This window comes from Cyprinus carpio, chromosome B10, assembly GCF_018340385.1.
Source record: "Cyprinus carpio isolate SPL01 chromosome B10, ASM1834038v1, whole genome shotgun sequence".
NCBI classification, from domain to species: Eukaryota; Metazoa; Chordata; class Actinopteri; order Cypriniformes; family Cyprinidae; genus Cyprinus; species Cyprinus carpio.
The window spans coordinates 2,733,900-2,940,009 of record NC_056606.1 but is presented as its reverse complement, the minus strand read 5'-3'; the positions used below and the strand labels follow the sequence as shown (position 1 = coordinate 2,940,009).

General features: G+C 36.9%; 11 protein-coding genes across 20 annotated transcripts; 5 read left to right on the top strand and 6 right to left on the bottom strand.

The window, feature by feature from the left end:
• Positions 1–1,568: 1,568 nt before the first annotated feature.
• On the top strand, positions 1,569–24,651 carry tpm2 (tropomyosin 2 (beta)). Of its 7 annotated transcripts, none has more exons than XM_042732103.1 (9): positions 1,569–1,837; positions 3,640–3,776; positions 10,641–10,774; positions 11,096–11,213; positions 11,823–11,886; positions 16,055–16,137; positions 16,716–16,778; positions 19,350–19,419; positions 19,979–20,169. In XM_042732103.1, the coding sequence occupies exons 1-9, from the start codon at positions 1,726–1,728 to the stop codon at positions 20,059–20,061; spliced, it is 864 nt and encodes a 287-aa protein (XP_042588037.1). In that variant the 5' UTR covers positions 1,569–1,725; the 3' UTR covers positions 20,062–20,169. The 7 variants fall into 7 exon arrangements, with proteins under 7 accessions (XP_042588037.1, XP_042588038.1, XP_042588039.1 ...); XM_042732104.1 differs by lacking the exon at positions 16,055–16,137 and adding an exon at positions 15,386–15,465 and having other exon boundaries at positions 11,823–11,889; XM_042732105.1 differs by lacking the exon at positions 19,979–20,169 and adding an exon at positions 24,252–24,651 and having other exon boundaries at positions 1,571–1,837; positions 11,823–11,887; positions 16,056–16,137.
• A 3,253-nt stretch (positions 24,652–27,904) lies between these two features.
• Positions 27,905–36,377, top strand: zgc:114200 (Gamma-secretase subunit Aph-1b-like). Its single transcript, XM_042732101.1, has 7 exons — positions 27,905–28,392; positions 28,651–28,821; positions 29,611–29,684; positions 29,779–29,897; positions 32,965–33,096; positions 34,000–34,123; positions 35,892–36,377. The coding sequence occupies exons 1-7, from the start codon at positions 28,280–28,282 to the stop codon at positions 35,918–35,920; spliced, it is 762 nt and encodes a 253-aa protein (XP_042588035.1). The 5' UTR covers positions 27,905–28,279; the 3' UTR covers positions 35,921–36,377.
• Positions 36,378–40,247: 3,870 nt separating this feature from the next.
• ca9 (carbonic anhydrase IX) lies at positions 40,248–48,372 on the bottom strand. Its single transcript, XM_042732100.1, has 11 exons — positions 48,249–48,372; positions 45,567–45,599; positions 43,862–44,032; positions 42,642–42,784; positions 42,374–42,466; positions 42,177–42,243; positions 41,929–42,086; positions 41,722–41,848; positions 40,783–40,836; positions 40,495–40,606; positions 40,248–40,351 (listed from the first exon to the last, which is right to left on the bottom strand). The coding sequence occupies exons 1-11, from the start codon at positions 48,355–48,357 to the stop codon at positions 40,264–40,266; spliced, it is 1,155 nt and encodes a 384-aa protein (XP_042588034.1). The 5' UTR covers positions 48,358–48,372; the 3' UTR covers positions 40,248–40,263.
• Positions 48,373–55,418: 7,046 nt separating this feature from the next.
• Positions 55,419–61,622, bottom strand: dcp2 (decapping mRNA 2). The gene is made up of 10 exons (XM_042731970.1): positions 61,262–61,622; positions 60,240–60,391; positions 59,198–59,325; positions 58,997–59,095; positions 58,757–58,909; positions 58,553–58,665; positions 58,368–58,463; positions 56,346–56,469; positions 55,999–56,135; positions 55,419–55,575 (listed from the first exon to the last, which is right to left on the bottom strand). Exons 1-10 carry the CDS (start codon positions 61,312–61,314, stop codon positions 55,419–55,421), a joined length of 1,212 nt encoding a protein of 403 aa, XP_042587904.1. The 5' UTR covers positions 61,315–61,622.
• Positions 61,623–61,859: 237 nt separating this feature from the next.
• reep5 (receptor accessory protein 5) lies at positions 61,860–65,743 on the top strand. Its single transcript, XM_042732099.1, has 5 exons — positions 61,860–62,104; positions 62,283–62,373; positions 64,835–64,973; positions 65,342–65,510; positions 65,665–65,743. Exons 1-5 carry the CDS (start codon positions 61,984–61,986, stop codon positions 65,712–65,714), a joined length of 570 nt encoding a protein of 189 aa, XP_042588033.1. The 5' UTR covers positions 61,860–61,983; the 3' UTR covers positions 65,715–65,743.
• A 1,891-nt stretch (positions 65,744–67,634) lies between these two features.
• Positions 67,635–90,657, bottom strand: chd1 (chromodomain helicase DNA binding protein 1). Its single transcript, XM_042732098.1, is given in 36 exon segments — positions 67,635–68,200; positions 69,412–69,692; positions 70,216–70,315; positions 70,403–70,581; positions 71,721–71,840; positions 71,955–72,221; positions 73,860–74,003; positions 74,211–74,300; positions 74,449–74,599; positions 74,812–74,950; positions 75,369–75,502; positions 75,588–75,629; positions 75,861–76,021; positions 76,200–76,376; positions 76,503–76,594; positions 77,484–77,584; positions 77,687–77,835; positions 78,544–78,693; positions 79,621–79,692; positions 79,783–79,935; positions 80,686–80,845; positions 81,086–81,274; positions 81,554–81,744; positions 83,204–83,293; positions 83,382–83,598; positions 83,718–83,842; positions 83,928–84,106; positions 84,187–84,287; positions 84,369–84,594; positions 84,804–85,069; positions 85,565–85,705; positions 85,795–85,847; positions 85,961–86,065; positions 87,666–87,846; positions 88,798–88,923; positions 90,348–90,657. Coding segments are annotated over 35 exon segments (5,268 nt in total). The 5' UTR covers positions 88,851–88,923; positions 90,348–90,657; the 3' UTR covers positions 67,635–67,911.
• An 8,177-nt stretch (positions 90,658–98,834) lies between these two features.
• macir (macrophage immunometabolism regulator) lies at positions 98,835–106,284 on the bottom strand. 4 transcript variants are annotated; one of them, XM_042732095.1, is made up of 4 exons: positions 106,144–106,179; positions 105,595–105,672; positions 102,949–102,982; positions 98,835–99,861 (listed from the first exon to the last, which is right to left on the bottom strand). In XM_042732095.1, exon 4 carries the CDS (start codon positions 99,852–99,854, stop codon positions 99,222–99,224), a length of 633 nt encoding a protein of 210 aa, XP_042588029.1. In that variant the 5' UTR covers positions 99,855–99,861; positions 102,949–102,982; positions 105,595–105,672; positions 106,144–106,179; the 3' UTR covers positions 98,835–99,221. The 4 variants fall into 4 exon arrangements, with proteins under 4 accessions (XP_042588029.1, XP_042588031.1, XP_042588028.1 ...); XM_042732097.1 differs by lacking the exon at positions 105,595–105,672 and having other exon boundaries at positions 98,835–99,857; positions 106,144–106,284; XM_042732094.1 differs by lacking the exon at positions 105,595–105,672 and having other exon boundaries at positions 106,144–106,281.
• A 10,012-nt stretch (positions 106,285–116,296) lies between these two features.
• On the bottom strand, positions 116,297–155,533 carry ppip5k2 (diphosphoinositol pentakisphosphate kinase 2). The gene is made up of 32 exons (XM_042731969.1): positions 155,203–155,533; positions 153,438–153,494; positions 152,080–152,386; positions 150,676–150,871; positions 150,267–150,357; positions 146,544–146,629; positions 145,696–145,850; positions 144,993–145,094; positions 143,482–143,643; positions 143,216–143,363; positions 142,858–142,945; positions 141,726–141,812; positions 141,500–141,575; positions 138,242–138,260; positions 136,816–136,903; positions 136,583–136,711; positions 134,843–134,945; positions 134,500–134,641; positions 133,861–134,084; positions 133,591–133,718; positions 133,220–133,334; positions 132,999–133,106; positions 132,272–132,388; positions 131,661–131,831; positions 129,138–129,311; positions 126,641–126,713; positions 125,073–125,192; positions 121,197–121,259; positions 120,390–120,410; positions 118,239–118,382; positions 118,026–118,139; positions 116,297–117,239 (listed from the first exon to the last, which is right to left on the bottom strand). Exons 3-32 carry the CDS (start codon positions 152,239–152,241, stop codon positions 116,986–116,988), a joined length of 3,660 nt encoding a protein of 1,219 aa, XP_042587903.1. The 5' UTR covers positions 152,242–152,386; positions 153,438–153,494; positions 155,203–155,533; the 3' UTR covers positions 116,297–116,985.
• Positions 155,534–168,964: 13,431 nt separating this feature from the next.
• On the top strand, positions 168,965–178,200 carry ddx4 (DEAD (Asp-Glu-Ala-Asp) box polypeptide 4). Its single transcript, XM_042731968.1, is given in 26 exon segments — positions 168,965–168,968; positions 169,962–170,017; positions 170,686–170,718; positions 170,720–170,747; positions 171,373–171,397; positions 171,481–171,512; positions 171,515–171,555; positions 171,800–171,839; positions 171,929–171,956; positions 172,055–172,101; positions 172,313–172,357; positions 172,460–172,495; positions 172,589–172,633; positions 172,730–172,862; positions 173,380–173,551; positions 174,962–174,988; positions 174,990–175,088; positions 175,090–175,134; positions 175,702–175,749; positions 175,933–176,005; positions 176,008–176,070; positions 176,073–176,100; positions 176,591–176,656; positions 176,689–176,863; positions 177,225–177,332; positions 177,841–178,200. Coding segments are annotated over 26 exon segments (1,581 nt in total). The 3' UTR covers positions 177,925–178,200.
• A 6,072-nt stretch (positions 178,201–184,272) lies between these two features.
• slc38a9 (solute carrier family 38 member 9) lies at positions 184,273–195,567 on the top strand. The gene is made up of 15 exons (XM_042732093.1): positions 184,273–184,358; positions 186,639–186,752; positions 187,208–187,337; positions 188,529–188,647; positions 188,939–189,002; positions 189,082–189,175; positions 189,621–189,791; positions 189,904–189,960; positions 190,900–191,097; positions 191,199–191,306; positions 191,679–191,785; positions 192,704–192,817; positions 192,917–193,065; positions 194,010–194,099; positions 194,335–195,567. Exons 2-15 carry the CDS (start codon positions 186,670–186,672, stop codon positions 194,498–194,500), a joined length of 1,650 nt encoding a protein of 549 aa, XP_042588027.1. The 5' UTR covers positions 184,273–184,358; positions 186,639–186,669; the 3' UTR covers positions 194,501–195,567.
• Positions 195,568–195,854: 287 nt separating this feature from the next.
• Positions 195,855–205,185, bottom strand: sh2d4a (SH2 domain containing 4A). Its single transcript, XM_042731965.1, has 9 exons — positions 205,112–205,185; positions 204,543–204,736; positions 203,746–203,905; positions 202,282–202,396; positions 202,035–202,185; positions 200,269–200,458; positions 198,551–198,681; positions 198,165–198,382; positions 195,855–196,214 (listed from the first exon to the last, which is right to left on the bottom strand). The coding sequence occupies exons 1-9, from the start codon at positions 205,183–205,185 to the stop codon at positions 196,119–196,121; spliced, it is 1,329 nt and encodes a 442-aa protein (XP_042587899.1). The 3' UTR covers positions 195,855–196,118.
• Between the last annotated feature and the right edge of the window lie 925 nt (positions 205,186–206,110).

The window sequence follows — 206,110 nt, the reverse complement described above, 5'->3', positions numbered from 1 at the left end:
ATTTTGGGGCCCATTCTATTTTCTTTATACATGCTTCTGTTTGGTTCTATCTGTCAGAAATATAATATTGGATGTAATTGTTATGTAGACGATGCACAATTGCACCTTCCATTGAAAACAGATGATGGATATGAGTTAAATGATCTGATGGACTGCCTGTATGAGATTAAATTATGGATGGCACAGAATTTACAATTAAAGAATTTACAATTAAATGAGGCAAAAACAGAATGCCTAATAATTGGTTCTATTAGGCCATCTATGCACGTTAAACTGGGTCCTGTTGCTTCAAGTAAGAAACCTGGGAGTGGTCTTTGACTCTGAGCTTAAAATGAATACGCAGGCAAACTTGGTGGTTAAGGCTGGTTACTTTCAATTAAGAAATATTTCAAAAATAAAACTATTCCTAACGCTTGCTGATTTGAAACAGGATATACAGGATTTTCTGTCATGTCAAATCAAATTCTGTACCTAAGGAATAACCTGCCCCTGGAGATCAGATGCTGTACCACACTGGGTTATTTAAATCTCATTTAAAAGGGCAGCTACTTTGGTGGATGCCCAAGCATTTGGTTGAGCTTTTTGAATATTTTGGTTGCCTTGAGTTTTAAATGTTAAATGTTGTTTTTTGTCTTCTTGTTTTTCTAAATGTTGTTTTAATTGGAAAGCCCTTTGTCCAACCTAATTTGTTTTTAAATATGCTACACAAATAAACAAACAAACAAACAAATGTAAAGCTAATTGTCATCAGGATAAAAATGAAAGCCTTGTTTCATGATAATGTTACCTAAGGGGAGCATGTACAATGAATACAAGAGGACCTAAGACTGAGCCTTGTGGTACCCCATACACTTAACTTGTTTAATGTTTGACAGTTCCTCATTTACACACAAAAAGGTACTGATCTGAGAATCTAAACATGCCTTCACACAAATGCCAACGTAATCCTCTAGTGTTTTTGACATAAGTCAAAGTTTTTAGATGGTTCTACAACTAATCAAAACAAAGTTGTGCCTTCTTTACAAGCGGTTTAATAACTGCAAGCTTGAAAGTACTTGACCAAGCAGTATTTCTCATTTGCCTTGACACTTAAAACCATTTTTTGTTCTTTCAAAAACTGAAAACACAAGTATTTTATGCCATGTGTTTGAAAAGAAAGTACTAGCATTCAAAAACCATCACAATGTCAATATAACTCACCGCTGAGCACAGTAGGCAAATTATATGACTGAAATCAGTGGGAAGAGGAAATCATTGTCCAGCCAATGAAAGTGGTTTTTGAGAACATTACCTTTAAGTCTCAAGTCATACAGCATATCGTAGAGATGCTGCTCATAAAAATCATGATCAAATTTATGTTAGAGAAACTCTATAGACAGAGTGTCTAATGTAGTTAATGTACATCAGTAGTTTTTCCAGGGCATTTGAATAATCCTGACCTCAGATCTTTTTAAGTATAACTGGAGAATGAGGATTCAGAGCCTCCCAAACATGGACAAAATCACAGGGTCAAATGCAGAGCCCATTCAGCAGGACGAATCAGAGCAGGGGGACGTCACTCTCCCAGAGACTTTAGAGAAGTTTCCAAAAAAGACCAGAGTTCCTCTGGAGAGGATTCCAGCCGCCTCTCTGCTGTGCACTCAGCTTTGTCCGTCTCTGCCTCCACTCTCTGAACAAGCTCTCCTCTTTCTCCTCGGCTGCTAGCAGAAACCCAAGAAATCAACCATGGAGGCCATCAAGAAGAAAATGCAGATGCTGAAGCTAGACAAGGAGAATGCCATAGATCGCGCAGAACAGGCAGAGATAGACAAGAAAGGTGCAGAGGACAAATGCAAACAGCAGACTAGACAAATTTAACTTAAATCCATCAACGATTATCATACAATCCCATTTTGTCTTAATAAACCATCCATTAAACTGATAAAATCCATCTGTGTCTAATTTAACACTGTTAAACTGGGAGAAGTGGACTAGAAAAAATATGAGGAAAATTGCCTAAGCAGTGATACGTAAACCTTTTTTGTTTTTTCCCTCAGTACTAAGAAATTGTATCATTTGACCTTTCATGTACATGTAGTGTATATGAATCATCAGTAATCATCTGGTCAGTGTCATCAACTCCAAAAAAGATGATTAATCCCAGTTTATGGTCCAGCATCTCTGATGAGATGAACTATTTTTAGCCTTGTTCCTTAAGACCCATCAATCAGGACTAACTGAAAGACCAATGCCAAATATAGTGCTGGAAATATGTTAATATATTTAAGTAGGTATACTTGATCACAGCCATTTCATTAAGAGGCCCAGGTTGATAGGAACGTTTTCCACTATTTGATTAAATGTGACACAAATAACAGCATGAACGGGCCAGTCCTTTAGATTTATTTATTGACCGAGATGAATGAATTGTTCCTGTAGATCTTTCATTGCCACTGTTTTTTTTTTTTTTACAGAATCTGTTATCCTCAATAATTTAAAGGAAATGTCAGTTAGAAGTTCTCTATAACTATTTCACTAAAAGCCCATTTAATGAAGTCTTCTTCATCAAGGACACTGTCGTTCTTTATGATAGAAGCACAGCTGGCTTTCCCAGGAGAGTCCGAGCACATGTAATAGAATAGAGTTGACGAATATTATATCTATTTGATTTTGAATCGGTGACCTCAGAATTTCTCATTTTTTAGAATTGGATTGGTTCCTCTTACCAAGTTTATATGCTCCTGAAACTGACTGACCAACTCCATCTATTCTTGTCCCAAGGCCTTTGTTATTGTACCCCTGTTGGTCACCACACATGCTGTCCTTGATCTTTTTTTGTCCCGCTCCACCTTCAAAGAATTGTTCAACATAATAGGATCAAGGCTTTGTACCATCTGGAGCCACCGGGCTGCGTCCCACGCCAAAGCTGCGATGCTTCTCAAAACTGTCCCGGTCTGTCAAACAGAATAAAGGAAAGGCATCCGTCATGGGTGCATAGCTTTGACACCATTCACTTGTTCTGTCATCCACCGTAGCTATTTTACACTTCTCAATTTATGAGCTGACCAAAGTGCAACCTGCCTATAAAGCTGGGCTCTATTTTTGAAGCCAGTTTTATCTGCTCCGTGTTTCCATATGCAGAAACCAACTGTCCCGCTGGCTCACAATAAATAGAGGCTGGTTTATGACACTAAGCCATGTGTGATGTTATGGTTAATGGGTGGTGGTTTACTTGACTCTTGTTAAAAGGGTGGGTGGGGGTGACCAGCAGCTGCTGCAACCCTCCACTTTAACATAACTTTGCCTTTTATAATCGTCTCCTCATGCCCTCCCCAAACAGCCCACCTAAATGTGACACTCAGTTCTGAGCCGGGATTTACAGATCATCATTTTTCATTGGTGTAGGAATGAACTTAAGATGGGGGACACGATACTTGATAAGTAATGATCTTCCAAAATGTGAAAAAACAAAAGTTTCTAAAAAAATCTACTCTGAATTTGTCCTTCAGTCGGTCTTTCAGTAGTAGTGTTCAAATCAAGCATCAAGAACCTGGTCAAATTAATGCTTTTGAATAAAACTAGTCAAAACCCTTTCCTATATATCTTTTATCGTATTATCTGACTGTATTGTCAGTGCTTAATGTGTGTGTTTGTGTGTGTAGCTGGAAGAGGAGCTCTTGGGCCTGCAGAAGAAGCTGAAGGGTGTGGAGGACGAGCTGGACAAATACTCCGAATCACTGAAGGACGCTCAGGAGAAACTCGAGCAGGCCGAGAAGAAGGCCGCTCTCATTCACTCTGTTTGATATGCTATAAGATTCACTCGCATCTCTCATCACACCTTACACTGATATGTTATTTTATTTTATTTTTTTGAAAGACAAATTAATACTAAATCAACAAAACATAAATTTAAAAAAAATGAAATAACAAATTAACAATTAAGCAATAAATCATCAAAAGATCAAAATTCAAAAAAACAATATATATATTTCAAATATATATATTCTCTTTTCAACATTGATAATAATCAGAAATGTTTATTGAGCAGTGAATCAGCATATAAAATAATAATCAGAAATGTTTCTTTATAATTAAAAGCAAAATAAAAATCAGCTTTGATATAAAAATAATTTCTTTTACAATATATGTGACACACACAAGACACACAGTAAAAAAAAACAGTAAAAATTCAGCTTTGATCATATTTCAGAAATAAATGACATAAATTACAATTTATTACAAATAGAAAGCAGTTACTTTCAATTGTAAAAATCTTTCACAATATTAAATATAGGTCTGTATTGTTTATTTGTCTGTTTACCCCCCCCCCTGACGCCTCATTTGTAATCTCAAAAAAACATATTTGTAAAACAATACAAAACCAATTTAAAATAAAAAATATATTTAAATAAATCTCAAAAATCCAAAAAAGGCACATATTTCACAAACCTCACACCGTAGTTAAAATAAAAAATATATTTAGAACACATACATTCACACACATTAAAATGAGGTCTATTTTAGGACCATCACTACCAGATCAGATATATATGTTAATAATAATAGCACATACATGCACACACATGTTTCGCATTAGAATTGATAATTGGGATTGAGGAATGTGTTCAAACATAACATCTAGAAATGACAGGTCTAAAAGGTCCGAAATGTTCAGGAGCTGGAATGATCTGCGGTCAGTATGATATGTGAAGTGCTGATCCTGTCCACAGCTGCTCTGTTGCTCGGGTGCCAAACCCACCCACAGTATCAGATTCTGTAAACACTTCATAAACACTGTCAGCACCTCGCAGCGTCCCGCCACTTCATCAAAGACCCTGCGTTATCTGCTTGATTCTGTCTGTTTCATCCAGTACCTGTCATGTTCCCTAGGTTTAACATGACCAAATACCAATACACACCAACAATGACAAAAAAACAAAAACTAAATACCCAATACTCTTCACCAAATACAAAAAAAAAAACACAAAAAAACAAATCTACAATACAATATAAGTGCAAAAGATATAAATGGTACTTCCACGGACTTTCTGGGCATGGTACCAAAGAAATATTATTTTTTGGACATGTACCATGGTAGTGCCATGGTATATTACTTTATAACAGTATTATCAATACTTTTTCATAAATGTATTGAGAGCAATACTGTAAGGTCTGCAGTGTTAAATATTAGTATTTGTGCAATTCAGATCTGATAAATAGTCTATGGATGGTTCAAACAGCTCACAAATGTTAGACGACCCTTGAAAATACACCAGTTACATATTTATCAAATATATTCATTAAATATATATTTAATAATGTCATATCATTAATTAAAATGTACACTACTAATTATTATAGAAGTATTTTTCTAGCTTGTTTAAAAGTGTACATAAGTGTGTTTGACTTCGAAAGGCCTGCTTTTTAATTTGCACTTGTCCAATCCATGTTTCAAAGCAGCTTTACAGAAGATCAGTTCAACCCAGTGATGAGACTGGCAATACAAAACCTCCATAAGATCATGTATTTGGGAAGAGGAGGAGAAACCTCAAGCCCGTACTCCTCTAGCATTGCAATAAATGTACATATGTTAATTATCAACTAGTTACATGTGAAAAACAATTCAGCCACAGTGGAAATGTTTTAATCAGGAAACTTCTGTAGTTGCTTTGCTTCCAGCTCGTACTCTGAAATACCAGGCTCTTTGACTGTGTGCCTGTGTACTGTGTTTAAACCGTTAATACGTGGCCAAAAAAGGAAAAACATCAGAGGAATGCAGTCCTTTGTTTACAGTGCAGTGATGTCATGATGTCCAGAGCTTCTGCTCAGAGTTTCATTGAATGGACTGGTGTAGGGACAGTAATGTAACTAAGGACAAGCGTCTGAAACATCCTGTTTTATGATTGTAATTTGTTTGAAATTCATTTGACTGGACAGACACAATGATGTAGAAAGTTTGCAAGCAATAACACTCATCTCCAAGATCATTTGGGTACATATGATCTTGACAGATAGGTGACCAAGAATATAATAGGCTGTAAGTACAATTAAATCAGTATATTTATAAGCCATGAATGACGTTATAATTTTTTTTTTAACAAAACCTCATAAAAACCTTTGACATTATGTCATTGTATCTCCTGTATCTAAACGGGCCAGAAATACAGATTTGCAAACAATCAGTAAATAAAAATAATCTTTTTTGACAATCAGGGTGTTGTAAAAATTCAGTGGTTAAAGTCACAAAGGGTTTTTAAAGGATATTTATTAGGTATAATTGAAAGGGTATTTATTAAGGCACTTATTACCATAAGTGCGTCCCATCAGGTAATGAAAAGTTCGACACACACTTGTGGTCATCACACTCACTTGGACATTTGGGCCAAATACAGGAAATACATCATATTAGTAGTCAAATGCAAGTGCAAAGACCGCAAGTGCAAATGCAAGGTTATGAAAGTTACCCCCCAAGAAGATATTAAAATCTATATTAAATCTTCATCTACCTCCTGGAACAAAAAGGCAACTAAAACTTTGAATATATGCTCACTTTTTGGTGTTTTTTGTGTAATTTTTATTTGATAATTCATTTTTAAGGAATAGTATGTTTATTGTTACGTGACCTGCGTATTTATTGTATTTTTTATTTTTTATCATTTATTTATTTTTAATGTCTATCCTTTAACCCCTACACCCTATCCCTTACAAATTTTAATTGGTATGTAGCCTAATGTTTGGCGATCCTTGAACCCCTGGCTCTTTTTCTTGGCATACGTTTTCTAAGCAAGTGTTTAGTAAAAAAAAAGCAACATTTGAGTGAAGCCGCTGCTTCTGTGCTGCTCGGAGTACAGCGGATCACCTGACAGGTGCGCTGCGCCATCTGTTGCACCGGCGCACATCAGCTTTAGCTCGGCCCACGGATGTGTGCTTCGCCCGCGGTGCGAACAGAGCGCTCGCCGGCTATCCACGCTACACTTTTCCGAGGAATCCTACTTCTTTAGACGAAGAAACTAGTATGTTTAACCTGACCGGTGTCTGATAAAGGCAAGATCACTGGTGTATAGCGATATCGCTGCTGCCCTGCCGTGTCGCGTTTATCATTATTAGTACCGGACTCGGGATCCAGAGGGAATGGCTTCGGTAACATCCATAGAAGCGGTGAAGAGGAAGATCCACACACAGAGCCAGCAGACCTACTACAGAGAGAACCGAGCAGAAGCGCTGCAGAGGGAGGTGGACCTGGAGCGGCAGGCCAGGGAGAGAGTGAGTGACCCCAGAAACATTCATATTGTGGTGGATTTGAGGCTCGTATTCAGCCTGGATGCGGATTCTGGCCTGAACAACTCTGTTACAGTGATGTTTTATCTCTTTATGTATCGTACACTGTTCACTTCTTGTTAACTTTAGACATCATATTCACTGCAATACCAATGTCCCTTTATTCCAAAGCAACCAGGCAGTCAGTTGTTTGTAGAAAATGGGCCTACTGCAGGCCTTGTGTAATGTCATGGATGACTACAGTATCTTTAAGTCTCTGGGGTATATTAGTAGCAATAGCTAACAATACATTGTATGGGTCAAAATTATCCATTTTTATTTATGCCAAAAAAATCATTAGGATATTACATAAAGATAATGTTCCATGAAGATAATTTGTAAATTTCCTACCCTAAATACATCAAAACTTAATTTTTGATTAGTAATATGCATTGCTAAGAACTTCTTTTGGACAACTTTAAATGTGATTTTCTCAATATTTAGATTTTTTTGCACCCTCAGATTCCAGATTTCCAAATAGTTGTATCTCAGACAAATATTGTCTGATCCTAACAAACCATACATCAATGGGAATATTATTTATTCAGCTTTCATTTGTATGAATCAAAAAAATTATCTCTTATGACTGGTTTTTTGGTCCAGGGTCACAAATGTAAGTCTGATGTTTCTCATGGTTGGCATCTGTAGAAGTTTTGTAGTGACAAAAATCACAATAAAACCATGTTTTGCTCACTCGTAGTAAAACGTGCTTTTCGTCACTAATCACCCGTGTTTTCGCTCACTCGTGCTAAATGCACGTATGACAGTCAGCAGAAGTGAGAAAAAAGTGTTTATAACATTTTAAACATGGATATTTTTCTAACAGTTCGTTACAGGAGGCCTTTATTCACCCCCCGGATCCGTGTGAGGCACGTTTTGTTATGAATGTGCTCTACTACATTTGAACAAAAACACCAACCTACTACAAATAATACTCTTGGACTGTTGAACAAAAACACCCACCTACTCCAATTATAAAGCTTGGAAGAGCAAGGACAATTTTTAATATAACTCCGATTGGATTCACATAAAATTAGGATGCCTTGAGTGCCATTAAAACGACTAAAAATTCACATAATTTACATTTTTAACTAAAGAACAAAAACAAATAAAAAAATTAAAATAACTAATCCAAATACAAAGAAAACATAAAAACCAAATACAAAAAAAAGTATAATAAGGTGAAACAGTGCAGAATGAAACAATACTCAGGTTTGATCTACTACATGTGGAGCACAGAGCTCCTGACCTGTCAGATGAACTTGAGCTAATGCGCTGGACCTGAGAAGAGGATTAGGGTTTATATTGAGGGCGGGTGATGTTGACGACTTAAAGCATCTCTCACTTCAAATCAAGCTCTTTCTGTGACATGGACCTGTGAATATGTGATCAATTATCCATGTGATCATGCGATTTTACTCCACCTGAATGCAGACACCATCAGCCCACGGGCCCAGACTAAGTTAATCGTTTTGTGTCCTTGTCCTACTGTAGATGTGATGGTAGTTTACATGAAGATAAACTTAAGTTTAGAGAAAAGTCTCATGTGTTGTCCAACCCCTCAAGTCTATTTGAACTGCTGCCTTTCATTAACAGTGCACTACAGGAGTTTTTTTTTTCTTTTTTCATTAAAAATGAACAAACTCTTTCCTTGCTGTCAGGTCAGATTTCATGTGAAATGTCAGTTTTACATCGAGGCAGTGAGTGACAGAAGTGTGTTCAATGGATTGTACAACAACTTAACATTGTTCAGCTGACAAAACATCTTTCTGAAAAAAACCCCCTTTCATTAGACCAAAGAGTTGTGAAAATGACATGATACTCCCACATCATACATGCAACAGGAATGTTCAAATGACTTGTGTATGCAATTTTATCAAAAAAGTGAGGATAACATTACTTAAACACTACCCAAATAATACAGCTAAATTACTAATAAAAAGAGTATAAAAATACTGAATTGCTTAGAAAGTGAGGATAACATTACTCTGCAAAAATTACAGCTATAGTTACACAAAGTAATGTTGAGGTTTGGAACATTTACAATTACTGAAGCCAAGTTTAATAATAGTTTTCAGCATGGGACTTTATCTGATCTGAGCAATCACAAAAAGGTCATTCATGTGATTTACTTAAAATGACTTTTTCTGTAGGTCAGAACGAAAGTGGCAGATATATTACTTGTTCAGATGTTTTTCACAAAAATATTTGTATGTTTAAAGTCATTTATGTCCAGCACTTTATTTAAATGTGATATTTCTAATGAAGTCTTTAATTCTGCTCACACACTTTAAAAATAAAAAAAGAATCTTCTTAAAAATCATAAAAAATAGGCCACCTTTGGCTTCTTAAACATCTTATATGAGGTTTCAGTGGTTTTAGCTATTTTTATATTTTATCCTTGATTTTAACCTTGCAATGAAAATAGCTCTAGAAGCTAGCATGCCTTTAACCCACAAACAAATTAGGCCACCTTTGTACTGAGCAGTGTCGTTTTACTAGATTATGAAGAAGAACTTCTGTTGTAAAGATGTTATTAATATAACGACATTAGAATTGCCATTTTTTGAATAATGTCTAATAGCTACAGGCATGTTGTTCATGTTCATTCATGTTCATTGTGTGCTGTGTTTGGTGACATGATTAAATGTTCCCACATTTAAAGGGTTAACATAGTAGTAATAGCATTGCTAGCATGTAGTTAGCTATTAAAGCATTGCACAAACGGTTGATAGTGAGCTCAACACTCTTTACGCAGTGAACTTTGCATTTTTAAAGTTTAACTTTAAAGCCAGCAATGCATTCTGAGAGAACATGTGTCCGATGTGAACTTCTGCTGCTGCTTCATGCCAGTGACTTCATGAACTAATAAAATGTATAGCTTAAATGGAAATTAAGTTGCTTATAAAAACACAAAAATAAAAAAATTTTTTTTTTAACAACACCACAAAAGATTTCTTCTAATAATTCTTATGAAGAATAATGTTTTTTATGTTTTAGAAAATTCCTATTGCTTCTGCTGCCCTACTGTTGTATGTACTGTGTTTTACACCTGTTGTAATGGTAAATAAATAAATTGGTAAATACAATAAAAGTCTACCTTTTTTGTTGTTCTTCAAAATACCTACTTTTGAGGAAGCATAACAATATGAAGAAAGAAAATTTGTGGTTTGAGTCAAAAGTCCTTTATCTTGATGTTGTAGATTTTTGCACTTAATTGGATATTTAATCTCAAAGATTTTCCCATTGCATGTTGCTATCACATTATCTAACATGTTCAAGTTCCAGATGACATTTGTCCTCCATGGCATGGTGTGCATTGACTGATTCTCCTGTGATGGCAGGCCGAGGCCGAGGTGGCGTCCCTGAACAGACGTATCCAGCTGGTAGAAGAGGAGTTGGATCGTGCCCAGGAGAGACTCGCCACCGCGCTACAGAAGCTGGAGGAGGCCGAGAAAGCCGCGGATGAGAGCGAGAGGTGACCGCGGCTTCTTTAACACTTACACAACACACCTGGGCTTTGTTCACGGGGCAGTTATTTTTTTTATTTGACACACATTCCTTTAGTTTTTTGTTATCAGAAAAAAAAACATGAAATATGTTTTTTCATACCTGTTCAAAGCCAGAATTTTAGGTAGTTTCAAATAGTTTTTTGTCATTCGAAAGACAAACTTTCCACACTGTAAAGGATCAGCCATCCGTCCAGAGTAAATACCTCAAACCTGTTGTGTTTAGACTTGAGTTGCTCTGTTCATGGCACTTCTGAATGTAATACTAACCATGTGGTTTCTCCATACAGAGGAATGAAGGTGATAGAGAACAGAGCAACAAAAGATGAGGAGAAGATGGAGATCCAGGAGATGCAGCTGAAGGAGGCCAAACACATCGCTGAGGAGGCTGACCGCAAATATGAGGAGGTGTGCATGTCGGCCATCCTCACATTATTAAATGACTGGAGGCTTCTTATAAGTAGATGCTTTTCACAGTATATTGAATTATGGCCATGCATAAAAGTTCCAAAATTTCACAATGGTGGTCGGGATTCAGACAAAAGAAAAATCAAATCAAGACCAAAAAACACTCGGGATTCAGACAAAAGAAAAAGCCAAGCAAGCCCATAAACCTGCTGAAAATAACAAAGAAATAATTTATTCATGGTTTCTTATATTTCATGTTTATTCATTTAAAATATATATTTATAAATAGCATTTATACATGGCATTGGCTTATGGCCATTTCTTGCGAGTTTGATGGATAGTATCATAGACACCCTGCATGTATATTCCAAGTGTCATATCCAGCTGCAATTTCTGTCAGTGTGTCTGATTGATATTTAAGGATATGTAAGCACTGAAGTTTTTTTTAGTGTGGAAGATGTGTCACTATACATAAACCTGAATTTTCCTGCATTATTGTTTATTAGGGATTAACTTCCTCCTTCATAACTTGGCTTTACAGCTCTGTGATATTTGTTATTTGACAGTAATTGTAAAATTGGGTCTATTTGTGTGCTTGTTGGACTGCAGGTGGCTCGTAAACTGGTGATTCTTGAGAGTGAGCTTGAGCGCTCTGAGGAGCGAGCTGAATTAACTTAATCGAAATAACATAAAAAAAAAAAACAAAAACATCATTAAACTTGTGCTTAAACAAAACATTATGTCGTCATTAATCATAAATAAATAATAACATCAGTAACCTTGTGTGCTAACAGGGATTCTGTTGTCATTGATATCTGATACTGATACTTTAATTTCAGTAATAAGGAAGCATATTCCTGGATGTTAAAAGTGTAGGCTAGCACTAATATCATGAAAACATGAATGAGCTTAATCAAATTCCTTGCCAAAAGTGTGTTGAATATATTAATTTACTCAGAAGCAATGCATGAAAAACTTATTCACAATGGCAACAAAATTGAATAACTCATTCAAGAAAAACATCAGTAAAATAAACATATCTGTTACCTAAAACAAATTACAAAACTATATTCAGAAAACTTATTTCCAGGATTCTGTTTGCTGCAAATGCTTTTTATTTTAAATCTGCAGTCCGTAACTTTTTTTTTAGTTAAAAATTATCCGAAATCAATGTTTAAGCAAATACATAACCAGCCAGTGTTCAAAACTATCGCCTTACTTTAGCCCAATTCACAACAGTTAGCTTATAATAATGTTTTCTAATTTAAGTGGTACGGGAAGGTTTTTGCTGGAAATTCGAGCATGCTGTGATTATGTCACGTCTGTAAACATAAAGAAGTTCTCCCGGCTAGTAGACTATCGTATGTGAGGATCCTCCAGGTGGAGGATCGTTTATAGCCTTTAAAAAAAAAAAGAAATTAAAGTGACGTGACACAGCCAAGTATGGTGACCCATACTCAGAATTCGTGCTCTGCATTTATGGAGCAGATTAGTCTCAAATATAATTCACAGCAAAAAAACACGATTCACACATGCGTATGACAATTTCACACATGAATGAAACCGATTCACGTACACACAAAAAAAATTCACGTGCGTGAAAAAAATAGATTTCACAAAATTAGCAATTCTACATGCGCAAAATAAAGGCATATATGCATAAAAATACATTTCACAAATGCAAAACAATTCATATTATTCATGGTGCATCACAAAATTTTGAATGTTTAAAATGTACGAGTGTCTGCATGTACAAATCATCATTTATACTCGCATTGAATCCACTCGGATTTGTGTGTTTGATGTTTTTTGAGACTTTCCTGGCATGCTCTCTTCCCACGTGGGTCTGTCGTACTCTTTAGCCAATCAGATGCGAGCTTACCATATCAACCAATCATATCATAAGCCACCGAGAGTGCATTCAAGGAGCACGATTCTGCGCACCTTTTTGCGCAATATGGATTAATTTAGAACGGAAATTAAGCTTTACATCAGTAATCCCATAGACAGTTTGAAAGAAATGGACACAGCGACCCAATTGGAACTCATTTGAGACAAGTGAAGCCCATTTTTAGCGATTTTTAGCTGCACTTCCGTTTCTGACACTGCGCAAACTGGTCAAACAAAGGAAGCTTCTGCCATCTGAGGGAGCGAGCTGAAATCATCTGAACATGTGCAAAACTACATCCTTGAATGCAGTCTCAGTGGCTTATGATATGATTGGCTTTAATGGTAAGCTCGCATCTGATTGGCTAACTTGTGTGCGACAGACCCATTCGTGGGAAGAAGCTGATACTGCCAGGAAAGTCTCAAAAACACACACACACATTCCGAGTGGATTCGTAGTAAACTGACGATTTGTACATTCAGACACTCGTACATTTTAAACATTCAAAGTTTTCCTTGTGCACAGTTTGTATATCTTACGATTGTTTTGCATTTGTGAAATGTATTTTATGAATGCGATATATAATTTTATTTTGCGCATGTGAATTGCTTTTTTGTGAATATTTTTTTTTTTTTTTCAACGCACGTGAAACTTTTTTTGTGTGTATTTGTGAATTCTGTTTCAATGCATGTGAAATTGTCTACGCATGTGTGAATCGTTACTTATTTTTTGAGTGAATTATATTAGAGACTAATCTGCTTCCATATGCATTTAACCCATCCAAAGTGCACACTACGCAGCAGTGAACACACACCCGGACAGTGGGGCGCCCGTGGTTCAATTTGGGGGTTCAGTGCCTCTCTCAAGGACACCTCAAGTGCAGTGTGGTATTACGTCCCGTCCGAGACTCGAACCCACAACCTTAGGGTTAGGAGTCAAACTTTCAAAAAACAAATCCGAATAAAACTAAATTACTTTTTTCACAGCATCTGGAATAATTAGGCTAAATGTATCATTTTGATGGCGAATTGTAATCCAGAAAGTATTATGTGTTTATGAAACACATGTGAATGAAATTAAATTATATTCCAGTGTTAAATGTGCTTCTGATGACAGATGGCCTATGTGAGATTACACAAGATTTGTATTTTAAAGACAACCAGTTCGAAGGGTGAATAATTTGCTTTTTGGGTTAAAAGAATTTCTTAATATGAAATTCAAAAGGTATGACAATTAGAGATTAGACTGTACAGAAATTGAAATCTACACGCTAATACACACTATGCTCATAGTCACGCACAAAGTATAACGATTATAATAATTTGTGCGATTTGATGTGATATGTGATAGTTTACCCAAAAATGAAAATCAAAACTAAGACGAATCCAGTCAGATTTATACTAAAAATAGTAAAATGAAAATTAGGCCATAAATTACTCTCCCTCAAGGCATCCTAGGTGTATATGACTTTCTTCTCTTAGACGAATCCAGTCAGATTTATACTAAAAATAGTCTATTAAAACAAAAAAACATAAAAGAAACAAAAAAAAAGAAATAAAATAAAAAGCGCCCATCCATTAAAAACAAAAACACATTGATTCACTACAGGAGGCCTTTGTTCACCCCCCGGAGCTGTGTGAGACACTTTATTTTAATGGATGGGCGCTTTTTATTTCACTTCTTTTGGACTGAAGCACTGCAATACCCGTTGAGTGCCATTAAACAGCTTCGTCTGAAAGTAGAAAGTCATATACACTTAGGATGCCTTGAGGGTGAGTAATTTAAAAAATCACCATTGGTAGCGCAGTTTGTTGTGATGCTTTTTTCCTCAGTTGGTCAGAACAAACGTGGCAGACTTGTTACTTGTTCAAATGACATTATCTGGTGAAAATTCTTATTTGGGTCATATATTCCAAGACATAGGCCAGGATCTGTGATTGCGAAGTACAGTAAATATCCACACTGGTGCGGTGACTGACTGCTACAAACACATACTACTCAAAACATTAGATTCATCCATGCTGGAGCCGCGCCGGAGCCAATCAAGGAAGATCATTCTGCAAACAGCTGTAATTGCAGGTTTTTAAACAGAGATGCGAACAAAGAGGCAAAACTTATGGACTGCAGCTTTAATAAAATAACAGAAGAGTTCTCAGGATTATATAACAACACCAAGGTTTCTGATTGTCCATTCTCCTTGTGTTCAAAATGCATGATCCTTTGCTTCTTATCCTGTGACTCCCCATTACCTCCCCCTTCCCCCACTGGCCCGTCTTGGACTAACCCAGTCGAGTCAGGCAGCTGGAGGAGGAACTTAAACTCATGGACCAGAATTTTAAATCCATGATGGCCGGAGAGGAAGAGGTACTGCTGAGAGACTGATGTAGCTCGTTAACGCCGGCTTCTCTTAAACTGTCCTCACTTTCGGAGATCTGTGTCCTCCTGTGCTGCTCTTCTCGGCTCTCTAACTCATCATATAAAAAAAAAAAATGCAAAAGAAAAAGAGACCTCAACTAGAACCTTGGGGAATACCACACTTTAATTACTGCTGTTGTGTAACAAGCACCTTGAAAAATATTTTGTTTTAATTATTTTATTTATTATTATTTTTAAAACTATTATTATTGTTTAGTTTATTTGTATTTTTTTATTATTATTAATTATTAGTTTATTATTAAGGTAGCCAGTCCTCAGTTGCCGTTATATTCTGCATTGCTTTTCTTAAGAAATTTTGTGTAAGAAACTTTTGTGAATAACATGTAAAGGCATTTAAAGTGCTTGATGTGCTTGGAACTTTGAATGGCTCTAATATTCAGCCAAAATTAAAGGGAATGACCTCATTGTTCAATTCAAGTTGGGGTCTCTTTTGCTAAAAACCGCTGCCTTTTCTGTCTTCTCAAAGTGCTGTCTCTCTCCTTTCCTTTGCCCTTTCTTTTCCCACATCTCTTGCTGTGGTACAGCAAATCTGGTGACCTAGAGGAAGAATTGAAAAATGTCACCAACAATTTGAAGTCCCTGGAGGCACAGTCTGATAAGGTAGGCAGAGCCTTAGTGTTTGTTGCAGAGAAAAGTCCAAATGCCCTGCTATTAATTTTCAAGTCAGACTTCCCATGTTCACTCTAACGGGGCTAATCTGTATTTGTGGTTGTAATTTTGTACTTGTACAACAAATGATTATATAACATTTGTCATTTATCCAAATTTAAAGCCAAACTTAAAAATGAGATTCCCCTTGTTAAAGCAATATTTTATACAAGGTGAGAACAAACAAAAAAGTTAACTTTTCCAATTAAAAAATAAAAAAACTCACACACACCAACAACCTCCACTGACATCCCGCCATCTCTCTTTTGCCAATGCTTTTCAGTGTTCTTTTTCATTTTTTTTTTTTAAATACATTTTCATATGTATTTTAGTATACTGCAGTGAGTATTTAAGAACATTTAAGAACTGTAAAGAGTTCTTAAATATTGAATGGTATGTAAATAAAACCTTTGTTTTATCTTCAAAGGCATAATTATTGCACAGATTGTGAAAAATGCTCTTGCCTTTCAGTTTATCTTCACACAATGATAACTGCAGCATCAATGATTTATTTTTTGTTTGTTCCCCAGTACTCCACAAAGGAAGACAAATATGAAGAGGAAATCAGAGTACTCACTGACAAACTCAAAGAGGTGAGTTTATGAAAATTCAGCACAACTGCTCCTCTCTATCAGCTATAAACTCTCATTTAAATTTGACACCATATTATTATACACTGTTATGGGAGCCTCAGTAGCTTTGTTAAACAACCTTGAACATAGAAACTGCAGTAAACTGTGGTAAATAACGTGGTTAACTATAAAACATGACTGTGCATAAATACAAGCCTTTCAGTCCACACAGCACGAATCCTTACAGAAATAAACAATGCAGTTACTAACACTTTTTTTTGTTAGCGAACATGGACAAACACGGTTTTCTTATCATGAGTTTCAGTGTCACATGTTCAGTTACAGACTGAAGTCTTATCATTTGTGTAACCAGAACTGATTTGGTAGGTTATTGATTGCTAGAGATTTTATTTATGGATACAGTTTTATGACTGGGGTTGTTAGCCTGGTTGTTGAGTGAACACGACAGTTCAGTTTTGAGAGTATTGTCACTGATTATGTTTAATTAAATACTAAAAAAGACCATATATTTATGTACAGGTGCATCTCAATAAATTAGTATGTCGTGGAAAAGTTCATTTATTTCAGTAATTCAACTCAAATTGTGAAACTCGTGTATTAAATAAATTAAATTCACACAGACTGAAGTAGTTTAAGTCTTTGGTTCTTTTAATTGTGATGATTTTGGCTCACATTTAACAAAAACCTACCAATTCACTATCTCAACAAATTAGAATATGGTGACATGCCAATCAGCTAATCAACTCAAAACACCTGAAAAGGTTTCCTCAGTCTTCAAAATGGTCTCTCAGTTTGGTTCACTAGGCTACACAATCATGGGGCAGCTGCTGATCTGACAGTTGTCCAGAAGACAATCATTGACACCCTTCACAAGGAGGGTAAGCCACAAACATTCATTGCCAAAGAAGCTGGCTGTTCACAGAGTGCTGTATCCAAGCATGTTAACAGAAAGTTGAGTGGAAGGAAAAAGTGTGGAAGAAAAAGATGCACAACCAACCGAGAGAACCGCAGCCTTATGAGGATTGTGAAGCAAAATCCATTCAAGAATTTGAGTGAACTTCACAAGGAGTGGACTGAGACTGGGGTCAAGGCATCAAGAGCCACCACACACAGACGTGTCGAGGGATTTGGCTACAGTTGTCGTATTCCCCTTGTTAAGCCACTTCTGAAGCACAGACGACGTCAGAGGTGTCTTACCTGGGCTAAGAAGAAGAAGAACTGGACTGTTTGCCCAGTGGTCCAAAGTCCTCTTTTCAGATGAGAGCAAGTTTTGTATTTCATTTGGAAACCAAGGTCCTAGAGTCTGGAGGAAGGGTGGAGAAGCTCATAGCACAAGCTGCTTGAAGTCCAGTGTTAAGCTTCCACAGTCTGTGATGATTTGGGGTGCAATGTCATCTGCTGGTCTTGGTCCATTGTGTTTTTTCTAAAAACCAAAGTCACTCCACCCGTTTAGCAAGAAATTTTGGAGCACTTCATGCTTCCTTCTGCTGACCAACTTTTTGAAGATGCTGATTTCATTTTCCAGCAGGATTTGGCACCTGCCCACACTGCCAAAAGAACCAAAAGTTGGATAAATGACCATGTTGTTGTTGTGCTTGACTGGCCAGCAAACTCACCAGACCTGAACCCCAGAGAGAATCTATGAGGTATTGTCAAGAGGAAAATGAAAAACAAGAGACCAAAAAATGCAGATGAGCTGAAGGCCACTGTCAAAGAAACCTGGGCTTCCATACCACCTCAGCAGTGCCACAGACTGATCACCTCCATGCCACGCCGAATTGAGGCAGTAATTAAAGCAAAAGGAACCCCTACCAAGTATTGAGTACATGTACAGTAAATGAACATACTTTCCAGAAGGCCAACAATTCACTAAAAATGATTTTTTTTTATTGGTCTTATGAAGTATTCTAATTTGCTGAGATGAACAATTGGTGAATTGGTGGGTTTTTTTTGTTAAATGTGAGCCAAAATCATCCCAATTAAAATAACCAAAGACTTAAACTACCAGTCTGTGTGCACTGAATTTATTTAATACACAAGTTTCACAATTTGAGTTGAATTACTGAAATGAACTTTTCCACGACATTCTAATTTACTGAGATGCACCTGTATGTGTATGCATGTGTATATATATATATATATATATATATATAAATTGCTCGCCTATAAGCCGACACTGGGTCACTAATATGGTTAATCCATCTGTGCAATGTTGAACTTTTTTATCTCAGAGATAGAAAAAAAAGATCTTTATCTCTGGCAAAAGATAGGATGCCTTTGCAGGTTTAGTTTCACTTGATTGTAGGTTCACAGTCACTTCATCCAGCGCTCTTTATGTTCTCTGTGTTCTCAAGTTTCCCTTTATTGTTTCATTGAGCGAGAATCCCCTTCAAACAATTCAGTGTGTAAAAACTGTAACAAAACAATTCAGGCCATTTTACCAACCATTTGATCAGCTCATTGATTATCATTACGCATGTGACTAAGTACAATAGCACTATTGTTCATGTAATATTTCTGAAGTATTCGTTTTGAGAAAATGAATGAAAATATGTTGTTTCTTTTCTCTAGGCTGAAACGCGTGCTGAGTTTGCTGAGAGGTCTGTGGCGAAGCTTGAGAAGACCATTGATGATTTAGAAGGTACATCTTCAAGACTTGTTCTGCTGCCTGTAAAGATTGACTCTACTAATGTCAAAATAACTAGAATTGACTTGTGTGTGTTAGCAGTTTTGTTGCCACACTCGTTCTAATTATAACCTCTCTCCCATGTTTTGTAAACCAAAATGGTTCATAGAAAAATGTTTCGCATGACCAGATGAGCCAGATCTCATATACTAACGTTGCTTGAAGTGTCGTAGGCGTTGTGTGCACTTCCAACAGATCGATCTAGTGTCCATTGATGGACTGAAACTGCATGTCATCTGTTTTTGGCTAGGTGACTCAGACACCTTAGATGTTGAGGGAATAAGTAGACGACACGTGAGAGCATGTATCCTGGGTTTCATTTCATAGCAACTCTTTGAGTGAGCTTGAAATTTATGCTTGAGCCAAGGTTTTCTAACCAAGATTGCTTGTTGTTCAGACATTGCAGTGAAACAACTGTGATAGCTGAAATTGGTTCTCCATCTCACAGTATTATTTTGTCTTTTTCTGCTGCTTGTTTCGTTCTGTCTGTGTTCTCCTCTGGGATGATGTACAGATGAGGTGTACGCTCAGAAACTGAAGGGTAAAGCCCTCAGCGAGGAGCTGGATCTGGCTCTGAACGACATGACTACCCTCTAAGAGCTCTCTCGCTCTCATCCTCATCCTCCTTCTCTTCTGTGTTCTGTCTGTTTTTCTTCACGTGACTGTTGTTCAGTCTGATTTGACGGCTGCAGCTCCAGTTTTGTGTCGTGTCTTTCTCTCCTGTCTTTGTGATCTGTAGAGGAAGTGTTGTTCTCATGACTGTCCATTCGGAGGTGCTTCATCATATTAACCACAATAACTCTCACACTCCCACTACAGCATCTGTGCCATAATAAATCTAAGAAACTCCACCCTACCCTTCTTCCTTAATAAATTAAATAATATATTCATTTATTTTCTTTATTTCTATATTTATTTTACATCATCACAGATTTGTCATTTATTTTATGTGTGAAAAGTGGATAATTCAGATTGTGACAACCGAATATGCAGTGAATTCAATCGTTGTGCAGCCTAGTGCACATAAGCACACAAGAACAGACCCTGCAAACAGCAGCCAGAGCTGCATAGCTACCAAAGACTACCATTGTTTCACGGACGTAGCGTGTGTGTGTGTGTGTGTATAATATACATACACTATATTGCCAAAAGTATTGGGACACACCCTTCTAATGAACAGGTTTGAATACTTTTTGTAATTTCCATGAGTACAAATCTTAATGTTTAAGCGTATAATGATATTCTAGGGAATTGTGTGCTTCTAATTTTATAGCTACAGTTTGGACAGGACACTTTTCTATTCTGACAAAACAACAAAAATAAATAATAGACAAAGTCAAAAAAGAAATGATTGATTGAGTCAAAGAAAAAGAACGTCAGACATATAATGAAAACACTGATCCAAAAACTAATAAACAACAACAACAAACACCAACAAATATTAAAAAACACAACAGTCATTTTAGACTCTTCCAAAACCGTTGCAACAGAGATGGAAATACAGTTTTTAAATACATTATTTGTTTCCATGCATACCATATATATATATGTATGTATATGTGTATATACAGTACAGGTCAAAAGTTTGGAAACATTACTATTTTTAATGTTTTTGAAAGAAGTTTCTTCTGCTCATCAAGCCTGCATTTATTTGATCAAAAATACAGAAACAAAATGTAATATTGTGATATATTATTACAATTTAAAATAATTTTTACATTTATTATACTTTAAATTATCATTTATTTCTGTGATGCAAAGCTGAATTTTTAGGATCATTATCACATGATCCTTTAGAAATCATTCTAATATGATGATTCATTATCAAAGTTGGAAACAGTTCTGCTGCTTAATATTTTTTCAGAACAAGTGATACTTTTTTAGGATACTTTGATGAATAAAAAAGTAAAAAAAAAAAAAAAAAGCTATGTTTTTAAAATATAAATATTTTGTAATAACAATATACACTACTGGTCAGTAATTTGGGGTCAGTAATTTTTTTTTCTTTATTTTTTTTAAAAATAAAATCAATACTTTTATTCAGCAAGGATGTGTTAAATTGATAAAAAGTCATAGTAAAGAAAATATATTATTAGAATATATATTATTAGAATTTTTTTTTTTTTTTTGAATAAATACAGTTCTTTTTAACCTTTTATTCATCAAATATATTAGACAGCAGAACTGTTTCCAACACTCATAATAAATCAGAATATTAGAATGATTTCTAAATGATCATGTGATAGACTGGATGTTACATGTGACACTGAAGGCTGGAGTAATGATGCTGAAAATTCAGCTTTGCATCACAGGAATAAATTATTTTTTTTAAGTATATTCAAATAGAAAACTATTATTTTAAGTTGTAATAATATTTCACAATATTACTGTTTTTTCTGTATTTTTGATCAAATAAATGCAGGCTTGATGAGCAGACGAAACTTCTTTCAAAAACATTAAAAATAGTAATGTTTCCAAACTTTTCACACATACTGTGTATATATATGAAACTTTTTTTACTAAAAACAACGTACTATTAAAAATATACAATGAACACAACACTCTTATCAATTTTTTACTGAGAACAACGGACTATGAACAAGTGTTTCTGAAGTGTGCACTCTTATCCACCTTATTCTTCAATGCAGAAGTAAGCCGTTTTCTGTGAAAATGTGAGATTTCCGGTTCATCAGCCGCTGTAGGGAAATAACGAGAAGAATAACAATGTGCAGTAAATGGTCAAACTGTTTGCACTGCAGACCAGTGTGTTCCTAATTAAGATAATACATTAAATGAATCTGGTAAGACACACCAATTTGCAATATCAAGCAGCTGAAAGAGCTGCTTTGCAGAGCTAAAAATAGTTGGACGTAGATGAGACCGGATGCCAGACGGGAAAAATAAGGTGGATCTCAGGCAGTGCAGCCATTGATCAAAGCCTAATGAGATACACATTCATCTCTGCAGTTTTTCATATTAATTACAATGAATTCTAAAGTCAGAAAATACTGTCAATTTCCATTGAAAGCTTGATCAACGGATCTCCTTCAGCATAGTTGACGTTCATTTTCTAGCATTGCTCTGATGGTGACAAACCTCAAGACTTAAAGGCCGCAATAGAGCTACTGTCAAATGCTGGTGCCACTAAACTTAAACTGACTTGCAAATTAGCTTTCTGTGATTTCAGCTACCGTTTCAAACCTAGAAAACTGAAATGATAAACTAAAATCATAAAGTAATGCAAGATGTCACTGTTTTCGTAAAAATACTTAACTGACTGCTTGTTATATATATTTTCAAATTGTGTATAATCCAGAAATCAGGTTAAACTAACCCAAGTAAGTTAACTCTGAGTAAGATGTTAACTTTCAAAAACCAAGGTGACTTTGTGGGTACTGTATGTTAGTAACTATTTTAAACTTCTGTATTTTTATCCAAATGTTGGTATATTGCATAAAAATTCTGGATGATAGCATCAAGATGTGCACAACATTTTTGAAATGCATATAAATAAACTTGCTTGAGGTTTTTTTGTTGTTGAATGTTCATAAATTATATATATATATATATATATATATACACACACACACATATATATATATATATATATATATATATACACACACACACACACACACACACACACACACACACACACACATATATATGTGTGTGTGTGTGTATATATATATATATATATGTGTATGTTTACAGAATAAATCCCTAGATGAGCTCAAAGTCGTGTAATAACTGCTGTATCTATTTTGCATTATTGCGCCAGCAGAAACTATTTTGTTGTGCTATTTTAACATTCCTGTTTTTTTGTCACAAATGTGTAACTTTGACACAGCCTGGTCAGAGTTGCTTGTGTTATTGACAGCTCCTTTAAAATGCTCTGGCTTTATTAAATATTGAATGCTTCCATATTACACAAACCGCAGATGGTTCAAAAACATGGCTTCTTGTTGATAGCTGGTTTGACAGAAGAACAAAACCTTGACAAACTCATATAAAAGGTGCTGATGAATATGGAAACATTGAGCTGCAAAGATACTCTTATCCAAGGTTGTTTAGCTTGATATGTGCGAAGAGGTGTGTTTTAACTCCAGGGACAGTTATATTAATATTACAGGATTAGATACAGACATACAGTGGAGACAAATATATACATACATACATAAATACAAATCTACAGAGGCTGCATCAGTGGCCTAGGAAGAACAATCCATTGTTCTTATGCTAATTTATTTTCTATATGTGACCCTGGAGCACAAAAGCAGTTTTAAGTCTCTGGGGTATATTTGTAGCAATAGCCAAAAATACATAGTATGGGTCAAAATTATAGATTTTTCTTTTATGGCAAAAACCATTAGGATATTAAGTAAAGATCATGTTCCATGAAGATATTTAGTTAATTTCCTATCATAAATATACCAAAACTTAATTTTTGTTTAGTAATATGCATTGCTAAGAACTTCACTTGGACAACTTAAAAGGTGATTTTCTTAATATTTAGATTTTTTATTTTTTTTTTGCATCCTCAGATTCCAGATTTTCATAATAGCCAAATATTGTCCTATCATAACAAACCATACATCTACAGAAAGCTTTTTTATTCAGCTGGATTCTTAGAGAATGATAACAATCATTCCCAATATTTTTATGTTTTTTTTTTTAATATTATGATTGTCAAGATTTGTAAACCAACCCATTCTAAAAGAAACTCAACATACAAGTTGTAAATTAAGGCTGTCTCACCAAATCACTTTTTGTTCTCACATCACCAGAGAAACTGGCCCAGGCCAAAGAGGAGAATCTGAACATGCACCAAGTGCTTGACCAGACCCTTCAGGAGCTCAACAATTTATAAAGATGGAGTCTCACAGCACACTAAGCTCTCCAGCCGTGCCTGACGCAGCTCTTTGCTTTGATAAGTCAATGTCTTAAAGTCACACACTTGCCATTTTCTTTCCAAACAACCCGATGCAAACAATGTCTTACAACAACAGCGAAGCCAGCAGTACATTAACACATGATCAACCTGGATTTGTAGTATTTGTAAGAAATGTTTACTACAAATATAGCTTTTTGACCTCGTCTGAAAAAAATCCTGTAATTCTTAACTTTGGACTTAAACCATCTACTAACAATTTAAAAGCAAGATTTTGTACAAGGGTTACTATTTTTTTTAAAAGCATTTTCATTGATTTGTACTAAAATGCACAGCTGTGATTGTAACTAATATGTCTCATATCACCTGCAAAATTGTAAAATGACTGTTTCCGTATGCAGTGCTGCAAACTTCTGGCCTTTGAATGAAATGCACTGCTTGAAATGCAACATGCGGACCTCGTGTCCTGCTCCCAAAGGAAGAGGGTCCAAAATGAATTTGTGCTGATAACCCTTGCTTTAAAATGTTGTGAAATGGCAACAGTAGAAAACACTAAAACTTCTGGGATAATTATATAAATTTGGGCCTGTAAGACATGGCTTATGTTTTTGACTATAATAACTACTACAGATGTTTGCAAACTTTTCTTGTCTATTTGACAGATCTGACCAAATCTGTGAAGAATAACAGTCACGTACTCAAGGTGATGATGATGATAATAATTATGGTGTTGGATGAGATTGCTGAATCTGTTATTATTTCTGTGTGAAAGAATGCAATAGATTCCATTAATTGGGGAAAATATTTTTACATTTGTTTCAAACTTTGTCTAACTCCCTCTAATGCAAATCACTATGTAGTAAATCCTAGAAAAACACTGCATTTAGTCGGTATATAAAAGTGATAACATTTGGATCATTCTTGCACACATTTTTTAAAATAATTCCTTCTAATTTTATGCATCACCTGTTAATGTATCCTATGCAATTGTTTAATCTTTTACCTGCCAACTGTTAAAATATTGAAAACAGAATTTTGCCTTTTGACTTTTTATTGAAAAATCATCTTCTGGATAAGTCTGACAATAACCGTTAAGAGTGGAGACAGATTAAAAGACTAAAAGACTGAATTTGAACAGTATATGTATTTGTCCCCTGCCACAGTAAATGTTTATGCTTTAGTGAGAAAAATAAGCAGACACTTTGTGCTTCTGCTGGTTTATTTATTAGTTATTATGGTGTAAGAAAACCCTTAAAATGTGATAATGGGGTATGGAGAATTAACAAAAGACTGCAACATAAAATACATGAAACAATACAGTAATCTGGCCTCAATACTGCCTGAATGCATGAATTCTAATTATCCAGGTGACTTGTATTGCATTCAGTGTCTAGATTTGATCAGTCCTGTCAGTCAAAGCCTCTTTAGCACCACTCCAGACAACCTCACTAAACAAAACATACTCAACAGAATATTTCTAATAGTTTGTTGCTCTGACCAGCAGAGCGGCTCTGGACTAGTTTGTCACAGTAGCTTTCATCACATGATGTATGGTTGAGGTTTTTGCTTACCTTTATTGTAGCACCTCCTATTGGCCATTTAAGGTGGGTCTTTGTGCCTTATTAGCAAGCAAGTCTCGTAGAAAAACATTTTATGTTTAGATTTTATTTTTTAGAAAATACCAACACAGTGAACAAAGCCCATACTAAATACAAAACCCCTTTATGTAGTGTATCCCACAGTCATGTCAGAAAATTCAAGACGTCCATAAGAAAGAGTGGAAGTGCAGTGTTATTAAAACTCAATTAACTGCATCAATTTACAGCATGCACAGTAAATTAATACTATGTCTATCTCCGTGGAACAGTCCATGAGTTTTGAATGTAGTTCAATTAAATGCATTTGACACAATTCATGGGGCCTTCACACTCTTTATTAAAAAATAAATAAAAAGGTACACTAGTGATCTGTTTTCCTGACTCACTTATTTCAGTCTGACTTCTCCCTGTACCAGACATTTCTGTTTGTTACATTAAATGATAATTGACATTTTACATTTATATAAAAGAGATGTCTTTTACTACATTATTGTGGTATGTTTTGGAAGCAATAAGCGAAAAAATAAAAATGAACAAACTGACCTTTATGACATATAATGTGCCTTGATTCTGTAATCGTACTGTCACTATAATCATACTGGAACACTGTTGTGTTGGTGGCCTGATAGTGGAAGAAATAAACCATGAAAACAAAGTTAACTAGCAAGAATTTACACTAGATTGACACGTTCATTTTTATTGTAGCCTACTAAACAAGATATTAGGTCTACATTTACAATTACATTTATTTTCTCATATTTTTACGTTTGCATGTGCAACAGTTTAATGAAGAGGTTTTGACTTTCTGCTCTAATCGCTGGTGGCAGACTGTCCCATCATCAGTGCATCACTTTGGGACCGTATCATAGCAGTGTTACCAAATAAACTCAATAATTGTAACAGGCATTGTTTGTTTACACGACCAGACAGGAACTACAGCACTCAATCATGCTGCATTATGTCAGAGAATGTCTAATATGGCGAGAAGTTTCACTCTCACTACACTTCCGGCTTCTGAACTGGCTGCAGTTCCACTCTGATTCCATATGAGGGCGCTCACAGGACGAGTGCAGAATGAATGGAGGTCAATGGCGGTATACCCCTCAAAATCCACTTTTCTCAGGATATAATTTTTTGTCTAGTAATTTGAATGTTGTATTCGAAAGGAGATGCAAAGAAATTACACATTGGTGGGTGTTAGATTTTTTAGAGTCACTTATTTGCTTTAAAAGGTCTTTTAAAATGTCAATGACGTCATACGTTATACGTTCATTAGCAGAATGCTAGCGTGTTATGGGCAACAACAACTCAACCTGTAAGAAATCGAAAGGACATAAGTACTCGTTCATTCAACTTTCGACCTATAACCCATGTTGAACTTGCGAAACCTACAATCAGATCTGAGATTTCTCAACGGCAATCAGGTGAAAGGGACAAATTTAGCCGTCTAGCCCCATAGACTCCCATTCATTTTGCACTCATGGCGATCGCCCCCAGTGGAACCCTGGTGGAACTGCAACCAAAATTCGGTACAATAGGACTTAATAGGGAGTGGGAAGGTTCTCCGTAGACGGGCTCCGATTGCAACTGTTTTTTAAAACAATTATTTTTTTTATTAAATTCAAAAATAGTACATACAGCAGGAAACCAACATCTTCTGTACATCAATAAAGTATATGGACAAAATACAAATAAGCCAGGGAGGTCAAGGGGTTATCAAAAACAAAGTATAATGAAAACAAAGGCAAAGAAGGAAAAAAATTAAATAAATATCTTGTAAAGCTTACAGAGGTCATATGATCTAACAGCTTTTTTGTGTGTACACTCAGATAGCTCTGATTGCAACTGTATTTTCTTTAGCTTCCTGTTCAGTGGCGCCAGTCTGCTGTCACAGCGCCACGCAGCGGCGGAAGTGCGCAGACACGCACGTCAACCCGGAAGCGCAAGCCGAGCTTTACACCAAACAAAAGCCCTCGGAAGTATCGCGTGTGTATTTTTATTCGGAAAGAGAAACCGAAGATCAAGTTTGAAAATGTCACCAAACAAAGCGCTCACTGAAGAACGATATAAACCACGCGAATATACTCGAATTGATTAGCTTTGGTGGCTCGATTCTGTATTTGTCTGTGTATGAGAAGAATCCTGTGATTTCTGTGTATTGTGCGGCTGCGGATGAGAACATCAGGTTTAAACGATCTCTGTTTTATGGAGAATTAGGTACATCCGCGTCTGTTTTTCTACTAGCATTGTTCGCGTGTACTTCCACAACAGGTCTCTGCTGCTCATTATCTGACCGGACAGTCACACAGAAAGCTGGTCATCCAGAATGACTCTGGCAGTGTTTTTTGGCTGTGCTTTCATAGCTTTCGGTCCTTCTTTCGCCCTGTTTGTTTTCACCATCGCCAGAGAGCCTTTAAGAGTCATCATTCTGATCGCAGGGTGAGTCACGTGACCAAGCCTCACTCACAGCCTCATAATGTTTTCATATTTTACATTAATTACCAAAGTACTGTAGTACTACCCACTATACTTTTTTGTAAGAGACAGTCTTTATATGTTTACAGAATATTTTAATAGTTTAAAATAAGCCATGACATTTCTGTTTGAGTGTTCGTGAATGAAGCTGTTGCTCCAGGTGTTTAGCAGCCCTTGAGATGCGCTGGAAGCTGAGGATGTGAGTGCATGTGTGTGTTTCAGGGCGTTTTTCTGGCTGCTGTCTCTGCTCCTGTCCTCTCTGGTGTGGTTCATCGCTATAAAGGCCAGTAACTCGCAGGATCCCAGCCTTCAGAGGGGGCTGCTGATTTTTGGGGTTTTCTTCTCGGTCTTGCTCCAGGAAGTGTTTCGCTTTGCCTACTACAGACTGCTCAGGTGAGACTCTTTACGGGCCGCCATACATGATGATGAATCCAGCACCACAGATCTTCAGTCTGGTTTCCATTAGAGAACTGTTTATATATGCAAATGAGGCAGTATCTAATTAAATGTGCACTTATTTGCATACTTCTCCAGAACAGAAATCTGAAGTTTGGATACAGTCAAGTTGTATTTTTTTTTAAAAACTTAGAAACGATCAGAAAATACTGTCAACAGTTTAAAAATATATATTTTTTACCATGTTTTTAGGAATGAACTGTTATATGTAACACATGAAGGATATTTTAACAAGTCCCTCTGTGAAAACTTGCAGAATATTAACAGGTTTGGTGTATGTAAGATCTGTGGTGTAGGTTTCTGCCTCTGTGTAAGGGGGAAAAAACTAATTTTGAGAAAACAGGCTTTAAAGATATGTATTGTAATTGAAATCTACTGATGCAAATGACTTAAATAAAAACTTAAATGTGTATTTAGTATGTTTTCTTTTCACTAGTCATGTTCTGGAGTCAAAGTCGACAAAAAAAAATCTGAAAATTGACCATTGCATTAAAAAGAGTATTTTTCTGTACTGTCTTACCTTAAGTTAAGAAAGTGACAGAATAGATGGCATGATTTTGTAATTCATTCATAATGATGGCTTCCTCCAGGTCATGCTGTTAAAGGCTCCATGTCTTTTAGTTGTGAAGTGCAAACTCGAGCAGTTTTCTCTGCTGTGTGTTGATTCTGAGGAAACTTGGTTCTCTGAAACGTGATTCATTCTTAACTCTTGTGTTGATTGATCAGGAAGGCCAACGAGGGTCTGGCAGCCATTAGTGACGATGACAGCTCAGCTATTTCTGTGCGACAGATGGCTTACGGTAAACTGTGCTCAGCTGCTGTTTTGTCTCATGTATCACTAGTGGTGCGTTCTCAATGATCAACATCCTGTATCACTATCTGTGCTGTGTGCAGTGGCTGGGCTGGGCTTTGGGATCATGAGTGGAGCGTTCTCGATGATCAACGTCCTGTCTGACTCTCTGGGTCCCGGGACGGTGGGCATCTTTGGAGACTCGCAGTATTACTTCATTACACAAGACTATCTCCAACAAATCAAAACATTCCATGAATAATCAACTGTTTCCAACAGCTTTCAGATGTGCTGTTTGTATGTCAACATATGACAAAGCACTTGGCAGACGACACAAACCAGTCCTGCTGCTGGGGAAAGATGCATATTTTATTTAATAATCACTGGAACAAAATTGATTACAATAAATTCACTAACAAAAAAAAAAAAACTATGAAAAACACAACAAAAACACAAAAATACTATTCCATATTTTAATCTATAAACAGTTATGAAATATGGAAGCTGGCGTTGAAAAACAAGAGTAAACAAGAGTAAAGGTCATGTTGTTAGGTGCTACTTTTACAGGAAACACCTGTATATTACATCATCAAGAGGACATCTCTTCTTATGCTTCGTTTTTGATTCTCTCATTTTTTAAATATTAACAATTATAATGCTCATGTAAGAACCTGATTTAACATTTCTCAGTGATACTAAAGAACATCATTCTTGGCAGACATCCCTAACTCTCTGATTGTTTTTGTTTTAATTTTGGTCTGTTTTATCCCTTTATTGTTTTTCTTTATTTTTAATATTCTTATATATTACTGCACTGCTATATAGTTTTTTACTGTTTATAATAACAGGCTTCCCACGATTATGAAAAGCCCAGGACTATCAGGACATTTTGAAGTTAATTTAATCAGACCAGAAAAAACCATAAAATAAATGAATAAATAAAAAAAAAAATAAAAAAAGCTGACTAGAAATTGCTCTTTGAGAGTGCAATCCTTTTGGGGAAAAAATAAATGAATAAATAAATATAATAATGTAAAAGTCCTTTAGTGCAAAAATTCATGAAAATTAATTAGCCAGAAGGTTAAAACCTCTTTTATTATTTATTAAAGGGATACAGATGATCTTCAGAAATTGTCATCATTTACTCTCTTTCATGTCATTCCAAACCTGTATGAATTTTTTTTCATAAAAGAAGATACAAGAAAGAAATGTATACAGTAGTGGAAACACATCTTTCTTCATGGCAGTGTTATTAACTAGGATGACTTAAAAAAAAATTTAAACTAATTTAAAGTGTGATTTCTGGACCTGGTGAAATCTTATAACTCCATGGATATCATAATGAATGTACAGTTTTCTATGTATGTGACCCTGGACCACAAATCCAGTCATAAGGGTCAATTTTTCAAAATTGAGATCTATACATCATCTGAAAGCTGAATGTATGGTTTGTTAGGATCAGACAATATTTGTCTGAGATACAACTATTTGAAAATCTGGAATCTGAGGGAGCAAAAAAAATCTAAATATTGAGAAAATCACCTTTAAAGTTGTTCAGATGAAGTTCTTAGCAATGCATATTACTAATCAAAAATGAAGTTTTGATACATTTATGTTAGGAAATTTACAAAATAATCTTCATGGAACATGATCTTTACTTAATATCCTAATGATTTTAAGAAAGCTTGATCATTTTGACCCATACAATTTTTTTTTTTTTTGTTATTGCTACAAATACTTGTGCTACTTATGACTGCTTTTGTGGTGCAGGGTCACATTTGCCAAGATCTAAAATATTTTGTCAAGTCAGCTAGGGATGTGACGAGATCCGATGTGTCTCGTGAGAAGGTGATGATATCCTCATGCAGACCTTTCAGATATATTTGTATTTCACTGGCCCTTTCACCGGTGGTGTGTAATGTAAGATATTATGTTCACATCAGGCAAGTGGCCGCATGATAAGCCGGAAAATTATGCAGTGAATACCCAATCAATAAAACAAAACATAACACACAAACTAAGAACGTAACGTAACTCAAAAATCAAAAATTAAATAAATAAAAAAAAAATAGACCAAAACATTTAAATAAAAACATGCAAAAGTCGATAAATGAATATGAATCCTGTTCATTCTGCCTGTCTCTGTTAATGAATAGCGCAGACGTTAGGTTTACACACACACACACACACACACACACACACAGTGCACACACTGTTTAATGACACACACACACCCCACGCGCAGTTTACACACACACACACACACACTGACACACGCGAAGAAGCGTACAGAGCCTACATACTACTACTACTACTACTACTAAAATGAAATGAACAAAATTATTTTAAAGGATTAATCATACAACATTTATTCCATGTTTTAATTGTAAATCCCGTTGTTTGCCAAAAAACAAAGTTTGCTTAAATTTTAATAATTAAATTATAAATGATGAAATTAATGTTTTATGCCTTCATTTGATAACCAGAAAAATGTAAATACACAACACAGAATTTCTGAGGAAAAAAAAAAATCATAAGGCTACTTTAAGAAAAAATAAAATGAATAAATGTAGTTGTTTTATGCATTCAAATAGTTAGACATGCTTAAACACATAATTTGGTAACAATAAAAAATATAAATAATATGGTGAGAAAAAAAATAAAACATTTCATAGGGCCCTAAACATGTAATTTTTGTTAAACTTTTAATAAATTGATGTGAAAATGTATATACTATTAAAAAGGAGTTGAGAAAAAATTAATGGAAAAAATATTTTTTTTTATTAAAGTGGAAATCAGTTTACTAAATAAACTTGACTGACTGCTACTTTAAATGGATATTATGTGTTGTTTATTTATTTTTATGTATACTATATAATTTAGTGCAATTACTTGCCTGTCAGTTGACATTTTAGCAAAACCCAAAACACTTTTAAAATGTTTACATATATATACCTAAAATAAATACCTTACATAAATTTATTAAAATAGATATTTAATTTCATAAAGTACAATTTGATTTTGACTTTATTTACATGTTGTGTTTTCAGTTGAATAAAAGACAATTTCTCCCTATATATTTCATGATTGAGGATTTCTTTAAAAAAGTCTAAAAGTGTCGTCTCGTTCTCGTGAACCCAGTCTCGTCTCGTGGGATAAGTGTCTCGTCACATCCCTGAAGTCCACGTATATTTGGATTCCTCGTCAGAGTGTATGTGGGGTCTGGCTGTAATGTTGTGGAGTGCTAAAGCCTGAGCAGCAGTGATGTTGAGGGTTGTGTGTTGATGTCTGCAGCGCTGATGACGCTGGCGCTGACGCTGCTGCACACGTTTTGGGGCGTGGTGTTCTTCGAGGGCTGTGAGAAGAGCCGCTGGTGGGTCATCGCTGCAGTCGTCTCTCTACACTTGTTAGTCGCTGGCCTGGTGAGCTTTACATGGACACACACTTCCACTGTACACATCCATCCTTCACATGAACTGACCTTACAAGTCCAAGTCATTTCAGGTTAATTTTATAAATCCACTTCATATACATAGCAAAGAAAGTATATGAGATTTTACTTGACTTTTTATGCTTTAATACCATATGCTTTAAAATGAATACTTTCTGTTCTCCTTTAGATTAACATTGAACAGCCTCTAGGCATGCTTTTTTTTGTTGCTTCTTGATTTTCTCCTGTTTTAGCAAGATTTATTTTTCCTCATGCTGAACTCCATGATGTGTGTCCAGTTCTGGCAGAACTATCTCTGAACTGCTGTGCAGATCTTTCATCACTACACATAAAACTACTTTTCTGAAGTTTGAGATCCGTGAGGTTTTAAAAAAAATAAGTGAATACTTGTATTCAGCAAGGATGCGTTCAATTGATCAAAAGTGGCAGTAAAGAATCTTACATTGTTGCAAAAAATTATATCTCACATAAATTCTGTTCTTTTGAACTTTATTTTTATCAACAAAAAAAAAAATCCAGAGAAAAGGTTTCACGGTTTCCACAACAATAGGAAGAATGAACAACTATTTTCAGCATTAATAATCATATTAATCAGAAGAACACTGGCACTGAAGACTGGAGTAATGATGCTAAAAATTCACATTACCAGAGCATGACGTCACTGTTTCAGGTTTCATACGCACAGCTCGGGTTATTTGTGTCTGTGAACTTTCCCCAGGAAATGTTTTTTATAGCTCAGCAGACTTTGGCCCTGTTTTTATCTTACATTACCATGCATCTCAGATATTAAATGTGTCCTGTCTAAATCCAGTTGGGATGGTAGTTTTACTCTGCTACTAGTCTAAAGGACATTTTCTGTCTTCCCTTGTGTCAGTCGCTGCTGAATCCTCTGTATGAAGGCAGTCTGCCTCCTGTGTACGTCATTACTCTGCCGACGGGCGTCTGGGCCTTCTTCTCATCTGGAGGATCACTACACAGCCTCAGTGCTCTCTGCACACGTAAGACATGACATTCACACGCTTGACATGATCTTCCTTCAGCTGCCAGATTTCAGTGATGCCTGATATTTACCAGTGTTTCTGAGCCGCATCGATTATCACTCAGCCCTGGATTACAATCAGCATACAAGAACCACAAAGATATACAATAGACCAAGCCATATAATACAATAAAATCAACATCACTCCACATTATACAACATCACTCTCATTATAGTACACTGTGTCACATATCAGCAGGCATCATGAAAACAGTGCCCATGTTTCCACAACAAAGTATTTTTACTCTGCTAATATATATAAGCACATTTGTCAAGTATCGCAAATGTTTACTCCACTGCATCCCAAAGTATAATAATTGTACATTTTAGAAAACTTGTTTTTCATGATTTAGTGAAGAAAGGCTTTAACTTCATTAATTGTTTCCTCTGAAGCTGGATTTACAAAAATGTTCATAAGAAGTTCGTAAGAATGTTCCCATGTACAGTTCTTTAAAAAAAAAAAAAATAAAACATTTTTTTTATGGTGTGATACAATTTGTACAGATTAAAAAACATTACAAAAAACATTATGCATGTATTTTTTTTAAAATATATAATATAATTATAAATATATAATATAAGGTTTATGGTTAAGTTTTGAACAAAGCATTATCTAACTATGTGACTGTTATGTAACTTGACATATGAGCTTATTAAACAATAATAATTCTATTAATTACAGTGATATTGAATGAAGAACTCACTATTTGTATAGAGTCTTTTAATGTGTTAACTACAGTTTATAAACTATGAATTAACTATAAACTAATAGTTTACAAATTACTTTATTAGTGTATACTTATTAAAAAGTATTACTTTGCAATAGTCCTATTTGTTAACATTAGTTAATGCATTAGTTAACATGAAGTAGGAATGAGCAATATATTTTAAAGCATTTATTAATTTTTGGTAATGTTAGTAAAATATAATTGCATTAACTTTATTTTTTAATTTTTTAAATGTATAAGTAAATTATGAAATACCCATAGACTAGTATTAATTAAATACTGTATACATGTTGATTATTGCTAGTATATTTTTACTAATGTAGTTAGCTCATGTTAACAAATGAAACCTTATTGTAAAGGTTTTGGGAATCCAAAATATTCTTAACTTTATTCTCAAAGCTACTCTAGATGTAGTTTAGTGTAGTTATGTGACTTTGGAGCCCCTACAATGAAGTGAGTGAATTCAGTGGCGTAATTACAGTGGATGGCTGTACACGTGTTTAAGAGAGAAACACAAGTCTTTCACCGTGTTAGAAGTCAGTGTACCATCAGAATGAATCTGAAACTGATATTTCAAGGTAAAAAACTCAACATAGTTTCTTTAGGCCAGCAGTTCAGGAGAGTTTTCTTAATAATGTTTCGTAAACGCAGCCTCTGTCATTTTCTGAAGACAAACTCGTAACACTTTATTTTTATAATTATCGAGTCTCGAACCATCAGGACCATAACCTAGGTCCACCAGAACAATAAACCGAACCCCCAACCGCTCCCCGGGCGCCGCAGCATGTGGCTGCCCACTGCTCCGGGTGTGTGTAAAAAAAACTGCTCCGGGTGTACCAGTTCTGACGGTGTTTGTGTGTTCTCCTGTTGGGATATTCCCAAAGATCAATCCACTGAAAAGCAACCCAATGCCAGATCCTCTATACTCTTCCGTATGTCTGATCGCATCAAAACTCAGTAGAACTCCCAGCAAGTGTCTGCTCTTGGTTGTTTCTGCAGGCAGGAAAGCTGAAGGGGAATCTTCATAAGACGGTTTTTGTCATACCTAGTGAGATGCAGGACAACAGAGCGACCGAGTCTGCAGCGGCGGTTTGTGAAAGAGCACATTGACCAGCTCAAACCCTGAGGGGATCCAGACACGCCCCCTCCAGCATCAGCGATCTCAACGGGGCCAACGGCCATGAGGCTGTCACAGAAACACTGTAAATAGCTTGATCTGAATGCAAATCAATAAGACAGATCTCTAATATTATTTTGTTTTAAAAGCATCATTGTCCAGCTCTTCTTGTGAATGTTTGTGGTTTTGTCTTTTATTTGCTGATGTCCTGTATGTTCTGAATGAAGCCGCTTTAAGGGGACGGGCGATCAAACAGAGCACCGGTCTACCCTCTTTTCCTCATGTTATCATTATTATTACATGCATACACGTGTAAAGTCCAGAGCATTTCCATTTACTGCCATTAAAACCCTAAAGAGTTTTCATAATAGCTTTGTACATTTTGAAACACATTACATGTCTTGTGAAAGGAAAATTCTTCACTTTTTCAAACAGAACTAATGTCTTAACCATTTCTGTGTAATTATGCAGGACAGATCAAAACTATAAAACAATAATAAAAAAACAAATTAAAATAAACATTAAATAAAATTATTAAAAAAGAATCCAGAAAAAACTCTATTTTCAATATATTTCTGACAATTGAATGCAACCTTTACATATCTAACAGAATCTTCTGTTCATGTTAATATGTGAGCCTGGAGCACAAAAGCAGTCTTAAGTCTCTGGGGTATATTTGTAGCAACAGCCAACGATACATTGTATGGGTCAAAATTATACATTTTTAGTTTATGCCAAAAATCATTAGGATATTAAGTAAAGATCATGTTCCATGAAGATATTTTGTACATTTTCTACCGTAAATATATCAAAACTTAATTTTTTATTAGTAATATGCATTGCTAAGAACTTCATTTGGACAACTTTAAAGATGATTTTCTCAATATTTAGATTTTTTTGCACCCTCAGATTCCAGATTTTCAAATAGTTGTATCTCGGCCAAATATTGTCCGATCCTAACAAACAAACAAAAATACATCAATGGAAATTTGATTTATTCTGTTTTCAGATGATGTAGAAATGGACCCTTATGACTGGTTTTGTGGTTCCGGGTCACACATGTGCTTCAGAACTGGTGCTGTTGTAGTTATCTGACACTTACTCTATGCTGCTGTATGTAGATCCACACTTGTCTTCTCATCAGTGAGTTACACTAACACAGCTTTAATTCCTAACCCAGCACACTAACATCACTGCATTTACTTACACATTACCCGTTTTCCAGTCTGTTAGCCTTAAAGCGCATCCAGCACACGCTCATTACGGTACATCACAGACCACGGTGAAGTTGTGAGTTGTTTCTGGTCTACATTTGTCATCCAGTGTTAAACCTGTGCAGATGGAGCTCTCCTCATGTTCTGTATATTTGACACAATTTCTCGGTGCTTTGATGAATTTCAATTACAAAAGGACTTCTTGTAATTATGTAACATTTTAATGCTGCTTTATAAAGTTTCTAAGAATATGACGTGCCAAACAGGGAATCAGATTACTGTTCATATGGAAAATTGATTTGACAAAAAGATTAAAAATAAACCCTGTTAATCATTTCATGGATTTTTCGTGGCGTTATTTGGGGGGAAGCAAAATATTTACAAATATTTAGAAGATATGGTACTTATTTATGTGAATCATAAATCTAGATTTGAATCCATAAGTTAATGTTTTCATATGGTTGGGATGTTTGGGAAGCATTGCACAATAATGTCCAATTTATGAACATTATTGCAGATTAAAGGGATAGTTCACCCAAAAATCTACAATCATTAAATCAACAACCAACCTTCACCAAACCTTCCAAACCTGTCTGAGTTTCTTCTATTGAATGTAAAAAACAAATAGTTTGAAGAATGTGGGCAAGTTGCTGGTTCCCACTGACTTTCATAATATGAGAAAAACTCTTTGGTTAGCAACATTCTCCAAAATATCTACTTATGTGTAAAGCAGAAGAAAGAAACTCAGTTTAAGTGTTAAAGGTGCAATTCTCACCATTAACTATGGCTTTTACCTTAATTAACTCCTAATTTGCTGCTTATTAATAGTTAGTAAGGTAGTTAAGTTTAGGTATTGGGTATTATTAGAGATGTAGAATATGCTCATGCAGAATATGTGCTTTATAAGCACTAATAAACAGACAATTTGTTAACAAAAGGCATGCTACTAAACAACGAGTTAATAGTGAGAATTGGTCCCTATACTAAAGTGTTACCAGAATACAGGTTTAGAACAACATGAGCATGCGTAAATGATGGCAGAATTGTCATTTGCAGGAGAACTATCCCTTTAATGTTAATTTTTAAACATTTTTTGGTAATTGAGATTAACCAAATAAATGCTATAAAATCACTGTTTCTGCAATTAGCTATTGCATTCACTCGTGTTAATCTACAAAGTGTTAGTTGTGGCTTTTAGGCTCTTAAAGTCATGTGACCTCTGCCCTTTAGTGAATATCTCACTGAAATGTGAGAACTGACCCCCTGACCTGCCAAATGCATTGGATTGCATGCTTCACAGTCAGTCTTCAACAAAATTGTGTAGAAATACACACCTCTACATGACCTGTCATGACTTATATATAACACAAGTTAACTCATGGATTTTCCAAATTCAAAGTTTAATCGTCTCAAACATTGCTGGTGCTGACAGGAATCCTCGTGTGAATGTTTAGTGTTCAGGACCGTGTTTGATACATGCAGTAAAGAACAGTCTCTTCTGAGAGACAAGGACTGAAATCAACACGGCTTCACAGAGTCATTATACACTTACAATTCTGAAATTGTATGTCAAGACTAAAATATAGTTTCTGAAGTCTGACTGGAGAGAGAGAGGCAGTGGTCACTATCTGGGTAATATATAAATGAATGGCTGTGGTTTGACAGTCTATCTGTAAGTGAACTCGGTTCTGCTCAGATACTGTCAGAGAACCATTATAGACATCTTGTAGGTGGATGAATAATATGTTATGATTAATTTCCTCAATACAATGAAAAAAAAAACAGCAAAATGGAGAAAAAGAATAATTTTTTGACACATTTATGTACAAAACACTCCAGACACATACACACCAGGGCAAAAATAATAATAATAATATTTGGGCCAAACCAAAACTGACTAAATTTTACTGGCCTTTTAATGGTCTTAACCATTTGAATCAGAAATCACTGGTCAGGAACTTAGCAAGAACTGCACACATAATGTAGATAAAGTACCTTAGGATGTAACTTAGCCTGCCCCTTTTGGTTTCTTTAACCCTCAGGTGTTGTTTGTTTTGTCATTTTAGACAGAAAAAAAATGTTTGGAAAATTTAACAAATCGCTACTTCATCAGAATGGTATGAAACTTAGTGAACTTCATGGCAGTTGCTATGTGACCAATCTACCAATCAGCCACAATGCAGGTATGTATGTCCAGCTAGGTTCTTCTACAATTACCCCATCAACTCCGGTCAGTAATCTTGGTGTAATCTTTGATGACCAGCTGACATTCAAAGACCACATTGCAAAAACTGCTTGATCTTGCAGGTTTGCATTGCACAACGTCAGAAAGATCCTTCATAACGGAGCATGCTCCACAACTTCTTATCCAGGCCCTTGTCATTTCTAGACTGGACTATTACAATGTTCTTCTGGGCTGGACTTCCATCAAGCACAATCAAACCTCTACAAATGATTCAGAATGCAGCGGCACGACTGCTCTTCAATGAGCCCAAAAGAGCCCATGTTACACCTCTCTTTATTGAAGTGAAGTGACATGTGACCAAGTATGGTGACCCATACTCAGAATTAGTGCTCTGCGTTTAACCCATCCAAAGTGCACACACACACCATGAACACACACCTGGAGCAGTGGGCAGCCATTTTGCATTCATCATTATATTTCTCACCAGATCTCTGGTGCATCACGACACAGCTCATGTTTTATCACAATTCAACAATCCACAAAACTCTGCTCCCCTCTAAATCAAACATCCAATATTCTGACAAAAACCTTATTCTGTCTTTGATGTTTTTCTGAGACGGCAGTGGGATTTTTAAGTAGTGCATTGGCTTACATTTAGCTCATTTCCTGACCAATAATTTGTGGTTAAGACGATTAAAAGCTTAGTGTTTAGTCATTTTGGGCTTGGCCTTTTTTTCCCAGGTATGTAATGACATATTACATTACTGTGTGCAGCCATTTCTACTAATTTGCAAACAATTTATTTCAAAGTCTCACTCAATCAAGACAAGACAAGTTTCTGAATTAAAATGTGGTTTATGATACAGTAACAGAGGTTGGGTCTATGTCTTTTTCAACGGCGGCTGGTTTATAAATAACATTTGGCTTGGAATCTTTTTTAAACCTGTAGAGAAAAAGAGACAAAAGAGAAACATGTTTAGTCTTTTTTACTGTGTGACTGCTTTCTAAAAAGCAGGGAGTATTAAAAGTTTACAAATACTGACTTAAGTCAAAGTAGTGATGAATCAGAGATGGATATGAACGTACTTTGAGTACTTTTTCTGCTGTCGATATGTGTACGTGGAAAAGACCAGCAATGTGACGGCAAACAGAACCCCAAAGATAACCGCCAGAATGTGTCCTGTGAGAAAAAAACAACCTTTAAACGTGTTTATATTGTGTTCATATTACTGTCACTCACAGAGAGCTTCAGTAAGGACGGAAAATAAAACCATATTAGCACTATGACACAGACAACATCAACACAAGACGAATTCCTCTGAAATAAACTGTTTATATCCTGCTGTAAATGTACAGTAAATGATACATTCTTACCGTTAGATTCCATTATATTGTTATCTCGTGTTTCAGATGGAGCTTTACTGGCTACTGTGAAACACAACACAAAATAAACATACACTCACACATATTGACTGTACAGTACAGATTGTTTCAACAGGAAATAAACAAGTAACAACAAATTAACTTTCTGCTGGAAAACTGTCATTATTCTGCTCAAGTTAATTCAGCGTCTGCGTTTCAAAGTTTGTGTCATTATCTGAATCCGAGTGTGTCAGTGCAGTTAAACTGAATATTAACTTGAAGTAATTGGCATTGTTTTAAATACAAAATATTAAACCAAGTCACATTTAGATGTTCGTTGGGCTCAAAAAATAAAACGGTAGCTATGTAGCCACTTTATATCAAATGTCTTTAACTACTTACATTTATTGTATATTAATTATAATTACTGACGATTTTCAAAGTACTTGCATGTAATTTCAGAATAATTACACAACTCGTACGCCAAACTTCTAAAAACATAAACAGATTAAGCAAGGCGGATATAAAGTTTCTATGTGTTGTAATATGTTTGTGTGTTTCTCAGGGCATATTAATTATCCTGCCAGGCTGTTATTGAAAATAAGAACCTGTTCTTAATTGACTTGCCTGGTTAAATAAAGGTTAAATTACTGCACCTTTATAATAATAAAAGTATAAAGATACAGGGAAATATTTTTTTCCCAAACCTGAGTTATACAAACCAAAAAAATGGGTCCCTCAATACAGAATTATAGACTGTATGTCAATTATGTACAAAATTAACTTTGAATCAGAGTTTAGAAACAAAAAATCAATGTGCATCATATGCCTAATTTGATCATGTAACCTTTTTGTGTTTGTAGTAAAAAGATATTCAGACACAAACACATCATAAACTGCAACACAATCAGGTATAAAAGAGCTAAAAGGCCTAATATAGACTGTACATACTTCTTGTAGTGGATTCTGTGTGGAAAGATGCCAGCACTTTTCTCCCATGCAGAAGTTGTGGAGCTCTGAAGTTTTTGGACAAAAGCTTGTTGTGTTCAGTTTTCAGTGTGTCCTCCAAGGCTGCCAGCTAATAAAAGAAAAACAAGACTGATTTAGATGAGCGAGTGCTATAGATGACATGATGCTCTCTTGAGAGAATAGTCTGACCTGTCTTCTTGAGACTCTGATGGAGTCATTAAACAAAGTCCAGCTGACCGTCTGAAAGCACGGTGGGGTCGTCAGGGACCCGTTGTACCTATAAAACCTGTCCAAGCTGTCCGGCAGTAGATGGCGCACATTAAAACCAGGAATCTCAGTGTCTGACTCTGAAAATAAGACCATCAGATCAGGCTGGATTATAATCATCAGTGCTTTATGCTTGACGTTTTCTTTGTGGACGGTTATTAGTTACTTACCCTCTATGCTGATGTCTGTTAACGCAGACAGAATCTTCTCATAGTTGTCATTGTCATGAAGGCCAATCTGTTGAGGAAAAAGTCAAAAGGAAATACTAACAAATGTATTTGCAAAGACTTTATTGGGAGTGATCAAACCATATTCTTTTACTTGGAAAACTTTACTGCAGCCAGAAGGTTGTAGCTGAAAGACTTACACCTATGAATCCTCCTAACACTGCCAGTCCATCAGCTTTACTAGCAGCCTCAACCAGATCTGCATATTTGGAGTTATAATGAACCACGTGGATCTGAGAAATGAGGAAATTGTGGTAGCATGTGTTTAATGCAATATCTCACACATTATGCAATTTTTATAACCATTCATGTTCCAGAAAGACTGGGCCAACAGCATGATCTCTAAATGGTTGGCTGTATTTAGAGAGACCATTAAACCGTGTGTTTCTTCATCTCAGCTCATCTCACCTCAGCAGGGAAATGAACATGATCTATGGTGTGCTCTGAGCCAGGGACCTCTTTAGTTCCCCAGTGGAAGTGAAGCTGGGCTGCGACATAAACGTGATCGAATCCACTCATGATACGCATGCTGCTCGGCAGACTCAGCTGTACTGAAGGAAGAACAGAAACAACATGCATTTCAGACAGCTTCTCGTTTCTGAACGACCCATTCCTTAAAATAGAGTAAGGTCATTTAATTAAGTAATTTAAGTCAGCAACAAAAACAAATGCTAAATAAAGTCCATAAACTGTATCTGTATTTTAAGCATTGTTTAAAGCCGCTCTTTAAAACGGTTAATTTTTGTTTTCGTTTTATCGGTTAAAGTACAAAACTTGCTTTCTGCACGCATGAATTATTATTCTTTTTTTTGACAATCATTTACTCAATAAATCTGATGAAATACACTGATTCCAACAAGAATGAAACATGATTAAGTCACTGAATCTCTGACTCAGCTGATTCTTTTAAAAACCACATTCATTAAGAAATAAAAACCATTGCTATTGCTCAAAGATACAATGATTGATTCGGTTTGACTTCATTTTTAACAATTTTTTATGGTGAAGCAAAAATACACAAAATAGCTGGCAATATTTTGTCTAAAATCTTGCTTGTTGAAAAGCAACAGCATGAAAGAAGGCCATACTTTAGTTTGCGGACCAGCTCTCACTATTAACTATCATAGACCTTTGCCTCAAAAACTAATTTGCTGCTTATTAATTGTTAGTAAGGTATAGTTGTTAAGTTTAGGTATGGGTTGGATTAAGGGATCTAAAATATGGCATTAATGTGCTTCATAAGTACTATAAACTGCCAGTCTGCTAGTAATATGCATGCTAATAAACAACTAGTTAATAGTAAGAACTGGTCCTTAAATTAAAGGGTTACTTACAGTATATTGTACTTACACTATAATATGCTGTTTCATTATCTTAATGTTTGTTCCTTGGGAGATATCTAACAAAAAAGGAGATCTGTGCCAACTAACAATAGTCTCCCCTTAAATCATCAAAATACACAAAACTGGAATCGTCCTTGTTTTTTTATTTCACAAATATGTAATAACACTGTCACAAGTCACTGACAGTATATACTGACAGTGGAACTGTTCTGGTGTGAACAGTTCAGTATAAGTAATGTGATTGTGTGTAGGTCTTGTGTTTGGTGTGAAAGGGCCTCGACTCACATGTGTGTCCGTTGTTGATGAGGGTGAGAGCGTGAGAGCCGGTGAGATCATAACCCTCCAGTTTAATGGGAGGGAGTCTGGGCTCATAGAAAACCTTATGAGTGTCTATGTTGATTGGAGACTGAGATTTTCCACTACAGTGTTCAAACACAGATAACCACGTGTCCTGATCTGATCAAGACAAAGAAATCATTAACATGCAACAGCCGTAACAATGTCATCTAATTTAAAAGTTAACTGATGACATTTTTATGCAACAAGTTTTATTTGTATAGTGCCTTTCCAAGGCCATTTTTCAGAGCCTGATAACAATGCATTGTAATAAACATAAAAAAGCACTAGTAACAGATACAGTAGAAACACACAATAACAGTACATGATTAATCATTCACTAATACATGCTAGTTCATGTACCTCAAAGTGTTAATTAATACATTAACCTCACAGTTGTTGTTTTTCACACATGAATTTATATGATTTCTGTCATATAGTTCTTGATTAGTACCTCATCGTTAGTTATTATTTAACCAATGTTTAATTAAGGTATTAATAGATTATTTTATTTGCCGTTATTATAAAATGTTACCGATAAAGCTTCAGGACACTGTTGCATTGCATGAATTGCTAAGAATATTGGCAACTTTTACTTAGTTTTATTCTGAATGACCATTTAGTTACTGGTGTTTTTGAGCAAGTGACCGTCTGTAATGTTTATAGTGAGCAGCAAACTACTATCGCAAAGAACTTGCAAGTTCCACACCTCGCTTAAAATACTCCCAATACAAATAAGAGATTGAAAAGCTTTGAGACTTTGAGTCTTTTGGGTGTTCATGATGGAAACACAGAATGTCAAAGGACACAAGGCTTACATCTTAAGAACTGATACTGATGGCATAGACGCAATAAAGCAGTAAACTCACACAGAGTAAAAAATGTGCAAACTAAACTAATCTTTCTGAAAAATAAATAAATAAATAAATAAAATCTTTAGGAGGTTTTTGTATATTGGTTTCAATTGTATTTGTTTTAGAATATGTGTGAGATGATGTGTATCTATAGTTTATTAAAGTCTTTTCATTTTATTTATACATTTAATGTCTGATTACATTTAAGACTTTAAGCTTTTGTTTTTTGTCCTTTAGCAGTCCTTTAGCAAAGTGACTTTTTGTATGAGTGATTGTATCATGACTGAATCATTTACTCAAGAAATTTTATCAGATACAGTTTCACACGGGAACTTAAATGTCACTGTTTATGAGTAAGTCTCTGAATCACTAAAAACACAGAGTTTTACACTGGTGTATTGTCCCATGTTTCACCTTCTAGATCAGTGTGTTATAACACACGCTGTTTCAATGTTCAGATTTTTTATCTACTGATCATTTATTTGTATTAAGCACATGTTAATGTCACTTACTACTAGTAGCATAGTTCCACGTTTACCTGATTTGAATGTAAATTTGATTTTAATCTGTGGATCTGATCATTATTATTGTTATTATTATTAAAAGAACAAAGAATTTACTCTGTTTTCTAATCTAATGAAATAAGTGCTACAATTCATATAAATGATGTTTCCCTTCACTCACAGTATTATATCGCAGTCTTACTAGGTGATGAAAGTAACTAAGACATGATCCACTAATAATAAGTGTAATGTAAAACTCAGTCATAGTGGGTGGTTACAGTATATGTATATATTTACCGTGGTAACCCCAGTGGTGCTGATGAGAAGAACCTGTAAGAAATGGAAAGACATTGTTTCAGGGAAGTATATTGAGAAAATTGCCTTTAAAGTTGTCCAAATTAAGTCCCTAAGTTGTGATATATTTATGTTAGGAAATTTACAAAATATCTTCATGGAACATGATCTTTACTTAATATGCTAATGATTTTTTTGCATAAAAGAAAAATGGATAATTTTGACCCATACAGTGTATTGTTGGCTGTTGCTACAAATATACATGTGCTACTTATGACAGCTTTTGTGCTTCAGGGTCACATTTGATCAACTGAAATTCTGGTAACTTTTTGTAAAATAAGACTCCAAGCAGGATCCTACTAAGTCTAACCAACTACAAATAAATCATGAAGACTATGAAGCAGAAACTTTGCTGCTTGGATCTCTAGTGAGGTGAACTTTAACAAACTTTTTAGTGTGTATATAATGCCATAATAATAATAATAATATCTGAGATTACTGTAATATACAAACATGCTGCTATAATGTTCTGTTACAGTTATGGGACAGATACATTTCGAGCAAAGCAGGCACAGGTAGATGAACAAACTGTGAGAACAGGTTTGGTCATTGTGAGTGAATGAGCTGGATTGAGAAGACAGTATCTTTTCCTTTTTCACACACATCAGCACACTCACACAATCCCTCCTTCATCCAGCTCTGTGAATGAGAGCATTATGTGCTTCACTGCTCACTTACACCAGCGCTAATGCTAAACTCAACCTGCTATGCTTAAAACAGAACAAAGCTCAAACCACTGCCAGAAAAGGCCATACGGCTGAGATTTCCAAATCAGACCAAATACAGAGGTGTCAGCACTGTAAAAAAAAAAAAATTAAAAGTTGCAAGAAAAGCATTTGATTATTGCAGGACATTTTCCAAGAAAATACATTTTCAGTCTTTCTACTTCAGAATTTGCTATTTCTTTGTAATTTATTATGAAATTTATTACAGATTTCTGAGTAAAAATTGTTTCAACACCACTTTCTTTTCAGTTCTTGAGGTCACTCCTGGCCACATTTAACTGTTTGAGGTCATAATATGATTCATTATGAAAGGCTGTTCATCAGATCATGATACATTTAGTTTATAATTCAAGTGTTATTGCAACATGCAGAAGTCGTGAAAACAACAGTGAGAAATAAGAGCTAATCCATGATTTAAATGTCGAGGACAATAACTGCCTGACTCCATGCATGATGCTAATATTCATAACTACTGTACATCACTCTCACATTGCATGATGTTTCTAGTTTCCCATAACTTGCTGTTATTAATTTTAAAACCTTTTGTCAGACACTGACTAGATCTATATAACTCTAGTTGTTGTTTTTAAACTGTAACATATCACTTTTTGTTTGTATTTGTGATTTTTCATTTATTATATTATATTTAAAGTTCATTATTTTCATGTGGCAAATCTATTCCTTAACAATCTTCCTCATTATAAAATATACCCAAACATAAACACATTCCTGACTTGCTCCTGAAACAGGAGGAGATTTCATTCATGTGACTGGACATTCTTACACATACAGAGATTATCCAGCAGGTCAGAACAGTGAGCCAGTCAAATCACAGCCTATCAGCCTTATTTGACACTTTTTGCAGTATTACATAGGATAAAAATACACAAAAAATACACAAAAACACAAAAATATCTAGCTTATTTTTTATTTCTGTACTTGGTGAGGTTTTCATCAGAATCAGGATGTGTGTGTGTGTGTGTGTGTGTGTGTGTGTCTTCCAGGAATATTTGATCAACGTGTGACATCATGTGAGCTGGAGATGCTGGTACACTGTGAGCGGCACGTAGACCAAATGCTCACCAACCTCAGAAAACCACAAACAGCTCATGGGTATCGCCGTCCAGGAATATTTGATCAACGTGTCACATTGACTCACAGCAAGAAAAAACGTTACTCTCCTGGAGGTCGTCTCTTCATTTCTGTAAATCCTGTCTCTGTTTTTAGAGGAATTTCATTTTCTGCACTATTCAAGTGATCCTGAATGAAGGACTTTCCTCTTTTCTATTTCTTTTTATTTTCATTCACTCATTATCAATAATATCTTGTTTTATGGGTTTCTTTACAATAAGCCAATCAAACATTAACTACAGCAACATACCAAAGTAAATACACGCCTTGATCATCGGCGGGTTTAAAGATCTCCAGATACAAATGACATCAAATCTTGTAAAGAAGTGTTTTGCATCATATAACAGATTATATGCTAATGCTGCTGTTGAGCCGATAATTGCTCATGTAGATTATATGGATATCATCATATAAATGGAATGCACCTGTTGTGTTAAAATCAGAGAGCAGTACATAGAGATGAAAGCCAGTAACCACCCAGAGTCAAGTCTTAACTCTGCTGAAACAGATCTTAATCGCACTCTCATCATTTACAGTTTTTTTTTTTTTTTTTTTTTGTCTGTGTTGAATCTGTCTATGAATATTTGACAAACCTTTTCATTATTTAAATATAAAAGTTGATTCCATGCATGTTTTAGCACTTCCAAATTTACATTTACTTCCTTAACATTTGAATAAAGACTGGAGAACAAGCAAGCTTGCGCTTAGATCAGCAGAGTTTTACACACAGTTACACTGATGGATGCTCTGATTTTACCCATCTGCTCACCTTTACTCTGTTGGGCATCCCTCTCACTGCTCTCATCTTCCTCAGCGGAGGATGAAGATGCTACGACTAGCACATGAAGATGAAGGATGAGTAACATATCCAGCAGCATGCTTACCTCCTCAGTTCTAAAGTTTTCCACAGGTAACTTGGTGTTGTTTCTCATTCACACACAGAATCTCAGCCTCTGCTTTAGTGACTCAAGGGCCCGCCGACTGGGGCCAAGCTTAACAGAACAAACCAATCACAATGCTCAAGCTGCTCAAGGTACCAGGACATCTCTCTCTCTCTCTCTCTCTCTCTCTCTCTCTGTCTCACTCTCTTTTAGAGTTAGAGTGTAACCAAATCTCTCATTCTCTCATAAACTACATGCCTCCCTTCTTCCTTGATCAAAGTTCAGTGAGAATAAGCTACAAACTCAGTAGCTAATTCTGTTAAAGCAAACACTGTAAAAAAATAAAAAATAAATAAAAGTTGAGAAAACTTAAAAGTTTAAGGCAACCAACTTCAGGAGATTTTTGACTTTTCTCAACTTTTTGTTGCATAAACTGAAACAAGATAAAATTTGAGTGTCTGAGTGCACAAACTACAAAAAAGAAAAATCTAACAACCTAAACAAATATAAATATAAAAACGTAACATCCGAATGTAATATATATATATTTTTTTTACAATTTCTACAATTAGTAATGTGCTTTTCTCAATGCTATTTTTTTTCAAACTCTTTACACATTTGTCTTACAACATGCAGATAGCGCCAAGTTTGTTTATTTGTTTGTCAAAGAAACCAGAATTCCTTCGCAAAACAAGAATTATATGTCTTTTTGCATAGAAAAAGTCCAGCATACAAAAACAATAAAATAAATTATATATATATATATATAATTTAAATGTCAATAAATAAGCATTTTTGCAATAACCAAATTAAATAAACAGTATCTGAATATTTATCAAGCTATTTCACTGGTTTTCATCTGGTGTAAAACCAGTGTCATAAAATGGATGATCTGTTGTGGCGACCTCTAATGGGAGTAGACAAAAGAAGAAAAAGGAAGAGAAAGAGAACATTTCACTGAATTTCATTTGCCCAAAGGAGTGCTTTAAAACCTTTTTCTTGTCACTTCAATGGACCTCTAATTTTAATCCATGTTAACGTTACTGAGTTTGTAAAGTAAGACAATTAAAGAAAAGATAGAAAGCATTTAGAATTATCCACCAGTGTTATATCATAGACAGATCTTCTGAAAATCATAATCACTAATGAGTTTGTGTTGTAATTGTAAAAGTTGAGTGGGTTTGGCTGTAAGCACAGTATATGGATGTCTAAAATTAAATGTTTTTATTGAAGAATGACATTTCTTTAGCAGTATCTGTAAGGATATAAATCCAGTTTACTGGTGACCAAGCTGTCATTCACAGGGAGGTTCTTATCAGTCATCAGTTCAACGATTTTCAACCTGTTAAAAGATCTAGTGGCCCCCAAAAGAGCCATATTCAACAGTTTGGTGAACAAAAAGGAGTGACTTCAAAAATGCCCCGTCATCACTCACACCCAGATCAGCTCTCAGAGTCTCTGCTAACGAGCCAATGATATCAATCAGGTGTGTTTGATTAGGACTAAGATTGGGAAACTGCAATCCAAAAGCAAATAAGGGAGTCCAAATTTGTCATGACTGCAAACAGTAATGCATCAGCATCTCTTACTCAAGCTCTTATGGTGGTGCAACATACACTTTCAATGAACCAAACCCAACTTGAATAAAGCTCAAACAACAATCAGAGGTTATGCTAGTACTATTTATCTAGCTCCCGAGAATTAATATAACAATGTACAACTCGAATAAATCTGAGACAGTAACCAGAGAAGTAACTAGTACTATGAAGTATGCCTGAACCATGCTAGTAGTCCAATAGTATTTTTCTAGCCCCCCATAGTTAATGCAACTGAATAAAAACTTAACTAAAGTCAAGCGGTTAGTCAGAAATCTGAACTCTCATCTGATGTGCCCCATGAGATTTAGTATGTATTTAACCCAGTATGCAGAATTGCGGTCACATACTGTACACCTTCACCTGCACAAATGTAACAATTAATTATCAGCCAGGGAAATATGTATCATGCCAGTTACAAAGATAGCAAATCAATACAAGACACCATCTTCTCAAAGATGAATCTAAGAGTAAGATGCATACCTGACCTTAGAAAAAATAACATAGTATGAAGTGTGTGGACACATTTCATACTATGGGCTCATTCTGACTACAGAAAAAGCCCTGATCTTCTTGTGAGATTTCCTTACTCAGACCAAGACAAGCATCCCCCAAAATGGAGACAGGAACTAACAATTGGAATTTGCACTGATAGGGTTAACACCTTTTGGGACAGAAGGTAATTTGCACGATAGACAGTGGGAAATGACACCCCTCTACAGCAATCAACTTATCTCCAAACTCTTCGGATTTGTATTACCTTTTTCTAATCTTGATGGCTGTCTGTCCTATTGTTGAGATAATGAGACCTTTTTTACCAGAAACACAAAGACCTTTCAAACAAGAACAGTTGCATTGTTATAAACTCTGATTTAAAAAAAAAGTGGTTTCAGTGATCTCTGTAGAGTCGTGTATTTAGATGGAAATGAGGGGAGAGAGAGAGGGGGAGCGAGTAAAGGAAGTGGATGTGGCGAATCATACATAAAGTGTGAAACTTTTGTCTCTCTCAGTTGGGTGTGTTGTCTTGAATGAGGATGTTAGGCTTTTGTCAGAGTTTAGATGTTGATCCCTTATAAGAGTTCTGTGTCTTTTCACACTGTAGCCCTCCTCTGGTCCAGACAAACAGCATCAGCCTAACTGAGAACTCACTGCCAGCTATTATTGGGAAAAACAGTCAAGTAAGTCCATCATGGGATGTCAAGTCAAGTCACCTTTATTTATATAGTGCTTTTAACAATACAGATTGTGCCAAAGCACTTTAAAGTATTAAATAGGAAAATGGTGTGTCAATAATGCAAAAGATCAATAGTAAACACTCAATTTTCATCTAAAGGCAGTTCATCATTGAATTCAGTGATGTCATCATCCAGCTCAGTTCAGTTTAAATAGTACCTGTGCAATCAAGTCTACGATAATGCTGTAAATGAAGTGTCCCCAACTAAGCAAGCCAGAGGCAATAGCCGCAAGGAACCAAAACTCCATCGGTGACAGAATGGAGAAAAAAACCTTTGGAGAAGCCAGGCTCAGTCGTTGGGCCAGTTCTCCTCTGACCAGACGAAAACCAGCAGTTCAATTCCAGGCTGCAGCAAAGTCAGATTGTGCAGAGGACTCAACTGGTTTCCTGTGGTCTTGTCCCGGTGGCTGTCTAGGAGACAAGGTCTTTACTGGGATGTCGGATAGGATAGGATGTCCCTATAGTGAATGTCTAATAAACAGTCTAATATTGTAACCTCAGGTGTCAGGATGAATAGTGAACAGACCAGAGTCCAAAAGGTTAAACACATATTCAGAACCTTAGCACAAACTCTGGGCAGAACACAACACAGACAGGACAAAAGAAAGATATATCACTTCACACATAGGTGGCATCACAGCAAACAGAAGCGTAAAAAGTATTCAAACCAACAGAGAACAGATGCCACAAATGAGGCGTGATCAGGCTAATACTCCTGAGAGATGAACCCCATCAGCCAGGGCTGCGTTTCCCAAAAGCATCGTAAGCTTAAGTACATTGTAGACCCACTAAAACCAAACAACTAAGGCTTGGCTGGGAAACGCAGCCCAGCACCTGTCAAAATCCAAAACGAAAACACAAGGGAATAAGAGCCAGAAGAAATAGCACTGGGGTCATGACAGGATTTTAAGCAGGGTCCACTACAAGTGGAGGTCGATCCAGATCAGGGATGGGTTACTCCAGTCCAGAATCACACTGTTGTTGGGGTGTCTACTCCTGCTCCTGGAGGGCCACCGTCCTGCAGAGTTTAGCTCCAACCCCAGTTAAACACACCTGAACCAGATCATCAAGACATTTAGGATCACTTCCAGGCAGAGCTCTACAGGACACTGGCCCTCCAGGAGCAGGCACCCCTGCACTTTTGTGACGTGACATACAGCCATGTATGGTGACCCATACTCAGAATTGGTGCTCTGCATTTAACCCATCCAAAGTGCACACATTGCCAGCCCGAGACTTGGACCCACAACCTTAGGGTTAGGCGTGAAACTCTCTAACCATTAGGCCATGACTTCCCCGTAGACACTCAACACTACCTTGTATCAGGTAAATGCTGGGATCAGCTCCACGATCCCTGCAACCATACATTGGACAAGTAGGTAGAGCAGGGGTTCCCCAACCACATCCCTGGAGCCCAAACACGTCTGATTTAGCTCATTAGTACAGACTCCAGGACCTGAAATGGGTGTCAAACAACACTCTTAAAAATAAAGGTCCTTAAAAGGTTCTTCAAGTGATGCCATAGAAGAACCATTTTTGGTTCCACAAAGAACCATTCAGTCAAAGAAGCATCTCTTTCTTACCTTCTTATAATCCGAAGAACCTTTTTTCACCACAAAAAACCTTTTGTGAAACAGAAAGTTTCTTCAGATGTTAAAGGTTCTTTTTGGAAACGTTTAGACAAAAAAAGAGTGACAGGAGAGATGCAAAATGTGCAGTGTTGGATGGAGTTAGAGAATGAATGAGTCATCATTCACTGCATGGACATTTCTGAGAACTCAACTGCAGATGCTCAATTACCACACTTTAACCCATAATGCTCATGTTTAACAGAAACACATTCCATAAGTTCTGAAAAGAACTGTCCTTAAAGTCTAAAAACCTAGTCTTTACAGGACCCATTACTTGTCACTTGCCTTCAAGTGCAATATATGAACCAAAAAAAAAATCTCTCCAGAAAAAAATAAACTATTACAAAGCACGGCCTGCCTTGTAATCCTCATATAAAACAACTACAGATAGAAATTTCAATGATTAAATCCTACAAAATCATTTACAAATAACAGGAACAAGGACTCCATATAACAAACAAAAGCACTGTCCAATGAGATGGAATGTGTTACAATCCACACAATCATTAGCCTGAATGATTTGAAACTTCATTTATTTTATGTTTAAAGTGTTTAAGTATCTTGTCAGTAACATTATGTCGGAACATTCCAAGACAAACTTCAGCCGTGAATTAACAAAACACAAACTAACCAAAGTATATAACCACAATCCCTCCAAAATCACACCACATCACATAATCCAAATAGTTATAAGCGGAGCTGCAGTTCTCCAGTAGTGTTCAACACCACATGATCTAATGATCACACACTTATGAAAGTGTATTTTATGATGTGGCGCACTAAAATTACAGTACAGTAAAAATTTCATTCAGCAACTCTTTGGACAATTTGAAATGTTAATGATTCGTTGTTCATTCTTTCACAGCTGCTGTCCTTCCATCCTTTCTCCAAAAGAGACTAAAACTACCCAAAATCTTTCCATAAAAAAAAGAATGAAGTCATAAAATCTAGCACACCCAACGATTCAAAATGATACAGAGCGTAGTCAGAGTCTCGTGCAGAGTCAGTGATCCGATAGGACAGGCAGCAGAATCCTTGGCTTCTTTTAAGGTAAAATTGACCTTACTTCAGTGGACAGAGAAAGACTTTAATTGTGCTTACATTAATGCTGCTAAATCTGCTAGACATGGAAAAAGTTCTCATCCAATGTTTCTGTTAGGAAAAGTTCAGTTTATCCTGCACACTTTTCATTTAGAGCTTTTCCCTTTTCTCCAATGACATCTGCTGGTCACAAGTTTGCTGGTTCTTCTGCTTACTTCACAACATTAAAACAACTGACAGATGAGTTGAATAATAATTATACTGATACAATGGCATCTGTCAAGGGGTGGGATACATTAGGCAGCAAGTGGAAAAATAGCAGGGAAAATGAGTAAGCAGAAGATCTGAATGACTTTGACAAGGGCTAAATGGGGATGACTAGATCAAAACAGCAAGTCCTGTGCGGTGCTCCCAGTATGCAGTGGCTACCAAAAAAGGCCTAAGGTCAACCGGAATCAGGGTTATGGGCACCAATTTTTGATTATATCAGCAAAGACTTATAAAAATGACAAGTAACATTGTCAAAGTGATACTTGGTTCACTTCTCGCGGAAAGAGAATGCATATTTTATTTATGTGGAAAGGCAAAATAGACTATCACTCTTTAAGAAAGTGTCTTTATTTACCAAAAAAATGAGAAAGAAAAAATGACAATACAAACCTAATATAATTAAGCAAATAAGCAAATCATAATTCATAATCAAAATTCAACATACAAAAGATACAATTCACATAAAACATAAAAAATATAAATAAACCATATTAACCATGTGGAGGTTGTGGAAAACCTGGGCAGCAGTTGAAGCATGATAAAAATATCAACAACGAATATGAACAATGAACAGAAAACAGCTTGACAAAACAACTGAAGACATCATTTGAGGGAAACGTGGATGAAATGTCATTTATCAAACTGCAAATCCAACACATCAATGTCAAACTGAGCAGACATTTGGTGACTGAGGACTTGATAAAGTATATAGTGCTTCCATGGGTTTTGCTGCTTTTGGACGAGTAACGTCCACCCTATCTGTACAATACCAGTCACGGGACGCTCTGAAAGCATGCTTTTTGAGCAGCTTCTTATAAAACGGCAAACAACGAACATGGAGCCATATAAATTCAACATACAGCCGAACTGATTAATCTTCTAACATCTGAACTCACAATGAAATAAAGAGCAGAATACACACTTCAGGGGCTCCGAACCAAACTACTGTTAAGTGTGTTTCAGACAAACCAGTTAGTTTCTTAACGAGCAAGTTGACCAAGAAACACCTCTCTTTAGTGACAAAATGATGCACTCATGATTGGGCACAAGTTTTAGCATAAATATAAAGTCTAAAAAGAACTCAAGCTAACAGCACTCCAGATCCAGATGAATAGGAACTGACATTCGTCTTTTGAAAAAAGGAATTTTTTTGATTTGTCTGTAATCTTGGTCCAACACACAATGCATCTCGACTAACAGGTTTACAGTGCAGAAGATGCACTTGTAGATCTTCAGGAAATTTGCTGTGTCAGATCTTTTAAAAAACAGATTCAGTACAGCAGATCTTCAGGACTCAAAGCAGGATTTCATGATGGCCTCTCTGTCAAATCTGAAGCTGAGAAAAGACCGCGAGGAGAGGACGTATTCCCCGTAACACAAGTCTGCCTGTCCGTTACAGCCATTCACGTCACCAGCTGCATCTGCACAAACAATTGTAGAAAAACTGAAAAACACTGTCCACAGCTGTTGAAATTCATGCATGAAATTATTTGAAGAATAAACATAAGGTGTGATCAAAGGCAAAAAGATTGATTTATGGTCAACACAGCAAAACAATGTGTCCAACTTAAACCTGTTGTGAAATCTGCGTAGAAAAATCCTGATCACAAAAGTAAGCACACCCTTTCTCTCATGCTTTAAGTGTTCAAACATGAATAAATTCTATTTACATACTGGATATTTGTGAGGATTTTGCTTTTGATCAAAATACAATGCATTTAATTTAAGCTATAATCACAAAGCCCCATTTCTAATCCCTAATGCATCATTTCTTAAAAAGCTTATTTACCTGTGTCAAAAGTTATCCTGCAGTCTTCTGGGCTGGAGTTTCTTCTCGTCTTTCTACAAAGTAAATAGTTATACATACACAACATTTTCATTTATTAATGTAATGTATAGTAAATAATGTGTGTAGCAGCTTACCTGCTGCTGACTGACACCATTAGCTAGTTTTTTCAGGTTTGGAGACTCCTGATGTTTCTTGCCGTTGCCTTTCACATGATTCTGCAATGAAATAAAGCAACCAATCACTGAATCAGCACTCATCAGACTGATCACTCTGTCTGTGGATCTGAATTCAGTCCTCACATACTGACATGTGGATTTCTGTACAAGCTTTCTTTTTTCTGCACTATGGAAGATTTTGGGTCATACTGCTTACACCTAACCGTAACAGCATTTTTACACAGAATATTTTGTGATGTGAACACCTACCTTGGGTTTAAGCACGTCTACTAACTCACTCTGGGTGGTTTGTCCAAAGGGTTTCTGTGGTTTTTGCTTTGACCAGCTTTCGGGAGATGCTTCCACCAACATCTGAGACCTTCTGGGCTTAGAGCTGAGCAGAGGAACAACAAAAATTAGTGCACGTCATAATTTCAAGTCACCTGACTGCTCGTTCAGTGGCATACAGTAATAAACACTGCATAACTCCACAGAAAATCATATACTTGAGGTGTTCTAGAAACAAACACTGTGCTGGGGTCCTCCAGACTATGGTTTGGTGCCGACGGGCCGTGAAACACAATGACAACGGCAGTTTATGGTGATAAACTTTTGGTAAAATAACCTCTAATATTTGAAAATGCACTTCATTTAAGCTCTTTCTGCTCTGTGTCCACTGCATCTCTCCACCAGTAAACACAAAGCAGCAAATACAATAACAAGACATTTGTCTACACTTAGCAATATTAATCAGCATGTTAAAAGAAAAAAATTAAAAACAAACAAACAAAAAAAAAAAAAAAAAAAAAAAAAAAAAAAAAAAAAAATAATATATATATATATACATAAATATACACACACACAGTACAGACGCAAAAGTTTGGAAACATTACTATTTTTAATGTTTTTGAAAGAAGTTTCTTCTGCTCATCAAGCCTGCATTTATTTGATCAAAAATACAGAACAAAAAATAATATTGTGATATATTATTACAATTTAAACTAATTGTTTTAAGTTTATTATACTTTAAATTATCATTTATTTCTGTGATGCAAAGCTGAATTTTTAGGATCATTATCACATGATCCTTTAGAAATCATTCTAATATGATGATTCATTATCAAAGTTGGAAACAGTTCTGCTGCTTAATATTTTTTCAGAACATGTGATACTTTTTTAGGATACTTTGATGAATAAAAAGTAAAAAAAAAAAAAGAAGCAGCTATGTTTTTAAAATATAAATATTTTGTAATAACAATATACACTACTGGTCAGTAATTTGGGGTCAGTTTTTTTTTAAATAAAATCAATCCTTTTATTCAGCAAGGATGTGTTAAATTGATAAAAAAGTGATAGTAAAGAAAATATATTATTAGAATATATATTATTAGAACAATTATTTTTTTTTTTGAATAAATGCAGTTCTTTTTAACCTTTTATTCATCAAATATATTAGACAGCAGAACTGTTTCCAACACTCATAATAAATCAGAATATTAGAATGATTTCTAAATGATCATGTGATAGACTGGATGTTACATGTGACACTGAAGGCTGGAGTAATGATGCTGAAAATTCAGCTTTGCATCACAGGAATAAATTATTTTTTTTTAAAGTATATTCAAATAGAAAACTATTATTTTAAGTTGTTATAATATTTCACAATATTACTGTTTTTTTCTGTATTTTTGATCAAATAAATGCATGCTTGCTGAGCAGAAGAAACTTTAAAAACATTAAAAATAGTAATGTTTCCAAACTTTTGGTCTGTACTGTGTATATATATATAAACGTCCCAGACTTCAAACAGTTTATTTTCTCTGTCACATGGCCTTCTGCCACACGTAGGTATCTAAATGTAAAAAATGATAGCTGGATAAAACATCTGATCTTACCTTTTAATAATAAAAAAAATAATGATTATTTTTTAATTATTATTATTATTTGAAGTGTTCATGTAATATTTCATTGTTTCATAGTCAATTTAATACATAAATCAGTGGGCTTTCTGTACAGCTATCACTTAATGAGAATTAAGTTCAGCCTTCAGATGTGAATGTGAAGTAACTATAATTAGCCTACTGGCTCTTATCTGACCACTGCAACCCTCTTTATGGGATGCACAACCACTCAGATATTAAATTCAGTCGTTCTTGGACAGACTAGCCATCCTGGTCCATCCCTACTACAGTGTTTGAGCACCATAATTCTACTGCACTCTTAGTGCTGCAAAACATAACGTCTTGTTGAAAATGCGATGGTGAATGCTTTCCATAGCGAGAATGATCGCACCGGAATGGTTTGCATGGTGTGCTGCCATTGGACGCAAAATCCTCATCGCTGCTCGTTGACTCTCCTTTGTGTTTGGCGATCCACTCTCTGAGCTCCCTGCAGATGAGCACATCTGTTATACTCCAAACAAACAACGAAAACATGAACATGGATCACTTCAAATCATCATTCATGAGAAGATCTACCTTATAAATGGAATAGCCATAAAAAACTTGTTAGGAGCCAGTCCAAGCTTGGATTTCGGGGTCATATCGTTCCTGTGGCAAGGCAGTTTATCCACTGGGAACCATTCTATGTTCTATCAGGAAACAAAAGAGCAGAGAAGCACAATCAGAGCTTTATACAATCAAATACATGTGCTTCTATATAGCATTAAAATGCATACATACCCTTATCTCTTTTCTGGTCTTGGGGTTGAACTTGGTGTCTTTAGGAACTCCTGGTATGATGTACAATCGAACCAACTGATCTAAAATTCTCTGATCAATGTATGTTTTTTGGCAGATACGATCTCTGATGTCAAAGCCTGTCTCCTCCAAAACCTGCAGAGAAATCAAGCAACATTAACAGGGGTTTTCATTAATAAACCAGACCAACACTTATACTTTAAAGCTGAGAAAGCGGCATACTTCTCTCACAGCGCAGTCATGGAAAGCCTCATCTTCATTGACTTTCCCTTTAGGAAAACCCCAGCCAGACTTGGCCAGATAACCCTGGACCATCAACACCTTCAGGAAAAAAATAAAGAATGAATACATGAAGGTTTCTGCACCCCTTTTTTAAAAATGCAGAACATAGTTTATGATGCTTCCAAGCAGCTGTACACTTACATTGTCCAGTGTTTCATCAAGAATAATGGCACCAAATGTAGGCACACCCATCTTATACTCTTTCCACTGCTCTAAAACCTTCTGAACATCCTCTCCATGGGGCAGCAGGAATGGACAGTGATTAAAAAGTGATCATTATGTTAAGGAAGAAAGAGAAAGAAACCACAAAAACAGTGCTTTTTAACCAGTTCCTGGGCATCCCAAATTGTCCCTCCTTAACATTTTTGTATCGATTTCAATCGTTGACGAAAACGTCAATAGATTTTTGTCATTCAAAACTTTTTTTTTTCTCTCTCATTTTGGTCTGGGAAAAAATGTTGTTAAAGAAAACTATAACCCTAACCTATTGAACACTGCTGACAATTATCCAGAGTTAATTTTGTTTGATAGCTATGTTACTGCAGTATCCATGAGATTTTAAAATGCTCAGGGTTGCCAGGTTTCCATCAATCCAAACTGAGGTTCAATCCTGCGCATTTCGGAAACATTATACTTTGCACAATCTGAGAATAAAGATCATGCACTCATGCAGCAAAGTTCTCCCTTAAATCTTTAGTTTGTGCACCACTTTCAATGACAGTTGCATTACATAAACAATTAAGGTGGTGACACACACTTCAAGAATTTGTTTTTCTGAATTGTGCAGTACTTTAGCTCAACTCATGCTGCTTTTTAAATGAGCTAAAAGTGTGTTTTGGGGTATGTGCATCTCCAGTGCAATATTCTGCTAAAAAAAACAACAACAGTTCAGTCACAAGGCAACTTGTGCTATTTGGTGCACACTAAATTTTTCAGTGACATAATAATAAATCACCACCATTGATAATTGTTCTAACTTTGTAGATCAAGAAGGAATCAGCTGAAATATCCAATCAGAAAAACTGTGCATTTAGTCTGTGCATGAGTAATGGGGATTTTCTCTTTCTGCAGTGCTTTGTGGGAAAGGTTTTCTAAGGCTACTGAACACACGACATACTCGGCACTCTCTCTCAGAAAGTATGCTTTCACATAAGAGTAATAGAAACAGATCTCTTTAGGATATCAGCCTTGGCAAAGTCCCTTATCCCACACTGAGGTAGTCCTGGTGAATTCTGCATGCAGAAGTCCAGGTAAAACCAATGCGCAAGCTCAATCTGGAAGCAAACTCTGATGGCATTGTCCCTCTCCTCGCTGGGGATGTGAAGAATGAAGCGACTACAAGACAGCACAGAAAATACTGAAAACATGAAGCCAACATCATAAGTCAAAAGCACATTGAAGAATGATTTATAATAAACACAATCAACAAAACTTAATACTAGCATTGAGCTTTGTGACACAATTCCTAGCATTTTAAATAATGTGGCACACTAGTTTTCTGAAGAACTCAATCATCTAATAGATCTAAGAATAAGGCAAGCTTAAATAATAATAATAATAATAATAATAGTTATAAGCACTCTTATTTTCTACCTTCCACTAGTTAGGGATCAGCTAGATACAAAAAAAACCTGATAAACAACAACAAAAATAATAATAATAATAATAATAATTAAATAAAAACACGGAAATCACATCCGGATTTGTAGGCGCGTGAATGTTGTTACCGGAAATGCGTGAGCGATACCAAATAAAACACGGAAGTAGTTCTACTACAAGTAGTCAATTGACCATTTAGGACAAAACATTACAACATATGAACAACAATTACTACTATCATCATTATCAGCATCAGACGGTTGACTTTGGGGAACGTTATTAAGCACTTTTGGGTTCTAAATAACGCCTTTGGCACGCGTCCAAACCCGCAGCTGAAACGCGCATGTGATACACAAATTTCCTCAGACGCGCCAAAGATGTTCAAAACTGCAGCTGCCTCGGAAGGCGCCCACTTTAACGTTACTTCGAAGGCTGCATGTTAGCAGCTTCATAGGTTTTGTAACGCAGCCCTACGGAGTCCGTTAAACTGCCGTTTATCAAAGACAGCTGCGAGTTATTCGACCTCGCAGACTGATATAAATGCACATTACACTCATAGGTGCTTTTAGATAGACAGTCAGTTGTAAATGTATTCTCTCGGTTTACCTGCAAAGGTCATCCAGCAGCCCGTTAGGAATCTCCCCTCTTTTTGTCTCCATGTTAAGGGTAAAAACATCCCGAACAAACAAGACTTGTGCGTTAAAAACAGCGCAAAGCTACTACATACGCGTGCTTCGCATCTATAACATGTGACAAAAGTACATGGTTCTGTACCATTCAAACGCTTAACAATAAAAGATCAAGCAGTGATGCGAATATATGTCGACGACGCTGATGCTAGCAGGCTAACGAGCTAAAAATAATGCGCCGCACGAAAAACTTCCCAGTGGGCGGGGCCAGAAGCGTCAGCCAATGAGAGAGCGTGTATATCCGCTCCAAGAGCTCTTGACCAATCACATCGCTTTCTACATAACGGACGTGACCAAGAGACCAATCACAGTGAAGTTCACAGAGCGATTTTAAGAGATTAGCAAGTTTGTCTGATTGATTGTACTACGCGATCATACATAAATGTGTTTAAACTGTGAAAAATTATCACGTGCCAATATGCATATTTCAGCGCCAACCTCATTTAACTTTACATTTAAAAAGCAAATAAATAAATCTCTCGCGGGTGTCTGTTTTACTCCGTTACGAAGGGTGTGGTCGAGGAAGTGGCTCCGTGACGTCATCGCCTCAGCGTGTCAGCGTGCACCGAGCTGATGAGAGCTGCTGTTCATCGGTTTTATTTCACATCGCAATAACTCCATCACCAATCCAGACAAATCATGGCGCAAGGGCTGAAAGACCGCTTCGAGAGGTTCCTTAGTGAGAAAAACCTGATGACGGACGTGCTGGCGAAGATCGAGGCGAGGACCGGGGTGAAAAGGTCCTACATCGCGTGCGGTGAGTGTTGATGGAAGGAGCTCTTATAACCAGGAACACATGTGTGCTGTAATGTGGGACCTTTAATGCCGTTTAAGCAAGAATACGCTTCTCATATCAAAAAACCATATAATGCCTCCAGGGCCAAAACTTACATCTCTTCCCTGACAGACCATACATTTATCCTATACTCCCCCACCCTTCACCTTAACCTCATCATTCTATCTGGTGATCGGATACGGCGCTTCTCTGCTCTGTAACCTCATCGGATTCGTCTATCCTGCGTACATATCGTGAGTTGGAGCTGTGATCGATCTTTCTTTTTCATTTTGGCAACACGCGGCAGATTATTGCGTCATCGCAGCAGGAAGTGCACGCTGTAAAATCAATTCAATTCTTTCGAAACGTTTTTTGTTGTTGTTGTAACGTTAGTTGTTGTTCATATGGTTATTGTTAGTGTTTTATTTCGAATATCTTATTGCAGTTGTAATGTGTCATTTTGTACTATTTAACAACAATTATCATGAGTAAGTAATATTTCCTTAAAGGGACACTCCACCCCAGAATGAAATTTTTGTCGTTAATCACTTACCCCCATGTCGTAACAAACCTGTAAACGCTCAGTTCATCTTCAGAACACAATTTAAGATATTTTGGATGAAAACCTGGAGGCTTGAGACTGTCCCATAGACTGCCAGGTAAAAAAAAAATAATAATAATAAGTGTCAAGGTCAAGGAAAGGTATGAAAGTCGTCGTCAGAATACTCCATCTGCCATCAGACGTGCAATCTGGGTTATATGAAGCGACAGAAAAAAACAAAAAAAAAGAATAAAACAAAAAATTAACAACTTTATTCAATCATCCCTTTCTCACATTACCACTACGTATCCCCCATTATCACTGCTGTGTATGCTCTTCTGTGTCATCTGCACCACAAGGATGCGCTGTTTCTACATGTATTTAGTTTTGATTTTAAATAAAACAGTGCATCTTTGTGGCGCAGAGATATGTGATGTCCTGCAATTGATTAATTGACAATCATTAAGTTTATTCAATACAACGTTAATGCTGATCGATCAACCAACGGTCAGTCATTAACATCCCTCATGTGATTGCATTCAATCTTCTATGTATTGATTCATTTAAAACAAAACACCACAACTATTCTGAACTCTTTATTAAAGATAAAATGAACAGTGGAATTGCAAAATTGATAACTTCTGTCATATAAGACCAAAAATCAGACTCATAATCTCTTGTTCTGAATATTATCATCGTTCAAGCTTTATCAAGTGAATAGAAACTACTCTGCTGAGGAGCCTCGGTGACTTTATATAATGAACAGACTCTCCAAGCTTTTCTTCTCAGAAACATTGGTCAGCACACATCAGACATGGTCAGAAGGAAGCTGAAATGCGTTTGCTTGACACGCAGGAATCAGGGTTATATGATGGAACCATCTATGATTATAAATCCCCAGTCATCAGGTGAAACGCGGGGCAGTTCAGGGTTAAAGATGGCAAACGGCAGCAGCCCAGACATCACACACTGAATTAACCCCACAGAGCCTGCTCTGTCGTATGTGATGCATGCATTTCTCCCTCTAAATGATCAACACTAAAAAACCTGTTTAACTGGACAAACGTTCACATAAATCTAGCCCTACATTTAGAGTGAAGTGAAGTGAAGTGACGTGACATTCAGCCAAGTATGGTGACCCATACTCAGAATTCGTGCTCTGCATTTAACCCATCCGAAGTGCACACACACAGAGCAGTGAACACACACACACACACTGTGAACACACACCCGGAGCAGTGGGCAGCCATTTTATGCTGCGGCGCCCGGGGGGAGCAGTTGGGGGGTTCGATGCCTTGCTCAAGGGCACCTAAGTCATGGTATTGAAGGTGGAGAGAGAACTGTACATGCACTCCCCCCACCCACAATTCCTGCCGGCCCGAGACTCTAACTCACAACCATAAAGTAAATGTAAGGATAACTCTCATAATATTACTAACATTTCAAGATACTTGTCGTCTTGTTGTCCAATCTTGACTTGATTGTTATAAAGTAAATGTAAGGATAACTCTCATAATATTACTAACATTTCAAGATGAGCATTTACTGAACCGAAGCAACTTTCTGTCAATCCTTTTTTTTTTTTTTTTAGAAAAATCATGTTAAATTGTATCAAATATGATTGAGGGACGTTTATTTGTCTAATTGTTCATCTCTCAATCCTCATAGTATTGCATTGAATATGTTTTGCCCCCACAATAAAATTTATAACAACTGACATTTATATAATTTAGTGTAAATAGTCTATTATACTGTTAAAAAATTTCCATTGATTTGCATTAAAAACTGTCAGCATTTCATCTTCCCTTTTGGCCATCTAAATGACTACATCTGCACCAAACTGCATATTTTGCTCATTTTGGACCTTGCTGTGTTCTTTCTAAGCTCCATATTTCTCACTATGTCATACTATATGGGCCATAAAAGCCATATATGATGTATCAGATGTGATACAAAACACACAAATATTACATTTCGTCTGTTTTTTTATTTCTGATTTCATATGTCAGACTTTATAGGGTTAAAATATCAGTTTCCCTGGTCTTCTCCCAAGACAAGCAGTTATAAAAATGTCAAAAAAACTGACAAAAGCTCAATATACCAAAATTAGTCAGTCTGAAATTGCACACAGCGTGTAGAAATAACATCAAATCAGAACAATCATGTGTTTGCAGAATCAAAGCCATTGAGAGCGCAACCAAAGAGGACGACACCAAATGGCTGACCTACTGGGTGGTTTACGGCGTGTTCAGCATCGCCGAGTTCTTCGCTGACATTTTCCTCTCCTGGTTCCCCTTCTACTTCCTGGGAAAGGTACTGTACAGTATAGAACAACATGTTAGAAAGATGAGCATGTTTATTAACCTATTGGAATTGGTTGTGCCTCTTTAGATTGAGATATATGGGATAGATGTACATTTTGTGAAAATATGCATTCAAAAGTTATAGCCATTTAAAGGAGGCGTCTTCTGAAACAGATATTTTTTGCCAGTGGTCACCACACTGAATTACAGTTCAGTCTGATTTTGATCACTTTGACTCAGTGATATTATGCGACTCACTACATGATCGTTTAGGATTGAGCACTGAACCACAGTGTTGTAATGTAAAATATTGTCATTGATGCTTAGTGTTTGAGTTTGTAATACGGGGTAGACTGTAATGTTTTTTTTCCTTGCTAGTGTGCTTTCTTGGTTTGGTGCATGGCTCCCACTCAATCAAACGGCTCTGTTCTGATCTACACAAGAATCATCCTGCCCTTCTTCCTAAAGAATGAAGCCAAGATCGACAATGTGATGAAAGACATCACGGATAAAGCGTCAGAGGCGGCAGACAAGTTTAAAGATGAAGGTGAAAACCAGATGCAGTTCGTTTTTTGATCGGAGCAATAACACACACACACAAAAATTTACACTCATAGAAGTCTTAAAAATCAATTAAGAACCATTTTAAATCAACAAACTATCGAACTGCAGCCAAGAAAGCCACTTATTTTGTCTTGCAGCCAAGAAAGCCACTGCCAACCTTATATTTGAGGAGAAAAAGAGCCACTAAAATCCGAAGCTATTTCAACTGCCTCATCACCACCACTATCACCCTAACAAAAATAAACTTTACATTCCCATTCTCCCAAAATTAAAGGAAGTGGGCCGTTATTGTTACTCCCTTTGCCCTTTGCCTGTGCCTGTCTTTGAACCTGTGGCAACCATGTTAGAATCCATCAGACAGCCAAGGTACAATAGTTGTGTTTACGCGGTAAGACATAATCATGTTACAAGATATCCAGTGTATCCAGCACACCCTGCAATGCTTCAGCCTCAGTGAACTTCCTTATCTTTCCTATAGACATCATTAGCCTTGCCTTGTATTATGAGGTCATAAAATAGTTTACCTTGCAACTTGAAGTACTTTAACATATGCATTCTAAGATCTATTTATGTGTGGTAAGATTTTTGTTTGTAGAGATGTCTCTTCTGATAACATCAGTGAAACTGTAAGCATACGAATCATGCATTTGACATCAAATATTAAACGATTGGAAGACACGGGCTTGACGGTCTCATCACTTCCCTCAGTCTGTTACAATTGGGCTAAAATTGCGAAAAAAGCAATCATCACCACCTATACCAAACCACCCAACTCATGCAACCACACGAGTCAGCTTGTGCAAGAGGTAACCACACGAGTCAGCCTGCCCAATACTCTATACACACAAGACAGAAGAAATGCAATGGGAGTCTAAAAACAGTTTTTTGTTTGTGGAGCATAAGAACATGCAGATGGAAACGTTCAGTTGTAGTTCACGTGCATCACACGGCAGGCTCGAAGTAGAGGAATATACTTTAAATGGTAAATGATGCAATGCATCTGTTTGGCTGTGTTTCCTGGCAGTATATTCAAATAAGCAACAACTAACAGTTTGCAAAGTTTACCCAAAAAGTTTGCATTCATTGGCAGAGACAAACAGCAACCCACCTCAGCGTCAAATGCTTCTGAATTGTAAATCTATTTTGAAAATGATTGCATGAAAAGCACACTAAGTTACATTAAATCCAGATTACAGGTGAAAACAGTGATTCGAGTTTAATGACTTTATAAACAATTATATAAAACAATTACTTTAAAAATCCATGCATTTTCAGTGTAAATTTGGATTTGAAATATAGAAGGAGATATATATACACATCAGTATGTCCTGTAACAGCATTCTGACTCACTCAGAAAAACACTCGGGCTGCATAGAAAATATTACATTATTGCCAACATTTATAGAAAACAAGAGGAACGATTATCATGGAAATGTTCTAAGGAGAGCTCATAAGTGCCTCTAGGCTACGATCGACCCTTTCATGTTTTTTTGTTACAGAGTTATTTTTTGACATGATGCTGTTATAAAGCGAGGCCAGTTCACTTACAAATAGAGAGAAACCAAAGAGATCAACAAACCAAACGATCCTACAGAACGAATACACCTGGAATATTTACCCCATTTCATTATTCAAAACTACTGAGATTAAGAAACGTCAAAACAACCAAGGAAAAGAGAAAATAGCCTGAGTTGATGGGGAAATAGTTAAAAAAATACCAGCCTGAGAAAAGCCCATTTGATTTACTTTATACAATAATTTACAGTAGTACAATGTGAAAAAGTGACATTATCTGATGCGCACTAAAAAATAGTCCAGATTACTTTACAGCCAAGACAGATTTAAATAATTCAAGCATGATGGAAAGAAAAATTACAGATAAAAATTGGCAAAATGGTCACAAAACACTGTAAACGAGGTACTTTGGAAGGTGAACCCCAGTCCTTCAGAACAGAAAGCCCTCAGGTCCTCTAGCGGATAAAGACCACACGCGTTTGTAGCATCCTTTCACTCAACACTTCTTAAATAAGCTGCGTCGCGATCATTTACGGCTGTATGTCCGGATCCAGTGTCGCACGTGACAGTGAAACATGGATTCATCCATTTCAAAGTAAAAAAAAACAGAACAAAATAAACAGAAAAACAAAAAGGAAAGTAGTCAATTTATAAAAATAATAATTAAAAAAAATTACTCTGCAGCACCTACGAAAGAATGCAGCTAACTCTTAAATACAAAAATATGTGATCTGTGTTTCCTCGAAGGTGAGTAGGAAAGGGTGGCACTCCCCGGAGCCCCAGTGCAGCGGCCAACAGTCCCCTAAGGCATTTCCTGTGTGTTGTGTGTCTATGGCTAATCAGAAGCGAGCGGAGCCGAGTGGAGAGTGTTATGTCTTGCGGCCGCTCCAGACCTGTTCGGGTGTGCTTCTGTGGTCAGACGAGTACTCGAAGGGCGAGCGGTGGCCCAGCGGAGAGCGCGGCCGGTGCTCCATCTGCCAGTCTGCATGGTAGCGGTAGTCCCGGGACGATTTGGGATGCGTGTAGTCGGAGGCGGAGCGGTGCTCAGAGTGGAGGCGGTGTTCGGCGTGAGTCCTGTCCTTGGAGTTGCTTTCTGATCGGTGCTCTCTGCTGGAGCGGTGCTCGTCCAGCTTCCTGTGCTTGCTGTCGCTGTAGTATCTGCAAATCAGCCAATCAGACACACCATCACAAATCATGATGACCTTTAACTCCTCAAACAAACAACCTGATATTCAAGAATTGTGAAAACTTGTGGCTGTCAAAACAGCTGAAAAACAAAATTCTAATTTTGTGCTTAAATATTATCAATATTTGAATTATATTCAGATTTAAAAGGCATAATTTCAGTTAAGGGGAAAAAAGCTTCATTTAATGGCTTATCTCCTGGGGGAAAAAATACTAGGGCGCGGCTCGAGCAAAATATTTACTAATGCACTTTTATTCAAAGCAAATAAAAGGTAACTATATTTGAAAAAAGTCCATAATGTTTTTTGGGTAATGTTTTATAAACCATATATAATTCATTAAGTTCCTTAAACAACATTCAGAAATAAAACAGCATCACTGTATATAGCTTGTATAGTTTAAGCATTTTACAACAGGACCAAAAACCAATCACAGAGTACTTTTTCATTTTTAAAACATGAGAATTAGCAGCGGGATGCAGAAAAACTGCCACTGCAAGTCTCGAGCCTATGTTTTTTAAAAACTTTTAACTTACATTAAATTTCACATGGCTTTCTAATACAAATAATGAGTGTAAATAGGTGATAGATGTCCCTCTAGAAAATATGCCAAATAAATAACGTAGAACGTTGTGTGTGAATATGTAGTTTCGAACATCTCCACATTGATGTTCTCTTTTAATGACACAATTTTATAAAGTAAAAATGTAACAGCGCTGCATCCAGTGTAAATTCAACTGGATAAAAAAAAAAAAATCACCTTAAAAATGCAACGACACTTACATCATCATCGCATCTCGTGCATCGATTGGCTGCCTGACGCACACATAACATTCGAATGCAAGGCTTTTGGATTTTTATTTTACATTTTGAAAAATGTTGACAGCCCTATTAAGAACATCAAATAACACTCGAGTAATGTGGTCAAGTTTTAATAATTTTTCCTTGTTTATAGCAAAGATTTAACTAAAACAAGGGAACGAATTAGCACAACATGGTCACAATTTACCTAAAATGAGGAAACAAATTAGTTTGTGGCCATGATATCCTGTTTTTTCCCTGCATGTCATGTGCTTCATGCAAATCACCCCATTCAAAAAAATGACGCAAAGCTGCATTTGTACCAGGCACTGTGTATGTGAACGCAGCTACTGTGAAACATCTTCAGAGTAAACAGAAAAGCACCTGCTGTCCTGTCGCTCTCCTCTCTCTCTGTACTGCTCTCTCTCTCGCTCTCGGTGGTCTTTGCCGTTGCTGAAGGAGGAGTAGGGTCTCTTCCTGGGATCGGAGCTCTTTCTGTATGAGTCTCCAGCATGCCGATCTTTGCTGTGCTCATGGTAGCGAGATGAGTGATGTCTGTCCGATCTCTACCTGCCTCTACTCCTTTAACCCCTCAACAACTCCAATAACAACACAACACATTCAAAAACAAAAGAACACAAATTTACACACAACAAGAAATTCGGCTGCAGCAGCAACAGATCTTTTCTTCGTATTTGACGTAAAACATTTTTGATAGTAATATGCATTGCTAAGAACTTCCTTTGGACAACTTCTCAACATTTTGATGTTTTTGCACCCTCAGATTTCAGATTTTCAAATAGTTGTATCTCAGCCAAATATTGTCCTGTCCTAACAATACATCACTCGAAAGCTTATTTATCCATCTTTAATATTAAAAAAAAATAGAAAAAAAACACTAAAGAATACTTACCTGCACCACCAACACATTTAAAAACATGTGCAATATGCATGAATGTTTATCATCAATTGACACAAAACAAGAGAGCAGACATACCTGCATGTTTAAAGCTAAGATAAAGACATAAATAATATTATTACAGCAATGGACACAAATAAACAAAAAACACACAAAAAAAACTAAAAAACTGAGAATATAAATACACAAATAATGACAGCAATTTAAACTATATAAACACACAAACGTAACTAACAAAACACAGAATCTTCTGAAAACAGTGTCCATACCTGAGCATTTTCTTGTCTTTTCTTGATGGCGTGTTTATACAGTTTATGCAGTTTCCTTGCATCAAATTCAGTGAATTTCGAAACAAATATCCACAGATTTCTGGAATTTGGAAATAAACAAGTTTAAACTCAATATTAACCTTCATTTATATCTTGTGGTTCTAGGTTTGTGTTGAAATGGCCGTACTTCCTCCACTGTTTGATCAGTTCGGGGTTGGTGTATTCTCTCAGACACTCGGTGATGTGATCTCCTATTTTGATCAGGCATTGACGCGTGTGCTCCAGCTGCTCGCGCTCAGACAGACCCTTCTCCGGACGATCCAGCTGCTTGAGTGCTGCCTTCACCGGCCGCATGCGCTCCTTACACTGACAAACACACGACACAGACGCTATCAGCTCACACCAATGTCTATTATAAAATGAGTAGGGATCTAACGATTAACGGTTGGAAATCCAGTAAATATGTGAGGATTCAATCCGGTTGAGATGCTAAACAAATCATGATTCATTTAGGGGTAGGAGTTTATATGAATGTGTGTCTGACGGGAACTTACTGTCTTTAGAAAAGTGTAGATAGTATTTTTTCTGTTCATCTTGTCTCTGTATAAAGCATATTAAAGTTCATAAGTGCAGCGCTGCTTTGTTTACAGCGGTAACCAAGGAAACACTTTAAGCGCCACCTGCTGGCAGAGACTGAATCTGCGTCTCGTTCAGCTCGTCTGCTGTTTCTGTTTCATTCAGATTTTTTTTTTTTTTTATGGTTTTACAAAACCGAAGTCAAATCATTCTGTTTTTGCTTCAAATTTCTAAATTCTAACCTACTTTAAATTAAAAACTGCTCATGTTGCATGTATGTCTTTGTTTGGATCATGATTAAAATGCAGTGGTTACCTCTCATTTTAAATGGAAAGAGCACAGACAAAGCCTTATTTTGTTTATATGAAGAGATTTATTTTATTTGTGTTATTTATTTGATTTGAGGCTTGTTTTAAAATTTCGATTTAGTTTTGTTATATTCATTTAAATATTTAAATTTAGTCATTTAGCAGATTCTTTTATCCAAAGCGACTTACAAATGAGGACAACGGAAGCAATCAAAACCAACAAAAGTGCAATAATATAGTGCAGCTGAGTGAATCGTTACATCCCTAAAAATGAGACATCAGCTCTGTATGAAACCAAGTCATCTGCATACTTGGCAAAAAAAAAACTGAGCAGTCTGCATTCTTATTAACCACTTTAAGTACCCAGGAAGAACAGCGGTTACTAAATTACTTTAGTTAATTATTGTTTGCGAAAAGTTTGGATTAGAAGCAAATACAACCAAATACTTCAGAATCCAACCCATCAGCTTCCAGTGGTATTCAGCAAAGAGGAAGTCCACAGGGTTACCATCTCACCAGAGCCACTCACTTAGTGACGCCTTCCAGAAAGTGTAAATAAGGCTTCAGCCTGAGAATTGTCCATCTAAAATAAAACCATTCAGTGAGACGCCACAAACTCACCACGCTGAAGGTTTTCTGGTCCAGTTCTTCAGACTCGTCAGACAGGGGAAGTGCATCTCCTCCGGAGGGCGTGTGCACAGGGGTATCAGCTTTCTTCACCTCTGCTTTCACCTCCACAGCCTGAGAATGCAGTCAATGGCTTTTGAATAACAACTCATGCAAATGTTGTATATTTGTATACGAAGACAAAAAAAAGACACTGGGATGTAAGAGTGTGATTATGAGCAATGTGACCTTCTCTGCAGGAGTCTCTTCTTCAGGCTCTGACTTAATCTCCTTCTCTTTTGGTTCCCGCTCTTTGCTGTCCCGACCCTCCTCTTTCTTCTCCTTCTTAATCTCTTTTTTGACCACTTTCTCCATTATGTCCTCCTCTTCTGGCTCTTTATCCTCAGGCTCGTCCTCATCAGACTCTTCGTCCTCATCCTCATCCTCCTCCTCCTCCTTTACCGGCCGCTCTGACACACGTGCTCTTCTGTTGGGCGGCTTGACTGGAGGAGTTTCCTGTAAGAACACAAAAGACACTTTAACACAGGAGATGGGTGGGACTTATACTTTCACCAAGGTTGTCAAATTGTAAAAGACAACGTGTATTTTTTTCATATAAACAAGGAGGAATGGAGCTTGGAAAATGTCATTGGAAAAGTTGCTTCAGAGTTGGAGAAAGCCATTAAAATTCATTGTGGACAGCAGGTCCAGGGGCATTTACTCAAGTAAATCTAGTCAATTTGGATTGTCTTTACATCTCCAGAATAAGTAGTATACAGTTAAATCTGCTAGAGAGACTGTAGGAAAAAGGCAAGAAGCATCATTTGAGATCTAAGCATCATTTACAATGTCCTACCACTGTTTCAAGTCAAGTTACCTTATTTGTATAGTGCTTTGTACAATACTGATTGTGTCAAAGCCGCTTTACAGTGTCAAAAAAGGAAAATAGTCAGTCAAACCAATTTTGTTCTTATAACTTCATGAAATGGCTTATGTTCAGGATGGTATCAGACATCGATTACAGCTGGTATTAAGATCAGTCTCAGGCGATGCGGTCAAAAATACATCCACTCAAGCCTAAGTGCACATCTTACAGCAAAAGTCAGCAGCAGATTTACGGTTAGTGTCCTGTCTTGGGAAACCATGCTGTAAAGGCTTTACTGCCCCTCTCGACAATGTTCCTTGTGAAATTGGGTTCTCAGCATTAACTAGCATGAAGAACAAATACAGACAGAATGATAAAAAAAAAAAAAAAAAAAAAAAAAAAACTATAAAAATCAACAAAGAGACTAGAGTCTATGTGGGTGAGGAGCACACAAAGACGGATGTTGAATGCCTGGCATGGGAGGCTTTATGCCAATGTAAAATACATGGGAACCACAGTTTTAAAGCATGGTTTTGACATGACAGCCTATCAAAAAGCTTTCAATAACCTTCGGATAGAAAGGTTTGAACAGTGTCAAGTTTGATGACAATACAATGAATGCTCGAGGACAGTGGTTCAACCTTTTTCACTCCAAGGCATTCACTCTAACCCACTCTCCAAAACAATATCTAAATACAGAAGATATTTGTGGTACTTCTGCTGCAATGACAAAGTTGATTATTTTTGAATGTTTACAGAATTATAATTATATATATAAACAAATCAAAACTATTAAATTCTGTAGTTTCAGATTCAAGAATTGAATTTTCTTCAAGGTTCAGTAATGCATTTATATAAACGTTCAACTTTTTTTGTGATCACGGGATAAGGTTTTCAAAATTATTTTACTCACAAATTGTATATTCCTTATAGCAATTTATGAGTTTTAAGATTTGATTAATGTCCATGGTCCAGAATTCTCATTTTTTAAAATTCTTAATATTCCTAATTAAAAATGACAAAGTTGTTGAGGGAGTGAATCAAGGAACATGTCAGTTTTTATCTTAATAGCTTGTAAGCTTTAGCTGGTTTTAGCTTAAAAAGGCTTGTTTTGACACATAATAATACTTAAGCCATCTCATAGCTCACTTGACAGTGTGCTGAAGCCTCCATGGTTGAGAATCACTGCTCTAGGAGTTTGACATAATAGGCTTTTCAAAAAGTTGTTAGCATAAAGATAACAGCAACGGCCTCGGCCTCTACCCTCACATGGTTATAGCAACACAAACCTTTTCCTCTTCCTCTTTCTCATCCTCTTCTTCAGAGCTCTTATCTGATGGCGGTGCAGAGGACAGACTGTTCGTCACTTCGTCCACCTTCGGCTTTACAGCTTTATTCTTCTTGCCCCGTGGTTTTCTCTTGCGTGAATTTGCCTGATTTTGAGCCGAAGGAACATCAGTGATTGTATTGTATGATCAACATGATGTATGATCACAGAACAGCAATTGAAATTGTATGAACTGTTCACGGACAACGTTACTGTTATAAGTTACACCGTTTGTTGCTTAAGTCTGCTTCTAGTGAACCAAGTGATGTTTTGCAGTAATTAGTGATGACTGTGTTTAAACTGCGTGACTCACTGTGCCGGCCTGTTTCTGTGCTTCCTTCTTGGCGAGGTCTTTGCTCAGTAATTTGATGAGGTAGTCGGCTCGTGTCTGCAACTGTTTGGCCTGTATCACACATAAACAATAAACAAAAAAGAACATCAAAAAGTAATATAACAATTTATCATTTAAATGCCATACATAACCACTAAAGACCAGAAGAGTGTAATGGCATATTAATCAAACAGCACTGTTTCTCCAAGCGTTTCTGCACCTTATGTGTGAGGTTGAGGTCTGGGTCCATCTTGATCATCTCCCAGCTGCCATAACCGTACTCATAAATCCCAATAAGCAGGCTGGAGTCGTCCTCTTTACCCCACTCAATGTCAAAATGAGCTGCCTTTGAGTGGCATGGGATTATATACCTATAAATATTAAAAATAAATAAATAAAAAGATTGAATTAAGCCATTTTTCTGCCCTCACAAACAGTATAAAATAATAAAATGCAGGTTAAAAACGTAATGCTGCTGCAGCAAAGCCAATCAAAAGACACTCAAGACAAACACTAACGGAAGAAAACTGTGTCGAAATCAGACTACAGCTGCATGGACTGCACTGAACTCATGTTAATGTACCTCTTCCTCTCCTCAGGGTCAGCGGGAATGGCCTTGTGTAATGGTGCCAGCTCCTCCTCATGAGAGATCACCAGCTTAGCATTGACCTGAACCCCTGAGATCCTGAAGGTGGGTCCTTTCACCTTCCCTCGCCTGCCTCCTGATATGAACCAGCACAGAACAAAATCAAATCAGGCTTCAAAATGTATTTCTTGAAAAGAGCGAGGGGGATTTCCAATCCCAAATGCTTCATATCAGGACAAATTTACTCACTTTGATCGGAGTGAAAAAATTTTCTATTGTCTTGCTCACACAATTTAATGACATCCAAAATGTTACAACTGCACCCATGCAATTAAATGTGCTTTTCATTTAGGTGAGGTAAACTCATCACAGGTGGAAAAGGATGACAAATATAACCTAGAGGCATGGATTGCTTAAGTCATGACTGCAGGATTATGCGAAATGAGTGAAATGCACAAAACGCACAATAATCCAGCCACAAATGCATGCCCTGCAGGCCACAGTTTACACAGACTCCTCAGTAATCAGTCAGTGTGGATTTGTGCTGCTCTTGCCTGAGGTTCGTTCGGGTCCACAGGGGTTCTCCCTTAGTGTTTTCAAACAGCCGTTGTGTACGGTCTCAGCCAGCCGCCGCAGATCATGCTCTGATTTATCCACCAGCTCAGCATCTCGAGCGATAGCATCAAGCCTGTCATACACAGACACTCACATCAACAAGAGAGGCCAACGTGCAACCGTTACCAAATATAAAGCTATGAAAAACAGCTACCTACCGTTCTAAAGGGCCACCAAACTTTTTATAACTTTTGATAAACCTATGTGAAAAAAAAGTTATATAGTAAACAGAAATCATAAAAAAAAAAAAAAAAAAAATTCACATTAAAGCATAATATTGAATTATTGGATTAACACATAAGAATATACATTTGGTGTGAAGGGAAAAACAATTAATACATTTCACAGTGAATTCTCACCAGATTATCCAGTAATTAAATACATAATGCCTTTATCACTGATTTTCTCTCCTAGTGTTGAATTTGCTTTACCTGCGTATTTCAGCATCAGTGAAACCCTTAATGTTCTCTCTTGGAATAGTTCGAGGTCTTCCTCGTTTCTTGGGCCTCTTTCTATCAGAGACAGAATCGCTGTCTGAACCAGAGTACCGTCTGTTCCGGCTACGCCTGCCCTCATTTCCATTAAAGTTGGACTGTCATCACAAATTAAAAAAGGACATGAAAACAGTACAAAGAACTAGGGGTGTATGTTAGTTTTTTATATACCAGCATACCATCCATCAACCCTTTTCATTTTATATAATGAATAAGTTGATGATGTAACCCAAGCATTTGATTACTGGCACTGTTAACACTGTATGACTGGCTAACCTGTTTAGCACACTTCCTCATGCGGGGCAGTAAATAGATCTCTGCTAGCTCTTTTTGTCGCTCCTCCTCCTCGAGTCTCCTCCGCTGCTCCTCTGGGATAATGTCATCCCAGTTCTTATTGTCCCTCTCGGTGTCCATGTCAATCTCCTCCTCCTCCATCATGGAGAAATTTGCCACCTGCGAGACAGATCAAACACTCTTTAAACCATCCAACACACGTGGAACCTCATCACTCAATATAAGTTCCAAAACACATACCTAAAATTATGACAGAAGCCCCACTCCAACTTTTAAAGTGTATACCTTAAATTGTGAGAGGAGCTCCTCTCCTACAGTCGACGGTCCAGGGTCGTTCTCTCTGGTCTCTGCTCTCTTCAGGATTTCATCGATGTCCACCCATACGCTGATGACCATGTTTGTGTTAAAATCTTATCAATTATATATATATATATATATATATAATATATATATATATATATATATATATATATATATATATACACACACACACACATTTAAATACCACACAATACAGTTGTTTTTGCTTTAGTAAGGTTTATGTTAACAGTCAGTGATAAAATAAGAAACTATACGACAAAAAAAAAAAAAAACCTACAATACAACAAAGAAATGAATGACATAAACCTACATCAAAAACTTCAAGTACTAGAATTAAGAAATTAAGAAAATTGAATGTTATTTACAAAAAAAAGCACTGGGTAAATTAAATACAGATTTATTCCTATTAAAGTTACAGAAGTGATTCAGTCAAGGGCAGCGAGAGATATTCTATCTTTTGTTGAATGATAAACATTTCTGACACAGACAGCACCAGGTTTATTAGCCTGCTGTCCCTTCAAGACCAAATGCACGGATCTAATATACTGATACACACTCGTTTTCTTTTTCAACTGTTTACTTTCACTTAAGACAACCGACTACAGGGACACTCGCGAAGAGGACATTGACAAGCAAGTGTGTATTTGACCATTTAAGCCAAATAAGGCGCCAGTTGAGAGCTCAGTTCATTACTCTCACGCTGCGTGAGAAGTGGCTTTAAGTGCACCCTCAAACTTTCTCCCAGTGCGCTCATATACCAACATTTTCACTGCTTATTGTGCTCCAATGGCTTAAATTCACTTGCTTTTAATCCGCAGTGCTTAAAAACACATTCAAATGACAAGTTTCATGACGCCACAACATAAAAACATCACATGATCATAACCGCGATAGAGGCGATAGTCCAAATCCAGTATATGGCCCACCCCTAGAGTTTAATCCCACAGACCTGAGGTTCCTGTTCCTCTCCTTCTGGCTCTTTGAAAAGTTCTTCAGCACCAAATTTCAGGATGGCCGACAGTTCCTCTTTGTTGAATGGAGTAGAGCTGCAGACGAATCAAACAATAACACATAATTATATAGATGAATGTTGCACTGAATGTTCTTGAATAAAACCCTGTATTTATAAGTTATATTGGCAGCTGTACCTGGAAGGAGCAGCACCCGTGTGAAGGACTGTCTTTCCAGTGGTGTCCATCCTCTGAATCACTAGGTGGTCCAACACCATTTTCTTTTTGGCTCTCTCAATAATCTCTTCCTCAACCGAGCCCTTTGTCACCAGACGGTATATATTCACCTGAAAGACAAGATTACATAACAAACATCAAAAGTAGTGGCCTAGACTAAATTCCAAAGAATAAATGTGTAGATTAATTTGAGCAAATGAACACAAGTCGTGATGTACCGAATACTGCTGCCGTTTAGGAGCACTATTCATTTATATTCACCTTTAAGCTTTTAAAAACTTGCCTATACAATACAGTCTCCAGGTTTATGGTGTTCCAGAAAACTTTTTTTTTTTGAACAATTCAAGAAAAAAAAAAATGAATCACTGTCTGGCCAACTGAGGTTTAAACATGGAGATAAAGGTTAGGATTGTGATTTTTCAGTAGTGTTATTATCATTATTAATTAGTAGCACTACTATTATTATACACCCAGAAGCGGTCAGACGTGACGTTAGACCAGATTACAATGAAACGTAACAAATGTCACAATTTTAACAAAATAAGAGAATGCACTGCAATATGACAAACATTTAAAAACCGATACTGCTGCTGTCCAAGACCACATTTTAGTCGTGTTGAACGAACACCAAAGGCCCTGTTTACCTACGGTGATTACAGCACAGCCTGTCACATATCCCTTTCCATTTTATGTGCAGTCTTAATCAATATTAATGCAATGAAGCCAGCATACATTACATAACTAATATATCAGGTAAATATTTTTAGAAAGTTTTGGTTTCATTGCATGTAATGTCAGGAGATAACGTGGAGGCTGACCTGTTTTTTCTGCCCAATCCTGTGCGCTCTGGCCTGGGCCTGCAGATCATTCTGAGGGTTCCAGTCAGAGTCAAAAATGACCACTGTATCCGCAGAGGCCAGGTTAATGCCCAGACCACCTGCTCGCGTGGACAACAGGAAGCAGAAATCCTACAAAGAGACAATGGCGAACATCCACAAATACATACCAGCATATCTGTTTGTGTTAGTTTATCAAAATAATATTCTTTACATTTTTATTTGACAGACTGTGAACCTAAAGCCTAATGTATAATTTTAATAAATTAGAATTTTGAAAGGAATTCAATCAGAACAAATCATGACCCGATTTTAGACTTTACAATGCATCAATGATAATGTAATCAATGCTGCAATAAATATTTAAAATGATAATTAACATTCAGTGGTTCCACACATACCTCGGAGCCCTCTGCATTGAAATGATCTAAAGCCTGCTTCCTCATCTCACCCTTTATGGAACCATCCAGTCTCTATAAACACAAATACTTCTGTAAGTCACACCTGAGCCACAAACAACGGATGTAACTCCAGATCCCTGCAGTGAGAGAGTCCTGTCATCACCTGGAATAAGAACTGCCGGTACTTCAGCCAGCATCCGAACCATCGGAGGCATGACCTGTTTTTTTCTGCCCAATCCTGAGCGCTCTGACTGCCTGGGCTCCTGCAGGTCATTCTGAGGGTTCCAGTCAGAGTCAAAAATAACCACTGTATCTGCAGAGGCCAGGTTAATGCCCAGACCACCTGCTCGCGTGGACAACAGGAAGCAGAAATCCTGCAAGAGACAACAGCAAACGTCCATTAATACTATTATACCAGCATATCTGTTTTAATCTATAAACTTTCATCAAAATAATATTCTTTACATTTTTATTTGACAGACTGTTGAACCTAAAGCCTAATGTATAGATTTTAAGCCTAAATTAGAATTTTGAAAGGAATTCAACACAATGATAATGCAATCAACACCATAAACAATACAAAAAACCAAAAAAAACATAAACAACACACAAACAAATAATCAAAATGAAAATAAACAATCAAACGCCCCACACATACCTCGGAGCCCTCTGCATTGAAATGATCTAACGCCTGCTTCCTCATCTCACCCTTTATGGACCCATCCAGTCTCTATAAACACAAACACTTCGACAGTGCATTTAACTCCAGTGAAGACAGATGCAACTCCAGATCCCTGCAGTGAGAGAGTCCTGTCATCACCTGGAATAAGAACTGCCGGTACTTCAGGTACTCAGCCAGGATGTCCAGCATCCGAACCATCTGGGAGAAGATGAGCACACGGTGCCCTCGTTCCTTCAGCCGAACCAGCAGTTTATCCAGAAGAATCAGCTTCCCACTGCTGCGAATAAGGTGCTGCAGACAATAGAACACAACACTCACCAAGTATTCAAAACACAACAACCTGTTTATATTAACTACAATAATATCCACCACAAAAATCTCCTCAAAAAACCACATTTAACTATGAAGCCCCTAAAGCAGAAGTTCAGCCTTTTTGCAACACGAGATTCAATATTCTGCCACATAGGTATTTTCCTACATAACTAACAAAGAATCAAATAATCATAAATTACTATTTTAAAATATTATATTAATACAAATAAAAAACAAACAACATAAAAACTTTCATACTACCCCACAACGAAACATTGAAATTTTCCAAAAAAATCCCAAAAGAATGCACACAAAAAACAAACAAAAACATATTTTAATTTGCACAGGAAAAACAAACAGCAACTGGTAACCGGAGAGCATGCTGTTTTCTTTTACATAGAAGTTTCTCACATAAGCAAAAAAAAAAACTTTAGTGATTTATAAGCAACTAATGTTAAACAAAATTCAGATATTGTGCTCTACAAGGTGTGAGACAAAGCATCTAGCAATAAATCACGTTTTCCATGTAAATTATATTTTATCCAAACCATTTGTGACCTTTAAAGAAATACTTTTTTGACGTGACATTGAAAAAATAAATATTTATAATATTTTATATATATAACTCTTAAAACCTTAGCTATAAAAAACACCACTAAAACCTCCTTAAATTTGTAGCTATTACAATTTTGACTAATTAGTGCTTTCCATCTGGAGGTGAGAACACACCTGTAGGCCTTCTTGTCTGTTGTAGAACTCCTCCTCAGGGGATTTAATGAGGTAGCAGTGGTTACAGCATTTCTTCAGCTCCATCATGACCATGACTAAACATTACCTCCTCAATATACACCCAAAAAAAAAAAAATTAAATAAACAAAAAAATATCCACCTAAACAAAAAAAAAAATTGGACTTAAATGGGAATCAAATAGCATTTAATTGTAAAATTGGACTTAAATGGGAATTATATAGCTGGATTTTTCTTCAGGACAAATCATGTTAGAATACAGAATGACAAGATTAATCACATGAATAAAGTAAAATGGGATCCATTTAGATTCCATGCTGATGTTTATGCAGTCTCTCTCTACTGTACAGTACTCATCACTTTACTCTAAATGCTGTCTTACTTGTAGTATTGTTTCTGAACGGCGCTCATCTCCACCCTGAGGATCTGCTCCACCTTGGCAGGCAGAGATTTCTCCACATCCTTCTTCACTCTGCGCAGCAGGAAGGGCTCCAGCTCCTTATGAAGGCTGGTATAGCCAGAGTCTCTGCCTTTGCCATGCTCCTCTTCAAACAGCTCCCACGAGTGAAATCTACCAACATGCCAGCTTATATCAGCCCTTCGTTCAGTGACTTCTGACTATTACTTTGTAATACACCGATACAAGAATGAACTAAACACAAAACTCCATCAAAATCAACCAAAACCCCACAAAAAAAACACACAAAACGCAAAAAGAACTAAAAAAAGTCCCAACTGAAAAAAGCTCACTTGCATATAGTAGCACTGCACCGAAAAACTCTGTGGCTATACATTGAACTGAAGAAAGAAAAAAAAAACAAGTGGACTGATTCGACAAGAGTACACCTACTTTATAGGCATTATAAAATGCAGCAGAGACCAGAGCTCTTTGAGTGAGTTCTGGAGGGGTGTGCCTGTGATCAGGAGCCTGTGGTTGGACTTGAACTCGATCATAGTCTTGTAGAGGAGCGAGTCGTCGTTCTTCAGCCGATGGGCCTCGTCTACACCAATGAACGCCCAGCTCACATTTCCTAAAAATGACTGCAAGAGAAAATATAACAATGAGCTCTCTGCTCTGCTAAAACACACATTCCTTCCATTCAAAATACACATTTACATCATATTCAATAAAAAACACCTTTTATGCAGAATTCACTTTAACATGTTGTTTGATCATAAATGTGTGTTAGCAGTGTGTGCACAACCACCCTATAATGATAAAAATCCACCTGCTCTTTTTTTTTTAATCACCATAAATCATAAGCAGTGTCTCAGAACAAGCTAAAATGATGTCACATTTTACAATCCCCGCCCACGACTGTTGACAGACACTGTTGTATTAGCATAGACCCCACCCTGAGTGATCCACACACAGTACACTCGTGTTTATCTGCACGCTAGAGCACTTAAAAGCAGCATTTAAGTAAGACATATCACATCAATACATCTAAATAAGTCAATAACACTAATTTATTTTCTCATTAATAACATTGTATACATCATAAAAACATATTAAGACACTCATAAAATACACAGATCTAAAGGGCCTTTCGCACCTAATACAGAAATGTTTCGCAACGGCCCGTACTGCTGTTGCTTAAACTATTTCCCAGTATCTAAAGATTCGCACCAAGGCCTTTCGATGGCTTTTTGTTCGCCGTTCAGAACTAAAGACTCATCTGCCAGGGATGCAAGCTGTTTTTTTGTGCGTCTGGGACAAGCAGACATTTTATATGCGCGAACTAAGAATTCCATAGTACATAGTACCAGTTGTTCTGATTAAACGCCCAAAAGTAGGTACCAGTTGTTCTGATTAGACGCTGCTTTGGAGTAGGAGCTAATTTGGTTCTCGAAAAAGGCAGTCCGGTACTAAAATCACACCCAGTTCCTGCAGTGTGAAAACGCCAGAAAGTGGGAAGTTCCACAATTAGCTCTGGTACTATAAAAAAGGTTCCTGCGGTGTGAAAGGCCCTTAATATAAACATGTGATTTCATTACAGCTGTTTACCTTCACACACAGACTGTTTATGAAAATTATGTTTTTAACAAACTTGTGTATTTGACAGTTTAAGAGCAATAAGACATGAAAGAGAACTTAGTTTAGTGCCCACATGCCGTGTGACAGCTGCTTTCTGTGTGCCCAAAAAGACTTGTATCAAAAGTTTAAACTAATATGGCGTTTGAGGCATGATTTCAGCGCAGTAATCAAAACTAAACTGATGTTTTTAGCAGTTTTTGAGGTAGGAGCTCTAAAGGTACAGCCCTTATCTGAAAAGGGGGCGGGGAGCAGCACCTTTCCATTTAAATAAAAAAGAAAAAAAACAGCATGTTTCTGCTTCCACTCAAAATAGGCATTTTCAAAATGAAACAATAACTGATCTGTGGGGTATTTTTTCACTGAAACTTCAGACACATTCTGGGGACACCTGAGACTTATCTCATCTTATAAAAAGGGACATAACAGGTGCCCTTTAAATTTGGCTTTCGGCTCAAGCTGTACCTTATCCTTCAGCAGAATTTCATATGTAGTAAGCAGAACGTTGAACTTCAGTCGTTTGGTCTGCGGATGCATCCATTCATGTGTCCGGATCTGAACAACATACAGATTGGCATTACACTTCGCCCCAAAACCAGCACATTCACACTCATCCTTTTTAAAATTCTTACAAAATTCATACCATGTTTCTGCTTCTGATGTCTCCCAGGTACACCACAACATTTATCTGAGGAGCCCAGAGCTGGATCTCCCTCTGCCAGGACGTGAGTGTAGACAGAGGCACCACCAGAAGGAACGGCCCGTAAAGCTGGTGCTCATGGAACAAGTAATTGAGGAAGCTGATAGTCTGGATGGTTTTGCCCAGACCCATCTCATCTGCCAGGATGCAACTGTTTCCTCTGGGAAAGCAGAGGAGTACGAGTGATGAAGAATCTGATGAAATCATTCACAACTGTGGCAATCTATCCATCAATGAAACCAAGGTGATGTCTATTAGGAAGAAACCAAACGGACATACTTGCACCAAGAATGAGCCATCCAGTTCAGACCCTCCAACTGATAGTCCCGCAGCTCCAACCCATCTGCGCCAATGTAGTGAGGCTGCTTCTTCATGGGCACAAACCGTGGCCTCTGTTTTAAAACCTACAGGAAATCAAACATTTAACTGGATGTACAGTGATTGGGGTTTCATTTACTAGCTCAGATGTCCGGCGTTGAGTGCCGTTACCTTGCACTCTCTGGAGGGAATGGTTTTGCACTGATTCCGACTCATGTATTCATCAATGCACTTCTGAAACTTTCTGGCAATGAGAGCACCGTCTTCCCAGCTGCACTCGAAGTATGACAGCCCCTGCCATTTACAAAGATAATCTGGATAACCTGCGGCGGACTTCTGATTTGAATGTCCTGCAAGATTAAGACAACAGACAAGGTAAATAAACAACAACGGATTGAAACAAAGACAATGGGAGGCAGCGTCCTCTTACCGATGATTCTCTCCACAAGCTGATATTGTGAATGCAAGTCATCCATGAGCTCCTGCTGACAGTTCAAGTACTCCACATCCTCAGGCGAGGCAGCTTTGAGCCTATGGGTGGCACCGTAAGAACAATTCAGCATCTAAAGCCACGTTAGCTATAAGAAATTGAGTTTCTTTAATGATTCATACCATTTCTTTTTCTCCTGCTCTTTTTTCTTGAAGTTGTCCAGTTTCTTCATGCCCTTCGCGTTCTGTTGTTTGAGCGTCTCCTCTGTCTCCCAGGTGTTGTGAATGTGGGACCAGTTCTTCCATTTCATCAAGTACTGCACCTCTCCTGGCTGTCTGCTGGGGTCAAAGTTGGCGTTGGGGTCTCCATCTGCCTCTACTGCATACACCGTGGTTACGGCCCCCGTTGCTGTTAAAGAACATGACAACACTTTAACATACATCTCTAAACTTTTCTCCCAAGCTGAATGTGTTTTCACATGTCGCTCTGCCTCAAGAGAAACAGACTGAACCTGCCAATTAAAGCCCACTGAAATCAATCACGACACACACACTTAACACAGACATCAAAACTGAACAGTTATCAAATACAAAACGTATTTCATTGTTTGTGCTCACCTCCTTTCCGGCCTATCCTCATTTCCATAACTCTCTCCAGCGTCTCAAACTCGTCCTCCTCCGGCAGTGGGACGTCCTCTCCACACACCTCCACCAGGTCATCTGAATCAGTCTTCAGTTCCTCATCTTCTTTGTAGCTCACATTGACTGTGGCCTGCCGCCGAGGTCCCGCTAGAGCTTTTTTATAATCATCCTCATCATCTGAGGAGGAGCGGGAGGGCTTCTTCTTAGGAGCTTTGTTATTTTTCCCATTCCTGGCATTGGCCCTGAGAGATGAGATGAGCAAAGATTCATTCAGCAACAGAAAACTAGATATGAACAAGTTCAATTTAAGACCTTTTTAATACCACCTTGTATGAAATTTAAGACTTAAACCTGTAATAGAAATACACATTATATATTTAATATTGAATGTGTTTATTGTAAAAAGAAAACAAAATACCATGGCTGTCAAAAATGCTATTTATTATTACGAGATAGATATGAAATTTACAATATTCCACACAAAATACCCCCAAAAAGTACCGCATTACCAAGATTTTTGGTGGTGTAAACAATTTACTCTGAAGCAATATTTTCATCAGTGTTCTATTAGCTTTTGCATACCTTTACAAAGGCCTATTGTTAACCTTTTTAAATCTATGTATCATCTTTCATGTCAAATTACTACACTTTATCAATAAATGCAATATACACTATAGGGCTGTTTCAAATCAGATGAAATAATGTAAGGTAAATCAAGATTAATGTGAAAACCGTACTTGTTTGAAGGTTTTCTGCTCTTGACTTTGTGACTGGGCTCATAGTCTGACACGGACTCGTCACTGTTCTCTTGCTCCTCTGCTGAAGAGTCAGACGAGCCACTTCCTGAACCAGAGCCCGAGTCAGAGTCTGAACCAGACCTACACACAGAAAGCCAGAGTCAATCAGTGTTAACCACATGTAGAGCGAGAGTGTAATCTCATGTGATGCACCAGTGCAGACCGCTCACCCTTTAGTCCTGCTCTTTGACTCATCATCCGACTCATCACTACTGGAAGAGTCCTGCAGGTAAGAATACAACACACACTTATAAACAGAGGGACTTGGACAAACTTGCAAATCTGTGATTTTTATGGAGTTTATTTTCACAGTGCTGCAGTAAGAGCATGCAGTACCTCGTCTGAGCCAGTGTTTGAGGAGCTCTGCTGCTGTTGAAGCTGTTGTTTCCTGAGCATGGCTGTCCTTTGCACTGTCAGGATACTGGGATTGGACTTCCAAAACTACAACAAGGAGTTATAACAACAGGGATGTTTTCAAACACTTACAAACAAAGGCTCTGTTCCAAAAACCTGTGAAGTTCCTACTCAGTGTTTCCCATTAATTAGCTAGAATCTGTCCCGCCACGGTTTCATAAAGCAAACATCTTCAAACAAACTAAAATTGAAAGCACAACATGGTTTAGTGCCCTTATCAAACTGCAAAAGGTGGTGATTTATATAAACGGATACAAAAAGCGAAGTGCATAATATTTGCCTGCAAGGTAACTGCGACCTACAGTACAGGTCAATTACTATTATCAATGTGTTTCAAAAGTTTCTTCTGCTCATCAAGCCTGCATTTATGTGATCAAAATACAGAAAAAAAACTCGTCATATGCGAATTATTACAACTTAAAATAATAGGTTTTCTATTTGCTAATGTATTCCTGCGATTCAAAGCTGAATTTTCAGCATCATTACTCTTTCTTTAGTGTCACATGTAACATCTCTATCCACATTATCATTTAGAAATCATCTAATATTCTGATTGTATTATGAGTGTGAAACAGTTCTGCTGTCTAATATATTTCACTGAATAAAAGGTTAAAAACAGAACTGCATTTATTCAAAATAAAAAAAATAAAAAATCTAATAATATATATTCTAATAATATATTTTCTTTACTATCACTTTTTATCAATTTAACACACATCCTTGCTGAAAAGGTATTGTTTTATTTAAAAAAGAAGAAAAAAAAAACTAACTGACCCCAAATTACTGACCAGTAGTGTATATTGTTATTACAAAATATTTATATTTTAAAAACATAGCTTCTTTTTTTTTTTTTTTTTTTTTTTTTTACTTTTTATTCATCAAAGTATTAAAAAAGTCTCACATTGTTCTGATTTGTTTTCCAACTTTGATAATGAATCATCATATTAGAATGATTTTCTAAAGGATCATGTGATAATGATCCTTAAATTCAGCTTTGCATCACATAAATGATAATTTAAAGTATGTCTTTAAAAAAATTATTTTAAATTGTAATTATTCACAATATTACATTTTTTTTCTGTTTTGATCAGAAATGAGGCTTGATGAGCAGAATTATGTAAATGTAATGTTTCATGCAAATTGCCATATCAGGTGCTTTGACAGAAATGTAGCTATAACTTATTTCATGCAAATTGCCATATCAGGTGCTTTGACAGAAATGTAGCTATAACTTATCTAAAAATGACTATTTCGTTGTGCATGAAGGCTCATCACAACAGCAAGTGAACCTCACTGAATGAGTGCCAGTATAAGCTTCTTACTGAAATTGCTTTACATTTCTACATGCAACAGGATAACATTCAATTGTGTATAAACAAACTTATTTAAAAAAAAGGTAACGAAATGTCATTAACATGCGTTCCTGTAAAGCATTAAACCTCTTACCAGTTAACATTTGATGTGTGCCTTTGATTTCCTTTAATTTAATCTTTCACTTTCTTTAAACTTTCACCTTTTTATGTGTGTAATGACGAAGTCAATTTTAATTTCATGTGGACTTTACAGCACAAAAGTAGCACTACCCCTTGCATCTCACAACTTCACACAAAAGCTTCATGAGGCTTACCGCTGCTCCATCGATTTTACTGTCTTGATCATTCTTTTCCTTGGATTTCTCCGAGTCCGAGTGGCTTCCAGAATCCGAGCCGCTTCCTGAGTCACTGCTCCCTGATTGGCTACTGCTAGAACTGCTGCTGCTTGAACTCGAGCCCGAGCCCGATCCTGACCCAGACTCATCATCTGAATTACTGAGACACAAAAACACATACGACGACTCAATTCCTCATCATTTGCACATTTAAATGCTGATCATTTTGAGCAGGATACTATTTGATAGCATTTTTTGTAATTAAACAATACAATTATCCAAATAAGTGAATGTGGTGTTTTTGATGGCAATGCATGCTTATCCAGCAAAATAACACCGGTTAGACTATCGTAGATTACTGATGAATTTGTGAGACTAGTAAACTAAACAGTACTGCAGCTAGCTAGCATGTTTAAGAAAAACTAATCAGTTAAATATTGTTTTCCATGACACTTTTCAACATTTACATTTTGCTATACATGTATGCAAAGTCTACGCTCAACTATTAGCATGTTAATTTCACTTTAAAATAATTAAATATTAATAAATGTAATAAAAAAGCAGTAATCTAAATCATTACACGTCTTGTATGCTTCTTCCCACTTTCACACACTGTGCATGTAAGAAGACGAGCAAAGTAAGATGTTATTCATGCTTCATTATTCACTGATCATTTAAGTCTATAGCACTTTCCAGTCATACTACATGTTTAGCACTACAATGACCTGGATTAGGCAAAACACCACTGAAATCATGGACGACTGGAGAAACAGACTCAGAAAGAATGGAGGAAGGTGTAAGTTACAACGTGTCGCTGACAACTAAAGTAACCGTTAGTCTGGCATACAAATCAACTCCTCTCGAGCCAAAAAGCACATGTAAAGGTTTATTAATGTACGTAACAGCTTGAGCAAGTACAAGGTTAGGATTCAGTGCTCTGATGTAAAGAGCCTGCTGTCAAACACTGTCAACACCAGATGCTGGCGCTACATCAAAAGTAAATGGAATCTGATTATAATCTATGCAAATGTCTTCACTGCCACAATTTTCATTTTCAGACAAATTACTACTTTACAATTTGTTCACATCAAAACTAATGTATTTTGATTACCTGGACTCTCCGCTGCTGTTGCTGACACTTTCATCCTCACTGCGTCCATCCATCGCAAACAAATATTAAAGATTAGTCCCTGAAGAGATCCTTGCGGTCTGTGTGCTCCACTTCAGAGCAGCTCACCTATAAAAAAAACAAAAAGGTGAAGTTGTGATTAGAACAGAAACTCAGACAAATGGAATGTTTTTATCAAGGTGACTTATCTTATGTTTTCCAGTAAACATCACGGATTTCTTTCTAAGAGACTACAGCGTAAGTCTGAGGAACTGAAATGAACAAGACACTGCTGCTGATACAATTTAACAGCTGGTTTGCAGAAATGTTACACTAATAGTATTTATACAGAAAGGTCTGTATTTTTCTGCCATTGTAAACACAGCAGCACGTGTTCAGTGTAGAATTTTTTTTAAACTGTTATCATTTGTTTACGTACATAATGTATATTATTAGTTTATTCTTCAATATTGTGGTCTTGATGTGGCACTATATCAGCAAATGCTTCTTAGAAAGGATTACTTCTCTACTTCCCCTCTTCAAAACACTACACCATGTCAGAAAAGGCTAAATTTACTTCAGCTGCAAACCACATGTTTTGTCTACGCGTAAAATATACAGATGAATCGTACAGAACTCTTACGTAAAGCGAAATATTTAGCACCGTTTAATGAATGAAAACGATCTATGTGATGTTGACCGCGGGGGCCTCTAGGGATCAGGCCTAAAAAGCCGCGGACTCTCCTGAGCTGTGCGGCGGCCTGAAGCAGCGCCATGCTCGGGTACAGGCGCGGAATACCGTCGGTGTGTTTACAAATACCCGTTGTCACTGAGTTTACGTTTCACATCATAAAACCACAATTCGAGACTACGTTTTGTTCGTTCACCCCACTAGCAGTGCTGGACTGGTTCTACATTTCAAATCGTTCATCAGTCTCTTTCTGTTGTAGCAGGACAGGCTAACTTAGCTTAGCATGCTACAGCTAAGAGAGAAGCGTGTGCTAGCTGTTTGGCTACCGGTCGCTAACACAGTCACGCTACTGGAGTCCACTAAGACATAATCTAGATCACATTAATAATATAGTAACATCTAAACCATATTTCGATAGAATCTCCCCAGTATAACTTGTTGGTTATTTGTTTAGCCAGTTAGCTCGCATGCTAAGCTAAATGAGCAGCCTCACTCAATTTGAGTTTAATTTTGATGGGACATTCTGCTTTGACTTCAACTGGCTCGTCTTAAGCACATTAAACTAACAGTTGTAACAATGAACTTGTGGGTTTGGTGTTATGATCGGAGGTTTCGGCTGAATTTCGGCTGTTTTCAGTGTAACGCTGTCTGATCTTCACGCTGTTGTTGACTCCCGCACTGCGCTCCTGTAGCTCCGCTCAGTTTGTTTTCACTAGCCCTTAAAACTGGCAAATACACAGAGCATCTCGAACCGTGTACAGACATCTACTGATGAATACCCAGCCAGGTTCGGTTTCTCGGCCAGGTCCTTCTCGTCGTACACACTCGCTGGCCGTACTGAAGGTGTTTTCTCTGTTATTACCTGCCTGCCCTGCGATGCTTGGGCTCGATCTGGTGCCGCTGTCGCTCGGGAACTCCACAAAAACACTCTTAAGACTTTATCTGAGAGATGGGTTTCTGAGCTTTCCCCTCCACGGTCAAGAGTGCCTTGGGTTTAAACGCTATGCAGTTTTCCGTATTCCATGTGCCGGGAAACAGGTGGGATAGCAGGCATATTTCAGCTGTAAATCCTTCACCAGCCGGCCTCCGCCATGACACTCTCGAGCACAGAGAGAGAGAAACCCCGGGCCGTGACGTCAGCGCTCTCCCGCGCACCGCCGCAGTCCTCAGTAGTCTGATGAAGAGCGCAGGATTGCCAACTAACAGTTTTGTAGCTAAATTTAGCAACTTTTCAGACTACCGTAGCAACGTTTTCTTCCAAAAAGTACCTAGCTACAAATTTAGATATTTCAAAATTTAACAACTCTTCATAAATCAACAACTCAAAAAATAAAAAATCAAATAAATAAAAAACATAATTACACAATTACACAAGAAGAGGAAACCAAAGTGATGATAGCTTACATGAATTAAGTTAATTCTGTTTGCAATTCAACAATATAATAAAAAAAAAAACAAAAAAATTTCACATATAATAACATCTACCTGTGATTGTTAGCTTGTACCTGTGATTGTTGATCAGTACACTGTAAGAAAAATATCTAGAAAAATAGTAAATTCACTATCTAATATCATTATCCCATATCCATTATATGTTGTAACCCTGTAACTCGAAAACACAAAATATAATGAGTAATTTAAAATGCAGGTAAAAACCTGTGAATTCTTTTCTTAGAGTGTAGCATACTAACTACTAATACACTGCTTAAAACTGTACTGGTTCAGAATGTGTAGTTTTACCAGTTTACTAGCTAATAAACAACAACAAAAAAATCATTCAAAAATGTGTAAGTGTTCAATAATTCAGTGTTGTATATTAAAATAGTTATTTTAATATTATTTTATGCATTTATATTATTTGATGAACAAATCTAAATTAACATATAGAAATATATACTTTTTGCTGAGATTTGATGTAGTGACAATTTTGCATCATCCATAAATTGTTTTTTCTAAACAAATGTATTATTTAAAGCAAACAAATCTATGAAGCAACGAGCCCAACTGATGACAACAAAGGAGTACGATTTGTCCCGCACTTAATTTCTTACCAGACGTGATGTGAAGAACTCTTTCTCTGTATGTATTTGTTGATGTGATAGTTTGTTTATTTTGTAATTGTAGTGTTAATATATTTGATTACTCTAAATACACTGCAAAAAATGATAATCCAAACAACCCTATATATATAATCAATATTTAAAAAAACATTAACCAGGATGTGTTGTTTTCTGAAAATATTATCCAAATTTTAATAGTTTTTGCTTAAAACAAGCAAAAATATCCACCAGTGGGGTAAGAAAATAATCTTGTTTAGCCTTTGAATTAAGATTATTTTTCTAACCCCACTGGTGGATATTTTTGCTTGTTTTAAGCAAAAACTATTAAAATTTGGATAATATTTTCAGAAAACAAGACAAAATATCTAAAGTCGTTTAACTTGTCAAGTAAATGCATCCTAATTCAAGAATTTTTAGATATTTATACTAGAAAACAAGACATTAATACTAACAAAGAAAATCTTTTTTTTCAGTGTGTAAGTTACATTTTCCTGTTTAGCAATAAAACAATTTTTACGTAACAGTTTCTCTGTATTTGCGCCTCTAAGATTTCCTAAGTCTGTTGGTTATGAAATGGATAGATTATAATTCAATAAAATATTTTGTAATGTTTTGCTACTGTTAACCCTTTAAATAGTGAAAAATGATCAACAGTTTAACATCACTATAGGTCATTTGCTGAAAAACACTGTCATCTGTGGGTTTGGGAAGTAAAAAAGTATGAATTATTACAGTTTAAATCTACATAATGCTCAACACAAACATACATGTTTTACAGTTATTTTGTGTTATTTACTTGTAATTGTGGTGTGCTACACTGATAGGGTTTTCTGAATATAGCCTAATCATTATGATGAACTGTGATTGTTCATGTGGCTTTCTGTTATGGTTTACATTACATTTTAAGGAAGTTCAAGTAGATTTCTGTTAACATTGCGTCACTTGATGAAATATGCATTTATAAGTTGTAAAATATACATTTGACAGGATGAAATAGGGCATTGTTTTAATAATTTACTTTCACAGTAATATTTCATATCGGTGTACAAACATCAAACATTACCATTTTTGAGCATAATTTTGAGCATTGAGATCCAAACTGTCCAGGTTATATATTATTATGCTTTTTAAGTTAAAAATAAATAAACAATATAATGATCTTAAACAAAAAAAAAATTTCAATATTCTATTCATATAATAAACTAACAAAGCAATCAAAAAGTAAGAATGATTATTTAATGTTTGATAAAAGATTATTGATTATATTTTTTTGTGTATGTTTGTTCATTAAATTGTGCTTTTGCTTTCAGTTCATCGAGTTTAAAATTTGCAGTAAAATTGCTTATTATAGTCTTGCTGAAATTGCAAGGCTAATGCAGAGTTTAAAAATGAGAGTAGAGCCGTATGCATCCTGTCATGCTTGTCAAACTTCAACATGTCAAAGTTTTATTTCTCACATTCTACACATTAATAATTTATTAATTATTTTTTGGTGGTGCATAACTTACAACAGGATTAATAGTGAAAGCTGCATCATAAATAAGTGGAAATAAATGCAATTTCTCTTTAAGAAACTTACAGTAAATGTGTGTCTTTGTAGTAGAAACACTCTGAATACAACTTTAGACGAGTAATTAATAATCTGCTGATCTCAGATCAGTGCCGGTTGATTGACATTAACCACCAGATTACTGGACATCTGTGTGTGTATGTATTTAAGAATATGTACACGTATATATAGATGATTTAGCGAGTTAAAATGATAAAACGCAAAACATGCATAAATGCATGATATATGTATGTAGTACTGTGTATGTAGCATACAGTGGTATTTACATCGGTATTTAGAAGACATGCTCTTTTTATTATTTGTGAACATCTTTGTATTCATTTTAGTTTAACATGCATTTATACAGCATATTTCATACACAATGGTAATTCAAAGTGCTTCACAAAAAAAATTAAACAACCATAAAATAATCAAAACAGAGAAGCATTAAAGATAAACTGAACAATAAACATAAAAAAAAATCAGAAGAATGCATGAATAAGACAATGCAGTGCATCAGTCAGACGATGCATGCTCATTCAGTAAATCATGTAAATAAAGTTCAGTTGAGGTATCTTGGTGTGATACTGGACTCAGACCTTTCAGTAGTCATGTCAAAAGAATCATCATATTGGAAGGAAAACAGTATTTTGCAGAAGCCAAGTTTCTCTAACTCCTCTTACCCTTGCAGTATTGATAAAGATCATACAGGTTTGTTAAAGATGTTAAGTATATAACTTAAAGATGATAGGTTAAAGTTATTGTTTTGACATGTCACATGACTACTAAAACTAAGGTCTGTCTCCAAATCACAACGAGATTCCTGACCTTTTGGACCCTTAGAGAGGGGCTGAAGGCACACCTTATGGAAACCGTGCTTTTCAGTAATGCCATAGTGTAGGATTGCAGAAAATGTTTTTTTTTTAATTGAACATTGATGGAGCAATACATTTTGTGGGGAAAAAATCATTAAAGTGGTTTGTTTTCTTTACAAATATTGTAAATATATGAGATTGAGATGGTATCCAGCATGGGACAAAAGGCACCGATACAAATACTTCAGCTAAAGTTAAATGTTTTTAATAATATCTTAGTTGCAACAAGTCCTCCACAATGTTTACTATACTTTTAATAATAATTTTAATAAAATATTTTTTTATTTAATAAATATATACTGTCATTAAAATACGTTCATTTTAAAATACAGAAATGAAATTATTTAAAAAGTAAAAATTCTGAAAGCTTGATAATATAGCTTTAACAATAAACATGGTATATGATACGATCTCTAATTATCTTATAATATCTCTCTAATCTTTTCTCTAAGATTGTCACCCAAGTTACTGAATTATATTAATCATCTGCATCTTACCATTATGTCATCAAGTGGAAAATTCTCATTATTCATTATCATGTCAGTTATGGTCCTTTAGCCCAGCAGCAGAGCGCATACTTTCAGATATTCTTCCCTTATTTAAAAACGGCTGATTTAGTTCAACAAAAGTGAAAGTCATTAACAAGACTTTTGTCTCATAATTTCAGCGATTCGATATAGGATCATTAATAATTAAGCCAATAATATTTGGATAAATTAGCCTTAATACAGCTTGCATTTACCCTGCTCCAGAGAGCATGTTTTTCAATCAAAAATAATTATTGAGGAGGAAAAGATGTCAGTTTACATTTTAATTGTGTTTTAGCATTTTATTTTTTATTCTACTTGGAGGGCATTTACACATGGTTTTAATATGATCAGATAACATAAGCCCATATTTCAGATCCTCAGTGCATTAACATAACACTGTTTCTCTGATGAATCTCAACTCTCTTATATTTATGCATTTGACAGAAGATTTTATCCGAAGTGACTAAGATTGCATTTAAGGTTCATTCATTCAAAGCAAGAAATACACAATGCAAAGAACAGTGTTTTATTAATATCAAATGAAACTCAAACTCTGACAAAAACTAAAGTTTGACATTGCAGAGGATACAAGAATATTTTAAGCATTATAAATGTTGAGAACAGAAGATAACAGAACAATACTACATGTGCAAACTAAGACATGCCCTCTGAATAACTCGTGTACGTCTTACTGAAGGCACTGCAGCCAGTAGCGGTTTCTAATGCAGTTTTATTCATTAAGAGATTAAAATGAGGTTGTATCCTTCTAGTCAGAAGTGTATTTCTAAATTATAACTACAATAAATAAAAACACATAAAACAAAAGATTTTACACTTGTTGGCTCTGAAATATCACAGATTTTAATTAATACCCTTATTGGCTCTGAAATATTACAGAATGAGTATATTTCTTGGTGAGAATTTTGCTATTTCACAACAAAATAATTCAAACAAAAAATAAAATAAATAAAACTATATGCTTAAAAATCTGTTAATAGCATAGATAGCCCAAAACACGAGAAGTAGCGACTCCTTACAGCTTTTTTCCCCAAACGCTTTCAAACCAGCTCACTTTTTGGTAGTTTGGACTCGACTGGGTCAGAAACAAAGTGACTTCTGATGAAATGATTGCTGCCCAAAACAAGTGCAAATACAAGACTGGGAATCAGGATCCGTGGTGTTTTTAGTAAGCTGAATCCTTGACGCTTGAGAACTGATTGTTTAACTTATATGCAACAGGCCTATTATTTTTCAATACAGTAAATAGGCTTGATCTCATTCACTTTAGTTTAAGCATCATATTCATTGCTGTGAAGATAAATAATAAATTACACTGTTCCAGTAGTCACTAATTCAGTTTTTTTAACAGTGGTCCAATGGACTTCTAGCACATAAATGTGAACACTATAGTTAGGAAATCAAACGACAACAGAACTATTCATTGAATTAAATTAAAAATCCAATATGTAAAAAGAAAACTTTGGAAATACTGTAATAAAACATCACCAACACATCACAATTAATAAATATATTAAATGAATGAACCTAAGGTGCTTTTTAGAGCATACTCCTAAATATTATTTTAATGTTTTAATCATCTAACCATCTGTGGTAAGATGATTGAAACATTAAAATAATATGGCAGTCCAACAAGATTAGATTAGAAAGAAAAGAATGAAGTCGGTTATAGTAAGGGTGCATTATTCAAAATTACAGGAGGAAGATACAGAAGGAAAAAAGATAATGCACGAGAGGTTCAACTAAACGATCAGAAAAAGGAGTTTTGAAAAGCATGAAATAATCTGATAAGAGAAACAACTGCAACACTAACAAAGATCCTAAAGAAACATGATGCCGACAGTAATATTCAAAGGTTCAGAACTAACATCTTCCATGATGATAAACATATACAAATTTCAGAAAGCAAATGGATATAAAAACACTGTCGTCAAAACAAAGAGAAATAAAATCCCATAAACTGTTATTAGTGCTTATCGTGTAAAACCATGAAAGATTGTCTGCTGTTCAAAAACGATTAATCAAGTTCCCCTGGACTTTGGTTTTAATAGCAGTGTTATCATCTATATGCGCTGTGAAGGGGAATGGAAAAAGTAAATGTCACAAGCTTCATTACCATACACATTTCTTCCAAAAATAACACAGCATTCAGTGTCATTTAAAAGGATCCGGTGAGTCTCCAGTAAAACATTGATTAGAGAAATGAAAAGGCCATTAATGGTTTCTCTATGCTAATGTTAGTTTGGGTGCTCCAGAGATAAGCCTCTTTTGCACAAAGCCTATCAGAGTCTGTTTTAAACAACATCCGGATTGTGTAACAGTCGAGATCCTCACCTAACAAAAAAAGCTAAAATAATAACAAAAACACAAGATCATAATCTAATGTAAAACAAAAAAATAAAACAAAAAAAAACATCACAAAACATTTCCAAAAGTCCAATTTGCACACAACACACTCACACTCACGAATATCAGTAGGAACTCAGCAACTAAGCCACACCATTTATTGCTAACCCTGAAAAACTACACTATGCATGAATCCCCTGTACCAATACACTTTTACAATGATTTGTAGTTTGGATAAAGGAATAGTGATCATGCCGTTATTCACTCACCCTCAGGTTTATACAAACTGAAAAGAAGAATTCTGAATGTTTCTTAATGCGGTTCATTTTCATACAAAGTCAGTTAGGGTTAGGGCTGCATGATTTCAGGAGAAAAACCTAAATGAAAAAACTAATATTCTTTAAGTCTTTAATTAATCACTCACAAACAAATAATCATCAATCAATCATTTACTAATATTCTTTAAGTCTTTAATTCTTCACTTTCAAATGATGATGCATCAAGCTTTTATTTCGGCAGAAAACTGGAGTTGATGGATGAAAACACTGGACCACGAGCTGCTTGCGTGTAAATGAACATAGTGACGCGCTTCACTCTGAAGCACGCAGTGCATACATTTATTTAATCAAATGGCAGCCTTTACGATTTCACACTCAGACTAAGCCATATTAATTTTTTGTTTTATTTCAAATAATCATGCAGCCCTACCATTTAAGCAGTCTATACTATAACTCTTGCTTGCTATAATCCAAGTCTTCCAAAGTATCTTGCTAGATTTGTGCGACAGACTGAAATCAAAGTCATTTATTCACGGGACACAAATTTAATCAAGATATCAATAACAAATTTATTAAAGACACCCAGAAAAGTTATTTTTGTGGCTGACTTTACTGCATTTGTAGGAGTTTCACTTTCAGACGCAACATTTCTGGGAGGAGAGTGTTTAAATGAACAGATTGCAGTAGTAAATTCACTGGTATTTGTGTCTTGAGCCATTCTGCTCTTAACATGGGTGTGATAGTTGCTGAATTGAGCTTCTCTTGGCGGATTGCATTGCTCATTATGAAAGTGATCTGTGTCTGTGCACTCTGTCAGTAGATCAACCGCAGAACCTTCCACTCCCATCAGCACTTTTACGAGATGACTCTCATGCTAATTCGCCCTGTTTAGTAAATCTAGAATATGGCACACAAGCCATAGGTGGTCACCATTTCCTGTCGTTGTATGAAAAGAGCTGCATAAATTTTCTCCAAATATTCTCAAAAAATCAGGAACAACACGAGGGTGAGTACAGAATGACAGAATTTGTCTTTTTCAATGAACTACTCCTTTAGTTTCTCCTAACTGGGCCTCATGGTGCTCTATCACTCCTCTGGTTAACAAACGAGATTAGTGGTCTATGGATTCCTTGAGCCCAAACTATACTTTGCATTTGAATGCATACAGGTATAGTCTAAGGCAGAGCTTTTTCAAAGTATGCTCCATTTGATAGTATATCATCTTGCACTATTTATCTCCAGAAGTTATGAGCGCTAAAAATATCTTTGTACTTTTTAATCTAAAGATCCGTCTGTTGTTGTTGCAGTCTCCACTATTTTGTTGTTGTCCTGTGTCTAGTTTAGTTTTTAACTGTGAAACAACAGCCCGGGCCAGTGCTGCCACCTTGTGGAACAACTGATTAGTGCAAAACCTAGTCAATGCGCATGTGCGACTTGCACGTGCAAGGGTACGTGGGTACTATTCTGGTGACAAAATCTGCATCACGCACACTGAACGTGGACTGTATGCTAAAAACTGAAGTATACTTTGGGCTTTAGTTAGGGTGACCATACGTGCCATTTTTCCTGGACACGTCCGGGCTAGGATTTCAATATTGCCTAAAATATTTAAGTATTGGCTTTGTTTGCAAGTGCTTGACCGACCGATTTATGAAATAAAACAAACAAAAAAAAAATATATAGAAAAAAAAACAAACAGCTCCTTATGCTTTCGAAATGCTCTCGAGGTACGGTGATGTCAAACAATGATCGGTTTGAGCAGTGCCGCTCTAAGTCGAACACACTTAATAATTATGTGTATTTGCATTGCTTTGAACGTTGTTTGAAGATCCCACCTTCTCACACGCCATGATTGGTCCATTATGTACAATGCCTGCATGTTATTGGTCAAACTACTTTTCGATCATTACCTTCAGCAAGTATGAAAACAGAAAAACAAAGCCAAAACAAATCCTGGCCAAAACAAATGGCACGTATGGTCACCCAACTTTAGTAGTGAACTGCCTATAATCAGAGTGGTAAAAATCAAGGCCCTACATCACAGCCGGACAACTGTGGGCAGGTGGGCGTTTCTGAGAACTCATGTCTTGTTGCGGGTGAACACGCGCTCACCCCTCAAATTGAGATGCTGTAGCTGGTACTGCAGCACTTCAGTGTCCGCCGGCTCCCTGAGGCTCATCTTGTCCAGGTTGAGGTAGTCCAGGGACTTGGAGTACACCCGCTTGCCCTTCAGCAGGCAGAGGGGCAGGGGCCCGTGTAAGGCCTTGCTGGGCTCCCCGCTCACCATCGATTTCAAGCAGCCGTCGCCCGAGCTGGGCATGCGCCGCCTCCGGCGTCCGTTGATGGCTGGGATGTCATACGGTTGGTAGTAACGGCTTTTGGCTTTGTAAATCCGCGAGGCTCGGTGCAGGCTTAAATCCACAGGCTTTTTGATGGGGCTGGGCAAGGCCTCTGTGTTGCTGTTGTCAGGGCTAGACCACTTCTGGGCTAATTTAAGAAGCTCCTCACCGGTGGTGAAGCCCACTAGATAGTTGGAGTTCATGTGGAGGATCTGGTATCCTGAGACAGTACTTTTAATGGGGGAGCAGGGAGTGCTGGAGCACCGGGGCTTATCGCCTTCTGGCTTCAGGGTGGCTTTGACCTCAGCAGCAGGCAGAACAGATATGGGTGCCCTGGACACTCCACTGGCATCCATTTCCATCTTTAATGACATGACCTGGCTGAAACACACAGGGAGTTATGTGGGGAATAAATAGCATATATTATGCTACAAATAACACAAAATTTTATAGCCTATATTTCATCATTTACTTTTTTAATGCACATTCCTTGTCAAATCTGCTTTTCAGAATACAGATTGTTTTAAAGCAGCTTTACCAAAGGTTATGCTGTTATGTCTATAATGTCTTTGGACTTTACCATAGAGCAAGGCTCATATCATCATGGCTGGATAATATGACGATTTAAATCAATGCAAAAGATCCTCCAGGTTTTAGATCTAGCTATACTGTATTTATAGCATTGTCTAGCACATATTTGACCCTGGACCAGTAGCATGGGTGTATTTGTAGCAATAGCTAAATTTGATAGATTATAGATATTTCTTTTATGCCAAAAATCATTAGGAGATTAAGTAAAGATCATGTTCCATGAAGATATTTTGTAAATTTCCTACCGTAAATATATCACAAATTATTTTTTAATATGCATTGCTAAGAACCACATAAGAACAAATCTAAAGAAGATTTCATCAAAATCTACATTTTTTTTTTGCACCCTCAAATTCCAGATTTTCAAATAGTTGTATCTCGGCCAAATATTGTCCTCCTAACAAAACATACACCAATGCAAAACTTATTAATTCAGATATTATATATTTATTCAATTATTTATTTAAAAATGTACGCATATGACTTGATTTAAATACTAGATACACATATACAAACAATATTAAGACTCAAAGCAATTAAGTGATTGAAATATTGGATAGGTTTGTTCAAACAAGAGTAAGCAATTCTCAAATATTGTTAATGAAAATATGATCAGACATCACAGCTGACAAGTCTGATGCCTGGACACACGCTTAATCATCACAGTAAAACTCTTAAATTTGAGGATGGAAAAACAGGAATCACCTAATATGTTAGCTAGGATTCTGCCTAATATGATTATTAAATAAATATGAGCATTGCAAGTAAATACATGTTGCTCTTGCACCAGTGAACACTGCACATTTATTCCATTAAGTTGTTTAAGATCGACTGTTTGTAAATTATTATGACAATGTTTACTTTATAGTTTTTATATTACAATATGTTGTATGTTTTATCTCCTATCTTTATCTTCTTCTTGGTTTTTAACAGAGGCTGGCAACCAACATAATAGGTGCTTTTCTGCCACCTACTGCTCTGGAGTGTGGAACAGAGTTTAAAATCTATTCATCAGCCCTGTTTCCCTAATAAAATCAAAAAAGCTTTACTATTTATCTCACTAGACCATTTTATTACAGCCTTAATATTCAATTAGTGTTCTCCATCTTTCCTCATTTCTTCTATCTTCTGAATGAGAAGCAGGCGATAGTAAAGCACAGACATTTCAAAATAAGAGCCCCACTGCATTTCAGGCCTGTTAATAACTAAAAGCCACACATCATGCATAAAGTTTATTTTTTATTCATATATTGGTTAATGGTTATTATTGGTATTTCAGTTACACAATAAATATTATCTGGCATTTAATTCAATGTAAACTCTTGTGCAGTGTTGGGTGTAACACATTACTGTAATAAAATTACTTATCCACTGAAAAAGTAAAGTGAGGGATTACTGCTCATTTTTAGGTAATTTAATTACAGATACTTCTAAAGTACTTGCGTTACATACTGTAAATAATTTCAGCAGTTCTTAAATCAATACTGAATTTGAAATCTAAATTTATCATCTTAAGGTAAAATTGAATATTGCGTCTTTAACCTTCTGCCCACCGGCGTGTTCACTTGCAGTATTTTCTGATAGAGAACATAACCTAATATACTCAGATACAGATAAGGCTAAAATCAATCAAATCTAAAAAGGGTTTACTTTGATGTGTGTACACTGACAATAACAACAACACATTGTGCTTTTGGAAAAGAAAAAAAAAAAAAAAAAAAAAAAAAAACAGGGTGCGCTTTCTGCCAACTCCTACCCCAAAAACTTCTCTCAACTAAATCAAAAATAAACGAAAAATAAAAAAATAAAGACTTGAGAAAAATAAAACCTTACTAACTCTGAGCTAATAACTAACACAAACACAAAATCGCAAACACCTTTCTCACCTAGATTCCGATAGAATTATTTTGCTTGAGGGACTAACCCTTCATCTACTTTTTAACGTCTTTGGAAAAAGACCTGCTATGAGTAATAAGCCGGAATTTACCTCAGAAGAGCAGCGCAATCTGACAACTTTATCAAAGACTATAGACTACCCTTAAAGTGACTTTGGCTTCATTCAGCAGAGGATATAATTTCTGTAATTTATTATTTTTACATAAACTTTTACATAAACGGATTTCACTAGTTGCGCTTTTCATAAACAGTTAATATTTTTGGCATAAACTTGCCAAACTGAAATGTGTGCAAGGGAGTGCAATATGTTGAAATATGATATGCATTCAGATTTATATAGGCTTTTTATTCTACTATAGCCTATAGCTTTTTACTAAGCTACATATAATGTCAAACAAAACAAGGATTTAAATTTTTTTCTATTGCTATTGTATAATAAAAATATGATTTATAATATGATATAGTCATATAAAGTAATGGGAATCTTTACACTGCATCATGATGAATGTTTCATAAATATTTAGTGTTTTACTGATCTACTATCAGATGTCGATGTTAATGTGCTAAGCAATAAGTATTTAGTTTTCAAAATATCAATGTTGTTTATGTACTGTATGGTAATACAAGCATATGTGCATGATTAATTTAATGCTTACAGCTTGATAAATGTTTAACATTCTTGAGCTTTTTTATTATTCAGATATTCTGCAGATTAATTCTATTTTTTGCATTTTTTAGTTAAAATTTTTAAGTATTACATTTGTTTTAAAACTAAAACGCTAAACTATTCCACGTTCGACTCAAATTGAAAGAATAAAGAGTTTAATTTCTACTGTCTCTAATTTAAGGTTTATTTGAACTAAAATTAACAATTTAAATAATTAAGTTACTTATTGAGTAACTAAATTACTTTTCAGACAGAGTAATTAGAAAAGTAATTTAAATACAATATTGATGATGTACTTTTTGAAAGCAACTTACCTAACACTGCTCTTGTGTCTTCTGTCTGGGCCGCCTGTCACAGGAAGGAAAGAATAAGAATATTATTTAACGCATATAGTTCAACGTTTAGATTTTACTAGTATCACCACAATATACTGGCCTGTAAATAAGTACAAAATTATTAAATATAGTTTGAAGCAGATATATTAAAAAACCTACTGTACATTTTGTATTCTAATAAAGAAAATGAAATCATTTGGCTTGTGAACGTTTCCTTTCCTTGCATCCCTTTATTAAAGAAAAACACATTATTTGATAAATGTTCACTGTGCCCCTATATATTTTAATGCAGTCCTAAATCAAATTTATGAGCATATGTGCTTCTCCTTGGTAAGAAAGTAAGGCGTCAAGCCCTGTAGAGCAAACTGAGTTAAAACTAACATTTGCATAAGTCTATGTGACAGCACTTTGAAGCCGTAAAGTTTGAAGACTGTCACTGGCAGGTGCTGAGCAACAAATTACACAAACTATAAATCGAATGGAGCTGGGAAGTTGCCAAATAATGTTTTAGATAAAACTGCACAGTTAAGGCAGATGTTATTTAATCATTTCCGAGGTAACTTTCTCAATTAGAAACAGTTGCACCTATAGAACATGCACAGATATGAAGTCTATAGACGGCAGAGAAAGGCTTATAGGAGGCTCAGCTCAACTTCAAGGAGAATGGATCTTAAATACAAAACACTGAAAGACGATTCCAAATGCTGACTCATTTTGACAGATAAAATAAGAAAAAAAGAAAACCGTTCAGGAGGTATGAAATGGAACTCAAATCTGGCATTTGCATTACACTCTGACTCCAAAAGCTGTGAAAGCCTCGAAAGGTGTCGGGCCTCAGCCGCTGGGAAGCGACGATGGAGCATTTCGACTGGCGAGGATGATGATGTGCCAGTGATGTGGGAAAAGATATCTAACAAGATTCTGGCCACCATTAAGATCCGACAAATATAAGGGGCCTTTCAGTCTCTGCGGACATCGATGCATGAGGCTGCAGGAAGGACAAATCTGTTTATTTCACACATTATCAAGTTATTTTATTTTTTACAATTGTTTAATTTTCATTATCTAATTATTTTAGTAAATATTATGCAAATTTAACATATCTATTGTTATGCTTGTGCTCTTTATTATCTTTAAATCTAATAGTGTGATATCATAGGAAAGAACAATGGCACATTTAATGAGCAAATATAAAGTAGAATCAAAATCTGAATTTATTCTTTATACCCTTAATACACATCACTTTATTCTAAATACAGAATTATGCTTTAAAGTATGTAGATACAACTTTTTTATTTGTCTTGTATTGCTGAATAAATAATAATAACAATAATAAACTATTATTTTTCGTACTGCATTTTAAGCACACTACCTGAATAATATTGCTTTTATTAATATTAAAATTTTCATCAAGTGGGCTTATAAGGAACAACTCCATTGATCCATATATTGTTCTTGATAGTGCTGTCAGATGCTTAACTGAATAAAAATAACAGTTTTTGTTTGCATAATATATGTGTTCTGTGTCTATATTTATATAATTTATATTATAAATATATTTAATATATAACCAACATATTTTTCTTAAATATATACATGCACGTGTGTGTATTTATATATACATAATAAATATACACAGCGCACACACATATATTATATAAACAAAAACTTATTTTGGATGTGATAAAGCTCGATTAATTATTTGACAGCACATGTTCCTGATATATTCCACTAATCTGTTTAGATATAAGAAATCATTAAGATTTGGGTGTGCTTAATAATGTAACGTCCTTTTTTCACTTGACATGAATGAATAAACGAACGAACATATTTAAGATCATTATTTTACACAGTTATTAATCATCAGTATATTAACACATGAATCACACAATCATTTACACATTTGAAAAGACGATGGCAACACTGAGTAGTACGCTAGTTAAGTGCTATAATTACATGATTTTATTGCCAAGATCAGTATTAGAATAAAACAAAAACCATCTGTCTTCTCTAAGACTGTTTGGAGTGCCAGTTTGTACAAATATATCTGTAATTATGGATGCATGGATGGATGGAAGGATGGATGGAAGGACAGACAGACAGACAGACAGACAGACAGACAGACAGACAGATAGATAGATAGATAGATAGATAGATAGATGATGGATGGATGGATGGATGGATGGATGGGGGATGGACGGATAGACAGATAGATAGACAGACAGACAGACAGACAGATAGACGGACGGACGGACGGATGGATGGATAGATAGATAGATACATAGATAGACTGATCGATAGATGGACAGATAGATAGATAGATAGATAGATGGACGATGGATGGATGGATGGATAGATAGATAGATAGAGATGGATGGATGGATAGATAGATAGATGATGGGTGGATGGATGGATGGATGGATGGATAGACAGACAGACAGACAGACAGACAGATAGATAGATAGGTTGCTGGATGGATAGATAGATAGATAGATAGATAGATAGATAGATAGATAGATAGATAGATAGATAGACAGACAGATAGATTGCTGGATGGATGGATAGATGGGATAGATAGATAGATAGATAGATAGACAGACAGATAGATTGCTGGATGTAACCCACCACTGTTCTTATGGAAATGTGTTTGATGCCAGACAAGGATATGAAGGATAAACCTCGAGAAACCAGGCCAGTGCTTTACTGTAAAAGAACCAAAGATCACTGTAGCATTTCAGCAGAAATCTGATGCGCCATTTAACGCTTTGGACATTGCGAATGATGTAAAATCATAATTAATAATGATGATAAACGATGATGTTGAGGGTTTAGTGAGAGCTATGCGAGGAATCTGCCAGTTTTATCCTGATGATGATGATGATGCTCGACATATATAATATTAGGGACTGCAATACTGTGCTGAGAACCAGATGCACCACACAGACGCGTTCAGGAACAGCTTCGTCGTCAAATACGCCTGATCGGAAATATACAGTAAAACAGACATGCGTCCTCCAAACACTGTCTTTATTCTGGGCTGTGACACTGCCACCATTTCGCGATTTACAGCAGCAGCGCGCGGATTTAACATCGCACCCGCGCGAGCTTACCGACAGCGCCCTGATCGATGCGGAGTGACCGTATTGTAACGCAGAAAAGAGTGTAAAATCAAACCTGTTCAGAGAGACTGCACACCAGATCCTGTCAGAGGAGTCTGCCGTCGACGCCAGTCACGTGACGTGAGCCGCGGACGCCTCGGGTCCAGTCACGTGACGCGAGGTAAAGCAGTGCTTCTCAATCAGGGGCCACTAGGGGACTCAGTAAATTTCCAAGGGTGCTACAAAAAAAGACTTCAAACCAATGCTCGAACTGAGGTGAGCTGGGGGATCCGGGACCCCCCATTAAATAGGCTTAGATATACTAGATATTTTTATTTTAGTAAAGATAAAGACAATAGGATACGACAAATGTCGTGAATTAATTACTTCTGTAATATATACACTAACATATATATATATATAAGTTTTATAATATTACACTAACATATAATATATATATATATATTATATATATATATATATATATATATAGTATCATCTCAATAAATTATTTCCAGAAGTAATTTTCAGTCAACTCAAATTATGAAACTTGTGTATTACATAAATTCAGTGCACACAGACTGAAGTAGTTTAAGTCTTTAGTTCTTTTAATTGTGAGGATTTTGGCTCACATTTAACAAAAACAACCAATTCACTATCTCAAAAAATTAGAAAACTTCATAAGAGCAATTAAAAAAAAAATCATTTTTAGTGAATTGTTGGCCTTCTGGAAAGTATGTTCATTTATTGTACATGTAGGGGCTCCTTTTGCTTAATTACTGCCTCAATTCGGTGTGGCATGGAGGTGATCAGTTCGTGGCACTGCTGAGGTGGTATGGAAGCCCAGGTTTCTTTGACAGTGGTCTTCAGCTCATTTGCATTTTTTGGTCTCTTGTTTCTCATTTTCCTCTTGACACTACCCCATAGATTCTCTCTGGGGTTCAGGTCTGGTGAGTTTGCTGGCCAGTCAAGCACACCAACACCATGGTCATTTAACCAACTTTTGGTGCTTTTGGTGCAGTGTGGGCAGGTGCCAAATCCTGCTGGAAAATGAAATCAGCATCTTCAAAAAGCTGGTCAGCAGAAGGAAGCATGAAGTGCTCCAAAATTTCTTGCTAAACAGGTGCAGTGACTTTGGTTTTCAAAAAACACAATGGACCAACACCAGCAGATGACACTTGCACCCCAAATCATCACAGACTGTGGAAACTTAATACTGGACTTCAAGCCACTTGGGCTATGAGCTTCTCCACCCTTCCTCCAGACTCTAGGACCTTGGTTTCCAAATGAAATACAAAACTTGCTCTCATCTGAAAGGAGGACTTTGGACCACTGGGCAACAGTCCAGTTCTTCTTCTCCTTAGCCCAGGTAAGACGCCTCTGATGCTGTCTGCAAAGGTTGTCTGTGGTTCATGATGGCTTAACAAGGGGAATACGACAACTGTAGCCAAATTCCTTGAAAACATCTGTGTGTGGTGGCTCTTGATGCCTTGATCCCAGCCTCAGTCCATTCCTTGTGAAGATTTTGCTTGACAATCCTCATAAGGCTGCGGTTCTCTCGGTTGGTTGTGCAATTTTGTCCTTCCACACTTTTTCCTTCCACTCAACTGTCTGTTAACATGCTTTGATACAGCACTCTGTGAACAGCCAGCTTCTTTCTTGTGATTTTTTTTTATTTTTCAACGGATGCGAAAAACACAGAAAATCGAACCGGATCCAATTTTTTTTTATTAAGGACAAACATTTTGGAGGCAGTGTGTAAACATAATTGACACAACGTGAGGTTGTATTTATATTTCAACGAGCAAAAATTTCGGACTCAGTGTGCAATGGCCTTGAGAGTGAGTTGAGTTAAGAAGGTGCAAACCATGTGGCTGTTCCGTACACAAACATCAGTGTCTTAGACTTAATGAAAGCTGCAACTGGTAGCGAATGTAGATAGATGTGACGGAGGCTCTCTTGGACTCACTGAAGGTCAGTCGTGCTGCTGCATTCTGAATAATTTGCAGAGTTTGATTGCACATGTTGGAAGTCCAGCATTGATAAAGTAACATCCAACCTATATTAAAACATTTCAAAACAAAACCACCATAATTTCATGTTCACTCAATAAGCCCAAAGCCCAAATTCCAGAGACATTTATTATATCCACCCTTTATGAATCCCTTTCAGTATAGATTCACCAGAATAAGTGCAAGTGACCAGATCACCTTCATTTAAGAATGGAGGGGATGTCTCCTGTGCCTTATGGTAATTTTTATACATTCCTGGACTGATTTTTATAAGAGATGCCATCAACCTGGAGGCTACCTTACATCCTGTAGCAGGGGCATCCAAACTGGTTCTGGAGGGCTGGTGTAAGTTCTTGAGAGGATGAATACTGAACACTTTTATGATGGGATTTCTCTTATGAACTCCATGAAGAATTCTGTAATCCAGGGGCATCCAAACTGGTTCTGGAGGGCTGGTGTCCTGCAGAGTTTATCTCCAACTTGCGCCTGCAAACCTGCCTGGAAGTTCCCATTCAGTTGGTTCACTCGGTACAACACATGACTATGGGATATCGCACTCTTGCGCCATCTGCTGAAGACACCTATATTCATGCCTGAAAGCCCAATAACGGATGACGACGTGGGAGGGGCTACCTGTCCACAGCATATAAATGCAGTCGCATGCGTCATTCCCTTTGTTCTTCAGCTCTTTATCATGCTGCTAGAACACCATCATGCCACATTTTCATGAGAGAAAGCCCAAGGTGGTGATCCTTGTTGAAAACTATAAGGCAAGAAAAACAGACAAACAAAGAAAAGTGTTTCTTAGCTCAAGTTTAGCTCCTCTACCAAGGGCTAATTAACTCTTTTTCAGAATGTCTAAGCACAAGAAACAGTCTCACCCCTACCCTATGGCATGTGGGTATTCGCTTTCTGAAAAGGATACTCACGAGCACTGCCCATTGTGTTTGGAGTTTGTCCATGCTAAGTTGGCTCTGTCCAACCCTGGAGCATGTGTGCATTGCCAGCAGCTCCGTCGTTCCACGCTCGAGCGGCGTGTGGCATTTGTGGAGCGTGTGCTTGGTGAGGCAGATGTCAGTCACAGTCCGCTCCTGTCCTTTGGAGGCTGATCCAGAGGCAGCTCTGGCCGTTTTTGGGGAGGCCGTGGGGAGCTGGGGCGATCATGTAGAAGCTGAGGAGGCCGGGGGTATTCCGCTGATTACTCCAGAGTTTAATTGGGAGTTTGGGTGTTGGGATGCTGACCCGTTGGATGCTGGTGAAGAGTTATCCGACAATGCTTTTTAGGCAGGTTAAATCCCGGCTTCTCCCTTGCCCTCGGATGGTAGCAAGTCAGGGGAAGATCTCTTCATTGATCTATATCAGGGAGCGGCACAGAAGTTGTTGGTGGAGTGGCCTGCCCCTCTACCGGTACAAAAGAGCTTGTGCTTGAGGGGGTTCTATCTGTCTCTGGTGCAGACAGTAGCAAGAACCTGCCTGCCGTTTTATATGGATTGTGTAGCGGAGCTCACATCTTCATAGCCGAAGCCCATGTTACCCCCTCCTCTGGTGCAAACAGGTTCACAAAGCTCGAGGGAGAGGTGGAAGCAGGGTTGATGTCAGCCCCCCCAATGGAACATTCCCTGGCGGCATACCTGGTGCCCACGCAGAATAGTGGTATCACAGGTCCCCTCACTTTTCTGACAGATCCTTGCCGGTTCTTGTTTAAGCAGCTGGGCAGGATTTTCAGCGAGCAAGCCTGCACATGCAGGTCACAAAGCTCTATGTCCTTGCTCCAGACTCATCAAGCCATCTGCTTGTTAGAACTGAGCGAGGTCGTGTGACATGCTTATGGTGGAAGTGCGTTCCACGGCCGACTACATTCTGCATGCAACCCGTGGTGCGGGGGGGGACCAGTGCCCCCATGTCAACAAGCGTCAACAACAGCTTGGTCCCCCCTCTGGCCCTCATAAATTTGGAATCATATCACACCAAACAATTTTAGGTGCAATGCGCAGTTTGTCCTGTAAACTATAACAAAAGAAAAACATCAGCAGCTGCTAAATTCAAATCTGAATCAATTACACACAATTCTGTTGAGCTTATGAATGCAATGGCCAATCTGAAGCGTTCAGATGAGTCATCACTGAAACGCCATTGTTTCTCTGGCGAACTCTCTCATCAGGAACAACAAACTGAAGATGTACGAATGTAAGTAAGATATTCATTTCACAGTGTAAACTGCTTTAGTGATTATTATAGAAGATTTTGAGTGCTTAAACTCGCTAGACTTAATCGTTCTTTGCTCTCTGTACAATGAAAGTGTTATAGGCTAATTAGTAAATTTCAATATTTTATTAAATTCTCATTAAATATAAAGTCAGTCCTCCTCCCAAAGAAAAGCGGAGGCTTACGGCCTATCCTGGATCTGCGGCAGTTGAAACAGAAAGTTTCTGAGCTTATACTTTGAGGAGACTGTGTACGAGTTTCAAGTCCTACAGTTCGGGATATCACTGGCGCCGTGCATTTTTATGAATGGTGTCGGCTCGATTATGGCATTAGGGCATGAGAGTGCTTCCCTATCTGGAGGATCTGCTCCTGACCGCAGAGAGCAAGCAGTGTTGCAGACACGAGCACTTGTTTTCCATTTGCGGGCTCTGGGATTTTTAATAAATCTCAAGCTCCCTGGTTCCAAGTTGGCAGATTTCATAACTCGGTTTAGAGATAGATTCCTTACAGAACACAGCTATGCTGTCAGTATGAAGGGCGGAGGATTTTCGCAGCTATCTGGTTCAGTTTTAGCTGGGCAAGTGGGTCCATTTTCATTTAGAGTTGAGACTGCTGGGGCTCATGTCCTCGATTATAGCAGTTGTCCGTCTGGGCCTCCTCTTCATGCGTGCGTTCCAGAGATGGGCGCTGAGCACGAGCACGAGGTTGAATGCCGTGCGGCATTTAAACAGACAGGTGACAATTACAACATTGTGCGTTCAGGTTCTGATTCCCTGGGGGAACTGAGCTTTGTTATCGGAGGGAATTCCCCTAGGCAGGGTTTCGTCACGTATAGTGGTGACGATGGATGCATCACTACATGGATAGGGAGCTCTGTAAGAGGGGAGTGGTCAGCAGCACTAAGACCAGCATCAAGGGGCAAAACGTGTAAATCAGAACAGACAACACAGTAGTGGTGTCATATACAGGTGCTGGTCATATAATTAGAATTATCATCAAAAAGTTGATTTATTTCACTAATTCCATTTAAAAAGTGAAACTTGTATATTATATTCATTCATTACACACAGACTGATATATTTCAAATGTTATATTTCTTTTAATTTGATGATTATAATGACAACTAAGGAAAATCCCAAATTCAGTATCTCAGAAAATTAGAATATTACTTAAGACCAATACAAAGAAAGGATTTTTAGAAATCTTGGCCAACTGAAAAAATAAAAAATGAAAAGTATGAGCATGTACAGCACTTAATACTTAGTTGGGGGCTCCTTTTTGCCTGAATTACTGCAGCAATGCGGCATGGCATGGAGTCGATCAGTCTGTTGGCACTGCTCAGGTGTTATGAGAGCCCAGGTTGCTTTGATAGTGGCCTTCAGCTCTTCTGCATTCTTGGGTCTGGCATATCGCATCTTCCTCTTCACAATACCCCACAGATTTTCTATGGGTTAAGGTCAGGCGAGGTTTGCTGGCCAATTAAGAACAGGAATACCATGATCCTTAAACCAGGTACTGGAAGCTTTGGCACTGTGTGCAGGTGCCAAGTCCTGTTGGAAAATGAAATCTGCATCTCCATTAAGTTGGTCAGCAGCAGGAAGCATGAAGTGCTCTAAAACTTGGTATATGGCTGCGTTGACCTTGGACCTCAGAAAACACAGTGGACCAACACCAGCAGATGACATGGCACCCCAAACCATCACTGACTGTGGAAACTTTAACTGGACCTCAAGCAACGTGGATTGTGTGCCTCTCCTCTCCTCCTCCAGACTCTGGGACCCTGATTTCCAAAGGAAATGCAAAATTTACTTTCATCAGAGAACATAACTTGGTCCACGCAGCAGCAGTTCCCAGTCCTTTTTGTCTTTAGCCCAGGCGAGACGCTTCTGACACTGTCTGTTGTTCAAAAGGTGGCTGACACAAGGAATCCGACAGCTGAAAACCCATGTCTTGCATACGTCTGTTGCGTAGTGGTTCTTGAAGCACTGACTCCAGCTGCAGTCTCTTTGTGAATCTCCCCCACATTTTTGAATGGGTTTTGTTTTCACAATCCTCTTCAGGGTGCGGTTATCCTATTGCTTGTACACTTTTTTCTACCACATCTCTTTCCTTCCCTTCGCCTCTCTATTAATGTGCTTGGACACAGAGCTCTGTGAACAGCAGCTCTTTTGCAATGAACCTTTTATGTCTTGCCCTCCTTGTGCAAGGTGTCAATGGTCGTCTTTTGGGACAACTGTCAAGTCAGCAGTCTTCCCTATGACTGTGGAGCCTACAGAATTAGACTGAGAGACCCATTAAAAAGGCCTTTGCAGGTGTTTTGAGTTAATTAGCTGATTAGAGTGTGCACCAGGTGTCTTCAATATTGAACCTTTTTGCAATTTTCTAATTTTTTGAGATACTGGGGAATTTAGGATTTTCCTTAGTTGTCAGTTATAATCATCAAAATTAAAAGAAATAAAACATTTGCAATATATCATTCTCTGTGTATTGAATGAATATAATATACAAGTTTCACTTTTTGAATGGAATTAGTGAAATAAACTTTTTGATGATATTTTAATTATATGGACCAGCACCTGTATATAAACGGACAAGGGGTACTCGCTCTCTTCTACTGTTGCAGCTAGCTCGTCGGAAGCTCCTGATGTGGAGCAGCGAACATTTAGCGACATTCAGGGCAGTGCATGTCCCGGGCCATCTGAATGCTGTCCAGGGGCGGTCCGCAGGTCAGGGAGTGGCGCTTTCACCCGCGAATAGTGGCACGGATCTGGGATCCACTGAGGTGGATATTTTTGCATCTGCAGAGAACACTCACTGCCCACTGTTTTTCTCAATCACAGACAGGAGCACCCCGCTGGCTGTGGACAGTCTATCACATGTATGTCCCAGGACCCTGCCACCCCCTGTTTGAGTTTTTCCGGTGGATCTGATACAGCCCACTCTAGATCAGTCTGCGTCAGGAGGGTCTGTAGGTTTACCTGCTGAGAGGGAGAATCTGATGGCAGCGGAGCTCCCCTATCAATGTGGTGACCACAATTCAGAGTGTTAGAGCACTGTCAACAAGAGGGCTTTATGCAATGAAGTGGCACATGTTTTGAAGATTGTTGTAGGCGGAAATCTTTTTCACAGTATCAGTGCCTGATTGCAAGGATTTTGACTTTTCTGCAGGAATTGTTGGAAGGTGGTCGCTCCTATTCCACGCTGAAAGTTTATCTGGCAGCCATCTCAGTCTATCATGTGGGCATAAATGGTGCTGCGCCAAGCATGCAACCGCTTCCCGTTTGATTCCTTAAAGGGGCACACTGTCTGAGGCCCGTTACATAGTCAATGGTGCCGTCATTGTGGGACCTGAAGCAACTGGTTCTGGAAGCCAGGTTGTGAACCTTAAAGTCCTTAGATCTGAGGATGTTATCTGAATGCGGTGTATACACCTAAAGTTTTGTCAAGAGCTAATAGTGTACTTTCATTTGAGCTGACCGCTCTGTCAAAACCTCTCCATTGACTTTCAGGAAACAGGAAGCTTCATGCTTTGTGTCCTGTGTGGGCTCTACGCAGGTACGTGGAGCAAACGCGGGCTGCACACCCTTCTGATCAGCTGTTTGTTTGTTTTGGCCAACCCGGTTCGGGGGAAGCCACTGTCTTAGCAAGCGCCTCCCGCAGGATATTTGTGCGGCAGCCAGTTGGGCGTCACCACACACATGTTTGTTTTCAGTTTTACAGACTAGATGTCCACTTGGAGTGATGGGGTCTTGGTCCAGTCTCGCACACCACATGGGTTTCAAGCCTGGGGCTGGTGGCTCCTGTGCACCGCATGGGGGTATTGTGGCGGTGAATTTGTAACCTGTCTTTAAAATAGTGGTACTGTAGACAAACGATAATCCCATAGTTATGTGTTTGTACCTCGGTTTTCCTTCTTCTGGTAACTAGTATTCCCAGTTAACTCAACTCAACGTCTCTAATATGCCTAGAAAGACTTGATTAGTCTTCAGGTGTGTTTCTGAAATGGGTTGGTGCATAAACCACCAGGATGATCTTGACCTCCATTTATACAGGATGGGATGTAGCCCTCGTTGTAATCTATTTGGGCACAGGCGATTCGGCCCTGACCATGATCAAATCAATTCCCTTGATAGCAGGATTATGTACAGTTGATGCAGTCTATCAAAAAAGAAGAAAAAAAAACCTGAACAGAGAGTGATAGTTTACCCTATGGCCCTCTTAAAAGAACTGGCCAGTAATTACAGTGGAGCAGGTTCACTTATGTATCATCTCTGATATTGTCTCAGATAAATTTGCTAAGAATTGACTAGAACATCAGATAAAATTTCTTGTCCACGCACGGATGCATGAAAAGTTGTTAGGTCAAGACTCTCATGCTTTGTAATTTTAAGTGAGTGCAGTGCACTAAATCTTAAAACGGCGTCTAGAGGAGTTAGGACAATTGCAGTGCCCATCAATGGGATTTCTGTAAACGATTACGCTGCTCATCTAGGGCCCGGCACAACACCCCCATACAGTACCGGGCGGTGTGGGCTGTCTTGGGGGGTGTTCATGTAATATTATCCACATAAATACCCATTGAATGGTATCCCTAGGTAGTGCGAAAGGATTGGGGCTTGTTAGTCACCAACATAACACAGATGAAGAAATGTTCAAAGAATGCATGTTCATGGTCACATGGTGAAATAGAAAACGTGGTGTTTCCACATAGTCCCAGCGTCTGATTCTCAATTTTAAACCAGTGTGCCGTCTCCTGGACCTGCAAAGCTCCACAACCGGGTCTTCCGCTGTCTACTGCATTGCTTTGTCAAATTAGTGTTGATATGATACATGGCCTACCCTTGAGTCACTGACAAAGATGGATGCTGCTCTAGGGGTAACATAGCAGTTTGATTACTGCTCATTGTCAAGATTTCTAGAATATTCTTGCCTCCCCTGTTCAATGGGGGACTTGTGCTGCAGTGGGTTGGTGCTTTCCAGTGCAGGACACTAGCAACTCCTAGGACCAGATTGAAGAGACCTCTGGCCCTTTAAAATAACTGGGAGCAGATACGAGTGCTTTTGACCAATAGCAAATTCCAGTCAACCTTGATGAGCTTGTCGTTTCATGCGTAGTCTGAAAGTAGGATAATTTCATGCAAAGGCGAGTGGGAAATATGTACTAAAATGGCACCTTGAAGAAGCTTGTAAATACATGGCCCTGAACTCTCTGCACTGAAGCAAGTCGCTGAGGATTACCAGGATAGGTCCCCCTGATTTAGACCTAGTCAGTCCCAAAAGTGTCCTGAGCCCCATCACTGCACTACAATTAGCTTATCTACATCTCAGTTGTAATCACCTGAAGTAAATAATCACAACGTAAGCTTGCAGTCTTAGACTTTTAGTGCGGTTTTTGCCGTGGCCTCAAATGGAATTTATTTAATCTTAAGTCAATTCTTGAACAGTGTTCCTATCGACAGTATTTTCTCAATAAATTATAAATAACGGTGGAACAGGTCCAACCCGGGGGTACATTCCAAACACCTGTCCTGTAATAACATTGCTTCTGAAGATCTTAATATGCTGGTTCTGGTGTGTTTGATCAGGTTTCCTACAGTGGTCCAACCCTAATCAAATTCACCTGTGTGTAACTTTCCTGTAATACTGAAGACCTTGATGGATTCTGATATTCTCAGACTGGTTTTTAGCCCTCATTCATATGTGGAAATAAATCTAATATGAATTGGATATGCACATTTGCATTCATTAAAAAAAGCAACATATTCCCCCACCACCTCCTATTAATTACATCAAAAAAAAAAACAACGGCACTGTGACCAAAATTTGACAGGATTGGGTACTATATAATTATGCAATTAGATAAGAACACAAAATACTTTGGGGCCAGAAATATAAAAAAGTACTATATAATTATGCAATTAGATAAGAACACAAAATACTTTGGGGCCAGAGATATGAAGAAGTGGCTACTGAAGAACTATTCAACCATTTCCAGTTTTCTAATGCACAATATAGTTTGGACTAAATTGTTTATTTTTCAAGAACTTAAAAATACCAAATTTCATTCCCAATTTACACATCATTTGTATTAAATTTCAGTTTGATGGAAAAGTAATTATTAACATAAGGCAGATGTCAGTTACAGTGGAGAGAAAGAAGTGTACAGTCTGATTGTAATCAATTATATGAATTAAAAATATGTTTCTAAACAAGAAATATCACTTTGGACCTTGTTTGATGAGGCCCCAGAAAGTGCTGCATTCATTAAATATTCCAAAAGAATTAAAACCAGCTGCAGCAACATGTCATACTATGACAAGTAAATTCTATGTGAGCTTTTACATTTCAACATTTAAATATACAAGATAAATGTAACACATTCTTCTGAACCATTCAAGGTGAATGGAAAAGCTAAATAAGCCTACGATATGATTGTAATTACAACAATGTGATATATTTTGGTGGACTGTGTTTTGGTATCAAACATTCAGTGAGATGTTCCTTTAAATGAAAATAAAGGTACAGCTAATGATGACAAATTCTTGTCACTAAAAGTAATGAAGTGAGGCCTGTAACATGCTCTGTGAGTTTTGGTTCACTGGGTCCAGTTGACATATGCATCAGTTGTCCATGAGCTTGGTATGTGTGCTTTGATAGCCGTGTTTTTAGTTGTGCCCTGGTTGGGGGTTTGCAGATGGATGTCATGTGTAAAAGCCTGACACGGTTTTCGTAGCACTCTTGTTTTCTAGAGCAGGGGTTTCATGTGTTGCTGTGCCACTGGATTGTTGTTGGGTTTTAACAGCAGGGTCATGAGATTCAGGTAGCAGAAGGATGGAAGCAGGCTTGGGCTGCTTGGTCTCTGAACTTGGCTGTGAGGTTTTGCCACTACTCACACCATGCTCTGAAACAACTGCCGAAACTGCTCTGGGTTTTCTGGCTGGAAAATCATCATGATCTGAAGGGGGAAAAAATACACAGAGTAAACAAACAGAAAGGGACACACTGGATTGTGACAAAAATATCTTGAGCTTCCCACACCTTTTGAACAATGAGTTTGCATGACTTCTTTCTATGGACTTTCTAGTTGCTTGTGATTACTGGATAAGATTTTTTTTTTCATTCATTCACTATAATTCAGATGATTTTGTACCACTTCAGCCAATTGACATAGGAAAAATCGGACATCATTTGTATATTCAGTATACTGCTCCAAATCTAACGAGACCAAACTGCTGGTCAGACTGTTCAGAAGTTATAAAGAAAATGTCCGTTTTTAAGATGACATTTAGGTGGCATTGCGCTGAAACTATTCACGTGGCCCCAGGTCATGCTTGGTATAACACGCACCAAGTTTGGTCAGAATCCACTAAAGCGTTGAGAAGATTCGCCAATTTTGGTGAAAATCAGACAAAACCGTCTAGACCGAGTTAGGAAAAGTAAGTTTTTCAGAAAATTCAAAATTGTGGAAAATGTTGACCGCAAAAATTCTAATTATGGTATACAAAAAAATAATTTTGTTTCTAGCCCTTACGGTTCAAAAATTATTAGCATAAACATGAGTGCAAATTTAGCCTTTCCGCGGCACTAGAAAGTTTGAGTTAGAAACTCCAAACCTGCTGTGGATAATATAGAGACTGTCCTCTATCTGTGCACCAAATTTCATAACTTTCCCACAAGCAGTTCTATGGGCTGCAAGAAGAAGAAGATTTCACCATCAATATATGCATTTAATGCAACATGCCTGATGCACTCTTCTCTTTTGAGCACGTCTTCTTGCCGAGAGATTGGGTGAATGGACAGGGCAAAACTTTTGCTGGAGTGTAAGTGTTCAAAGGAGCCTTCTTGGTGGGCACAGCTGAGGGAACAAATGAAACAAATAGAAAGCAGTTAAGACAAGTGTACAGTAAACCACACATTATACAGTGGCAGTCAGCGCATGATGTCTTGACTGTACCTGGGGAGGATGCTGATATTTCCAGGACTGGATCATGGGATATGGCTATAGAGGCGAGGAAGTCATCCACTTGTTTGAGAGACAGGGAATTATGGAGGGTCTCCAAGGGACAGATTGAAGGAACCATGGAGTACAACTCAAAACCTTCAATGAAATATACCAGAATATCAGAATCAAGACTATAAAACATCTTCAGCTAGGATAATCATATAGCGTGAACTATAACTTGAGATCTTGGACACATGATAGAAACATGTCGTTCCATTTCCTCTGAAAGTGACAAGCAACAACACGGTCAAACATGAGATTGAGGTGGCCAGGATGGAGGCAGATGGGTCACACAAAGAACAGCCCACAATACTTTCAGTCACCAAAAACACTGGCCAAGGTGAAATTATGAAGCGGAAATGATAATCTACCTACCTTGTACACGTTTTATTTTTTTTTGCACATTTCTCAGATGGATTTAGTGAAACAACACGATTATGATTTGATTTATTCACATCATGCAATTTGGCAGAAAATGTATGAATATAATCTTCAGGAGTCTTTCTAATAAAAGCAATAAGCAATGAGAGGCCATGCATTACAGTGATTATTCCACTGTAACACACAGTCTCTCATGGTTTATTGTATTAATACACACCAGCAACAGTTATATAATACAAAAGACACCAACAGTCATAAATGGTTACATTGTAACACTTTATAATAAGTATACACTAATCAAGTACTTACAAATCATTAACAAACTATTAGTTTATAGTTAATTCATAGTTTATAAACGTTAATAGACTATGCAAGTGAGTTCTTCATTCATTATCACTGTAATTAACACAATTATTATAGTTTAATAAGCTCATAGTTAAGGAACTGTTAAAGTTTAGGTCACAGAAAATGGGAAAATGTCATTTATTCAGTGCTTTAAATCAACCTTTACTGAACATTAATTGCATTCATACTCACCGTCCCTTAAAATGTTTACAAATACATTTAGGACACATACACACACACACACACATAAACACACATAAACACACAAACACACACACACACAGGATAAGTGGTTTACTTGCATATGTGGACTGTTAATCTGTGTAATGGTTTTTATACTGTACAAACTGTATTTTCTATCCCCTAAACCCTCACACTGTCTCTATCTCTAGTTTCCTGTGATGGGTGGGTTTATGGGATAGAATATACAGTTTGTACAGTGCAAAAACCTTTATGCCTATAATGTATGTGAAAGTAAAACTAAAGGTTGGTTTAAAGAACTTAATTACATTTTCCCATTTTCCGTGACCTAAAGTGAGGACTATTTATGATTAATAAGTCGTGAACAAAGCATTATCTAACTTGCTTATTAAACAATAATAATTGTGTTAATTACAGTGACAATGAATGAAGAACTCACTAGTCTATTAATGTATTAGCTACAGTTTATAAACTATGATTAACTATAAACTAATAGATTTGTAAGTATTATAAAGTGTTTCTCATTTATCAAAATTAAAATCCAAAAGAACCAATTCTTCTGAATTCTTGAGTTCATTAGTCTAACCCTGTTAATGGTTGCTAAGCAACAGTTCATGCAGAATATGCAATAAGTGTGGATTTACTGGTATTTTACTGTGGACTCATTCAATTTGAACTGATTACATTTAGATTATTTATATTTATATTGAAGTGCTGTTCTACTTAACACCCATATTGATTTGCTAATGTTGTTAAAAACACATTACCTAGAGGCATCTTAAGAAGTGAATAAGCGAAGGGGCGCAACAAATATTAGGCAATATTCAGATTATTAGGTTTGGTGATTTACTTAGAATAGGTTTTAAATGCAAAGATAAGATTGTCCCAGTAATTATAAATAAATAAATAAATAAAAAACATTAAAAAGTACAAACAAGCATGTGTTACTTTTCCATCTGCAAATGCAAGGAATAAACCAAAAAAGTACAATGCGCAGAGGATAATTTTCTTGTGGATAGATAAAGTTAAAAATGAAATAGAATTCTGAATTTTAAATTTTTTTTGGTAAGGGTCAAAAATAGGCTATAAAGACTAGATCTAAATACTTACTACAAAATAAAGTAAACACTAATTAGACAGGATAGAAGGAGTATATTAAGCATGTTTAACACTTACCACTGAACATACTGGAAAACACTGACCCATTTAGAAAAGCAGATTAAAAGAAAAACAAACAAACAAACAAACAAACAATAAAAATGGTATGCTAAAATTTTAAAATGCAATTTTCTAAACTTCCAAAAACATAATCTTAGATGCTATCAACTTATAAAACACTACAACGCATTTATTACATTTTCAGGGATACAAGTGTTTTAAACAATGCTTTACATTTCAGCTGTTTATTAATTCCTCTTTAATTTATGTGACTCTGTTGGATCATAAAGTTTTGTGTATACTATAGAATTTGGAACTGAAAAAAAAAAAAAAAAAAATTATTCACACAGAAAACATGTAAAGCGTTAGCAAAGCTAAAATATGCAGATAAATGTAAACAGGTTAAAATAAAAAGTGTTATATTATATATATCCTTTAAATAGGCATAAAAGCAGCAAATTCTGTTCACCTCAAATCTCAACATTTTTAATCAGTTTTTAGCTCATTCAGCCACAAATAAACCGGCAAATATTACGTACCAACAAAATGTGTCAAATAATTCCCTTTTTAACCATATTGTGCTTTCACACAGATGAAGGAACAGAACTGACAGCAATCTTTGAAATGCATGTAATGAGACATAAACGGTTGGTTCCCGGTGTGTTGAATGGGTATTTTTAGTCCTCTAAAATTAATATTCCTGTTCCCTATCCTGTGGTTGATGGAGGAACTTTATATCCAGAAGAACAAATAATAAAAAACTCAAAAACTGAATGTGAGGGGAAGACGTGTAACTAGGAATTATACAAACAAAAGCAAACATACCATTGGTTGGGTGTCGCGCAAATGAGATAGAAAACCTTTTTACAGCAGAACCACGCGTAGCCTCTGAGAAAGAGAAAAACAGGTACCTGAAATGTATAACAGCTAACAGAAAGAGGGTTAAAGAAGGGCTAAAGAAGGCAAGAGTCATGCAGGAAAGACGCAGAGGAAAAGCAGAGGAGTGCTTGTGTTAAGTGTTCGGACAGCCTTAGGCATAGTGATTAAAAACAAAACATTCCTCTTTTCAATATGAAAGCTTTCCCTTCTGTTCAAGAAAACACTCCATATTAACCCTAGAATGCATAATGGGGTTTAATTTGACACGATAGAGCAGTAGCTTTCAGTTCTGGTCCTGAGAACCAACAGCACATGCTGTGTATCTCACACCTGATTCAGTCACCAGAAGATTCCTCAGGTGCCACTTAAAGAACAAAAATGCTGTGGGTCCCCAGTGACCAGGACTGAAAACCACTGAGATAGAGTGTGATTTTTTTATTTTTGCAAATTAAAATTCAAACAAAATATATTCATATCGAATTTTGACTACTACTACTACTACACAGAGTTGATTTACACTCTGTGGATTACTTAAAAGTTTGGCTTTAAAAATTTCATATTTCATATCAGTCAAAATCTGGACACATCTGAGTGAATGTTAATTTAAAACTATAAGGAACAGGCATGTTCAAACTTTTGACTGGTACTGGTCTCAGGCCATTAAACGGAGTAAAAGGCAGAAAGGTGGAAATCTATGTGCAAGATGTAAATGCAAACAGCGTTACATTAGGCCCTTGATGTTATGGCAGGGCCCCTCTCTGGCCGCCACGGTAAAGGGTTTGTTACACTGCCATTGGATCTTGGATTAAAACACACAAACACCCAGTGGCATCCCATAAAGAAGACCCCATTTCCCCCATCGTGACTCTCTAGGTTCAGCACGGCAATGTACTGGCCATGCAGCAGAAGTCCCACAAACAAACAAAAATGATCAACACCTATATACACATTTAAAATGAACAACACTGATTTACTCATTGCAAACACATGTAGACTGATCAACACTGATTTATGCATTGGAAATGTATTTGATTGAGGTCCTGCTGGCATCATTTTTGAAAAGGTGATGGAGCCCCGAGGATGTTTTCAAATAATTTCGGTGTCTTGTGTGAAGATCAGTATAACGTGCTGGCCGCATCTGCAAGGATCCGTTATATAATCTGCTGAAGTTGCTAGTAGATTAATCTCTCATATAAATACATGTTTTCTACAAGTAATTGTATTTTTGGTATGGTATGTAGGAAATGAACAACTGAACATTATCAATAAATATTTATGCTTTTGTGTATAATCACATTATTAAATGACTTAATTACACTAAAAGATAAAAACAAGATTCATAGAAGAAGAAAAACTGCTTATTTTGCCCCCATTATGCATTCATGTAGGTTTTTTAAATCATGCATTCTAAGGTTAAGTGATATCATTGTCGCTATGCTTTCTTTTCTGATCCACAGCAGCACTGCTGCTCCATGAACACATCTACAACAGTCTTGATTCACAACACTAATTAGCCATGGAATCTCAGATTTACACAAAATCATTTTTCCACATTTCACATTAAAAAAAAACACACAATCAGGACATAAAAGGTATGTTAAGTTCAAATTCTCCTCAGACTTCAAGCTACAAAGTTAGTCACTTGTTGCATTATTATAGCTGCACTGAATAGCTTCCCACTCAACGGTTTCTATCACTGACACTGCAACTAGTGACTAAAATGAGGTTCTCGGCTTTTCACAGAAAGAGGAAACGTCTGACTGGGCATGTTACCAGAACAGAAACTAGCCTCTTAGATAAGAAGATACTGTCTGCCTCTTTCACTGATCCAGATATTGTGAACTATACAGACCTGTCTGTCTTATTCAGGCAAGTTTATTACTAAAAGAAATAGAATTGTATAAGAGAAATCAATGTTACCAAAGAAGATCAACTAACTGTTTTTCTTTTTCAATATTTCATTCAATGTTGACAAAATATCCATACATAAATCTGTTCAAACTCAACTTTAATTCAGAGCTGTGGGGATCGACTTGCCGGGAGATTTCTGGCCTCTATGATTTATCATAGGATGTTTGTGTCAAGTCTGTATTAAATGATGGTGCAGGCGTGGAAAAGGGAAATACCGTAAACCCAGAATACTACCATTGTGTACTTGAATAATAATAATAATAAAAAGGAAAACTGTCATTTTGAATTTTAGTTTCTGCTGTAGATCTTTAGTTTCAGTCAATCATTTTCAACAACAGGCAGATCAACAAATTATATAAAACTGCACTATATGCACTGTAATGAACTAAAACAAAACAAAAAAAAACATTTACTAATTAATGTCACCAAATTATGACTGAAAGTTAAAGTCTAAATTAAATCTGTTCATCATATAAAGTGTAAGACTTTTGTTTCATTCGGATTACATTCACCATGTTTTCCATGTTTCAGACTCAACGCAAATCAAAGTTTTGGTCGCATGGCCTTCAGTGAAATATCTCAGGATTCATTAAAAAACAATTGTGTACTGCGAAGACGAACTATGAGTTGGAGTGAAATGAGGATGAGTAAAATAATTTTCATTCATTCATTTCTAATTTTAGTGGTTGTACTTAATTTAGTTACATTTTCATAACTACACAGTGTATCTGAATAGAGCTTATAGTTATTTATATTAAGATATATAGCTTTTTTGGTGGACTCGAATGAAATGTTTGTTATTCAGTTACTCTTAAATAATTGAAGTTACATGAAAACATGAAAATAGCTGCTGTAGGGAAAGCTATGAAAACTAAAGCTAAGTTTCTTGGTATCCATACATGAAGTTTTATAGACTGACTACCAACATATGCTGTTTGCAGTGTAGAATATAGTGTGGGGTATAGCAGATGTTTACAGTGGTTTTAAAATCGGCATTAAAGTGCACTATCCAAACTTAAATTGTTGTATTTTATAAACACTTTGAAATATAGACCTATAGAAGAAAATTAGCAGATTTTGGCAAAAGTGGAATTTTTTCAAAAAATTAAAGTATCAAAAAGTTATAAAAGTTTAAATGTACTGTAAATAAAATACTCTATATTAATTTTATTTTATTTTATTTATTATAAATATTTTACATAACAGGTTTTACTCTAAAATTGATATAAAATTAAAGCCTTGTGTCTAAATAAGTTATGTTCCAAATTTGAAGTTGATATGAAAAAACTCCTTTGCATCTTGTTTAATGAATTTTTCCCTAGATTTCTCTGTCAATTTTACTTCAATACTCAAAATAACCACCAAATACGGAATCCTGAGACTCAGACCTTTCCAATGATACGTTTGTTGCCAAGATTATAAAAAGTTTTGATTCTAAAAGACCGTAATGCTTTTTGTAATATGACACTTGACACTGCCCACTAAGGGGGAGGAGACCGCCATAAGATTTTAAAGGACCATTTCCATGGTAAGGCAGGAAGCTTTCAAATGATATATAATTTATTATGATTGCTAAAAGATTTTATAGAGAAAAAGGACAAAAAAAAAAAAAAATTTTTCAATCATCAAACATACACTACATATACATCAAAACATAAATTTTTTTTTCATGAAACTTACACTATGTATGGATCATAGCATAAATTTCTTGCAAAACATATGAGGTGCAGGATCCAAAAAAGATCCTGAGGTTTTTGTAACAGATCTTTCAGGGCAGACACACTGGCTACGCAACAACAAATGAGAACGACTCGGTAGCTTCACACTGAAAACACAGATGAGACTCCAGGACTCCTTAAAACAGGGATGGGGATTCACCATTAGAAGGTGTGCGTGCGTGTTTGCACATACCATCTAAGAAGCCAGAGGAGGTCAGCTTTTTACGGTGTGCGTGAGCGTAATCTTGTAGGTTAGGTGCACTGGAGGAGCCACCCAGCACCATGGTGCTAAACAAGCCAGCGCAATGAGACCCTGATGAGAGTTAGAGAAGATACATACAGCAATCGGGTGTTCAGAGACACACCTCGCAATGCATGCAGCATGCTTTCTAGAAGATTCTTGCCACAGAATGAGTAGTGCAGCCTCACTGAAAGCATCCCATAATGACAGTAATGTCTTTTGTCATGGCAACCTAGTAAGGCAAACTGATCTTCAGAGGTCCTCACTTCTAGAGGAAAAAATTAATAACACTCACTGACCTATAACTAAGGCTTTAGGGTCACATGATGTGACATATCAAGCAATTACTGACTAAATGAATGTGTAATACACTACACCCTCCTAAAATCATATTTACTGCTGTACTGCATTACCCAATGCACACAACAATTATTATAATTATTATGTGATATATTTCATCATTCTGTTCCATAAGTGTCATATAGTTGCATTTTAACAATTAGTATTAATCTGTATTGAATCTAATTAACCTGTATTGACAGAAAACATTTTGCAGTGAAAGACCAGAATGTATTTTGCTTTTAGGTACACACACATTTTTTTTAACAGCTGCCAAAACAAATTAATAAAAAAATAAAAACTTTCTCAGGTGGCAATGTTTATAGTATTTATGCAAATGTTCACCACTTTGAAGTGTCCCTCGTGCTGTGAATAGTAAAACATGAAAACTCCTTTATGTCACATCATAAAGTAAAAACTACATCACACAAGCTCTTAGCTGTTTGAAAGATTGTCACTAACTTTGTGAGGACTTGTCACACAAAAGACATTCTTTCTTGGCTACTTTCCCTCTCCAAACAACATCCAAATTTCTGTTTTAAATGTATATGAATATATAAAGCAAAGTGAATATATAAAGACAAGTATCTTAGATCAAGTAAATGGTCACCTTTTGCCTTCACTGCTTTTAAACTGTCCTGCAGTATGACAAATTATTATAATGTTTTATGAATACAAAAATAATACAATTAATTGCTATTATGACCCATAAAATAATAAAAATACACAGGCTATAGCATGTCACACCGCAGGACATCCAATTGTATTTCATGTCACCTATCCTTCTACAGATATGTATAATACACAGTAAGGAAAAAGTATATGCTTCAAACCATGAGTGTTTGTGTATATAGAGCCTACAAACACACAAAGGACATTACAAGCATATATGAGAGTCAGCACTGTATTAGTCAGCTGTGTGGCAAAAATCTTAGAACAGTGTGTTTCAGAGTAAAGCTCACAGATAGTATTACACACTCAGCTCTCATTCAGACCCAAATTAATTGGTCATCAAGTTTGAAAGAATCAAGAGAGAGCAGCCACACCAACATCACACACAACACAGATTAGAAATGGAACGGCAAAACATTATTTGGACACAGGTAGGACCAGGACAGTACGTCAGAGCTCCTCCATAATGAACATCGAACAGCTTTTTATTATAACATGTGACATCTTACCTATTCCAGGTGTGAGCTTGTGATCCGGGTGCAGTCTGCTGGGTCTGCTGTGGCTGTTGTTCTCTGACAGAACCTGAAAGAGCACATGCAGACAACCATAACTACTTAACAAAACGCCAGCCTTTATTCATCTTTGAAAAGTAGGTGTATTCCAGATAGACAGATGTTAATAAGCAGCACTGTAAATATGTGAGTTCACAGGCCTATACACCCAAAAACAAAATAAAAAAACAGCATGAAGAAACAGAAATGGACCATGCGTTAAGCATTGCCACACAGACTCCATTCCATATCAGAAACAGGAAATGAGATCAGGAATGCAGAAGGGTATGAGGACAAACATGGCAACAGTTCATAGAGTATAACTGAACAAATCATATTTCATATGCATTCGCATTCATGTAGAACCCAACAGAGCAGGAAACAGCCCGGTTATTTTTCTCTGTTCATTTCAGTTTCATGCAAAACTATGAAATCTACTTTGGGGGGGAAAAAGAGGTTATCCTTGGCACAGGAAGAGGGTTACTGGACAATAAACAGCTCAGTGGTCTCAATGCCATCCTTCATGTCTGAACAGGTTTTACCGGAGGCCTACATCAGTCTTGGTTTTCCATAAACCCTAACAGTTCAAGTCACAGATTCAGCCAAGTTCTCAACTAAAAGGATTGTCAGTGGAGACAGTGGCAACAAAAATTCACTCAAGGCACACATAAAATCGGTCTTAATGTCATAAATCAAAGCAATTTCAATCTATCTGAAAAGATAACACACTTCATAAAAAGTATTTGAAATAAAGAGCAAGTATGTAATTTTTTTTCTGGTAGGAACACGTCTAGGGTTAAAGTGCTGAACTATCTACAGTTACTCTTATAATACTCTTGAAGGGAATTGATTGTATATCTACTAAAAGTGACGGAAATGTGCTTTGATTTGATTTTTTTTTTCTTAAATAACAGTGACATTTTTAAATGTGACTAAAGTGTCTGAATTATTTTTGGGGCCACTATATTTAGTTGAAAACTTGAGTTCATCTGTGCCACATCTTCTACTGTGTAAGTACTTGACCGAGGTTCCCACTTTGTTATAATGTTGTGTAACAATGACAGGAAAACTGACATGGAACAACCTGACCAAGCAATAATATCTTGCAAAACAAAGACACAAGCATAATTATAACATGTGGGTTATAATTATTGTAAAACATAAAAGAGTGATGCTCACTAAATGGTTAACACCATAAAAAAAGTCTTTGATTTATACTCTTGCTAAGAGCTTCCTAATGAACTGTGAAAACAAGAAATGAAGATCTGGCTGCATGAATATTAAAAGGTGCCAAAGCAGAGACAAACTTCTGTCCTGGAAGAGATGAGTGACAAGCAAAATCCACCCGATACAAACATGATATCAATGACACATATCCCACAGCAGCCCAGAGGTCAAATCAAGTTTTGTCACTGAAATGGAGCAGGATGCAAAGGACAACTAATGGCACAGCAGATGAATGAAAAGAGTTGAGAGTTAAACATGGATTAAGAGAGAGAACAATAAAATACTGAAGACTTATCATGAGATTTTTAGCTTATGGTCTGAAGGAGCAGCAAAGATCAAGAGTATCTTTTATCATAGCAAAAAAGTAATTGTAATACATAAAAATCTATATATTTTTTTCTACATGGTATGACATTCAGGTTAGATTCAATCAGTCTCATAAATAATAATAGTAACATTAGTATACATAACTCACAAATTTTGTAAAAAATCATTTAAAACAGAATATAACGTCAACCTGAAATGGCATTTGTAACCCATTTTACTTTCTAAAAATTATGTATTTCTGAGGACATTCAATGAGAAAAAAAAAAGTGTGGGGCAAGACTTGAGTTCATCCATCAAGATGCACTAATACTAAATGTAATGAACTATTTATTAACAATTAACTATTGGCAAGAATGTTGATACGAAGACTGAACTGCCCATAACAATATCTAAAAAAAATATATACATTTATTTATTATTATTATTTTTTTTATTTTTTTTTTGTTGCAAATTTTGATTTCATGTCGACTTTAAAGCTAAACTGAGAGCTAAACACACTGGTCTGCAAAAACAAAGCCTGAGTGTTCAGCCATGTTAATGGATATTTCTGTCTAAATAAGGAATACGAAATTTAGTAGCAATCACAGTAAATGGAGATATTTTAAAGAAGTTAGTTTTCATATGTTTACCACAAAAACATGATTTATGTGAAACATGATGATGATCTTCTTCAAAATCAATGTAACTAGACCAAAACTGGTAAAACGAACTGAAACGCTGACTTTCCAGAACACAAACCAGTGCATTAAATATCAACAAAACACATAATGAAGGAGGTAATAGTGCTCTCTTTTAATTCATCTGCTGATTAGGTGTCCTTGCTGACCGCCCCCAAGATCTTGAGTGTGAATGAACAATACGTTAATGGTTGGTGTGAAGAATGAATTAAATTGGTAAAAACCTGTTGCCATGAGCCAAAAATACTGGATGTGAAAGCCAGTGATTTGGGGGAGACTGGGGAGGAAGTTATTTGGTCCCCTGATCTGCGTCTTCGACGCCCAGTACCAACACCACAGGTGTAATGAATCCAGGTACCTATAGAGTCAGGGCTAGACACACTCAGGGGGCTCTCTTCCTGGAAGTGAGACAGGGGGCAGAAACAGCACAGTCATGCAGCGTTAACAACAGTCCGGATACGACTCCACCAACATTCACCACCAAGCCCTTCGGCTCAACAGAAGACAAACACAGCTAAGTGTGCTCATACTTTGCCAGCAGGCGTCTTGAGAAAGTCTTTCTGCAATGGAGACTAAAAAAAGAAAACAAATAAGAGACGGTGGCAGTTTTTCAAATAATACACATTTGTGGTGAGAGAAGCTTTGAACTGAAATATGAAAGACCAAGGTATTACATACACGCTACAAGGCTGCTAGCTGAGCTGAATGAAAACTGAATGCTTGAAACAATATTGTCTGACATTAATACAGCAGGATGTTATAATCTTCATGTCACACTGTACAGTAATTCCAACATGTCATAGAATGAGAACAAGATGCGTTTCAATTTTGGGCGAACTATTACTTTTATTGATATTCTTTTTTTATATTTAGAATATCTTTGTGTTCGAAAGGTCTGGAACGGCATGAGACAGAATGATGACGGAACTTTCATTTTTGGGTAAAATAGTCCTTCAATTTAATTGCATTGTAACTTCTGTATTTTAAACTCAATTCTGATCAAATCCATCACTTTTCAACTTTTTTTTTTTTTTTTTTTTACATCTCATTAAATAAGGGATAATTCATGGCTAGGTATGCATAAAATTATTATAATGCACGACATGGAGTTAAAGATCCACCTGACAAATTATATTTAAGTCATAGCTCCTGAATGCTTCTGTGCGTGAGTGACTGTCTGTGTCCGTGTGCTTCAACGAAGGTAGCGCATTCATTTAGAACAGTGATTAAAATGACTGGAACTACTGTTCCAACACACATTCCAGCCAATCAGATTAGAGTATTCCGACAGACCATGGTATAATGACCGTTCTAAATTATTTTCCCGTTATTACAGAAGCTAGGGCTCTGATTATTTGGATATTCAGTGCAACACTGTGGATTTTCACTGTAACTTTGAGTGATATAGAGCTAGAAAAAAAATATCATGAAAATTATTTGTAAAGTTTGAGGACAAAAACATCAACTATAGTGCAATATGTAATTCTAGCCTATAGTTGTACAACACACCCAGAGCAACAAAGTGCTATTTTCCACCCATTTTCAGTAATTGTAGATACTTTAAAATTAAATACATGAAAAAACTGAAGAAACCAAAATATAGAAATGTCAAATTGATTACTAAAAACAAATTCAAATGGAAAGAATTGAAAGTGAAGCAAAGGCTTTGGCATATTAAAAGTTAAGGACATGTAAAAGCATATTCGCATTAATAGAGAAAGTGCTGAAATTGATGAAAACTGCAAGCACTTGTTCATAGCAATGCATAATGTGAATGTCACAGCAATGGAAGAGGATGTTTTTAAAAAATATGATTCTAGCTACGCACAGCACATTCACTACCGGTGAAAAGTTTGGAAACACTGAATTTGTTTTTTGTGATCTTAAAAACCTTTTCATTTAAAAGTTTATGCTTAAATGCTTGAAATCAGTTTTGCATACAAACAAATTTGATCATATGAATTTGTTCATTTACAATAAGGTCTTAGTTGTTAACAATTGTCAATACTTTAATTGAATTCATATTAATTTCAATTTTAACATACATTTTTGAAATTAAAAGTTGTATCTGTTAACATTAGTTACTGCATTATGAAATAACATCTGTTTTTTTTAACTACTACAAAAAAATATGGATCATTGTTAGTTCATATTATCAAATGCATTAACCAATGTTAACTACTGAAACATCACTTATGTGCAGTATACAATAAGTCTGTGCAAACATTTTAATTAGTATTATTTAAAATAGTCTGGCATACTTGGTAACAGAGTCTGTGCAGCATGTCTCTAATGAAGCTACGTATATATATATATATATATATATATATATATATATATATATATATATATACACATATATACCGTTGTAGCGCTGGTATATATAAGTGAATTTATATTTATATATATAATATATACACACACACACACACACCTGCCTATGCTGTTGGACTCGCACTACATAGTGAGCATTCTTTCATTTAAATTTGCTGTAAAAATATGAAGTCTATGTAAATAAGCCTGAACTCCTAAATTCATGGCTGTCCCTGTCAAAGCTCAGATTCTATACGTGTAGAATACACATATGCAGCATCTATATATGTAAATATATGTGCATATATGTAAAAGAATGTTCAACACTATTATCAGAGAAGAATAGTTATTAATTGTGAATGACTTAATTTGATTCATTTAACAAAGGTATTTAGAGACAGTTTTTTATGACAACATTCTGTGTAAGAACTTACTTCCACAGAGCCGATCTTTTTGGAGCGGGGAAGAGGGGACTTCCTGTGGATGTAGATTGGATCTGACACCATGGGGCGGAACATCATAAGCGCTCGATCCGGCTCGTCACGTTTAGCACCACCGGGCTCCTCATCACTGTCATTATGGGATTTCTTCTTGGAGCCTTCATTCTGAGACACATTCAACATTTAAAGGGATAGTTCACCAGAAAATTAAAATTCTGTCATTAATTACTAAATGAAATATCTTCATTTGTGTTCTGAAGATGAACGAAGGTCTTACGGTTTTGGAACGACATGAGGGTGAGTAAATAATGGCAAAATGTTTATTTTTGGGGTGAACTATCCCTTTGAGTCGATTTGACAATTTCAGATTAAAACAAAAACATGCAACTTAGAAATACTGCATATGAAAACATTCAAAGTTATATACTGTACATAGCAACTCTTAATTGCAATGGAATCTTTCTTTAAATCATCAAGTTCCTCTCAAACCCAGGAAGAAGAAATGAAATATGCAGAATAAACACACACACACACACACACACACACACACACACACACACACACACACACACACACACACACACAAACCATTAGTCAGTGCAAACCTCTCTGGATGCTGGTCTATATCCAAATCCAGACGGCAGGTTTTTATCTTCTTCACAGCCTTTAGCTCCTGGACTGAAATGAAGCTCCACATGGAAACGGTCCTCTGAAGAAGGGTCCTACAAATCCAAACCCCTCATCAACACGCGATTAACAGGGTCTTCATACGTGTCTCAATATACAGTAAATTTGATAAAATATGAAGCTAACTTTCTTTTTCCACAATCAACTGTTAGTCTATTGTATAGATTAATCAGTAACTGAGTGGCTTCCAACGAATTAGATTTCTTCTAATAAATAAAATAAAGTACTTCTAAGGCAAAAGAGTTTATTGAAGATGGTAGTGTAGAAAGACCCTCGGTGTGACAGGAATGCATGCCTCAAGACAAATGTGATTTATTTCCATTCTGTTAGTATTCTTGAAATTGTGTAAATTATTATATTAAGCTACAATTAAGTTGTAACTAACTAACTGTGTCTTAGTATATTTATTTATGAAAGTGTACCTAAAACTTCCTTAGAAATGCTTTATAAAATTACAACACAAGCACACTCATTTTAAAAGTTAACAAGTTTTGCACGCTCAAAATATGATCTTGCATGTGCAGAATTATAGCAGCAATACCATTTCACACATTTCTTGGATATCAAGTCAGAAGTCGTTTCTGAGCAGTTCACCCCTGATTTGTGTTATGTGAAAGCACTGCATGTGTGGCGACACGCTGGTACCTTGTTTGGGTCTTCATAGAGCATGATGACTATCTGTGTCATATAGTTCAGCTCGCTGACTATTTTGAGGTAGTCCATGGCTCTCTTCCACTGCTCATCTCTGGCCTCCTGAGGATACAGCCAAACAAATTCATTCAAGTAGATCTCAGAACAGCAAAACAACAGCCAGGATATTACAATGTACTTTCAAGCTTTAAAAGATGATATTAATCAGGGCATACATCACAGAGGGCTCCATAACGCAAGATAGACAGCAGCGAGTGAACGTGGCTCTCACTGGTGAAGTAAAGTCTGGTCCGCACATGACGTTCTGGAGACATGACTCCTCTGGAATATCTGCGGACAGAACAATCAACCCAAAAAACCATTTGATTTCACCCAAAATCTGAAATATTAATGCATTTAAGGGGTCATCATGACCTACAGTTTGTATTTAATCTCTCTGGGGTCAACTTACGACACAAGTGTTAGGCACCAAAAATAGAAATCATTTGGTAAGATCTGACCTGCTCTTTCTTTTTAAGATTTCAAAGTAAACTGCCAAGACTGCTAACATCGACTGCCATGAGGAGTGAAAAAGATGATGTCTTACACTGGATGCAGTTTATTAACAGTGTCATCGTCTTGTGTCCTCTGTAGGTCAGAGCGGATCTTGCGAATAAGAGGTGTACAGTAACCTTTGGCTATGTCTAGTTTCTCAGCTTGAGAAATACCATATTCCTGACCAGAGCAAATAAGGACAGTTACCAAAAAATATTTCATGAAGACAATAAACAAACTGTGACACATACATTTATACAAGCTCTCATAATGAATTTAACTGATCTTTGACTAAAAGCAATACATAAATAAAAATGGGCACCTGTGGGATGACGATGTCAGCCAGTGCTTTGGACAGCCGGTAAATTTCCATGGTGTTGTCCAGCTTTAATAAGCTGTTGTGCTGCACGTCATATTTGATGCAGTCGTAGATATCAGGGATCTTGCTGATGTTGTATCGGCCGTTCTTCATCTTGAAATCCTTCTCGAGTTTAGACCACCGACGCAGCATCAGCTCAAGAGTCTCACTGTGATACAACTGGATATCTGTTAAAATTAAAAAAAGAAAAGAGTAAAAAAGTGGCACTGAATTGGATGCCAACCCAGCCCTCTTATGTTAGCATAAGACTAACATAACACAGAATAATTTATATTTGATTTACGTCTTCAGTAAATTGCAACAAAATAGCCGCTCTTTTTAAGAGGGTCAGTAACATGTAAGGATGAAATGATTTGTCTTGAGAAATCTCTTATTTGTATTTATGTTGGATTCACACATTTAAAGAAAAATAAAGAAAGTTTTATGCAATAAAAAAGGTCAAATAGCTTGTTAAACAAATGAACATATCTGTATTGACCCAGTAAGAGTTCATTCATGGAATTTTGTTTATATGCACGTTGTAAATGTATTTGGTTTAATGCTTTAATAGTGTACATGCACAACATTTACCATCATGTCTACCTGCTGATTTGGGGTCTTCCATCCTCTGGCGGATCTGCAGCGTCAGGTTCTGGATGAGGGAGTACACCTTATCACACGTCTTCACGGGGTTTTTAATCATCTGCATGGACTTCACCAGAGAAGTGCTGGAGGTGGGCGCCAGCTGGTCCAAAAATAAAACATCAGCACTCACAATGACAAAAAAAAAATCTGATAAAATAGGGGGACATTTCTGAAATAGCTCAGTTTTTAATTCAATGGTCTAATGAAAAATCCCTTTTAAATTATAGCTCCCAAAAGCAGAGATGAACAACACAGTGACCAATTCTTTAAACAAGGTTCAGCAAAAAGTATCTGATTGTACCTTCTCGTAGTCTTCTGGCGTGAAGTCTCTGTCCTTCTGCAGGATGTCATGAAGGCGTGCTTTGACTTTCTGCTGGCAGCTGCTTGTCCAGCAGCCCATTCCCCTTTAAATATAATATAAAATATTTGCAATGTTAATATATATATATATATATATATATATATATATATATATATATATATATATATATATATATATATATATATATATATATATATATATATATATATATATATATATATAATTATTACTATTAAATAATAATAAAACTATAGGGCTGTCAAAAAGAAATTCAATTTTTAAAAAAAGTATCGAGATTTAAATATTTAAAACAGTTATGCTTTTAACATGCTTTAAAAGAAAATTAAAAGTTTCAAAAAGAAGTTCCCTTGCACCCTCTCTCAGTAACGCATTAAAAAGTTTCAAAAACCCTCCTAAATTGCCAAACTATTTTTTCATTAATAAAGGAACACATTAGCTGTATATAAAAAAACTGAAGAATTGAGGTGGAAGACGCTATTGTCGTCTTCAAGTAGAGCTGCTCTATAGATAAATCAAATTAGTTTCATAATCATCAAAATTTGCAGCATGGACACTGTTATTGAACTGAACTAAATCAACACTGAATAAACTTGAAAAAAAAATAAAAAAAACGTCTTCAACTTTAGACCTCAGTTATAGCTGAACTGAACTGGTATCATAATTTGATAATCTTCACCTTTAATGAACCCCATAATGTCAATCTTGTCTTTTTAGAATAGCTTAGAGATAAGCTTAGCATCTGAATTTGTGTCATATCTGATGGGATTGGCATCCCCACTGAATCTGTTTCCTAGAAGCTGCTTTGGAAGCAATCTACATTGTATAAAGCGGCTAAAAGGGGGGGACTTCCATAAGCTCACAACTTTAGTTTTAATAAAATTACTTTGATAGCAATCTTTTTATTCATAGGCCAATTATGGAGAGAGAGAAAAATAAGGTGGTCATGCTTTCTTTGCTTAAGCGCTGCATGAGTCATCTGACAGCGTCCTTCATCAGAGAGGCGTATATCTTCAGGTCATGCCTGTATGTACTTTTAATACTGCTTGAGCGGAGAAGGCCACGGCCGGGGAAACCAAAGTAGTAATCACCTGGGACCAAAAAGAAAGTAATAAAAGAGAATGTATGGAGCACCCCTGGTAGAAGAAAAGTAATAAATATACTCAAATGTATTTGAGAATGCATTCATTTCTATACTAAACTATCTACAAATACATTTACTTTTTTATATATTTATGTATAATAAAATACCCTGCAATAATTGTAATTTTGGTAATGCTTAAGAACAGAACAACTAATTTTTGTTCATTTCTTAATGCACTTTAATTGTGCAGAGAAGCAGTGCTGAAGTCAACTAAACATAACCTGAAGTATATTTGATTGTGCTAAAGTGGAACTATTGCAAGTATACTTCAGGTATACACTTTAAATATCTTACAATTAAAGATCAGCATTATTCAAAGACCATACAATCCTAATCAATAGTGACTTTTAAACACATTTTGGAAGCAATATTAAGAAATGCCCATTGTGCACAAGTAGTGCTCCTTCTTGTATCAGTTAGTCTCAAGCGATGCTCTCAGTAAATATAGTAATGGGTTGGGCAGTACATAGCGACAAAATAAATGTATTTTTAAATATAACTTTTTACAAGGCAGACATACAAGACAATAAATGAGAACAGTGATGAGAGTAAAGTACCTTGTCCTCCAGGGTACCATACACCTAAAGGCCCGGCCAAGCTCTTCAGCCTGAACCCTGCCTGCGGGAGTCAGCTCTCCACCCCACTTCAAAACCAAAATCATAACCACGGGTCGTCCCTCCGCACATCTGGACAAAAGCACACACATCCATAACAATTCACACACAAACAATAAAAATCAAAAAGCAATACACAAATCCACACCCAGATCTTTTGCCTCCACACATCCCACTTTGCAATGACAGCTTTACTGCACACTTTTGATCTCACCAAGACATCCCACTTTTTTTTCAATGTCCCATTGCCTTTTTCCAGGAAATCTGGGGGGTGAATAATGGAGGAGAGCTAAAATAGACAGAGGGGTAGGTTTCATGACCCCTTGTACAGTGAAAGTAAGTACGCTTTTTATCAGAAAAAATCTACAGTAAAAACAATGGGTTAGATTTTAGGAAATCTGTTCACACAAGACTGCACTAAACAACCTCTTTAATTTTTGCTTTCACTGTACTTTATTACCATCTGGCAGGAAAAGGTGTCTCGCTACAGTACATCAACAACTGTATAAAAACACACAAAATGATCTTGCACTTTACGCAGAACCATAGAAAAGCAGACCTAGGAATGCCTACAGAAAACAGCGCTAGAAAAATCAATCATAAGCCGCCATAAGATAGTATGCAAAGACCGATCCTTACCTTCCTCTTTCACTTGATGGCTTAGGGCAGCCATGTGGCGAGATGTGTTAACTGAACCTTGCGGATTAATTCAAGTATGGCGGTACCTGAACAAACAAGGTAAGATGTTAGAAATGGGAGACTGAAGTGGCTGTATATTTGGATATAACAGAAGCATGGCAGCAGTCAAAATGGCATTAATTTGGACTGGATAGCATTACATTACATTATTTTAAATGAGTCTACACCTCACGATTATAGTTATAAACATGAGCTGTGTCCAAAAGGTAAAAGGGGGAGGGTGTTGCTTTTCTGTAATTTATAACAACGGTGTGAAATTATTTTAGAGGGCTTCAGTATAACTCTGTTTTGAAATGTGTTGGCTATACTCTTTTATTGTCCAGAGAAATAAGTGTTAATGATAAATCCCCTGTGATGTTTATGCTGGCTTTGCTGTATACAGGCCTGCAGGGCACCATGCAGACTTTATTAAAGAATGTACTTTGATTTTACGCCAGATTGGAGTGCTGGCTGGGTCTGAAGTTTTAATTGTTGGTGCTTTTAATATCCATGCTGATAATGAAAAAGATGCAATGGGATCAGCAGTTACGACTATAAGACATTCTGAACTCTATTGGGGGTTGTGGACTTAACTTACCATTCCTCAGGGGACCTCACTCATTGTCAAAAATCATACTCTAGATTTAATACCGTCATGATGGAAGTGATATTGATGGTGTTGAAATTATACCAGACAAACCGATGATGATATCATTATTTAGTTTTTTGTACAGACTTCATATAGCTTAAAACTGCTCAGAATTCTGCTTCTAACATTTACAGGGAGCATGTGGCAGAGAAATGGCCAATGTGGGGAAGGAGAAACCCCCCAGAACAGAGGAGCAGGCCCGGCTAGGAAAGGTCATCAATCCCTTGGACTGCCACTTATTTCTGCCCCCTCCAGACTATGGGAACTTCACTCACAGCTGTAGTCAATGATGACCTGATGGAGTCGTCAGTCATAAGTTAGAGATCTCTTGCTTCAGTCTGGGTGGGTGGCCCCAGGAGAAAGGCGGCGTGCTGAAACCTTTGGATGGTCTAAGGCGGGACCATTTATGAAGAGTAACCGAAGACAACTGGCTGCAGAGCAAAGCTGTGTACCTTGTCACACATGTTGCTTACTGACCTGCTTTTCCACTATGCTCTGCTCCCCCTAACATTCTGCGAATTATTTTCGCCAAATGGACAGAGGAACACCTACACCCAAAGATAAAAGAAGAGAAGATACCCCAGTTCACGGGAAGAACACAAGCTATGCGTTTAGATTTCTTTTTGGACCCCTCCATTTGTTTTCCTTGGCGCAGATAAAGAAAGCTGGTTGGTTAACTCTGCCATCTGCCTTTCTTGTGGATTTGTGTTTTGTAGCAACTAAAAACCTATTCTCACCCTAGGAGCCTACATATGGCTAGAATAAATGCTTCCTAACACAAACGGCCGCTTTGTAAGTAATCTTCTATTAATCTATCCGACTTCCTGGAAGGCATATCCAATAGCTCAGAACAACCTGATGATATAACACAATTAAGTAAAAACAGTCTGACAATCGCGGCTATAAATACGACAGAACCACACCCCAAAGAGAGCGGCCTGGAAAATGAAAGGCGCGAAGCTGAGGAAAAAAAAACAAAACTAGAGGAGTGGCCCCCGTATTGTACTTACAGGAATGCCCTATATCCTACAGAAAAGCAGCCAAAAAGACTAGATTCCACAGTTACTTTTCGCCACATGACCCCACATATGACTAATGCAGTGGATAGAAATTAACTAAAAATAAAGCATCAACAGGTGTTGGCAGTACTGAGACTGCCTCTTCTTAACTGCTTCGCTGCTCTTCATGTTTACATATTAACTTGTAGGAGATATCATGCTTGGGAAACGCTAATTGTTGGCGTGCCTCTCGTTATGCTACAGTGATAATCAGCTCTATATAACTTCAATGGCCCGCAAGAGCATACCAATTTAGAAAAACTAACGGAATGCGCAGGCCGATATAAAAAAAACTGGTTGACCTATAATTTTCTGCCGCTAAATTCTGAAAAACAGAGGCAGTGTGTTAATTATAGGATGACCTAAAAGCTATGCATGCAATGACCTAGAATGCTGTCACAAGACTTGATAGCTGCTCTATCAATTCATGCGTCGTGATTTAGGAACCTAGGTGTGCTATTTGATAAAGCAACCTTTCCTTAGAAAGCCACGTTTCTAGCATTTAGTAAAACTGCATTTTCCATCTCAAAAAATACTCTAAATTACGGCCTATGCTCTCAATGTCAAATGCAGAAATGTTTATCCATGCGTTTATGACCTCAAGGTTAGATTATTGTAATGCTCTCTATTGGGTGGCTTGTTCTGCACGCTAATAAAACAAACTCCCGGTTAGTCCAAAATGCAGCAGCCAGAGTTCTTACTAGAACCAGGAAGTATGATCTATATTAGCCCATAGTCTCCCCTTGGCCAATACCTAATTGACTCCCTCATTAAACGCTCGCTCCGTATACTTGATACTGCCCGAATTTCAAGTTTTCCCTTTCTCTTTGGAGTGGCTAAAAGAAGCTGTTCATGAATTAGATAAGATCTGTAAAGAGATTTACCAAGACTAAAAGTCTCAAACCCAAAGGAAGTATTCTTTATAAAAAAAAGTTAAGACTTCGCCCATGCCCTCCTAAAACGCCCTTATTTAAAAACATACCCCCACATGTCTCACGATCACGATGTACAGGATAAATTTGCCATAACACCACACCCAAATGTTCACGCCAAAAAGAAGTGGCGGAACTTTGGATTACGCGCACTGTTGCTGCTGGCCCCATATGCGTGGAGATGCTGTGACGGTTTTCCGTTGTGAAAGCAAAAATACTTTGTTTGGCCCAGCCTTCAAAAGAGGACACGACCAAGGGAAACCCAGTGGTTAAATTGTATTTACAACACTGTTTCAGAACAATTCAGCCCAAATGTTTCAGATGTGTGCAGCGCGGCGCGGTAACAACGCAGTATAAGTCAGAATATAATCTGTAATTACGCCCCCACTGAATGCAACAAATGCCTGCGCTTGTAATGGGTTTTAATGTTTTCGTCTTGTCGTGTTGGTGATCTGACCGTTACTGACGCTTGAAGTGACCGCCAATCAACACACACTGGATAGCAAAAGGCCAATCCAGAACTACCCCAGCAGCTTTTCAGACCCATGGAAGCTTTGTAAAAATCGTGGCTGCTTTCAGAAGAAGTGAGGGCATAGAGGAGAAAATAATGTACGGTAACCGGAAAATAATGTTTTTGGACGTAAACCACAAACCCGCATTTTCATTACACCAAATACACAAAATAATCATTTTTTTAGCGGCATCCACGCAGACCCTTTAAAATCTTGCTTGTACTTATAAGAAGCCCTGAATGGTTTAGCACCTCAGTATTTGAGCGAGCTCTTGTTAAATTATAGTCCGCGTCCATCACCGTTCTCTCAAAAGAACTCTGGCAATTTGATAATACCTAGAATATCCAGCGGGAAATCAACTCGTGACAGATCAGCTATATCTCCCTATTGCTTTGCTAAACTCTGAATAACCTACCTAACGATGTTGGAAGCCAGACCTCTTGGATTTAAATTTCAGATTAAGACCCATCTCGCACAACCCTGCTTACACACCAACATATACTAATGCCGCTAATAATGTCAAAATCCGTTAAAAAGGATTTTTAGGCTGCATTAATTGGGTAAGCGGGCCGGGAACACTTCCCTGGCCACCCTGATGTACTTGCGCATACGATCAGAGAAAACGACTCGGCTCCTTAATAGTCTGTTTTCTGCTCCTCCTTTCCCTTCTCTCCCTCTCCCTCTTCTTCCTTCCCCTCTCTTCCTTTCTTCTCCTCCCCCTCTCTCTTTCTCCCTCCCCTTCCCTCGACAGGCTAGACGAGGCGGGACCGCACGCGCGCCGCCGCCCCGGGTCGGAGCAGGGGCGACGGAGAGAGATGATTTAATTAAGGTAGACCCTATTTAAATTTCTCTTTACATTAATCCTCATCATATATTACAAAAACTGTCATTTATCATTTTTTACAAATTACTATGTTAGTATTAGGAGCTGCTTTGGTTTTTTTAATTTCAGAGCTAATCTTTAAATGAATACTTTAGATATGTGTGATGAATAATATTTGTTATTCGTTACGAAAACAACATTTCTTTACTTGGAGCTGCTTTGGTTTTTTTAATTTCAGTTTTCCACTTTTGTAACCTTCACATTTTTCAAAAAGGTCAAAAAACCTGAAAGACACAACATCAGAAATGAAAAAGCATTACATACAACAGTGGACTTTAGCTGAGCAGAGTGTGCTCCACTAGAATTTAATATTTGTTTGGAACTAGTGAGAATTTATGATGTTCAATGACAGAGTAGAGCGGAAATATCTGTACCGCTGATGTCTAACTTCCATTTTCATCTTCTGTTTAGGGGTCCTGTCACCATGTCGAATCACAGCGATCACACACCTCAACTCCATCCTGAAAGTCATACGACAGCACTTGAAAAGATGTTTACTTTGAGCTTAATCAATGCATCAGTATTTATATACAATATTAATGTGTTAAAAAGGAACAGTTCCCTAAAAATGAAAATTCTGTCATCATTTACTCACTATCATTCCCATATGACTGACTTTCTTCTGCTCAACACAAAAAGTGATAATTTGATGAATATCCATTCGGGTGAAATCAATACAAAGGCAGCACACTGCGACTTTAACACTTAAAGGGTTAGTTTGCCCAAAATGAAACTCATTTACTCATCCTCATGTCGTTCCAAACGCGCAAGTCCATTCAAAACACAACTGAAGTCAACTTCACTGAAACCTGAGGGAACCGTGACAAAATCCATGACACCAGCGTTTGATGATTCAAAAAGTTCATAAAAACATTGTAAACATCAAGTGGTTTAATCCCAAGTGTCCTGAAATTAAGGCTGTTATTCACATATAAACCCTGGTCAACACACACAGGAGCACATCAAATATTGCAAACGCAAGCTCAGATGTGCTTGTGATGCGCAAGAACCAATGTGATCTCTGCATGTACAACTGAGCTTCCTGTAGCATATTTGATGTGCTGCACGTGTTCATCAAGGTTTATATGTGAATGAAGCCGACACGCCGACTGAATACATTTACAATCTTTTTGAATCGTCAAAGTTTCGGTGGAAAGGTCAGAAATATCTCAGGATTCATTACAAAGATCTTCATTTGTGTTTCCAAGATGGACAAAGGTCTTATGGGTTTGGAACGACATGAGGATGAGTAAATTATGACAGAATTGTCCTTTTTGGGGGAACTTTTCCTTTAATAAAGTACTGCTAATAATTTGAGCTTTTGGTGAAAACAGAAGTCAGTCATATGAGTTTGAGACACAAAGGGTGAGTTAATGACAATTTTCCTTTAATAGTTTCCTAGAAACTAAAAAGATTGCACTAGCCGAGATACTAATACAGTAGCATTGTTGAAGTACTATCACTGAAGGTTTAATATGACGCTTGACTTTGCTTGTTAGGACGTACATAGTCCCAGAGGTTGTGGGAACTATGGGAATGTCCTCTGCTTCTAAAGGGATCGACCACGGGATCTGAAACTGTGGAGCTGATATTCCTGTGGGGCGAAAGAAAAACAATATCTACTGACTTTAAACAAATACACTATAAACAAACACATAAAAAATCTTCATATATAAACATAATATCAATATATTTATTTCTAATCAGAAATGACCACAGTGTAATCTTCTTATTATAATTACAAATGCAGCTTTTTATGTCAAAAAAGAAAATACAAAAACATTTATAGCATCTGACAATAAAACATAAGATTATATCAATATATTAAAGTATATTAGAAACTAGAAGTGATTTTGTAAATCACTGGATATTTTGGATTTGTATACTAACCCCAGGATTTTTGCACAGTCATCGTAGTATTTCATGGAGTTCTTGACGAAGCTGAAGCCATTGACGTCACAGACGTATGACTGGCCATTGGCTCGGAGCAGGTCGAACCCACACACAGTTTGCTATAAATGAGAAATCACTTACACTTCATGACCAACTTTCAGAAATAAGGCTCAAACTATTATAGCATCATGACAGAGTTTTGCATTTTGCAAGACTGTTTTCAACGTCTTCGTTCACCTTGAAAGCCGAACAGACTTTCCATGCGATGAGCTTCTCTCTGGCATTGAGGATGACTGGGTAACGGACCTCTTTGCCCTCACTATCTCGTTCCACCTTCCCATCCAGAGCAGGAGATTTACGGGCCTCTGCATGGGCATAGTCAGGACCTACAGTATACACCTGATGTGCACAAACACAGAGAAAGCATGAGAAATAATGTTTTGTTAATTCACCAATGAACCAGAGTCTATAACTATGAACTATAAAAAGTGGAAGAAAATCTTATGACTGATCTTTATGAAAACTCGAATATGTGCACAGGCTGACTAGATGAGCCTGTGTGATGAATACTGTAAGTCTGGCACAAGGTGGTACTATAATGAGCTAATTCACATTTTTGTTACCAACTTTGGACACTTACTGTAAACCCAAGTCATTATATTCCTAATCCGATTAGACTATAAAGCTATAAAACTCTGATTTAAATGAAATATATTTAAGGCTTTATGTTCCTGTCATATGTTTTTTGTACTTTTATATTCTGATTATATGTCAAAGTATCCATTCACACTGCAAGCATAAGTGCTCAATTCAGATTTATTACTCAGATCTGATATTTTTGTATGGCTGTTCACATTATACTTTTTAAATGGGGCCAATATCAGACTCCAGTGTGAACGGATCACAGTCCTGAACTGACTTGAACGATAACAAGACCGTATGAAGCACACCATCGCTTAAGGAGTCCGCTTCAGTAAGCTTTTATGCATTCATTTATAAGCTGATGTGCGGTGAATTCTAAGCAGGCGATAAAGGAGGATGAAGATAAGGAGAAAGTTTTTAAACATTCATGGTATGACCTCTTCAGATTAGCTTGTGAAGAGCTGTCGATGTAATACTGTAAAGTGTAAACAACATCACACTGTCTCTTCACTGACTACCTCTGCAACTTTCTGTCATATTCACTGAGTGAACAAAGAAATAACAGTACATAAAATCATTGTGTGAGTCCTGTCAGTGCAGGATTATGATGGATGTCAATCATAAAGTGAGGTAAAAGTCACATGAATTGACCTCATGTGACTGAATCAGATTCAGGAGCACAAATGAAAGTGGCCCAAATCAGAATCCCAAAGTTCAGATTCTGTGTGGTTTGTGCTGTTCACACTGTCAAACGATCTGAGTCACATATAGGAGTACCAAAAAAAAATTGGATTTTCCTGCAGTGTGAATGTAGCCTAAATAGTGTAGCCAAGATGCCAACTTGGAAAATAAAATTAAAAACTGAACTGAACAGCCTGACACAACTCAAGAGTTTTCACATACAATATATCTCACATTTTGATCAGTATTGTGAAGAACTGAATAAAGAGATAGAGACAGAGAGAGGAAAAAAAAAAAACTCTCCTCTTAAGAAAATCTAAATATTTTAGTCACTTTGATGAATCAAAAATACCAGCGCTAATATAAAAAACATGCACACCGTGTGTGAGCTTCTTTGCTCTGCTGAAGATAAATGATCGCGATACCTTCACATCCGTTCCGTCTGTGGGCATGAACTCCTCATAGATGTAGGATCCAGTTTTCCTGACGTTACTCTCGGGAGAATAGACGCTGCTTCTGCTGCCAATCTGAAACAGACGAAAAATTAATAACATAAACCTTTCAATACCAATATACGCTTTCATGTCGTTATGATTCTAAATTATTTATAAATGATTCGTCTTGTTTTTGAATAATTATTTATTTGCACCACACTGCTAAATCATTAAACACAAACCATGTCAGTGTTACACGAGCTATTAAGCAGCTCAGCTACTCGCTCCTAAAAAGAATTGCATATTATGTAATTGAGTCTCCGTATAATGACAACCTATATCTGATTATTTTTAATAAATAAAGGCTGCAACTACTGAATAGTTACACAGAAAAACATGCTACAACGGTGTTGGCCTCAAAACAAACATACAAATATAGTGCATGCATCCAGGTTTTTAGGCTTTAAACTCTGTTCACAGTGCCAGCAACATACAACAACACAACATGATTCATTCTCAACAGCAAGCTGGCAACACGAGTGACAGTGACACAATAAACAATTTAATACAGCTAATTCTCATGTTTTAGGTAGCTTGGACCATGCACTTTGTGTCCTATTTCTAAAAAAAGAAATAAGCCTGTTTGATCAATAAACGAGTTGAAGGGATTGATTGTGACTCATTATGGTCACACCTTGCGGAAGAGCCGCTGGCTGCCTCCTCCTGCAGATGTGGGGTAGTAGATGTAGACATTGTGGTCCTCAGCACTCACAGGCTTCTCTACGAAAGGCTTCTGGAAAATCTCCCCATTCACCTCCACATGATCCTCTCCCTCCACCAGATTACATTCTACAAAAACACCACACAACATCATAAAGAACCCATGAAATCGTTCGCATTACAAACAGGATATTTGGGTAAAACCTGTTTTGAGAGACCAAATGCACATGGTCAGGTTCTCACTGACAGATTGACAGGCAAACTGGAGGCACTACCTCCTCTCACGTGACTTTTCATTTGTATAGTGCTGTTCCTACCTCGCATTCACACGAGCTGTTCAAAGAGAAGCTCAAACGAACACTGCTTTATAAAAACACAAGGTAAACAGGCAGCGAGAAAATGAAATCACAAGGCCTTGATTTGATTGAATTCAACTGAAAAACACATGCATAAATTCTCTCAACTAATCCTGTAAACTACAAAGTTAACCTGCAACCGTTCTACTCATTATTTATTCATATTCATTAACACACATGTATAAAATACTGAAAGCAACTCCCAATAATTATTAGAAAAACAAAACCAAATAAAACTGAAAATGTTTTTCACTTAAAAATTATTATAATTGCTAATATTGTGGGCTTGTGTTTTTTTCTTTCTCATTTGTAAGTATCAGCTCAATGACACTTATGTCCTATAAACTACCTGAGAACAAGCCACTGTGACGCAGATGCTCTAAACACATTATCTGCTCGCTGGTGCCACAGGTTTATTTTACGAAGTCCAAACTAGGACAGTGTGAGATCTGAGGAGTTAACAAACCTTCTGGTCTGGCAGCATCTCTGTTCAGAACCGCAAAGCGGGGGAGCTGTATTCCCTCGGCCTTCAGTATCTGATACACCTCCCTCCTAAACAAGAAAATATCACATATGAATTTGGATTTTGTGTGTGTGTGTGTGTGGGGGGGGGGGTAAATTGTTCGGGAAAAAAAAAAAACGTTGGTTTTCATATAGCACCCATGCACAGTTTTCTTTAAAGTTATTTAAATGGTGCTTCGAACCAATGTTTAAACCATTATTAACCAAAATGTCCCGTCGCATCATTTACTCAGCCTCATGTCGTTCCAAACCCTTACGAGTTTTAGTAATCTTCAAAACATAAATAAAGCAATGAGCAAGCATGCCAGAGTGTCTATTATTTGACGTGCTCTGTGTTTGATCAATAAAGTGACAGGAATATTTCATCATTAAACATCTTCATTTGTGTTTTAAAAAGGATTGCAAGTTGCGTGAGTTTGGAACGAAATTATGATGAGAAAATGTTGACTTAAATAAGAATAATCACACAAGAGAGCCTTTGTTCAAAATTTCTGAAGTGCTGCTGTTCTGCTGTAGACACGAGGCTGCAGCGATGGGTATTATTTGTGTAGTATTACTTGTTTATCAAAGACAATAAGTTGACCGAGAACTTTTTAGACAGTACTGCCAGACAGAACTATTTCCACTTGCAGAACAAAAACAGTCTGGACTACATTTCAGGACTCTTGAAACGCCACTAGGCCAATCACATTCAGTGTGATTTACTGTGCACTGCATCAGCTTCTTTTGACTTCTCTTATCGCTCAGAACTAAAGAGAACCAGTTGTGTCAGCTGTGTGAGGAAGAATTACTGTGAGAGACAGTTAGTCATGGATGCATGAAGTTTCAGTGTTTCTAAACCAAATCAAATGAATATATTTATCTCTTTAAATGATCACTTCTGTTGCAGTGATGACCGCTTCATGGGCAAATGCTTGCATGCATGCTGTGGGTTGCTGTGTCGAATGCAAACATTCAAACATTATAAAACAAGATTTTTCAGGACATTTAAGATTTTCTCTCATTTTCCATGTACTTTCCAGGACTGGAAAATTTGTCATCAACAAGCAAGAGTGCTGCTGTTCTGGATATAAACACAGCTGTGATTTGGGCGTAAGCACCAGGCCATAGTCCACGTGCCATTGATATTCAGATCAACAGCACAATTTCAAATGTGATGTTGTTTTTATACAACAGGCCAATTAAAAAGTGGTCAATATTGCCTTGTAAGTGGATGTATTCTCAGTGTGTAGAAACCATGACAATCACCCATGCTAGAGCAATGCTATAAACTTACAAGACACTCCACCCAAAAATGCACATTCTGTCATCACTGCACACCACTGCACAAAATGCCCCACCAATTTCAACTCTAAAATTAAATGAAATCTATTATGACTACTGCGATTAACCCTCAAGCATCCTTCACAGAGCAGCCCTTAACGAGTCCTTCGTGGACACATTTGGGCACGAATGTCTCAGATGTGATCATTAATATTTTTTAAATAAATATCATAACACTATCTTCACTTTAATACAAACAAACAATTTATGCATGTCTTTAGTGAATGTTTTTATTTATGTTTTTTTGTGCACTTTTGAATTTATTTACCTCTTAAATATACCTCTATATTTTCAGTAAAAATATTCATCTCAGTAAGCTGAAACAGCCAAAACCTCATAATTTAGAAAACCTCTGGCGACATCTTGTGACATATATTGGTATAAAAATAGCAATAACATGAAATATCAATGGCCACTAGATGGTTGTAGAAGGCCTACTGGATGCACAGGCTGAAATCTAAACCAATGTTATAACAAACTTAACCTCTTAAGTTTTAGATTTTAACAAATTAAAATTGTAGAATGTTTTAAAAACCATGTGTTGGGTGAGACTATAAAAAAAACGCCAAAATATGCTAACAGACAAATCTGACCATGCTATAGGGAAAAGACAGAGTAATCATTTCAATACCTCAAAAAGCTCAATGGTAGCAAACAGGTAAGAATAAATGATAAACCTAGCAAGTAGCATGTTTCAGACATGTTTTGTTTGGAAGCATCAACAAATCTTGCAGTAGGACTTTGATCTGACCTTGAAGTGTGTGTGTGTGTGTGTGTGTGTGTGTGTGTGTGTGTGTGTGTGTGTGTGTGTGTGTGTGTGTGTGTGTGTGTGTGTGTGTGTGTGTGTTTTGCACAGTGGCTGATTGGCACATTTAAAGAAAAAAAGAAAAGAAAAACCCTGCTCCGTTATTGGCTCATTCAATTCTTTGTGTATGTGTGAGTGACTGTTTTTTATTTAACAAAATTAATAAATTCAAAGTTCATTGAATCATGGAGTCATTCAATGTTTTGTTTAAGGATGTGTGTGTTTGTGTGTGGACCACACTGAGATTGTTGTATAGGCTCACCCCTTTATTTATGTGTACGTATGATCTGCACTGTGTTGGATTTATTGATTTTTATTGGACAAATAAAAAAAATTGCCCTGAATTATAGTCTCACCCATTAATTTCCTATGACTGTCCACTTTTGTCAACGAAGGACCAGTTAAGAAGTTTTTTTCCCCAAACACTTAACTTTGTTGAAACAAGTCCAACTTTTTTGTGTGTGTGTTCAGGTAGCAAACATAGGAAAAGTAACAAAGTCATTTACCGCTCAGATTAAGGAAACTTGGGGAAATTTGTCCCCAAGGCCTATTTAGGGTTAAAGTATGAAATTTAATGAAATTGCATTTAGATCTGTCAATGTTGCATCAAAGATTTATTTTTATGTTTTTTGTTCTTTCAGTGTTGAGCATTATAACCAATCAGCCACGTACTTGTTGAGTGCATGAATGCAATGGCCAATCAGAAGCATTTAGATTAGTCACCAGTGATGAAGAAACCTGCTATAAAATGTTTTTTTCAGAGCACTGACTTTGGCACTCTCTCATCCTAAACAAAAAAAGTTATGATATATGTAATAGTTTCTTTGCTCAGTGTAGACTGTTCATGTGAGGTTATGTGGGCGTGCAGAACTGAAATCACTGACGCTTCAGGGATCTGGAACGCTCTTTACTCACGGCTCACTCTCAGTTTGAATAACCGTTTTGTTTTTCATGTTACTAAGATAACCAAGACAGTCTTCATTTATCCATGAAAGGCAATAAATGGTTCTCAGCTTGTTTTGTCTGCATGTATTCTACAAGTTACAAACAATTATTAGTCATAAAAACAACAGAGATACAATTAATAATGAGGAAATTCTAGAAATGACCCTTACAAAAGTAAAAAAAAAAAAAAAACAAGCCCATGAAAATCCATTCCAGAGGCAAATATTGCCCCTTAATGGATGATTACCATGATGACAATAGCAACATTTTGGTGTCTCGTGACTGCCTGTAAACAACAAACATGGATGCAGCAGTTTGGCCATTTGGCAATCATAGGTTAAGAATAAGTTACATGCTGTTTCTCCCACACAAACACAAAAAAATAATAAATTGTCCAATAATGAAAATTTTAATCAATAATCACAATTACAATACCCGGGAGAATCTATCTACTTATCTTTTAAATATATTGAACAAAAGTAATTTGAATAAAAATATAGCTGCCAATATCTTTTGCATTAGAGTTGGAACAAATCAAATGTGGTCAATAAACAGCGCGGTTAACTTGCAATACAATGAAGACGTGAAGCTCACCTGTCCTGAATAAAATACTGAAGATCCAGATCATTGATGACAAATGGATTCCTCAGCTTCTTATAAGCCACAGCTTTATCCAGCGGGAATCCTTTAAAAACAGACAATAAATAGTGAATATGAATTCACAAACGCAGGTTCATATCAAGAGGGAATTAATACATTTTTACTATTGTGTATGTAGCCTTTTTTAGCCAATCAGAATAGAGTATTCAGACCAGGGTACAAAAGAGCACAATTCACATTCTACACAAACTTCATATTTACAAATATGGGCAGAACTTAAAATCATTAACGATAATCTGATAAAAAAGATTTCACATTTAAACCATTATACACGTTAAGTGTGTTTCAGAATATACAGTAACAACACTTCTGTCACTCTAAACACAAGCAGGACGTCACAAACCCTTGGAATGGAAAGAGATGAGACAATCACAGAGTGGCCAGTTTTCCACCGGCTCATTCAGAATGACTTCCTCTTCAAACGTAACCACAGTGATGTATTTGAACAGACACAGTCTCTCCAGGATCTCCTTCATAGGTTTGGACTTTGACTTCTTAGACATGGCACAGATGCCCACCACGATCTGTCTCTCGGGAGGCTGCAGATAACAACACGCATCTCAAATTACAATCTTTTCATTCATTTGAGTTACGTTTAATGAGGATAAAATGTTTAGCTACTGAACAAAAACTGTTGTGTTTCTGTGATTTGTTTATTTGTTGTGATGTAAAAAAACCTAGTGCTGTCAAAGATTAATTGCGATTAATCGTATCCAATATAAAAGTTTTTGTTTGCATATTATATGTTTGTTTTCTGTGTTTATTTATTATGTATATATAAATACACACACATACGGAATATATTTTGCAAATATTTACATGCATTTACATGTCCATATCTATATTCATATAATTGATATTATAAATAAATATACGTAATATATAAACATAACATGTTTTTCTGAAATATATACATGCATGTGTGTGTATTTATATATAAATAATAAATATACACAATACAAAAACAACATTTAAACAAAAACTTCAAACATAAAATGTAAACTAGTAGTCAAACAGATGTAAAAAAGCATCCCTGAAACAATATACTCGTCATCTTCAGCGAAATAAAGGTTTGTATACATTTAGCATCTTATTGTGCTGTAAATCATTGTACTTCACATGATGCACATACAGGTATGAAATGTAAGTCAGCTAATGATAAAAACACGGGATGTCTTGCATAATATAACCCATTTTATTCAAAGAGATACTGAATCTAATTACTTCGGATATTAATATACATTCTCATAACTCTGTACCGTTTGTTTATAAGCAGGTTGTAATCTTTAGGCTATTAGATCACAACAAATCTACTAAAACAACATCTTCATGCAAAAAAAAAAAAGTAACTAAAACTACACTATACATTCAATTTATTTAAATACTCTTCTCCTATAAATTTTGCATCTGAAAGGGAAACTCCTAGAAATGCAATAAGGTCAGCTGCAAAAAGTAACGGTGTCTACACTGTACTTGCACCAAATTTCATACACTCCTGGCTGGGAAGAACCAACCTACTTTGTCACAATGTTGGATTTCCTTCCTGAAGAAGTTTCCTTTCGGCTGATTTTTGTTTCCTCACAATTAGCCAAGTCCAAGAGCTCCTTAAAGTCTGTAAGCATTTCATCTAACTGCAGACTATTTTGTAGAATTGTGCCGGTCATTATTAGAATTTTATTTCTCTCTACAACTGTCCAGTGGGCCAAGAATATGAACACCTATCACTTGCCATCCCTCTTTCACATACCGAATCATATTCTGCATCATCTCTGTCTTCATCCTCTTCTTCCACGTTTTCATACAGGCAGTCATAGCCGAGCACTCTGCCTGGATCCAGCAGCTCGTCTCCCTCGCCGTCATCAGCTCCCACAAAGAAGCGCGGGTGATCTAAGTCCTCGTGCACAGACATGCTCACCACAGACAGCTGTCAGTCACTCACAGAGCCCCAGCAGAGGTTCATATGAAGGCTAGATCCTGACAGGCCTCCTCCTGCTCCACACAGCCGCTCATCTTCACCGTCTCTCTCTTTAACAACAGCTGAGTCAGGGCCAATGCTTTTGAAAGATAAGGCTTTATGTTCACCCAGGCTGCATTTACTTGATCAAATACACAGTAAACAAAGTAATGTTCTCAAATATTCTTACAATTTAAAACAACTGATTACTATTTTAATATATTTTACATTTATTCCTGTAAGGACAAAGCTGAATTTTATTTACTTATATATATATATATATATATATATATATATATATATATATATAAAAGAATAAAAAAAACATTTTTATCTAGTTTAAGAGTCCAAACAAAATCAAGTTTTAAGAAATGCATTATGTACTATTCATATGGTTTTGAAAAAGGACTAAATTGAATGATTCTAAAACATCATGCAACACCAAGTAAAATGTAATATATGTGAGTGTACACACCTTATTAATTTCCAAAATTGTAAAAATATATTTTTCATGGTAAAAAGTTTTTCCACAAACATTATCAAGCAACTCATAAATATTTCATCTTTATGGAGTCAAACCAAGTGACAGTATACACCCTAAACTACCCTTGTCCTGTAATAAAAGTCAAGTCACCTGATCTTTTAAAAGGATAGCTCTGTTGTGTTCCATAAAAGATGACAGGTTTCTATTTTGTCCCTTTAATGACTTACTGGGACTTACAAGGACTTACTGACCTTGGCACACTGCCATGTGGGTCTGATCCTCTCAATAGTAGAATTTTCTGTTTCAAGGTTGTTGTTTTTTTCCCTTCACGTTGGTTGGACCACAACTTTGTTAGTTGCACCCACGTGACTGATTTGGCACACACCATTTTTTTATTTTTTTCAAACATCAAGTAGTGCAGTATTTTTGTTAATATTCTTTTCTAAGGAATATTAATAAAATATTATGCAAAAAAAAAAAAAATCAGGACATTTGTATCACCCTAAGATTTTTGAATGATCTCACCTCTAAACCAAAAATATTAATACAGAAACTAAGCCATGATCAGAATAAAATTTAAGTAATTGTATGAACTGCAGTTTATTTTTTTTATTTTTAATGTGATCAACCCATTAACTATTTTCTGTTGAATGTTTAATGGACTCACCACTCAGATGTGTCGGAGTAATCCCCAGATGACCACAGGTTCAGAGTTACTACTGTCCTGCAAAAAGATCCAGTTTTTGTAATCAGATTTTAAAAAGCTTCTTAAAAGCTGTAGAACTGGGATGATATTAAAAATAAATGGCAGAACTATTTCATGCTATGTATGTGCTCATATTTTCAACAGAGATGGCACCTCTCTAAAGACAAACACTAATGATTATGAACAGCATGCACTCAATAAGATAAGGCAAACATTTGACCTTCTGTCCTGCAATCAAACAAAACGTAACGATCGAGTCGAGATCGCTTTAACAGTCACTGTATCATGGGAAGGACTCAAGGTTCCTAAATCTTTATACATTTCCAGTTTGAGATTACTCTTTATTTTATTTTATTTTTTACTTTTTATGGGGACAAGGGCAGTTTTTTTTCTAATTCCCCTAACTTAAAGGTTGATTATCTCTGGTGGGGAGGAGACAGGAAGCTGCTATCACAGACAGATACGAGTCCTCTGTGCTAATATTCTGCTGTAAAAAATCTGAGTTTGAGACTCTGCTGGTTACAGAGCTGGGGAAAGCCTAATTTATCAAGCATGTAATCCAAGCATGTAATCCAAGCAACATGGGCCTCAGCTAACTTTAAAATGGAGACCTAAACCTAGTGTTCACTAGACATCATCAATTACTGTCATCATTTACTCGCCCTCATGTCCGTCCAATCCTGAACTAATTTCTTTCTTCTGTGGAACAGAAAATAAGACATTCTGAGTAATGTCTGAGTTATTTTTTTCTCCATTAGGTGGAAGACAATGGCTACCAAAATGTCTGCTTTTCAACATTCTTCAAAATAGATTTTGTGTTCCCCAGAAGAAAGACAATCAGACAGGTTTGGAATGACACGGTGAGGACGAGTCGTCCTGAGATGAGAAAAAGGCTTCTGTAAACATCAGTAATTAATTTGGGCCACAACACGATGTGATTAAACCATAACATCTAAAAGTTGCTTTGCGATACCAACACAGTTAATCGCTTAAAAAAGGTCAAACATACAACAACTTTTGGACCACTTGAGATGGACTTACCTTTATATAAACGAAACAAAAAATACAAAACATTGACGTTGAACAAAAAATATACACATATATATGTATTAATTAATTAATCACATCCATGTTGTCTCAACTATCCAAAGGAAATGCTGAAAACCCTGACAGTTATCTGAGAACATAAACAGAGCACTGCCATAATCCTTGGACATCTGTCACTGACAAGTCAAGACAAGTCACCTTTATTTATATAGCGCTGTTAACAATACAGACTGTGGCAAGCACTTTACAGTGTTAAACAGGAAAATAGTGTGTCAAACACCTGTCTGAAAACTACATACCACAACAACACATCACATACACACACCACTAAACAAATAACATAAGTATCAAATAACAGCCCCAAACTCAGAGGAACACAATAACTGGGCTGAAGTTAATTCATTGTAAAAGAACGAATATTACACATGTTATATTAGACTGTTTAGAAGATTGTATGTACGTTACATTGACTGAAAGCATATATACATGCAATAACATGACATACAGTAGAGATTCGATTATCGACTCAAATGCATTAGTAAGGCAGTAAAAGTCAAGGCAGGAGGTCGGTCATGTGCAGTTTGATGTCTCACTTTAAGCAGCTAATGACACTTCCTGCACGAACACAGCACGCGCGTGATGTTTGAGCTGATCAACAGCAAAGACTTTATATTCTTACCTGCTCTAAAAGAGATGGAAGTGAAGTCGAAAGCTGCGGGCTGCTATGTTAGCAGTTCACACACAGAAATACTGAATGAGGAAAGCTAACTTTAGCATACATGCTAGAAGCACCAGCAGCAAACATCATCATCATTCCTCAGCTAACGGGCACAAACACAATTGATCTCATTCTGTAGCTTATCTTCTGCAGGCCTCAACGATTCTCCACCAGAGATGTATTACACCCATCTGCATAACTGCTGCATGAGTGTACTCAAGTTTAGGCTTTAAAAATTAAAAATAAAAAACACCAGTCAACGCGGCGTGGCGTCAGTCATGACGTCATAGTGAGGGCGGAGCCACTGTTCCACCTCTTTACCTGATTGGTTTAAAAATCGAGGGGGGGGGGGGGGGGAGGGCGGTCAGAACTGTGGATTACTCTTTTTTATATATATAAGATAATGTATCGGCACAAAATGTCAATAAATATATTTGGAAAAAAGAAAACAAATAATCGAGTCGGAAGTTCCCAAGCGCAAGAATATCAAGCCTATTATATCAAATAAATAATTTAATATTACATCAAAAACACGACATCCAAACTGTCTGTGATAACCTGTCAGTAAATACACGACATCCAAACTGTCTGTGATAAAAACATATTCTATAGTAGACTACTCAAAAAAGATTTACACCTCTTACTGATACTCGTTTGGTATAAACTTTAAATAGGTTATATCAACATTTCAAGAAAAAAAAAACATATCAGAAAATAAAAATATATAATATTTTTATATATAGTTTTAATATTAGACTACATCCGAGGAATACGTAAACTGATGCTTCATCTTAACAGTCTCAAGTCTCAAATGCTTAATAAAATACTTTTAGATTAATCTGTGTCACGTACGCTGCATACAAACACATGAAGAAGAAGAAGAAGAAGAAGAAGAAGAAGAAGAAGAGAAAGTTTCCAAAAAGTCTTTAATCCAACACATACTACAAACACAGGATAGCATTAACGAGACCGGACACAACTCAAATGAACCACAAGGGCTATAATAAACAAAGGGAACTGATTAGAACACAGCTGAATGAAATGACTAAAACAAATAAGTAACTAAAGACACAAATAACAAAACTGACAGGCAGGGAGAAATCAAAGACAGAAATCAAACTTAAACTGAACATAACTGTGGCATTCTGGAGCCAGTTCAAACGGTTCGGTCAGGGTGCTGTGTGTGAACTCAGAAGACAAAATTACAAATTCCTCTTTGGTTTTTAAATGCCTTCCCTAGCACAGTTCAACCCTGAAAGTTAACAGTACTCCAAAACTTTTTGTCCAAAACTTAAGTCTGCTTCTGTTGGAAGAGAATACAGTGTTTCATTCAGCACTGGCATGTTCCAATAGAAAACTAGTCAGCTCAAGAAGACCCTGTTTCTCCACCCCACTGCCTGCATGTTGCAAGAGGAAATACTACCAGTGAACTGAGGTAAGATAAAACTCTGCTAAACACCAGATTAAAAATTTCATAGATCCTGCTTGTTCTTTATGTACGACCTGTAGTTTGATTTGTGTATATATCCGTATTAATTCAGTGGAATAGGGATGGAAACTCCCTGGATGTTACAAGAAGAAAAGCTGCCAGTCAGCTTGAGGTAAAATATAAAAAAATCCAGGTAATTGCCAGATTAAAATTTTTAAAAAAGCACAGGCGAGTAATATTTTAAAGCTTCCACGGTCTAATGTGTAAATCATTTTTCATTCATTGTAATAATGATGTATGAGGAGACATTTGTCAGTTAAGGTAAAAAAAAAAAAAAACACTCTGGTAAGTGCCAAAAACACCAAATGAAAAAAGGTGAAATACTGATTAGTAATATCTCTCAAACATTTATTTTCTGCATTGTGCAACCAAATATACTGTATTTTTTGTATCATTTATACACAAAGACATACATAGTAATTCAAATAAAGAAATCCTCTGCTGAGTTACAGATTAAAGTTTCTCTCTCTCTCTCTCTCTATGTCACAAGATGGTTGCAAATAAGGATGAGGAGAGGATCTAAGTGCAGCAAATTAGTTTTATTAACACAAACACTCAAAACAGGAACTGAACAGAACAAGTGGGTTAAACGTAACAAGAACTGACCATGAACAGAAGATTCACTTAAATACACTGAGACAAAGCAATCAAACAGGTGCAGACACACCATAGTGGCGAGGAAGTAGGAACAAAGGAAACTAGGTCAAATAAGGTGAACTAGAACAAAACAAAAACAGAACAGAAGATATATGTGACATTAGCCCCCCTTCTGAAAGATACATCATCACGCAAAATTTAAAAAAAATATTTAAATAAAAAATGTCACTCCATCAGTGACAGAAATGGAGAAAAAAACCTTGGTAGAAACTTAGTCAGGGGGCCAGTTCTCCTCTGAACAGATGAAACCAGCATGGGGTGGTTTCATTCCAGGCTGCAACACAGATCAGATTGTGCAGAGGACTCATCTGGTTCCCATGGTTTTGTGCTGATGGCTGTCTAGTTGACGAGGTCTTCGCAGCGGATCTGTCTCTGGGGCTCATCTAGTTGACATGGTCTCCGCTGACATTCAGGGCTGTAGAGGTCATCTCTGGGTGCTGATCCACCATCTGATCTGCATACAGACTGAATCTGGTGGCTACGGTGACCTCTGAATAAGAATGAAAGAGACTAATATTAGCGTAGATGCCATTCTTCTTACGATGAAGCAAGTACATCGGGTGTCGAGGGTGTTCCTGGTTCTGCAGTAATTAGTCATCCAGTTTTTTATATCAACAATGTATTCGACCATTTCACATAATACCAATGTTACATCGGGCCAAAAAGAAATATAGAACCAACAAAAAAAAGAATAACAGTGAAAACTAACATCATGTTTTTTGATGATATCTCCTGGGTAACATGTAAAGTGTGAAAAGCAAAGCCTCTTCATATCACAACTTAACACAAATAATTTAACACAAACCATTTTTTTCTCCTCTCTAGGCATATAAACACTTAAAGCAGTCCAGCCACCAGAGGAATTTTGCAGACATGGGAAATTTCTGGTTTAAAGACTGTGATTGCCGTATCCATTATTGAACATCTAAATATCTTGTCAATACATTAAAAATGTAATGAAGTGTGCAAGCATCTCTCCACTGCACTCATGTCATGGTTTGTCACCAAAGTCATTCAAATATCTCCAAACAGCAGACTTTGAAAGGAAAACAGACAGGCTCCTCAGGTGTAAAATATTCAAGATCCACAGCATAAAGTTTCACACCTTATCAAATACTTTTCCTCCTACCTGATTAGCAGAAACTGAAAATTCATGTTTCACAAAATCCACATCTTCATCCAAAAACTTTGTCAAAGTCAAACTAATCCTATGTTTATTAAACAGGACTTCTTGTTTGTGAAACGCACATCACTCTTCTATAGAATATATATAGGGGTATTAGGAGTGTTTGGAGAGAGAGTTATGTGAGTCACAATACTTCAGTGTTTAACCACCGTATCCTAAGCCTTATTTAGCAAACACTGGGATGTCAGTATATAGAGGACAAAAGAACAACTGTCACAGGTGTGTGCCGGGAGAGTGAAGACTCAAGTGCAGGGGTAGACGGGTTTTACTGAAAGTCCAAAAAATAAACAAACACACACACACACACACACACACACACACACACACACACACACACAATGTGCTGTCAACTAGTATAGGGCAAACTGACTAGACCAAATCAGTAACAATATGTTTGTTTCAACTGCATAAAATGTTTGTCAACTTAATAATTTTAACTTAATCAAATTGAACATTTGCTGAAAATGTATTTACACTCAGGCAATCCAAAATGTAGATGAATAATTCAAAGATCTGGTAAAAGCATCACAATAATTCACAAGTGATCCACATGATTCTAGTCCATCAATTAACGTCTTGTGAAGTGATCCATCATCTAAAACCTTAATTAAGATGTTTTTAACTTCAAACTGTTGTTGCCCACTAAATACAAGTCCTCTATTTCTCCATCCGTAAAATTGTGGAAAAGTCATTTAATCTGAATATGGAGAGAAATGAGCAAATATCTAGTGCAAACAGTCCAAAACAGTTCTAAACAATTATGTTGGCGGATTGGTGTGAGAATTCAACAGGGGATGGGTATTTTGACTGGAGGAAGAGTTATTGTGGATTATGGATTGTATTCTGGCCAGAAGCAACAGTTTAAAGTTAAAATGAATTTAATGATGGATTGTTTATTTGTTTTATTATTATTATTATTATTATTATTATTATTTTACAAACATGCAGCTTCACTTCTCAAGATGTTAACTGATGGAAAGAATTTGTCTGAAATACTTGTGGATATACTGGTGACCAAACATCTGGACAGGTGACAACAACAACATAATCAATTGCTATAAAAATATGGATTTATTTATTCCAAGGTCACCACAGGCACCCAGATCCAGTCTGTACTAGACCAGATGGTGGATCAGCACCTAGAGATGACCTCTACAGCCCTGAATGTCAGCGGAGACCATGTCAACTAGATGAGCCCCAGGGACAGATCCCCTGAGAAGACCATGTTGGCCATTGGCTCAAGACCACAGGAACCAGACAAGTTCTGCACAATCTGATCTGTGTTGCAGCCTGGAATTAAACCACACCATGCTGGTTTCATCTGTCCAGAGGAGAACTGGCCCCCTGACAGAGCCTGGTTTCTCCCAAGGTTTTTTCTCCATTTCTGTCACCGATTGAGTTTTGTTTCTTGCCACTGTCACCTTTGGCTTGCTTAGTTGGGGACATTTGACTGATTGCACAGACACTATTGGAAGAGAGCTGAACTGGACGATGACCACAGAATCATCAATTAACTCATTTTAACTGGAAAAATTACTCTTTGTTATTATCCTCTTGCATTATCGACACACTATTTTCCTGTTTAACATTGTAAAGCTGCTTTGACACAATCTGTATTGTATAAAGCGCTGTACAAATAAAGTTGATTTGATATTTCCTTAATTTATTATTATACTTTTTTTCTATCCTAGTTATTTTAATACACAAAATCCTCATTAAACACCACAAGTTCTCTTGGGATCGGTTTTCTCACTTATTTTTGTTAAGACATGACCGAAAGGGTCATAAATAAAAGGTTAATGCAATTTTCTGCAAATTTTTATTTTTGGGTGAGCTATTCCTTTAAGGACTTTAGGTCCAATCCCAAAACCAATGAATCAAACATCTGGGCAGGTGACAACAACAACACAATCAATTACTCTTAAAATATGCATTTCTTTTATTTATTATACATTTTGTCTACCCTAGTTATTTTAATAAAATCCTCGTTAAACACCACAAGTCATAAAAAGATCCAAACATACATTCAAACCTTTCTTATTTATACATAAAAAAAATATGTTCAAAAGATCCAAACGCACATGTTAATCTTTTTCCTTAAAAATAAAAAATTAAAAAGCTCAAAACAACTCATCACACCGATTTTCCCGCCCACACGCAGAAAAATTGCGTCACTGCTGGCCGGTTTTTTTCCTCTTTAGCGGTTTCTTCACGTACTGCCACCATCAACTCCTCTGCTGAACGTATGCTGCTTTATCTTTATAAGTTACATTAATATGATTTAACTCCTCGGTTTTTAGTTATGCGAATTAAAGACACGATTGAAGAGAAGGTTGACTCGTTAGCGTCAAATAGTTAGGCGTTAATTGTGAAGTTGCATTTTACTGCTGCTGCGGTGGTCTAATTAACGTTAGTCGTCTTTGGTGTTAATACCTATCTTAGTTTAATTATGTGTTTTTAAATGAACCTGTATTACTGTACTGTAACAGAAAGTTTGGTGTCTGCTGCTTTTTTTAGATATCACGGTGTTTTACACGAGGCTGTCGATGAAAGAGGTTTAGCCTCGTGCAGAAACTAATGACCGACTTAACGTTAAATTTAATTTAAATCTCTGGCACAGATCTAGGAAAAGTTTTAATCGACGGTCGTAATCATCTCTCATCATATATTGTAAACACATTGTACTGTAAATAAAATTCATAGTAGTTTTTGGCGTTACTGTTACAGTAGAGCAAATTGCATACTTTCCTCCTAATTTCTACACTTGAAAGATGTTTTGGATTTGGACTGGCAGTACCTCATTTAGACTGCCTAGCAGTCAACATTTAATACTGCACTTTTAAAGCTTTTATTTTTGATGGAAAACTCCAGCTTTCAGTGAAACAGGCTTACCAAAAACGCTCAATACAAATCTAGTGAAATGGTGTAATCGTACTGCCCATCAAAATGTTGGAAAAGTACTATGAACGTAAAAATAAAGCATAACTGGCAAGCCCGTTGCATTCCGTAAACTCAATGCTAAACTCACAGCACATGCAATAATGGAGTTCACGGCGTTCACTGTGAGTCTGAGGCACAGATAAACACCAGATAAAGAGCTGATCGAGTGAACAAAGTCTGCGCTCCCGCTTTGGAAAAACCGCAGCGAAAGAAGTCTTGAAGGGGATTAAAGCCATATTGCGCTTTCGGTTTTAGTATGTTTGACAGATACGTTGCCAAAGCAATGGGTCCAAACCCAAATTTAAGAGACCTTTTTATGTTAGAATAAAACGTTTAAATATATTTTCGGTTTATCATTAAAGGGTTACTTTCACACCAAAAATGAAAAATTCGGTCATTACTCACCCTCAATGTCATTCCAAACCTGTGAGACCTTCGTTCATCTTTGGAACACAAATTAAGATAATTTAATGAAATCTGAGCACTTTCTAACCGTCCATAGACAGCAAGGGTCCTCACATGATCAAAGCACAGAAAGGTAGCAAGGACATCATACAAATAATACATGTGTCATCAGTGGTTCAACCGTAATTTTATGAAGCTAGCGAGAATCCTTTGTGTCAAAGAAAAAAAATAATGGCTAGTTCAACAATTCTCCTCTGCGTCATGCTGGCACCATTTTGGAGAGTATCAAGACGAATGCGCATGTTTTTCCTGCACGTAAACGAGATGTGTGCGCGATGCTGCTGCTGACGTTGAACACTCATGCTGCTGCCTTGTTTCCATTCAGAGGAGAGCACCTGCATGGCATCATGATGCTCTCCAAAATGGTGCCAGAGTGACGTGAAGGAGAATTGTTTGAGTAGTTATTTGAATTGCAAAAATACTTTCTGACTGTGTGGAAACTGATCTGAAGGTTGCTTAACATCATCTGTTACAGTTCCTCCAGCGTTCCGCATTGTACAATTGGTGCCCATATGTACGCAAAACAGGATTATAAATTGATAACTGTGTGAATGTATTGAATATGCAAATGTAACTTTCATGCAAAAATGTTATAAGGATCAGTGCCCATAGGCTGGTAATACGAAAATCGGCTTCAAAACATATTTGAAAAAATTTTTTATATACAAATTGGTTGAGATGCTAAATAAATCGCAATAGAATTGGCCATTTGCAGGGACCTGACCTCCGAGTCACTAGGCTGGGAAAATAAATCGATGCAAGCAAAAAAAAATCGCGAATTGAGAATGATTCTGCATCGATTGAGATTTTCCGAAATGCATCGCGATTCTTTCTTGAATCGAAATCGTCTGAGCTTAGTTTTGAACATCAGATGGCACTCCATGCTTTAGAAACAACCATACTCTGCTTGTTTCCAAATCCTTACACGCACTTGAACCAAAAATAATAATTGATAAAATTCGAAAAGGTTGAAGCGAATTACAAAGGTGTTCACAGTGGGGCTGTGTTTTACATAATCTCGCATCATTAAAAGCATCTAAACTGAGGGTGGAATTACATATGCCGAATGCACTCGCTCTCTTAAGCCTCTTTCTCCTCATGAGCATTGAGTGTTGCAGGTAAAAACTAGATTAGAGCGCCATCCTGCTTTTAAAAATCTAAGAGGAATTTCCAGAGGAATCGCAATGCATTCTGAAAACTTAAGAATCGATCCACGAATCGATTCTGCATCGATTTATCGTCCCAGCCCTATTAGTCACTGTTGCCATCTCCGACAAAGTGTCGCCATCATGCTACACATCATGTTCTCAGGCAGAATAAAATACATTGAGCAAAGAGTGAACTGACAACACACCGACAGACAAGACAGAGCAGGTTACTTTCGGCTTTTGGTCAAGAAATTTTAAACAATAAATTACCATTTGTGGCCCTTTTAATGTGTCGTGGAAAGACCACTTTATTGCCTCGTGAACGGATTGTCTTTTTCATAATTACGTAACAGCACGAACTTAACATAAATATATTTTTTTTCATCCGCAGAATGCACGATTTTTTTTTAAACTTCACGTTTAATACACTGAAGTAAACTACCTCTCCTGTCTGATTTGTGGTTAAAGCTAGAAGGGATACAGGTGCATGTGGAATTACAGATTTTAATGTGAAACCCATGAAAATGGCTTAAAAAAAAGCTTATGGTGCCATAGTTTCATCAATCTATATTTTTGCAATGACCGTCTTTTGCAAGTAGTAGGACCTGTCCAGTTTAATGAGTGGGACGATGACATGAAGCGACACAAAGCGTTAGCTGCATTGAAAGCAGAATATGATCAGACGTGCATATAGAGCTCTTGATCGGGGCGAACTTCATGGTATTTTGTCTACAGAATAAGAGCACGTTTTAAACATTTTAGTTATTTAAAAAACATTATTTTTACTTAAGCGCTGCAAGCAAACAACAAAGCAAATGACAAGACCACTTGTACACGAAATGGGGCAATATGATGGTATATATCGGATGGATATGGACGAAGTTAAAAACTCTTGTTTCATACTATGCTCTATCGTTTATTTCCTGGTGCCGCAAAATACATTGTTTACGGCAGGGGGCGGCAACCTTTTGGCATGACATGCTATTTTTTAACTGTTCTGGTTAACCACTGTGCCAACCCCCCCTCCTTCTTTTTTTTTTTTTTTTTTTTTTTTTTTTTTTTTTTTAAATGCATTCTGAGTTAAATTGTTTATACACACTTTTAAAAGATACTACATAGCTATCTATCTATCTATCTATATTATATATATATATCATAATATATATACACAATAGGCCCTGTTTGATTTCCATGCAAATAATTTTGAGGATTTTTTTTCATTACAGGTGCATCTCAATAATTAGAATTAGAATGTCGTGGGGACAAAGTTAATTTCAGTAATTCAACTCAAATTGTGAAACTCGTGTATTAAATAAAATTCAATGCACACAACAGACTGAAGTAGTTTTTACGTCTTTGTGTTATTTTCAATTGTGATGATTTTGGCTCACATTTACCACATAAACCCACAACCCACAATTCACTCAATAATTAGCTGACTTGGAATGTCACAATATTCTAATCAACTCAAAACACCTGCAAAGGTTTCCTGAGCCTTCAAATGGTCTCTTCCTGTGTCTGAAATCGTTTCACAATATCATTCACTAGATCCTAATAGTGTATAGCAGTTGAGTGGACTATAATCCAGAAAGGGAGTGAACGGATTCAGACGGTGACCTGTTTTTATACAGTCTATGACGGTGATGTAGACACTGCGTGTGAGACTTGGAGCGGTTTGCAAAAACATCGTCACATCTGCAATTTTATATTACATGTATATACTATTATACCAATAACACTCAAAATACACTTTATTTTAATTATACATACCTCCCCGTCCAGCTTTGTTTTCATTGATGGTATAAATTATTTGTTTTGTAATGCTTTTATGTTTCATAATCATATTGTTAAAATAACTGAGACCAAAAATAACACACATTACAACACGTTCATAATTTAATGTAATTAGTTTTTTAGTATCTGAAACTCTCCCGAGCCAGCGTTTGTGAGCCCAGATAAGATAATGTTCATAGAGCGCCCTCAGTACGACCGTTAATTTGACATCAGAATGAATACACTAACTACAGGTGATTTACGAACATTTTTAAATTAGCCACCAAATTTATCATCAGTTAGGTAAGTTAACAACGATGCCACCATCAGTAAATTAGTAAAAATATTAAACTGAGTTAATTGCCTACATAACATTTTAATATAAATGATTTTATGAAATAAACGTAACATGAAATAAAGATGTAAACGGCATCTCTCATTCAAACTTGCTCGCGTTCCCCCGTTCTTTTCTTGCAATCCAGTGCGACGCTACGCTACTACTACCTACTCCGCATTAGATTGTGGGAAAATAGTTGCTTCAGCGAGGTGTACATCGGTTGTACACATCGAAATCAGAATGAATTGTGGGTAAAAAGTATGAACCAAATGTAGGGAATGAAGTCGTTCACTCAGAATTCGGACAGCACTACAAAATGGCTGACACCCGATATAGTGCACTATATAGTGGATAGGGAGTGGTTTTCGGACACAGCATCTCAGTTTGGTTCACTAGGATACACAATCATGGAGAAGACTGCTGATCTGACAGTTGTCTAGAAGACAATCATTGACACCCTTCACCAAGGAGGGGGTAAGCCCACAAACATTCGTTGTGCCAAAGAAGCTGGCTGTTTCACAGAGTGCTGTATCCAAAGCTATGTTAACAGAAAGTTGAGTGGGAAGGAAAAGTGTGGAAAGAAAAGATCCACAACCAACCGAGAGAACCCAGCCTTATGAGGATTGTCAAAGTAAAATCCATTCAAGAATTTGAGTGAACTTCACAAAGAGTGGACTGAGGCTGGGGTCAAGGCATCAAGAGCCACCACACACAGACGTGGTCAAGGAATTTGGCTACAGTTTTTCGTATTCCTCTTGTTAAGCCACTCCTTTGAACCACAGACCAATGTCAGAGGAGTTTTAGCTTGGCTAAGGAGAAGAAGAATTGGAATGTTGCCCAGTGGTCCAAAGTCCTCTTTTCAGATGAGAGCCGAGTTTTGTATTTCATTTGGAAACCAAGGTCCCAGAGTCTGGAGAAGGGTGGAGAAGCTCATAGCCCAAGTTGCTTGAAGTCCAGTGTTAAGTTTCCACAGTCTGTGATGATTTTGGGGTGCAATGTTATCTGGCTGGTGTTGGTCCATTGTGTTTTTTTTGAAAACCAAAGTCACTGCAGACCCTTTACCAAGAAATTTTGGAGCACTTCATTCTTCCTTTCTGCTGCCAGCTTTTTAAAGATGCTCCAGAGAGATTTCCAGCAATATTTGGCACCTGCCCACACTGCCAAAAGAACCAAAAGTTGGTTAAATAACCATGTTGTTGGTGTGCTTGACTGGCCAGCAAACTCACCAGACCTGAACCCCAGAGAGAATCTATGGGGTCGTGTCAAGAGGAAAATGAGAAACAAGAGACCAAAAATTGCAGATGAGCTGAAGACCACTGTCAAAGAAACCTGGACTTCCATACCACCTCAGCAGTGCCACAAACTGATCACCTCCATGCCACGCCGAATTGAGGCAGTAATATAAAGCACAGGTGCCCCTACCAAGTATTGAGTACATGTACAGCAAATGAACATTCTTTCTAGAAGGCCTAAAAATGTTTTTTTTTTTTTTTTTTTTTTTTGGTCTTATGAAGTATTCTAATTTGTTGATAGTGAATTGGTGGTTTTTTGTTAAATGTGAGCCTAAATCATCACAATTAAAAAAACCAAAAGACTTAAACTACTTTCAGTCTGTGTGCATTGAATTTATTTAATACACACAGTTTCACAATTTGAGTTTGAATTACTGAAATGAACTTTTCCAAGACATTCTAATTTACTGAGATGCACCTGTAAAGTCAGTGCATTTGTCATTTTACTTCAATTCAACATGGTGCATGTGAAAATAATAAGATTTTTTTTTTTTTTTTTTTTTTTTTTTGATTGCATTGTTCCAGTGTGCAGACAACTTTGGCTACCTGGTTTGACTTGAACGTTTTTTGTTCTATGCACTTGAGCACTCATTGGCTCTTACTTTTGTTTTCATTTTTTAGTACGCAATTCCTGCTTGATTATACAATTCAAAATATCTGCCTATTTAATGGATTTGAATGTACACTTAAAATTCAAATGCACTTATGTTTTACTTGCAGGTCTGAGCTCTAGAGGTGCAGACGGAGGATTCAAGAGCTTTTATACAGGTTCTCTCTCCCGTTTTTGTATATAGTTCATTGCAACTACTTTTTAAGACAAAAGCAAATACACAGTAATTTACCGCAATCCCTACTGTCCTGCAGACTTCACTTTCAACCCTCCTCCAACACACTGTCTGTAGTTAAGTAATCCTGAATGCCTTGACTAGCTGGTTCACATGTGTTTGATTGAGGTTGGAGATGCTAACTTTATGCTCATTAAGCTGCTGCTTTTAGACGGCCTGCTTTTCTCCTCTTAATGCTGCTTTTAGACGGCCTGCTTTTCTCCTCTTAATTCAATCCTAATACATGCAGATTCTCTAAATTCCACTACCTAGAGTAAATCCTGTAACAACATGCATTTTCTGAAGGATGTGTACAGAACATGGTTAATCATTCAGTAGAGGAGTGGCAACTGTTTATTTGCGCTTATCAAATCTCTTTAAAGCAGCAATTCACAAAATTCTTTAAACTTGAAGGAATTACTGTAAAAGGAAACCAAAACAAAAAAAATTTGTTTTCATTTTTCTGTTTCTATGAATTTGTTCTGGAATCCTGAAGGGAAATTGTTGCAACGCTCCAGAACACAACTAAAATTGTCACACATGCAACAAAATGTGCTAACACATGTGCTTTTAAATAAATTTACTAGTAGGGATGCTCTGATCAGGATTTTTGCAGCCGATACGGAGTACAGATTTCTTGTCATGGTGATCAGCCGATACTGATTTCTGATGCTTCAAGCTTTATACAATAACATAAGTACTGTTTTATAAATGATCACAGATTATTCCTTTACAGTGAACATTTTTAATATGGCTTTTAAAATGGGGTTTATGCATACCATTTATATCAGGATACTTATAATAGACAAAATACAAACAAATGGAGCAGTTTTTGATGCAGTCCGCAAGGTTTATTTTAAACCTTATCCAATAGTAAACTGTGGAGGACAGAAATAAACATTTGATCTAAATTTAAAAGTGTGATGTAACTTAAACATCGTCCAATACTAGTCTGAGCAGAACCAAAAAAAAACAAAAAAAAAAAACATTTATACTCCTTAATGAACTAATTGGAGTAGTTTGATGCAACATGTTAGGTTTAATTTAACATTGTCCAATGTTAGAGAGAGGACAAAAAAAAGAACATTAAACGTCCGACATGAAGTGTGATGTAATTCAAAAAAGGCTTAATACTGTCTAATATAAGACTGAAGAGGAAAAAATAAATAGAATCGGCTCCGAAGAGGTTTTCCGTCCTCCACGCTGTGCCAACTCAGCACCCCACACGCAACGACCAGCCCCCTTGTATTTGAATCCACAACACAAATCAGACTAGAACCATTATAATCAGAACACACTTCATAAATAAAATTACAATCACCAGAATGACCTGGTTATCTGAATGGAAATATAATCAGAGTCACTTAAGAATGCGTATCAAATTCAATCTAATTTATACTAAATACAGCTCATTGGAACAAAGCTCTTCTAAAAACTGAGTAATTCTGTAATTTGACATGTTATTTGGCTCCTAATTATGTTTTTGGGAGTCAGTGGTCTGGAACCCTGTGTTGGTTGTCACAAGTTTATTAGAAGCAGTAATTACTTAAGCAATTCACGTTATTAAGTTTAAAATTGTATATATCAGATTCTGTTGTGATTTGGAGTAGAGATGGGTGATATGGGCTTAAAAGTATATCACGATAATTTTTCTGGTATTTATTTGCATTGACTATATCAGTGGCGTTAATTCAGGGAATCCACTAAGAGACAAAAAAATCCTGTTTGTTTAGAGAGAAGTATTATCTTCCCTGATTTTACACTGGTGATGTGAGCATTACTGAGTACACACGTAATGTAATGACTATTTAATTCATACTGGAAACCGGAGGGCGCTACACACTCGTTGCAGAAGTAATTGCACTGATAATGCTCCAGGAAATCCCTCAAACAAAGTAATACAGTTTATCACTGTAGCTGAATAAAACACAGATAGAGAAAACTGAGGAAACTGGAAGACATTAAACATACAATACTGTGACAATGTTTTTTTTTTTCTTTTGTTCAAGCACTCTTGGGTATTTTTCTAAGGATGAGGTATATTTATAATGCAGTGCAAAATGACAGCCTGTATATATTACTATAAAATAGTATGATTTTCTGCCTCGTTCTGTGATATGAAACCACGTCTGATCGAAGTTAGTTCAAACACTCAACTGATGTTATGAAGTTAATTTGGAGAAAAAGCATGTCAAATAAATGATATCTTTGATGGAACACAGTTCTGTAAACAGACTCCTATACATGCAAAAACTGTGCTACTGTAGTACCTTTTATTTAAGGCTCAGACCAATTTTTGTCGCACTGTACAACAAACCCTGACCAAACCAGTTCCGTCGTTTTAGTGATATATTTCCTCCACAACTTCACGTCCACCTTACTCTGCGATGTCGCTATGCACGGTCGAATACAGAACTGTGAAAAACAACTAGGCTCTATCGTTTTTGTGGGAAGACTAATTCTTATCGTGGGGGAAAATTTTTTACGGTACAAAAGAAAATCGCAAACGATAGATATCGCCCATACCCCTAATTTGGAACTGTGATTCCTGAAGTTACTGTAATAATACAGCTCTAAATCAGACCTAAAGTGTGTGCTTGTGTTTGTAGATGGTGATGGTGGCTCATGGAAGACGACTGCTGGTGGATGGATTTCAGGGGCAGAGGTGAGTAGGTGAACTTTTTATTAAATAATAAAGCGTTCACACAGACAGTAGTTTCATCAACACCTAAGAGCAGTGTTTCTCATCCCTGTTCAGGAGCCCCTACAGCTGCTGTAGTTTAAAAATATTACAAATTTGTAGTGAAGTTTGAATTACCTTTATAGATGTTGGACCACATTTCTTTTCTTTCCAAGTAATATTTAGCACAAGTAGCCAAGGACATTGTACACAAAATGTTGTGTGAAAAACTGAATATGAATGTTTACATACAAATTATGATTTACCCAAAACTTTTACACTAAAAGTTAATTCTACATTAATGAAGAAAAAAAGTTTGTTTGAGTGATGAAAGGCGAAAAGAAATAAAATCACTTGTGTTAAAACGAGGTTAAGAACAACCCATGTTAGATACAAAGTTTAAGAAATTTGGATGTGTATATGAATAATTTAACCAATTATTAAGTGAATTTGAGAACGCTTTAGTGTAAAGCAGCCCTGATTAGGGAGGTGCAGAACTACGTATTTTTTAAAGTCTTTTCAGAGGGTTGTGTAAACAACAAAGAATTACACATTTAAACTTTGTAAATCTGAATCCAAAGTTGTTTGTGTGCCTCTGCTGTAAGCTTATGTACATCGTATTAGACCAGCGTTGCTTATGATATGCTTTTAAGGAGGAGCAGGGCGGATCACGAGGAGGAAGAGGAAGGCTTCAGAAATACCTTTTTAAAATCAGGTGATATTACCTTCTTCCTTCATTCCCCTCAACAGAAGTCTGTTTTTAAGGCTTTCAGTCCCAATTGTTATATTATAACCTCAAAAAAAAAAAAAAAAAAAAAAAGAAAAAAAGAACAAAGCTGCCTCTAAAATGATGTAATTTGGAAAAGCTCTTTTCACTCATTGCAATGTTTTGAGCTCATCTTCCAAATCTTTCTCTGGGTGAAATCATGTTTACTACTGTAAAAGACATGAGTGTGAGACTGAATCTCTCCAATGCCATCGTTGCAAACCCTTGAAGTGCACTGTGGGATAGTCACCACAACAAGGGTTTGTTTCCAGATAAAATCTCTTTCCTTTCTACCACGCTGTTTAGAGAGGATACACTGTAAACTACTTAATTGAAAAGTGACCGTCACATTTATGATAATGTGACCCAGGTTGGCGACTCTATTATTAGTTGTAGCACAAAATGAACATCAGAAGGTGTATTTAAAAGCAGTATAGCTTACAGAAATTCCTGACAATATTTGACAAATGAGAAAAATAATTAGGGGTTATCAGTTTTAACTTATTATGTGCAGTCTTGCATGTATGCATTTTAAATAAGGATTTTAACATGAGGTTCTTGCTTATTTTTTCAGAAACTGATGAAAATGGCAACGATGAGGTTAAGGTTTATTATTTTTTTTTCACAAATGTTTTTATGACTCTTATGCTGCATTGTTTCATGCACCCCATCTCTTTGATGCAGGTTGGAAAGATGGTGAAGGCAAAGGAAGAGGTCGGGTGGTTTCCGTGGTGGTTTCCGCGGGGGTTTTTCGCGCGTGGTTTCCGTGATGGTTGGTTTTTGGAATAAATTAATTGGAATTTGCTATTTACGTGAGAAAATAGCCATGCACGTTTCTTGTCATCTCTTTCTGCTATGTATGAAGTTGGGTGCCGTGAGGCAATGTGAACTGTAGTTTAGCGCTCATACACATTTAACCACAAAACATTGCCTTTGACCAATCATAGTAAAATTGTGTAATGATGTGTTTCATTTAATGTCCATTGCTTTGTTTTTTTAAGGTGGCAATGAAAGAGACTGGGAGAAGAGGCTTTGGAAGAGGTGATGAATTTTAGTTTTACATCTGTGTACCGTTTTTTCCCAATTTAAAATGTTTTTTTCACATAAATTGTTTTTTGTTTATCTTCCAGAAAATGACGAAAATGGCAACAGATGGGGGGTAATTTCTTTTTTTCCCCGAACTGTTTGTTGCAGGCTGTAAATTACATGAAGGAAAAGAAATAAATCTCTTCGTTTCACGTTGTAAATTACGTCAATTTCCGGGGTGGTTTACTGGAAGGCTTCCGTGGGGGCTTCCGTGATGGTGAGTTGTAGTTATAGTGTGATGTGATGGTGGCCCGGAAGACACGAGGTGTGAATCTAGCACAGCTATGTAGAAAGTTGGTTGTCTGGGGCAATGGTAAAATTATATAGTTTTAGGTTATATATAGTACATGTTTTGACCACAGCTGGCTTTGACCAATTTCCTTGAGTCATGTCATTTCATTTTAAATATTTATGTCCTGCCTTTTAAGGTAGTGGTGATGAGGAGACAGGAAAAAGAGGCTTTGGTAGAGGAGGTAACATTTTAATATTCATGTGCTTTTTTTATTATTTTTTTTTTTTAGTAGTTGGTAATTTATCTTAAGGGTTCAATTGAACTCTCTTTAATGACACTGTAGGTTTCAGAGGCCGGAATGAGGAAGTGTTTTCCAAGGGTAATTTACTGCATTTGTAGTAACTAGTAAGTAATAAACCTTTGCGTTTTAATTGTCTTAGTTTTCTTGGTTTTTTTTTCCCTAACTGCCCAGCCTCAACAGCAGACAAGCCAGATCCAGAAGCAGGTGAAAATGCAGGTGGGTCATTTTCCTTCAATGCAAGTCATTGCAAGAGTTATAGTTGACTTGTTTTATATCCAGAATAAACTAACCTTGTGTTTCTGTTTCTTGTAGGACCCAAGGTTGTCTATGTGCCGCCTCCCCCTCCAGAAGAGGAGAGTTCCATATTTTCCCATTATGCCTCAGGCATTAATTTTGACAAATAATGATGACATTCCATTGGCTATAAAAAAATTGTAGGACCAGAGTTATTTGGATTATTCACAATTCGATTTGATTATCCTTCACAAGCTTGCAAATTTTGACTATTAGAAGTTGTGGTATCAGTGCGATTTGTATGTACTAAATTGATCATGTTGCCATTTTGTGGCGTCAGTTCCAGTGCTTCCCATAGGGTGTTGAAATGAAAACCTTTCTGTGTGGCATTGTGATACAGATGTGGCCTATTCTGCATCGATGCAGTAATGGACCATAATCTATTATAGCCTACTGCTGTTTCTCTAAATGCAAACGCTTAGTCCAGTTTAAGGTGTCAATCTGGAACACATCTAAATGATGCCTGTCCTTTTGTGAATGATCTCAGTTGCTGAAATTTTACAAGACATCTGATAGGGGGGAAAAAATAAATCATTGTCTACACACAGGCTCATTTCTACGAGCTGTTTTTGTTACATAGCATGTTCAGAAGCTATGAAAAATGGGGCAAAAATGGCTACAAATTCCAACATGCTTGCGTACATCAAAATAAAATAAATTCCATCAAGCACTATCTCTCTCTTACAGACTTTTGATGAAGCAGGACTTTGTGAATCACTGAGAAAGAATGTAACGAAGTCTGGATATGTGAAGCCTACTCCTGTCCAGAAACATGGAATCCCCATTATTTCTGCTGGACGAGATCTAATGGCTTGTGCCCAGACCGGATCAGGAAAAACTGTAAGAGCAACCCTCTGACACATGCTGTTCTTATTACATGCCAATCTTCATTCTGATGCAGGGCTCGCCATTAAACGATTGTCGGGGACAAGTGGATTTTGTGAAGGGGCAAGTGAACCGAGAATTTTACTTGCCCGACCGGACAAGCAACCTGATTAAAATTTTAATAACAAACAATAACTAGAGCAGCATGGAAACTTTGGCGAGAATGATTCTGATTGTATTACTTCATGTAAACAGTGACTAATAACGGATAATGTATTGACAGTATCAAGGTCGCGTCAGTTGAGGCTCATGCAGCCTGTCTGACTCATGGAGAAATCAAAGCTATAAGCGCAACAGCACACACAAAGAAACAAACATACTGCGGTAGAAAGAGAAATGTTCTATGTAATATATGCAACATCACACGACCAAGAGTCATGTTTTCCCCGACTTTCCAGCAGGATTGCAAATGTGATTATGATTTTTTATACAGCTTTAGTTCAATAAACAAAGATTAAACTGACTTACTTTTTAGACACATTATTGACTGTTTTTTTCCATTTTGCTCCTTTCGCTAACGAAAATAGTTCTAAGCAAAGCCACAGCAGAACAGGTCATGCATCTCCGAGCAACACACAACAGTCTTTCATTACTGAATGATTCAGCATTTTTGAATGAGTCAATGATTCAGTGAGCCATTCGTAAAGACTGTCATTTGCTTCATTTATTGAATGAATCAGCCATTTGAACGAATTGGTTGAATCAGTGGATCACTCATTAAAACCACCACCTATTGGTGGTTTAATTTCATATTATATATCATTTGCTTAAAGTAGCATTGTCATTTTGTGTCAAAAAACATGCATTAAATAATAACAGGATTTTGCAATTTCTTGGTACAAAGAACCTTATGGGACTTCATTAAAAACGCTCAGGAGTAAATACATCTAAATGGCACTTTCGATGCAGCTTCTGTTTCCTCTGCAGTGGAAAGATAAAGTTTGATACTGATTTCATTTGAATAGTAACAACCATATAGTGTCTTATTCTAACTTAATGTATTGATCAAATTTAAGAATTTGATGTAAATGGTGACATGTACGTTTAATCAGGTTAGGAAAATATTGTCCTTCATAGAAGTTAAAAGCGTAACGGCAGTCTATTTAAGGCAAATACACAAATGCTGATTAAAGTAATACCTAACAGAGCACTGATGAGACTTTTGCTTCAGAATGAGTTACATGTAAAAAAAAAAAAATGTACAAGTAACTTTTTTTTTTTTTTTTTTTTTTTTTTTACTCTAAAAAGTGAATGACTGATTTACTTGTCTGAAGGACAAGCACATCAAAGCTTAATGTCGAGCCCTGTGATGTGGTTTGTCAGTGATGGTAATTACTGTTTGCTTGCTCTGTGCCATCACCTCAGGCGCGGCCTTTCCTGCTGCCCATTCGTACTACAGCGGCTGATGGCTGATGGGAGTTGGGTGAGCCCCCAAGTTCAGCGAGGTGGTCAGGAGCCGGAGGCCCTTAATTGTGTGGCCCCCACCAGAGAGCATCATCAATCAGATCTATCTGGAGGCCAGGAAGTTTGCCTATTGGGTACACATTTTAGAATTTTCACAGGCGATTTCATTAACATTATGTAGTGTTTAAATTCATAATAATCAAAACTTAAAAAAATATAAATTAAAATGCTTGGAATTAAAATTTTTAAATGTATATGTGAAAACAGAAAAAAATTAAGCAGTTTTATGCAACAAAAAGACACTTACAGATAGTAAAAACTTTTCATACAAGACCGTTAATTTTTATCTCCATGTGTTTGCACTAAACTCTCTGTTCTGCTTCTGGGCATAGAGACATGAATCCACCTTAAAATCAATAGAAAAATAAAATACTAAGTAAACCTGCAATTTTCCCTTTTGAATTTTGACTACAGTACATTATGCACAGTAGGCTGGGGTATTGATAAACAGATTTTAGAAGTCACCTTTATTTATATAGCTCTTGTTAACCTTTTTACAAGTGGTGGATTCTGATTCATAAGGTCCTTATTGGCTTAGTCCACACTATGGACTCATGAGGTCCTCATCTATTCCATATTGCTTGTAGCTTCCCAGTTTAAAAATGATGGCAATATAAAATGTGGTTTTGAATCTTGTGTAGGACCTGTGTGCGTCCTGTGGATTGCTTGACATCATTGGTCGTGGAAAGGTAATTAAATATTTTTTTTTCCCCTGCCAAATGTATTTAATAAATGATAGATTATATAATGTGGCTTATACTACTAATAAAAATAATAATAATTATTATTATTATTTCCCTTAAGTATTTTAATAAATTATGGATTATATTTAATGTTGCTATGTGTCTTGTTGTTTTTGATTTTTCTGTCAGGTTGGCCTGAGTAAGCTGCGGTATTTGGTTCTTGGATGAAGCAGACGAATGCTGGACATGGGCTTCGGAGCCAGATATGCGTAAAGCTAGTGGGATCTCCAGGGCATGCCTTCAAAGAGGATCGACAAACCCTCATGTTCATGCCACCTACCCTGAAGATATTCAAAGGTCTGTCTCTGACAGAAACGCTTTAAAGCCCATTCACGTTGTAACAACAGATGGCCCAGACACATTTGTCAGGTTTTGTCTGATTGGTTGTTACCCTTGTCTGCGCTTGTTTTTGCGGATTAAGCATGTTGAATCTGTATTTTTATTTATTTATTTTTTTAAATGTGCGAGAAAGTGGTTGGTCTGCGTCTGTTGGTGAGGTTTGAATTTCCTTTAAAGGCTTATTCTTCCAGAAACTGATTGTTCCAAACCTGTTTATCTGTGTTCTTTGGAACACATAAGATGCTAAATGTTCAAGCTGCTTTTTGAAACAAGTGTAAAACCACACAACTCAATGACCAGATTTTGAAAATGTTTTGCACATCTCTATTCAGTGATGTCAAAAACCAAATACATAAAATACCATATTTTGAAAATGTTTTGCACATCTCTATTCAGTGATGCTTTCATGGCTTCAGGAGTGATATATGCATCATGTGTTGTATGATAGGATGGCAGCAGATTTTTTGAAAGTGGACTACATTTTCCTTGCTGTTGGTGTGGTTGGTGGAAATACGTCCATCGCATTGGAAGAACTGGACGCTGCGGGAACATTGAGCAGGTCCAGCATGTCGTGAATTTCGACCTGCCCAGCAGCATCGATGAATACGTCCATCGCATTGGAAGAACTGGACGCTGCGGGAACATCGGTCGGGCTGTGTCCTTTTTTAACCCAGAGTCAGACACTCCATTAGCTCGCTCTCTGGTCAAAGTTCTGTCTGGGGTTTGTAATTTTCATATTCCATCCAAGACACTTAACAGCAGTATTTATTCTTTAATTATGTAATCTTATTTAATTGTGCACATTCATAATGTGCCTATAAAATCACTCTGTATGAAGAACGGATATAAATTGGGTTTTTATCCACATAAATATTGAGCAATGTAAAAACAGCACATTTAATATGGTCAACGCTCAAATTTGTTTGCTTGACTTTCTACAAAAAACATTGGTTTACCATATTTAATGTACTCAAAAATAAAAACTAATGGAATATTTTTAATGATAAATGTTGCAGATTCTGTGCGGGAATGTCTGTTATACAGAGATCTTAATAAAACGTCCATAAACTTTCATCTCCCAGGCCCAACAGGAGGTTCCCAAATGGCTGGAGGAAATTGCTTTCAGTGCTCATGGGACAACAGGCTTTAACCCACGTGGAAAAGTGTTTGCGTCTACAGACACTCGGAAGGTATGGCGTATCACTTCTCATGTGACTGCCAGAACTAGGGGTGCTCCGATCAGAATTTGAGGCCGATCACAGAAAGCAGAATCTGCCGATCTGATCACCGATACCAATCTTTTTAAATCATGGGGAATTATTTATAGTGATCATCCAATCAAGATTTTTAGACGTTTATTCAGGGCCTGAATTTCATTTTTTGAAAATAAATTCCTCTGTTAGGTGACTCATCATAGAAGATTAATTATTTTCATAATATGAGTGGAGAGTGCTGCACAATATTTTTTTTTTATTTTTTTTTTCAAAAATGTACATTTATCTCACCTAAATGTTTGATCATGCACTGTATTTGTTTTTACAATCGTGTAATTGTTGCACAATAGCTTACACAGCGCAAGCCTGATTTTGTGAGCTGTATGTGAAGTATCCGATCAATAGGAGCACCCTTAGCCTGAACCCCCGTTTTGAACTTAATCTGCTGTAATTTGATGCATGTCTCCATGGCTTTTGCTTTAAGGGGGGATCTTTTAAGACAGATGAGCCACCGCAAGCATCCGCTCCAAGCCCAGCAGTGGCTGCAGATGACGAGGAATGGGAATAACTACTTACACCTTATGTTCTATTATGTAGAGTTATTTTATTTTTATATTTGTGAGTTTATTCATTTCTCCACATTGTTAAAATGTTGAATGATTAAGGTAGCTTTGCAGTAAAGCAAAAAAAAAAGTCACATTCTGAAAACTGTAGGTTTGATCTGAAGGACAGAGTATTAATCAAGACATGATACCTTTTAGCAGTTTGGTTTGAATGACCTGATTTTTGTCACCTATTTGATTTACGAGCACATCTGGATTAGTGGATTTTTATCAAACTAAAACTCTAACATACAGTTGTACCATATCAATCAGTTCTGTTGTTAAATGTGACAGTTTGCCGGTTGTTTTCTTGACAATTTTGTCTTAACATCAAAGTATGTAAAAATTATTTATTGGTAACTGTGATCAAAGAAGACTAAAAATACACTGAACAAAATTATAATCGCAACTTGTTTTTGCTCCCATTTTCACAGAGCTGAACTCAATGATTCAAGACACAAGGCCTATTTCTCAAACAAGCAATAAATCTGTCTAAATCTGTGTTAGTGGGAGTCACTTCTCTTTGCTGAGTTAATCCATCCACTTACAGGTGTGGCATATCTAGATGCTGATTAGACAGCATGATTATTGCACAGTGTGCCTTTTAGCTGGCCACAGCCAAAAGGCTAATTAAATGCAGTTTTTATCACATTGCTACAATGCCACAGATGCTGCAAGTCTCTGAGGGGAGCCGGTAGAGCTAAGGTTCGCGGAATTGAATGTCTGCTTCTCTACCATAAGCTGAATTTTGGTAGTCCTTATCCAACCGCCTCTACAACCAAGAGACCACGTAACCATTGCCCAGCCCAGGACTCCCTACATCCAGCAGCTTTCCACTCCCCTCCAAGATCGCCTGAGACCAGCCACCCAGATGCCAGCCGCTGCAGCAATCAGCCTGTATAACTTCTCAAAGAATTTCTCTGCAATAAACTGTCAGAAACCGCCCCCAGGGAAGCCCATCAGCATGCTCACTGGCCCCCACTGTACCCCCACCTGACTGCAGTTTGTCAGTCAGAATCGACTTGAGTGGCAAATGTCTCATCATTCGATGGTGTCTGGTACTTTGAGAGGTGGTTCTCTTCTTCAATGGATGAATCCCGGTTTTCACTGTACAGGCGCAGTATGCTGACAGCATGTATGGTGTTGTGTGGGTGAGCGGTTTGCTGATGTCAATGTTGTGGATCGAGTGGCCCGTGGTGGGGTTATGGTATGAGCAGGAGTATGTTACGGACAACGAACACCGGTGCATTTTATTGATGGCATTTTGAATGCACAGAGATAATGTGATGAGATCCTGAGCCCCATTGTTGTGCCATTCATCCACAAACATCACCTAATGTTGCAGCATGATAAATGCACGGCCCCATGTTGCAAGGAGGATCTGTACACAATTCCTGGGAAGCTGAAAAACATCCCAATTCTTGCATGGCCAGCATACTCACCGGACATTATCACCCACTGAGCATGTTTGGGATGCTCACCCATGGATACTGACAGCGGTTCTAGTTCCTGCCCGATATACAGCAACTTCTCACACAGCCATTGAAGAGGAGTGGACCAACATTCCACAATCAACAACCTGATCAACTCTATGAAGGAGATGTTGCACTGCGTGAGGCAAATGGTGGTCACACGAGAGAAATAGGCCTTTTGTCCCCCCAATACAGTAAAACTGCACATTTTAGAGTGGCCTTTTATTGTGGCCAGCCTAAGGAGAAGTGCTCACTAACATAGATTTAGACAGATTTGTGAACAATATTTGAGAGAAATAGGCCTTTTGTGTACACAGAAAAAGTCTTAGATCTTTGAGTTCAGCTGCATGAAAAATGGGGGCAAAAAACACTTATACTCTTGGTGTTGCATTTATAATTTTGTTCAGCCAAAAATGTACTGGAATATAATTACAAGTACTCATAATGCTTGAAAAGGCTTTATCGCATACCACATACGACATTTCTGGCGTAAAGAGTCAGCATTTGCAGGTTAGCCCTTCTTTTCAGGACCTCTGCAATCTGACTAAGTATGCTCTGGATCAACTTCTACAACTTGACTGATAGCAACCCATTTCTCCTTCAATACAACTTCTCAGCTCTTGACAGAATTAGTGGGTTTTTAGTTTGTCCACCACTTTGGAGGATTGCACCACAAGTTCCTCAATGGGATTAAGATCAGTGGAGTTTCCAGGCCCTGGACCCAAAAATTCAGGACCTCTGGGGCCCGGAGCGCACCGTCCGCCATCACCTGACCTGATGGCAGCGTGCTCCATCGTTTGGATAAATAAACTTTGAGTCGTCACCAAACAGTGGGTTCTTTGTCGGAAGAAGTTGCTGTCCGATGATCAGTCTTTTGACACACGCTCCCTCGTGGCTACTTTTGGCAGAATAGTGGAGTCTGGCCATACTCCCTGATGAGATTTCAACACGGTCACATGCCACCTTAGTTATCACTTCGGCCTTATGCACCGGTGCTCCATCGTGCTGGGAAAATGCATTGTTCCTCACCAACCGTTGCTGGCTGTTGGCACATAGCTGCTGCTGGAGGGTAATGGCACCATTTTGTATTCATGGCTGTTTTGGGCAGAATTGCGAGCAGCCCCACCTCCTTTGATATCAGAGAAGTAAACCCACAATACAGAATGGTGCCGTACGTTTACTGTTGGCATGACATATGCACCTGATGCGGGCCACCTTTCTCCGACAGTCCATTTCCAGATGCCTTCAAACAATCGGGAAAGGGGCCCCGGAGAGACCATTCGCCCCCGTCCTCGTAGCAGTCCATTCACCATAATTTTCTGCAGAAGATCAATCAACCCCCGATGTTTTCGGCAGGCTATTTCTCGGTTACTCTCTTGACTCCAGGCCATCTTCTCTCCCTTCCTCACTGTGCAGATGCGCTCACACCTGCTTATTGCCATTCCTGAGCAAGCTCAAAATTGGTGGCAGCACTCCTTTGATCCCCAAGAGCTGAACCCTCTTAATGAGACGCATCCCTGGTGCTTGCTGGTCCTTTCTTGGATCGCTCTCCCCGCCTTCTTTACAAGAATTGAAACCCCTTTCCTTGAAGTTCTTGATGGAACCGGCAAATTGCTGATTTAGGGGTGGGAAGCCTGGCTCATTAGGCGCTGAGTGAGTCGGATCTGGTAACCAAGGTTAGTTGTGAGAGTCGGAGTCTCAAGCGGCAGGAATTGTGGTGGGGGGAGGAATGGCCAGCCTTCCACCCCCTCAATACTACAACTGAGGTGCCCTTGAGTTAAAAGGCACCAAACCCTAACTGTCTTCATACTGCAGCATAAATGGCTGCCCATTGCTCCTGGTGTGTTCACAGTGTAAGTGTGTGTGTGTGTTCCTACTTCTTTTGGATGGGGTTAAAAAAAGCAGAGCACCTAATTCCGGTGCAGGTAAGTTACTATACTTGGCTGCATGTCACGTCACTTTCTACTTTCATCTTAGTAGACACACATCCTTGCCTCATGGCTTCATTTTTATGCAATTTCAATGATGGCTGCACGCTGCTTTGCAGGTCACCATGGTTAACACATTTGAAGAACAATGATTTCAAAGAGCATCACCCTCCTTTAATACGTCAAGCCTGCCATTCTAACCCAATCCAGCTCTGATTATAATGGGATCTCCCAGCCTTGTGCTCGCCAACATTCTCAACCTGAGTTAACAAGATGATTACTGAAATGATCTCAGCAGGTCCTTGTGAATCACAGCAACAAAATGCGGTGGAAAGTTTTTTTTGGGATTAAGTTAATTTTCATGGCAAAGAAGGATCCGTGCAATTCATCTGATCACTCTTCAACATTCTGGGAGTATATAAATTGCTAGTTAAAATAAACCATAAGCAACTTCTTTCCAATTTGTTTGTTTATGTAATTTCTCAAACTTTTGTCACACGACTCGCAGATCTACCACTAATCCTTTTCGGATCTTTATTTAGAAAGCGGTATATAAATCCAACTTTTCATTGAAATAATGAAATAAGTTTTTCTTTAATACACACCTGCACGTCTATTTGTGGAATTACGGTACGGATTCAAGAAGCGGCCAAAATGAAGACCTATATTTCAGCGGTTATTAATTAAATGTGGCCACATATTTCAGCTGTTGCATGTTTAAATGTGGCTAAAACAAGGAAATCAATAATCATACAAAAAAAAATTACATATTGACACATTATATAAAAAGATACAGTTGGACTGCGTAGTTTTGGAGAAAAAATAAAGTCTGTTAACCCCTCTGGAGTCTATGGTATTTTTTGGGGCCTGAGAAGTTTTGTCATGCCCCTGACATTTGTGCTTTTTTTTTTCAGTTTCTTATAAATATCTAAATGGCTAAAGTCTAATCTCACTGTAATCAGCACAAACTAGGCTATAATAATATGTGAGCAGCATGTATGTACATGATTGTGTTTTTGAGAAAAAAATGTTATGCGTGGTTAGTGAAAAACTAAAAATGTTAAATCACTTGAATAAGGCAAGAAAAACACATACAGAAAATTGGTTCCCAGGAATTTTGAGAACTGGAGCTTGTAGCCTAGAATTTTTTTTTTTTCTAAATGATGTGAAAATCATCTTGTTTACTCACTTACAGGAAAACAATATATTGATTTAAATTCTCTAAGACACTTTTGTTGGTAAAAGTCATATGCGAGTAGGCCAACTATCATGAATTCACACCTGAGAAGACAAAGGCCTGCATAATGAGCTGCATAATGAGCCATTCAGTCAGCTGTGTCACTGAGAGGGATGAGTTACAAGAAAGAATGTGAGGACAAAATAAATGTATATCATTTTATGTTTGTAGTTTATTTAGAATATATTTAATTATCCCACAACATAAATTTAATATTCACTTGTGAGTGCAGTTAAACAGTTTATTAGGAACAATCAAAGCTGACTTTCAAACTGAATTTTTTGCATCATTACTCCAGTCACAACAATCCTTCAGAAATCCTTTTAACAATCTTATTTTCTACAAAAAAAATTTATTGTTATTATTATCATTTATTGTTATTATTATTATTATTATTATTATGTTGAATTAAGAGAGCTGAGAATATTTTTTTTTAGGTTTTTTAGGGGATAAATTGAAAGAACAGCAATGATTGTTACATTTGTTACAGTTACATTTATTGGTACATTTATATTATTTACATCAAGCTTTTTGAATGGTATAGTAGTGTATATTGTTATTGAAACTTCATAATATTTCACTTGATTATACATTTAGTCAGGAATTATAGTTTGGATAGTTTTTGGAAAAAGTCTAACTAGTAAATGTTTACTCACGCTATGTAAAACTAGTACAAGTATATAAATAAATAAGAGACTTCACTCAGCGTTTTTACATAGTGAACTCTCACTGAATAAAGTGCTTCATTCTTTTTTCTGAGGAAATCCAAAATCTCAAATCCTCAACCATATCACATCTTTTGGGGGTGAATTATGTCTTATTCTCCTACTCATCGGAAGCAAAACAGTAAAATAAAAAAAAACCTGAAGAACAGTCTCACCAAGGTAAATTCTCTTCTGTTGTGGAAAAGGCTGATTCAAAAGCCAAGCTTTCTCCAGAAACATTATTTCGAAGAAGTGCCATGGCGCTAAGGTCGAATTAGAAGATAATGATGGAGACGGAAAACCGACATCGCTTGTTTTCATATGGATTACTTTATCACAGAATATTTGTTTTCGGCAGCACTTGTTTAGTTTAAAAGTAGACATGTCAGGCTTTCAATAGATATCTCTCTCATGTTAAAATACATTATAACACGGATTGTTTCCTGCTTTTTCTACATGCATTATTACAATTCAGAGAGATGAGCTAAAGTCTCATGTTCCTTTAACCTCTGGAGGCAGCTTTTTCTTTGTCTACCTAGGGTTCAAACAGCCAACGTCACTGGTCTGACCATCAAGACACGAGTTTTTATTTTTGTTATTATAAAAAAAAAAAAAAATCATGTTACTTCTGAAGGAGTTTGTTTAATCTTCTCCGAAATTAGACAGTAAAACTCTATGAAACTTGACACGGACAGAGTCACGGTCACCCTTAAAAAGAATGTACTGAAAATGTCATGTCACCTCTGAATGAATTTCAATAATCCCTGTATAAAAATCGCTCATGGCAATGCTCAGTGTCATAATGTATTGGACGGAGACTTTGTGTTTAATTTTCTCCCAAATTAGACAGTAAAAGTCAGTGAAAGTTGACAGAGTCATGGTCGTTCTAAAGAAACAACTAATAAAAATGTAAATTTAAAAATTAATGAACCGTAAAAAAACATAAATAAATTTCAAAAAACATCAGCATATCTCAGCACCATGTGCCGTTTAAAAACCGAATTTCCTTTCAAAAAACATCTGTTTGTCTCAGCAGATTGTCGGCTTTTGACTGGTTTGGTAAGTATATAATTCAACATTTCTGTTTAGACATTTCATCTGAATACTAAAGCAATTCGAAATCTCCGTGTGAAGCTCATGGCTACCTGTGTAGATATCCACATAAACGTACTCTACACTTTTGTTTATGACCCATATTGAGCTGATGCATGGACTTTTGAGTTAATTTATTGTATTCAGTAATGGTCGCATGGAGTTCTTGTTCTGTTTATTTCGTTTTAGTTTAAATGAATACTTTAGCATGGCTTAAAATGATGCACTCACACATTCACATTCTTACCAGATTTCACCTGTTTATACCATCATGTGTATTGCATATAAACTGCAGATGTTAGTTTCCATTTAGAGAACAGAAAGTGTATTATTGACACATTGGATATGAAAGAGTGTTGTCCATAGCAACTGCATGGCTCATATAATGACACCTGATGTCATATGACTTTCAGAAGTGCCTTCAAACAGCAGAGAGGATGTTATAAACTTCAGCTTTTCTAACTCAACTCAAACAGTGAATAGCTTATATGCAGAAGTAAAAGAATGAGTCTTAATGATCTGCTCACAGAACGCGTTTTGTTTGTCGAGAATCCAAACAACAGGAAAGACCATCTACTTGCATTGCGCTCTTACCCTTTTCTCTTAATCAGGATTAATCAAAGTGTTGATTAGGTTTTCTGTTTCTGAGTGGCTTTGCTTCTGGGTGCTGAAAATGTAGATGATGTTCATTATAATTGTATTTTTTTAACATTTTAACTTTTATTTAAAATTCAGTTGATATCAAATTTGACATACATACAGATATATATATATATATATTGACCAGTTGTGTGTACGTTATGTGTGTGTGTGTGTGTGTGTATATATATATATATATATATATATATATATATATATATATATATATATATATATATATATATATATATATATATATATATATATATATATATATATATACACATACATGCATACACACACACACACACACTACTGGTCAAAAGTTTCGGATTTTTAATGATCAACTATTTATAATGTTTTTTACAGGAGTTTCTTATGCTCATCAAGGCTGCATATATTTTATCAAAAATACAGGGAAAAATGCAATATTGTGAAAAATTATTATGATGTAAAATAACGTTTTTCTATCTTAATATACATTAAAATGTAATTTTATTTCTGTGATGCGCAGCTGAATGTTCAGCATCATGACTCCAGTCTTCAGTGACACGTGATCTTCAGAAGTCAGTCTAATATGATGATTTGTTATCAGTGCTGGAAACTGTTGTGCTGCTTGATTTTATTTTTTTGTTTTTTGGAACCTGTAATACTTTTTTTCAGGATTCTTTGATGAATAAAAAGTTAAAAAGAAGATCATTTATTTAAAATAAAAATCTTTTCTAACAATATACACTACAGTTCAAAGGTTTGGGGTCAGTAAATTTTTATTCTTTTTTTTTTTAAGAAATTAAAACTTTTATTCAGCAAGGATGTTTTAAATTAAGAAGTGATAGCAAAGATTTATACTGTTAGAAAAAAAACTATTTTAAATAAATGCTGTTCTTTTTAACTTTTATTCATCAAAGAATCTTGAAAAAAGTATCGCAGTTTTCCAAAAATTATTTGGCAGCACAACTGTTGCCAACATTGATAATTCTAATAATAAATCAGCATATCAGAATGATTTCTGAAGGATCATGTGACACTGTAGACTGGAGTAATGATGATGGAAATACAGCTTTGATCACAGAAATAAATTACATTTTGAAAATATAAAAAAAAACAAACAATTAATATTATAATGTAATTTTGCAAGATTACTGTTTTTTTTTGTTTTTTTCTGTATTTTTGATCAAATAAATGCAGCCTTGATGAGCATAAGAGACTTCTTTAAAAAATATCACAAGTCTTACTGATCCCAAACTTTTGATCGGTAGTGTGTGTGTGTGTGTGTGTATTAACTTATCTTCCCTGATCCATATCATCTGGAGTGTAAGTGTTCAGCCAGACATTTCCACATTACTCACAGGACAGGAATCTCTGCTGTTGTTCTGTGTTCTCTAATGTGAAGTGACGCTTTAGAGTCTGTGTGTGACATGTCTCATCATGTCTTATCCAGTTATTTGTATGTGCAGGGTTTAAAGTGTCATTACACACGTAATGTTTTCCCACAGGAAATTTGTCTGTAGGTTTCATCCTCCCTGGCTGTTACTGTGTTGATTTTGAGGAGGATATCATCTCATGGTTTGGTATTCTTCTGTGTTCTGTGTTTGTCCATCTTTACAGGTGATGACGGTTTAAACGAAGCACAAGCATCATGGACGAGGACAGTAAACCGTTACTAGGATCAGTGCGAGCTGGGGAGTATTACACCGATTCGTTGGACCCCAAGCAAAGAAGGTACTGTTTTTCTGCTGGATTTAGTGTAACATCTTATTACCAATTTTTTACGTGAACTTCCAGATTTAGTAAGGAATCGTAAAGACACATGCAATATTTTAATCTTTTGAAATGTTTCAGCTATGCATTTTTTGGGGGGCGCAAAACATAAATTGATTAAACGTACTCAACAAATATTTATCATATGTAGTGCAGCAAAACATTTACTCAGAAAGTTTGTTGTTGTGAACTCAGTCTGGTTTCCTTCCAGGACTAATTAGCATCACTGGGCAGACTGAATTAACTCAGTCTGGTATTTCACAAATACTGTCTAAGATGTAGTGTTATTCACTGCACGTGTGCTTCAAAACAAAAAACCTGATGTGAACATCTTGTGAAGGGCATGTCCTGGATCAGCAGTCTCCTTCTGAGATGTTTCTGAACCACCTCACGGTCCTGTTTGCTTTGTCTTTCAGGCCGTTTCATGTGGAGCCCAGAAACATAGTGGGGGACGAGGTTCAGGAGCGGGTGTCCGCTGAAGCTGCGGCGCTGAGCAGCAGGGTTCATTACTACGGCCGTCTGACAGCCTCTTCTGACCGACTGCTGGTGTGGCCTTTCACTACAAATACCTCTGCATGTTTCAAATCTGTGTCTGGACAAACAAACATCAGAATATCTGCGGGTTGTTTATTAGGCCTGTTGTGATTATTTGCAAAAACTACAGTCATCGTGCACATCAAATCATATATTTCCACAAAAACACAGGATTTTTAAGTAAACGAAACCGATGCCATTTGTTTGAGAATGCTTAGGTTTCACTTTTTAATTATTCATTTTCTTTTTAACATTTGCACAATGGCAAATATTTTTGTTCGTTGCGTGTTATACATGTTATCAAGTTAATGGCACAGAAAAGGAGATAAGCTACTAACACTAGCTGTACAGATGTAAAGGTGCGATCACATTAGTGAAATTTGTCAAAAAAACTGTTTTTAAAAATGTAATAATGCATGAAGCACAGCTCTCATATAATCCACTTTCAAACCAAGCAGCTTACTGTTGGTCTACACAGCAAATCATAGCGTATTACTTCTGTCAAATACTCACACCAACTCAACGGTCTTCCTTTGTGTGAAGTTAAGGCTTTTGGGTTTAGTCAGACCTCCTTAAAATGACACAAAGTTTTCAACACAGTTGTGAATCATTCAGAATGAATCATTCGGTCTACATCTGTCCAATATAAGTTTACAAATCCTTAAAGCAGTGGTTCACCCTAAAGTCATCCTTTACTCACTCATGTCTTTCAAAACTGGTAGAACCGTTTTTTTTTTCTGTGAAACCAAACACAGGTTTGGAGTGACATGAGAGTGAGCAAACAATGACAGAATATTCATTTTTATCCACTGTGACCTAAACGGTGTGCATATTTATATTCAAGTTAGTCTCGAGCCAAAATTTCACGATTGTGAGTTTATCCTGCTTTTTGAGGAAGTCAAACCCTCTTCATGCTGTGCCTTATTTCACAGATATCTGTGAGCAGTCTGTTGTTTTGTTTCTGTGTATAATTGAATTAGCCTGTGGCTTTGATTTCCTTTTTTGTTTTGCCTGGTTTGGTTTGTGGGGGATGCATCTCTAAAAACAGATTAACACAGTCTTTAACCACAAACTCAGCTTTCCGGCAGTATTTCAGAACAATGCATCATTTGTTTGGGGACTCCTGAAGTAGAAAACTAGTCTTGTAGAATATAAAAGGTACTGTGATGTAATGCATTTGTTTACGTGCCTTATCTTTATCAGGTACCTCCAGATCATGTGATTCCTTCTCCTGAGGACATCTATATCTACAGCCCCTTGGGAACAGCGTTCAAAGTGCATGGGGGCGACAGTACTCCCAAAAACCCCAGCATCGTCACAATGTAAGACCGCCCTGAAAAAAGGCTTTTAATGCATTGCTTCTGCACACAGAGCTATGAAGCCCTGCCACAGGACAGGTTTAGCTGTGGACTACAGTGCCAGAGCTATACTGTGTGAAACGATTCAGAGCTAGAATCAGAAAACTGAACAATACTTGCATTATTAAATATTCATGATCTTTAAACAGCACAGTTATTTAAGAGTTAAGACCAGCAGAATTTACATGGTGACATTTCCAAAAACTCCTTTTGATTTAAATGATTGAGTGTGTGTGTGTGTGTGTGTGTGTGCAGCTTTGCCATATGGAACACCATGATGGGAACTTCTATATTAAGTATGCCATGGGGAATAAAACAAGTAAGTTTACACCTTATGTGTTTCCTTTCCTCACTGCAGGCTGTTAATGAAGGTAAATTATTTTTTGTTCTGTTTCTAGGCTGGCTTCACTCTGGGCATCATCATTATTGTTCTTATGGGCCTGCTGACGCTCTACTGCTGCTACAGAGTATTGAAGTCCACAAAGTCCATACGTAAGCCAACCACATGACCGCTCTCAAATAAACAGCCAGTCTTTCACAGCCCCAAAACAGAAGGCTCAAGTTATGAGAGATCGAGTGATTCAGTGTAGCTCTTAGACAGAAACATCCATTATGGGCTTAAGATCTTTATATGATGGTTTTATGCACCTAATTTTTTAGGGGACAAATCTGGTACTACTTTATGTGATTGTATATAAAGTTTGTTTGATACACAAGGGTTCAGATCCTGAGTATTACAGTTGTAAGACTGTACTGGGAGTTTTGTTTTGTTTATGAAGCCATAGTTTAACAACCTGCTAGATCTGTCTTCATATGTTCCTGCATTATTGCCAACAAAATCAATTTCTCCATGAGATGTTGACTTCTGTAAGCCTGCGTTCTCTGCGAGCAGGTGTTTCGCGTGAATCCTGTGTAAAGTGCAGCTCTGTGTTTGCAGCGTATGTCGATACCTCAGACTGGGAGTTTCCTGATGTGTGTAAATATTACTTTGGGGGATTCGGAAAATGGTCAAGTCTCGTCTTCTCACTGGTGTCACTGATCGGTGCGATGGTGGTCTACTGGGTCCTCATGTCCAACTTCCTGTTCAATACAGGAAAATTCATTTACAGTGAGTGTTTGTTCTCCCCGCCCTTCCTCATATGTTTTAATGCCCATTAACTGCTGGACAGATGTTTTCTAGGAAGGTCTGAATAACTGCTGTATCTGTATATTTCTCACAGACTATGTTCACAATGTCAACACATCAGATACGTTTGGCACAAATGGAACAGATAGAGGTAAGTGGTCACATTGATTTTTATTATTATTAATTAGTATGAAGTCATGAGCCTAGTCTCTTTGGATTCCTTGAGCCTTGGAGAGTCCAATGATACCCAGAGTTCAACACTGCATTTTGTTTGACTGTATCCTGGTAAGTGTGATTGTGAACGTTCATTCAGGATATGTATTCAGAGACATCTAGTGCGTGATTGCTTGAGTCAATCTTTTATATTCACCTGTGTTGCTTATCTGCCATTTTTTTATTTCATAGAGAAGGTTTTACCAATCCTCTTTAATTCTGAATATTCTCCTGCTGGCTAGGAGACTAATTTAGCTAAATTGGAAATCCAAAATGCCTCCTACATATTCTCGTTGGCTGTCAGTCTTTATTTTATTAAGTCAGAATAGATACGATTCTTACTCAAGAAGTTTTGGAAGTTGTGGGGTCCACTCTTTCAGTATATTAAGGAGAGTAATTCTTCACCCAGTGCTGATGAGGACGTTTGGGCCTGGTGCGTATGGAGTAAGACTGTCACAAACAGCTTGAATAACTGACTTTTTATTCTGACTGTGTTTTGCTTGTTCTAGGTTTTTTGTGATTAATTATTGTAATTGATATCAGTGAAGTCTTGTTTTTATTAATATTGACCGTGACAGACTGTTTAAAAATACTTTATTTTTTTTATATTCTTTGCCCCATTTAATTTTCAGACAATTAATCCCTGGATTTATGATATTCCAAACCATTTTTCTGTCACTTTCACAAATCTGACTATGAAGATCACTAAAGGCAATAAAAAAAAAAGTTTAAAAAAAAAATATATTATAAAAAAATACAAATCCAGTCCAGTATTGGAATCAGTATGTTTTTTTAGACATGCTGATTTAGCTGCGTTTCATGTGCTTGACCATTCATTCAGAATAACATCGTGTGTTTCTCCGGTCTCTTTCACCAGTGATATGTCCATATCCAAACTTGGATCCGGACGGAGACAGCAGCACTCTCCAGTACTATGTGAGTGATAACAGCACAGGACCGGTGTTTGATCGCTGGTGGAGTAAAACCAACACCATCCCGTTTTACCTCATTATTCTGCTGCTGCCGCTGCTCAATTTCCGCTCCGCTTCCTTCTTCGCCAGGTTCACCTTCCTTGGTATGGCCTTTATTTTCCCAGCTAGAGTGGTAATATGAACAGCAGCTTGTGTTTTGCTCCATCAGCTGCATCTACTGTGAGGTTTTCATTTATTTTCACAGGGACCTTGTCAGTGGTTTATCTCATCTTTTTGGTCACATATAAAGCCATTCGACTGGGCTTTCACCTGGACTTCCACTGGTTTGATTCATCAGTGTTTTTTGTTCCAGGTAGAGGCATCTTTTTTTTGTTTATCACTAATTTTAAAGGGATATTTATGGTTGTTTATTCACTTCCATTCACATGACTTGCCCACTGCAGTGAACTTCACAAAGCGTTGTGTAGGTGAAGCGTTGTAATGTAAAAGTTTCAAAAACCCATTTGCCTTTGAATGTTTTGAATTCATCCAATGATTGGTGGAAGAAAATTGTATGACGTTAAAATGATGATTAAATGGCCGTTACCAGTGCAAAATCAGGTACTCAAGTTTGAGTGGTTTTTCTTCCCAAGCTGTCTGGAGGCAATCAGTCATGTGAAAGCGTGAATTAGCACTCACTGTTCTCTGTGTGACGTGTGCTTGTCTTTATCTCTGATTGATGTAGAGTTCAGATCGCTGTTTCCTCAGCTGACTGGGGTTCTCACACTAGCATTTTTCATTCACAACTGCATCATCACGCTAATGAAGAACAACAGACATCAAGAAAACAATGTGAGTGTTCTCACACATCAGTGTGTTATTACTGACTCGAAGCATCATTTCTGTCCTCGCAGGACTAGTTCCATATTCCATACATAACAGAAAGTTTCTTTTCTGCTTCAGAGAAACTAAAATATGTTTAGTGCTGCAAAAAAGACTTCATGCTGTACTTTGTACAAAGGGAAAATGGAGATGAGTCACTGTGGTCAAGAGTGAGTGTTCAGGAAGATCAGAAAGAACCTGACAGTCAGCCAAACTACGAGCGTTTTTCTGTCTATGTCATGTTTTTGTGTGTGGTTTGGCCATAGCACTTCATTGCACAATGTCCAGTCCCTGAGCAAACATAGGGATTGTTCGTTGTGACAACGGGAAGATATGAAGACAAATAATTATTTTGTAAGATTTATATTAGGTGAATTCTTACAAAACCTTTCAAGAGCACTCTGGTCACATTTTAAAATGTTTTGAAAAGAGTCTTATTCTGATCGAGGCTGATCAAAAATATAATAAACATGATATTACTGTGAAATATTAACACCATTTAAATAGCTGTTTTTTTTATATTGTACTATCTGTTAAACTGTAATTTATTCCTGTGATGCGCAGCTGAATTTTCAGCATAATGACTCCAGTCTTCAGTGTCACATGATCTTGCTGATTTGCTGCACAAGTTGTGCTGCTTAATTTTTTTGTGGGAGTATTTTCATTATATGTTTTGGTAACAAAGTAAAAGTCTTTGCTGTCACGTTTGATCAGCTGAACGCATCCTTGATGAAGAAAACTAAAACCAAACGCTAAAAAACTAAAAATAGAGTTTTATTTATCAGCATTGTAAAATATTGATATTCCATAGTAGTCTAGTGAAATGTCTGCGACTCATGATTAGTGTTGTGTGTGAGCTGTGGTTCAGTAGTGATGCTGTGTTGGCAGGTGCGGGATCTGTCGCTGGCGTACCTGCTGGTGGGGTTAACGTACCTGTATGTGGGCGTGCTGATCTTTGCTGCTTTCCCATCACCACCGCTGTCTAAAGAGTGCATTGAACCAGTAAGACTGAGCATGCAGCTGTAATATCATATCATGCTTCAAAATGAGCCGATTGAGGTGCATTCATTAATAATGACATTGTCTCGTCCTCTGTTACAGAACTTTCTGGATAACTTCCCCAGCAGCGATATCCTGGTTTTCTTCGCGAGGACTTGTCTTCTGTTCCAGATGACCACCGTGTATCCTCTGCTGGGGTACCTGGTGCGCGTGCAGCTGATGGGGCAGCTCTTTGGGGACCATTATCCCAGGTGAGTTATAACTGTGTATGATAATGAGTTATGACTGATGGGCGCATATGAAATCTTTTGTTTTAAATAAGTGCTTTGTTACAAAATCATGTTATCCCAGTTAAAACCTTAAACCAGTATGTTTAAAAGTATGTTTTTAGTCAGTTTTTATTGGAATTTGCTTGTAAAAGTGTTAAACATATTTGTAGAACTTACAAAAAATGTTGTATTTACTGATTACTGCAGTTACGTGGTTTTAACCAGCAGCTGTCCTCACCGAGTAGAGTTTCAGTCGCTTCAAAACCACAAATCAGTTTAATTAACTGTTTGGCAAAATGATTCAGATTTTTGCTTCTCCCAGCTTTATAGCTTCATGACACATCCACTGAAACAACTGAGAAGTGAATCTTTTTGGCTGTTTGTTTGAAATGAAGGTGAATTCTCTGAATGGAAAAGGTGGTGTGGGGGAATCATCCTTTATAGAGATAATACATAAATATGAAGAGATTGAATAATGCGACCTTATGTCTCATGTGGGACAGAGAGGATTAACAGAATAATGTCACAAGGACTACTTCTGAATATTAAAGCACACTTTACAAAATAGCTGAGATAATGTAACATTTAAAACAGTTGCCACATCTATTTTTTTATCCTTTAAAGAATTAAACACATTTTTGAGATGTGCGTTGCACATTATGGAACAAAAGAGGAAAATGAAATGATTAATTTTAGACTGAGTGGCCTTATTCTTTTAGAAGGTGCTGTTTCAAAGTTATTAATAACATAATGTGACATAATAACATAAAATTACAACCCCCATGTAAATGCCCTGTACTCAGTAATTTCTCAGAGTGATGTGTTGGAGCTGGAAGAGGTGCTTGTAAATCAAACAAGAACGATCTCAAGGGTTTGTCTGTATGGAATGTATTGACATTATTGATGCCTTGTCTTTCCATTTCTAGTTTCCTTCATGTGTTTATTCTGAACATCTTTGTTGTGGGAGCTGGAGTCCTAATGGCCAGGTTTTACCCCAACATCGGCTCCATCATCAGGTAAGAGAGACCGTTTCCTACTTCCTTTTTTAAAACAGGAACTAAGTGTCATTATTTCTCAAACTGTGCAGAGCCTGTGTGTATACAGCAGTACTTTCAATGAAATCTTTCTCTTCCACACACCAATAGACACCACTTGATCCTGTTATTTCATGTTGTACACAATCTGTATTGTGTGAAGCGCTGTAGGAATGAAGGTGACTCGATGGCTTTGTAATCGTTGGTTTCCTCTCAGGTATTCGGGGGCCATATGTGGCTTGGCTCTGGTGTTTGTGCTTCCCTCTCTGATCCACATGATCTCGCTCCAGCGCAGAGGTGAGTTACGCTGGCCCTCTGCCGTCTTCCACGGCTTCCTCGTCGTCCTCGGCGTGGCCAATCTGTTCGGCCAGTTCTTCATGTAGCATGCTGTGCCTTAAATGAACCGCAGGCGTCTGTGTTTACCTGATGGAAGAGGAACTCTGTGTGCTGGGAACGGTTCCTTGGGTGCTTCTCACAGGAATGAAGTCATGGTTCTGGAAGTACTAACCAACTTATCAAGTACCTCTGAATTTCATTACAAGAAACTCACTCAAATGCACCAAATTTAAAAGGGTTTAATTAAAGCTATGCATTTATCATATTGTTTTTAGCAGCTCTTATTAGCTCAAGAAATGCTTTTTCTGCAGGGCTTCAATCGTTCAGTTGTTTTTAAATGTATTTCAGTTTTCTTCAATCACTAAAATCACCGTCTTGCATCAACATGCGCTTCCTCTCAATTCGAATCGTGCATACATTGTTTTTGCATGTAATGATCAGGTTTTTTTTATTACTAGAACTTTACTGAATGCCAGTGAATTCTGCGTTTACATTCAAAATCAAGTTCTTAAATTAGGACCTTGCTAGTGAAATGTAACCTGCTTATAGTAATTAATGGATACATAAAGGGAAACAAAAGTCTTTAGGTGTGGTTTCAGGTCACATGTTTTGAATGGCTGTTTGTTACTGATATTGAGTCTTTGAGTGTGCTGATGCGTTCTGTGTGAGTTCATGTCACTTTATGAAATATGTGCACATCAGTAAGGGAAGCTTAACTTTGCACACTTTTGGGAGATTCCAAAGCTCGAGTCACTTTTAAGTGTTTTTACATTTATGTCAATTTCTGTCTTGTGAATTTTTAAACAATTAAATTAAGTGAGCTCTTTAGAAAAAAAATTGAAAGTAATGCATTTTACAGGATAAATTGAACCCAGCTCACAATATCTTAACAATTAAAACCTATAAAACTCCAATAAAGTGTTGTTTGCAATATAGTGTTTCCTTTACGATTTCCACTCATTTAAAACCTGATTAAAGTTTGTCAACTGAGTAAATGTTTTCATATCACAGCCAAGCATTTTTTTATAAAGTGTCAGAAGAACAAAACTACATGCTTCCAAAACTGTTTTAAATGTGTTTTGTGATTAAAAAGAATAAACTTTGTGTAATTGTTGGTTTGTTATGGTTGATTTGTTTTAAAATAACCAGCTTGTTCATATAGAATAAAATGAAGAGTGCACTTATATCAATTTCTGAAATAAAAAGGAATTTGTCTGGAAAAAAAAGACTTTTTTCAGTTTCACTTCATCAGTAACACTTTATTTTAAGGTGTCCTTGTTACACGTTACATTACTATTATAATAATTTATGCATAATAACATGCAAGTAACCCCAATCCAAACCCTAAGTAATCCTAACCCTATAGTAAGTACATGTAGCTCATTGATATTACTCATTACTTAAATGTATAATTACACTGTAACAAGGACACCTTAAAATAAAGTGTAACCCTAACTTTCATCTTTTCTGTTACACAAAGGAACAGGCTCGTGTTTTGGGATGGAAAATCATTTTTAATGTTAGATTTAAACTTCAGATAAATTTAATACTTTTAAATAGGGGTGCTTATGAAATGTGATGATGCAGTTATTATCAGTGTAAGTGTATTTGCAGTGCTGATGACAGTGTAAGGCACAGGTTCTCCACTCTTCTGTTGGTTGGAGTTCAGGTGAAGAGTTCTGCATAATCTGCTGCGGCTGCTTTCTGTCCACACGCGCGCCGCAGATACTCCTCCGCTCCAGACGAGCTCAGCGGCTCTGCCTAGTGCCACACAATAAAGAGTTACACATCAAGTTCAAGTTGAGCTTTATTGCCATTCCGCTACATGTGTGGACATACAGTGGAACAAAATGTCTTGCCTCACAGGACCACGGTGCTACATAAATACAGACATACAACAATGAAGTAAAACAGTATAAACCTATACACAGTTAACCTACTGACAGATTTTGACTATAAGTACACATGGGTTACTCTGAGATGACTGCTGAAATTGCACATATCCACCGTTTTCCTACGTCACATGCTTTGTGTCAATTATGGTAGAAACTTCCGTTAAACTTTATGCAATCAGTGAAAGTTTCGTTCCATGCAAAAAACACAATAAGCATTTTTCAAAAAATGGTGTACGATGAGGTACAACAGACTGAATGACCCCGAAAAGTCAGCTATTTTTCCACAGCAATATTACAGACGTGTTAATGTCCTCATTAAATCAAGATTTAACCACGCCCCTCTAACCGGAGTTTGCTGTGAGCGGGAGGTGGAGAGGAGGTGCTTAAATAAAACCCCACCCTCTATTTAATATTTCGTTTCAGTCGGAAATACGTCATAATACTGAAGTAAAGTCAGAGATGCTTTACATTTCCGGTCTCTGGTGTTTCTAGTCAAATGAACATATTTTCCAAGTGGATAATATAATGTTAAACCAATGAAAGCTGATAACGTTGGGGAACACCTTTCTCCTCAAATACTGAAGCCTTATTTGCTTAACACCATCGCAATGACCAATGGCGCTTGAGCACACAAAAAGAGGGCGGGAAAGTGTCCTTTATAAGCGGCACCGAGCAGCATTTCATCAGAATCTTTCGACTGACTGAGAGAGCTTATGAAAGACCTGAGTGTATGTAACACGGCATGAAAACAACGTCTCGTTCCCTTCTCAGGGAAACCAGGTTACGTCAGTAACTGGAGACATTACCTTTCGAGAGTTTTTCTCGACGTTGCGTACTACGCTGTATGCAACATCGAGAGAAACTGATAACTTTGGTGAACATGTAACTTCACGCTGTGCGTAGCTCTTTAAAGGCATCAGGACTTGGGCCAGACTTGTCCATATTGGGTAGAAACTTGGCCTGAAACACTTGTAGCACCGCCATCGTGTGAAGCGCTGAGCAAAAGAAAGGCAATCCACGAGCAAAGCAGGGTGAGACTCATGCACTCGCAGTGAGAGCATTCAGTCCCAGTGAGTGCAGTCACTGCCCAGGTAAGTGAAGCACTCAACCTACCCGTCTGTGTCATGCAGAAGTTCCCTGCATGATCCACACTCATGGCATGGCATTTGCAACAACGTCACAGTGAAATTTGCTCAGAAAATGTGCTCTTTTTAATCCAACGGATGGCCGCAGGGAAAGGCTTGCTCTGCGATCTTTCCACTGCCAAGGGCTGTTCTATGGCAAGCAGCAGGCTGAGCCTCTTGTTTTGGCTTCTTTCCCAGCGAGATGATTTTCGTCACTAAAGGAGGAAAATTCTGAAAAATGGCACTCTAAGCCGACTTATATAGCAGTCAGCTCCTCACCTTTTGGCGGGTTGAGGCGCCATTTGTTTGTGCAGCTACACGAACGTGAAAAAAATCAGACTTCAGTGTCAGAGTAAACAGGAGTTTCCCCATAAGCGTGTAAAATGCAACGGGAGAGACCGTTCGATAGGGAACAATCACTTCATAAATGTAAACATAAAAATGTGTGAGGACACTTCTGCATTTATTTATGGTGTATTTTTTGTATGTTAATCTGGTCAGACATGTGAACAATAATTAATAAATATATTCATTTTATTTTCTGAATGTGAACATGGTGTTGTTGTTATTATTTATTTATTTTTTCGGGATGTGTGCACCTGAATAAATAAAATCCAGAAATGGTTCTGGATTCTGCTGGCCAGGATGTAAGCTGTTTGGCCAGGACCAGTGAGTGAGGTACAGTTCATTACCTCATGATATTCCACCAGCTCAGTGAGCGAGCTGAATCTGATCTGGTCTCCCAGCAGCATGTAGCAGTTCTCTGAAGCATCGATCAGCAGGTGCTTGATTCCCTCACTGGATCGGTAGGAAAGCACATATCCAAAGATCCTCTCACTAACACGCACCAGGAAGTCCCCAGGCTCGCCCTCGTTCAGTAGCGCCTCTGCCTGTTCACGAGATATTATACCTGCAGGGAACATGAGATTATGTGAGTGATAGGAAATCCAGCAGCATTCGGACACTCAATCTTTACGCTGTATGAATGCAGATGGCAGCAGTGTGTAACCTCTAGAAGCTGAGGTCTAGATTTATACTGTAAGTTAAAGGAATGAATATAGTCTGTGTATTTTCTCACCGTGAAACCAGGATGCGATCCGGCTCTGGTCGAGCTGGAATCCTGCTCTGAGCGGCAACTGTTCCTCCTTGAACCAGCGAATAATATGGTCTCTGCAAGAAGTTGACACTGAGCGCCGCATACCACCCTTCCTGCCAATCAGAACACGAGATGTTTAACTACTCTCATATCTTATTCAAATCCTGGATCATCAACCACCATACAGTACATCACAACCCCAGAACTGAAACATCTTTTCATGTATATAACAGGAGAATGTAAATCTTAAAAACTGACAGTGTCTTTGCACAACAGATGATGTGTTGAGGGGAATTCCTTGTCAAAACACGTAACTGCACAAACAGTCTGCAGTACGACATTCCTGAGATGAATAAGATGCCTGAATGAAAAGATGTGACATACACCTGTGATCAATATATCACTATGTATAGAGACAGAGTTAGAGTTGACATTCCAGTTTTCCCAGAGTCAAGGTCTCTGCATAACTTTCTGATTACTGACTATTAGATCACTGATAAATAGATTATATTATACAGGTTATTATATTTACTTCAAATTTAGAGGTGGGTGAAAAAAGATAGGTCAAATATTTTGCATGCATATTTTTGTGAAAAAGCAGGTTAACCAGCATTCAGAGCAAACCTGAATAATGAACATATTGCTGCATTCGTTCCACAATATATGAAACTAAAATCCAAACGTAGAACAATAAAAACAAACAAACACTCAAAAAAATAAAAAATATTACCTGTAGTGTATTCATTTGAAACTGTGTGTATTCATTTGAAACTGTGAAGGACACATTAGATTAATCAAAGTTGACATTAAAGTAATTTATAATGTTACAAAAGATTTCTGTTTCAAATAAATATTGTTCTATTGAACTTTCTATTCATCAAAAAATCCTGTTTTTAAATGTTTTTACTATTTTTTGATCAAATAAATGCAGCCTTGGTAACTTAAAAATATTCAAAGAAAATCTTAGGGACCTCACACTTTTTAATGGTGGTGTCTATACTAAGTATAAAGAACTGCTGCTAGTTCACATCTTGACCCAGATAATGCCATATCGACGGGTCTCCGCTCATTGGTTTAATAGACTGTGTTACATGCACATGAATGTAAACCAAAATTCAATGTTATTTTTTTAATCTGAATAAGACAGCTAACAATCTAAATTATATGTCATTTAGACACCTTATTCACATGTCCAAATGAAATGAAAATCTTTTTGGAGTAAAGGACGTTTTCATACAAACATTAAAGGAAATGAACGTATATTGATACACAGATGGCTGAGAGCACCATAAGAGTCCCATGACCTACATTTGGCCATTGATGGCACCTTCTGTGTGCTGTTAGCAAGAACAAGAATGAGCATGAGTCAGGTTCAATTACTGTCCATAATTAGAACAAAAGAACTCAAATAAATGTCAAGAGCAAGCCTTTCCAGTATTTCCACATGAGAGAAGCAGGAAAAGAAGCTGTTCACAGAATATGCTGATTACATCAATACAGGAATGTTCCAGTAGCTGGGAAGCATTTAAACTTCTTCAGAATAAAGGCTTAATCAGATTTTTTTTGGTACATGATGTGCATGTAAATGTGCCATTATGATCGATTATGATCTTTCAAACCACCAGCCCTTCTGTTTCATCACTTCTTTATTATTCAGTTACTGACACTGGTTCTGACGTGAGGCATATCACATGACTCACCGGCTGATAGCACTGCTGCTGTTTCTGGGTTTGGGTTTGGGTGGAGTGGTTAAATTGGTGCTGCCGAAGGTCTTTGTCATGGCCTCTACACGTCCTCTTTCTAGAGCTTTAACCGAGCGCCTGCGGTGGTCCTCAATAGTCTGCTTGGCCAGAGATCGTCTGCGCATGTCTGCAGCTTTTGACTTCTGCACTGGAACCACATATGCAAAATCACACGGGTTATTCCTTTTATTTATGCATGACTGAGAAAATAACAGCACAAACAGAACCACAGAGAACAAAATATCCTTTCTCAGACAATAACTGTCATGTGGCAGTTTCACGCCAAATAACACGTTTCTTTGTATAATTCTCAATATTCTCAGTGATGATTTTCAGTATTATTAGTGTTTTAGGTCACACTTTATTTTAAGGTTCAAGTCTCACTATTAACTAATTGTAAACTATGTATTTTGCCTCAATAAACTCCTAATCTGCTGCTTAATATTTAGTAAGGTAGTTGTGAAGTTTAAGTATGGGGTAGGATTAAGGGATCTAAAATAAGTTCGTGCAGAATAAGGTATTAATATATGCTTTATAATAAACAGCCAATAAGCTAGTAATATGCATGCTAGTTAAGAGTGAGAACAGGTCTAGTCCAGGTCTAGAACTAGTATATTAATATTTAAGATTTACTGTATGCATTATTTCAAAGTTGAAATTCAAAGTTGTTTGCATAAATGCAAAGTTTTATGATTTTTCTTTTAATACTGTGATACAATAAAACATGTAACTGTATTACAGTAAAGAGCATTTAAAAAGCATTGCCAATTATTCTCAAAATAATCTCCAAAAAAATTTATTTTCTGGGGGGGGGGGGGGGGGGGGGTTATGTGCAGTAACTTTCTTGCTTAAAGGGTCATGAAACCCCAAACTACTTTTTCTGAGATTTTAGCAGAGGTGTTTATGTTGCACCTCATAGAAGACAATGTTAGCATCCGATAATTTTAACTGTTGGAGAAGAAAACTGGTTAATTTTAAGATTTTTTGCACTATTTTCATCTTCTGGGTTTAAAATCTACATTGTGTTGACGACACAATTTGTGACATGGCAGTGGACTATAGTACATCGATGACGCGTCGGTGTCTATTAAATTATTCATGAGACTGCGTATTCTTATCCTATGAGAAGACGCTTCGCTTAATTATTCACAACCGCATGTGTTGATTCGCTATGACAGACGTTTCATACTGTGACATGACATCGCACACATCAACTGAGAGAAACGTTCATGGATTGAAGAAGAGTGTTTGTTTTTGTTCTGTAATAACAGTTCAAGCACAAACACGATTCATTCACTTGGTGAGCATAACCATTTTTCCGTCAAAAGGCTTATATAAACACCTCAGAATAAGCCTTAAAAGTTCTCAGAGGTGCAACAGTGCGCTCATATATATGTTTTCGATGCAGAGTGCAAATGTCTGTGCATTTATTTGTGTTTTTAACTCGATAGGAGTTAAATGAAACTGTCGGACTCCCCTCTTCTTCTTCTTTCTCCTCCTCCTCCGCCGCTGCGCACCACGCCCACTTTTTTAGCCTTTTTTAAAACTGTGGTGTGTACTAACCCGTGCTGAAACAGGGGGTTTCATGACCCTTTAAGAACATGTTTCTGTGAGATTCACTCTATTTCGCATAAACACTGTAGATGCACATCATAAACAGTTCTTAAGTTTTAATAAGTGATTGAGGAAATGGTTTGTTGTGTAGATTGATTGGTTTTCTTTACATGTGTTCTGCCACTCCTTGTCCTCCTCCTCCTCGCGAGTGTGTTTACTGCCCTGCACCTCCTTCAGGCTGATGTAAATCTGCTGTTTCCTCTCCTGCTCCAGCCTCCTCAGCTCCTCCTCAGCCTTACGCCTCTCCTCCAACTCCAGTTTCTGACAAAGAAAAGCCTCCAGGTTAGGACAGACCCAAAAGGTTTGCTTCTTCATTTGTTTAAAGACGAGTGAGGAGTGTTTGTGTGGCAGCAGCACCTTGAGCTCCTCCTCTGCTCTCCTCTGCTGGACCTCCTGCTCTGACAACACAACCTGCTCCGGTTCAAGATACAGGCCAGAAAACCTCTTCTCCAGCTCAGCCTCTTTCTTAGCCCTGAACATTTAGAAGTGAAAAGAACACTTGCACAGGTTAATAGAGTTTTTGGCGGTCGTTAATGTTTCACAGAACTGAACAGGAAATAGTTGGTATGAGGGGGAGACCATGAATGTCAATGAGAACATTCATAACAATAAGAGGTAAATTCCTTGAAGACGTAAGTGCTCATGTTCACACAGCAAAAAATAAATTCCTCGTGCTTACTGTCTAGTACGTACGCTTTAAAAAAGGTATGTGAAAAGAAGCCAGACAAGCTTTTCTGTTTTCCATGATGTATTTTTCATGACACAAAATTCAGGTAGCTATTAATTTGTGTTGAATTTAGGCTGGTATTTCATATCGTGGTAGTTTAATGTTGCACATAATAAACAGTTACGGTCAGTTACTGTCACAACTTATATTACACAGAAGTCTCTTCAGTTTTACTCTGCACATGGACGTTTGCCCTTTAGTTCAGTGCAGTTATCTGCAACACATATTGCATCATGGAAATACCTGCCATTTGGTTTGTTTGCGCTGATATACACCCAAGCAGGCATTGATTATTATAATATTACATCAGAAGTGCCTCTAAAACCAGAAACAAATATTCATTTTAACTTCTGTCCAGAAGTCCCATTGAGAAGAACAAGTGCATGAGGAGGAAGTGGCATCAGCAGGAACACAGTATTAGCACACAAACCCTGATGACAACATTCCAATTAACTGGTGAAATATTTAACTAGTGTTGACTGAGTGGATTACTTTGTAGTTTACACCAAGCAATACATTTTCAGTTAAGTTAAAGAACAATTATAATAGAATAGAAATGTAATAGAATATAATAGAAATGTTGCCTTTAGTTGAAGCACTAAAATGACCAACTGGAAAGAAAAAAATTAACTACACTGAACTTGAATAAAAACCTAAATAGTGATATTAAAATAATAATAATAAAATATTAAGTGCCTCGCACACCTGAATCAATCATGGGTGCACTAGATTTTAATCTGCAATGTTTCGATCTAAATTTCTGTGATGATGCAAACTTGAGTGGTGTGCGGGACTAATAAATAAAGGACAAAATTAGTCCAAATTAAATTGATAATACAAAAATAAATGTTATATTCAAAATATAATACTGATTTACAATGATGAGTCTCCTTAGATTCTCATGATCTTTTTTTCAGTATTACATTAAAAAAAAAAAACTATAATACACTGAATTTTTTTTGTTTAAATCTGCATTAAAGGCAACAGAGCAATTAATAATATCATTATGTATAGCTACTTTATAACTTAAAAAATATATAATTGCGATTGCATTAAATTAAAGAAAACTGTGAGTGTGACTGGTGCAGTTTCACCTGAGCTTCTCGGCCTCTCTCTGGGCCTGCAGGGCTGCTCTCTCGGCCATGATCTCATCACAGATTTGATCGTAGGGTTTGTCCTCAGGATGTTCTCCCATCACCCAAACCCACACATCGTCATCTAGACCCTTTATCCACGACACAGTCTTTCCTGAAACTGCACAACGTTCACAATGAAGACAATGATTTTGTGGCACTGAATAAAGCGAATCTGTCCATGCCTAATAAATATCTGAGACTAGATTTCTATAGCACAAATCAAAGCTGTCTCTCTTTGACTTTGTCTCTCTGAGGCTTCAAGAAGAATCTGACCCAAAATCACAAATGAGATTACTTTAAAGTCAACATGAATTGTTGGTTGCAACCCATTTTACTTTAATAATAGTACATATATTTTTTTTAGAAAGGATAGGACTTGATTATACTAATTGGTAACTGACTGAATAAAAAGACTGAATAAGACACTGAATTTAACATGGAACAAGCTATAATATATCAAAGGAGGAGGTTTTAGAGGAGGAACAAGCTACTATATTTTGACATTTCTGTTCTTTGGAATAACTTCATCAACAAAACATTAATAAAGACCATAAATGTGTGTATAAAAAAGTAAATATCAGTTCTGATTTCATGTTTACTATAGTATCAATCATTTCTTCAGGACAGATTTACTATCTTTATAAAATTCTTGTTTAAGGAATTCAGTAATCCATACATTTCAGGTAATATATATGATATGACAGACCCTGTGCCCAGTATATTCACATCTTACTGAGAGAGTGAAGATTAAAAACCTTTTTTGACTTTGACACGTGCAGCTTCCTCCTTCTCCAGCTGCTTCTCTCTTTCTCTCCATCTCCGGATCTGTTCTTCTCTCATCTTAAAGAACAGAATCTGTTTCTGTTCCTCATTCAGCTCGGCCAGCAGCTCCGGCTCAAAGAGAATGCCCCGCTCTGTTTCTGTGGGTTTGGACTTTGTGAAAACAGAACTGTTAAATGATACAAAAGAAGGAACACAAAAGAAGATATTTTAGGCTTGGTAAAAGAGCAAATCAATCATTCAATCCAACCTCAAAAACCAAGTAACCTATAACACAACCCACACATACACACACACACACGCGTACACGCTTACCGCTGTAGCAACGCTTCACACACTCATTACTCGCTCGAAGCTCAGGGCAGCACATCTGCGCGTTGTCGTATAAAAGGATCCAGATTCATTCGATAGATTAGTAATCTCTCGAGTATGAAAGCTTCATTTCTAATCCAGAACACCTGGAGCCTGCACAGAAAGGTAATGTCGAGGTGTAATCTGTGGTCATGTACACCACCCTTAGAGCCCAAACCGAGTCCTCTCCTACACTGGGTCTTCCTCCAGTCCGTGTGTGAGATCCTCCAGCTGCACCAGACCTGCTTCATATGCAGCTCTGTTCATATTCGTGTGTATTATCAGAGATATTAGACCTGCGCTTGGAGATCTCCAGTACACTAGAACGCCAAATCAGCCACAGCTCGCTTAGCTTACACTTTCAATAATCTGACCAGGAAATAAACTGGCAAAGCACGCAGGAAAGATCATAACATACATCTATGAGGGCGTGGCCATGTCTCACACGTTTGGCTATAATTTACATGTTGTTTATTACAGCATCGATATACAGACTTTAAAAAGTGTTTTTTGATTTGTAGACGTTTTGACAAATGACGTGCACTAGGTGGCGCTCTTGTCACAATCCGCCACTGAAACCAACGTGTTCGAATTTCTTTGCTGTGTGCAATATCTCCGACATACCACCATCTTGGATTTCCGGTCCTGGCAGGTGAGTGCATAGATACTTCCGGTTGTGCTAAACGCCAGTGCAGAGAACTGGAGAAATCAAAAATCACCTTCTATATGTTTTACAGGATTTATAATATCATTTCAAATGCAATTTTGTGCACCGAGCTCCATAATGATTGCAACTTGAAACAAGGGCTATAAATGTAATCTCAATTCAATTTTACGAATTTTGACCAAAATTCCTCTATTATTTTAGCAAGCTTGAAAACTTGACAAATCAGCAGAATTAGTAACAACAATGTAGACTACCTACAGAAAACTGAAATCTGTAAGATGTTTTTTTTTTTTTTTTTTTTTTGCAAACATTTCAGTGTCAGTGCTGTCATCTGGTCTAAAATTATATCATAGTGACCCTATAATATATATATATATATATATACACAGCAACAAATCAAACTCACACAAAAAATCACAACATTTCAATAATTAATGTATTTTACTTTTGAGTTATTTACTGCAACATAAAAATAAATGAGTGCAAAATCATGGCTTTTACTCATTTACTGCATTTATTTATGCT

Excerpts from the sequence above, each read along its gene's own strand:
- tpm2 (XM_042732105.1), top strand. The coding sequence starts at position 1,726 with ATGGAGGCCATCAAGAAGAAAATGCAGATGCTGAAGCTAGACAAGGAG. Across the intron at positions 1,838-3,639 it reads TGCAGAGGACAAATGCAAAC|AGCTGGAAGAGGAGCTCTTG; the intron begins AGCAGACTAGAC and ends GTTTGTGTGTGT. Across the intron at positions 10,775-11,095 it reads GCCGCGGATGAGAGCGAGAG|AGGAATGAAGGTGATAGAGA; the intron begins GTGACCGCGGCT and ends TTCTCCATACAG.
- zgc:114200 (XM_042732101.1), top strand. The coding sequence starts at position 28,280 with ATGACTCTGGCAGTGTTTTTTGGCTGTGCTTTCATAGCTTTCGGTCCT. Across the intron at positions 28,822-29,610 it reads GCCTACTACAGACTGCTCAG|GAAGGCCAACGAGGGTCTGG; the intron begins GTGAGACTCTTT and ends TTGATTGATCAG. Across the intron at positions 33,097-33,999 it reads ACTTGTTAGTCGCTGGCCTG|TCGCTGCTGAATCCTCTGTA; the intron begins GTGAGCTTTACA and ends CCCTTGTGTCAG.
- ca9 (XM_042732100.1), bottom strand. The coding sequence starts at position 48,357 with ATGCTGCTGGATATGTTACTCATCCTTCATCTTCATGTGCTAGTCGTA. Across the intron at positions 45,600-48,248 it reads GGATGCCCAACAGAGTAAAG|GTTCTTCTCATCAGCACCAC; the intron begins GTGAGCAGATGG and ends CATTTCTTACAG. Across the intron at positions 44,033-45,566 it reads GCACCACTGGGGTTACCACG|ATCAGGACACGTGGTTATCT; the intron begins GTAAATATATAC and ends TGTCTTGATCAG.
- dcp2 (XM_042731970.1), bottom strand. The coding sequence starts at position 61,314 with ATGGAGACAAAAAGAGGGGAGATTCCTAACGGGCTGCTGGATGACCTT. Across the intron at positions 59,096-59,197 it reads TTGATGAAACACTGGACAAT|GTGTTGATGGTCCAGGGTTA; the intron begins GTAAGTGTACAG and ends TTTTTCCTGAAG. Across the intron at positions 58,464-58,552 it reads ATGGCTATTCCATTTATAAG|GGAGCTCAGAGAGTGGATCG; the intron begins GTAGATCTTCTC and ends GCTCATCTGCAG.
- reep5 (XM_042732099.1), top strand. The coding sequence starts at position 61,984 with ATGGCGCAAGGGCTGAAAGACCGCTTCGAGAGGTTCCTTAGTGAGAAA. Across the intron at positions 62,105-62,282 it reads GTCCTACATCGCGTGCGGTG|TCACCTTAACCTCATCATTC; the intron begins AGTGTTGATGGA and ends CTCCCCCACCCT. Across the intron at positions 65,511-65,664 it reads AGACAAGTTTAAAGATGAAG|CCAAGAAAGCCACTGCCAAC; the intron begins GTGAAAACCAGA and ends TTTGTCTTGCAG.
- macir (XM_042732097.1), bottom strand. The coding sequence starts at position 99,854 with ATGTCATTAAAGATGGAAATGGATGCCAGTGGAGTGTCCAGGGCACCC.
- ppip5k2 (XM_042731969.1), bottom strand. The coding sequence starts at position 152,241 with ATGTCTGTGCACGAGGACTTAGATCACCCGCGCTTCTTTGTGGGAGCT. Across the intron at positions 134,085-134,499 it reads GGAAGACCCCAAATCAGCAG|ATATCCAGTTGTATCACAGT; the intron begins GTAGACATGATG and ends TAATTTTAACAG. Across the intron at positions 133,335-133,590 it reads GTTAATAAACTGCATCCAGT|ATATTCCAGAGGAGTCATGT; the intron begins GTAAGACATCAT and ends TTCTGTCCGCAG.
- slc38a9 (XM_042732093.1), top strand. The coding sequence starts at position 186,670 with ATGGACGAGGACAGTAAACCGTTACTAGGATCAGTGCGAGCTGGGGAG. Across the intron at positions 191,307-191,678 it reads ATCAGTGTTTTTTGTTCCAG|AGTTCAGATCGCTGTTTCCT; the intron begins GTAGAGGCATCT and ends TGATTGATGTAG. Across the intron at positions 191,786-192,703 it reads ACAGACATCAAGAAAACAAT|GTGCGGGATCTGTCGCTGGC; the intron begins GTGAGTGTTCTC and ends CTGTGTTGGCAG.
- sh2d4a (XM_042731965.1), bottom strand. The coding sequence starts at position 205,185 with ATGAACAGAGCTGCATATGAAGCAGGTCTGGTGCAGCTGGAGGATCTC. Across the intron at positions 198,682-200,268 it reads AGCAGCAGTGCTATCAGCCG|GAAGGGTGGTATGCGGCGCT; the intron begins GTGAGTCATGTG and ends TCTGATTGGCAG. Across the intron at positions 196,215-198,164 it reads AGCTGGTGGAATATCATGAG|GCAGAGCCGCTGAGCTCGTC; the intron begins GTAATGAACTGT and ends GTGTGGCACTAG.